A 288,358-nucleotide genomic window follows, 5' to 3' on the forward strand; every position below is an offset into this window, starting at 1 on the left:
ATAACCAGTATTATGGCAACAGTCAAGATCAGGAAATCAAGATAATAAATCTCTCTCTCTTCCTCTCTCTCTCTGTCTGTCTATCTCTGTCTCTATCTCTTGCTTCCTTTATAATCACCTGTAATTCGATCATCCCTAATATGGGAAAGTTCCATAAATAAAGAGAAAACGAATAGCGATGCTGGAGGGAAATATGATACATGAACTATACGCATTTGTTATAAAAGGGTGAACTTAATATTGCTGGTCTGTACCGCATGTATCGTCCAGTACACCAAGTCTAATTGCGAATCGTCCCATAAAGGTGTTGTTTTCAGATTATAAGAATGTTGCATCATCTAGCCTGCATAAATAAGAGGTCAAAAACCTCAATAAATATGAAAGAATGATAACGACCAGAAATAGAAAACTGAGGAGGATTATTGCTATTTGACGCAATATTTCTGCTGAACACCACCACGACTTGTACGCCTGCACCTTCGCATTAATCAAGTACACTGACTTATACCGAATTTTACCGATCGCCCTAGCGGAAAAGCCCGAAAAATAATCTTGTCACAGAGTGGCTTATGGAGCTTGCGTGGATACAAGACCATAAGAATTACCTTAAACTCTCGAAATACTTTCGAATATGTATAAATTCACACGTTTGTGACAATTTTAGCATTAACTGTCACATCTAAATATGTTTCAGATTGTTTACTAATTCCACATCCTTCAGGACCATTGCACTTAGGATCTGTGGAAGGAACATTAACAAGTAATAAGTACTTCCATTTTTGTTACATGCTCTGTATCCTTGAGTATCTCTCCTTTGAACTGAAAAGTACATCTGTCTCACTTTTAATGAGTATTTAGTCTTGACCTCGGAATATTCCTTTCTATGGGGGAAATATATCCCCTATGGCCTGTGTTGTTGTCCTGGAAGAGAAGTTTTCGTTTTGACACAATTTTTATTTCCAATGCTTTTTTTAATTTCGGTTCGAAAACTTCTGTAATACTACACGGTTTCGATACGAATAATAACTAGATTGTGACGAATATCTACTTTGTTCTATAATCCTTCCAATAGCTCGCTCAGGACGCACGCTCTCATTTCTTGATTATGTCTAGCTTTTGAACACTAGTGTGTTAGTTTCTCCTGTGAGAAAACAATACCTACGGTAAAATATTTAGAAGTACAGTAACTATTCAGATCGACCTTAAATGGAATGACCACATAAAAAAGCAGTAGCCAGATTGATATTCATAGGAAGAACCTTAAGGAAATGTAATTCGTCCATGAAGAAGTGGCTTACAAGGTACCTGTTCGACCGATTCTTGTGTATTGTGCGTAAGGCTGGGACCCGTACCAGATAGGACTGATAGAAGACATAGAGAAGATCTAAGGAAAAGCGATACGATTCGTCACGGTTTCGTTTAGTTGTAGCGAGAGCGTCACCGAGGTGCTCAACAAAATCCGGTGGCAGACGTTACAAGAGAGACGTTGTGCATCGTGGAGAAGCTTACTTTTGAAATTTTGAGTGAGGACTCCCGGAAAGAAAACATGTTACTTCGTCGCACATACAATTCACGAAATGACAACGACGAGAAAACTGGAAAAATTAAAGCTGATACAGAGGATTACCGGCATCATTCTTCCGACGCCCCAATTGCGAGTAGAAAATGGAATGGGGGATCAGTTAGTGTTGCCAGAAGTACCCTACACCACACATCGTTAGGTGCCTTATGGGATATGATGTAGATATAAATGTAGATTGCGCAACATTGATTAATCATGTTCGACACTTAATAAAGTACGTTCCATTATTTTACCTGCGACACTCACGTGTTTCTTGTACCCTCTACATCCTATACCAAACGTAAACTCTATCATTATTTTTGTATGCTTTCTCACGCCAGTCAGCGTTGCACATTCACCGCTACTGTCCACCTCGCTCTGCGACAGCTGTGGCGTCCCTCCAGCTGGGAGCGTCCCCCTGCGTCGCACGCAGTGCCTAGGTACGCAGATCCACGGGAGTTGGTAGCAAATAATACGTGGTCGTGAGAGGCACGCAATGCTCTTCTGGACAATTCCTTTTTTTACAGTACTTTTATAATCAAACAGCCTTACCAAACGGATAATGAGTCAAAGGGCGAATTTAAATATTTATTTACAGATAATTTTAATTATCTGTATATTAATAATATGTGAAGTGACGTTTGTTGTCTCTGAAGGTATGCTCACCTTCTAATCTCTTCGTCAGATTTTTATACGACTTGAGATCAAGAATAGGGGTGCAGGAACAAAAGTACGGTCCATGCCTCCCGGACCCTTAAGGGTGTGCCTGGGGCACATGCCCAAAACTCCAGCTGTGAGAGAAGGAACCCATTCCTCCCGTTCAAAGGAAGTAGTAATACAAATGTTTCTAGTCTAAGCTGTAACACGTCTTTCTTTCGTAAGTAATAAGGAAAAACAACTCCGATTATCCTGCTGTTGCTTTAATATTAATTGCCAATCATTTTACCACTTCTTTAAGCGTTCTCCAGGTGCACCTTGAGGAAGCGAAGTGTCTCATGTTTTACTGTATAGGAAACTAATTTCACATATTGCGTTCCTGTAACAAAATGGTTCAAATGGCTCTGAGCACTATGGGACTCAACTGCTGAGGTCATTAGTCCCTTAGAACTTAGAACTAGTTAAACCTAACTAACCTAAGTACAGCACAAACATCCATGCCCGAGGCAGGATTCGAACCTGCGACCGTAGCGGTCTTGCGGTTCCAGACTGCAGCGCCTTTAACCGCACGGCCACTTCGGCCGGCGTTCCTGTAACAACTCTTTGCAGTCTGCCACCTGTTGCTTCTTGAATTTTTTATCCGAACAAAACCTTTCCAGTTGGTTTTCTGAGCAACTGACTGCAGTTTTTGTGTCGAGTTGAATTTACTTCAGTACCTCAAGATATCTGTATACACATGGGCTGCAGGAGTAGAACCGACTATTGTACTTGCTGTCGAAACTTTCTCAAGCAATGCGAGTTTCTGTCTATTGCAACTTGGTACTGTTCACATGGATGGACGAAAGAGTCCCTTTTTGTATATACAAATATCTACGAAGTAGTGACAAAACGTTTGTAGTTTTTCGCACACAGGCATCGTTGGCACTATGTCCTCAACAAAACCGTCACCAACCATATCAGGATCCAGCAATGTCAAACCAAAATATGTAATACAGAAACCTCCCTATTTCATTTGTGGAACAACAGTCATGTGCAAGTCCTAACGTTTGTATCTTTTTCCACCAGCTCTATGTGAGCCGTCCGCAGCTCGTTGTCTCGCGGTCGCGTTCTCGCTTCCCGAGCACGGGGTCCCGCGTTCGATTCCCAACGGGGTCAGGTATTTTCACCTTCCTCTAAATGACTGGGTGTTTGTGTTGTCCTCATCATTTCATCATCATTCATGCAAATGGCGAGATTGGGCTGAGCAAATGTTGGGCATTTCCGCTGATAACGCGCAGTTGAGCGCCCCACAAACCGAAAATCATCATCATCTATGTGAGCCGTGTCGGCAGGTATAGGTTTCTCTTCTGGTCGTCCTGTGGCTCTGCTGCCGCGCCACAGCCGGTGGGTCGAATTTTAGCAATGTGCGTGTCTCGTTTCGACAGTGCTGTAAGGAAGTTAGGGCTCCGAGTTGAATCGGTCCGGTAGGAGGTTGGCCCATTTGGTGGGAAGTGACCAAAGACTCCGTTGCGCGAGAGGCTGGTGGGTATTGGTTTTCCATCGAAAGTGTGTTTCCGCCGTCGCCCACTGTGTCCGTCGAAGTGACCTCTTGGTAACAAGCTGTCGGTTGGCGATTCACTTGCAACCTTTTCCCTTGCCTGTGATTTCATTGGAAACCACTGTTCGCTGTTCGGTCGGTCGCCGCTGCGGACGACGTGTACTGGATCTTTTGGCCTCTTCTGGGTTCTGTGTGCCCCTGATTACTTGCAGTTGGTCCTTTTTGCTGCACAGTGACCGGTTTTAGTGTTGGTTGAGTTGCTTGTGGTATTGTTTTTGGTGGGTCTTTGAAGGGGTCCAACTAACAGGAGACCTACTGGGATAGACAGAGCAATTATTGCGCCGAGTTCTTAAACTCTTTGTTTTTAATTCTGTTTTAGGATTACATTAAACATCCAGTGGGGTGTCCGTTAGCCCTAGCTGGACAGTGAGACGGCTGTCATGTAGCGACACTGTGGACTGTTGAAGAATTCCCTATATTGGGTGCAGTATCGTATCTAGTGAAATTTTGGAATGAGCAGTCAATCTTAAGGCTGTCTGAGTACTGGATTTGTGGGGCCAACTTGATGTAGTTACCTCGGATTTGTCAGTACATATATACTCAGATATATTTTTAGAGTTCTGGAGACAAATAACGATTTTTACAGTTATCTTTGATTATTTCTTGGACTTTAGTGTTATAATCTTATATCAGTGTTTGTCATTAAAAGAGGTAACAAATTTGTGGAAGGTTCCAGTGGTGAATTATTCTTGATCTAACACTAATATCAGGTTGTTAGTTTGCAGAATGGGCTAGTTAGCCGTATTGTATGCTGGCCTAGCTCCTGGTTGTCCGAGCGGCCGACAAACTTTTCCGGTTCAAATGGTTCAAATGGCTCTGAGCACTATGGGACTTAACATCTGTGGCCATCAGTACCCTGTCTGAGAGAAAAACTGGGAGCCTACCATTTTTTTTTCTTTTTGTTTTGCGTTCATAATCAGAATCACATATCGTTCAGCTTTAGTCTATTGAGTATTTTATATCCTCACTAAATATAATTTACATTTTATATGTAATAAAAATTGACTAAACGCCTAACCTCTGCGCTTTCATCCAACAAAAGCTATTACTTTGTGCAATTACAATTTACATGCATAAACACCAAATTCTATACAATTATTGTTGTTATTTGATAATAGAACGTTCTTCAGTATGATCAAAGGCAGAAATTTCCTGATGTTACTGATAAGCTCGAAAGCTCTTTATGGAAGACAGAAACATGTTTTATGTAACCTTGGCGACCTACTGAAGCGATGTTTGATACGTTTTTGTTTTGCGTTTTTTAACGTACCTTTTTTAGAAAATTGCGTTTTCCAGCACTATACTATAAATTTTTATATTCTTATTTTTATTACTTCAACATCTCTCTGTTTCACATTTAAAATTATCGAATAAAACCACAATTCAAAACTGACAACTTCAATTTTCATATAAACAGTATTTATTTTTAAGTAACAGGCAGGTCGGTAACTATATAAAAGAAAACTGTTCCGTAGGTTACATGGCCCTTCATACGTCCTCATTCACTTTCTAGGCGGTTCATTGCTTCCGGCTTCTAGGGGATCCTAGTAAAAGGGTTCACGCTCGCGCAAGCAAAGCGACTGAAGTGAAGTAACGCCCGATATGTCGATATGTATGCAACACGCCTAACGTAGAGGTAACGCGGATACGATCTTCATTGAGCAAAGCTACTAACAAGGGAACCTCCCCATCGCAACCCCCACAGATTTAGTTACAAGTTGGCACAGGGATAGGCCTTGAAAAACTGAACACAGATCAATCGAGAAAAAAAGGAAGAAGTTGTGTGGAACTATGAAAAAAATAAGCAAAAATACAAACTGAGTAGTCCATGCGCAAGGTAGGCAACATCAAGGAGAGTGTGAGCTTACGAGCGCCGTGGTCCCGTGGTTAGCGTGAGCAGCTGCGGAATGAAAGGTCCTTGGTTCAAGTCTTTTCTCGAGTGAAATGTTTATTTTTTTTATTTTCAGACAATTATCAAACTTCAGGCACTCACACATAATCAACTTCGCTCTCCAAAATTCCAGGACATGTTCAAATTTGCTTGGACATAGGCAGTATTTGACGGTCTACACACGGAAACATTTGAAAACGTAAAAAACATATGTTTTAACAGAGCACAGGGAAAACTGTGCGACTCTGGAACTGTTGCATTCATTTGTTGCAGTTTATGTGACAAACTCTTATGTTTTCATCACTTTTTTGGGAGTGATTATCACATCCACAAGAAAACCTACATCGGGCAAGGTAGAAGAATCTTTTACCCATTCGCCAACTGTGCAAGTTAGGTGGGTCGACAACATATTCCTGTCATGTGACGCACATACCGTCACCAGTGTCATATAGAATATATCAGACGTGTTTTCCTGTTGAGGAATCGGTTGACCTATGACCTTGCGATCAAATGTTTTCGGTTCCTATTGGACAGGCACGTCCTTTTGTCTACTAATTGCGCGGTTTTGCGGCGCGGTCGCAAAACACAGACACTAAACTTATTACAGTGAACAGAGACGTCAATGAATGAACGGACAGATCGTAACTTTGCGAAAATAAAGAAAGTAAAATTTTCGCTCGAGGGAGACTTGAACCAAGGCCTTCTCGTTCCGCAGCTGCTCACTCTAACCACAAGACCACGGCGCTTCTCAGCTCACATTGTCCTTGATGTTGCCTATCTTGCACATGGACTACTCAGTTTGTGTATTTTGCTTATTTTTTTCATAGTTCCACACAACTTCTCCTTGTTTTCTCGATTGATCTGTTTTCAGTTTTTCAAGGCCTATTCATTGTGTCAATTTATAACTAAATCTGAGAGGGGTGCGATGGGGAGGTTCCCTTGTAAGAAAAATACTATAGCCGATGTTTACTTACGATAGTCTACAGCGGCCTACGGTAATTTTACAGCTGTAGTCATTCATAAAAGTGTCAACAAGGCCTAATGAACCCCTGACAAGAGATATATAGGGAAGCAGTACAGCATCACAATAACGTTACTGGTGAGTGTACCGTGTTGGAATATTTGCAGACCAGTAAGGCCGTGCCACATTACTCCTCCATGCGCCATAACACCTGCACCACCAGAACTATCATGTTCAGTAAAGTTGTTGAAGGGTGGGAACAGTATCTATACTGGCTGCCAAAATGACGGGATGACATTCTGCAGGTGATCGAAATTACCCTTCAGTGGATTCAGGAACAGATTAAAGTAAAAGACATATCAGTGCAAGTGAAATTTGAACTCTTGCCATACACCCTCGTCATACTAAAGTTAACTGATGTAATATTTCTGTTAATAAATTGTAAATTATTGCTAATTTACATTGTGATGTATTTTTACTGATCTGTTGCCTAACCCTATTTCTCCCCGTGACGAGAATGAGTAGTTGCTATGTGTAAGCGAACCACCTCATAACAGGAGTTCTGCACTCCATTTCACCAGATGACGAGACGAGTGTGGTCAAGTGTTTGAAATTTTGTGGTGTCTCTGGACTCTGACCAAAGCTTGCAGAATGGCTGGCTCGTCCCCTATTATTCCAGCGATCAGCCAGCCGTATATGTCTGCTGCCTTGCTGTCTAATTTTCTTTCCGTTTGTTTGTGTGTGTGTGTGTGTGTGTGTGTGTGTGTGTGTGTGTTCAAATGGTTCAAATGGCTCTGAGCACTATGGGACTTAACATCTATGGTCATCAGTCGCCTAGAACTTAGAACTACTTAAACCTAACTAACCTAAGGACATCACATAACACCCAGTCATCACGAGGCAGAGAAAATCCCTGACCCCGCCGGGAATCGAACCCGGGAACCCGGGCGTGGGAAGCGAGAACGCTACCGCACGACCACGAGCTGCGGACGTGTGTGTGTATATGTGCCAGTTTTCAGGATGGTCTTCACTCTTTTAATTCGTGGTTCTCTTCTGAGTAATTTTACAATATTCCTCCACACTAGTCTCATTACATTTTAGTAAGAGCGCTAAAGACATTGCTACAGTGTGCCCACAAAACTTTACCACCACCATCATAACAGCATCTAGTTTCGCTGGTAAGTAATTATTTCGCTGCCACGGATTTATACTGGAAAACAAGTAACTTATATCTGGTGAATACTATAAGAAATTTTATTTTATTTTATTTTACACCTTCTATGTCAACGGATTTTATGCGTAAAAATTGTTCCTCTATTTCGTACACTAACAGTGTCTAGTAAGAAGCACGTGCAAGTCTGTTATACTGCTTTAAGGAGTTAGTTGGTGCAATGTTTCGACATTTCACTTAAATACGATTGCAACGGGGCTCACATTTCGGTCTAGCATCCTGACGGGTGTTTGTCGTGATTTTAAATAGTCACTTTGTGTAAGTTCTGGGGTTGTTCCTACACTACGCTTCCAATCGAAGTTTAATCTATCATCCTCATCAAACCCAAGCTTGTGATACGTCACGAATGGCGTCGAGGTTCTTGCGCCAGCCACTTTTTAAAACAGTGACCTTTCCTTTGAATGATTCGTTTTAGATGGAAAATATTGATTTTATCCAATTATCGCTACCCTAGTTGCCAACGAAAACCACTTTTCAGCGCAAAGGCCGTTATTAATTGCACGCGACATAATCGCACTCACACTCCTAGGCAGTTTAATTAAAGCGCCTGTAGTCGCAGGATCGCGCAGCCCGTCACGTAGCTAACAGGCCCTTGAAGTGCCGCCGCCAACCGAGCGCCATTACTCACTCAGCTTACACGCATACCTGTGGCTCGTTTACAGATGGCTGGGAGCACGCGATATTGGTGTTAATTCACTGTGTGAGAGAGGAAAACATCGGAGGAACAACAATTTACACAACTGAGGTCTATTTGATTAGACACGATCATCTCAACGTTGGGAAATGTGCCTACGGCAGTTAGGTTGCCGCTTCCGCTTCGCTTCTTCTCGACTATAGACCGTTTTCGTGTGTTCCTGCTTTTTTTGTGGTATCATTTTGTGACTGGTTTGATGCGGCCCGCCACGAATTCTTTTCCTGTGGCAACATTTTCATTTCAGAGTAGCACTTGCAACCTACGTAGTTGCTTGTATTTGTTGGAAGTATTCCAGCCTTTGTCTTCCTCTACAGTTTTTACCCTCTGCAGCTCCCTCTAGTACCATGGAAGCTATTCCCTGATGTCTTAACAGATGTCCTGTCATCTTGTCCCTTCTTGTCAGCACATTCGTTACGCCGCCGATTCTCCGGAGAACCTTTTCATTTCTTACCTTAACATTCTACTTAATTCTCAACATTCTTCTGCAGCAACAAATCTCAAATGCATCGATTCCCTTCTATTCTGGTATTCATACAGTCCATGTTCACCACTATACAATGCTGAGCTCGAAACGTTCATTCTCGAAAATTTCTTCTTCACATTAAGGCCTGTGTTTGATATAGAAGACTTCTCTTGACCATAAATGCCTTTTTTGTCAGAGCTACTCTGCTTTTTATGTCCTCATTGCTCCGTCCATGATAGGTTGTATCACTGCGAAAGTAGCACAGTTCTCCAGTTTATTTCGTAATCCCCGGTTTTCATGTTAAGTGTCTCGCTGTTTGCATTCCTGCTATTTCTCATTACTTTCGACTTTCTTCAATTTACACTTGATCCACTCGATCCACCTCGTGACGCCAATTGATGAGCTACTCGACCGAATAGTAGCGGCTCCGATCAAAGAAAACCATCATAACGACAGGAAGAGCGGTGTGCTGACCACACGCTCCATCTATCCGCATCCTTATCTGAGGATGACACAGCAGTCGGATGATCCCGATGGGCCACTTGTGGCCTGAAGACGGAGAGCTTGCGTGATGGCATATTCTGTACTCATTAGACTGTCCATTCGATTCAGCAGATCCTGTAATTCTTCTTCACTTTCACTAAGAATAGCAACATCAGCGACGAATCTTATCATTGATCTCCTTTCATTTTGAATTATAGCCCCACTCCTGAAACTATATTTTATTTCCATCATGGCGTTTTCCCTTTTAGATACAACATTATGGGCAAAAGACTAGATGTCTGTCTTACATCGACAGGCCTTTGTGGCCGAGCGGTTCTAGGCGCTTCAGCCCGGAACCGCGCTGCTGCTACGGTCGCAGTTTCGAATCCTGCCTCGGGCAAGTGTGTGATGTCCTTAGGTTAGTTAGGTTTAAGTAGTTCTAAGTCTAGGGGACTGATGACCTCAAATGTTAAGTCCCATACTGCTTAGATCCATTTGAATTACTTTGTCTTACATCCTTTTTAAACTAAGTGCTTAAACTAAGCACTTCGTTCGTGGTTTTCCAGTCTTATTGTTCCCTCTTGGTACTCGTATTACCCGTCTTAGCCTATAGATTAACCCATTTTTCTCATAATTTCGAACATCCTGCACTATTTTACATTATCGAACGCTTTTTCCAGGTTCCTTGATTTTTCTTTAGCCTTGCTTCAATTATCAACCACAGTGTTAGATTGCCTCTCTGGAGCCTTTACGTTTCGCAAAGCCGAACTCATCGTCATCTACCAGATTCTCAGTTTTCTTTTCCATTATCCTCTATATTATTTTTGTCAACAACTTCGACGCATGAGCTGTTAAACTGATTGTGCGCCAATTTTCGCACTTGTCAGATCTTGCTATCTTAGAAACGTGATGGTATATCGCCAGCATCACAGATTCTACAAACCAGCGTGGATTGTCGTTTTGTTGTCACTAACCCCAATAACTTTAGGAATTCGAATGGAATGTTATCCATCCATTATTTGATCTTAAGTCATCGAAAACTGTTTTAAATACTGACTCTAAATAGTGTCTCCTATCTCTTCCGGTCGATTCCTTCTATCCCGTCATGAGACAAGTCTCTCCTTCACAGAGACTTTTAATGTACTCTGTCCACCTATCCGTTATCTCCTGTACATTGAAAAATTTACACCAACTCTTATTGCACTTTCCACTGGGGACTCGTCTTCCTTAATCTTATAGCCCCTGTGGTGTAAAAAACATACCAGTGTCGGCCTCTGAGTAATGTGTAACTTTTTTAACCCTATATGACCCTTGTAACGCTAAATAATTTTTCTTAAATCGTGGCCAGCCGCTGTGGCCGAGTGGTTCTAGGCGCTACAGTCTGGAACCGCGCTGCTGCTACGGCCACAGGTTCGAATCCTGCATCAGGCATGGATGTGTGTGATGTCCTTAGGTTAGTTAGGTTTAAGTAGTTCTAAGTCTGGGGGACTGATGACCTCAGATGTTAAGTCCCATAGTGCTCAAAGCCATTTGAACCATTTGAACTTAAATCGCGAACGCGTTTCGGGCTCAAAGCGCTCGCTACCGTCGTGTGTGGGAAGTTAATGGAAAGGCTCACATTTCAGCTGTTGAGTAGGGGAATACTGCATACTGAAGTCAGTGTCAGTTATTGCGCACACATTCGCAGTTATCTCACGTCTAAAAGAACGGTTTTGCTTCTGCTATCGCGTCAGTTTTCGCTGTTTTATGTGAGACACGGAATATGAAGGACGTACCGAAACTATTCGTTTAAACTGATAAAGGATGTAGAGAACATCAAACCAAATATATTTCGATCAGGAATATAAGGTCTGTGTATTCAGTTAGTAACGTTAGAGAACATTTTGTGATAGGCTGATTTGACAATGCGTACTTCCTTCTCAACGGATACAGATATCGCGTCATCGTGGAACATGTGTTGCCAGAACTACTAAATGTTAGACGAAGCACGTACTTCAGCTCAATGGTGCACCTGGATATTTCAGCATAACTGTGTGGCATCACCCCAGAATCGATCTTCGTGAGTTTATGCATCGTCCGAGGTGGCCCTGCGATCTGGCCAGTCAGATCCCCTGACCTTACGTGTCTAGATTTCTTCCTCTCGGGGCGTATGAAGCAGCTGGAGTATGAAACCGCTGTAGAAAGAGAAGAACACCTCTTCCCTAGAATTACTGTCGCTGCTGGTCCCATTACGGATATGTCAGAAATCTTCGAACTGATGCGACAATCAGTGGTAAACCTTGTACTGCGTGCATGCAGGCCAATGGTCGCGCATTCGAGCAGCTCCTGTGAATCCCGCTGCTGTAATTAGCATGCTAAACTACACTAGTGGCCATTAAAATTGCTACACCACGAAGATGACGTGCTACAGACGCGAAATTAAACCGACAGGAATAAATTACTGTGATATGGAAATGATTAGCTTTCCAGAGCATTCACACAAGGTTGGCGCCGGTGGCGACACCTACAACGTGCTGACATGAGGAAAGTTTCCAACCGATTTCTCATACACAAACAGCAGTTGACCGGCGTTGCCTGGTGAAACGTTGTTGTGATGCCTCGTGTAAGGAGGAGAAATACGCACCATCACTTTCCCACTTTGATAAAGGTCGGATTGTAGCCTATCGCGATTGCGGTTTATCGTATCGCGACATTGCTGCTCGCGTTGGTCGAGATCCAATGACTGTTAGCAGAATATGGAATCGGTGGGTTCAGGAGGGTAATACGGAACGCCGTGCTGGATCGCATCGGCCTCGTATCACTAGCAGTCGAGATAACAGAAATCTTATCCGCATGGCTGTAACGGATCGTGTAGCCACGTGTCGATCCCTGAGTCAGCATATGGGGACGTTTTCAAGACGACAACCATCTGCACGAACAGTCTGACGACGTTTGCAGCAGCATGGACTATCAGCTCGGAGACCACGGCTGCGGTTACCCTTGACGCTGCATCACAGACAGGAGCGCTTGCGATGGTGTACTTAACGACGAACCTAGGTGCACGAATGACAAAACGTCATTTTTTCCATGAATCCAGGTTCTGTTTACAGTATCATAATGGTCTCATCCGTGTTTGGTGACATCGCGGTGAACGCACATTGTAAGCGTGTATTCGTCATCGCCATACTGGCGTATCACCCGGCGTGATGGTATGGGGTGCCATTGGTTACACGTCTCGGTCACCTCTTGTTCGCGTTGACGGCACTTTGAACAGTGGACGATACATTTCAGATGTGCTACGACCCGTGGCTCTACCCTTCATTCGATCCCCGCGAAACCGTAAATTTCAGGAGGATAATGCACGACCGCATGTTGCAGGTCCTGTACCGGCCTTTCTGGATACAGAAAATGTTCGACTGCTGCCCTGGCCAGCACATTCTCCAGATCTCTCACCAATTGAAAACGTCTGATCAATGGTGGCCGAGCAACTGGCTCGTCACAATACGCCAGTCACTACTCTTGATGAACTGTGTTGTCGTGTTGAAACTGCATGGGCAGCTGTACCTGTACACGCCATCCAAACTCTGTGTGACTCAATGCACAGGCGTATCAAGGCCGCTATTACGGCCAGAGGTGGTTGTTCTGTGTACTGGTATCTCAAGATCTATGCACCCAAATTGCGTGAAAATGTAATCACATGTCAGTTCTAGTATAATATATTTGTCCAATGAATACCCGTTTATCATCTGCATTTGTTCTTGGTGTAGCAATTTTAATGGCCAGTAGCGTACCTTCTGTGTAAATCGTCCCTAGCATCAGAAATTTCCATCTGAGATAGTATGTACCACAACTAAATATACTTCTTTTGATATTCTCTAGCCCCTGAATTAATTTGAGCGAATATACTCCGAACACCTTTGCGTGTAGGCAGAAAACGAGGGTTTTGTTTGGCATATCGCAGTTTCCGCCCTGAAGTAGGGTTGGGTGATGGCTAGGTTCAAAGAGGCCGGCCGCGGCCTGTGGCTGCCCCCGGCTGCCGCAGAGGGCCACCTGCCACACACGCCGGAGCCGGTGGCGCCACGCCGCGCCTCCACTACACGCCAGCCAGTATCGCAGACGGCCATCTGGCGTCTGTGCTCCAGCACCCCCGCTGCACCCTCAACACCACAACAACAGTCGAAGACTCAGCCCTGGACCTCTCCACCTTGCGGCAGTGTGCAGAAATATTGACACGTCTGTCGATGGTAATGAAGTACCGTAACCGGAAAACTGAACATTTTTATAGTGATTAGTGATGCTCATTAAATAGAAAAAACTTTACTCCACCTTTTACGGGGTGCATTCAAGTTCTAAGACCTCCGATGTTTTTTCTCCGGACTGCAAAGAGATAGAAACATGTGCATTGTTTTAAAATGAGGCCGCGTTCATTGTCAATATGTCCCAGAGATGGCAGCACCGTAAGGCAGATGGAATTTTACCGCCAGCGGCGAGAATGAGAACTGTTTTAAACACTTAAAATGGCGACGTTTTCCTTACTTGAACTGCGTGCAATCATTCGTTTTCTGAATTTGCGTGGTGTGAAACCAATTGAAATGCATCGACAGTTGAAGGAGACATGTGGTGATGGAGTTATGGATGTGTCGAAAGTGCGTTCGTGCGTGTGACAGTTTAATGAAGGCAGAACATCGTGTGACAACAAACCGAAACAACCTCGGGCTCGCACAAGCCGGTCTGACGACGTGATCGAGAAAGTGGAGGGAGTTGTTTTGGGGGATCGCCGAATGACTGTTGAACAGATCGCCTCCAGAGTTGACATTTCTGTGGGTTCTGTGCACACAATCCTGCATGACGACCTGAAAATGCGAAAAGTGTCATCCAGGTGGGTGGCACGAATGTTGACGGACGACCACATGGCTGCCTGTGTGGCATGTTGCCAAGCAATGTTGACGCGCAACGACAGCATGAATGCGACTTTCTTTTCGTCGGTTGTGACAATGGATGAGACGTGGATGCCATTTTTCAATCCAGAAACAAAGCGCCAGTCAGCTCAATGGAAGCACACAGATTCACCACCACCAAAAACATTTCGGGTAACTGCCAGTGCTGAAAAAATGATGGTGTCCATGTTCTGGGACAGCGAGGGCGTAATCCTTACCCATTGCGTTCCAAAGGGCACTACGGTAACAGGTGCATCCTACGAAAATGTTTTGAAGAACAAATTCCTTCCTGCACTGCAACAAAAACGTCCGGGAAGGGCTGCGCGTGTGCTGTTTCACCAAGACAACGCACTCGCACATCGAGCTAACGTTACGCAACAGTTTCTTCGTGATAACAACTTTGAAGTGATTCCTCAAGCTCCCTACTCACCTGACCTGGCTCCTAGTGAGTTTTGGCTTTTTCCAAGAATGAAAGACACTCTCCGTGGCCGCACATTCACCAGCCGTGCTGCTATTGCCTCAGCGATTTTCCAGTGGTCAAAATAGACTCCTAAAGAAGCCTTCGTCGCTGCCATGGAATCAAGGCGTCAGCGTTGTGAAAAATGTGTACGTCTGCAGGGCGATTACGTCGAGAAGTAACGCCGGTTTCATCGATTTCGGGTGAGTAGTTAATTAGAAAAAAAAACGGAGGCCTTAGAACTTGAATGCACCTCGTATTTCATACGTTCCAGTGTTAATTGGCACTTCCCTTATAACTCGAGCAAAATATCAATTTGAAGTCTACTATGTCGATGTATGTGTGATGATAGACGATAGTACTATCTGCCGCCACCAGATGGTGTTTCTGTATTCTATAGGTGACGCGTTGTAGCAGTACTTTTTCCGGCTTGTGAGTACTCTGGTGGACACGGATAAGACAACATGGAAGCAGATAATCATGAGCAGTGGTGGACAGTATGGTTTCCCTGTAGGGAAGAAGTGACGGTTTCAGATATACATAAGAGTTTAGTGGCCACATGAGGGGAAACAGAACCGAGTCGCTGACCCACTTTTCGTTAGGTTTCTCAAATTTCACATAAGACGGGAACTGTGCAGAAAAACGCAAAAGCACTGGGCGTCCAACAACTGTACGCAAATTAAACATTGTCCTACGTGGTAGTCGCTTGATAATGGGGCACAGTCGAATCACATTTGATGAGCAAGAGATAGCAATAGGTCCATTACGGGGAACCCTCCACACTATGATCCACGAGGATTTGTCCCATTCCCTCGCATTTGCACAGAAACAGAAGTGTCGGCAGTTATGCTAATAGTTGGTTCAACGCGAGTTCTTTGAGCGTTTGGTCACCGTCGACGAGTCATGGTTCTTCCACGATACTCCAGAAAAGTCACGGTCGGGAATATTCGCGCAGAAACAATTGGTGACTGTGTTCTGGGATCAGGAAGTGATACTGATGGTGGGATGGTTCCCTCCCAATACGACTCTCAACAGTGATCGGCACTTCTTTTCAGTGTACATGCCCCGCCAAGGCATTCACCAGCGCCGCCACGGAGAATGAGGTCATGGCGTTCTGTTCCAACACGACAATGCACGGCCACATGCTAATCGTCAGCCCATTGCCACATTTGTGAAATGGGATTAACTGTGCTTCCATAGCCTCTATATACGCCGGATATTGCTCCTAGCGACTGTGCGCTATTCGACGCAGTGAAAGAGGTCATGTGGGGTCAAACGTTCCTCCAGTGGAGCCGAGATACCCCCAAAAGAATGTTTTGCTACTCAGATACGGTAGCTGCCAGAAGGTGGTGAAAGTGCACAGATAATCTGTATTCGTTTGTTCAGTATATCGTTCCTGTGAGCACAAAAAACTTGTAGTGCCAATTATTGAAGGCCCCAAGTAATTGTCGGTTCTGTGCTGGTTTCAGATGGTGATAAAAATTCTTAGCTTCCCAGTTTGCAGCAGTCTTTTAAAGTCTGATGCGACACAGCCTTAGCACTCCTGTAAGCGAAACTACAGCAGCCGAATATGCTCCACTATGGAAGGAATACATCTAGGAGCTTTTCAGCCGACGCCAATTTATTTGCATTGGCTGTTTTCTTTATTGATCTGTTCGTAATACTATCAGCTTCGGGAAAATATGAGTAATCGTCATTTCCGGAACCTTATGATGCAGGAAGGTGCTCACTTTTCTTGATTTAGTAAACTTACCGAAATAGAATTGTACAGTGGAGCCTATAAACTCTTATCATAAGGTTCTGGAAAAACTGAGGAAGTATACGAGGACGTGCTGAAAAGTAAAGCTTCCAAAATTTATGTAAGAATTCTTACAACTTTTTAAATCAAACAACGTTATTAATATTCTTCATCTTTAGACTTCATGTCCACATATTTATTTCTCAGTATAGTTCTATTGCTATTGTCGGTCAACATTTGTATTCACTCCAGTTCGTCAATCGTCATTTGTTTTTCTGTCCAAATAGCAAAACTCAGCTGCGACTTCTAGTGGCTCATTTTCTAATTTGTTGTTGTTGTTGTGGTCTTCAGTCCTGAGACTGGTTTGATGCAGCTCTCCATGCTACTCTATCCTGTGCAAGCCTCTTCATCTCCCAGTACCTACTGCAACCTACATCCTTCTGAATCTGCTTAGTGTATTGATCTCTTGGTCTCCCTCCACGCTGCCCTCCAAAGCTAAATTTGTGATCCCTTGATGCCTCAAAACATGTCCTACCAACCGATCCCTTCTTCTAGTCAAGTTGTGCCACAAACTTCTCTTCTCCCCAATCCTATTCAATACCTCCTCATTAGTTACGTGATCTACCCACCTTATCTTCAGCATTCTTCTGTAGCACCACATTTCGAAAGCTTCTATTCTCTTCTTGTCCAAACTGGTTATAGTCCATGTTTCACTTCCATACATGGCTACACTCCATACAAATACTTTCAGAAACGACTTCCTGACACTTAAATCTATACTCGATGTTAACAAATTTCTCTTCTTCAGAAACGATTTCCTTGCCATTGCCAGTCTACATTTTATATCCTCTCTACTTCGACCATTATCAGTTATTTTACTCCCTAAATAGCAAAACTCCTTTACTACTTTAAGTGTCTCATTTCCTAATCTAATCCCCTCAGCATCACCCGATTTAATTCGACTACATTCCATTATCCTCGTTTTGCTTTTGTTGATGTTCATCTTATATCCTCCTTTCAAGACACTGTCCATTCCGTTCAACTGCTCTTCCAAGTCCTTTGCTGTCTCTGACAGAATTACAATGTCATCGGCGAACCTCAAAGTTTTTACTTCTTCTCCATGAATTTTAATACCTACTCCGAATTTTTCTTTTGTTTCATTTACTGCTTGCTCAATATACAGATTGAATAACATCGGGGAGAGACTACAACCCTGTCTCACTCCTTTCCCAACCAATGCTTCCCTTTCATGCCCCTCGACTCTTATAACTGCCATCTGGTTTCTGTACAAATTGTAAATAGCCCTTCGCTCCCTGTATTTTACCCCTGCCACCTTCAGAATTTGAAAGAGAGTATTCCAGTTAACGTTGTCAAAAGCTTTCTCTAAGTCTACAAATGCTAGAAACGTAGGTTTGCCTTTTCTTAATCTTTCTTCTAAGATAAGTCGTAAGGTTAGTATTGCCTCACGTGTTCCAACATTTCTACGGAATCCAAACTTGTAACCTCCCCCTCAGTTATCGACCTTAATGACAGTGAAAAATGAAACCGCGTGTGCCTAATGGGAATTTTGGAAAAGCAATCGTCACCGAAGTTAATCTGTCGGTAAAGAGGGAGGAAAGGGTTACATCTAAAAGAAAGGAAAAATGCAAATGAAACTGGTGGAAATTAATTTTGAAAAGGGGTAAAGTTAATAAAGAAAGTAAATGTGCGGCCGTTACGTTAACAATTAACTAGCGGTAATTAGATATTTGAGATTTGGGGGAAATCACGGTCGCCAGTCCTAAGGACAATTACTATAGTAACTGAAAAAGAAAAGTTATTACACATATAATTAGCACTAGAAGCGTGGCAACTGAAGGTTGACACGTGTAGTGTGAAAACTGAAAGTTTGTCAGAAGTAAGAAATTTCGCTACACTCTGACTTAATTTAGCAAAAGAATTAATAAAACCGGAAAATCGAAAGTTAATTTAGTGACTGAAGTTAATAGTGAGCTTTCTTTCTGAAGCACATCGAAATCCAGCAGAATACGGTTAGTCTTGGACTACCTCAACAATCATTTCAAAAGCAACTTGACTCTACGCAATTTAGAAACAAGAGATTTAACTTTGAACTTGAATTAAATGATTCTGAATAATTAACAATAGTAAAATTTAGTACGTACCAAGCTGAGCTGCAGTCACAGGTAAGCTAAAATATGCTAACAAAACTCGCACTCTTAATTTGTGCTCGTGTAATCTAAATATTGTAGTCAGCTATGAATAACTGAACTTTGAAATTAAAGCAGTGAAATCTAATTATATTATTTTAATGCTGGCGTTTGAATTTCAACGACACTCGGGTTCATTTCGGAAAAGGAAGGGACCCTGCTTGGCAATGCAATTGGGACAATGAGCAACAAAGGTTCATGTTAAGTTGCTGTAATTTTGCGAGGCAAATAGAACAATTTGAAAAGCTGAGGTCTGCCATACAGTTCTGAAACTTTATGTGCTTTTAGACTTCCTTGTTGGTTGATTGAAGGTTTGAAGCCGTCGATCGAGGAGGTGGCGACAGTCACTCATTGTCGGCCGTCGCTGTTGCAGAAGCTGGATGCTGGCGCGCCTTCTTCTCGACACGGTCACCAGGCGAAACGGGCTCCTGATGTGCGCCAGCTAATGCTTCCCGTCCGCGACACCATGTCAGAAACTATCATCGCAAGTCGAGCGCAATTACATGCTGCTAACCCCGAAAGCGCGGCAACTCGCGGGAGCGTCACACCACACACCTGCTCCACTCGCTACTCCAGCCAGACTCCCACTGCCCTGCCCGCGCTCCACGCGGCAGAGTTAACACTACCAAAGATCCTACACACTTTGATTCTTCACACGACTTATCGATGTAATCGTTCGATAGCAGTTTTCCCTAGGCAAGACCCAGCGTAAAAATACAAATAATATTTACGAAACAAACCAATTATACACCGACATAAATGCATATATATATATATATATATATATATATATATATATATATAGTAAAACAATTACAATATATAAAGGCACAGAAATGTCATATATTCAGGTAACAAATTAAGGAAAAAAACTTACAGTACAATAGATGGAAATAGGAGGATATGCATTTCCGGCGTTACACGTGCCCCACATTGTCTGAGGATGTTCGTGTAACGTAAACAGACTCAGAAAATGTCCAAAAAAGAAACAGCGGAAATGCATATGCTCAAAACATCAACAAAATTTAGCATTCGCCTAATTAACCATAAACCAATTTTTAGACAATAATAATTGAGTGGAGACACTCCTAATCTTATTCCATTCTGTCATCTTGCACAAAAATAAAACAGGTTGACAACATATTAAAATTCATAGAAAGCATAGAAAATGGTTTAGCTATTCCAAAATCATTAAAATTCGTAACACTATAAGAAATGGAATACTATTTGCAAAATTAATTAGAGTACATGGTCATAAAAACAGGTAGATCAAAATACGCAAATTAATTATTAATTACATAGAATACACATTTTATATAACCTTTTCATAATTATTATCTCGTCATGAGAGTCCACTTAACGCTAAACAAGAAAATAATATACAGTAGATCGACAAAAACATAAATATTGACAGCAGAATTCTTTCACATCAGCTGTCCGGGAAGAAAACCAACTCCGCCTTCCGTACTCGCAAGTACAAAGAATGCCGACAGCGGCACAAGAGCCGACAGCGGCTCCGCCAGGCCAGTATTGTTGCACCCGCCTGTGCGGCACGCTTGATCTCACTCGCCTGTGTAGCGGCATTTCCAGAACGTCCGTTTCACTGAATTCTTTAGGAAAACTCACTCCCGAGTAATCTCAAGGAGTCCCTTAATACTATCACAGTGGATAACTCAACACTGTCCATCATCACACGCATGTACTAGCCTGAAACTTAAAACAGCGTCTAAGTACATCGGCAATGACTAGTAAAACACACATTTATGAAGTCTTACAGCTAGTTACAAAATCATATTTACATTCCTTAATCTACTGTGACTCAGCTGAAAACTTAAACTAGCAGCTTGGATTTTTCAGTTGATTAGATCATGATTAAATTGATTAAAATTAAATTGATTAACCAAAATTAATTACTTATTAATTACAACTTCTTTAATGACCTCTTGGTCAGGCATAAGCATGGCAACCAAGCAAATCCTTAAATCTTACACTCTATATTTACATACTGTGCAAATTACCCATTCTGTGTTATTAATCAATCCTAGGTTGGTACAATTTCAAATCTACAATGTTCCGTATACCTAATAGTTTTCCAGAGCTTGGATACTCTAAGCAATAAGCATTTGTGTGAGGTATACCAATGACTTTATATGGTCCATTATAAACAAACTTAAATTTAGAGATTTCATTGTCTATCTCGCTCGATTTCTCATGAGCTCTTACAAGTACTAAGTCTCCGATTGCAAACTTAGCAAAACGCGCTTTAGCGTCATGACGACGTATGCGAGCATCAGCTTTTAGCTTCATTACTTCTCGCAAACGATCTTTTTTCACACCAATACTAATGTCAATCCGTGGAGGGAATTTGATTATCTCTTCCATGTCACTTTCTGCACTTTTGTCAATGCCGAGATTCCTCACGTTACGGCAGTTCAAATTCATTCTTACGTCAATGTCATCCGGCCAGTTAACAATGTGTATAGGCTGGTATTGCCTATGCACACCGTCTCCTGCCTCGTCAAAACTAACTACTATTGCTTTATCTTGTGAAGTAAATGTCAAAGTTTTGCTTTCGCAATTAATCACTGCACGGTACTTTAATAGCCAATCTAACCCGATAATTACTTCCGTAGTTAAGTCTGGCACGACGACAAACTCTTGCTCAAATCGTGCCCCACATATCTCGAAGTTGACAAAAATCTGTTTTGTGACCAGTTTACTGGCCTTCCCAGTAGCACCGATAATTTTCACTCCTGTTACTGGCATAACTACTATGCCAGGTCTGTCTTTCAGTAACTCAAATATTTTCCTAGATACAGCACTCAATTCTGCACCGGTGTCAATCAACACGTTTAGTTGTAGGTCGTGCATATTAACAGACACTACTATCTGTCTACACTTGTCCTCGACTGTTTCTTTATTATCCCACAATAAATCCTCGTCTATATCCAGGTCATTCCAGAAAAAACCATCCGGCTTTGATCCTAAATCCGGTTTATCTGGCGGCTTTTTCATCCTCTGTTCACATACAGTTTTAATTTCAACACGTTTGTCCCGAGGCTTAGTCTGTAGCTTCGCCTCCAATACCGAAACCTTATCCTGTAACTCGTCAACTAGTGAGTGTTGCTTTGCTATCAATTCACTAATTGTCACCTTCGTTGATTCCTCTTTAATCAGATTGATCTCATCTGCCAATCTACCTGGAGAAATGTGCCCAGTAGTATCTGCAATTACTTCCTCTAGATCTGCGCAACCCACACTGTTATCTTCTGACCGTATAATGTCACTCTAACCTCATACACGCTGTAATCTACGTGCTTTTCTACCAATCGTGTCCGGCTATCACTAAAATTTTCGTAATCTTTCTCCTTATTACTCCCGCAATGTTTAAACTGGAGGCTTGCGTCGGATGGGTCGGCTACTTCTACCACTACGACTTTCGGTAAAGTCTGCCGGTTAGGGCCAGAACTTTCCTTTACTACTTCAACATTCAACTCCTTCGGGACGAAACACGACGCATCTTGCTCGTGCTCCCGATTAACATCAACTATTTCTAGTAAAGTCTGCCGGTTAGGGCCAGAACTTTCTATCACTTCACAAATACTATCTTCCTGTGGGACGAAACGCAGCAAATCCTGCCCGCGCTCCCCATAAACACTTCTCCCATACAGGCCCCTATAATCTCTTAGTTCGTCGAATAAGCGACCGAACTGCCTTAACCAGACCTCATCCCTCTCTGCATCCCCTCGCTCGATGACGGACGTTTTATCCGACATCTGATCTTGTCTCAACACTTGCGAATCATTCTTAAACTCAATCTCCAGTTCTGCTGTGGGTGTTACAGCTGCCACTTTATCATCGATTTCCGGAACACTACTTAAATTGATCTCACTGACAGTGAATGTACTTTCTACTGCCGTGTCTACAGCTGATCTACTACTTGTGGGCGCACTCCTTTCTCCTAACACTGGCACACCCGCTCGCCATTGATTATTCCATACGGAATTTTCATAACGACGACACCTCTGTTTTCTACTGTTATCGGGCCGCCAAAATTTCTCCACGCGCGGTCGGCCCCTCACCGGCGCGGCTAATTGTTTCCCTGCCTCGTCCCAGCAGATACGCTCCCCGGATGCTGCTGAGGCGGCTGATCACACCCTCTGGCGTTATTACTATTCTGCGAAGCCCGTATCACGCTAGTATGATACTGGTTTCCGTCATTCCTATTATTATTTGCATTGTACCATTTGTTATTACGGTCCGAACCATTATTGTTAATGCTGCCAAGGTTGCGGAATGCATTATTCCCATGGTGATCATTGTTGTGGTACCCGTTGTTGTTACCACGGCCTCTACCACTGTCGCGATTATTGCGCCAATTGTCCTCGTCCTCAACTCTTTCCAGGAAATCATTGATTGTCCTGTAATTGCTTCCTACGTAGCGTTTTGTATCATCTGGAAGTTTCTTGTAGAGTTCCCAGACTATTTCGGATTCCGTGCGGCGATCACGCAAATATTCCAACTTGCGGATCCAGCCCTCACAAAACTCCTTCATCGAGCCGCGCGAATTCACATCGAAAGGCCTCGATACCACAAATTCGCGCCAGACACTTTGCTGTTTTTGCTCTGACCAGTATTCAGCCAGAAACAAATTCTAAAACTCGTCAAAAGTCAGGTTCGTAATGTTGAGGTTTAAGCCCCAACGCTTGGCATCACCAGCCAACACATCAATAACCGCATTAATTTTTCTCTCATTAGTCCATGATCTGGGTAAAACTCTTTCACAATTTTTAATGAAATCCGTCGCGTGTATACCGCCTTTTTTCAAGGGGTCGAACCGCTCCTCTTTCGTCAACAATTCCGAACTATGTGCACAGATTGGAACATACTTCTGTTTTTCGTCAAGTTTCTTTTCTAATTCCGACACTCTCGTAATTACTTGGCAAGTGGTTGTCGCAAGCGTTTCTACTTCCCTTTTTTTCTCTTCGCAGGTATTAGCCTGCTTCGTCACTTTGGTATCTACTTCGGATACTAAAGCCTTTAAAGTTTCCACCTTCTTTTGATCCTCTTGTTTCACTAATTGAATTTGTTCCGTCAGCTTATTCTCGATGATCGGAGCAACTGCTTCTCCTACACTTTTTTCTATTCTGCTAATTTCGGAATTAAAACGCGTATTTATGCTCGCAATTTCAGCCTGAACACCTATCATTTCCTGTTTAAGATTACCGATTTCGGTATTAATCACAACAATATCTTCTTTGATTTTATCAACTTTTGTGTTAACAACCCCAACATTGTTGTTAACAACATTAATAGCTTCGTTCTGATTGTCTAGTTTTCGTTCAATTTTTTCAAACTGAGCTTCTTGCTTGGCAGACTGAGCTTCTTGCTTGGCAGCCTGAGCTTTAATTTCTGACGATTGAGTTTCTATCTTGCTAGACTGAGCCTTGATTTCGTTAATCAAACCATTCAATAAATCAGCTAAATTCTCGGAAACTACCGGTTTTACTTCCGTAGCGGCTTCTTCTTTAATTGCCCCCCCGTATTCGTCATCAAGGGATTCAGATTTGATTTTCACTTCCGATTCCGAAACATTTTCTAATGTTTGGAATTCCATTTCTGCTCTTTGTTGCGTTTCGGCGGTCGCGTCTTTCATGCTAGCCGCCTGACCCTGAGCAATGGGTACCGCGGTGCGCGTTTCCCACTGTTCGACCGATTGTTCCGTATCCAAGTCTACCAAATTTTGGCAATTGTTGCCTTCACTCATTTTAATAATTTTCAATATAAATAACAAATCTCAAATCTAATTAGGATTCCTCAGACTAATATTCTCGCTGACGTATCGACCATTTCGTAACCAGTACTTTGTTACGAGATTTGCACAATGCAAAATTCGTGTCCAGAACAACCTCAAATTTGAAGATTGTCCTGTCACCAGGTCGCCACGTGTAACCTCCCCCTCAGTTATCGACCTTAATGACAGTGAAAAATGAAACCGCGTGTGCCTAATGGGATTTTGGAAAAGCAATCGTCACCGAAGTTAATCTGTCGGTAAAGAGGGAGGAAAGGGTTACATCTAAAAGAAAGGAAAAATGCAAATGAAACTGGTGGAAATTAATTTTGAAAAGGGGTAAAGTTAATAAAGAAAGTAAATGTGCGGCCGTTACGTTAACAATTAACTAGCGGTAATTAGATATTTGAGATTTGGGGGAAATCACGGTCGCCAGTCCTAAGGACAATTACTATAGTAACTGAAAAAGAAAAGTTATTACACATATAATTAGCACTAGAAGCGTGGCAACTGAAGGTTGACACGTGTAGTGTGAAAACTGAAAGTTTGTCAGAAGTAAGAAATTTCGCTACACTCTGACTTAATTTAGCAAAAGAATTAATAAAACCGGAAAATCGAAAGTTAATTTAGTGACTGAAGTTAATAGTGAGCTTTCTTTCTGAAGCACATCGAAATCCAGCAGAATACGGTTAGTCTTGGACTACCTCAACAATCATTTCAAAAGCAACTTGACTCTACGCAATTTAGAAACAAGAGATTTAACTTTGAACTTGAATTAAATGATTCTGAATAATTAACAATAGTAAAATTTAGTACGTACCAAGCTGAGCTGCAGTCACAGGTAAGCTAAAATACGCTAACAAAACTCGCACTCTTAATTTGTGCTCGTGTAATCTAAATATTGTAGCCAGCTATGAATAACTGAACTTTGAAATTAAAGCAGTGAAATCTAATTATATTATTTTAATGCTGGCGTTTGAATTTCAACGACACTCGGGTTCATTTCGGAAAAGGAAGGGACCCTGCTTGGCAATGCAATTGGGACAATGAGCAACAAAGGTTCGTGTTAAGTTGCTGTAATTTTGCGAGGCAAATAGAACAATTTGAAAAGCTGAGGTCTGCCATACAGTTCTGAAACTTTATGTGCTTTTAGACTTCCTTGTTGGTTGATTGAAGGTTTGAAGCCGTCGATCGAGGAGGTGGCGACAGTCACTCATTGTCGGCCGTCGCTGTTGCAGAAGCTGGATGCTGGCGCGCCTTCTTCTCGACACGGTCACCAGGCGAAACGGGCTCCTGATGTGCGCCAGCTAATGCTTCCCGTCCGCGACACCATGTCAGAAACTATCATCGCAAGTCGAGCGCAATTACATGCTGCTAACCCCGAAAGCGCGGCAACTCGCGGGAGCGTCACACCACACATCTGCTTCACTCGCTACTCCAGCCAGACTTCCACTGCCCTGCCCGCGCTCCACGCGGCAGAGTTAACACTACCAAAGATCCTACACACTTTGATTCTTCACACGACCTATCGATGTAATCGTTCGATAGCAGTTTTCCCTAGGCAAGACCCAGCGTAAAAATACAAATAATATTTACGAAACAAACCAATTATACACCGACATAAATGCATATATATATATATATATATATATATATATATATATATATATATATATATATATATATATATACAAATAGTAAAACAATTACAATATATAAAGGCACAGAAATGTCATATATTCAGGTAACAAATTAAGGAAAAAAACTTACAGTACAATAGATGGAAATAGGAGGATATGCATTTCCGGCGTTACAAACTGATCTTCCCCGAGGTCCGCTTCTACCAGTTTTTCCATTCGTCTGTAAAGAATTCGCGTTAGTATTTTGCAGCTGTGACTTATGAAACTGATAGTTCGGTAATTTTCACATCTGTCAACACCTGCTTTCTTTGGGATTGGAATTATTATATTCTTCTTGAAGTCTGTGGGTATTTCGCCTGTCTCATACATCTTGCTCACCAGATGGTAGAGTTTTGTCATGACTGGCTCTCCCAAGGCCATAAGTAGTTCTAATGGAATGTTGTCTACTCCCGGGGCCTTGTTTCGACTCAGGTCTTTCAGTGCTCTGTCAAACTCTTCACGCAGTATCAAATCTCCCATTTCATCTTCATCTACATCCTCTTCCATTTCTATAATATTGTCCTCAAGTACATCGCCCTTGTATAAACCCTCTATATACTCCTTCCACCTTTCTGCCTTCCCTTCTTTGCTTACAACTGGGTTGCCATCTGAGCTCTTGATATTAATACAAGTGGTTCTCTTCTCTCCAAAGGTCTCTTTAATTTTCCTGTAGGCAGTATCTATCTTACCCCTAGTGAGACAAGCCTCTACATCCTTACATTTGTCCTCTAGCCATCCCTGCTTAGTCATTTTGCACTTCCTGTCGATCTCAGTTTTGAGACGTTTGTATTCCTTTTTGCCTGCTTCATTTACTGCATTTTTATATTTTCTCCTTTCATCAATTAAATTCAATATTTCTTCTGTTACCCAAGGATTTCTATTAGCCCTCGTCTTTTTACCTACTTGATCCTCTGCTGCCTTCACTACTTCATCCCTCAGAGCTAACCATTCTTCTTCTACTGTATTTCTTTCCCCCATTCCTGTCAATTGTTCCCTTATGCTCTCCCTGAAACTCTCTACAACCTCTGGTTCTTTCAGTTTATCCAGGTCCCATCTCCTTATTTCTCCTTTTCTAATTTAACTCCCTCATAATCGCTTGATTTAATTCATGTACAGTTCGTTACCCTGGTTTAACATATGATGTTTCTATGAAAATCTGTTTTCAAGGCTCTATCCATTCCGTTCAATTGATCTTTCGAGTACGTTGCGTGGCGGAATGACATCGGCAAATTTCAAAGTTTTAATTTCTGCTCCCTGAACTCTAATTCCCTATTCAAATTACTTACTGTGTTGATTTACTGCTTCTAAAATATGGACACTGTGTAACATCGGGAATAGGGTACAGCCCTGTTGCATTCCTGCTACTGGTTCCTTTTCACGTATTTCGACTTTAATAACTGCAGTCTGGCTTCTGTACACGCTACAGATATCTTTTCGCTCCAAATAATTTACCCTTGCAATCTTCAGAATTTCAAAGACTGTATTCCAGTCAATATTGTCAAACCCTTTCTCCAAATGGCCGGCCGATGTGGCCGTAAGATTGCTTTTTTTCAGTTTTTGTTCTAAGATAAGGCGTAGGGTGAGTATGCATCGCGTATCCCTACGTTTCTACGGAACTCAAACTGACATTTCGCGAGGTTCTCTTCTACCAGTCTTTGCATTCTTCTGTAAATAATTCATGTACGTGCTTTGCCGTTACTGCATTTTTAAACGCTCATGCGAAAGTGTCGTGAAAAATAAAAGAAACCACAATTAGTGGTCCATTCTCCAATGCAGTATGTCATTTTTCCCAAAGTCTGAGGGTATTTCTTTCGCATATATCTTACATACCGGGTGGAATAGATTTTGATGGTTGGTTCACACCAGAAACTCAATAGTTCTTAGGGAATGTCTTATATTCATTGTGCCTTGTTTCGTCTTAGGTCTTTCAGTATTCTATCAAATCCTTCTAGCAGACTACTAGCTCATTTCATCCTTTCCTACTTCCATTTCCCTTTCCATAATACTATTTTAAGTTTATTTTCTTTGTGTAGTCCTTATGTGTGAACATTGTACCCTACAACTTCACCTTTCTTGTTTAATACTGTTCATGATCGTAAAGCTGCTACTCTTCCCTCCAATTAGTTCTTTAATTTCACAGCGGGTGGCATTTATCTTTCTCATAGTCTACACTTCTGGTTTTTCACATTTTTCCTCTGCAAAATCTTCCGCTTGGGTATTCGTGAGCTGCCATGTGCAGATCTCTTGACACTTTGGAATCAGATAAAACCTCAACAGTTAGATTATTTCAAGCTTCACCTAAAAGTTACTTGCTCCTAACTAATCAAACGCAAGCAGATATCGATCGCTTGAGGTTTATTACGCGCGCAAACCGAACTGAGACTTGACGCAATGGTAGATGGGAGCGACCTTAAAGGCATTTCACATTTACGGTCTTTCCCATCAGCTGCCGTACCGCGTCAATTGTCAACTTGGTCTGCGCGGGCAGTAATCTCATACAGCAAGAAAACCGAGAACATTTTATACAGGGCGTTGCCTCTTTCCACAGCCCGCTACCTCAGGGAGCAGTAATGCCGCTTTCCGAGACGTGGACGATCTGTCACGGTAGCCAGCTAACCATACACGGAGGGCCCGTTGACGTTCTGCAGGAAATGTGTACCACGTAGTCTCCAGAGTATACCATAAATGTTCAAAAATGCCGAGGCTAGTGCATCTCGGTCGACACTAGTATGGCAGTGACAAATGGCGACAGCAGCAACAGGAGCAGCGGGAAGCTGAAGAAGTGCGCGTCGTATTTCTCGGACAGGCGAGCAGCTGCCTGTCGTGCAGTGGCAGGTGTTGCTCTTGGCCTTCGCTGGAGCTGTTACGCCTCCCCCCTCCCCCTCTACAGACCAAGCCAGCCAGCACGCGCTCGGCACACGCCTCGGCAGCCGCCGGGCCGCACACCTGCCGCCCGGCCGCCCCCTACGCGCATGCGCGGGCCGTTGTTTAAAACAGGCGCCGCGTCCGCCGCCGGCTCCAGTGTGGCGCGAGCCGTCCGCAGGAATGGTTGTGGGAGTGATGCGGTGTAGTCGCTATGCGTGGTCGTGTTGGTGGCTGTTCGTGGCGGTCCTCGTGTGCAGCACGGGCGCTGCCGACCTCGAGCAGCAGGTGAAGTTGTTGCAGAAGCAGATGAACGCGCTGTTGGAGGGCAAGCAAGAGGAGTTCCAGAGTCTCCGAACCGAACTGGGGGGCGGGCAGTCGGAGGTCGCCGCGCTTCGTCAGGAAGTCCAAGAACTCAGGTAAGCTACTGACTGCTGGCTGACCTTTGAAACATTGAGACAGATTGTGAACACTAAAGAAAAATCATTCGTAGTGGCGGTAATGTTTTTTCTTCGTTGCTATCCCGTCTGTCTTACTTGTTGCTATGATACGAATATGATCCGAGTTTTACATAACAATTTGCTTCATAAGCAGCTCGGCTTTTGCACCGTTTTCTAATATTTTTATAGAATTTAATTTTTTTACCAGTCTGTGATTGTTGGCCGTTCGTATCTCACATGTAGTCAACAGAAGCAAATTGATATATTACGGATGTAACTCTTATAGAAAAGATCTGAAGACTGCTTATTTAAAAAGGAAACCGTTTACAAGAATTTAAAAAAAATCGCTTTGGGTAAGACACTTAGTTAAATAATTAAAGACACTGCAAATTCCTCTTTCCAACTACAAAGAAACACGTACTTTTACGCGTGTTCATTTCTGAAACATTGTTATGGCTGCATTTTTGTGTGATTTTCGGTTACGTCTGAAGGTATCGTCTACGTGCACATCTTCCAGATATTCCTGCATTTGGCACTGTTTTGTTGCATTACGTCACTTTCGATTGCAACAATACAAATAAATATTAGCGATTCAATGTTTTGACATGACTATGTCAAATGCACAGTACTGCAACATAAAACAAAATTAGACCAAAAATATCTATGCAGGATTAGTGGAAAATGTTTTAGCCGACAATATTTCAAGATGCAAGCAGAGGTGAAACACAAATTCTACCACTTTCTATGTTTCAAATGAATAAAACCAAGCGGTTATGGTAAAATAGTTATATGCATTATGGTCATAAATAAAAAAAGAATTCAGTTAATTAAAACTAATGTCTACAACACGATACTCTGAACCAGTTGTAGCCAACATAGTCCCTACTGCCCACTACTGGGCGTTCCACCTCTCAAAAGTGGGTGGTAGGCTGCAGGATTTTTAAAAACATTTCATTACGATTTCAAACATTTCGACAAAGTATTTGGTATGTATTTATTATTATGTGCTTTAAGTCATTGTAACTCTCCTTTATAAATGCTATTAAGTTACTTCCCTACTTTGTAGATCACCATTACTGTGAAAATGTTGGACGATTAGAAAATTTTACTTCTAATAGACACAAAAGTTGGCGGTGGGAGAAAAGGTTGACTATCCCTGCTCTAGATTACTGAGTTATGGTATATACGTGTTATATAGCCGTTAACTTTTTGTCTTTCTGATTTATTATTGCTTTTGAAATTTCATTTGATCACCCGACGATATTAATTTTTTATTGTGATGTAGCAGTAGGATTCTTCCTAAACTCTGTATTATATCAGCACTTACAAAGAGGTAAGTCCCTTCAATGATGAAAGATGGTCTATTGTTGTTTGCCTCTGAGGTGTTTAATCCGTAACTCACAGCAGACCTTTATAGACAACGAAATACAGATAGTAATTGGATTTACACTTCGTAATTGCTGATAAAGAAACGATGCCGGAATGTCGTTCCTGCTGATTATTTCTAGTCCGAGTAATCAATACGGTGTCAGCAGCTGAATTCTCAGCATAGACAACAATAGTGCTCTGATGATACTGGCCAGTTGTATTTTCGACTCACAGTGACCTAGTCAACTCCTATGCCGTTAGGCAGCCGGTGTCTCTTTAAACAGAGGGCGCCTTGCTCTCTATACCCTCCCGCAGAACAATGTGCAATCGAGCAGGTGCATGGTGGACAACCCACGGACGTTCGGAATGAAATGTTTTGTTCTGTGCAATAGAAAACGAATTTGATAACATACTTTCAGTAAGTAGCTATTTCGTATCCACTCTGATTGAGGAACTCACGAAATAATTATACTCTACATTCACAGAAACTTACACAAACGTCAAGTGAAGAATTGAAGGATTTTTACCTTTAAAGTACAGAACATCTCCGTTAAGAATGGTATGGTAATTTCGAAACATGCCCCACAACGTGCTCCGTCAACCGAGGAAAGCATTCAGACAGAAATCAACCGAGGAAAGCATTCAGACAGAAATCGGAATAAATACTTAGCGTAGGAACACGCTAAGAGAATGAGTTATTCCTTGCAAGCACTCGGAAATTTCAATGGATTATCAGTAAACATCTTCTATCGCTCCAAGGTTTCACAATTAATAATGAATTGTTTCATTTACTCTCTAATATCATTCAGAAAAAAATAAGCTTGTCATTAAATCTGCGACAGTTGATGGAAGTAAGAGTCTGGCATGAATTGATCACATTCTTTGCATTACAAAACAAGTGACCTTGATTTTACTACAGGAGTGAAATGAAATCATTGAAGAACGTGTGTAACCATTTCAGTGTCTAACATTTGTGCGAAAAATGCCGTTTACGCCGCTTTATGGCAAGCGTTGGGGACGGCTATGTAAATGCCAAGTTCGGAAATCACAAGTAGAATATCAAGATTCCGAATTGCTGAAATAGTTACTGCTGGAAGGCCTGAATTTTGTGGATGTTTAATTACATTCGGTCGCGATCGATACAGCATACGTAAGTCGCTACTATGGGAATTAGTTATGCTGAAGTCTGTAGAGACCTCAAACAGGCAGTATAGGACTTGAAACAGACTAGGACTGCAAAGCTGCTTGTAGTGGCCCTACTGTCTAATTCTTGTTAACCCGTCGTCTTTTGTAAGACAGTCTAATGAGGATTCATTCTGTTGATTTATAATCCGCAGAAGAACTCTGTCACTTGTGTGACAGATCAGGATACAACTTCTACTATTGGGATCTTTTTTTTTTTTTTTTGCTTTCTTTGTTTTTATTTGTTACAATGTTCAGGAAAAGGAATGTGTTTGCTACTTTATATGTTGGTTACGTTGTGAGGCGTGTTTCGAAATTACCATACCACTTTTAACGGAGATGTTCTGTTCTTTAAAGGTACAAATCCTTCAATTCTTCACTTGACAGTTGTGTAAAAGTTTTTGTGAATGTAGAGTTGACTCAGAAGCTTGACACATATGGTATGAGTAAGACATTACGAACATATACCGACTGGAGGATGAAGGTTATTTGGTAGCAGGAAATTTTTAAACGTAAAAGCTATTGTCACATCAATACCACACTAATAAAAATCGCAATTAACATCGGATTTCTTGTCTCTGAGGAAAAGATCATACAGTTAAACAAATTTCTAGTTTGCCCATATTTTAAGGGGAGACGCCAACCAAAAATTTAAATTTTCTTCTACGTTACAAATTTCAGCCGAATGTTACTATCATATTTATTATGTCAAAATCTAGCGATATCCAATGCTGAAGTCTAGAGCTTCATTGGTTTCTAAGGTTTGAATTATAAATATAATTTTAATGGTATTTTTGAAAACCAACTTTTGGTATTGCGAGCTCAATTTTCACATTCTAGGTTTCTTAGGTGCATTCACAAGACACAGTTCAACAGTTCTACGCGTTTATTTCACGAGAAATGTTATTAATTTACTTTCCGCTTTTGTTTCAAGTTTCAAACTTAAATTCTCTTTAATTATCGGTACATAAACGTGATAATAACGTAAACAAACTACATTTTCGATAATATTAATGACTAGAAATATGCAAATACCTCAAGACTACTTCCTTCACAGATTCCACTGAGTCTGGTTATTATTTAGGAGGAAAAGGTTGCGGTTCTAGGCGCTTTAGTCGGGAACCGCTACGATCGCAGGTTCGAATCGTGCCTCGAGCATGGATGTGTTTGATGTCCTTAGGTTAGTTAGGTTTAAGTAGTTCTAAGTTCTAGGGGACTGATGACCTCAGATGTTAAGTCCCATAGTGCTCAGAGCCATTTGAACCATTTTTGAAAAAGATTGACAATGAATATGGAAAAGCAAACTTAGGGAAAAATGAATTTTAAAACTTCATTTAAAAATGAATGCTAGTATACAAGAAACATACCCATTAAAATTTGCCAGTGCCATACAATTCCTGTTCCTGTTCCTGTACGGATTATTCTTCTTATAACTTCAAACTCAGGGTAGTGTTTTCCTCCAACTTTTCGTTGTACGTGTAGCACCTTGTGGATTTCTTGATGCGTCGTTGACCGCTAGATCTTTCTGGGATCGTAATAACGGATTGCTAGGACTCCTGCTTTCTTCAGTGATCAAGCATCACATATTAAACTGAGAAAAATCTTCTAAAAGTCGTCTTTGGGACGCTTGAACCTAATGACAGTGTGCAAACTTTCATTTGCGTTTTTTGTCTTGGCGACTGTGCATCTTACCAGTAGTGCATCAGTCTGCGTATGTCTGTGATAGGTGCTATCTTGCTCACTTTGGCGGTTGAGAGTGTGCAACGAACACTGTTGCAGTCAACATTTCTATTTCTTAAACGTACTTGTAATTCTGGTTGGGAAAGGAGTGAGACAGGGTTGTAGCCACTCCCCGATGTTATTCAATCTGTATGTTGAGCAAGCAGTAAAGGAAACAAAAGAAAAATTCGGAGTAGGTATTAAAATTCATGGAGAAGAAGTAAAAACTTTGAGGTTCGCCGATGTCATTGTAATTCTGTCAGAGACAGCAAAGGACTTGGAAGAGCAGTTGAACGGAATGGACGGTATCTTGAAAGGAGGATATAAGATGAACATCAACAAAAGCAAAACGAGGATAATGGAATGTAGTCAAATTAAATCGGGTGATGCTGAGGGAATTAGATTAGGAAATGAGACACTTAAAGTAGTAAAGGAGTTTTGCTATTTAGGGAGTAAAATAACTGATGATGGTCGAAGCAGAGAGGATATAAAATGTAGACTGGCAATGGCAAGGAAATCGTTTCTGAAGAAGAGAAATTTGTTAACATCGAGTATAGATTTAAGTGTCAGGAAGTCGTTTCTGAAAGTATTTGTATGGAGTGTAGCCATGTATGGAAGTGAAACATGGACGGTAACTAGTATGGACAAGAAGAGAATAGAAGCTTTCGAAATGTGGTGCTACAGAAGAATGCTGAAGATAACGTGGGTAGATCACGTAACTAATGAGGAGGTATTGAACAGGATTGGGGAGAAGAGAAGTTTGTGGCACAACTTGACTAGAGGAAGGGATCGGTTGGTAGGACATGTTTTGAGGCATCAAGGGATCACAAATTTAGCATTGGAGGGCAGCGTGGAGGGTAAAAATCGTAGAGGGAGACCAAGAGATGAATACACTAAGCAGATTCAGAAGGATGTAGGTTGCAGTAGGTACAGGGAGATGAAGAAGCTTGCACAGGATAGAGTAGCATGGAGAGCTGCATCAAACCAGTCTCAGGACTGAAGACCACAACAACAACAACTTGTTATTCGAATGCAGCCAAATCATTTGGAGCCTAAGAGTAATTGTTCCAAGCATGTGAAATAGCAATCAATATTTCTTTCCGAAAAGATTGAAGTTTTAGGGTGGAGTCTCCCCGTAAGGCAATTTTTGTGTAGCCATTGTGTCGTGGTAAATTTAGAGAAGCCGGCTCTTCATGCTGTTCGCCCACATCTTTCTCGAGTCTGCTGCAACAGTCGTTGCACTAGGCAGTTTTCTACTCGGTGCACTGACATGCCTCTCTCTTCCTTCCTGCGCGCACGTTTCGCATGCCACACACGGTGAGCATTCTGCACGCTCGGCGGGTTCGCACACCGGGGAGCGGGGACACTGCGGACGCAGCCAGCGAGAAAATGTGCGCACAATTTGGCTGTCACGCGCCACGGAAAGCGCCTTTTTGTTGCGACGCGCGTCCCTCGCAGAGGCGCCTCTGCAGCTCCTGCAGCCTCGGGTTGTTGTGCGGCACGCAGCGCGGCCCGCCGGCTGTTTTGTTCGGCGCCGGCCGCTGGCCGACCACCTGTCGCGGCAGCTGCCGCCGCCGCCGCCGCCGCCGAGGAATGCCGCAGGGGCTGGCCGCTGCTGGCCTTGTCCAGGCACGCAACGCACACCACCGCACCCACACCGGGCGCCGGAAAACACTCTGCACGGAGTGGCGTCGAGGCCCAACAATGCACCCTCCACATTAAGGGTGACATTTAACGGACGTCACATACCGGAACATCAAAATACACTGACGAATAAAAAACCCCAGTCCGGTTGCCAGCCTTCTATTGGATTGGTGCTGAAGTTCGTAGCGTTTTTTTCACAAGTTTAATAACAAACACAAGAGATGAACATAACAAAAAGTTCAGTCGTCAATAATGCATCCACATTCACTGTTTACAAGTCTGCCAACGCTGGAGTAATTTTTCGATTCCAGGACTGTACGACTCACGTGACTCAAAAGCGAAGAACTCGTTGAGCCACATTCGAAGTGCACTTTCATCCAGAAAGGAACTTCCTTGAACTTTGCTCTATAGAGTTGAAAAGGTGAAAATCTGAGAGTGCAAGATCATGTGATTGAGGTGGGTGCGGAATGACTTCCCAACCCGACTCCTGTAAAGTGTTTTTTGTCAGTCTAGCAGAATGGGGGCTGGCGTTATCGTCGAGTAGTAACACTTCACGCTGTCTTCCTGCTCGTTCTTCTTGCATTGCGTCTGCAAGATGACTCAGTTTTTGACAGTGGATGCCGGCCGGAGTGGCCGTGCGGTTCTAGGCGCTACAGTCTGGAGCCGAGCGACCGCTACGGTCGCAGGCTCGAATCCTACCTCGGCCATGGGTGTCTGTGATGTCCTTAGGTTAGTTAGGTTTAATTAGTTCTAAGTTCTAGGCGACCGATGACCTCAGAAGTTAAGTCGCATAGTGGTCAGAGCCATTTTGACAGTGGATGTCAGCAGTTATGGTAGTAGCTGACTGTGGGAGAAGATTGTTTTGCGCTCAAAAAGTCCTTTCTATTCCTTACGTTAGCTTAGACACCACTACCCCTAAATAGTAACGATACACAATGGTGGTGGTCGGTATAATTCCCGAGCCAGTTTATGAGGAACAAGCTGAGCTGCACATATGGTCACTCGCTAATTTTGTGATTTTGTGTGAGGTATGGTAGGGGTAAAATACAGGGAGCAAGAGGCTATTTACAATTTGTACAGAAAGCAGGTGGCAGTTATAAGAGTCGAGGGGTATGAAAGGGAAGCAGTGGTTGGGATGGGAGTGAGACAGGGTTGTAGCCTATCCCCGATGTTATTCAATCTGTATATTGAGTAATCAATAAAGGAAACAAAAGAAGAGTTCGGAGTCGGTATTAAAATCCATGGAGAAGAAATAAAAACTTTGAGGTTCGCCGATGACATTGTAATTCTGTCAGAGACAGCAAAGGACCTGGAAGAGCAGTTGAACGGAATGGACAGTGTCTTGAAAGGGGGGTATAAGATGAATATCAACAAAAGCAAAACGAGGATAATGGAGTGTAGTCAAATTAACTCGGGTGATGCTGAGGGAATTAGATTAGGAAATGAGACGCTTAAAGTAGAAAAGGAGTTTTGCTATTTGGGGACCAAAGTAACTGATGATGGTCGAAGTAGAGAGGATATAAAATGTAGACTGGCAATGGCAAGGAAATCGTTTCTGAAGAAGAGAAATTTGTTAACATCGAGTATAGATTTAAATGTCAGGAAGTCGTTTCTGAAAGTATTTGTATGGAGTGTAGCCATGTATGGAAGTGAAAAGTGGACGGTAAATAGTTTAGACAAGAATAGAATAGAAGCTTTCGAAATGTGGTGCTACAGAAGAATGCTGAAGATTAGATGGGTAGATCACATAGCTAATGAGGAGGTATTGAATAGAATTGGGGAGAAGAGGAGCTTGTGGCACAACTTAACTAGAAGAAGGGATAGGTTGGTAGGACATGTTATGAGGCATCAAGGGATCACAAATTGGAGGGCAGCGTGGAGGGTAAAAATCGTAGAGGGAGACCAAGAGATGAATACACTATGCAGATTCAGAAGGAATGTAGGCTGCAGTAGGTACTGGGAGATGAAAAAGCTAGCACAGGATAGAATAGCATGGAGAGCTGCATGAAACCAGTCTCAGGACTGAAGACCACAACAACAACAGCAGAATGCGGGCGGAGCCGGCCGCGGTTCTAGGCGCTTCAGTCCGGAACCACGCGACTGCTACGGTCGCAGGTTCGAATCCTGTCTCGGGCATGGATGTGTGTGATGCCCTTAGGTTAGTTAGGTTTAAGTAGTTCTAAGTCTAGGGGACTGATGACCTCAGATGTTAAATAGTGCTCAGAGCCATTTGAACCATTTGGACGTTGTTCTTGCATTGCGTCTGCAAGACGTCTCCGTTTTTGACAGTGGATGTCATCAGTTATGGTAGTAGCTGACAATGGGAATAGTTACTTTGTTTTGCACACAACCATTCCTTTCTGTTCCTTACGTTAGCTTAGAGAAACCACTACCCCTAACTAGTAACGATACACGATGGTAGTGGTCAGTATTATTCAGGAGCCGTTTCATGACGAACAAGCAGAACTCCATATATGGTCACTCGCTAATTTTGTGATTTTGTGTGAGGTACCCATATACCCGATTTTCAACCTTTCCTATTGTATGCAAGTGTCGCACAATGGGGAATGATCACAGTTCATAACGATTAATGCTTTCAAACGATCTTCATCAAACCCCGAAGTCCTTTCTGCACGAGGAGGGATAAAAAATGTCAAAACGATCCTCCTTAAAACAAGGAAACTATTTTCTTGCTGTGCACGATTGCATTATCCCCATACACGCCGCAAATACTTGTCTAGCCCCATTTCCTGTCATCCTTCTATCGACCTCAAACAGAAGAATACGCCGAAAATGTTCCGGTTTCTCCACTTGGCACTCCCATGTTCTACCGTCCGCAGCTTCTCTCACTATCTGCAAATTACAAAATGACAATATGTAAACTCAAGCAGGAACAATGAGGTACAAATAAAAATTGGGATTCGATAAATGAACCCGCAGCAACCGGAATACCAATATGCAAAACAAAAACACTGCATTCTTATAAATCAGTACCATGCGTCTCAGTAGGATACAATGGTATCTCGTACTTGGGATTGCAGTCCAGATGGTATATCTCGTCAAAGTAGCTTCTTTGGCTAAGAAATAGAAGATAATGTTGGGATTTACTTGGAGAGAAATGAAAGCAAACTTATATTCTGGCCCATTATCTCGATCACCCCGAATATCGTCTTGTCCAGAAGCAAAATAAAAAATGTCCGAAGCTACCAGGGGGGCATTATCCAGTTATGACTGACTTTCTTGTCATTTCATTCTGTACAGAGAAGTGAACTTCAGTACGTCTTTTTTATGTAATACCCTTCAGTTTCTGACGTGGAAACGTCTATTCGATCGTCTGTCAAACTTTCTTGCGTGACAGTGTCGTTAAATATGAATCGCTAATACTAGAGACTAATAACGCATAAACAATGGTTGAGCCCACAACAGATAGATATTGTCTGTACGGGTTTGTTGCGCAGTACATTTTGTCCGTGACGTCATCGAACCCGTGTAGGCGCATGCGCGTGTTTGCTACGAATTAGCTTTGAGTACATTTCAAAGTGGTGTAGCGTGGAAACGGGTTTAGCTGGGACGATGAGTCGGGTGTTATTGTGAAGATCTCGCGAAGTGCTACCAAGACCTAAATTGAGAGCCGGCCGGAGTGGCCGAGCGGTTCTAGGAGCTACAGTCTGGAACCGCGCAACCGCTGCGGTCGCAGGTTCGAATCTTGTCTCGGGCATGGATGTGTGTGATGTCCATAGGTTAGTTAGGTTTAAGTAATTCAAGTGCTCTAGTGCTCAGAGCCATTTGAACCTAAAGTGAGAGGATAGATCTTTCCGCCAGAAAATAAGTGAAAGTCGGTATAACATCGAAAATTACAATATAATGAAACGGCTGCTGCACAATAGCATACGTCCATTGTCAACTAGATCCGATGAATCATAGCGATCTGCATGGAACTGATACTTCGTAAAGTAGGTGGCAGAAAGATCAACAGGGCGAATCAAAAAACTCTATCGTATAAATGAAGTGTTGAATCCAGAGCTGTAAACAGGAATGGAGGAAAACAAAATAATTTTGCATACATGACAATCGTTTGGCATTAAAAGCAAATAAAGTTGTATAAAATAACAATTACTTCAAAAGAAAGGTTCTTCAAACACGGAGGAAAATTGTAAAAGACGTTTATCGGATACTGAGAAAGCTATTTTTTAAATATAATGTTTGAGACTTCTGACCGTTGGGAAGACTGACAGAGATAAAAGTGTTACATGGAAAGCATGAAATTCGTGTGGTGGCCGTTAAGTGAAACGGGAGAAATAAAAAAAGATTATATGATGGAGAAAAATTTTTAAAATAAGGCAAATAACAGCATAATCGTTGACGTCTACATCGATACATGCAACACGTGTGGCTAACATGAAATGTATCTTCCGTTTCTCATACTTACTGAAATACAAGTATTATCGGAATGCCAACATCAGAATACGCTATCTACACTCCTGGAAATGGAAAAAAGAACACATTGACACCGGTGTGTCAGACCCACCATACTTGCTCCGGACACTGCGAGAGGGCTGTACAAGCAATGATCACACGCACGGCACAGCGGACACACCAGGAACCGCGGTGGAGGCCGTCGAATGGCGCTAGCTGCGCAGCATTTGTGCACCGCCGCCGTCAGTGTCAGCCAGTTTGCCGTGGCATACGGAGCTCCATCGCAGTCTTTAACACTGGTAGCATGTCGCGACAGCGTGGACGTGAACCGTATGTGCAGTTGACGGACTTTGAGCGAGGGCGTATAGTGGGCATGCGGGAGGCCGGGTGGACGTACCGCCGAATTGCTCAACACGTGGGGCGGGAGGTCTCCACAGTACATCGATGTTGTCGCCAGTGGTCGGCGGAAGGTGCACGTGCCCGTCGACCTGGGACCGGACCGCAGCGACGCACGGATGCACGCCAAGACCGTAGGATCCTACGCAGTGCCGTAGGGGACCGCACCGCCAGTTCCCAGCAAATTAGGGACACTGTTGCTCCTGGGGTATCGGCGAGGACCATTCGCAACCGTCTCCATGAAGCTGGGCTACGGTCCCGCACACCGTTACGCCGTCTTCCGCTCACGCCCCAACATCGTGCAGCCCGCCTCCAGTGGTGTCGCGACAGGCGTGAATGGAGGGACGAATGGAGACGTGACGTCTTCAGCGATGAGAGTCGCTTCTGCCTTGGTGCCAATGATGGTCGTATGCGTGTTTGGCGCCGTGCAGGTGAGCGCCACAATCAGGACTGCATACGACCGAGGCACACAGGGCCAACACCCGGCATCATGGTGTGGGGAGCGATCTCCTACACTGGCCGTACACCACTGGTGATCGTCGACGGGACACTGAATAGTGCACGGTACATCCAAACCGTCATCGAACCCATCGTTCTACCATTCCTAGACCGGCAAGGGAACTTGCTGTTCCAACAGGACAATGCACGTCCGCATGTATCCCGTGCCACCCAACGTCCTCTAGAAGGTGTAAGTCAACTACCCTGGCCAGCAAGATCTCCGGATCTGTCCCCCATTGAGCATGTTTGGGACTGGATGAAGCGTCGTCTCACGCGGTCTGCACGTCCAGCACGAACGCTGGTCCAACCGAGGCGCCAGGTGGAAATGGCATGGCAAGCCGTTCCACAGGACTACATCCAGCATCTCTACGATCGTCTCCATGGGAGAATAGCAGCCTGCATTGCTGCGAAAGGTGGATATACACTGTACTAGTGCCGACATTGTGCATGCTCTGTTGCCTGTGTCTATGTGCCTGTGGTTCTGTGTGATCATGTGATGTATCTGACCCCAGGAATGTGTCAATAAAGTTTCCCCTTCCTGGGACAATGAATTCACGGTGTTCTTATTTCAATTTCCAGGAGTGTAAATCTGTTGGAGATGCTACATGAACACTTGACTGCAATTAGTTTCTTCCTCAAACTCCAAACAGGTGTTTACAAGAAGCCTAACATTTGCTGTAAATTTGTCACAAATTGGTGCTTAAAATTGATAGCACAAGTAAAGCTACTTACGTTTGTCCTAGTGCTGCATGTTTCCTTTTCTCTGTTTTCACGCCTCACTATCCACCGTACAGCAAAAATAATCGTCCCTCTGATCGTTTTATACTACACAATTTGCTATCGCATGGCATTTTGAAGAATATTCCGAGAAATTAACATCTGATTCCCAAAAATAAACGTCCTGAGCAGGCTTGAAAATCTGGAAGTGGATTCTCGTTCAGTTCTTTATTACTACTGCAAAGCAAAGCTATGCATGTCATAAATGTTGCACATTTTCTCTGCATCTTTGACTACTCACTTAGCGATAAACATAGAAAACGCCAAATAGGCCCTTGTTCTGTGCTCAACGTGTTTCTTTTCGAGAAGCGCAAAACTGGTTTTATTTCCGCACGGACTGAGTAACAGCACCATGGAGGTGCTTGTATTGATCTACAATGGTCCTCAAAAGTGTTTGTATATTTGTGGCTCATAAAAGGCAACAGGAAGCAAGAAAGACGCGAGGCAATGTATCAAGCAAGAAAAGAGCATTAGTTAACGTCATGTAAAGTTGTGAGTCCAGAAGCGCCATTTCCTCTCCAAGTTCCTAGGCTGAGTAATTAGCTGCTAAGATTTACGGCGTTGGCTGATGACTATGAGGTAGACTCACGTCTCCAGCGGTCTCGCACCGAACCCGTGGACTAGTTTCACAGGCTGTGCTAACGAGATCGTCACTCTGAAGGCCACTGATGAGCGTATTCTATCGGACTCTCTGTTAACACTTTGCGTTCCTACTCGCGTACGGATTCTTCGACATCGGACCTTCTGAGCACAGGTTCCGTACCAGTCTTCGCGAATTTATTTTTATTTCTTTAATATTCATAAACAATCATCCTTGAATACATTTCACTTTTTAGGTTTCCCGTGTCTTGTCTGGTACGCCTGGCCTGAAACAGAACTGCCACTTGAAAGATTTAAGCCAGTCTATTATGTCATATGTATGAGCGTGATTCCCCGAGAAGTCAGTTCTCATCGTGATGGTAAGCTGATTGCACACAGCACGTTTTCGCGGTAGTCCCTTTTTGTGCAATGTCGCACTGCACACTCCGTGTTCTAAGTATAGTTTGAGTTGTAACAGCGGCAATACAAATTGACCTTGCGGGGCATTCACATACGTGGCAATCGATAAGAATTTGTTTGCTTTTAACTAATAGTGTAGCATATTTTCAACCGTGAATGAATTTTTCAAATCGTGAAATAGACCCTTTAGTTTACTTTGAACAACAAATTACACCACGTCAGCTTTCTGTACTGTGCACGTCCATTATGATAGTAAGATAATGTAACGATAACAAACTGTCTACTTCCTGTCATCGTCTAGATCGTACCTTCCCCATACATTACTTCTACTAGTGAAGCCGTTTTCTACAGTTGGTGTGTACGTGATATCGCTTGTGTAACACCGGACATTGTTACATGTGAGAAAACGTTTCGAATAAACTTAAGATGCGATGTCCCAGTAGTGTCAAGGTCTCTCTCTCTCTCTCTCTCTCTCTCTTTCTCTCTCTCTCTGTCCTTGATGCTTATTGGAACTCGGCGTCCATGATATGCCTACTGCTTGTGATGCAGAAAAATGTTCCACTTGTACGACAGTAACTGCCCGCTCTTCGAAGGCTAGGTACAAGAAAAACTGTAAGGACGCCAGGCATCTTAATGACTACTAATTACTGAAAGTGCTTTTCACAAAAAAGTGGGCTTTGTGACTATTTATATGGAGCACTTAATACAGAGGCTGCCAGCAAATTCATGCGGGCGTTAACGTTCGGACAGCCCATTTTTAAGTACGCCAGGAAGGTAGAGGGGTGGGGGGTGAGCTATAAAATTTTTCACAAACAGGAGATTGGTTCAGTTTCGTACGTGTTTGCTGAAACCGAAAACCAGTTCACGTAATACACCGACGATGACTAAAGACACAATCTTCTGTTTACACGAATGCAAGTAAAATAAAACATTACGACCAGTGACGAGCACTTAATACAGAGGCTGCCAGCAAATTCATGCGGGCGTCAACGTTCGGACAGCCCATTTTTAAGTACGCCAGGAGGGTAGAGGTGTGGGGGGTGAGCTATATACTTTTTCACAAACAGGAGATTGGTTCAGTTTCGTACGCGTTTGCTGAAACCGAAAACCAGTTCACGTAATACACCGACGATGACTAAAGACACAATCTTCTGTTTACACGAATGCAAGTAAAATAAAACATTACGACCAGTGACGAGTGACATATCGTAATATGAGGACGTAGTTTTCCACTTCGACATTCAGGATAAATATTTCTCCGTTTTCTCGCAGCTTCAGATTTGTTTGTACACTCATCCTCTCAACGATTTCCACTGTTCGGCTGAATTGCGTTGTGGAGACGCCACGAAGTGACGGGGCTTCCAAGTGCTATCACAAATTATGTCGAAGTCTGTGAAGGAGGAACATCAGTAGCGATGCTGATTCCGATAGATAGTAAATAAATAACTGGAATACACCACAGTGATTTTCTAAAGAAGCTGTTGCCGATGCCTTTATCCGACTTTGAGCTGACTTAAGCAGCTGGAGTGTTAGGGGAGGAGGGACGGTTTGTACCTCAAGTTTAAAGTGACTCCGAAACATGTTGCAGCTCGACGTTTATCACATCAACGACCATTGACGTACGTGAAAGGTTGCTAAGCCTATTTATCAGTATCCTTTCACTGTCGATCGCTCGTTTCCATACACCTTTAAACCAGTGGCCCTCTTACGGTTGAAAATGTATTTGCACTTTCCGATCTCAACGAGTCATTTACGAGTATGACTAGGGTTGAGTCTACCAAAACTACGGTTCGGTAATTTTGTATACTACATAAATGACGTGGTAAATGGTAGGATTACCGGTAGTATTGATAGCATTGGTATTGAAAGAAACATAGATGAATACGTAAAAAAGAAAATGGACAGATGAATACGTAAAAAAGAAAATGGACTTCTCATTGTTTTTCTGGTTGTTTGTTTTGCACATAATCAGAACCGCACATCATTCGGTGTTAGTCTGTTGTGTATTTTCCATCTTTATAGAACATAATTGCAATTTATAAGTAATAATAATTAGTTGATCGCGTAACTGCTGCGCTTTAATGTAATCAAAGCGATTACTTATCATGAAAGTACAGTTTTCATGCAGAAAGTATATAATTGTTGTTATTTTGTACTCAACAGAATGTTCTTCATCATGCATAAAGGCAAGAGTTTCCTGTTATTGTTGATAAAAGCGAAAGTTGTTTGTGAATAACAGAAACAGGTTTTCTACAAATGCAACAAACTATTGAAGCAATGTTAGATACATATTTGCTTTGCTGTTTTTTTTATTTTTACCCTATTGTTGAGGAAATTGCGTTTTCTGATGCAGAATGATAAATTTGTGTTGTTTCCTTTGTCTTTACTACAACATCGCTATCAAAAATTTTCGAATAAAATCTGAATTAAACATCGGCAATTTCAATTTTGCCACATATGCTTTTTACTTTTAAGTAATACACAGGAGAAATAATATGTAGAATAAAAACGTTTTGTAAGTTAGCCAGCCCTTTATATATCCTCACTCAGTTTTTAAACTATTCACTGGTTCCTGTTTCTAGCGGATTCTAGACACTGATCGCATACGTAAAGGAAGCAATCGCTATGAGATAAACGCCCGATAGGTATGCAACACGTCTAACATATAAGTAATTCAGGTACGACCTTAACTGACCAAAGCTGCCGTAGTCCCGTAGTCTACCGGTACACATGACAGTCGATAGTAGCCTACGGTAGTTTTAAAACTCTACTTATGATAGCTTCCCAGTAGAGTTATGGTGAAGATAAGACTTTCATCAAACGTAACAGTTTTTTTTTTTAATGCTGTTTTCGGACTTATTAGAAGTCAGCTCTCATGCCCACTTGATAAGGACTCCAGACGTTGGAGCAATACTCAAGACAAACTTGTCGCTTTCTGATACTGATATCAAATATTTAAACGGTGAGACGTGCTCCGATTGTTCTCCAGTAGACGCTGAGGTACAATTGTGGTGCCTGGTGCTGCATCGGCTGACACACACACTCCTGGCTAGCTTTTACCTTCTGTGAGAGCAGAAAGCGCCCCTGGCCAGCACAGTAAGTGCGCGCACACACACACACACACACACACACACACACACACACACACACACACTGGCCCTAGCCCTGGCGACGCAACTTTGGCTAACGAGCGCCGGCCGCAGCCTCGACTGCGCCATTCAGCAGCATTCAGCACCGCCCTAATGGCGACCAGGGAGCCCTGCGTCCTCAGCTCGTCACCGCCGGCCAGCCCACAGCTCTGGCTTCAAACACTTCAGCCAAGGACAAGTTTTACGGGACATTCTGTGTGTGGCTACTCCGACATCTGAACAAACAGCGACATCAGCGGAGTCAGTTCTACGACACACAGTGGCACTCTGTTTATGTGTGACACTATAGTAGCGTCCAAATATTCTCCGCCATTTTAACACGTTTTTATTAGGTTGCTTTCTGTCTGTCTGTCAGTTCAGTACAAATTTTGCACTAACTTGTCGATGAGCTAGAGATCTGAAATTTAAACATAGCTCAGAATTAGATGATAATGAAATAATTACTCGCTTTCCTGTCGATATGTTCGACAGTGGTGGCAGTGAAAAAGATTGGTAACGACCAATAATTACAGTTGTCTTAAAATTATCTTTGTACAAAATTACTTCTGTAAGGAGGGAACAATATTAAGTCATTTCCGCTTCTCGTCTCGGACACACAGAAAATCGGGAAGCTGGCTTTTTTTTCTTCAGTTTAATTTACTGCTTAATTCCATAGTGAAATAAAAGTAGTGTCACATAAAGTAGTGTCTACAGTTTTCTATTTCTTAATATGACTGCTGGAAGGAAGAGAACTCCTGATTCCATGTATATGCCTGATGTGTTGAGATATAAGAAGCGCATATCTGTCTAAGATGTTTCATATATCACGACGATGGGCAGCGATCAGTGATCCTCTTCCCCTCTTCCTTATTCTAAACATTTCCCGCTTGATCAGGATGTACTTCTTTCTGTCTATGAAAATCATATTTTTCGAACTCCTCTTTTAGGAGGAGACTAAAATCTTAACATATCTTTGTTAGAATCATCTCATCATCTCTACTTAGATCGTCTACTTGATGGCCTGCCATTGCTTTCCAGGTTGTATGCAAATTTGGCAACCGTAACGTGGAAGAGAGTAAAACCGTGGCGGTAAACCATCTCCTGAAAATCAGTAATTTCTTACCGCTCTGTATAAATCTAAACTATGTGGGGTTTCGCAGTGACTGAGACACTGGACCCTAGTTCAGGGAAACTTGCATTCTAATCTCAGTTCCACTGCGTATATTTCGATTTGCCTTAAGTCCGCTGAATCATTTAAGGAGACTTCGAGGAAAGTTTCTCAAAAAGATTCGTTCTCATTACTAGAAGTTGAATTACGTTTTTCTTCCTCTCTTTGAAAATAAGAAACGAACGGACGGACTGATTATATTTAATACAGTCGTAAAACATAAGCCAGTGAAAGTCGTTACCGAAAGATTTCAACACCATTTTACAGTCCTGTTCTATTGAATGGCTGTACAAAAAAGAAAAACTCTGAAGTAATATCTGCTTTTATTTTGCTACAGTCTCCAACTTAATTATCCGTTTATCAGCTTGTTAAATGACGTCGCTTTTTTTTTCTTTCTTACGTTACCGTCGTGGAAGAGTAGCAACTACCAGTTATCGTCTCGATATTTCTATATGCGTTGAAAGATCATCTTAGTTGAGTTGCGAACAGTGTAACAGCCTAGTTAATTTGACCGATACTTGAAAACTGCTCCTCACTCTGGGACTCATGCGCCAGACATTACTGGTAGAGGAAATGTAGAAGTTCCAAAGAACAATGTATTCATTTACGGGCTCGCTCAACAAACGTGAAAGCGTCACGGACACGTTCATCAAACTCCAGTGGAATATGCTTTGATAGAGGCATTGTGCATCATCGTGTGGTTTACAACTAGAATTCCGATAGCGCGCTAGCCTAGAAGAGTCAAGCACCATACAGCTTCTTCCTACGCATGTCCTGCGAAATGTCTTCGAAACAAAAATGAGATTGGTGCTCGTACGAGGTTTGTCAAAAGTCATTACTCCCGCAGCACACTCACGATAGGAACAGGTATGTCACGAAAAGGAAATGGTATACGAAGTATCTTCCGCCACACACCGTGAAGTGTAAACGTGGCTAAGTTCTTGGAGTGTTAGGAAGAGATCTGAAAACAGAGGAAGGAAGAGGGAGATAAAGAGAGAAGAAATTTTCGCCGTAAGCTTACGATGGCAACAAGCACTGAAAAGAGAGCTCCTGATAAATGTTGAATTTCCAATTACAGAATTGCGGACGACAAGACCACTCAAAAGTTGTCAGCCGGAAGGAAAACACGGTCCTTCCCCTTAACACGTCTTTCGGCCTGCGGTAACTACTTCAGTATCAGTGCTTAAGTGGTCCCTTTCAAATGAAGCGCTCGCACAGTGCTGGAGAGAAACAAAGCGCTGGCTGCCACTCGCGAGGTTTCCGCTGCGCAGCCACGCGCCTCACACTGCATCGCCCCCACCTCCTCTCATCTCCCCCCCCCCCCCCCCCCCCCCCAACACTCCTGGAACCGCTGTTCTCTGCCTGCCGCCGCGCCGTCTCTGGTAATTTAATCGCGCCTTCCATTTCCCGCATTGTGCCGCTGCCTTAATAATACAGCCGGGCTCTCGGCAGGGGGCAGATTTACTTATACCGAGAACCACGTCCACGTCCCGTCAAACCTGCCGCCTCCGACGGATCGACCTCACGAACTCGGATCGAGATGCTGCGTGCCTGCTACATAGGTTCTCGCAGATTCAGTGCCAACATTGTCTTGCCTCCAGCTAACGAGACGGAGCCAAGAGAAAGTTAATACCTTTCGTTTTTGAAACATTTAACACAGGAGATATGACGCTTACTTACGACGCTACGTATAACTGGAATATCCCAAGTACTTTATTGTTACTTTCTAATTTGCGATTGTCTTGCAGCCATAATTTTTCACGAAATTAAGCAGAAAAGGGGAGGATACTGAAGTTTTCTCTGAAACATACTTTTACGTTACAGTGAGAAGTTTGACAACATCGCGTGTCGTCGTGCTGCGATTTATACACGACCAGTGTAAAGAGGGTTAATAAAACGCTAACCGAACGTGAACGAAGCACCGCCATGTACCGAAAATAGCCTCACTGGTCAGCATAAACTGGCTGAAGATTACAAATTATTTTTGTGAAAACGACAATCACAGCAGTGCTACGACCTTCGCTTAAATACGGTTTTCTCTTCATGAGAGCAGAGGAAATGATAGGCTACCGTGTTCAACTCGTCTAGGGGACCTTCTCGGGCAGTAAAATTACAAACCTTTACATCTTTGGTGAAAGTTTATGTTTCAGGACTTCTCAATAACACTTTGTAAACCGTATTTTTTTCGTGACTGTTCAGTACAGTGAATATTTCGTATGACAGCAATAAATTTGTGTACACATGAGATGTCTTCAAAGTACTTGTAAGAGTTTCGTCTATGGAGACTGATGAATTACAGTCATCGGCGTCATTTTCGTGTTTATAATCCACATAATTAGTGTACAAGTATCATTTACGCGTCCGAGGGAGGGAGCATAGGATCACTTTAAAACTATTTCTATATCGTTTCACTCTCGACTAGAACGTGGCAAAAATGAACAGCTAAATTTTTCTATGCGTGCTGTGGTACCTTTTCTTTTATCATGATGGTTATATTTCCAAATGTAGGTGCCGGTAAAAAAAGGGACGGTCAAAAAGTTTCTGTTCGAAGGTCACATTGACTCATTGCCTACATTCAGTGCTTAAACACCTACATCGGAGTCGGGATGGGCTTCAATGTTCAAATGTGTGTGAAATCTTATGGGACTAACTGCTAAGGTCATCAGTCCCTAAGCTTACACACTACTTAATCTAAATTATCGTAAGGACACACACACAAACCCATGCCCGAGGGAGGACTCGAACCTCCGCCGGGATCAGCCGCACAGTCCATGACTGCAGCGCCTTAGACCGCTCGCGCGCTGGGTTTCATATACGCTGGAGCAACTCACTCAAACGGTAACTTTTTGATCGCCTCTTATACCTTGTTTCTCCGAGGAAAAATTTGTTGACTGAAATTTCGTAAATAAACCTAGACGCAAAGAATAACGCCTTTGTTTTGAAGATTGCCACCCAACTCACGTGTCGTATTCGTGATACGCACTCCCTTATTTCTTGATTATACAAAATAAGCTGAATCTCATTGATAGGTTTAGATGCCCTCTTTCGATAATTCTGTGTGGTAAGGACCGCATATCGCCACAATATTTTAGAATAGTTGGCGCAAGTGTTGTAGCACTCCGTCGTGCCTACCGGGACCATCCACCCGCCGTGTCATCCTCAGTGGAGGATGCGATAGGAGCACACCGATCTCCCGGTCGTTATGATGGTATTCTTGACCGAAGCCGCTACTATTCGGTCGGGTAGCTCCTCAGTTGGTATCACGAGGCTGAGTGCACCCCGAAAAATGGCAACAGCGCTTGGCAGCCTGTATGGTCACCCATCCAAGTGCCGACCGCGCCCGACAGCACTTAAATTCGGTGATCTCACGGGAACCGGTGTAGCCATTGCGGCAAGGCCGTTGCCATTTCTAAGTGTTGAGCAGTGTTTATCTGTGGGATGATTAACTTGTTCGTAGACTTTCACGTGCTATATCAGATTATTAGATATCCTTCGACGTTGTGTCGACATCGGTAACGGTTCTGCAGAATAAGGCTGGGAGATGTAATCGGCCGTACTTCTGACTAAAGTGGTTTATATCGGGTGTTATAGTGTTTAAACTCCCAGAAAACGTAACAAGATGAAATGGGCAGGTATTCTTCAAGTGCCTAATTTATTGGCTTATTGTTCCTAGTTTTATAAATACTAATTCTATTTGAGACCTGAGTTTCTCCTGGCGTATACAGTTTTCAAACAACTTACTAGAATTTAGCCAAGTAATATTAACAGCGACCGCCGATACGTCGGCGGGAGCACACCCCGCCATTGTCAAGGTTGAATTCCGATAAGTTGTTTGACTAATTGTATTTGGTCAGTGATTTCTGCGCTATGGATATATAATTCAAGAACTGAAATGCAAGACAGATATATTGCCGTCGAACCTCCCGTTTGGGGATGGTCAGTCTTATCTGGATGATCCATCATAATAGCCAATTCATCTATATCTTGGCGCTGTGTCGGAATTCCCCAGCAACGGATGGCAGGTATGCGGTGTGGCGGCGTGATAAGGCGGTAAGAGGAGTTGTCCCGCCGGCTGTATTAGGCCAGGCTGTCGGCGGCAGGTTTTTGTGAGCCAGGAATGCGGCTGCGGGCGGCTAACGAAGCGATGGCGTGAGTCCGAGTCGGCCATCATTAGCCCACCTGGACACCGCCACGCGCCTAACGGACACACACAGGGGCGGGAGGGGGGGGGGGCAATCAATGCTCTCCCCAGGCGCTCATACACAACTGCCGCTCAACTGCCCACACCACTTCTCTTCATGTCCTACCGTTACTCTCTCACCCATCAAATTTACTTTCTCGGCATACTTCGCTCGCACACTTTCGTGTACGTTGTCTGCGTTTGTACATTATTAGCCTCATCAAAAAACGATTCATTCTTTTACTCAGTGGTTTCCATGAATTACTTACAATGTCTGTTCCCTCAACGATGCCATGTCTGATTTCTTGAATATCCTTATCAGACTCAGTGTTCCATGACTACCGCCACCGTTCACAACGGCACGTTTGAATTTTCGCTTTATTTATCACTTTGATAAAAGCTCGTTGTATAACACATCACATACAAAATTAAATATAAATGCTGTATACCACAGTTAGTAACGCAAATGATAAATAAAGAACATTATGACGGTACTAGCAGTATTAGGAGCTATGGTATTTTATCATGCCTGTAGTTGCTTTCCTAGCTCATATTTATCGAAAATGTCTTGCGCAATCATTAGTCTCAGCTGCAGAAAAGTGCAGGTCACTTCTGTTTACAGGTCGAATGAACATAATTAGAGACTAATACCACTGATATCCGTCTTTTGCCGAGTATCAGAACATATTCTATGCCCAAAGGTCGCTGAAGCTCCTGGAAGGAAACAAGCTTCTAGGTTCTGTCTTACCAGTAGAGTAAGGCCTTCACACTGAACGGAGATTATGCTGAAAAATAGCGTTTCTTAGCTTAAAGACTGGAGAATAATATGATGTATTAAAATGCTGAATAAAACCAACCTGCTTTCAAGGAAAAGGCGTTGTATTACTTATTGAAAGTCCCTCGTATGTCCAATCCATTACATTCTTTTACATCGATCGTCCGCAGGTGTTCCTGCAATTCGCTACAGTGGCGTTACAACCTTCCGGTAAACAACAGCATCCTGTACGGAAAGCTTCAGTGCGCTTCTGACCTTATCTACTAATCACTTACATAAGTCGTAAGCAATACTGTTTGTGTAAGACTTACTAGGCGTACCCCAAAAGTTACGTCTGTCGCTCGTACCGTTAAGATTAATATACTGAAGAGTAATGTAATGAGCTCTATTGCCTAGAACGTACGAAATCAAGTCACAAATCTGGACCAACACTTTGTAATCTCATCAAACGATTGGGCAGAACTGTATCGAATGCCTTCCGGAAGCATCGATCTGCGCTCTTTTGTCTACGACGCTCTGGAAAGAGAGCTGAGTTTGTAATATTTCTGGCTTAGTCAGCCATCATATTAGGCTCCAAGAAGCTGTTCCCAGAGCAGTGGAGATGTAAGAAGTATATAGATGACGAAATGTGGTGTGAGGTACCTGTTACAGATGTTAGATTCGGTACCATTCCCGTGAGAAAGACCGCCTGCATAATGCTACTGCTCTGTGATTGGCTGCTGTGTTCGGAGCAAGGGGCCGAAACGTTAAAGTACAGTTATTATTATTAGTTAAACTACTCATTGGAATGAATTAACTTTTATATATATATATATATATATCAACAGCTGACTATCAATCAGTCATTTTAGAATCATTAAAAACAATTTAAATCAAAAACAAAAGACTGACGAAATTGCAGACGAAGCACTTTCGGAAGCGTTCGGGTCACGCCTTTTCTGGTATGGCGCGTGAAGTGTTTCGGGCTGTTTGTCACTCTGGATTAGGCAGTCGAGAAGAACAGATTTGTTGTTTGTCGTAGCATGTGTTTCCAAGTTTTATTTAAGTTCCTGTTCGTCACTCTGAATTAGGCAGTCGAGATGTACAGTCATGTTGTCTGTGGCAGGATGTGTTTGCCATTATTCAGTATTAAAAGATTCATTCCGGCAATCATGAGGCACAGACACGTGCCACAAATAGTGTAAAGATACATTTTCGTAAACATTGTGTTTGATCATGTTCTTTGCTGTATCAGAAGGTGTTGTATTAAGATCGTATAGTCTTCTCGTGTGGCTATATTAAAATACGTGAGTGGCATCCCAAAGAAGTGATACATTATTTCAGAACAGAACCTCGCTAAAAGTCAGTTTCAGCCTCAAGATATAGAACCTATGAGCTGCGTGCTGTTTTCTGCACTGGGGACATCAACTTGAAGACAGCAGGTTAGTGAACTATAACAGAACCTTCGTGTTCCACACAGCGCAGTGGAAACAACTAGGCGCCTCACGTGTACTGCACGCACAACACAGATGTGCTCAGTGACACGTCATCTGCAGTAATGCAGAGGAAGTAAAGGAGGATGATCGTTATTAACCCTAGGACGCCCAAGCCTTTTCTCTAACTTGGATGCCTAAGGGGGGAGGGGGGAAGGTTCGGCGAGCCCACAGGTATTAAATAAGTTTACTGACAAAACATTACAACTTTCAAAATGGTTTATGTATTTTAAGTAAGGCATCGGTTTAATAATGTTGTTAATTTTTATAAATACTGGATTGAGTGAATAAAAAATTGACATATTACAATACAAAATACAGATGTGTTCATATACAATAGACTACTCTGAGTCCTCAACTTCAAGGCAAGAGACACACTTCACAATTTTTTCTGTATGTGTGTTACACACATGTTTATGACACTGTCCACAATACTGTTTTGGTTTACTTAGATTGTTGTACTTCTGCTTCTTTGTTTTAGTTTCTCTTACAAAAATATGGCACCGACCTTTCCCTGCAGGAGGCTGACGTGCTTCTGTTGTTACTTCTTTGATTTTCTTTTGTAGAATTGATTGAACAATTTCGTTAGATAACCCTCTTGCATTGGCACTTCTTTCTTCTACCTGCAATTTCACTAGTTCCATCCCAGCTTGCAGAAGATAAAGTTTCCGTTTGTTGTGTTTCTTCTCATTCCATCTTGGATGTTGCTGGATGAATATGGTGGTTGCATTGACAGCACAAATGTCGATGAGAGAGTAAAATACAGATAGAGGCCATCTCTCTGTTCCCCTCCTGCAGGTGTACATACGCGCCATTTGATCAATGGTATCAGTTCCACCTTTAGTGGAATTGTAATATGCATTTATCTCGGTTTTATTCTTCTCTCCTCCAACAGTACCTTTATCTTGGTGCATTGTTGACAACATCAGTAAGTTTTTACTTGGTTTCATTTTTGCTGTGTAGGACACCAAAGTTACTGGAGACCTACGTGTTGGGAACTGCACTGACTCACTGCAAGTTTACAAGATAAATAACAGCTGACTGACATCAACAATCACTTCCTCTGAAAGTAAACCGATTGTTGTGAATATTAAGAATACCAACCAACAAGATACTAACTTGCATTGTAGTAGAGATGAGAAATACGAAATCCTACTAAGGGAAATTTTCTATAGCATGGAAGCCTAAGGGGGGGTTTGTTACACCCATAATAAGTTTATTTATTTTTTCTTTCAAAGCAGGAATTTCCTATAAAATATATTGACACTAACGTTTCATAAAATGGCCAACAAACAATAACTCAAAGGGAATATGTAGTATGAAAGTTACTTGGGCAAAAGCAGGGGACGTAAAAAAATTATGGGTTCAACGAACCCCCCCCCCCTCCACCCCTTAGGCGTCCTAGGGTTAACACCAAAAATCAATTCATTCTTCCTTTCTTGCCGTAAGTTTCGTAAAATCTCTGTTTACAGAAGCCATATTCCGTTTCGTAGAGAATATTTTCGTCCTCCAGTAACGTCACATTTCTTTATGCTGCGATCAAGAAAAATAAATTTATGGCGAGCTTTTACAGATCGCCTGTCCCCTCAACTGACTGTGTCAGGTCTAACAAAGGTATTTTTCGCAAGCAGTGACGGCCTCTAGACTGCCGACGCGCACAGATCTGAAAGAAAGAAGCGTGCGTCTGCGGCGCTGGCAGAGCGCCCCAGTGTCTCGCGCCGCCCCGCCGTGTCGCGTGTCCCCCCACCCCCGCCACCACCCCCTCCTCCCCCACCCCCTCCCACTTCTTTCCGCGGAGCGCCCTCAGCTGGCCCGCTAATGGTGCAGCACATTACCAGCGCGCGGCTTCTTGCGCCGCCGGGCACGCCCTCCGGTCTCTGCTCTACATTTTCTCAAATTACGCCCTCCCGCGCCTACCTCCTTGTTCAGCGGCCCACTCTCGCCTTCCCACTTCCTGATGGATGACGCTAACTCCTCCACCCCGCTGCCGCTACATTAATTTTCAATTCCGGCCGGATTCGCGAGGTCTTTTTTGGGCGGCCAGCGCCGCCGCCGCCTCCTCGAGGACACACCCAGACTGACGAGTCGGCGGCGCCCCGACCTGCCTCTCTCGTTTGTTTTTCCGCCGACTTCTCAAATATTCCCTTCGAGCGCCTGTCTCTGCTTTATATTCATTGCATCTCGCGTCGCAGCATTAATTCCGGCCCGCCGGCACACACTTTCTTTCCAGCTTTTTTCACCGGGCTCGTGACGGTGACACGCGATGGGAGACAAGCTGTTCCAAAACTTGCACAGATCACTCCGCTGAGATTTACTGCGGCGCCTTACAATGAGCTGATGGAGCCGTTATCACTATTAACGACGCTCTCTCCAGCACTAGTGATGAATTACACTTCGCTTTTTCCTTTACTGCAACGCTCCGAGTAAAGCGGCACGGCCGTTTCTATCATTAGGGAAGACTATGCGGCCGCATAGCAATGCAAAATTTTAGATGCGGAAAAGAGCGGAAAAAATTAATTTCAAATCAAACACAGGAAAAATTGATCTAATGAGGAGAAAATGGAAAAGACGAAAAACTGAACCATCGAATTTTTTTTCAAAATCATACGGAAGAGTTGCTTAGTAAGTCTTGACTTACTTTGACGGAAGTAAGCACATTGTCTCTACCTGTATCAGTATTGAAGCAGCCGCTACTGAACAAGAAACGGAAATCGCTTAGACTACTGCGCCACTTAGCGGTTAATAAAAATGGTACGACCCTCAATAGAAAGCGCAAACAAGGCGTCATTTATTTATTTAATAACAAGAAATTAGATGCTTAAAGATGAGATTTATTCCTCATTTTACTATGGCTCTGAGCACTATCCGACTTCTGAGGTCATCAGTCGCCTAAAACTTAGAACTAATTAAACCTAACTAACCTAAGGACATGACACACATCCATGCCCGAGGAAGGATTCGAACCTGCGACCGTAGCGGTTCCTCATTTTAAAAATATTTCAACACCACGATTGTCCAGAAGACCTAGTTCGATGCTTCGGGATGTCTCCCATTATTCTAAATTCAAGGAAAAATTCATCGTTACCAGAAAATAGTTTCACACCTTTATTAGTCCATTTTCTTGAAATTATATATATGTGAAGTCCCATAGTGCTCAGAGCCATTTGAACCATTTTGAAATTATATGAAATAAGTTATTGATGCCAAAGTTGGTTGCCCTGGTGTATTCAGTTGAGTTCTAGCATAAAGTGTTTAGCGCTTCCTTCCTATCCCAATTATTTCGTGAAATTTCAAAAATTTAGGACAAAAAGTATGAAACTGAGGACACTTTTGTTCTCAATCAGTTTTAAAGGAACTGAGGACAAAGCATAAAAGCTGAGTACTGTCCCCAGAAAATGAGGTCGCCTGGTCACCTTAGTCTAATGATTAAATGTGTAATAGGAAATTTTCATTGTTGTGGCAGCAGAAGAACATATAGGCGCAAAGGGGACCGAACTAGGGAACACCTAATGGTGATCAGTTCATGAAAACTATGCTGACGAACTCAAACACAAGACTGTTACCTGAAATATAGTTTGTGAGTACGAAACACAGCGTTATTAATGATCGTAAACTTTGGCGACTAATTACGCACTGTTTCTGTTGCTTAGCGCAAGACGAGTGCTGCAGACTAATTCGAAGACTACACTCGCAGTGTGATTGTGAGAAGCAGCAACAGCCGGCAGGCAGACGGGCCAATATTGAGGTTCTGGGAGCGGGCGTGTGCAGCGGCGCGTAAAGCGGCTGAGTGCTGTTTCCTAGAGGCAGTGGCTGCCCTGCAGGCTACTAAGAGGCCGCAGATTGCTGGCCTAACTTCATTTCCTCGCCGCGCGTCGCATGCCACCGCCGGTCGGCCCCACTCGCGATAAATTGGCTATCGAGCGGTGGTGGGGCGAGCCACCGCTGTTGACAAGCGCCCCCCCCCCCCCCCTCTCTCTGCCCACCAGCAAACCCACCGCTTCACTTCCTGTCAGCGCACGTGTTCGCTGCAGAGTGCCTAGCAAACAGGGCCCCGGGTGACAACATGTGCAAGATCTGTGAATAACGCGTTCTCAGCTCGTATCTAAGTGTCCACTATTTCGCTAGCGAATGAGTCGTAGCTGTTGTAACTTGACAACAGTTATCATGGTCACAGATACGTACTTCCAGTGATGTTAGCTACATTTATTTTTCATAGCCACACGTGGGAGAGGGTTTTCAGCAGCAACATCGGTGCCCTTTGGCGTAAAACATGTTTATTTACTTTTAATTCTTCTGGGCCAGCAGCGTTGTAAAAAATGGCTCTGAGCACTATGGGACTTAACTTCTGAAGTCATCAGTCCCCTAGAACTTAGAACTAATTAAACCTAACTAACCCAAGGACATCACACACATTCCATGCCTGAGGCATGATTCGAACCTGCGACCATAGCGGTCGCTCGGCTCCAGACTGTAGCGACTAGAATCGCACGGCCACTCCGGCCGGCAAATGTACATTCTTTAGCCGGCCGGTGTGGCCTGCCGTTCTAGGCGCTTCAGTGTGGAGCCGCGTGACCGCTACAGTCGCAGGTTCGAATCCTGCCTCGGGCATGGATGTGTGTGATGTCCTTAGGTTAGTTCAGTTTAAGTAGTTCTAAGTTCTAGGGGACTAATGACCACAGTAGTTAAGTCCCATAGTGCTCAGAGCCATTTGAACCATTCTAAGTTCTAGGGGACTGATGACCTCAGATGTTAAGTCCCATAGTGCTCAGAGCCATTTGAACCATTTTTGATATGACACCATTATCCTATGGTCGTTGCTCTTATGACAGCATTACGTTCGCTCCACGAGGCGGCATGTTGTTGGTTGGCAATGAGTGGTGCAGACGCCTCGCTGCTACCGGCTGCTTGCTGAGATCTGGAAGACTGCGCCCTGGCCGATCCGAGGCTCACGCTGGCCTGGGAGCACCGACGGCTGTTTTTTTTAATAATAAAAAGCCTGTTTTGATAGCGCAAGCGGGGGGACACATTTAGAGGGGGTGCACACAAAGGGGCGGTGACAGCGCCCCATGTCGCACAATGGCGCCGGTGCTGCCCCCGGCGGCCGGCGGCAGAAGCTGCTCTGAATACCCGGCCGGATCCCGTCCTCCCTCCCAGCTCTCCCTTTCCCTGTCCCTTTCCCTTTTCCTTCCCTGGGTGCGCAAACAAACAGCGTCACAGTCCGCTTCCGCCCAGTACCGCTCCCTATTCAGCCGCCGGCACAGTCTGCCGTCTGGCCTGGAGCCTTCCTCTTCCTTTACGGCCGAGGGAGTTATCTTCGGTCTATCTTCCTTACTGTCTGTTGGCTACAGGACCGCGAAAAGTTCCGAAAAACTGTTCACATTTCTACACGTTCAAACAAAAGACTGCAAAGTACTGAAATCTCCCATTTTTAATTAGCTGCGAAAGCCGAACTAATGAAAAGAGGAAATTACTATATGGTGTTAAAAGTAACTGAGTGTAGGCGCTATTATCAAGAAATGATCGGAGGAATTAAATTAGATGTTGCACTTTACATAACTGATGAAGTATTGACGAGTTTATTTTCATACACTGCTCTTTCGTGTTCAATGAAACATGCGATATGCTGCTGGAGCTATCGTAATGTTCTTTATACAACCTGAGTATTTAGACCCAGTGATAGTGGAAGCGGGGTATACTTAACTGCCGTTTCATTGGTTCAAATGGCTCTGAGCACTATGGGACTTAACATCTATGGTCATCAGTCCCCTAGAACTTAGAACTACTTAAACCTAACTAACCTAAGGACATCACACACATCCATGCCCGAGGCAGGATTCGAACCTGCGACCGTAGCAGTCGCACGGCTCCGGACTGCGCGCCTAGAACCGCGAGACCACCGCGGCCGGCCGTTTCATTTGTAGGTGGTTTTGGAAATTACTGCATCTTTCCCCATTTTCAATATACATTTATTTCTGCTGACACATTTATCAAAGCTTGTTGTAATCATCGCTCCCCGACGTCCAAAGTATGCGGGAGCAGTGAAAACAATGATAGGATGGCGGTAGACTGCATTCCTTGTGGCTCCCTATGCACTAGCAGGGGGACGGACGTCTGGGAAGTCCCTCGTCCCAGGTCGTGTCACCTCCAGCCAAAGATCCGCGATATTCATTTCGACAGCAGACTGAGTGGACCTAGGATAGTCCTGGAAGGACTGGAACAAGGAAGAATCTCCTTCCCCACGCTGGATTAAAGCCACTATCTCCAGCGCCGGAATCTAGTGCTCTACCGGCTAGACTATGTACTATCAGAGTCATAGTAATAAGCAGCTTACACTCACAAATGGAAAAGTTATCATCGGATATTGTTAGCACTGGGAGTCGAACAGTAGCTTTTTGGATCTTCTGTAAAGTTTGGAAGGTAGGAGACGAGATACTGGAGGAAGTAAAGCTGTAAGGACGGGGCGTGAGTCGTGCTTGGGTAGCTCAGTTGGTAGACCACTTGCCCGCGAAAGGCAAAGGTCCCGAGTTCGAGTCTCGGTCCGGCACACAGTTTTAATCTGCCAGGAAGTTTCATGTCAGTGCGCACTCCGCTGCAGAGTGAAAATCTCATTCTGGAAACATCCCCCAGGCTGTGGCTAAGCCATGTCTCCGCAGTATCCTTTCTTTCAGGAGTGCTAGGTCTGCAGGGTTCGCAGGAGAGCTTCTGTAAAGTTTGGAAGGTAGGAGACGACATACTGGCAGAAGTAAAGCTGTGAGGACAGGGCGTGAGTCGTGCTTGGGTAGCTCAGTTGTAAGAGCACTTGCCCGCGAAAGGCAAAGGTCCCGAGTTCGAGTCTCGGTCCGGCACACAGTTTTAATATACCAGGAAGTTTCATATCAGCGCACACTCCGCTGCAGAGTGAAAATCTCATTCTAGCTTTTTGGATATTTTCACGCGAAGATCGAACGTTAAACTGTACATTCCATCGACAACATATCCCTTAAAGACAAAATATTTGCAAGATTCTGATTAGGAATCTTAAAGTACCACGCGACAGAGATTTAGAAAATCACATAATAACGTTCAGAAGCTAGACTGAGGATATTAGGGCGACCTTAGAAATATGGAAAAATGGTCAGCGCGACAGAATGTCAATCCTAAGGGCCCGGGTTCGATTCCCGGCTGGATCGGAGATTTTCTCCGCTCAGGGACTGGGTGTTGTGTTGTCCTAATTATCATCATTTGATCCCCATCGACGCGCAAGTAGCCGAAGTGGCGTCAAATCGAAACACTTGCACCCGGAAAACGGTCTCCCCGACGGGAGGCCCTAGTCACATGACATTTATTTTATAACTAGCCAGTGTTCAATTTGTGCTTTTACCAGTGGGGGGGAGGGGATGTCTTAGGGGGTTAGTATAATTATATATGTTACTAGCTTGGACGGTGGCGTTACCCATGGTTAAACAGTTATTTATAAATAGATGTTAATGTCGAAACTCTCTATTCACGCGTAAGCACTTTCAGAAAAGCCATCCCTTGTTATATCTTTAAAAGTACATTATAGGTAAAGCTTATTTACAAAATCATCTACATACAGGTATACGAGGGGAATTCAAAAAGTAAAGGCACATTTGTGAAAAGCTGTACTTATTCTGATGATAGAAAACTGAAACATGCGTTATTTTTCTACGTAACCTCCCTGGACTTCAATGCAGTTTTCCCGACGTTTTACGAGTTTTTTATTTCATCAGAAAATACGTTTTTCGGTTGCATCTGTAACGAATTTTGCATCGCAGCAATGACGTCTTCATCCCTTTCAAATCTTCTCTGTAGTGCTTCCAGGTCTGGACTGTATGGTGGATGTTCCAGCACCTCGAATCTCAACTCCTTTATTGCGTCGGCTGTCCGTTTGGCAGAATGTGGGCGAGTATTATCTTGCTACAGGATGACACCTGTTCACAGTTTTCGACGACGTTTGGATCTGATTGTAGGTTTTAGTTTCGTACGCAACACATCACATCCACCATACAATACAGACCTGGCTCTAAAGCCTCGTTTACGCTGGGGCGACGTCTTGCAACATTGTGGCATACTACGGAAATGTGGCGTGCGTCGTCTTGTCGTTTAGTTCTAAATGTTTTGAAATGCTTACCTACTACGTAACAATTTTTCAAAATTAATAAGAAAACATATTAATAGTATTAATAGTAAGACTGTATTAACAACTTTCAGTGTTCGGCTCCACAAATTTAAATTATATGTAAAGTTTTACTCCAGTGCGTGGGAAATAAACATCCCAGGTTGGGATGCATAAACTAAAACCAGAGAAGGGGATGGTCTGATGCATAGGCGGGGAAATGCCCCCCATCCCCCCCTGCAAATCGCACACTGTAACTAGCATATGCATAAGGTAGGAAGTGTGTGTTTTAATAGAGCTAATGTAGAAATTTTACGTCCGTCCACCTCATAAACAGTGTAATGTGTGAAGAAGATAGGTCGACACTGCCGCTGGAGATCGCTGCGATCGCATATACCACGTTAAGGCACACGTACCGTACGTGTAAGTCGCGTCGTTTCTGAGCGTACACCAGCTCGTCGAACTCGGCACTCACAATATTGACGTCCGACAGCACGGCCCTTGTGCCGACGGCTTTACGGTGTCGGAGTTTACGAGCGAGACGGCTTGGCGGAGGGTAGCGAGAGAGGAGAGAGAGGAGAGAGCGGCGCGCGTGTGGACTGTGGCGGCTGACCCCGGCTGACCTTCCGTGTGGGGCGCGGGCGCCCGCCAGCTGCCGCGCTCCCAGCCGCAACCCGACACCACACTGTGCGCCCAATCCCGCCCTCGCCGCGACGCGTTCCTTTCTGCACGGCGCGCCCAATCCCTGGCCATAATCTCACGAAACGGTCCGCGCGGTTTAAACACAACAGCTGTCTGCGCTTTATTTTCTCGTGCCGTATGGGCAATTCAATTACACGGTTCCACAAAATTGTTAAGATATCATTAACACTGTGGTCCATCAATTTCACTGCAGTGGACAACATTTAATGGTCAATTCTCTGGCGGTTTCAGTCAGTCACGAGGCTGCAAATGCATGCAGGACACAACACCAGTAGGGAGTGGTTCAAATGGCTCTGAGCACTATGGGACTCAACTGCTGAGGTCATTAGTCCCCTAGAACTTAGAACTAGTTAAACCTAACTAACCTAAGGACATCACAAACATCCATGCCCGAGGCAGGATTCGAACCTGCGACCGTAGCGGTCTTGCGGTTCCAGACTGCAGCGCCTTTAACCGCACGGCCACTTCGGCCGGCCAGTAGGGAGTGCCCACTGCAGTGGACTGTGTACATTTGCAGTCTCAGGACTGATTGAAAATGCCAAAGAATCGACCATTAACAGCTGTCCACTGTAGTGGACACTATGCGCCACCGGATTAGTTACAGTTAGAATAAACTAAACGGGTACTGACTATTCGTCCCTTCGAAATGCTAAAGTTGGTATATTCTTGTTGTTGCTGTTGTGGTCTTCATCCGCGCGGGATTAGCCGAGCGGTCTTAGGCGCTGCAGTCCTGGACTGTGCGGCTGCTAGTCCCGGCGGAGGTTCGAGTCCTCCCTCGGCCATGGATGTATGTGTTTGTCCTTAGGATAATTTAGGTTAAGTAGTGTGTAAGCTTAGGGGATGATGACCTTAGCAGTTAAGTCCCATAAGATTTCACACACCTTTGAACATTTTTTTGAATTAACAGGAAGGCTGTTATGGAGCGTTCTCGAATGGCAGGTGCCGATGTGAAGTCGTCACGATATGCTTGGCGCATAATACGGCAAATTCCTCGTGGTCGTCAGATGTCGTCGACCGGAACCTTAACAACGAGTGTGTCTCCCCTCACATTTCCATGCAATCCATTATCGGACCTCTGTCACATCCGAATGACCCACAAATCTGGATGTTGCGCGATTCGACCATCCGGTCATACGGAGACCCACAATGGAGCCACTTTCAAAAGCTGCCAGGTGCTCACAGTACTCTCTCATGCAAGCGGCATCTTCGTCTCCTTCACAGTGATCACTCAACAAGTGAGGCTGTTCACGCCCCTTATATGCTCTACCAGGCCTGGTAATAACACTAATCACAAACAACATGAATGCGCTCTGGTAGTCGTTCTAGCAATGAGAACTGCTGCTCTGATCTCTTACCACACGCTCAAGGTGCGCACTTGAACGAAGCGATATTGACACTCGACTGGGTGCTTCACTTTTTGTTTGTAATTATTTTGCAGAGAGTTGTACAACGAGTTCTAATTTGTTAAATGGAACAATATTTTTCTCTCCTACTGCTGATGCATACAAACCAAGTTCGTGTACAAATCGATTTAAATCAAACCTCTATATATTTTAGTTATGGAGGTAGAAAAGTTGTAAGGTTTAGGGGAGGATGCATCGTCTTGCACGTAATTGGCTCTGTTCATATGGTGTTTTGGTGTAGGAATGTTTTTCTTTGTGAGGTGTTCAAATGAATGCCCATCTTCCTGATGCACAGCTCGATGCACCTTCTAACTACTATCGGAGGGACGTCGTTTAAAAAGCCCGTCCTGCCATACAGATTTCTGTTTTCCCTGGTTTCCCTAACTTTGAAAAGAACAAGGTAGATTTCCTTTCATATGCTTTTGCTCCGACTAACTTCGATAACAGGTAACTTCTGCTGCTGCGGAAGAATTATGCCGAAATATTATGTTTAGATTCTATTTTCGTTTGCTTTTTTTTCCATGCATAAGACAGTGTATGGAGAAGGGTAAACAATTTATGAAAAAGATTTTGTTTCGGATATCTTAGCACTAAAGATGGTCATCAAAGCAGAGGATCAGCGTGTGTGTGTGTGTGTGTGTGTGTTGCTTTCCCTTGAGAGGGGGAGGAGCAGGAGGAGGAGGAGGAGGAGGAGGAAGTGGGTGTTGACAGCAGAGAAGTGCCACAACAAGGCGGGTGTACTGGAGGTCGTGCCCCCAGAGCTGCTAAAACGTTGAGGCAGCCGGGCAGGCGCGCTGAATAATCCAGAGGCCGCTGGGAGTGACAACAGCTGAGCCGCGCCTCGCTCTGGAAGCATGGCAGCGGAACACGAGGAGCCCCGCTACGGTTTAGGGCCCCTGAGGCAGCCATCGGCAGCCAAAAATGTCCTAGCGTAGCTCACGGCAATTGCCATGCTATTACATCCTCATTTATTTATTCAGTTATTTTTGGCTTTGGGCGACAAAGACGATACAGGTAACAGTTGTATTAACGTAGTTCCAACATCCACAGTAGAACTGAAAAAAATTCGAAGTACAAACATAAGTTTTTAATGTAAAATGAAAACACTAAAAAACGAAAACCAGCCAGCCACAGGAGTTACAACAGTCCCAAGTTAACATTAATGGAATTTTCGAAACAGAACAATAACAAGAGTGTGAAGTAGAAAGATAAGGTCGTTAGATAAATTAAAAAATAAAATAAATTAGAAAACAAAACAGATTCGAGCCGGGCAGATTACAGAGGAGAATGACGTACTCAGAAACTTACAACTGAAAGCTGGACAACAACGTCGCTAGCAAAGTTAACTACCTAATGTAAAGTAAGAACAACACAAACAGATGTACCTGTTGTCGAACTGGGCTTGTTCCATGGGAGGAAAATATCCACACAACTTTCAGATATAAACTGGATACCGGTGTCCTTTGAACAGTTCGCTAGCAAATAATACCTATACTCACAGTGTTCCGAAACTGTTCGTTGAAATCAATGCGGGAGGGTAACGACCATCAAAAAAATATATTTTGATAAGGAATATGTGGTCTCTGAAGTCAGCTTGAAGTGTCAGGGAACATTTTGTTAGCCGGCCGCTGTGGCCGAGTGGTGGTGGTGGTGGTTAGTGTTTAACGTCCCGTCGACAACGAGGTCATTAGAGACGGAGCGCAAGCTCGGGTTAGGGAAGGATTGGGAAGGAAATCGGCCGTGCCCTTTCAAAGGAACCATCCCGGCATTTGCCTGAAACGATTTAGGGAAATCACGGAAAACCTAAATCAGGATGGCCGGAGACGGGATTGAACCGTCGTCCTCCCGAATGCGAGTCCAGTGTGCTAACCACTGCGCCACCTCGCTCGGTGGCCGAGTGGTTATAGGCGCTTCAGTCCGGAACCGTGCGGCTGCTACGGTCGCAGATTCGAATCCTGCCTCGGGCGGGAATGTGTGTGATGTCCTTAGTTAGGTTTAAGTATAAGTCTAGGGGACTGATGACCTCAGAAGTTAAGTCCCATAGTGCTCAGAGCCATTTGAACTTTTTTTTTTCTTTTTTTCTTTTTTTTTTTTTTTTTACGACGACCAAAGATCCTTCCTTGAGTGCGGATGCACACCATGCCCGATCTAATACAGCAGTGTGAAACTGGAAGGGGTGCGTGGGTAGATGACGCTACGTCTACGGTGTGTAAAAGGCTGGCACTGTTACCATTGATTCATTCCAGTGCTCAACTGCGGCTACGTCTAACGTCATTAAAACCCTAGAACAACTAAACAACTACAGACGTACTTCAAAGTTCAAGTACGAAAGGCAGTATAATTCTTGCGGGGAAAATGTCTACATTGCGCACAGGTCCCCCGTGAAATTCTGGTGGTGTATGAAATAAATGCAATGTGGAGTCCAGCCTTACTGAAATGGAGCCAACAGTTTGATCAAGGCTGTACACGCGTGAGCGATGCTGTTCAGCACGGAAGGCCATCGACACCGATCATAGACAGTGGGTAGGCAATCGAGGAAGTGATTCCCAGCAGTTGCTGTGTAACTAACGAGGACACTGTAGATCAAATGCGCATCTCAATAGTAGTGCTGATTCCATTGTCCACAGTATCGGAAATTGTACTCGCTCGCTTGCACGATCTTGCACCGTGCGATTTCCATCTTTTCGGTAAGCTGAAAGAGATTTTCCAACGACGAGAGCGTTCACGCAGCTGTTATCCAGTGGCTTGTGACAAAGGAGCGGATTTCTGTCGTCGAGGGTCGAACAACTGGTATAACGTTCCGACTGTGATAAAAAAAAAAGCGTCATGTATTACGTCATTTTCAAGTGTAGTGCAGCACTAAATAATAGTTACGTGGCCTACCACAATAATGTGTAATTTGCTTTCGTAAGTCCCCTCATGCCGCGTGGAGTGGTCGCGAGGCGCAATGTCACGCATTGCGCGGCTCCTCCCGCCGGAGGTTCGAGTCCTCTCTCGGGCATGGGTGGGTATGTTGTTCAAAAAAATGGTTCAAATGGCTCTGAGCACTATGGGACTTAACATCTGAGGTCATCAGTCCCCTAGAACTTAGAACTACTTAAACTTAACTAACCTAAGGACATCACACACATCCATGCCCGAGGCAGGATTCGAACCAGCGACCGTAGCGGTCGCGCGGTTCCAGACTGAAGCGTCTAGAACCGCTCTGCCACACCGGCCGGTGGTGTGTTGTTCTTAGCATAAATTAGTTAAAGTAGTGTGTAAGTTTAGGGAGCTATGACCTCAACAGTTTGCTCCCTTAGGAATTCACACACACACACACACACACACACACACACACACACACACACACACACACACACCTCATTCCAAACGGAATGAAAATAATAAAGAGCTCTACTCCTTGTTTAAAGGAGAGGTAAGCCATCTTTCACTTTCCTGCACAGTTTTATAAATGACATTTACATGCATAACCACCATAAAGCTGCTAAAATCTTCTTTTTTCAGCAACCAGTTTCGACATTATGTCGTTAGCTGGCAGGTTTTTGAATTTTGAACGCCATTGCAAGCTTGTAGAGGGAGCACCTACCGCCTTGGAACTTGAGAGTACAATCACTAACGGTATGATTACTAAGAGTGGTTGTTGTGTCGAGAGCGAACGGATAGAGGTTCAAAGAAATCATGCTGCTTGTGCGCAAAGTGATCTCACTTCTCGAATAGGTGTCTGATTCACAAGAGTAATTAATTTCCGTATAGCGAATTTCCGGCACAGATTAAATTCCATACTGGCGATCGTTACCTGTGCCTTTGTGCAACAAGCAGGCGTACCAATGCTCGTTTACACGTTTAGATGATACGATACAGGCTTGACGTAAAGTTATATTCCCGAATTTGTGTGGCTCTCGAAAGCTTCAAGTGAATTTTCGTTTCGTACTTCATTCCGATGAACTTCTAAAGGAATTAATCGTCTCGCTTAGAAATTCCAGTACCATTAAGTGGGTATGTGACTTTGTATGTGTGTGTGTGAGAGAGAGAGAGAGAGAGAGAGAGAGAGAGAGAGAGAGAGAGAGAGAGGGAGGGAGAAAGGGGGGAGGGAGGGAAGGAGGGAGGGCTGGATGTTGAAGTTTTCAGCAAAAGATGAACTACAAGGTAGGACGGAAGAGGCTGGATTTCGTAATACTTCAATCTAAGGGAAAGCTATCCGAGATTGCTTATGTAACGACACCATCACCAAACAAAGCATTCTGACGTTGGGCTCTATTCTGAGAAACCCGCTAGTTTCCTTAGCGCGGAACATCATTGATTTGTTTTTTGTAATTCCATAGCACGAAGTATAGCCGTTCCCACTTCACTGCGTGTACATAATTTAGGTAAGCGGGGTATTTAGACGGCCCAACAGGTTATTTACAAGTTGACGATTTGACTGTTATACAAGAAAAAGGAGAATAAAGGACATTGGTCTGAAAACAGCGGATCACAAAACTCCGTTAGTAAGTGACGCAAAGTGCTTTAAAGTTGTAGTAAATGTAACATATGTGCTACATTAGGAGGCATGATCTTGTCTGAGAATGTTTATGATACTGGTTCTCTTTGTAAAGTCGATAACGAGTGAGTAATAGACGGCGAGAGTTCGAGAAGAGGGTCGTCAGGTCCATGGGTGTGCAAGTCACTCTTCATATTTCTAGAGTTTTGTCAGAGGGAAAAGTGCATTCGAAATAATAAAAATCTCAGGAGGGTCCGTGGTTTCGAGCGAAGGTTTCGTAAATATTGTCTCGATCAATGGAGGCGTAGAGGACTCAAAAATAAGCCTATGAAAGTACCAATTGTTGATAAGAAGTGGTCAGAGTAAGGTAATTGTGATGTGTAAGTATAGTTGAAGCTACTCGACAGGCAGGTTCCGGAAAAACTGTAATGTAAATAAAGAAGTTATACATTGATCTGATCTGTTAGCAAAGGCATTTTTCTATCAGCAACAGGTAGCTCACACAAAAGGTGCAGAAGAATCTTTTAAAAACTTCAGTAGTTTGCTCTCGAAGAGCGTCTTCCACTCGAATTAACGCTCACCATTGATGGAAGAAAGAGAGCAGGAGAAAGAATTGAGTCAAGAAGCCTGGGGATTAACTGCAAGGCGGAAAGGTGGCTTTAGTGTCAACAGGTCGTTGCATTCAATTCACCGAATGGCATTATTCTTTCCAAGAACCCGATTCTATTCGTGCCATTTTCGTCACGAAAGCTGAGGAAAAATAGTTGTCGTAATTCTCGTTCCGAATGAACTTCGCTGACGGGGGCGTCTGCAACCGGCTTCTTTATCGCCGCTTCCCGTTTTACGAGCGCCGAGAACGTTTCCATTAGCGGGAGCGTAAATAGGCGGCCAGGCGGGTGCACCCCCTCATGAATAGAGATGCTGCGCCCACCTAAGACCCACCAACTTCCGCACGGCCACGCACGGTGGACTTCGGCTCGACACGGCAGAGTCCCGGCTTATCGCGGCGCAGTGCGGGGTGCGTTTTTAATTCCGGCCACTACGTAGGATGAGCTGAGAGCACAGAGACGTTCGGCAGTCCGCCTGAGTAGCAGCTTACGTTAGTCCAGCTCGACAGCGGACGAAAAGATCCCTCAAGCTCTATCATACCAAATAATCTAGTGACCGTTTCATGGATGTCCTACAAGCTTGTATTTCTATCTTGTTTGCCTTCCATAACTTCCAAATTCATATCAAACAAAATTTTTCCTTATAGATGCACACACACACACACACACACACACACACACACACACACACACACACTTGCATACACCCATTGATTGGGTCTGAAGAAATCTATTTTCCCACTCATACCTTTGCAGGTAGAGCTATGGTAGTAATTTTAACCACCGACATCCCGTTTGCGTCTACTTTATTGTAAAAAAATCTCGAAAAACCAACAGGTCTCTAAATTTATTTAACTTTCCTGTATCTGAAAACAACGTATTCTCGTATCCATACAGATCTGTATCATACAAGCTAGAATACAATTTCCAAATACGACACTTTAGAAGCATGTATTCCGAAATAGCGTCTGCTCGGTTCAGTTACAGACACGGAAAATGGCCTTACATTGCGCTGGTTCGTATTTCGTACGACGTTGTGAAGATATGTTTCCATTGATATTTACTCCCGAAAAGTGAAATTTTGCGCTATGGTGTTGTAAATCTCGTCTTGCTACACGTCCACATTCGCACTGACGTCGCCAGGGACCTCCGCAAAGCATTTCGCTCTGGTGCAGATTGTCATGTTAGATATACTATCGTGTTTTACTTGCGAAATGTATCTATCAGGTGGTAGATGAACATTTCTTTTTCTAAGCTTAAGCGTCTCTTGTGCTTTTTTACGCGTAAAAATTTAATTCCACGAAGTATAATTATAATAAGTAATCACAATCACTACCCGAAAGTTTGTTCGAGAGGTTGAACGATTGTCTCATTTTTGCAATTTTTTACCCTTCTTGGACGTGTTCCCTTCACGTAAGAGAATTTATTATCCATCTAGTCGAGGTTGTGTCACGCAGCGATTTTGAAGCAGATGAATCCTTTCTTTCATTTATGTTGAAACAATAAAATAATTTTGAAACCATAACACAAATTGAATTCTCTCCGCTTTCTCTTGATCTATATACTTCTAATAACAATGCAACAGCGAACGCTGTTTACATGTATTATATTTTATGCTTTCTGAACAAAAATTGAAAATAAATTTGAAAAAGTTTTAGAATAATGTGTTCGAAAATGATTTGTCTAAATGTAAAAAATAAATAAGTGTAGAAAAACATAGGATATGCCTGAACCTCACATAGCATTAGTGTCTTAAGACCACACTGCAGCAGACTGCACAGTCTACCTTCTCGACCAGACATATATATCCTCTAGTAATTTTCAAAATTCTAAATGAAGCACTGAATTTTAAATTCGCATTCGGTACGTAATTTGCTGTATATCATTCGGAGAATCATTCGAAAGCTCTTCGAATGTTTCTCTAAAGCAGTTTACGTCTTGCTGTTAGACAAATAATGTTACAAAACATTTTACTGGACTTTTTTCAACTCTTTTTAAACCTGTTACATGCAGCAATAGATTATAAAGTTGTTTCAACATAAGCAAACCAGTAGTAGTACTAGCAGTTCAAATGGCTCTGAGCACTATGGGACTCAACTGCTGAGGTCATTAGTCCCCTAGAACTTAGAACTAGTTAAACCTAACTAACCTAAGGACATCACAAACATCCATGCCCGAGGCAGGATTCGAACCTGCGACCGTAGCGGTCTTGCGGTTCCAGACTGTAGCGCCTTTAACCGCACGGCCACTTCGGCCGGCAGTACTAGCAGTAACAATAATAATAATGTCGGTTGTTTCCGTAGACTCTCGCTGACAGATACAGTGAAGCGCCAAAGAAATTGCTATAGGCATGTGTATTCAAATACAGAGATATGTAAACAGGCAGAATACGGCGCTGCGGTCGGCAACGCCTATATAAGACAACAAGTATCTGGCACAGTTGTTAGATCGGTTACTTCTGCTACAATGGCAGGTTATCAAGACTTTTAAGTGAGTTGGAACGTGGTGTTATAGTCGGTGCACAAGCAATGGGAGACAGCATCTCCGCGGTAGAGACGAAGTGGGGATTTTCACATACGACCATTTCACGGGTGTACCGTGAATATCAGGAATCCAGTAAAACATAAAATCTCCAACATCGCTGCGGCCACAAATGGCTCCTGCAAGAACGGGAACAACGACGACTGAAGAGAATTGTTCAACGTGACAAAAGTACAACCATTCCGTGCAATGCTGCAGATTTCAATGCTGGGCATCAGCAAGTGTCAGTTTGCGAACCATTGAACGGAAAACGTCATCGACATGGGCGTTCGGAGCAGAAGGCCAAGTCGTGTACCCTTAATGACTGCACGACACAACGCTTTACGCCTCAAAATTGGACTGTTTGGACTGTTGATGCCTAGAAACATGTTGCCTGGTCAGACAAGTCTCGTTTCAAATTGTATCGAGTGGATGAACGTTCACAGGTATGGAGGCAACCTCACGAATCCATGAACGCTGCATGTCAGCAGAGGACTGTTCAAGCTGGTGGAGGCTCTGTAATGGTGTGGGGGCTGTGCACTTCGAGTGATATGGGACCCCTGATACGTCTAGATACGATTCTCACAGGTGAAACGTACATAAGCATCCTGTCTGATGATCCGCATCCATTGATGTCCGTTGTCATTCCGGACTTGAGCAATTCCAGGAGGATAATGCGACATCCCACATGTCCAGAATTGCTACAGAGTGGCTCCAGGAACACTCTTCTTAGTTTAAAAACTTCCACTGGCCACCAAACTGTCCAGACTGCTGTTCAGAAGATACCTACAACCCCTCGTACTGTTACGGATTTATGGTCAGCCCTGCAGGATTCATGGTGTCAGTTCCCTCCAGCACTACTTCGGGCATTAGTGGAGTCCTTGCCACGTCGTGATGCGGCACTTCTGCGTGTTAGCGAAGCCGTACGCGATAGTAAGCAGGTGCACAAGTTCCTTTGGCTCTTCTGTGTAGCCGGCCGCTGTGGCCGAGCGGCTCTAGGCGCTACAGTCTGGAACCGCCTGACCGTTACGCTCGCAGGTTCCAATCCTGCCTCGGGCATGGATGTGTGTGATGTCGTTAGGTTAGTTAGGTTTAAGTAGTTCTAAGTTCTAGAGGACTAATGACCTCAGCAGTTAAGTCCCATAGTGCTCAGAGCCATTTGAATCAACTTCTGTGTATTATGGTCTTTCCTATTGATTGTATAGCCCAACGCATAAACTGAACATGAGCTGTATGCTGTTGAGTAATGTAGCATGGTCAAGTTGGAGGTTTTCGTGGGCGAGGGCTAGATGTTCGAGAATGTGCGGGTAAAATTAGTGGAATCTCTAGGCCGTTTCACTGTTGTCCCATTAGTTGTGTGAGTAGGCTGTATAGGTTTTTATATTGGTAACGCCACGTAGCGCTCTGTATGAAAATCACTGGCTGTGCGTGTGCAGTCTGTGGCTGATTGGCATTGTTGAAGTATTAGCTATTGTAGTGTTGGGCAGTTGGATGTGAACAGCGCGTAGCGTTGCGCAGTTGGAGGTGAGCCGCCAGCAGTGGTGGATGTGGGGAGAGAGATGAGCGGATGATTTGGACGTGTGTCCATCAGAGACAGTAAATTTGTAAGACTGGATGTCATGAACTGATATATATATTATGACGTTTTAACACTATTAAGGTAAATACATTATTTGTTCTCTATCAAAATCTTTCATTTTCTAACTACGCTTATCAGTAGTTAGTGCGTTCAGTAGTTTGAATCTTTCATTTAGCGGGCAGTATCGGCGCTCGCTGTATTGCAGTAGTTCGAGTAACGCAGATTTTTGTGAGGTAAGTGATTCATGAAAGGTATAGGTTATTGATAGTCAGGGCCATTTTTTTGTAGGGATTATTGAAAGTCAGATTGCGTTGCAGATTGCGTTGCACTAAAAATATATATATATATATATATATATATATATATATATTGTGCGTCAGTTTAGTGATGATCAGAATAAGTAAAGAGAGGTCTGAGTACGTTCAGTTTTGCTCAGCTGTTTGAAAATCAAATAACGTAAGAGGTTTATCAGCACAGTCATAAATTTTTCTAAGGGGATGTTTCAGTTGTATCTGTCATACAGTGACTTTCTCGTTGAGGAGCTGGCCCTCCGTTGTTAGCGTGTGTGTGTTTTGTGCTTTGCAGACAGGAGGTGGAGTCGCTGCGCGGCAACCGGCAGCGGAACGACCACCTGCGCGTGCAGTGGCTGTCTAGCGCGGTGTCGGAGCTGCGCGCCGAGCTGTCCGAGGTGTCTGAGCGCGAGCGCAACGCCAGCGGCCAGCTGCGGCAGGCCGTGCAGGCGCTCGCCGGCGCCGACGCGCTGCGCGCCGACGCGGCCGAGGCGCGCGCCCACATGGCGGCGCTGCGCGCGGACGCCGCGCGCGCCCTGGCCAGGGCCGACGGCGCCGCCGACGACGCCAAGCAGGCCGCCGTCGACGCGCACGCCGCCAGCGCCAAGTGCGCCGCCGTCCGGCAGCAGGTAGGGGCCTCGCACCACCATCTCGTGTCTAGTTACAGATCCGTCCCGTCTTGGCACTAAACGTGGTACTCGGAGACACATATTTCGCTGTCGGAGGATTTTCCGTTGCGTCCCGATGTTGCTAATAGTACGCGTGATGAATGATGGGTAGGAAACACGACAGATGATGAATCAAATGTAGATAGCTATTCCGACCCACATTCGTAATTTTCTTTGTTTCCTAAATGAAGTTGCTATGCAAATTGAAGATGGAAGGGAAGAAAGGAAAGGGACGTGAAGGAATTATTGATGGCAGCCGCATAGTGACTAGATACGGAAGGACGACGGTTCAATCCCTGATTTAGGTTTTCCGTGATTTCCCTAAATCGCTCCAGGCAAATGCCAGGATGGTTCCTTTGAAAGGGCACGGCCGACTTCCTTCCCCTGTCCTTCCCTAATCCGATGAGATCGATGACCTCTCTGTTTGGTCTCTTCTCCCAAAGAACCCAACCCAACTAGATACGGAATCAGCGGTGACGATCGAAAATGTGTGCCGCATCGGGATTCGAACGTGGGATCGTCTGTTTACTAGGCAGCTCCGTTAACCACTGTGCCACAAGGACACGTGTTTATCACAACTACGCGGACACGTCCGATAGAGCAGACACTACGTATTCTTGTAACTGATTTGTCTCGATGGGCCTAAATCCAGCATCTTTAATGCTGACGCACAATTACGTTCGACCTCCTGCGGGAATCTCAAAGTGGCGAGCATGGACAACACGGACGGAGACTGCGGATGACTTTTCTTTCTCTTTCGCTTACGCCAGAGTCCCGTAGCAATCGCAGGGTCGGCGTGGTTACAACGGAATTGGCATTGTTAGTTGTAGGGATGGCCGGATGCCCTTCCTGCCGCCGCCCGCCCCCCCCCCCCCCCCCCCACAGGACGGAATCAGTGTACCCCCAACTGTCTGCGTCTAGTGGAAATCATGTCTGCGACGCGTGTAAGTGAGGCGGAACGTGGGGACCAGCCCAGTATTCACCTAGCGGGATGTGGAAAACTGCGTAGAAACCACATACAGGCTGGCCGGCACAGCGGCCCTCGTCGTTAAGCCGCCGGGCGGATTCGATCCGCCGGCCGCGGTGGTCTCGCGGTTCTAGGCGCGCAGTCCGGAACCGTGCGACTGCTACGGTCGCAGGTTCGAATCCTGCCTCGGGCATGGATGTTTGTGATGTCCTTAGGTTAGTTAGGTTTAAGTAGTTCTAAGTTCTAGGGGACTAATGACCACAACAGTTGAGTCCCATAGTGCTCAGAGCCATTTGAACCATTTTTTGGATTCGATCCGGGACCGGCGCACCTACCAGAGTCGCGCTCTCAACTACCCTGCCGGGTAATGACATTTCTTTCACTAACAGCTATTTTGTTTCACTCGCAGCAAGTGAAACTTCCTGCCTCATTACAATCTCGGAAATCGTGACAAATTCGAAAAAAAAAAACAGCTAAATATTTCTGATATCACTGAACTAAAAGTATAGGATTGCATGATTCTTATTGGCTACGGTATACCCTATAGTTCGCCGATCAGCTACGGCCAACGATAACGATAACGAACTGCCAACAGCAGCACGAACGGAAATCCACCGGAAGCGAAAGTTACATTGATGAATGAGATTGAATGAAAGTAGAATATGAATATGTAACATACCCAAGAAAAGCTCATAAGAAAATCTCATTAATTTTTTTTTAACTAGCGATAATTCTGCTAACGGCGTAAAGTTGTATGGCATGACAGCGAGGGGTATTCTCAGCCGCCTGATCAGAAATACCACTAGGGCTTCGCTAAGCGATGAGTAGTGTCTTACGTCTAGGTGTTTGGTGCAGGTGCTGTAATGGGTGTATCTGCAGAGCCTTCTCCTCCTGCATAGCACCAATACGGGTTTAACATTCCCATTCGACGGAAGGATCACTATCTATAGTGTGTCACGTGTAGTCTCTTAGTGAGACACTGCGCTGTTGTTAGGAATTTAATCCAGGATGTTGGCGCAATTTATGGTATACGGGAACCTTACGTCGCCACCTCGTCTTCCGCTTACTGGCCGAATACCGTCAGTGAACATTTATTCAAAGTCCAGGATTCAAACTCGCATCATCGCGATGGAGCGCATTAGCTACCTCGTCCAAGGAAACGGGCGTTTTGCTCTTAAAGACAAGATATGTCAGTCACGGGGAAGAGGGTCCACCGAAGAGCTACGATTCATTTCCGTCTGAACTTTATTCGGAGGCCGGTTTAGATCTGTGAATAATGTTGAGAGAAAAATGAGAGTTTTTCGGTGGACTTTCTTGCACTGCAAAAAGGATTTCCCCTCCAAAGACTCAGTTCAAGCGTTCGCCACGTGGGAAAGCATTAAGACAGGCGATGTAATGTCATCGACGCTGACTATGTTCATTATCTCTTCGAGCAAAGAGGCCACTGAACGGAGAGATGGGAGGTGTCCACTGCTCTGCGGTGCTCATGATGCCGCGTTCGAAGCATGCGAAAGCATTGCATAAGATTTTCTCGGGTTTATAGCCGCATCAAGTGGTTATTCATCTACGAGCTCTCGGATCAGGGCCCCTCGGCCATTTTGAAGTGACGCTTACTAGTTACCATTTAGTCATATCGTACATAGGTTTTGCAAACATAAACTATAGTACATATTTGTAATCTACTTCGTCTGATTACGGCGACAGTGCAATTCTGAAATGTCCCTGTACACACTTAAAGGTAGTGGTACACTGAAAGTGTTGAACTTGGCAAACAATGGCTTTACATGAATGTAACACCTGTAAATACATAAACCGACGTAAGCCGATTAGCTGTTAACAGCAGTGCAAAGCGACTATGTGTTCGAATATCTCGGTTCCGTTCTCTTATGTTATGATGGAAACAGGAAATTATGCTGATATATCTAATGTTATAGTACGACATAAGCACCCGTTTTCCATGTAATATGTGTGAAACCCAACAGGCAGTCAAAAGAGGGCATTGAATTGAAGGGTAATCGCTGGTTGCCACTAACACAAAATTCCAAATGCTAAAGGCACCCACAAACTACCGTTAAAAGGAACCATCAGTGAAACTAATACTACTGTAAATCACTTCAAAAGGCTACAAAAAATTTAAACTCCGTTTTTCTTCGTCCGATTATAGTTTATTGTTCAGAATTGCATACAGATCACATTGATGCAATTTTCATCAAAGCAGCATTTTCTGTCCGAACTATAGGTCGATGACCTTATGTGAGGTATCAACACAGATCAGAAAATGGTTGGCAAGATGTGGTTTTTCATGCTATGATGCTGTAAATTCGTACATCACTTAGTTATAATATTTGAATATGACACGCCGGTGTCAGTTTTGCAAAATTGGTTAAAAAAATTTTCATCGAAATGACAATCCTGCACGCGTGCTGTAGTAATACTAGCAGCACGCTTGCCATTAGTTAGTCAGAGAAACGCTAAGTCCATTATCGAATGAAGCCATCTGTTGCCTCCTTGAGCCCCTGGTTTGCAATGTAAAGCTAATTAGGCGTCAGAAATCAAATTTAGCTTTCCGGTATTTCATCGTGAGTCATACACAACACGGTCGGAGGAACACTGTTCATGCTGAAGACGTCGTCGAGTTTAGTGTCTTAGATACGTAAAGGGATACTAAAACAAGTATTAAACACTCGATTATGTCCCAGAAATAGATCAAAAATTTCTTCACTGCCTCGGTTCCGGACAAAGCTTCGTGAGATTACCCTCGGTTGTAGGACAAATCCCGCAACTGGAAACACCAACTCAAATATTTCCAGTTGGAATACCCCTGCTCCACTACTTGCTCGCTCCGTATTTCTCGAACAGCCTGCTTTACATGATTATCGTCTGTAGCGGCGTTTTCAAAACAGTAAGTTGCACAGTCTTCTGGCTGTACGTTAAACTACCCGCTCCTTTATAACTGGCTGTATGTGTCGGTTTCCGTGCGTAGAGGAATGCACTGCGGCGCCCTAACGAGCAGCCACACTGAGGGGTTCTTCACTTTGTGGCCCTCGCTGGCTGGAGCGCATTCTCTGGGTCGCCCGTCGCAGTACTTGGCAGCGAGTGCGCCCCAGCGGGACGAGCCGCGTACGAGGGTGGTCCGAGAGCGCAGCCGCCGGCGCGGAGGGTTGCCATGGCAACAGTTAGCCCATCAGCTGGAGGGCCCTCGACGCCGCGAGGCTGTGTGTGCCCTCCTCTCAGAGGCCCGCGCTAAACGCCGCCGGCACGGCGCCACGTGCCCTGCTGTCGGAGCTTGCAAGGAGTCCTAATCCTCGTGTAGGATGCGGAGACGTTGTGTGTGTCGGGATATATATACACCTAAGGTGTCGGTATGCAGTTATAAATATTGAAATATTTTTTATAATTGGATCAATAAATATAAAAAATTTCTCCTACCGCCATACGAAACCCTTAAGCCATAACAGTAGTTCTGAAAATTTCTGCTTCTGAATTTTAAATAGCCGGCCGAAGTGGCCGTGCGGTTAAAGGCGCTGCACTCTGGAACCGCAAGACCGCTACGGTCGCAGGTTCGAATCCTGCCTCGGGCATGGATGTTTTGTGATGTCCTTAGGTTAGTTAGGTTTAACTAGTTCTAAGTTCTAGGGGACTAATGACCTCAGCAGTTGAGTCCCTTAGTGCTCAGAGCCATTTGAATTTTAAATAGCTATGAAAATATTTGTAAGTTTTATAACGTAAGACTTGGGGCGCATGCAGTACATAACTGGTGGATGAATAGTTCCTAACTATTGCACGTACCCCACGGTTTTCATTATAAATATTACAAGTATTGTCGTAGCTATTAAAAATTAACAAGCACAAGTTTCTAGGACTCTATATGAAATGAAGAACCGCAATAGGGCTAGGAGAAAATATTTTATAATTTTTAGTCCAACTTAAAAACTTGCTATCCAAAAAGTTTATATTTATTTAAATAATTATTTTCTAGTTTTTAATATTGTGTCTGCGAAATTTCTCAACGGTTTTGTATACTGATAACTGACTACTCATCAACATTATATCAGTATTTACTTCATTTTCAAACTAATCTCTATTATGAGTAGGTAGTTACGTTGGTTGCCAACGGCCTTGCCGCAGTGGTAACACCGGCTCCCGTCAGATCACTGAAGTTAAGCGCTGTCGGACTGGGCTAGCACTTGGATGGGTGACCATCCGGTCTGCCGCGGGCTGTTGGCAAGCGGGGTGCCCTCAGCCCTTGGGAGGCAAACTGAGGAGCAACTTGATTGAGAAGTAGTCTCGGAAACTGACATACGGCCGGGAGAGTGGTGTGCTGACCACATGCCCCTCCATGACCGCATCCAGTGACGCCTGTGGGCTGAGGATGACACGGCGACCGGAATGGAACCGTTGGGCCTTCATGGCCTATTCGGGAGGAGCTTAGCTTTTAGTTTTTATTTAGGTTGGTTAGTAATTTCAGGCACTCCTGGCACAAGCAAGCCATTAACTTTTATTCTCTCCTGCGCAGCAGGTCCTGATTGAAATGTGGACCCGCGAAGACAATACGGTTAGTCTATACTGACAGGCGTAGCCTACTCGGTGGTGCAGACATGTCCGTGCAGAAAGCATCAGGTGGTAAGACACTGAAATGAGTACATGTTAAGGTACCAGTGGTCACAATATCTGTACTCATGTGCCTAACACCCTGTATATACTAGCTTACTCGCAGCTTCGCCTGTGTACGCGTATATAGTAAACATCTCCTCCTCTCTCTGTCCGTCTTCGCCCCCTCCCCCCAATCCCACCCCTTTCTTTCTCTGGTCAGCCGTGCCTGTCCGCTGGGATACCGCCTGGAACGCACTGCGTAGGGTAACACCGAACAAACACCGCGTCTAAATAATTTTGTATTAAAAATGAAGTAATTGCTCCAGCTGTATTTAAGGTTCTTTTTTATTTTGGCAACTAGTTTCAACGTTGTAACAATGTCATCTTCAGGTTCATACACTTGTTGACATCAACTGCGTGTGGCTGATACTGGAAATCAGTGGTGACATATTGACGTGCTCCGTGTGGAAGGTGGGTAGTAACTAGTATATAGATTCAACTTCATACTAGTTACTACCCACCTTCAACACGGAGCAGGTCGATATCTCACCACTGACTTCTAGTATCAGCCACACGCAGTTGACGTCAACAAGTGTATGAGCCTGAAGATGACATTGTTACAACGTTGAAACTAGTTGCCAAAATAAAATCGACACCTTAAATACAGCTGGAGGAATTTCTTCATTTTTAATATAAATTTATAACAGCTGACGTCCCACTATCCTCCATTTCAACTATGGATGTACGAAAATAATTTTGTAGTTCTATTGATCCTTTTATGACTTGACTAGATGGTAAATGGCAGCATCGTCTGCAAACAAAGATGGCTGCCCAGATTGTCTCCTAAATCATTTGTATAAATTAAGAACAGCAGAGGGCCTACAATAATTAATTAGGAAGCGCTAGATCTCACTTCCATTTTACTCGATAACTTTCCTTCATTTGCTACGAACTGACCTTTCTGACAGGAAAAAACAGCCCTATATTATAGTAGCTGGTGTTAACACACGTGATGAGGCTTCGCCTGTTGGGTGGGGACGACGCTGGCGGCTACTGTACTTGCCCGTTGTACTGGCGCCAGCTCGGGAGGAAGCAGAGAACGCGGCCTCCAGCGGACAGGCGGCGTGCCGTGAGTGCGGCTGCTGATAGAATTCTTTAGCAGCCAGCGGCTCGCTTGCCGGCACAAAAGCTGGCAGTAAGTAATTCTCTGTGATATACGCAGTGGCCGGCTTTCACACACGCGGCGCGCCCTCTGTGGACAAAAGCGCCGCCCGGCGCCGTCAATGGGCGCGCGCCCTTTCCCAAGCGCCAGCCGCCAGCCGGCCCTGAATGATGTAGGCCGGTGGCGAGGGACCTCCTGTAGGCTTTGCTGCCGCTACACGGCGCTTATTTCCATGTTTGATGTCGTGTCCAGGCTCGCCTATTAAGCGTTCTCGAAAAATAAAAAAATAAAAATAAAAAAATCACTTCAGCATTAACGATTCGGTGCTTATATTCGTGGCCATTACAATAGCTTCACCTGTACTTCTAACCTTAGCTCACGTTGTAACTACACTACTGGCCATTAAAATTGCTACACCATGAAGAAATGCAGATGATAAACGGGTATTCATTGGACAAATATATTATACTAGAACTGACATGTGATTACATTTTCACGCAATTTGGGTGCATAGATCCTGAGAAATCAGTACCCACAACAACCATCTCTGGCCGCAATAACGTCTTTGATACGCCTGGGCATTGAGTCAAACAGAGCTTGGATGATGTGTACAGGTACAGCTGCCCATGTAGCTTCAACACGATACCACAGTTCATCAAGAGTAGTGACTGGCGTATTGTGACGACCCAGTTGCTCGGCCACCATTGACCAGACGTTTTCAGTTGGTGAGGGATTTGGAGAATGTGCTGGCCAGGACAGCAGTCGAACATTTTCTGTATCCAGAAAGGCCCGTACAGGACCTGCAACATGCGGTCGTGCATTATCCTGCTGAAATGTAGGGTTTCGCAGGGATCGAATGAATGGTAGACCCACGGGTCGTAGCACATCTGATATGTAACGTCCACTGTTCAAAGCGCCGTCAGTGCGAACAAGGGGTGACCGAGACGTGTAACCAATGGCAACCCATACCATCACGCCGGGTGATACGCCAGTATGGCGATGACAAATACACGCTTCCAATGTGCGTTCATCGCGATGTCGCCAAACACGGATGGGACCATCATGATGCTGTAAACAGAACCTGGATTCATCCGAAAAAATGACGTTCTACCATTCGTGCACCCAGGTTCGTCGTTGAGTACACCATCGCAGGCGCTCCTGTCTGTGACGCAGCGTCAAGGGTAACCGCAGTCATGGTCTCCGAGCTGATAGTCCATGCTGCTGCAAACGTCGTCGAACTGTTCAAGCAGATGGTTGTTGTCTTGCAAACGTCCCCATCTGTTGACTCAGGTATCGAGACGTGGCTGCACGACCCGTTACAGCCATGCGGATAAGATGCCTGTCATCTCGACTGCCTCTAGTGACACGAGGCCGTTGTGATCCAGCACGGCGTTCCGTATTACCCTCCTGAACCCACCGATTCGATATTCTGCTAACAGTCATTGGATCTCGACCAACGCGAGCAGCAATGTCGCGATACGATAAACCGCAATAGCGATAGGCTACAATCCGACCTTTATCAAAGTCGGAAACGTGATGGTACGCATTTCTCCTCCTTACACGAGGCATCACAACAACGTTTCACCAGGCAACGCCGGTCAACTGGTATTTGTGTATGAGAAATCGGGTGGAAACTTTCCTCATATCAGCACGTTGTCGGTGTCGCCACCGGCGCCAACCTTGTGTGAATGCTCTGAAAAGCTAATCATTTGCATATCACAGCGTCTTCTTCGTGTCGGTTAAATGTCGCATCTGTAGCACGTCATCTTCGTGGTGTAGCAATTTTAATGGCCAGTAGTGTACATTAGATGATGCTCAAACACACACATATACGACATCCGTTAACGATCTGAAATGCCTAAAGGCGAAGCATCAGAAGTTCGAAATCGATCGAAAACAGAAGAAGAAGAAGGGAAAAGCTCATTAAACACAGTTGATTGCAAATGGAATAAGAAGAGTATAAATAGTTTTTACTCCCCGTGGTAAGATATTTAGCAGCTGACAACTCCATTCCCCAGAATGAGATTTTCACTCTGCAGCGGAGTGTGCGCTGATATGAAATTTCCTGGAAGCTTAAAACTGTGTGCCGGACCGAGACTCGAACTCGGGACCTTTGCCTTTCGCCAGCAATTGCCCTACCATCTGAGCTACCCAAGCACGACTCACTGGCAGAAGTAAAGCTGTGAGAACGGGACGTGAGTCGTGCTTGGGTAGCTCAGATGGTAGAGCACTTGCCCGCGAAAGGCAAAGGTCCCGAGTTCGAGTCTCGGTCCGGCACACAGTTTTAATCTGCCAGGAAGTTTCAGCTCCATTCCCTTTCAGCAGTAAGGCAGCAACAGGAGCATCTTGTTGTCTTCAAGTATACTAATTTATAAACACCATTGTCACTTGCATAAAAGTGGACCCATTTCCGCTTATGGCAGTCTTTCCATCGCATTTAAGGGACAGAAATAATCACTGTCGTAAAATTGCTGTTGGCTACCGTTCTCTCTCAAAAGTGAGCATAAACTACGGTAATTTTCATAGTAGATCTGGTCAGTTTATTTGGCATACATGCTAGGCGTTACGACATAACGTTCGCTTTCTTTACGTATGTGGTCAGTATCTTAATAAGTACCCCTAAAAACGGGAAGCAGTGAATAGTCCGGAAACGGGGTGAGGCTATATAAATGGCCAGGTAATCCACCTCACATTCTTGCTCTACTTAGTTATCCTCGTGTCTGTTGCTTAAAAAATGGTTCAAATGGTTCTGAGCACTATGGGACTCAACTGCTGAGGTCATTAGTCCCCTAGAACTTAGAACTAGTTAAACCTAACTAACCTAAGGACATCACAAACATCCATGCCCGAGGCAGGATTCGAACCTGCGACCGTAGCGGTCTTGCGGTTCCAGACTGCAGCGCCTTTAACCGCACGGCCACTTCGGCCGGCTGTTGCTTAGAACTAAACACTATTTATAGCGAAATTGAAATTTTCAATTTTTAATTCAGGTTTTATTCGAAAATTGATCATTTGTAACGTGAAACCGAAGGATAGTGTAGTAAAAATAAAGAAAGCAATACAACTCTAACAAATAGCGCTAGGAAACGCAATTTCTCAACAAAATGGTAAGAAAAGCAAAATAAAAATATGCCAAACATCGCTTCAATACTTCATCGAACTTACAAAAAACACGTTTCTGTTATTCATAAACAACTGTCGCATAGATCATAGTAACAGGAAATTCTTACCTTTTATCGTGATGAAGAATTTGCTAATGAATATATATAAATATTATGGAATACTGTCACAAATAAGCTTTCGGCAATCAAGGCCTTCGTCAAAAATGGAAAACAGACACACACACACACACATACTCAAGCAGAAAGAACTCATACACACATGACTGCAGTCTCCGGCAACTGAAGCCACACCGCCAGGATCGCAGTCTTGTGTGTCTGAGTTGCAATTTCGTGTGTGTGTGTGGTCTATTTTTGACGAAGGTCTTGCTGGCATGGCTTCAGTTGCCAGAGACTGCAGTCATGTGTGTATGAGTTCCGTATACTTGAGTATGTGTATATGTGTGTGTGTGTGTGTGTGTGTTGCCTTATTTTTGACGAAGCATTGATGGCCGAAAGCTTCTTTGTGACAGTATTTTTGTTGTGCCTACCTGCGATTCAGCATCTCCGCTATATACGTGAGTAGCAACTCTCCTTCCTCCTTTTTATAATATTTATAATGTACAATAGAAAATTCTTGATCATAATAAAAGGCAAGAATTCCCTGTTACTATTGATCTATGCGACTGGTGGTGTGTGATTTACTGACTGTTATTATTTCAGTCTTTAATTTATAATGCTACTCGCCGAGACTGACCTTCAAGTTTCGTTGCCTACGTGTGTTTTATTTTAACAAAAAGTAGCATCCCATCGCATGTCAGCTCGTCGAATGCTGGCGCCTTAAGTTTTCCACACGCCCGACAGCGCTTAAGTTCGACGATCTAACGGGATTGTTGGTAAGAATGATCCTTATTAATAATTAACGGTCAGGGGAAACGTCGACGATAGTATCCATTTCCTAATAACTAAACTCTGTGCAAATCTCTTGACCTAGGTCTTAGGTCTCCTTGAGATGTTCTGCGGTGTGAGGGTGTTTGACATTGGATCTTGAGTCGCCAATCCTCGTATTCAAGGGGAGCACGGAATTTCCCTGCAGAAGTTTCACGGTGCCTCTTCTCTCTCATTACCACTATTTTCTCTTGTTATCAAAAATACCCACAATTCTACACTCTGCACGCATGCATGAGTCACCAACACCAGATACCCTTAAGAACTCACATTCATAGCTCGCGAAAGAAAAGTGCTCTCGCACTCAAAGATAGAAATTTCACATTTAGATAAAGATTCGTTGATAGATGTGTTGGAGGAATTGAAAAGAAAGGAAATCTGTAAAATTTACTCAATGAATACAGTGAATGAGGAGGGAGGAGGAGGAGATTAGTGTTTAACGTCCCGTCGACAACGAGGTCATTAGAGACGGAGCGCAAGCTCGGGTGAGGGAAGGATGGGGAAGGAAATCGGCCGTGCCCTTTCAAAGGAACCATCCCGGCATTTGCCTGAAGCGATTTAGGGAAATCACGGAAAACCTAAATCAGGATGGCCGGAGACGGGATTGAACCGTCGTCCTCCCGAATGCGATACAGTGAATGAATCTTTCAGCATGTCCTATGAAGTATTACTGGTAATGCTAGTATGTGGCCTGCACATATCGATATGATTTACGTCCCAAATGAGATGTTATAACTTTCTTAGTTGTGCTTTGACCATACACCCAATCGATAGGCCTAGAATAAACATTACAGGTCCAACTCACACCACTTCATGTTTGACTGTGGTACGGAGCGGTGCTCTTAACTCTCTCACGCAGATCCACCAGAGAAAGATACTACGTCGTAAGTCGAATTGTAGTGACTCACTTTATCTGACGTTGATGTTGAATCCTATAACATCCACAGATCTGATAATTCTCCCCCCCCCCTCCCGACGAGTGAAATCTATAATACTGAATCAACCTGTGCGCGATCTGTGGCCTTGTTACCGGCGAGCTATGCCTACGCTTGCTACGAAAGAAAACCATTGTAGGTAGACGGCTACACCGTCTGTGCAGGGTGGACAGAAGACCAACAAAGTGAAGATGAACCTGAGTTTTGTTTTAGAGACTCTATGATGAGCAGGAATTCTCACTGCGTGGGCTGGTGGATGAATAAAACAATATAGTAGGGCACAATCGCATTATGAAATCCTGAAAAAAAAATTCCATCGCATTCTTGATTAAGACGGAACCAGAACTGGGATAGTTGCTTCCTCCAAGCCACGGATATTACCATCCTCCGACTTTACACAATAGAATAGAATTCATTTGTTATCAAATTTCTAACCAGCTTGCATTTTTAATTAAAATGACGTTTTGAGATGAAAAATGAATGAGAATGTATAGCCACAAAATTATATAGTTGTTAGATTTTTCAGATGGAACTTTATTTCTTCATTACTATTTCTTAACTTTGCCATTTAAGGTTTATGCGGTGTCTTGTGCAAGCGAAACGCACATGTTTGCAAAATCCGCCGCTACCCGTAACTAGAGCACTAACAACGCAGAATGTGAGAAATGTTGGCCCCGCTCGACATGCATTGCCCTCGGGCGGCTATTTTCAGTCGCCATGGCGCGAGCACACACAAAGTCCGCCGGCCGGTGGCTCTGCCGAATTGCCCATTAACTGCTAATTACGGTGATCAACGAGCTTACGGCCGCCGTCCCGTGCAATCACGTTAGCTCTCCATCCATTCCGGACATCTCTTTGCATATGCAAAGGCTGCGCTTTCTGACACACAGACACACACACACACACACACACACACACACACACACACACACACCGGTGAAAGAGAGCAGAGGAGGGTCCGCAGGCCATTACGAATTGTCTGAAAGGTCATGTACGAAACTGCAGTTATTCGGCGTTGCGAGCAGCTGTACTCGTCAGCGGCGTGAACTGTGAAGGACATTTTAGTTTTACTGTTGTCATAACCAGAGATACAACAGTGTACGCAGAGAGGTGTGCTGTGGTATTCGCAAATGCGGAAAATTAACATGCGATACGCCATTTCTGCGTGTACCTTTTGTTGTTCTATAATTTGGTTTGTACGGTGTATTTTTTCAAATATTTCCGATATACATACCGTAAATATCCAGCTAGGCGGCTGAGATAATTACCTCACGCTTACTTTGCGGAACGGGCTGAAATTCTGGCTATGTATTATTTATAATCACAGCGTAATTCACTAGAGTCTCGAGTTGAATTTCGAACCTCTATGCCGTCTCGTACAGCATGAGGTACGAAACATTCTCAGTGACACTGCCTGCCGTGAACTAAGATATTGCGTACGGGCGTCTTTTGGTGCTTGACAGTTGCTAAGGAAAAGTTACATTGTTGGATACGAATAAGCAACGATGGATGACATGAAACACAGTACGCACGTAGTAAATGTGGAGTGGTATATTTCTATGGAACAGATTTCACCTCATGGGAAAGCAGGATAACAGACAGCCGGCCGGTGTGGCCGTGCGTTCTAAGCGCTACAGTTTGGAACCGCGTGACCGCTGCGGTCGCAGGTTCGAATCCTGCCTCGGGCATGGATGTGTGTGATGTCCTTAGGTTGGTTAGGTTTAAGTAGTTCTAAGTTCTAGGGGACTGATGACCTCAGATGTTAAGTCCCATAGTGCTCAGAGCCATTTGAACCATTTGATAACAAACATAAATAACGTACATGTTTGACATGTGTTAGACTCCAACATAAAGGTCAACATCGGCCATCCAGTAAAAAATATGCCGTCGCCGGGCACTAATGCACAGTTTGTGCCTCTCATTTATGCAGGCTACCAAACTGTTGAGGAATCTTTCGGTGATATTGCCCCACCTTTATCTGAAGACGGTTTTCAGTTCTTGCATGGCTCGGCGAGGGTGTGGTCGTTGAGGAACGCGTCATCAAGAGCATACTAAGCATGCTCCATAGGATTTACGTCCCGGCAATACGAAGGCCATTCCATACGTTGAATATCTTCACTTTCCAGTGAGTCCGACGCATCAGCTGACCTGTGTTGTTCATAAACAGAAAGCCGAGATCTGCCGTACCCCTAAACAGACGGACATGATCCAGAACAATCTCCCTGCAATACCACTGTACTGTAATAGTATCTCGCGCAAAAATATGCAGCGGTTTTCTTCTATTGTGCATAATGTCTGACCACACCATAACGCCTAGGCCGTACCGACGACGTTCGTGAACGTTCTGTGGTATGTAACGTCTTCCCCTCTATTTCCACGATAATTGGTGGCCAGAATCAGTTACCACTATGAAGCGAGATTCATCAGAGAACATGACTCTAGACCGCTGTTGATGACCTTAACCTACATGCTCCCTAAATAAACGAACTCGCTCTCGGCGATGGCGTGATTGAAGTGGACTGTATTTAACAAGCTTCCGAGCGCAAACGCCAGCCTGATTTAATCGCCCTGTAATGGTTCTAGCAGAGACAAGTGTACCGGTAGCGGGGCTGTAAGGTCTTCGTCGCTCTTCTAAGAGTGAGATGTTTGTTCCTTTTCTTGCCACTAGGGCTACGTAGCGAAGCTCTTGCGGTATGGTGGTATTTCTACGACCACCAGCATGCTAACGCATATCATTTCCACCTTCAGCGGCCTTTTTTAATGTCACTTTTGGATACACCTTTTACTGTGAAACTCCCTGACAGTTTAAAACTGTGTGTCGGACCGAGACTCGAATTCGGGACCTTTGCCTTTCGCGGGCAAGTGCTCTACCAACTGAGCTACCCAAGCACGACTCACGACCCGTCCTCACAGCTTCAATTCTGCCAGTACCTAGTCTCGTGCCTTCCACACTTCACAGAAGCTCTTCTGCGAACCTTGCAGAACTAGCGCTCCTGGAAGAAAGGATATTGCGGAGACATGGCTTAGCCACAGCCTAGGGGATGTTTCCAGAATGACATTTTCACTCTGCAGTGGAGTGTGCGCTAATGTGAAACTCCCTGACAAATTAAAACTGTGTGCCTGACCGAGACTCGAACTCAGGACCTTTGCCTTTCACGGGCAAGTGCTCTACCAACCTTTTACTGTGGCCACGGTAGCAACACTTTGACCAGCTTTGTGCCGTCAAACTGCTCGTCCAAAATCGCAGACATTCAATTGATCTCTCATAGACATGTTGCAGTATCACACAAAATATGGCACTAATCGGTTCCACAACAGACACCGTATTGCATGAACTGTCGAACACATACAGAGCGCTCGTGCATAGGCTTCGCTGTCGTAGTTAACACGTCCCCTCCGCATTTCCTTTTCCAGTCATTGGTCGGGTTTTCCGTAGCAATTTTCGGTTCCTTCCTAGCGATTGGTATCTGTTCCTTAACAACTGTCAAGCAGTGTATCCAGCACTTCTGCCCAGTTCGTACTTACTTGCCTTTCTCGGCTACGGGAGCGAACTGGATAGTACAGCGCGCCGTTAACACCACTCTCGTACTTCAAGAAGAGGCACATGACACAATCGGGCCCAGGAAGGTGCTTCGGGTACGCAGTGTAAACAAAAGAACCTTCACCCGTACTGGGAAAAGGAAAAGGAAGATGATATAAATACAATAAGGGAGAGAAAAGCACACAGACGGGTAAGAGGAAGGACATGAGTTGATGGCGTGAAAGTGGGTGTTACGAAACTAAAACAGCATGTTAGGAGACGTAATGATGACCTAATTACGACACAAGGAAACAAACAGGACGGATGTGCAGGGGTAGAGCTGAAGGTCGTAGTGTATGGAGAAGTATGGAAGATGCGTACATCCTGCAAATGGATGATGATTATGTTATATGACGTGTGTCTGGATTTAGTTATGCGATAGCCGGTTATACAGCAAATGAAAGAAGCTGCACGGCTGTAAACAACTGAAGATATCGTTAAAAATTTGCGAAACTTAATGTATGACAGTATAAGATCTTCCCGCTGTGCAGCACGTTTGTGAACCCCACTCAGTAACAGGCTGGAGTGGAGATAGGGATGCGGATTGGATTGAGTGAATGTGGAACGGGAGAAAACAAGACACGGCACTTTTTCGTCAGCCAGCGCTGGCGTAATCCCTTTGCAAGTGCGCCTCGACTGTTTCCTGATCCGACCGCGCAGTGGATGCCGGACTAGATCCATTACCATCACAATCGCAGCCCGACCGCGGCCGCGCGCGCACATAAATCTATTCTCGCTCGCGCGAGCCTCATTTTTTATTTTTCCCTTTTTTTGTATTGTTCACCGCCCGTTTCCGCGTTCATTGAACAATAATTGCTCCGCTACATAATGCAGCAAGTTGTCACACAAAAGGGGCGATCGTTTTGCGAGCGTTATACCACCCGTACAGTCCGGAAATATTTTTCGCCGCGCTGATTTACATATAGAACTGATAATTACGGCTGCCGCTGCGGCGACAATAGCGGCGTGCGTGCGCGTTGCGTATGTGCTTGCTGAAATACATAGGGGCAGTAGGCGAGGCCCATAGCTCCTTCTCTGCACACTCATTTGTCTCTCCCCTCGCGTCTGCGGCTGTGGCGACGTACGCGGTGGCCGCTGGCGTCACCGTGAAATAATGAGTGTCACCGCGTGGTTTATAGGCCGCGCTGGATGGCCATCCGTAACGGCGGTAACTTCTCCTACTGTGCCTAGCTATTAATGACCCTACACAGGCTTCCGTACCGCGGCGGAAAATTCAGCACCTCCCATTTGCGTGACGCGCTAGGCGCACCGGGGGCGAATTTTGGAGTAATGACTGATAATTTCTGCGAATAAGAAAATCACTCCCGCAAAACCGCATTTCATACTTGCAATTAAAAAATAGAATTTAGGATTTTATCCTTAAATATTTTCTATTCTTAAATATTTGTATGCTTCTGCAGAACTTCGAACAATCTACTAATAAAATCCGAGTACTGACATTTATTGGTTTTAAAAACTATTAATTTGCAATAGCTGTATTTGTTACCCTTTTTAATGCAAAAAAGTATAGAAATATACATTTACCGTTATTTTTAATATCAGAGATACACATTGCATGAGTATCAACTTACACATGGCAACTGTCTTTGTACTGATTTGTACATTCTTTGCCGGCTGCTGTGGCCGAGCGGTTTTCGGCGCTTCAGTCCGGAACCGCTACGGTCGTAGCTTCGAATACTGCTTCGGGCATGGATGTGTGTGATGTCCTTAGGTTAGTTAGGTTTAAGTAGTTCTAAGTCTAGTGGTCTGATGACCTCAGATGTTAAGTCCCATAGTGCTAAGAGCCATTTTTTTGTACATTCTTTGACAGTGTTTTCATGAGACGAGAGAATGTGCTATTGGGCTGCGTTTGAACACGACTCGAATTGTTCAAACGGTTTACGTCACTGTTCGGGAAATCTCGGGTTGTCTTCGATCGTTTGATCAGCCTGCGATACGATCAGAGTGACCTGTCTTACAAGAGAAACTCCCCATTGCACCCCCCCCCCCCCTACGTCCCATCAGCCATCAGATATACTGGTAAGATGGTCTCGTGGACAGCCTGTCAAAAACTGAACACTAATCAACCATGCACTACGGATTTTAATAATAACAACTGTCAATCACGGTGTTAAATATCTCCCAGGGTGCAGCTCATGCTTAACAACTGCAACCAATAAATAAATAAAAGATTGCAGTCACGACTCTGCCCAATACTCAAGTTTTTCTTTGTCCCATGATCTAGGTGACATCTCATGGTACTACCTCCAAGCCGGAACTTGCCACTGTAATTCATTCTCGGGATAAAAATTAGTCATTTTATTAAGGTCTGTTTCGTTTGTACGGCATTTAATGCTTGATTAACTGTCTTGACTGTTTCATCTGAATGCCACCGTATTGTTTTCAAACTGTTTAAATCTGGTAACGGTTTTATCTGTAATATTGATGTGTGAGCAGGGATTAAACTGCTCACTTGCAGCTAGTTCGTAAATAATTACCGTCTTTCACGAACAAGTAAAGTATTGAAACTTCCTGGCAGATTGAAACTGTGTGCCCGACCGAGACTCGAACTCGGGACCTTTGCCTTTCGCGGGCAAGTGCTCTACCACTCGAAAGGCGAAGGTCCCGAGTTCGAGTCTCGGTCGGGCACACAGTTTTAATCTGCCAGGAAGTTTCATATCAGCGTACACTCCGCTGCAGTGTGAAAATCTCATTCTGGAAGTAAAGTATTATTCTGGGGTCAGTCAAGTAATATTTCTTGGAGGACAACATTTTCCTCTTCGTTACCTTCACTAGAAAATCACATAAATGTCTATAAAAGCTCATATCAATACGTACCGGTACTGTATGAGATATCGTAAATTTGATCAGACTCAGCGGAAATTTGTGCAGTGGTAGGATTTAATGCTGTTTCCTCCAGTGTTTCAAGAGATTTTGAAATTTTAAACATAGCCATACCGTATTGTTGTGGTTAGTTCGTAGTTTCAAGCAAATCCCTCGGATTCCCGCCGCGCGAGTCACATGTCAAATGATAGTTCGAACAAGCTCGATACTGTATCGAAAGCTGTGGGGTATCGGGAAATCTCGAGGCTGTTCAAGCTCGAGTATCGTTTTGCCAACCCTTTATAGCGATCGAGTCTGGCTTGTACTTTGCTCTGACAGGGTACCGCCTCATGTGGAGTTCTGTAGCTTTTCTACAGCTTATATTATTGATGCAGAAAATTTATAAAGTTTGTTTCGGTAGGAATGGCCGCATTTTGGCGCATGACTTGCAATTAATGTCATTTTCAATGCATGAGGCGTGTGGACAGTCTGCTATCTGACAGGACCGAATCTGGTAGTGATTCAAAGAAGAGGTCACAATACAGCTACTATGACAGAATGGAATCTTTTAGAAGAATTTAAAAGTTGTATATCATTGCCTTTAGGAAATAACGTTAATAGCCTAATACAGAAACGCGATACATCAATAGACTGCAGTTAAAAGGAAAATGATGGAGAGTAGGTTAACACTTAACAAATATTGTCCACAAGCTCACAGTTGTAAACACAATTAGCATCCTGAAAATACTCCGCCTTTACAATTCGCTTCCCCAAATAAATGAACCAAAGAACCTTCGCCGTTGGCCAAGTAAATTCTATGACATTGCCCGCTGCGATAGCACAGGGATAGACAATGTTTTGTGTTGGTGGTGACTGGAAGTTTGTAGGAACACAGATTTTGCCAACTGCCTGACAAAAATAGGAGAGCGAGTGAAAGAAGCGTTATGAATGTCACAAGGTAGGTCGTGCACGGTGGAGCACACCCACTAGCGAGGACACACGCGACGTATTTTTCACGCTTAGAGCCCCAGTTACGAGAAATACCGTTGTATGGCGCCCAAAGTAACACAGAGCGATGCGACAGAAGTTTCTGGCGCTTTTTTGTTCCACGAACCGAGGCTCGTCATAACTCCGTCGCTACAGAATGCAGGTCCGCGGGGAACGGAATGGCCTGTGAACGTAAAACGAGAAGCTCTGCCAGTAAAACACATCCCTTTTTTTTGGGCAAAGAGAAAAAAGGTGCGACGGGAGAGAGACTCGTATCTTATACAAAGTAATCTAGGGCTTGAACTTCGTCTCGTGATATCTGCAATTCACTGTGCGAATCAAAACAGTTACGTTTACAACTTTTCGCAGTGATATAATTTGTGTGTACGTAAAACTGATAACAAGAATTACGAGGCACTTGCTAATAAAGTTTATATTAAATAATTATGATAAAGGTAACATCTGGCGTAATAATGTTATTCTCAGAATCATACCCGAACTTTATTTCTTAGGACACGATGGTAGTGACATTATTAACAGTAGTGTGGTCAGAGACTGAACACTGTAGCAGAAATTAATTGAAGGAATAATTAGCGCAATGGGGATAAATCAACAGAATAGATCAGGAAAGGAAAACGGAAACGGGAAGAAAAAAGCAAAGAAAGACGTAGGATGGGAAAAAAGAAATTTGTTCAGCTCGCTGCGGAATTGAGCTTTTCTGTGGGATTACCCGTATGGCGGGACACCTATGTTAGTCTTAACAAAAACTGATCAAGGTTTGTCCTGCTGAACAGCATTGTTTTGGGTCGTATGTACGTTACTGAATGATGTACTCCACAGGATGCACTGCTGAAAAATTTGAAGTAATTACTTCGCCTGAAGGTGGAAAGTAAGAAACTTGGCCGGTTGGAATGGCCGAGCGGTTCTAGGCACTACAGTCTGGAACCGCGCGACCGCTACGATCGCAGGTTCAAATCCTGCCCCGGGCATGGATGTGTGTGATCTCCTTACGTTAGTTAGGTTTAAGTAGTTCTAAGTTCTAGGGGACTGATGACCTCAGAAGTTAGTCACATAGTGCTCAGAGCCATTTGAACCATTAAAAGACGAATTTGTAACACTTGGTGCATCTGGCTGGTCACATTACATGTTAACTGTATGCGACACATTATCATCATAATTTTTTCAGTTGGGTGATGCTGAACGTCTTCAGTGGTAATACATTCATTCTCTTCATACAAAAGATTCTGATCCAGTTCATTTTCGGATATGTGTGAGCTTGTGTCGTGTTCTACCATTGTCAGATCATTTTCGTCAGAAACATATGAAACAACAGAGTAAATTCAGAGTCAGTGTCTTCAGAAACATTTCCTCCTTCTGCATAATTCGTCTACTTCAACCAATATATGCTAGGACTTCCCTGTCGAATGTTGTGAAAGGAGTAGCTACCTATCTTCACAATATAGCGAACAACCAAGAAACAATGGTAAATTGCATGAAGCATAATAAATCGAATCGAAATTTATTGTGCGTAAAGAAAATACCTATGTACAGGAAGTACTTCGAACGAATAAAATTGTAGTTTATAAAGAAAGAGAAAAACACCGCGCTTGAAAATAAGTAATTTGGTAGTTGTGATTTTATGAGGAAAGTTATTCACTACAATTCCACTAAGTAAACTCACTAAAACATAAATTAAGTTGTGGCATAGTCAGTTAACTGAAAGTGGCATGTAAAACAACTTACGCAATAAAAGTTGATTATACGCCCTTGAGGCACGATATTGCGAGTTCAGGAAAATCAGTTCGTGAGCCGGGTGGATGTTTGCTCTTATGTGGAACATCTGCCTGTGAGGCAGTGTATATCTGGTATTGTAGCAAGTTTTGATGGGTAAACTGGCACAACGAGGCACGTGACCTGATGAGAGTCTCGTAGCTGGTTGGAACCGTAGGGCGACTTTCGCGCCTCTAGCGGAATAAATGTGAAAGATATCCGCTTGCCAGAGGAATGTTTCATTCTAAGTGTTAATTACCTGCGGATTTTTTTTCTTCGTGTCTGTTTTCTCGATGAGAAATTTCTAATCCAAGCGAAAATATTCGTTGTACCTATAAAATATAATTCATGATTTGTTTATTTATTTTTTTCCAAATTTACCGAACTGAGCACAGGGAACGCGCAAGCTGGATAAAGTACTCCTGTATTATCGGAGGCTCTATGAGCCTCTATAGACGTTCGCATAGTTGAAAGGCTATTTGTGGTGGAGGGCAGCTGATGTCCACAACATTCGCAAAAGGAATATTAACCAGAGCATTTTCCGAAATCGAGTTAGAGACGGAAGCAAATGAGTGACAGTTGCACAGTGTGACGCGGATGTATCGGTGGGAGCTCGTCGCTGGGACGGGCATCAGGGCTGCGGTTTGTTATTCTGTGCGGCGCGCGGCTGTCAGAGCAGCCGGTGGCCAGCCTGATTGACGGCTTGCATTCTGATGGGCTGCCGCCACCGCCGTCAAACCGCCGTCACGGTCGCATCGCAGCGTGTGTCCCGCTCGGCCACGCTGCCCTCGCTACGCATGGCAGATGAGTCGCGTGTAGCCCTCGTGGAGATCACTAACCCGCATTTTAATGCCTTTTTATTAGGTCGCTTTCTTGTCTGACTGTCTGTTCAGTACGTATTATGCAAGTGATCTTGTTGTAACTTCCCGATCAGGTACAGATTTTAAATACAGCTCAGAAGTGAATGACGATTCATTATTAACTCGCTGTCTTGTACGTCTGTTATGTGATGCTGGGGTTGAATAAGTCTGGTAATGCCTGACACTTTGGCTTCTCTGCAGGACGTGCGTGTTGTGCAGATAGTATCGGGCTGGATTCCAGGGGGTTGCGAGGGGTCCGACGCGGCTGAGTAGAGAGAGGGGGAAAAGCAAACGGAGAGAGAGGGAGGGGGGGGGGAAGATATTTGCAGTATACGTGGGATACATGTGCATTGACAGAGCCGCAGGTAAAATGCTGCTATACATGGTCTCCCTCCTAAGAGTCGCCAGGAGCATTTTCTCTAGTGTATCGGCGGATATTAACAATTTTCCTTTCGTTTTGTGCAGCTGGAGTCGGGCCAAATACTGCTCGTCTCGCCCAGTGTTAACGGTAAGCGTCAGTTTGCTTCCCAGTACAATTAAACTATTTTTAAGTCGGAGTATTTAGTTCCCATTCGATAGAGCGTTTCCAGATAAATCATGTCCTGTCATTAGTTTTATCGACGTACTTTAACAAGGACAGTAAAACACGAAGAATAAAGAGCAGTCATTAAGGAGTACTGCCTGGAAATTAAGACTAGTTTGCGTGAAGCAATCCCAAGAAAACGACCAGAATTGTAGCAAAACCACTCGTGGAAACTGGGTAACGGCAATGCTCCCGCTCACACTTCAATGCTTGTTCATGACTTCTTGACAAGAAACGAACTCTTTATGTGGTGCCCCAGCCACCGTATTCGCCGGACATGGCCGCGTGCGAGTTCTTTCTTCTCTCAGTGTTGAAGAGAAACATGAAAGGATGCAGTTTTGCCACCATGGATCAGATAAAAACAGAACCGCTGAAAGAGCTGAACGCCATAACGAAAAGTGGGTTCCAGAAATGCTTCCAAGATTCGAAAAAGCTCTGGCACAGCTGTATTATATCTGAGGTAATTATTTTGAAGGGTAAAAAGTTATTTCTAATGAATAAATAAAGATTCTGTAAGAAAAACGAAAATTTCCGTTACTTTTTGATCATAGAGATGAAGACGCTTACACTCGATAGACTACCGAGGAGAGCTGCGTCAAACCAGTGTCTGAAGACGTCAACAATAAAAGTTATGACTCCGAAGACGTGAAACCGCTCGAAGAGTCACCAGACAGGCACAGTGATCAGGGTTCGACCCTAGTCAGACGTGGGACACGCGGTGTGGGGCGCCGGCCGTGAAGCGGCGGGCGTGGTTCCCACGGCGCGTGGGAGCTGGCTGTTAGCTTGCGCGGCGCTGCAGCGCGGCTGCGCCTGCGGGTTACCGGGTAGCCCGGCCGCTCCGCGCTGTTTGCCCTGTCAACAGTGGGTCGCGACGCGCCGTCGCCATCTGCCGCCCGCACAGCCTACCGCGCTCTGCATTACTACACCTCCATTTCTCCCCAATCCACATCGTTGGTTTTCACGTAGATTACCCTGAACGGCACCAACCTCAGCCTCTCTTCTTCTTCTTTTTCCAGAAACTGTTCTGCATATGCATGTCGTCCACAGAGGGTCTTCTTATCTGCTCTTTTTTTCCTACCATCTATCGTTCAACATTTCTTTCTCTTTGATGTTCAATGTCCCTGACCTAGTCTCCCATCTTGTTAGTAGTCATTTAATTTATCTTCTTCCACATTCTATCCATTCCACTGCTACTTTTGGTAGTCCTTCTTTCGACATTCTTTTTACAAGGCCAACCTGTGTAACTTATTCTATCCCACAATTCTTTTGGAAGATTCATACGAAGCGTGTTTCATATTGCTCTGCTTCTTATTTTTCCTCGTCTTACACGTGGTCACTTGCAGAAAGCGCATTTCTTTTAGTTGTATTCTACTCAAGGCGAGGGTTCGAGTCCTCCCTCGGACATTGGTGTGTGTGTTTGTCCATAGGATGATTTAGGTTAAGTAGTGTGTAAGCTTAGGGACTGATGACCTTAGCAGTTAAGTCCCATAAGAAAATGGCTCTGAGCACTGTGGGACTTAACTGCTGAGGTCATCAGTCCCCTAGAACTTAGAACTAATTAAACCTAACTAACCTAAGGACATCACACACATCCATGCCCGAGGCAGGATTCGAACCTGCGACCGTAGCGGTCGCGCGGTTCCAGACTGTAATGCCTAGAACCGCTCGGCCACCCCGGCCGGCTAGTCCCATAAGATTTCACACACATTTGAACATATTCTACTCAGATCTTTCTTTGTCCCGGTCCAACATTCCAATCCTCAGCTCAAAACTGGCACATAATGTGAATTGTACATCACGATCCTCGCTCATTTTGGCAGGTTTTTTCCAATTCATAATTACGTATAGTACACAACAATAACGTTTTTTATCCTCCCCGCAATTTCTTCCTTCATGTTTACTTGCCTGGTTAGCTTGCTTACTAAGTACTTGAAAGCGTCTACTTCTTTAATTATTTTTCCATTACAGTTTACACCAGATTCTTGCCATTTTCCTTGCTGATTTTCATTAAGTGGCTTTTTACTAAGCTTATTCCCACGCCTACTTCTTCAGTTATCCTGCTCATTGTCTGTCAATATCATCACATTGTCAGCATATGTTACGGTTTTCATATCACCTGCTCTGTTAACGTCCAGCTAACATTCCTGACGATGTTGTCTTGCCAGCGCTAGCCAGCGCTAGTGTATCGTCATCGCTTTCAATATCCAAACAAGCAATACTGTTCCCTTTTTTTAAATGTACACTTTTCATCCTCTACGTAGATCACGGCTTAATGATCCATTGTAGAGTCGGGGAAGTTCCAGCCAAAACACCAGGCGAGCAGACATTTGGACAGAGGGACGCACAATTGGGAATATTTGGGAGGGGATTTCCAGTACGGCATTTACCTTACAAGGAAGGGAAACCGGTTGGTGGGAAGTATTTATAAATTAGTTCTGGGACAAAAAGTCTCGTAGATAGTGGATGTCAAAATGTGTTTGTTTACTATTATACCGCAGAAATTCAATGACTTCTTCGACATGTTCGATGTACCTTAGTCACTATCGGCTGCTTCCGCCCTTATACAGTCGTGCAACCGTCCGTGACGTCACTGGTGCCAGGTGCAGCATCACGTGAGATAATGCTTCCGTTGCGTGCCCCGCCTCTTCAGCCTTACAACGCGATCTCGAGCAGTGCTTAGCTGGAAGCCGCTATCTTTACAGACAGCTGAGAGCGCTGTCACAAATTTCTTTTTGTCTAAGAACATCATAAAAGAAGAAGGCATCCAGTCTTACCATTCTTACAAGACGTTGTTATTAGAAGCATACGTTGCTTCTACCTTTTTTTTTCTCAGATCAATGTTCATACTAGCTAGCGTGCTGATTACGTTACCAATGTGACGTAAATTGAAGGCAGGGAGGATACGTATAGTTTAGAGTCAAACTCACGAGCTATTGCTTCTAACAAAAGTTCTTAGCCAAACTGCCTTTTGCCGGCCGGAATGGCCGAGCGGTTCTAGGCGCTACAGTCTGGAACCGCGCGACCGCTACGGTCGCAGGTTCGAATCCTGCCTCGGGCGTGGATGTGTGTGATGTCCTTAGGTTGGTTAGGTTTAAGTAGTTCTAAGTTCTAGGGGACTGATGACCTCAGAAGTTAAGTCCCATAGTGCTCAGAGCCATTTGAACCATTTTTTGAACCAAACTGCCTTTTAGTTAACCATGAAATATTAAACTGTTACGCAATTACTTTTTCTTTTGCTTCTTAATGCTCTAAGCAAAATTAGCAACGCCAATAATGCGGTGACAAAGCGAAATTCCTTGTTGGCTGGCGAGAAAAACTTTCCAGCTGTCTCAAAAAAAAGAAAAAAAAATTATCCATGTCCGAGGCTGGATTCGAACCTGCGACCCTAGCGGTCGCGCGGTTCCAGACCTTAGCGCCTAGAACCGGTCGGCCACCTCGGCCGGCACTGTCTCCACATATCCTTCAGTTTCTTGTAGAAAGAAAACTCAAACCTCAAACGTATTAACACAGTACATGGCAGTTTTCCTTTGCTTTATCAGTGTTTATTTAACCACTCCGATAAAATATTTGCCGAAAAGTGATTGGAGATACTTCCTCTACAAAGAACAGGATCCATTTCTGAAGGAACACACGATCCGAAAGAGCATGTGACTATACAGAGACTACTGTAAAACGATATGAGGCGACTAACACGCTTTTGTTTTTTATACTTTGTCCTTCGCCTCTTCTTTGAACTGTTTCACAATGACCAAAACGCGATTCACCCGTTTACTGCCTTCCCTGACACTCCTGTTATTCGCGGGCGTAGGTCGTTAAAGTCGCAGCCAAAGATTCTGCATCAAGGACAAAGAGTTATGCAAAATTAGATACGAACGTTCGTAAAGCGAAGATAACGCAGACAAAAGGTCTCGACGTCGCGTTCTTTGCGGCGCTCGCACTGGTTTCATTGTAAGTACTTTTAATTAACAAAATTTCAGACGGAACGGCCGTGACCGGGCCGGCGTGCTCTTTTATGGGCCACGTTCGACTCGTAAATGGGAAAGTAATTTCCTGCAGTTTATTCGTTCCCGCGAGGCGGCGGGCGTGAAATATGGCGCAGTGGAGAGCAGAACAGACCGCGGCCAGCCACAGAGCGGGGCGAAGCGGCGTAATCAAGCGCACCGGATCGCCCCCGTCTTCCCACGGGGCGTCAGCGGCGACGAACCGCAGAGTCCTGCCGGCGGGCCGAAGAACGGTCTCCTTCCTTTGGTTGTGCATGAGTTTCGCTCGATCACCTTCTACCCAACAGCTGAATAATGGATGCGTTAGTAAAAACTATCACAACAGTATTTCAGTTACGTTAATTGCTCCACGAACGGTTTCGTCTCACATGAACGTCAGCAGATGACACTGAAAACGTCCGGCCATCCAGGTTTAAGTTTTTCGTGGTTTTCCTAAATCGCTCCAGACAAATGCCGGGATGGTTCATCCGAAAGGGCACGGCAGATTTACTTCCCCACCATTGACAAAATCCAAGTTTCTGCTCCGCCTCTAGCCTCGATGTCGACATCTACATCTTCATCTACATTTATACTTCGCAGGCCACCCAACGGTGTGTGGCGGAGGGTACTTTACGTGCCACTGTCATTACCTCCCTTTCCTGTTCCAGTCGCGCACGGTTCGCGGGAAGAACGACTGCCGGAAAGCCTCCGTGCGCGCTCGAATCTCTCTAATTTTACATTCGTGATCTCCTCGGGAGGTATAAGTAGGGGGAAGCTATATATTCGATACCTCATCCAGAAACGCACCCCCTCAAAACCTGGACAGCAAGCTACACCGCGATGCAGAGCACCTCTCTTGCAGAGTCTGCCACTTGACTTTGCTAAACGTTTCCGTAACGCTGTCACGCTTACCAAATAACCCTGTGACGAAACGGGCCGCTCTTCTTTGGATCTTCTCTATCTCTTCCGTCAACTCGACCTGGTACGGATCCCACACTGATGAGCAATACTCAAGTATAGGTCGAACGAGTGTTTTGTAAGCCATCTCCTTTGTTGATGGACTACATTTTCTAAGGACTTTCCCAATGAATCTCAACCTGGTACCCGCCTTACCAACAATTAATTTTATATGATCATTGCACCTCGCCGGCCGGAGTGGCCGTGCGGTTCTAGGTGCTACAGTCTGGAACAGAGCGACCCTGCGGTCGCAGGTTCGAATCCTGCCTCGGGCATGGATGTGTGTGATGTCCTTAGGTTAGTTGGGTTTAATTAGTTCTAAGTTCTAGGCGACTGATGACCTCAGCAGTTAAGTCGCATAGTGCTCAGAGCCATTTGAGCCATTGCACTTCAAGTCGTTCCGTACGCATACTCCCAGATATTTTATAGAAGTAACTGCTACCAGTGTTTGTTCCGCTATCATATAATAATACAATAAAGGATCCTTCTTTCTATATACTCGCAACACATTACATTTGTCTATGTTAAGGGTCAGTTGCCACTACCTGCACCAAGTGTCTATCCGCTGCAGATCTCACTGCATTTCGCTGTAATTTGATAATGCTGCAACTTCTCTGTATACTACAGAAACATCCGCGGGACTTTAAGCCCAATCTTCCATCATCACATGATGTATTAGGCATCCACTCAGAACTCATCTTCTCCGCAGAGCTTTAAGTAGGAGACCAGCCCCCAAAATTTTAGAATATGTGTCACACAATTGCTACCGCGTGTTTATGGACAGTGTTTGATTGGTAACCCGGTGAGCATTACTTTGCTGAGCTCTTGCGGTAAAAACTGCGGAAGGAGAGAAAGGAAACGAACTCTGCTCAAAGAAGAGGGATGGCAAAAATGAAAGACGCCCTACGTGCAACCTGAGCCTCGCAAGCTGACGAGGTCACACACAACGGCCGACACAAAACTGGAGCCGTGTGATGGCCGCGGGGTCGCTCACGGTGGGCCAGTAAAAGTTTACGGCGGCGAATACCCCTCGCGCCGCGCCAGCCCTTATACGACCGCGGGGAGTATTAATATTTTCGCTAATACTCATAAAGGCGCCATCTTGGGGCGTCGCCTCTCTCCTCCATCTGCGCTCTCCCGCTGCCTCGCTTTGATCCCGGTGCAGATGCAAAACACTCTCCCGGGACCGTCTTGCCTGCTGCAAAGAGGAATCTCAGAGTATCGCCGGCGAGCTGCTGCGACAACTTTTCTCGTCGCAGGGGGCGCTCCGCATTGAAATCTGGCGTCTGCACAAGACAACGCTGTTTGCCTTTTCCTCTTTGCGATATTGCACTTTTCAAGTTTTGCCGAAACGCTAAAAGACCTCAAGTCAACTGTCTTGTCAGCAAAACTAGAGCCGTTTTATTCGTACACTGATATTGGTCTTGGTCGTTTCGCGTGCTGTTAGCTACGGCTGTTCGATATTCATTACCTGCTCAATAACGAACAGGTCACATGACACAAAGTATCGTTGCATTACAGCCTGACACGTTCCATTATTCGCACGTTTTCTTTCCCGCATGCAGTTTGTGCGGACTCAGCAGTTTTAGAATTCCTTCCATTTCTTGTTCTGGTGGGTCAACTCTGCAGTGCGCCTGAACACTGAATTTATTTTGTCGTTCGCCGAGTCAGCAATGTTCGTAAGCCTCCAATTCATTTCAACCGATACGTTTCGCTCGCTTCTCTGAATTACAACGCCGTACAGGAACAATACATGGCATGAATGACTTTTGCGGAAACTGTGTGTCTCCGATATCAGTTTGCAACGACTCGTTACACTATTCATGTAAGTTCACATTAACGATAATACATTACTTATTTTGCTGTCGTTCAATAATCTTGTAGCAGAAAAGAAGCAAACGCTGTGATATTTTTCAGAGAACAGGAAAGAACTAAATCAAAGTGTGATTTGCGTAAACAGTCATACTCCGACAGAGGAGGATCCACAACTAACAGAAAAAAAAAATCTCTTGTACGTAACGACATCCAGTAACGAGAAACGATCGTTGGCGATGGTACGTTAAACACTACTATCCTCCTCCTACCACGAGTAACGAATACTTTGCAACGGGTATGTGTCCGACATTACCGAACACATATGGTACAAAATTTAACAGTTACTTTTACAGTTCTGTTTACTTTCGAAGATTATATCGAGACAAAATTCTGTTTGTACCATACGCATTTCCTATCCGACTTACTAATGCTGTGGGTTTTGATCAAATGCAGCATTATGAATCCCTGTGACAGAATAAATTTTCATTTCCCATATTTGGACAGCAAGTAAGGAAGCGTAACTGTGTTCGAATTCCCTGTACAAACTCCGAGTAATACAGACACATGTCCGACACTTCACAACATTTCGAAGGAAGGCAACGGCAAAACATCTCTTGCACAGTGTAGTCCTAGACCTCATGCCGAATTTTCGGTTTGTACTCGATGCTGGGTGACTGAGTATCTGTCTGACTTACTAGGATTTCTTAGCAAACAATGGTTAAAAAGGAAAGGCAGCCTATTTTCCGAAGAGCACAGAATTTTTAAATTCATTGGGTCAGATGTCAAGTTGGTTGCTAATTTCCTTGCAGTTGCATTCATGTGCATACCAAGACAGAAACTCCTGGAGTCAGGTATTAGGATGATACGGACTTTCTTTGTGTTCTGCCTTACGGCAGGTCTTGTCATAGGGGAAGCCTCGTCAGAGAGGTCCACCGCAGGAGCGTCTAGGGAAATGATTCCAGTGGCAGTTTCTCGTTGCCTTCCACTGATGATGATGAAATTATAATGAGGACAACACAACACCCAGTCCTTGAGCGGAGAAGAATCTCCGACCCAGCCGGGAATCGAACCCGGATCCCTTGGCGTGACAGACCACCGCGCTGACCACTCACGTATCGGGGCGGACGATGATGCAGATATCTGATACAGTTAGCACTAGTGATAGTAAAACCAGGTTAATACTAGTGAACACGCAGAATATAGCGTGTAAAGGAACCTAATATATAGTTTTATATGGTAGAATTTAGATGTTTAAAAGAGTTCTTCTTAAATACGGTGTCACGTTTTTATCAACATAGACTAGTTATTCGGTGTAATTTTGTGTTGGAAAACAAGCTATCCCTTCCTGTTGCAACTACGGGAAGGGAGAGAGTTCTCTTCATAGCGATACGTGCTTCCTCTTTATACGGTATCTGTGCACCTTGTAGCACTATATTTTCAACGGCATGTGCATATCGCTAATTCTACATACCTCACCTCACCCGTTGAATTCCGGAAATATTTTGTTTTCTGTCTTTTTCTCAGAAATGGGAATTCCCACCATAAATGATAGAGAATCTAAGCTTAGATACGGTCGATCAGAGTCTTAGATTAGGGATCTAAAAGTACGTCTCCACGTCTCCAAAAGACGTACCCTGCTGTAAAAGTGCGTATTTGATTTTTCATGCGAAACGGTGCGCCAAGCGCTATTCCAGTCAGTTCTGCCGTTGGAGCGTTCAGCTAGAAGGCGGAAGGTGTTCCGAGTTACCGACTGCTACACTCGGGGCTCGCGGTATACGTGGTGTATATGCGTGTCTGTGTGTGTGTGTGAGAGAGAGAGAGAGAGAGAGAGAGAGAGAGAGCGAGAGAAGTGGTGAGAAATGAAGGGCACACGCCGGCCTCGCGGTTAGCGGGAAGTCAAATTAAAAGAGGAAGATGTGCGAGCGTCCTTGACTACGTACAGAGGAGTGCTTGGCGCCACTATCTCGTGGGAAGATCGGGCACATTCCGGATTCCACTGTGTGTTGACTCCCGCACTTTGCTTCGCTTCCACTGCTGTTGCGCAACTTCGTCCCTTATCGCTGCGCCGTCCCGTCGCTCTATATTCAAGGCACGCCTTGGGGGAAAAGACATCGTTCCGAACAACCATCATCCCTCCCTGAAGACGGACAGGCCTGAGAAACGTCTCACAATCCTCCGTGTGTGGCTGCACAATGTGAGTCTGAGTCACAAGAACATCCTTGGCACTACAGCCTGCACTCCATCATGCACAGCCCACCAACTCACTGTGCTTTTAAATGCACACTGAGAGCTACTGTGATGCGAGTTACGGCAGATACTAAGCACATTTTCGTCTGCACCCACGCTTCGAGGCAATGCAAAACATGGTTCAAATGGTTCTGAGCACTATGCGACTTAACTTCGGAGGTCATAAGTCGCCTAGAACTTAGAACTAATTAAACCTAACTAACCTAAGGACATCACACACATCCATGCCCGAGGCAGGATTCGAACCTGCGACCGTCGAAAACTCCGCGCGACGTAAGTACCATAACCACTTAACCTTACATATTTATTTACACTGTATTTCACCGTTTGGGGGTTAGTTATTTTCACATAGGGCGCTTCTCACACCGTCTTCTACCGTAGGACAACAACACACCAAAAATGCTTCGCCACAGTGGAATAATAAAAACTGAAAACGGACGATAACGTAAAGTGTATCTTGAAAATCATGTGCACAGCCGTCTGATGATGAACTTGCCAATTCGAAACCGGTAACGACGCTATTTACCTAAATAAATAGCAGTATTAATAGTGGCTGGTCGCTGTTTTCTTCTTTGTAAGAATTAACTTACATTAACAATTCAAGTGTTGAGTGCACAGGTACTTGTGGCTTCATGCAAACGATTCGTGACCAAGATAGCGTGCGAATTGTTGTTTACTGCACGATATAGTAAGGCGTGTGGAACACTTTTTGTAATTTTCATTCTTCTCACGCCTGAAATCAACCCTCTGAGTATCGAGCCACACATTTGCTCACGTCCTAGAAATCGCTGCGTGACCAGGTACCACAGCCACACCGTGAGATTAACACAAGCGGTACTGCGAATATTCCGCACCACTTGTCAAAAATGCGTGATCTACTTATTTATTCTTTGTGGTAAATAAATCACACAGTTGCGGCAACTGGTACGGAATATCCTCAGTACCGATTCGTGATACAGTTGTACGATGGCTACACAAGAGATAAATAATATAATCGAGGAGCAGCTCTGATGTTCAAACACGGCACGTGATATTTACATCTGGATAGACTGTTGGGAATGTTGCTATTAACATGACAGATAGCTCGTTGGGCGGCCGTCCCCGCTGCAGTGACAGTTCCCTGGAGGACCGCCAGAGTGCAGCAGCAGCGGCGGTGGTGGTGGCGCGGCCGGCGGCCACGGTGACTGGCAGACAGACAGTAATAGCAGTGATTTTGGTCGCGCGCCGAGGCGCTCCCGTGGGAAGCGGGTTGCGGGGTTGCGAGTCCCACGGGAACAGCCAACGGGGAACAGAGCAGGGGCGAGCGGAGCCGGCCCACCGAGTCCCAGCCAGCCCCAGAGGTTGCGCAACCCGCGCGGGTGACACAGTCGCCTGGGCTGATAAGAGGCAAACTCCCTGCTCGAGGGCGGGCCGTTCCGGGCCAGCGTGTCCCACGAGCTGAGCCTCTGCACTTCCGTAACGACAGTCAGTGTTCTTGTACAGGCTGCAAAAGCTGGCGTCAAGCCGAAGGTTGTGTAAATGATTCTGCTGGAGGTAGCATCTATTTGGTACCAGCGGCACATGAATCATCTCGTCTAGCCAGTGCTGTGGGAACTTACAGTTTAATGTAGAATACTATTTCGTGGTATAAGCAAAGCATGTCCAGAGACGAAAGACGGGTTACCATCCAGTGATCAATTAATAATTGGGCACCAAACTTCGCAGTCGTAATCTGATACCTAACCACGCGGCCAACAGATGTTTCATCTGTCAAGCTGTCAAGACTGAACAGTATTTGTCAACGTACAGTGGCGAGTAAAATACGCTGTATTTCTCATGTAATCCTGTGTGCACCTGACTGTCTTGGGTTTGCAATAAAAGCCGCTGTAGTACCGTAAAACACATGTTAGTAAGAATTAATATAATTGCAGTTATAACTACTTCACCCACAAAATGCAGTTTGAAATCATGAAAATAGAAAAACATAGGCTTCACAAATGCATCTGAAATAGTACAAACCTGCGCTCTAGTTTACAACTTGGGGCTGTTATCTACAGCAAACTGTCCCACTTCTTTGCGTGGAATAGTTACATACACTTTGATTATAAGAATTAAGCGGACTAATCATCAAATGGCGACCAATTCAGGCTATTACGGTGTAAACAACTTGCAGATCGTCACAAAGCTCTGATAGTGTTCCAGAAATGTAAAGAACATCCGAAGCGTTCTGCTGTTCGCGAATGTATTTGTATCAAACGATTAACGAGCAGGGAAAAACCCACTAGCACATGAGAGTGCTCAAATAGTGTCATCATTAAAATGTAAAGCCTAGGGAGTAGAAACACTAATGGAAATACGTCAATATATGGAACACTTAGAGATGGCCGACGACAAAGGAAGTACGCGAAAAATGTAAAATGGGGAAAGTTATTGGGTATACAGTATGGTAAACAAGACTAGATGAAAGCGAATGGTAGAGAGAAAAATATAGATCGAAAATAGACAATTGTATATATGATGTGGAAAATATTGCAAGTAGCGGTGACGAACAGGTGAGACTTGAAAAGTATTGTAAAATGAACGTCACAGAAATAATACTGACGAGAAATGATAACATAAAGAATCCTACAAACTGGAAAAAACTTGCTTGAGTCTCTACAGGACAAATTCCTTTAACGAATGACCTCAAATGGAGAGGTTCCCTGGGTGTATTTTTGTTTGGCGCCGTGATAATTTTCTTTTTGTGTACGAGGCCAGATCGACTGCAGCAGCGATGATGGAACTGCCACTGTCTTCCCAAGTAAGCGCCTTGGAGGGCATTTTTCATTTTCCCTTGACGCAACAGATGGCATTTTGGGGGAGCGGCCTGCATCGCAGAGGTGAAATGCATTCCCTGGAGCTTTCACGCCCGATGTCATTCCAGGAAAATCCTTTTATTAGCCGTAAGCTAGGGACGGCGGGATGACATTTTTATTACGCTGCTGCATACGAGAAATATTTTTGATGGCCGCTCTCGTCATTGCGCAACTGAAAAAATTTCATTATTTAAGAAAGGCTCCGTGCATATACGTATTAGCGTTGATGTCGACAGGATAAATTCGTTTAATTTCTTCCTTTCTAGCTTTCACTTTACGAAAAATGCAGAAAATATTTCGTTCAACACTGGATATTAATATGCTTCGTTCGTTAACATGATGAACTCTTTTCGCCCTTTCGCTCCTGTAAACAGCTGTTCATTAAAAATGGACGCACACGTAAGTTACTTGTCTACAAGATACATTTCTTTCTTTGTGTGTGCGTGAATGCGTCCGCGCTCTTTTGTGTGTGTGTGTGTGTGTGTGTGTGTGTGTGTGAGAGAGAGAGAGAGAGAGAGAGAGAGAGACGTACAGACAGAGAAAGAGAGAGAGTGCTACGGAGACCAAGTGAATTACTTCTCTTATAGAGAATGAATAAATAAATAAAAATGCTAAGTTTGTTTGCAAGCTTCCAGGAACCCCGGAAGATAAAAAGCGAAAGACAGGATTGCCATGTCTGCATCTACCTCTATGAAGTGCGTAACAGAGGGTACTTGGAACTGTACCACTTATTAGCTCTTCTTCCCGCTCCATTCACGTATTCACACATATGAATCGCGCCAGAAATTGTTGATAAAATGCCTATGCTTGGGCTATTATTTGTCAAATTTTGTCTTTGTGGTCTAGTCCTAGATTACTCACTCACTTCTGGTTATTGATACTCGATAAGCAGGCTTTCAGAGAATAGCTGGCGCCTTCATTGATGCGGTTGCTAGTTCTGGTTTTTCAGAATTACAGTAATGCTCTCCCATGAGTCAATCAAAACTGTGACCATGGGTGCTACTCTTCTTTGTATGCGTGCAATATTCCCTGATGATCCTGTCTGGTATGGGCCGCACGCATTTGGACAATACTTTAGAAAGGGTCGCACGACTCTTTTGTGAACTGTGCTATGTGATCAAAAGTTTTCGCTCACCAATTAGTCGACGTTAATATGGAGTGTGTAGACCCTTCGCCTTTATGACAGGTTCAGCTCTGCTGGGGATAGTTTCAATGGTGTGTCTGAATAGCAGTCCATTATTCCACAAGGGGCGAAAGTCAGAGAAGGTACTGTTGAACGCTGGAACGAAAGCCATCTTGTAATTCATCCCAAAGATGTTCGAATTGTTTCAGGTCGGCACACATGCTGTTTTACGACAGGGTGCATTGTCATGCCGATACTACGAGTCGAGACTGGACCGTTCCTCTACCACACGGAAGGTACAACGCTCTAAAATGTGTTTATTATGCTCAAAATGGCTCTGAGCACTATGGGACTTAACATCTGTGGTCATCAATCCCCTAGAACTTAGAGCTATTTAAACCTAACTAACCTAAGGACATCACACACATCCATGCCCGAGGCAGGATTCGAACCTGTGACCGGAGCAGTTGCGCGGTTCCGGACTGAGCGCCTAGAACCGCTAGACCACCGCGGCCGGCTATTAAGCTCAATAAGGGAAACACACCCTAGGCATGAAAAACACCTCCACACTGTTATGCTACTTTCTCCCTACTTTACCTGATGGCACATAACCTTCTCCAGGCATTCTCCAAACCCAAATACTTCCCTCAGAATGCTACAGGGTACAGCGTGATTCATCACTCCAGACAGCACGTTCCCAGTCATCCACTATCAGTGGCGTCGCTATTTACACCTACCTCATGCGTAGCTTAGCACTGACTGCAGAAATATGTAGCTTATGAGGAGCTGTTCGATCATTATAGCTCATTCTCTTTACCTTTCTATGCACAGCATTGTGCCATCTGGACTGCCTGCAGCACCTTGGAACTCACGAATTACTCCTTCCGCTGATTTCATGCGATTTTTTTTCTTTTTGTTTTTTATTTTTTTTTTTTTTTCACCACGCTCCGCAGTGTCAGACGGTCGCAGTCCATCAGTATATGAGGTCTGCCTGACCTTGGTTTAGCTATGGTTTTTGCTTCGCGTTTCCACTTCAGAATCACATCATCCACAAAAATGGTTCAAATGGCTCTGAGCACTATGGGACTCAACTGCTGAGGTCATTAGTGCCCTAGAACTTAGAACTAGTTAAACCTAACTAACCTAAGGACATCACAAACATCCATGCCCGAGGCTGGATTCGAACCTGCGACCGTAGCGGTCTTGCGGTTCCAGACTGCAGCGCCTTTAACCGCACGGCCACTTCGGCCGGCCCATCATCCACAGGAGACATGATTTGAAGTGGTGTATTTTTCCAGATGGATTTGTTACTCATGTGATGTACACTGATGAGACCACGTTCGAAGACGCTGTGCTCTCTTGACAGACCCAGACTGCTCTTGTAGCTTCTATACTGAGAACACAATAATGCCCGCTGGCAGGTCCCTTGTATACTGACTGCGTTTTCCCAATGTCCTGCGAATCGGATGAACACTGCTACTTGCTTTAACGGTTACTGAGCTTTCGTGGTCATTGAATTTCACATACCCATAAATTGTTAACTGAATCTTCCGTTGGTTATTGGTAAAACGACATTATAATAAATGAGAAGCACTAGTTTGCTTTTGTTCTACAGTACGGCTTTTATTGTGTTAACCGGTTTTGGCTTAAAAGGCCATCCATCTTCAGACATTTACTGAGTATTGTCACCAAAGAAGTTACAATATTTGTAAACAACGTTGGCAGAGAAGTTACACGTCTAGATAGAAGCATAAAAAATGGTTCAAATGGCTCTGAGCACCATGGGACTCAACATCTGAGGTAATCAGTCCCCTTGAACTTACAACTACTTAAACCTAAATAACCTAAGGACATCACACACATCCATGCCCGAGGCAGGATTCGAACCTGCGACCGTAACGTTCGCGCGGTTCCAGACTGAAGCGCCTAGAAACAGAAACATACTGTAAGTAACATCTTTGACAATGTGGTGGTAATGCAACGAAAAACTAAAAAAAAAATGAGCATTAAATAAATAAAAATGGAGTAGACAGGAAAAAACTTTGACACAAAATAGTACCAGCATGCCTACACAACAGTTTCTATTAGTAAACAAAACTAATAAATTTTTATTAGTTTTATTAGTTATGCTTATTAATACAAATTGTTGTGTAGGGATGCTGGTCCTATTCTATGTCAAAGTTTTTTCCTGTCTACTCCACTTTTATTTATTTAATGCTAATTTTTTTACGTTTTCGTTGCAATACCACCACATTGTCAAAGATGTTACTTACTGTATGTTTCTGCTTCAGTCTAGACGTGTAACTTCTCTTCCAACGTTGTTTACAAACATTGTAACTTCTTTGGTGACAATACTCAGTAAATGTTTGAAGATGGCCTTTTAAGCTGAAAATAGGTTAACACAATAAAAGTAATACTGTAGAACAAAAGCAAACTACTGCTTTTCATTTATTACCCATAAATTGTTACATCAAGATATTTGTGTAAGTACACCGATTTGATTTGTGACTCACTGACAGTATATACATATTACATTACTTTTTTTTTGTTTTGCTTCGTGAAATGGACAAATTTACATTTCTGCTCTACAAACGAATGCTAATTCGTGCTCTCGAAAAGCAGAAAGCAAAAGTTGTAGAATGCTACGATACAGCAGTTGCCCTTCCACGAACTTCCAGCTCTCGTCAAAAAGTTATTAGTAGTTCAATCGCCACACGGCATCTCTCTGGAAGGTATTCTCTGAGCGACGTTCAGCGGCACAGCGGGATGGACGAGGCGTGCGCGTGACACGGTCTGAGGGCCGGTGACGGGACGTGACGGCTATTAAATGTGCGCCGGTGCGGTTTGACGTGCAGCGCGGCGCCCGCTGCCGTTTGATCAGCCCGCCGCATACCTTGTGGCCCCTGTATATCGATTGTGTGCTCTGCGCAGCGCCCGCTGCCGAGGGACGGCGTGGAATTTATCAGGCATACGCGCGTCTGCCAAATGCAGCGTTGCTTTTTTTTTTTTTTTTTTTTTTTTTTTTCAAACGACGCCATCTCAAACTGTCGAGTTGGGCCATGCCACTCCGATCGATACTAGCAGAACATTGTCATCGGTGGGAGGCGGTCTGTCTGTCTTTCTGATAAGGAATCGTGACGTCTGTATCAGTTTCGTCAGCAGAGGAGAGCCAAAGTTGGCGACGAAGGTAGGAGGCTGTCACAAGCCACAATCTGCAGCTGCTGACATCCTTCTCACTTGACAGAAGTGAAAACGGTTTTTCGCTTCAGGTTTTCTTCTCCATCTTGTATTCAGACTCCGTAGCCCATCCACGAACGAAGGGTTCCGCCCATGTCATCTATAGTAATGCGTCAACAATACAGCACCCTGATGAAGGCCACTGGCATTAGTAACCGAAACAATTGGTCTACAAAATGACATGAAGGCGCGGGCCACATGCACTGAGAATTTCTATTGAGGATGCTGTGCAACCAGTTATTTATTTCAACGATTTCTTCAAACTGTAGTCTGCGTACTGTAGAGAGGTGCTGTCACTGTTGTTTTATTTGGCTAAAGTAATTAGTCAGGAGTGTATGAGTCTCACCCGCTCAGCCAATTTCAGTCACAAAGTCAGTTTACAAATCATTAATATTAGAGAATTGAGGATCACTTTTCCGCGCGTAATGAAATGCCGCCTGCTGATAAAGCACAGACATTTTACAGACGAGAAACCTGGTGGTGTTCTGTTTCCTTTTTTCCATTTATTGCCCTATAATTAACGTCCAAGTTACTTCTTTATAGAAACAGCAGTCTGTGGCCAGGAAAGCCCACCACGTTCTGGTGTCAGAAGAGATACGGGTCTGGGCGTAGCTCACCCAACAGTAAGAAAAATTTTAGCGCTGCCAGTCAAGCGCAGAGCAAGTACGATATTCTCAAAGGAAGTGATCCCTAAGTTGCTGCGTTCTTTCGACTCGTTTTCGACTGGAACTTATTGCGTATTACGCGACCGACGTGCTTCGTTTAGACAAAACAGCTACACGAAGCTGTGGTAATTTTATATACGTGCTACCTTAATATTCACCTGGTTTGTCATTTGTGACGATAGTTCCGTAAATGTTGATTTGAATGAAAAACTTTTCTCTTCCTTTTTGCATTATTTACATGACTTTTGAATTTCTGTTCATATCGAAATGTCACACTGAACACTGTTTGGTTCCAAATGTCCAGTATGATCGCGTTACCAAAACATCATTTGAATGACGTCTCGTAAAAAGTAGGCTACAATGGGCACTAGCATTTTTGCCAGTGGGATATTATTTTCCCAGAACAGCAGGTGTGTAAAAGAAAACAAAAACAATCGTTAATCAATAGTGAAATAATGAAATGTTTGTAAGGAAGTACACATTTTCTGGAACAGTTTCAGTTTAAAAAATTTCGGTTTTATTTCGATGAACAACAGTATTTCATCCGAACGATCAGTAATTTTCTAGCCTAATTAGCCCGGCACGCGGCTCGCAAATGATTGCCCAGGTTGGATCTGAAATTCAACCTTTGGAAGAAACAACTGGTCTCTTCCAAGACCGGGACACAGTAGTCCCAACATTACTCAAACCGACCTACTAAACGTAACTTCTTAACTCGGAACTTTTTATTTTGTTTATGGTCAGTATTTCGGGATGCTGACATCCTGTGCTATACTGCTGTGAAGTGTGTCAGTTGTAGCAATGGTGGCGCGCGCATTCACCTCGGCAGCGGACTCCGCTGCGGCACGCCGCCCCGTGTGTGGACGAGTGACCGCGTCGTCGCCGCCGTGTGCCGGGAACCGCCCAATTACGGGTCATTACTCCTGGCGGCCGCCTTATTGATCTGCGGCGCGTTTTATCGCGGAGGAGCCTGGCAGCCGGTAAGCCCCGGCTTATCTCGGCTAATTGCCGCCTCTGCCGCCCTCTCGCCTGCTAGGCAGAGCCCTGTGAACAGAACGTGCTCAGCCGCCGGCCAGCCGGCTTCCGGAGCGCGCCCCTCACTCAAATATTTATGAGCGCCCTAAGGATTCCACTCCTGTTGCGGATCTGCTGTGCACGCCGGCTGATTTGCATTCCGCTGCCTGGATTCAAACTTTTGTTTGTGTCGGCTACGTAAGCCCGGAGCAGTCAGCTGTTAAGACCTGCATTATACGAAGAACGGACGAGTGAACGTTCTAGTAAGACCGCAGTTGGCTCTCACTTCCGTAGTCTAAATCGATGCATGCTTTTTTTTATTTACTTTTCCATCAGTTTCCTGACTGGTTTGAGTCGGGTATCCTCGCTGTTTTCTACTACATGCGGTACTTTGCTTCCAAGGCTGCAGAATTCCTTCATTTCGCTTACTACATGGTCTCCAATTTTGTTAAGTTTGTCGCCTATCTCATTTCAGCTTCGTAACTTACGTATTTCTTTTGTTTAGGTATCATACACTGTACACAATAGACTATTAATTCTATTCAACAGGTGCTGTAATACTTCTTCACCCACTAAGGACACTGTGCGGCTGTTCCCGGCGGAGGTACGAGTCCTCCCTCGGGCATGGGTGTGTGTGTTTGTCCTTAGGATAATTTAGGTTAAGTAGTGTGTAAGGTTAGGAACTGATGACCTTAGCAATTAAGTCCCATAAGATTTCACAAACATTTGAATGTTTTGAACACTGAGGACAGTGACGTCATCCGCGAATATTATCATTAATATTCTTTCACCCTGAATTTTAACTCCGCTACCGAACCTTTCTTTTACTTCCGTTGTTGCTTCTTCGACGTACGGGTTGGACAGTACAGCAGAAAATCTGCATCCGCGCCGAAGGTCATTTCTAATCAGAGCATATCTCACTTGATTTTCTATTCTTAGTACTTTCTCTTGGTTTTCGTTAGTACTGTGTATTACCCTTCCTTTCCTGTAGCTTATATCTTTCTGAGAATCGTGGTTTTACGGCACTATAACCAGATGTATCTGTACGACTCGTGGTTGTTTGAACGTTTCACTGCCAGCAAGGAGAGGAGAAATTTGTAATCAGCAAACTTTGTGCCAGTGACCTAGATTAAAGCCAAAACATCTCTTGTCTTTCATTTATGGTGAGATGATACAGGCGTCGAAATCGGCGACCGTATTCGTGTCAGTTGAGAGGAGTAACTTACTTCTTCTTCTTCCTTCTTCTTTATCGTCGCCTTGTCCCACGTCACGTACGGTCCGCTTTGCTCTTCTGGATCCTCCTCCTCCATAGTACTCTCTCCATTGCCTCTTCCTTCTTCCATCTTTTCTCCCTTAGGTCCCCGGATATCTTATCCTTCCACCTCGTCTTCGGTCTTCCTCTCCTTCTCGCTCCTTCAATCTCTATATCTTCAACTTTCCTCTGTAAGTGTCCGTACCATCTTAGTCTGCTCTCTTGTATCTTTTTCCCCACGGGTCCCACTTTCACAGCTCCTCTAAGAAATTCATTTCTAATCCTGTCCTTCCTTGTTACCCCACACATCCTCCTCAGCATCCTGATTTCCGTCACTTCCATCTTCCTTTCCTGGACTATTGTGATTGGCCATGTCTCTGCCCTGTATATCATAGCAGGCCTTACCACCGACATGTACACTTTCCATTTCAACCCAATGCTCACCTTCTTGTCACACAACACTGCACTCATTTTTCTCCAGTTGTTCCAACCGCAATTTATTCGGTGTTGCTTCTCGCTTTCCAGTCCTCCGTCCCTCTGTATGTACGACCCCAGGTATTAGAGGAGTAACTTGCGTACTTGTACAAAAATCAATCCTCGTTCTTCTATCTCTACATCGACATCTACATATATACTCCGAAAGTCACTGTGGAACTGCAGCTGGCTGAGTGTGGTCACGTGTCTCCACTTATCGTTTGCATATGCGATTTCGTCGGCGAGGGCTCAAATGTAGTTCCGGTGTCAGCGCTCCCTGACGGAACTGACTGCAGATGGATTTGACACCCTGAAGATTTCTCAGCGGAAGCAGAGCGTAGTTCTAGACTGTGAGCGCCGTCTAAGACGACAGGCCGGAACTTTGAAGCGTCAGGCGTGCAGCGACTACTGACCTTGTAATCGTATTCTGTCTCATTGTTAGAGGTATTCTCTTACATTTGGCGCCGTTTAAAAAGAGCTACCATTCACTATACGAAGCGCGGAAATGTTGTTCAAATGTTTCTGCACTTCTGAAACTTCCTGGCAGATTAAAACGGTGTGGCGGGCCGGACTCGAACTCGGGACCTTTGCCTTTCGTGGGCAACTGCTCTACCAACTGAGCTACCCAAGCACGACTCACGCCCCGTCCTCACAGCTTTACTTCCGCCAGTACCTCGTCTCCCCCCTTCCAAACTTAACAGAAGCTCTCCTGCGAACCTTGCAGAACTAGCACTCCTGAAAGAAAGGAGACATGGCTTAGCCACAGGGGGAGGTTTCCAGAATGGGATTTTTATTCTGCAGCGGAGTGTGCGCTGATATGAAACTTCCTGGCAGATTAAAACTGTGTGGCGGCCGAGACTGAAACTCGGAACCTTTGCCTTTCGCGGGCAAGTGCTCTACCAACTGAGCTACCCAAGCACGACTCACACCCCGTCCTCACAGCTTTACTTCTGCCAGTACCTGTTCCTTATGATCGTCCAACGACGATATTTCGCCATAATCAACGGCGACAAGGGAAACAGTTGCGACAAACAAGGCGCAGTTAAAATTACACAGTTAGCGCTGTCTGTATCCGAACCACGATCCTGGACGTGGCTGCCGGCAGCGGCCGCTCGCTGGCTCCAGCCACAGCCACTGCCGTTCGCACCTGACTACTGAACAGCGGGGCGCCTCGCCAGTAGCTGGAACCAGCCGAGCCGAATATTAGCCGCGAGGAATTTCTGAATTGCAGAATCGATTCGACGCCGGCAGCCTCGTCTGCCAGCTATCGGTTTCCCGTCAGCCAAACTCAGTGGCAGGAGAGAGAGAAAAGCCGAAAGCAGAGTGGGGAAGCGAGGAATATTTTTGATGAGCGACGTCCCCTTTTTAATTTTTTTTTCCTTTTTCTATGGTGACAGGGGAAGGGAACTGTACTGACAATTTAATATCTGACTTCGGTGTCCGTTTAACTCTTAATTATGTGCTCGCGGTTGATAACTGTGTCCTTGGCATCAGTTAACAGGAGAGTGAGAAGTGCGAGGGCGTACATGTCGCTGCGCGTGTGCACTATCGCAAATGTTATCTACCGTATGAGTTATTCAGATTTGGTAGACGGTGCATTAAATGCATTTGGTTTAATTTTTTTTTCCTTTTTGTCCGTTTCCAAAGAAGTGTTTTTCACAACGAACGAATTTTCAGTCACGCCATGGCACTCTGCTGTGTCAGTCCAGCGAGTAGCATGTACTGAAATTTTGAAGCATATTTTACTAGAGTGGTTAGCTCACGCCAACGTATCTTCAACACTGCTAATACTGTTTTTTTCATTATCATCCGAGTCATGTAACTCTTGGCCTTATACCGCCGCCTCACATCGATTTTGCAGTTATAGTTTGGTCAGAGGTACAACATACGAAACAAGGTACCATTGTCACGTATTTAAATGAAGACTGGAAATGGAAAACTTTCTAAGTGTCATTAGTTCAAAAATCGCGTTTTTAGTGCTACTGGGCATTCGGCGCCATTTTATATGTCCCTGGCCTTGATCCAGGTGCCAGATCACGGAGAAAGTCTTTCAAAGAGCCGTTAGAAGATGCTGCTTTGTGCTAAGCTGTGCTTCCTTCTGGTGTTCGAAAGATTTAAAACATATGAGGGGTCGTTTTTGTTCACTACAGGTCTACTAGTTAAAAACCTAATGGTGTATTTCTGTTCTTGTGTAATCTCAAGTAAAAGGTAGTGCCTCATTAATAATGTCACTTACAACAATTGCTTTCTTACTGCTATTTTGTCGAAAACTGACATTTTTAGCCGCGCGGGATTAGCCGAGCGGTCTACGGCGCTGCAGTCATGAACTGTGCGGCTGCTGGTCCCGGCGGAGGTTCGAGTCCTCCCTCGGGCATGGGTGTGTGTGTTTGTCCTTAGGATAATTTAGGTTAAGTAGTGTGTAAGCTTGGGGACTGATGGCCTTAGCAGTTAGGACCCATACGATTTCACACACATTTGAACATTTTTGACATTTTTGAGACCCTGTCTGTGTACAAAGTGCAAGCTCATTCTCGCAAAGAAGAAAACGGCAACCACACACTGCTCATAATATTATAAACTTACACAAAGAGCATGGTTACCAGTTTTGAACCGACAGCTTCATCTCCAGGTGGTCGCTCTCGTTTATATTACTTTGTTGTTGTCTCCATTAGTTGCTGGTTGTATTTTGTTCAGCAGCAAATCTAATACAAACGACAACGGCCAACTGAAGATAAGGCTGTCGGTATGAAACGGTTGAAGCCGGTTTTCTTACTAAATAACATCATTAACAGGGGCTGGTTGCTGTTTTCTTGTCTGCAAGGATCACCTTGGGAAAACTTTATTAGGGGCACCTACAACCAGTCAGTGTCTTGGTGTGGCATTTAGAACGTTCTTGATGATGTATTTCTTTTCTACTTTACCTCATTATTTTTCGCGATGATGCATCGCGCAGGATAATTCTGTGATATCAGAAAACCTTCTCAAATCAGTTATGCAGGTAACGTGCATCTCTTCCTTCATTCTCCTGACAAATGTCAGACTTGGCACTTGGGACTTTTTCATTACCGCTCGTCAGTATGTTACTTACACATTCAGAACAGCTCGATTTTCACCGGTTTATCAAATTAACGAAATGAAATTCTTTGACATCTATGTGCAGAATTAGATTTTGCTGTTATACGCGAAGGCGAAACATTTTACGAAGCAAAGCGGCAGCAGGAGAGAGTTCCGGCAGAACAGAGTCCGACAGCGCAGAATCAAGAGCTAGAAATTACCCGTCACAGGAAACTCATTTTAGTATGGAAAATTGGAAATTTGTGGTAAGGTCTTATGGAACCAAACTGCTGAGGTCATCGGTCCCTAAGCCTACACACCACTTAATCTAACGTAAACGAACTTACGCTAAGGACAACACACACACCCATGCCCAAGGGAGGACTCGAACCTCCGACGAGAGGAGCCGGACGGACCGTGACAAGGGGCCTCAGAGCGCGCGGCTACCCCATGAAAAACAACCATTTCTTAATTTCTATCGTGGAAGGTGAGACTTCCATACGAAACAACGAATTCGATAATTAGATTGACCAGTGGCTAGCGTCATTCGATTATAACGTGAAAGTTTTGTGCTCGATTCAGTGACTCCTTCAATATTTTTTGTGGTGCATTGCTTAGGAAGAGCCTTATTCAGACTAGTGAGGATGCATGTGTTTGACACTTCTGCTAAAGCAGCGATATTCAAATACAATTCGCCACTGTAATGTCATCAAGTAGTGAGCGTCTGCATTTAGGTCATTTTTGGACAAGTCAGCTGAAGTTCCAGCGGACGTACATATTTGGAAACTGAAAACGCCTCATCATTGTAGTTCACTGGCAGATACCTCACAATTTGCCTTTAATTAATAGACATCTGCTTCTGTGAAACCTAGTACATTTTTCTGGCGTGATGTAAAGGCAATCGAAATTAGGTGGATAAAGTGTGATCATTTTTGTATCTGTTGTTAGCAAACTGGCTTCCTTGTAGCGTAAACTGATATTCAGTTTTTCTTGGCCAAAAGTTAAATTTACATGCACTGTTGCCTCCTGTCCGCAGTTTGAAGGAGAGTAAATAAAGTGTTTCGTTCGTGGTTTTACTACAGAATATTTGGGTACTCTTCGTCTAGTGGACTAAAGAATTGGATCCTCACAACATCGGTCCGTAAACGGACAGGATTTGAACACGTATAGACCCAGTTCTGCGCCAAAGTTCTACCCACTCGCTTTCATGTGAGATTAATTAAAACTGATTCTCACGTAGCTCTTCAGAGCCACAAAGAAAGTTTTTTGAACTAAGTAATGAAAATTCTTTAATCATACTTTTGACGTATATTAAATAACTTGTGGCCATCTGCATACTTCCTTCCCTGTTGAACTGACGGGCGTAAATGTTCTGGGCGGGTGCTTCTGAGACTCTTAAATATTTTCCGCGGGTAATTAACCCCGCGGTCGGAAGAGCTGGAGCGTCGCAAACGTTTGAAAACCGACGGGCAGCCGCTTCCGCCCGTGATTCAAAGTGTCACTTTGAAGCGGCTAATAACGCTGCCCTGAAAAATCGCAGATTAATTCCGGTTTCAATTTGCCTCCTCTTCTCTCTCTGCTAGCAGGGAATAATTATGTGCCCCCGGCGAACCATATTTCATTTTGTTTCGACGTAAGGAAGCATGATTTTCATTCCGTCAGAACGATAAAACAAACCTTAACTTTCTAAAGACCTCAGTTTATTCGGACTCACGTTTGTGTAGCTGACTCGAATAAGAGGACTACTAGCAACAATAGCTTTGACCGTGAGTGTAAAATGAGAGTCAGTGGGAAAAGTTGAGAACTTAATTTGTGAATGCCGAAACGGAGTGCTTTCCAAGAAAACCCCTAGTAGTAGATTCCATAGAGAAATTGTTGGAATCATTACACTGAGTCATGAGAAATTTGTCACGCTTAAGCAAATGCGTCGCTCCTGGCTTTTGTTTATATCAAAAGGTAAGCAGCTGTCAGACACGACTATCGTCTCGTATTTGTCTTTGTGTGCGCCAGGAAATAAGTGGGCAGTTAAGAGCTAGACGTAAATATTTCTCACAGTTGCAACCACTCTCTGTAAAGATAAAATCATACAAGAGGACGTGTAAGCTATGCGTAGTACATGGATTACGGCATCAATAACCATCTCTGGGCTCTGGAGACTTACATATAATTAAAGAGTATGATTTATGGTGTTTGCTTACCGGTTCTGCTTTTGTTTCCTAGACATACTTTTGTACTTTCAGTCTAAATTCTGTAAACATTGATCTCTTGTACGGAAATCTTCCTTCAATGCTTAATTTACGCTCCAAGTGTCTTCCATAATACTTGGCGAGGTTCTAAATTTTTTCCAGAATCCGTCATTGAAATATTCGCTGTAGTGAAATGTATTGGCCGTTGGACGCAGTACGTCGTTCTAGCAGTCTAACCCGGTCCATGCTTTTCGAGGGCAACGTTCTCGGCAAAGATTCGGCAACAGGATTCGAACCGGGTTACGTTCAAATCGAGCGTTACTGCTTAGACGTGCTGTAGCGCCGTCGACCACGGAGGACGGCTTTTTACTCCATATTTTACTGTAAGACCTAGAAACATGTGTATCACTGAATTTGCCTCATACAGATCTGGTAGCCTACAGGAAAAAAAAACCGTAGCTTCATTAAAAAGAAATAAAGTTGACGTTTTTATCTCCGTGACCAGTAACATTAAAAAATTCGTTAATCTTTGTTTCTTTTTCATCCATTTCGGAAACTTGGTATACTCGAAGGTTAAGCTGTATTTATTTTACATATGAACAACAAAAATAAAGAGAGGTCTTTGGATACGTCAAATATATCATTGGTCTCTAAATGTGAACGCTTTAGGTTGGGTTTACCATGACTGTTGTTGATATCAAATGATACAATAAGTTTGCTGCTACCAGTCACTGTTTATTTATATCCACAACGAGTTTCGGAGGTTTAAACTTCCGTCATCAGGTTGATTTACATATTGTACTACGAAAGTCGTTGTGGATATAAATAAACAGTGTCTGGTTGTTTCATTCGATATCATTGGTCTTCGTCTCATCAACCCCTGGTCACAAATCCACGATGTTAGTAGATATGACAAAAGTCTAATTAGTCTAAAGGTATTTGAAATCAGAAGTTAGGCATCTCGACCTGTATTGCAGAGGCGGCCACCAACATATTTGTGAACCACAAACGTATGGAACTGATTCGAAGAGAGCCGCTTTCTTCAGAGACTTAACAGTTACCATTAATGAAGAAAGTAATGAAGTAAGTAAGAGAGTAGAGGCACTGAAACAAGCAAATCGTCCTAATTAAAGACATACATCCGGAAACGAGTTGATTCCTCGATACGACGTATTACAATGGAATACATGGACATCTTATGACAGAGTCCACCAGTATCCAAATTGGAGACATTCACTTGAGGACAAAAAAGTTACGACGAGTGTTCCACATGGCTACAGTTCACGTAAACCCATGCTTCGCCATGTCACCTCATCGATGCCGGACACGTTCAGAAAATCTTAGGTATGTTTCAAATGCACTGACAATCATCTAGAATGTGTTTCCGGCGTTCATAGACCTCTCAGTGCGCCTGAAATACGCCATAGCTTTTAAATAGCCCCACGCAATAAAGGTCCAGCGGTTTCAGGGCAAGCGACCTGGAAGACGGAGTACTGGCGAGCCACGACCGATACATTAGTTGATGAAACGCTGTTTGTCAGTACTTAGGTGGCCGGAATGATGATAAAATCAAACGAGGGCAGTTTATCACTTTGGAACTGACGCCTCACTTGCGGTGTTCCGAAACAGACATAGCGTTAACATCAACCTTCTTGCAACATTGGCGTTACTGCACTTAAGAATACGTCCTATCGCGGAGTCCATTTGTTTCCGTATTTTTGTTTATCTATTTTATTTCTGTATATATACTAATTATTCACTGTAGAACCGTCGTGTCTGTTGATTGAAAATATTTGCCAAAAACTGATTGCGGGTGATGCAGGTAGAATACAAAACAACATTTGCGAAAAAATTGTCTGTTTGAACACGCTAATCTCCAAAACTACTCGATGAATTTTCATGAGGCTTTAACAAGTAGTTTGTGAGTTGCTTGGGGAAACAGGTAGTCTTCATTTAATCAAAATCGGAACAAGGAAGAAAAGGTATCTTAATTTAAAGTTTTAACATTGTGCTCAGGTTACTTGTTCGGATGTTTACCACATGAGACGATCATCGTGGCTTAGCACACCAAAGAACAAATATATCGCGCAGCTGGTTTTTTTACTTCAGTAGCGAAGTTTCTTCTGAAGGTTACGTCGGTGACAGAATTAAGCGCCGCAATCTTATCCTTATGAATATAAATTAACATTTCATTCACTTGCTAGGTTATACGGATTTACTGATTTTGCTTTGCGCATTTCAAGCTTAACGAAATTGCTTCGCTTCTTTCGATAGTTTTTATTTATATTTGAATTCTTAGGTAGGAAAAACGATTTTATTGAACTTGCTTTATAATTTGGGTGCCTGATTATTACACTTCGATTTCGTTTTGTTTACGAATAAAATTGCCTAGAAAACGTTCGAGTGTTTTTCAGTACCTAGAACGGCTAAAAGTCTCAGGACTATGCGGTCTCAAGAGCTCTCAAGAATCCAGTGAAGATCGTGAGGCGAGACTTGTTGCACCTGGAGAACTTCTTTTTTTTATTATTATTTTACGCATCTAGTTCCATAGGGCCAAATTGAGGAGCAAATTTCAGTTCATGTCGGTACATGAAAGTGCAACTGACAAATAATAATAGATGAAAAAAAGTGTTTATGACAACTAAAAAGACGACAAGCTATAAGTTTATAAACACGCAATCAGCTGTATGAGACAGGAATAAGCTTAATTTTTCAAGGAGCAACTCGACAGAATGAAAGTGACACACGAGTAAACTCTTCAGTTTAGACTTGAAAGCACGTGGATTGCTGCTAAGAAATTTGAGTTCTTGTGATAGCTTACTGAAAATGGATGCAGCAGAATACTGCACGCCATCCTGTACAAGAGTCAAGGAGGTGCGATACAAATGTAGATTGCATTTCTGCCTTGTATTAATTGAGAGAAAGCTGCTAATACTGCGCATTGTTAAGATGTTCAAATGTTCAAATGTGTGTGAATTCCTAAGGAACCAAACTGCTTACGTCATCGGCCCCTAGACCTACACACTACTTAAATAAACTTAAACTAGCTTATGCTAAGAACAACACACACACCCATGCCCGAGGGAGGACTCGAACCTCCGACGGAAGTGGCCACGCAGTCCGTGACATGACGCCTCAAACAGCGCGGCCTATTGCCCGAATTATTTCTGAGCCAAAAATACCCTTTGGAAGTGGGAACTGTTACCCTAAAATATAGTACCATAAGTCATAAGCGAAAGAGACTGTCGAATTATCACTTACTTCAGATAATGTTCTAATTGTAAAACTGGTAGGATGACGTCTTTGAGCAACATCCTGAACATGGGTTTTCCATTGCAGTTTACTGTCTATCTGAAGACCTAGAAATTTGAACTGCTAAGTTCAAATGGTTGAAATGGCTCTGAGCACTATGGGACTTAACTGCTGCGGTCATCAGTCCCCTAGAACTTAGGACTACTTAAACCTAACTAACCTAAGGACATCACACACATCCATGCCCGAGGCAGGATTCGAACCAGCGACCGTAGCGGTCTCGCGGTTCCAGACTGTAGCGCCTAGAACCGCACGGCCACACCGGCCGGCAACTGCTAAGTCTCACTATTCATATGCCCATTCAGTGTAATTATAATGTCAGATTTTGTTGAATTGCGTGTTAGAAACTGTAAAAGCTGAGTCTTACTGTGATTGAGCGTTAGTTTGTTTTCTACAACCCATAAACTTACATCATGAACTGTACTATTTGAAAAAGAAAAAAAAAATGCTACTGTTGCACACATTATCCTTTACTACCAAGCTAGTGTCATCGGTGGACAGAAATGTTTTAGAACCACCGAATCACGTCAGGTTTTAAGTCGCTCTTTGGAAACTCCTTCCGAAAGCAAGGTGCGACGTAACTCTCACCGAGAGCGTCATGCTTTATCTCGCTTCTCGCTACGTGTTGTGAACAAGTCGTCCGGCCACAGGTTCTTAGTCCTACCCGTGCGAACCCGGGTCGAAGCGTTAGACTTATTTTCTAGCCCCTTTGAATTGTATCTACATTAGTGAGACACACTGTCCCATAATATGTCCCGTAACAGGTTCGCATGGCGGTGATAGGAAGTTCTCATCGAGCATCAGTTAGCATCCCTCTGAAATGCTGCGCCCGAGTAATTCCTCGACACAGCAGCTTTGGGCTGGGGCCGTTTACGTGTCACGGGTTGGTTGTAACCGTCCTCCCTCTCCGTGGCGGCGGCGGCGGCGGCCGCGGTCCACGCCACGAGCTATTAGCCATCGCCACGTCGCCGCAGTTTGAGAGCCCTGGCGCCGTTCCGGCGGAATGAAGAGCGACGCGTCAGCCGCGTATCTCGTCGCGTTACGGTAATGGCGGCAATCAGGGCGTCGGGAGCGGCGCAATAAACTGCCCTTAAAGCCGCCGGCAGCCGACACAGGACCCGCGACGCTCGCCAGAATCCGGGCGGCGGTCGGTCCCAGCACACGGCGCCGTCCGTTTGTTGTTTCGGTTCTTCCGTAGCGCCATTGAGGTTGTCGTCGTGTTGGCGACAGAGCTTGCAATTACAGTGGCCAGCTAAGGGCCAAGAAAAACTTCACTGTTTGACCTTTTCAGCATGTAGCTGGTTTCTTACACTTAGTTACCAAACACAGTATATCAGTAACCCCCGACTCCTTACAGAATCGAACTTACATGTATAAAACAGCCTTAGATTTCTTGTTACGTCTCAAACAGGTTTACATCTCAAATGGTTGACGATGAACATGCAAACAAGAAAATGTTTCCAATTATGTTTAAAGTTTCCAGAATGAGATTTTCACTCTGCAGCGGAGTGTGCGCTGATATGAAACTTCCTGGCAGATGAAAACTGTGTGCCGGACCGAGACTCGAACTCGGGACCTTTGCCTTGCCCGCGAAAGGCAAAGGTCCCGAGTTCGAGTCTCGGTCCGGCACACAGTTTTAATCTGCCAGGCAGTTTCATATCAGCGCACACTCCGCTGCAGAGTGAAAATCTCATTCTGGAAACATCCCCTAGGCTGTGGCTAAGCCATGTCTCCGCAATATCCTTTCTTTCAGGAGTGCTAGTTCTGCAAGGTTCGCAGGAGAGCTTCTGTTAAGTTTGGAAGGTAGGAGACGAGGTACTGGCAGAAGCAAAGCTGTGAGGACGGTGCGTGAGTCGTGCTTGGGTAGCTCAGTTGGGAGAGCACTTGCCCGCGAAAGGCAAAGGTCCCGAGTTCGAGGTTCGGTCCGGCACACAGTTTTAATCTGCCAGGAAGTTTCATGTTTGAAGTTTGTTGGAAGTCTCACATTATCAAACACTGGATGAGTATAGTCAGGGTAATTTACACTTTTCTTTAAGCAAAAGCTAGTTTTTCTGACGCATCTCATTATTTATGACGTCTTATCTCTTGAACTCTGTGTCGTAGAATGGCATAATTTTGCAGGTAAATTCGTTGGTATATGCGGATACAGGTTGAAAAGTCTATTCCGAAAAGCGTTAGTAGTAAAGAAGGAATAAATTAAAACGTTATGCCTGATGCCGAACATTTACTGCAAGAGAAGAGAAAATATAGTGAGGGACAAACTTTTTCTCTCTCGTCATTTTTCGAGAGATGTCAGCGAGAAAAAGTTACTTCAAGGTTCAAATTACGTGTAGGTTCGTAGCCTCGTTCTTAAATACTGGATGGACATAGTCTGGGTACGGTATTCGCTCGGCGTAAGTTAAGCTTCCTCAAGACATGTACTTTGCTACGTTCAACTTATAACTACGTTCCACTTATAAGATTATGCCTCTTAATGGGTATGTTATGATAGCATTTTAAACTTCTAAATTTGCTCAGTAATTATATGAAATACTGGAAATCAAATTTAATCCCTACTCTAAATTTTTCTTTGGTTTCCTTTACTGCTTGCTCAATGTGCAGACTGAATAATACTGGTGATAGGCTACAATCTAGTATCACTCCTTTCTCAACCACTGCTTCCCCTTCATGCCCCTCGACTCTTATAATTGTTGTCCGGTTAGAGTGCAATTGCTGGCCGGAGTGGCCGAGCGGTTTTAGGGGCTACAGTCTGGAACCGCGCGACCGCTACGGTCGCAGGTTCGAATCCTGCCTCGGGCATGGATGTGTGTGATGTCCTTAGGTTATTTAGGTTTAAGTAGTTCTAAGTTCTAGGGGACTGATGACCTCAGAAGTTAAGTCCCATAGTGCTGAGAGGCATTTGAACCATTTTTTACAGTGCAAGTTGCAAATAGCCTTTCGTTCCCTGCACTTTACTCCTGATACCTTCAGAGTTATCATGATACGGAACAGCATTTCATGTGGTCTGTGGTTGTTAAAAGACGAGAAGACCAAAGTTTCGTGGTGGGCACATGTGTCATATGCGCACGAGCTATGCAGATGTTGGTTTCTGGCGCAGCACAGAGAGTGCCAGAGTGGGTTGTCCCCAAGCGGCGTGGAAGTAAAGCACAGACGGGCGGCTCTCCGCCCAGAGGGATCAGCTCGAGCCGCGCTACCAGCTGCCCTCCCAGGGGAGGCACGACAAGCGCCAGATGGAACTCGCTGGCAGACCCGCAACGGCCTCCCGTAGGACTCAGTGTATCTCGCCGGCCGGTGGCTGCTGACAGCTACAGATCGCGTGCGCATAACGTAGCTACCAACGGAGAATATGTTAGCACCGGGGAAGGAAATCGGCAGTGCTCTTACAATGGAAGCATCCAAACATTTAGTTTCTGCGATTTCGGGAATTTACGGAAAGCTTTAAGCTGGATGGCAGAAAGGGAGGTTGGAAACTCCTTCCTACCGAACACGATATCCGTACCTTGCCACCATAGTCGAAGAATCTGTCACTATTGCCGTTTCATCAGCCACCCCCTCCTCTCTCTCGTACGTTAGCGTTCGCGCAAATTCCAACTGCCGGAAAGAAAAGCCCGAATAAAATCCTCAGCTGCAAATTAACGTATCAGAAATATGTGATCAAGATTGTAGAGAGATGTTGTGCACGTAAGCCTTTAGTGAACTCGTAATGGCAGGTTTAATTACCAAGAAACGAGTTTCATATTTAATATCCTCGTCCCTGACGCACATGTAACACTAACAAGAAATTAATTACCTCGCAATAGTACAGCCGTAAGGAAAGATAAAATGAGAGGAACAGGCCGTTGGGAGATTTGTGCTTGACGTTACCAGAAATGGCTTAACATCCCGGGACACACAAACGCCGAGGTGCGAGCACGAAGCGTCCGAATTACTCCCTGGGCGCTCACAAAACAAGGCAGGGATTAGGTTTCATTATGAGCTTTGAGGTAATTGAGTTGGTTTTAATTACACGCCTCGTGAATATGTATCGCGCGCGCTCGGACAGATGCGTGTCCTCGCTACGCCTGGGCCACCGCCACCTGTTTGCCGGCTCCCCTGCATGCGGAAGACTTGCCGTCCAGACGTGCACGTAAATAGCGCAGTTGCGGCGTAGGAGGCTGACATTTGTGGCATGCTATGTCAAGCCCGATAGGAACGTCACTGGGAGATGATAACCTACAGGCTGCTACAGGTGCAAAAGGTTCCACGGCCAGTGTCAAAAAAATTTGAATATAACCTCTTTGGGCATTAGGCCGCGTGATTTCGAAACTAAAACCACAAACAACGTTTCGACCGTCTTTGCATCCTCTTCAGGATGACTACACTGCTGATTCCTGTGGGAGGACTTCCTTCCACACTGCCACATTTCAGCTGTTGCGTGGCAACTTACGAAACTTTTCTGAACGTTATTGGATCATTCGAAGTCAGCATTTATGTGGAAGCTGGCTGTACGAAAGGCTATCGGCTATCCACTCAAGGAACTGATTGGCCAGCTGTCGATTAGCTGTTGCCTGCCAATTTTAAGGGATGGCGCTTCTCGATTCGGACCTAAATTGTGTACAAATGGACAACACTTTTACAGGATAACAACATGAAGTACACGTCATGAATTACAGACCAGCCCTAAGCCAACGAGAAGTGAGCAAAAAACTCACCGGTTGCATGGAAAAACTACAAAGGTTTGACCTCACTCTTAAATAGTTTCACTTGTGTTAATAATGGGATGCCACGGTGCTATGTTCTTCTCAGAAAGACTTCCGACGAGTTTTCAGTGACTTTCGACTTTGAACGTATCTCAGTCTCCCGTCCTGGTAGCCCCTTTCTTGAGCTTTATTCGTTTCCGATCACGAAATTTTTCGCTTTACTTACTTTACCTTTCTATGCCTTTCGGTGGATAATAAGCGGATCTGTTTCCTCAGACATACGAGCCTCTTCTCGCAATATTTGGTTGTCGCATTATTTCATTAGGTTCTTGCTTCTTACACTGAACAAAGGCTCAGTGGCAGAAGATTTGAGTGCCATTAAACCTCGACCTACCATCGCAGCTGAATTCACTTTCTCAGCAGAAGTTTCACGATCGATGTGGCCCCGCGCGGTTAAGACACTGAACCCACATTCGGGAGATTCGGGGTTCAAATCCTCGTTTTGCAGTCCAGATTTATGTTTTTCATAGATAACGAAAATCATGTGCTGTGAACACAGAGATCCCTTCGATGAATGTGGCCGATTTATTTCACCATCTTTATCCGTTTCAGGATTTGATCATTTTTTAATAGTCGACAGGACGTGAAACTCTAACCTTCATTCCAGCTTTCCTCTCCACGTGATGTTCTGCTGCAACAGTAAACACTACATTGTGTGTGTGACCGCATGGAACCTGTTCAATACATTTAAGTAAAAATATTTCAATCCTCTACCACTAACCCCACCCGAACAGGCCTCGAAAAGCCCAACGGTACCGACAGACCGTCGTGTCGTCCTCAGCCGATAGTCGTCACTGTCTGCGGATATAGAAGTTCATGTCGTCAGTACACTGCTTTCCCGGCCGTTGTCAGTTTTCGTGATCGGAGCAGTTACTCCTGGATCAAGGAGCTCCTCAATTGGCCTTACAAGGTTGAATGCACCACACTTGCCAAACAGCGCTCGGCAGACTCGGAGGGTCACCCATACAAGCACTAGCCAAGCCTGACAGCGCCTAACTTCGGTTATCTAACGGAAACCGGTGTCATCACTTCGGCAAGGCCGTTGGCAAATCCTTTACCAGCTCTTTGGTTAAAAACGTCAGTGATTTTCTAGGAATTGTGTCATTGCGGCTAGGGTACCCTTGTCTTTCTCCGATCTGTCTACTGCTGCACCCAAGAAGGGAAGAAGACGGCGACATAAGTTGCTGCTCAGTGGAAACCATTGTCCTAACAGCCATTATTCACGTATTCAGGGGTGACGGTCGTGCTGCACGCTAGAAAGAAAAGCCATAGGACCAGGATGAGATGCATTATCCAGCCTCTATCTTAAAATTTCTTCTTTAGCATCTGAATCCACAAAGTTATTCAGTCACTTATTGTGTTTATTACTGCGTTACTTGTAATCTGTTACGCCATTTGTCGCAGCTGCAGATCAATTGACTCGCTGGCTTTCGTTTCATATTCTTATCACGACTTTCAGGACTGAGTCCCTGGTGAATTTATTCGATTCTAGAACAGAAATTAATAAACCTGAGTAGTGTTAGTTGCTATACGTCTAGCGAGCATGGTGTAAATCAAGTCCTGCTTTGTTATGTGCTTGCATGGTTACTTCAAATATTTAGCGGAAGTTTTTGTACCCCGCAAAAAGTTCCTGAGCCAACATGTCCTCAGCCTGAACTAGATGCGATCTGTACACGAATGGCGTGTTTGTCGGCCGCTTTGGAACAAACTCCGACGCTTATTAAAAACTATTACATGCTATGGCCCATTTACTGCACGCAAAGCAGCGTTCTCCCCAGGTCAGTGAAACTGAATGCTTTAGTTTATGAAACGAGCGAGGAAACTCTAACACACTACGGTAAATATTCATACTGCGCTGCACTGTGGTATCTCAGAACGCACGGACGACAGCAGAATGAATGTTCTGATCACATAGGAAATGAGTTTCAAATTTCCGCCGTGATAGCTGGGTGGTTGTCGCAAAGCGTTCTTATCGAAATAAAAGCTATTCAACTGCTGCGTTTTGCCTCTAGGGATTAGAAGGCAGCCACTGCATGTGCTATAAAGAATATTCACTTCTTGCCGGGATGAAGTTCTCCTACGAGTTATTAGAGACCCATTACACTCATCCGCAGAGTCTGACTTGCTTTACCAGGAGAAAGAGCAGCTTCTCTTCCGAAGTCGCTGCAGGTGCAGATCTTTCCTCTGCTTCTCGTACTACTCTCTGGTGAGGGTCTTATACGTGCGTGGGAAGCAAATCTTACTGACGTCTACACCCTGACTCACAGCTCTTGGCGTCACATCACAGGTGATTTCACGGACTGTGGAAGGCAGCGCTGCCACTTCTGCCCCTTTTGCTCCTGAGAGAAGCTTAAGAACCTGAGTCTCGCACCCACCTATGGCAGAATGTCAGCCTGTAGCCTCCACACTATTCCTTATACGTATGAGCAAAATTGTAGGGCTGCTGTTTGATACTTTTATGTGAATTCTGTTGATTATTAGACCCTCGAAAATAGGGTATGAGCACCGCAGTTCTGGATTAAATTACTTGAAAAAATTCTGAAACCTGTCACATTTTTCAAATTAGCTTTGTTAAGACTGGCAAAGTATGACTTTTGATGGATTTAAGCCCGACGTACGTCATGGAAAAAAGAAGTTTCAAGAAACTGGTTTTCTTAAGTAATCGAGTTCTGCGGGTGATAGTGTTTACTTCAAGCTGTTCTTACCGCGATTCTACAGTCTCCAATCATGCAGACAAGCCCTGTTGATAAGTTCGGTGAAGGTGTCGCTTAATAACTCAGTCTAAAGTAAACTCCGCCAGAACGGGTACCGACCGGCCGCCGTGTCAAGCACAGCCCACAGGCGTCACCGGATGCGGATATGGAGGGGCATGTGGTCAGCACACCACTCTCTCGGCCGTGTGTCAATTTACGAGACCGGAGCCGCTATGTCTCAATCAAGTAGCTCATCAGTTTGCCTCACAATGGCTGAGTGCGCCCCGCTTGCCAACAGCACTTGGTAGACCGGATGGTCACACACGTACCCAGCTCGACAGCGCTTAGTTTTGGTGATCCGACGGGAACCGGTGTTACCACTGCGGCAAGGCCGTTGGCGTAATAACGCAGTCAGCAGGAGGAAATACATAGATGGTGTGAGTTTACAGTATACCTTCTAGCAAGAATGTACACTAGCGATTTACAGTCCGTACAGAGCGCTACAGTATATACGAGAACATGCTCTTCAGAACATAAAAGATTGTTTCTGTTAAAAGATTTATATGAATGTGACACAAATTACGCTCAGTGAAGGAGCCCCAAGCTACTGCATTCTGCAGTAAGAGCTGCTTATTATGAGAACTAAGAGTGCGAAACAGTTACCACATGAAGCTGTATGCTTAGAAACAAGACTGTGTTGTCAGAGCAAACGAGAGTGTCGCTGGAGTAAGGGAGTACTCTATAGACTTTCAGTCAGTAAGAGGCAGCTGTCGCACCATCTTCCGGGGAGCTGGATTTAGCGTGTCTGAGGTTTCCCCAAACGGATTAAGGATGGTTCCTCTGAAAGACGTTATTCCTAGAAGGAATTATCTCGCTTTGGAAATAACATACCGTCATTCAAAAGTTGTCTTCCAGTTTCCTGTGAACGTGTCCGTTTGTCATCCCTGCCTTTATATTTGCAGACATCGGCCTTGTCCGGAATTTGACAGTATATATTTGGGTGCTCGATCTATACATGTTTAGACATAGAGTACAAGAGAGACACTCTGTGGTGTCTCACTACGTCGACTCCAAACTGCAGAGTTCTTTGCCTGCCTCTGAGTCAGGTGGCTATTGTACATGGGCAATGGTTGAGTGTCGCGTCCGACCAGTACATTACAAAGCAAAGAAATGATAATCTGCTAGCTTAATCTCTTACTGCCGACAAACGCAGACAATATAAGAGCCTGTACTCCTGTCTGGAAAAGGAAATCAACTAGTGGCAGTCACAGAATGCAGCTCATCTGGCCTTGAAAATAATACGAAATCACCTGTACACAAATCCCAGGTAGTCATCTGTCAGCTGACATTGCCTCTGGCAGACAAAGCAGAAGCTGCTCAATAAAGTCCTTCCGTACCGTACGTCACTGGTAATATATGATCTGCCGTTCTACTTGCTACTGTCTGCTACTCGTGTCCTATAGACATTTTTCTCCAGCGTTGTCCAACTAAGACTGTGCTTCCTCTGTATTAATCTCGTCGTCGACGGGATGTTAAACTCTGATTTTCGATAAGGATGGAAGCCGAAGTAATGAATTGAAACTTTTGCCAACGCCAGGACTTGAACAAGTGTCTCCTACCATACTAGGCAGATGAGCTATCCGCTACACTATCCTGGTTTCTATCCTTATCTAGGATAAAGTTCAGACTCAATATGTCTCCAGGAAAGTGTAAGTACATCTAATTTTTGACTTAGTATACCCAGCGAGGAATTCTTCTTTATCCTTTTTCACTTATTTTTCAGAGAGGAAAAATATACACACTGCATAAATAAATAAATAAATCCACGCTTTTTTGGAGTCTGTTCTCTCGTAGTTAGGCGCACACTTTACTTCAGCGGGAAATCGCATTCAGCCTCATTGTATTCAAAATAAACTAGATAAATGGAAGTTTCCATGAGTGAAATACACTCTCACGAAAAGCACAATGTAGTGCCCGCCCGTGAGGCAGAGAGCGGAGACTCTCATCCGTCCTCTGCGAGCGGAAGGCGAGCAGCGCGCTATTAGGTGGCGACGGCGGCGCGCGCCGGATTGCAATCTCGCGCTAACGAGCTTTATTATTCATTAACAAGCCGCAATCGCCGTAATTAGGCCCTTCTTCGCGGCGAGAGCGCGCGCCCAGGTTGCTATTGTTATTGGATGGGCGGCGCCGCGCGTCGCATCGCACCGCCACACCCCTTGCCTCCCCACTGAGGGCCGACAGAAAGGCGCTCAATGGTCGCCCCCAGCAACACGACGGATTAAGGTGAGGCTGTTTTCAGCAAATTTAGCACTTGTACGTTACGGCGTACCGTCTCATTCGCTTCTTCCGCACAGGTGCCCCGTCAGCAATGCCTTTACAAACGATCCTAAATGTCTGTAGAGATTTTTACTTATTTTACTTTTTCTACCGCTCGTCTGACTGTTTCGAAGCGATGCGCCACAATTTCATCTCCTGCATTAATTTCCTTGTATCGGACTACCACTAACACTCAACCCTTTCGGAAGAAGGCTACTTTAAAAATGGGTTGGATACGCTCTTGACCACAATAAAATATTTACTCCAACGGTAACTTGTTTCGGTTGGAATGTGACAATTTTCAGACCATTTATACCACGATGCTAGGCGGTGGCGGTAAACGGAACAGGTGTTGTAGCGCCACGAACTGCTGTCGAGTAGTTCGTTGACCGCCACCGCCTACCACCGTGGTACAAATTGTCTGAAGATAGTCACATTCTGACAAAAACCAGTTATCACTGCAAATAAACATTTTATTGCGCTCAAGACTGTTTTTAACCCATTTTAAAGTGGAATGAGATTTTCACTCTGCAGCGGAGTGTGCGCTGATATGAAACTTCCTGTCAGATTAAAACTGTGTGCCCGACCGAGACTCGAACTCGGGACCTTTGCCTTTCGCGGGCAAATGCTCTACCAACTGAGCTACCGAAGCACAACTCACGCCCGGTACTCACAGCTTTACTTCTGCCAGTATCTCGTCTCCTACCTTCCAAACTTTACAGAAGCTCTCCTGCGAACCTTGCAGAACTAGCACTCCTGAAAGAAAGGATACTGCGGAGACATGGCTTAGCCACAGCCAGGCTGTACGTAGAACACAGATTTTCTCCACGAGAAATGTTTCCAGAATTAGGCTATTTTATCCTCCCTCCGTTCATCACCGCTGACATCCTGACGTCATGCACGAGTTAGGCTTGATGAGTTTATTCCCTTGTACCAGAGGTTGAAAATACCGCTACAGTTGTAAGGTCCTTTTATTTAGAACACGACCGGTTTCGGGCTCTTATATGCCCATATTCAGGTGTCGTAACTTATAGCTGTGACCCCGAGGGCCGCGGTGGACGAGAACAAGACGCGATGTGCTACCAGAAAGAGCAGAGCATTCCGTGCCCTGCGGTCTGTGGTAGCACATCGCATCTTGTACTCGTCCACCGCGGCGCTCGGGGACACAGCACCAAGTTACGACATCTGACGACGACGACGACGACGACGACGACGACGATGATGATGATGATGTTTGGTTTGTCGGGCGCTCAATTGCGCTGTCATCAGCTTCCTTACAAAGCCCCAATTTTTCCACACTCCAATTTTTACACAGTCCATCTAGTGACGAATGATGATGATGATGATATGATGAGGACAGTTTAAACACCCAGTCCCCGGGCAGAGAAAATCCCCAACCCGGCAGGGAATCGAACCCTGGACCCCGTGATCCAGAGGTAGCAACCGCAGCCACTAGGCCACGAGGTGCGGACACACGACATTTGAAGATGGGCGTTTAAGAGCGGTATATTGAACCTCTGGTATAAAGCTCAGTTGTGGACGTTCCTCAGACAGAATTGTTTGTATTCCTTTTTAAGTTTGTAGCAACTCGTTCGTTGGCGCTCTGACGCTGTATGTCCTTTCATGACGCGGTCCTCGACGTAATGTAGCGGGAAGAGAAATTTATGTCACTTGATAATTCGTTTCCATTATTCGATGGTACTATCACTATGATACCGTAGTGCCTGCCATTATAGCTGGAGAGGATATTGTTTCAATAAGAGCAAGGTTGCGGCGAGTCACCTACTGCGACGCTCCGTATGCAGCAAAATAAACTGAACTGTTTTCTCGAAAGCAGAAACAGACTGCGGTACGAGGCGAGGTTATCTTTGATGATTCTTGAGGCAACTGAAAATGCACCCTTCCAGTTTTCGTGAGTCTGCAAGCAGTCGATGTTCTCGAATGAGGAACGGACGTTATAAATGGCTCTGAGCACTATGGGACTTAACATCTATGGTCATCAGTCCCCTAGAACTTAGAACTACTTAAACCTAACTAACCTAAGGACAGCACACAACACCCAGCCATCACGAGGCAGAGAAAATCTCTGACCCCGCCGGGAATCGAACCCGGGAACCCGGGCGTAGGAAGCGAGAACGCTACCGCACGACCACGAGATGCGGCGGACGTTATAGCTTTAATCTTTACACAACATTGTTTTTCTCCTATACATAGCCTCTTATGATCTCGAGTGAAACAAACAATCCAGCTACTGAAGGAGGTCTCGTAGTGTTTTATTCTTTGACTACTAGGTAGGTCGACAGATGGTGCTGAAAGGTGAATCTTGTCGGTCATTTGCAATTCATTTGAACGCCCAGACCGCTTACTGCGTCAAGTGCCCTATGACACGTAGTAAGATGTAGCCATATAAAACATAAGCATAGGGTGTGATACTAAAAGTGTACTTGATAAAAAGACCCTTAAGCAGCGTACATGAAATTCCTGATGACTTGATAGCGTCAACATGGGTCAAAAATAAATAATTTGTGCGCAACTTAAATATGTTGCTTTAAACAAATGTTTATCAAGTGTGTGTAAGCTACCGAGTGCCATGCATCAGAATGCTAACAGTATATTCAATAAACACCTAGTATTTCGGATCATATTGAAACAGAACAATGTTTCTGCTTCAGCAGCTTATAAAACTAATTCCGTGACAAGTAGCTACGGAATTATAGTAACATTAGGTCCAGTAAGCAGTATTTCGCACGAGGTGCCGTACTAAACTATGCCAAAATTTAAACACCGTTCCGCCCTTCCACAACCAGTTAATATCGCGGCTTGTACAGTAATGTTAACCAAACCTTTCCGTTACCAATCTATTTTCAGGGATTTCTTACTTTCGATAAAACGTCATTGCAGAGAAGCTATAATTCCGTTCGGATAGGTTATCAAAACGGTGAGATTGTTTCCTATTCCCCACGGGTAGCGTTAGGAAAGAGTTCCCAAATACCTCGCCGGAAGTTAAACGTTGAAACTGCTGAACGTTTCGGCGTCAGATAATAGACGCTGATGGCATGATGGCATCTCCTGATGCTGAAATATCGAACCATTTCGACAGCTGCATCCGGCAAATATCCCAAGAGGTTCTTCCGAGCCGCTATAAATTTTTATTATGCACTTAAGGAAAAAAATCTAGAGAAATGGTTGAACGAATACCGGGAGGTAATAACGGTTTTATAACATGCGTAAAAATCTGGAGACCGTTCACTTGATGGCGACAGGTGTTCCGACCCTGATCGCAGGGCGGCGACCTCACAGAGTTCACGGACGGAACAGAAAATGTTTTTGCTCCTGGCTGTCGTGACTAAACTGCTCACAGCTTCTCACGGCAGTTGTCGATAGAAAGATCTTTGGTATTTTTCTCAAGTACCGATTTGACGTTATGAAAGTTAAAGAAAATATACTCCGTATTTCTTGCCAGCAACAAGGAAGGGCGAAGGGACAAAAACTATTAACGTGCACGCTGTCGGAGGTTTTGCTGTTCATAAGAATTCAAACAGAAATGTCGTGGGATGCCTTTTGTAAAGAAACAGAATGGTTAGTGACACAGTGACATAGTCTTTTGTTTCGTATCATAACTTGTCAAAGGACTGTAAGCACAGTAGAATAAGCACAGAGTGATTTCAAATGGTTCAAATGGCTCTGAGCACTATGGGACTTAACATCTATGGTCATCAGTCCCCTAGAACTTAGAACTACTTAAACCTAACTAACCTAAGGACATCACACAACACCCAGCCATCACGAGGCAGAGAAAATCCCTGACCCCGCCGGGAATCGAACCCGGGAACCCGAGCGTGGGAGGCGAGAACGCTACCGCACGACCACGAGCTGCGGGCAGAGTGATTTCACCACAGCTGCAGTTACGTTATTAATTGTACGTGGCCGTGTCAGTGCAAGAGTACATTACTAAATACGGTCATATTACAATCGAAACCGTTATGCAGATGTGCATTTATCACACACACACACAAGAAAGCTAACAGAGCTAAAAGTCACGTTAGCTGGGAAGTAACACAAGGGACAACAAGACCGACCGAGGGACTGGTGTGAGGTCACAGACGACCGCCCAGCCGGCATCTCCCATATGGCGCAGCTCTGCAGCTTCGGACGCCCCGGAGTCCTGCGGCGAAGCCCTATACGCTGCGAGCGCTCTCTCCTTGGTCTGCGGTTTTCCGTAGGCTCTATAGCCACTCTCTGCTGCTACCCACCCTCCCTCCACGAACGCGTAGCACAGAGCACGTTCTCCATCACACGGTTCGTAATTGGTGCTACTTTACCACCAGCCTTGTGATATTTTCTGCTTATTTTGTATTGCTGCAGGTTAAGCAAGGATAACAGTTGTCAAAACAGTCGACAGTTGTAGGGTCAGCACTGCGTCAGCGCACACGATTGTGGTTCAGTGAAATACTGCGCTCATTGGTCAGCGAGTAGCAACGATACACGCATGGCTGTTCTTTCAAGTGCGCCGGCAGAAGCTACAGAATCACAAGAGTAGCACCACTACGATTCTTTTGCAGGTCGCAGATTTACGGTAAAGATTTCTATTTTGGTAACTGAATAAAGTTCACCAGCCAAGATCACTAAAAAAGCATTTTATTTTATGACAAAGCTATGCTGCCATCATCATATCTGCTAGAGGAGGAACGGAAATTGATAGGAAAAATATTTTACAATCACATCACCTCTCGATAAATTGTGTTGTAACGCAACCCTTTGAATTATAATATGCCTTACGCTTCAAAATATTACAACATATGGTACATCTGTGTTGCAGGTCATTTCACATTGCGTTTGCGCTTCCCAGTGTCACTGCAAATCAGCTTGTCAAATGTAAAATTGCTATTTACACACATAAACATAACAGTTACCCACAGTCGTTTAATGAACAAAGTAAGAGCATATGGACTATCAGACCAATTGTGTGATTGGATTGAAGAGTTCCTAGATAACAGAACGCAGCATGTCATTCTCAATGGAGAGTCTTCCGAAGTAAGAGTGATTTCAGGTGTGCCACAGGGGAGTGTCATGGGACCGTTGCTGTTCACAATATACATAAATGACCTGGTGGATGACATCGGAAGTTCACTGAGGCTTTTTGCGGATGATGCTGTGGTGTATCGAGAGGTTGTAACAATGGAAAATTGTACTGAAATGCAGGAGGATCTGCAGTGAATTGACGCATGGTGCAGGAAATGGCAATTGAATCTCAATGTAGACAAGTGTAATGTGCTGCGAATACATAGAAAGATAGATCCCTTATTATTTAGCTACAAAATAGCAGGTCAGCAACTGGAAGCAGTTAATTCCATAAATTATCTGGGAGTACGCATTAGGAGTGATTTAAAATGGAATGATCATATAAAGTTGATCGTCGGTAAAGCAGATCACAGACTGAGATTCATTGGAAGAATCCTAAGGAAATGCAATCCGAAAACAAAGGAAGTAGGTTACAGTACGCTTGTTCGCCCACTGCTTGAATAGCGCTCAGCGGTGTGGGATCCGTACCAGATAGGGTTGATATAAGAGATAGAGAAGATCCAACGGAGAGCAGCGCGCATCGTTACAGGATCATTTAGTAATCGCGAAAGCGTTACGGAGATGATAGATAAACTCCAGTGGAAGACTCTGCAGGAGAGACGCTCAGTAGCTCGGTACGGGCTTCTGTTAAAGTTTCGAGAACATACCTTCACCGAAGAGTCCAGCAGTATATTGCTCCCTCCTACGTATATCTCGCGAAGAGACCATGAGGATAAAATCAGAGAGAGATTAGAGCCCACACAGAAGCATACATCCTTATTTCCACGAACAATACGAGACTGGAATAGAAGGGAGAACCGATAGAGGTACTCAGGGTACCCTCCGCCACACACCGTCAGGTGGCTTGCGGAGTATGGATGTAGATGTAGATGTCTTGCGTCGATTACAAGTGTTCATGTTCACCAGTAACTGACGACTGACAGGGAAGTGATGTAAACACTACGACCACCACATACATCCACCAGGTGGCACTGTGACAATTGACATATTATAATCTTGTGTAAAGTACAAAACATAAATACATTATTCTATAAACTGTTGATATATTATTACGTGCCATTCTTCTTTAGGTTACTGTATAATCAAAATCTGAGGAATATAGATAGTTAATGTATAATTAAAGTACATAACTCTGATGAATTTTGTAGGATAAAATATTTATGACATATATATTTACTTTGTGTCACATATTAGTTTTCATTCACACGTAGCTATCACAAATGTTCCCGAGAGTCATTAGTAGTTTTGTAGACTCCACCTTTTCCAGATCTACCTGGTGGTGTTTTATCCGGTAATCCGTTAATCGTACCTTTTACAGAAAATCAGTGCGGGCTCTGAAAACACAAGAAGTCATCAAATGGCGTTGACGGTACCCGAAATTTATCTCGGCGTAGCGACTGGAGACCAACAATAGTTCCCAAGCTGGTTGAAGTCCAGGCTACAAGTACGCATAACAGCACAACTCGCAGCTCCTGAAACAGATGGCCTAGTGGGTCGTCGGAAATTGTGCACGGAGTGGATAGAGTAACTCGGCTTAACGCTTGGAAGCACAGCAGAAGACCACACACACAATCTATTTTGAAATGTGCGAATGCTGTTTTGCTTTGTATGACATATGCTGATTTCGATTTATCGCCGACGAGGCGTTAAACCCAGTCTTCCGTCCTTCTTCATTTTTCAATTAATAAGAACAGTTATATGGACATCTGAAGATAGGGTTGTGTAATACCGAATAGCCGGCCGCGGTGGTCTAGCGGTTCAGGCGCTCAGTCCGGAACCGCGCGACTGCTACGGTCGCAGGTTCGAATCCTGCCTCGGGCATGGATGTGTGTGATGTCCTTAGGTTAGTTAGGTTTAAGTAGTTCTAAGTTCTAGGGGACTGATAACCAGAGATGTTAAGTCCCATAGTGCTCAGAGCCATTTGAATACCGAATAAAGCCGGCAGTGGTGGCCGACCGGAACCGCGCGACTGCTACGGTCGCAGGTTCGAATCCTGCCTCGGGCAAGGATGTCCTTAGGTTAGTTGGGTTTAAGTAGTTCTAAGTTCTAGGGGACTGATGACCTCAGATGTTAATTCCCATAGTGCTCAGAGCCATTTGAACCATTTTTAAAATAAAAGACAGGTGAGTCGCAGTTAACTTAGTATGCTGTAACTACTTCAGTTTCATCCTACTGGACTGACAAACTAAAACTGTCATGGGCCATATTTCTTACACTCTGAGATAGAGAATCCAGTATACATGATCTGCGACCGGGGTTGCCTTTCTTAAGGTACATGAGTGATTTTCTGGGCCGGTTTTATTAGAGCTGTCCTGTATGTAGCCACTGAAAAATGAAGTCTGCCGTGTTAGTATAAAGCGAGCACTCGGCAACACAGAGGGTACTAGAACCACTTGTTGCCCGGATATAAATCTGGTGCGAAAGGAGAGACATGTGAAGCATCGTGACAACCGTTTCCATTGCTCTACATCTGGATGGGTTTTGAACCTTGTTCTTCCCTAATACAGTTCCTGCGTTTTATCTACTCCTCCTTCGACATAGTTACGTTCGATTTTACATTACTGTTAGTAAACAGCACTAGCGATTTGTTACAGCTGGCTCCGAAGACTACTGTTTTCCGTTTCACAGTCACACTCCTCATGACATTGCCCATAACGGATGAAGTAACATTTCATCGTAACTAATCTCTCAGGAGCAGCTCATATGAAAGTGGAAGTACCAGGCCGTCTGGAGAAGGGAGCCGGCCTGCCGCTGTATCAGAGTTGTGCGATGCAGCGGCGACCCCGTTTCCCCTGCTGCTGCTGCCCAGCTCTCGGAGACGTCGCCTCCCCTTACGACTGTCAGTTGCAGAGCGAACCGCATTTTATTCTGCCCGGGGCTCCCCAGACGGCGCTGATATGACACGGAAAGCGTTTCTGGGCGCCTGCCGCCTCCAGAGCCGCCGGCTGGAATTCCAGCGGCGAGCCGTGACGGATGGGCCGCCATTGTCCGCCGGGCTGTGCCCCTGTCGGTTCCCACTGCCGCCTCTTCTTCCCTGTCGCCCGGCGGCCTTGACAGCTTAACGTCGCGCGACAATGCGTCTTCATCGAGACCCGACGGACAGCCGCAGTCGTACAAAAAAGGCGGCGCAGACCTCCAGCACGCGGTTGTGGGAAGACTTGGCGCACATTGTCACGCTAAGCTTATCCCCCAGTGGTTGCTGTGACCCGACTTACGTGAGGCCCTAGTATTTCGCAGCCACGCGAGTTGTTAAGTGGCTTACAGAGTGATACACGGAGCTGTAGAGTAGTAAAACTACCGAAGACTACTGTAAATGAGCGTAGAGAATGGTAGTTTCCCTAGTAGCTTTGGTTACTTAAGGTCGTACCAGCGTTACCTGTACGTTAGGTGTGCTAAATACGAATCCGACATTACTTTATAACGATCAGTGTTTTACAAGATTTCAGAAGAGCGGTGAACCGTCTAGGAGCTGAGTGAGAACGTGTAAAGGGCCAGGTAATCTACGAAACATTTTTGTTCTACATAGTTATCCTCTGTTTGTTACTTAAAAATAAACAATATTAATTCGTAAAGTGAATCAGAGGGATATTGTAAACAAGGAGAACAATGCAAATTTATCTTGTAGGGCTAGAAAACGTAACAAAGAGATAAAATTAAAAAAAGCATAACAAAAATGTATCAAACATTGCTTCAATACTTCGTCGAAATTACACTACTGGCCATTAAAATTGCTACACCAAGAAGAAATGCAGATGATAAACGGATATTCATTGGACGAATAAATTATACTAGAACTGATATATGATTACATTTTTACGCAATTTGGGTGCATAGATCTTGAGAAATCAGTACTCAGAACAACCACCTCTGGCAGTATTATTGGCCTTGATACCCCTGGCCATTCAGTCAAACGGAGCTTGGATGGCTTCTACAGGTACAGCTGCCCATGCAGCTTCAACACGATACCACAGTTCATCAAGAGCAGTGACTGGCGTATTGTGACGAGCCAGTTGCTCGGCCACCATTGACCAGACGTTTTAACTCATTAGACAATTCAAATATGAATCAGAACTATGTCTAAGCCTCAATCGTGGATAAAACAGGTGGCGAACTTTGATTTGGTTTTCATCCATAAGTTCTCTTAGAGATTGATTCTAAAGCGATGTTTTTAGCGCTCGATAAATTCAGTTATATCTTCCATAGAAAAATGGACCGTGAACATCTAGTAAAAGAAACAAGCGAAATGAAAACATAAACAGAGCACACTAACGCCGTCTGGCAGGTGCATAATTTTCTAGTAGTAGTAGTATCTTTTTTCATCCGTAGATCTCTTTTTACAAGGGTGTAGGAGATGTCAAAATATTTACAAGTTTAGGCCAATTTAAAATAAGCTAATTCGTATACGCATATATTTACAGACTTCTAGACAATCATTAGATTTACTCTTGGTATACATTTTTTACAAATAACTTTTAATAATGTAATACCATACTATTCACTTATATCTCACAATCAGTCACTGCACACACTATATGCACATTGTTTCATAACACTTCACGCACACACACACACACACACACACACACACACACACACACACACAACGAATCAGTAACGAATATTGTCAAACCGCCAACTCTCCCCTCGCTCACTCAGTACATATTAACAATACACAGAATACATCTGAACTGCTCGTGAATATCATCGGTCGGCTAGGTGGCGCAGTGATTGGGTCAAATGACTCTGAGCAATATGGGACTTAACATCTGAGGTCAGCGGGCCCCTAGAACTTAGAACTACTTAAACCTAAGGACATCACACACATCCATGCCCGAGACAGGATTCGAACTTGCGACCGTAGCGGTCGCGCGGTTCCAGACTGAATCGCCTAGAACCGCTCGGCCACACCGGGCGCAGTGACTAGGACACTGGACTCGGTCCGCAATTCGTGGTCTAGTGGCTAGCGCTGCTGCCCCTGGATCACGGGGTCCCGGGTTCGATTCCCGGCCGGATGGGCGATTTTCTCTGCCTGGGAACTGGGTGATTGTGTTGTCCTCATCATTTCATCATCATCCCTGATAGTGGTTAGATTGGAAAGTGAAAAAATTGGACTGTGTGAAAATTGGGACTTTGTACGGGCGCTGATGACCGCGCAGTTGTGCGTCCCACAAAACAATCATCATCATCATCATCATCAAACACTGGACTCGCACTCGGGAGGAAGACGGTTCAAACCAGCGTCCGGCCATCCTGATTTTGGTTTTCCCAAATCGCTTCAGATAAATGCCGGGATGGTTCCCCTGAAAGGGGACGACCGATTTCCTTTCCTAATCTGATGGGACCGATGACCTCGCTGTTTGCTCCCCTCCATCGAAACAATCAACCAACAGTCAGTGAATATGCGCCCTTAGACGGTCAATTCACTGACAGTTTGGCGGTATTATGGAATCTGCGAGGGCAGTTTCAGATGGGTGCTGGGGTGTCTTCTTGTGCCTTCTGTGTCTGTGGCGGCGGCTACACGTTTGGGAGAGGCTGAGTCGTTTGCCGTGCCCGCAAGCAACAGCCTGACGTGAGGCGAGGCGAGGCGAGCTGTGGCAACGGCGCCTGCGGCGGCAGCTGCAGCTGCCGGAGTGCCGTGCGTGCTGCGTGTCCCCGCGACTAATGAGACGCTCCCAATCTCTGCAGGGAGGGGCGGGCTCTGGTTTCCCGTCCCTCCGCCTTATGTCCGCGCTCACATCTAATGCTTCTCTGGCGGCGCACAGCGCCTCCTGCTCACTACCCCGCTGCGTCTGCAGCTGACGCCACACGCAGCGCTTCGCCCACTACGGACTGTTACAGTCGTTATACCTCTTGTAAAGCACTCTCCCTAGGCTAATGTGCCTCAGAACTGTGAGTAAATAATTAACAAGTGGCTTAATTTGAAAGATGCCAACAGTGTACGTGGAACGAATAATTATGCGACATTTGATGGCCAAGCAATTCTTCATGTCATACATCGTGCAATGCAATAATATACTCGAGCTGTTGTTGTTGTTTTGTTGTTCTCTTTTAGTTCAAAAATAGTTCAAATGGCTCTAAGCACTACGGGAGTTAACATCTTAGAACTACTTAAATCTAACTGTTGTTGTTGTGATCTTCAGTCCTGAGACTGGTTTGATTCAGCTCTCCATGCTACTCTATCCTGTGCAGGCTTCTTCATCTCCCACTACCTACTGCTACCTACATCCTTCTGAATCTGCTTAGTGTATTCATCTCTTGGTCTCCCTCTACTGTTTTTACCCTCCACCCTGCCCTCCAATACTAAATTGGTGATCCCTTGATGCCTCAAAACATGTCCTACCAACCGATCCCTTCTTCCAGTCAAGTTGTGCCACAAACTCCTCCCCAATTCTATTCAATACCTCCTCATTAAAAAAAGGGGGGCTCTGAGCACTATGGGACTTAACATCTATGGTCATCAGTCCCCTAGAACTTAGAACTACTTAAACCTAACTAACGTAAGGAAATCACACACATCCATGCCCGAGGCAGGATTCGAACCTGCGACCCTAGCAGCAGCGCGGTTCCAGACTGAAGCGCCTAGAACCGCTCGGCCACAGCTGCTACTTTTATGCACCTGTTCACGGTAACCTATCCTGTGCAAGCAGCATCATTTCTAAGTAACTACTGAATGTAAACATGATTACTTTGTTAGTACCTAGGTCGCCCTCTACAACTTTCACGCACCATCTTGCCCCTTTCAAATTTAATATTTTTCGAGGCATCAAGATCTATCCTATCACCTTATCCCCTCTAATTTTCCAGTTTGCACCATGAATTTCCTCTTCCCGCAATTCGATTGAGTACCTCCTTATTAGTTACTCCATCTACCCTTGCAATCTTCAGAATTCTTCTGCAGCATCGAAAACCGAAATACGTTGCAACAGCAGTACCAACACGCAGTACCAAATATGTGTGACTGCAGCCGTCTGAAGGGCAAGCAGGCTGGAAACATGTTATCGCTTCGACACTGTTTTAAACATTGTCTTCCAACTTATAATTTCTCGCAAAATGTTATCAGTATGGTGAAATACTCGTATAGTAGCGCGAAGAGTGCTAGCTTGTGAAACAGAGAGGTAGACCAACCTCAGCTCGAATTCGCATGGTGGATTAACGACGGTGGGTTAGTGCAGTGGCCACCCCGAATGTGATTTTTAGGCCGTTTTCCACTCTCGTAAAGGCAAATGCTGCGCTTGTCGCCAACTTCTACCTCAAAAAATATGATACACTAATAGATAAAATGAGACGGCACATGGAACAAAGTTTACACGATTCACGGACTGATGGTGCACACCACTTCTGTCTCTTAGGTGCCACACGGGATTAGCCGAGCGGTCTTAGGCGATGCAGCCATGGAATGTGCAGCTGGTCTCGGCGGAGGTTCGAGTCGTCCCTCGGGCATGGGTGTGTGTGTTTGTCCTTAGGATAATTTAAGCTAAGTAGTGTGTAAGCTTAGGGACTGATGACCTTAGCAGTTAAGTCCCATAGGATTTCACACGCGCACTCTTAGGTTACCTCGACGACTGTGAAGTCAGGAAGGTCATCCGGCCACAGAGTTAGATGATGAAATAAAATTTACCACACCCTAAAAAGGTCAACTCCGTAGCTTAAACTATGGCAAAAGATACACAAAGATATAATCAGAATAGTCACATATGTTCAAAATTGCAATCTTACGTTGCAACCACTCTGAACTCTTATGAATAGCTGTAGTGTTTGGAATATTACACTAGATAGCAGTCATTGGAGGCGTGGGAACACAAGAAATTCAGCATATGACTGATACAGTACTAAGAACTTTGCGAAATACGGAAGTCTTAAATAACAATGAACGAAAATTTTCAGCTTCTAAAGAAGGGATTATTAAATACGGCGGTAGAGATGTCAGAAAATATTGATGGCCAGTAAATGGAGCTTACATAGAAGGATTTCGAAGCTAGATTATTCGATTTTATGTTAATATCACTGAAATTTATAGAAAGAATCTTACATATCGCTTTCATAACTAAACAAGGTGACAGTTTTCCGTTCTGTTTTGTGTAATTTCACCCTTTTTGGATACTGAGCAAAAAATCGAGAAACTTATCAAAATATTTATTAGAACAGAATCCTAATATACGACGAAAAGAAGAAAAGAACCTAGTTTCTAAGTGTAGTTGCGTGCCTGCATGAATAGCAGTAAAAAATAATGTTCATTAATGTTAACACGAATCATGCATATATATCCTGTAAACTGACTCGTTTCATTTCATTTCAATACAAGAATTATTGAAATGATCTTTGCAACATGTGATTAAATAACTAATTAACAGTTCTAAAATTTTTCATTTCGGTAGCAGTTTACACTAAACTATAGATTATTAGTAGGAATGAAAGGAAAAAATCGCTATCTAGGCCTTGGAAATGCATTTCCTTCAGTCCGTTATACTTTAAATAAGAAGAGACCAAGTAAGCAACGAAGATGCAATGTAGGGGCATTTTCATTTTTCTTGTCATTTCTGAATCCTTAGGCAGCGTAACCAGGGCTCACCTCTTGGAAGAACTAGGGAAATAGCAATCTGAAACGATTTTTGTCAGACCGGCTCAGCGCTTGCTGAGGTGCACATATTAAATATCTGCCCAGCGTCTTGAACATCGTGGCCAATCTGGTTTTGGAAGTGAAAGTGCAGATGTGTAGACAGGTACGTATACCAAACTGAACATACGGTATGTAGACAGCCTGATCGCGTGTTCTCCAACATAAAAAAAGTTGTTTGGCTGGAAAGATAACCTTGCCTAAGTAGCAGCATGCGAAAAAAATGAAGGACGCAATCTCTGTACCAGGCGGTAGTCGCTGCCAGTTAATTGACCATTTAGAATTTGATTTATGCCAAGGTAAAAATTTCACCTTGCATCTCTATTTCTGCAAAGCAAAATAAAAACAGCAACGATCGAATATCTAACCTGGCATACATTGTATGGTTTCCAGCACAGAAATGAATCTGAGAGGGGGAAAAGTGCACCATATATAGACGTGATACGCCAAGGAACGTGGAAAAAACCAGCTGAAGAAAAAATTGCTAATTAAAAGTGGAGACAACATTGTGCAGCCCGGTTAGGTGTGAGACTGTTTAACTTGTAGACTTACGGAAAATGAGAGGGTTGCAGAATATCCTCCCTGGGCAGGGCTGCCAACTTCTGGGAGTAGCGGATTAGGCGTGGCCCCCTCTAACAGCGCCTGCGGGCCATCCCGAGTTTTCGTTAGTCCGTTGACAAAATTTCCAGCACTGATTGCGTCACATCTCCCCTCCCGCTCCTTCCTCGTCGGTTGCTGGAGGCAATTTCACTTTCCCTGTTATGGAAATGTAATTTGTGACGTCAGCAGAAACCAAGTTCGGTCCGGTGTCAAGCGGCAGATATGAGATGCGAGGAGTTACTGTGACTTCGTCGTTTCCGCAGAGGAGGCAAGGATTGGCTGAGAGTATGCCATCCATCGTGCTTCTGTAGTTCTCTTTCCGTGAGAAGTCCTGAAAAGCGTTGCACGCAGCGCAGATGAGTAGAACTGTATCTTATTAGTGGTATTATATTCTACGAGCGTACCTTTGTAACTTGGTGCACATCTAACTGTCGCAACATCACAGATTCCTTTTGTGCACTGAATACCAAATGTTCAGAAGTGTACATCATTTCCCATAATGGAATATGTACCCATTCTGTACCAGTCCAGTGTTAATGAAGTGTTTTGAAGGTTATTCACGTGACATTGCAAAAAATTTAATCGGCGTTGTGTGTTAAATGTATTGTGCATGCTGTCTAAATAATTGTGCTGCGTAGTGTTGTGCTGTGTTTAAGATAAAAAAAGGATACAAAGGAAGAGATAGGTGGAAACCCAGTCCCGAAACATAACCTAGAGGTCTGGTCAGTCGCATGAAAGTCTCCATCAGACGGATAAACGCATGCCTTCAGCTCATTAGACCGTACAGAAATGTCTAAAATTTAATCCGAAACATTTGTGCACTGCATCACACGAAACAACCAAGTGCTTATAGCTCCTCCTCGGAACAGTGGCAATAAATCACGCTTCCTCCAGGCTGCGTACGAACGCGGCTCTGCGTCACTTGCATAATTATGCGAGCGACTTCTGCTATGGTGAAGGCTGCGAGGTGATATACAGGATGGTCAAAAACAGTCCGAAAAGCTTAGAAGGATTTTGCAGGGTAGGTTTTGCTGAGAAATAACTGGTAAGAAAAATATCTCATGCGTTTCGCCGTTTCCGAGTTATTTAGCATTGACGTTAGCCAGCCAGGTCGTTGTGCGCGCAAATCCAAGCACTTGTACGCACTAAAAAGCTGGGCAATACACAAACATCTGTGGAACCGTGAGTTACCACTTGTTCAGATGCTCATCAGCACTTAAAACGTACCTTTTTCTGAAGTTATACATTTACGCTAGGTGGGCAAAAACTAGGTTTCTCTGTTCGAGGAAACCAAACGAAACACGTTTGGCTACACGGTCTCTGGCAAGCTGTTTGAACTTGCGCGCGTAACGACCTGATTTGCGCAACCTATCCTGCGTCAACCTTACAAGCTTTTCAGGCTCTTTCTGACTACCCTTCATAATTGATTTAATGGGGCAGTTACGATGCACCCATCTGTTAAGTAAATGTCACATGGTACAGGGAATCATAACTTTTACAACAACAGTGATTTGCACTTCTGTGATCACTACAGACAGAAACGAAGTTTCTACAACAAGGCTACCAACGAGTACGGTTCTTAAGACAATGGGGTCTTGTTTAGGAGAAGCAGGGCTCTAACACTTGTTCTGTCGGTTACATTCTGGTGTACGGTGGTTTCCCAGTTCAGCCATCTTGCGATCGGATTAATCAATGTGTGCTTATATTGCTATTATGTACTGAAATGAGAAATGATTACTCGGTACTATACTAAACGTGTGTACTGCATAGCTGTTTTGTCGTTAAAGCAAGCAACAAATCTGTAATATCACCATCTAATAAAGACGTTGAGGTGCTGACGCGATCCAGAGAAATCTTGAAGCGTAAACATGATTTATAAATATCGTTGGAGGAATGAAGCATGGGCAGTGGTCCAAGGCAAACAGGACAGCATGTCCGTGCTGGTCCCACCTGTCCAGCTTTCTCCGTAACCTTCAAACTTCAAAGAAATGAACGTTTTTCTGTTCACGTTGCAGTAGTATTTTATTTTACTCCTCCTCACCAGTGAATGCTAATTCTTACTCATTTGTTATAATCTGTCCTGTTCTCATTCCTTAAGTCCACTATTGCTACTTCAGCCTCATCACCTATACACCAGTTGGTTGTCATTTCATCATTTCTTGTTTGCAATGTTTTTCACTACTCTGTATTTCCCTGTTAGATTATCCCTTCTGTTCTTTCCTGGTATTCTTATTTTTACTTGCGAATATTTTGGTTACAAATGTTGATTTTTGTGTTGCGTATAAGAAACCCATCACAGATTGCTTCGGAAACCGATTGTGATTGTGGATTTTTGTACACAATTAACATTTGGAAACATCAGATCGAGAAGACATTCATCCGTCTATATTTCCAATTTTATTTTATTTTGCTACCAGTTCCGGCGTTACATTACGCCATCTTCAGACCCCTGACCGACCTGTATAAAGAATCTCATCTCTTGTACAGTCAAAATAGGGGTCAGCATGCGGCGTGCAGGTAATGATCGAATAGATCGCTTTGTTAAAAAGAAATCTACAGTTGCCTGTGATTGTATGGTGGCCGCTATTTCGATTGTATAAGAGTTGTGATTCTTCCTAGACGTCGTCTGGGGGCCTGAAGACGGCATAATGTAACACCGAAATCGTAGCAAAATAGAATAAAACTGGAAATACAGGCAGCTGAATTTGTTTCTGAGTTGATATTTTGTACTGATCAGCCGAGATCCCACGCCGTTCTGTATAAAGATGGGCTTACAAGGTTTACATTTTCAGTAGAAATGAAGTATAAAAGAAATATTGGCAAATGAGTAACGTAATCATTTTTTTCCAGATGTCATTTGAGCATAACATAGTTGTGCTATGCAGTAAATATCTTCATACTGTGTGAGTACAGTTTGTTTCTGCAAAATCAGTGTTGTTAAAGACGTACTCTCAGTCCATATGTAGCTGTGCTTTGTTTTTTCTAGTTTTTGTGGGTTTACTTACATTTGAGAGATGCAATGAGGAATCTCGTTCATCACCAGGATTTACCAAGTAAAAGGTACTGAGTGACGTTCAACGGGGCAAAATGACATAATAGTGACAACAGTATGGGATTATGGGTCCGCCTTGATGCAAAACACTTGTTTATTTTCTTTCTAGTTTCAGGGACAATATCGCCATCAGAAGTTTTTCTTTATTCTAAAACGTGCAAAACCAGTATCGTTATAAACATTGCAAAAGATTATTATATGTGTGCTGTTTGGTTTAAAATATAGACTTTTATGAATAATTCTATAATACTTTATTTACTTTGCCACAGCATGGTTTCTACATGTTTTTCCGTTATTTCCGACATATTTTCTGTGTTTTGTTGCCGTTACTTCGGCATAAGAGTAACGTTTCGTTTGTTTTACACATGACATGCGGAGCATCACCCTAGAAGTTAGCACTGTCTAAGGTCTTCTTGCTGCACAGAAAATCACACATCTTAGTCGTCAACGAACGTAACTCCACAAAAGCGAGATTTTCCTCGATTCGATGTCTGATAACCTGATCCAACTTTATCAGCAGGTTGTTTTTCTCGGATCTGTTTATTATTTATTATTTTGAGTCAATGTTATCGTAATGTTTCACGGTTTCCAGCTGTAGAAACTAGCGGTGGCTAGCACGAAGTATATATATGTACCGCTGTTATAAAAAAAAAAAAGAAACGGTAACAAGCCTTCCGCTTTAGGCCAGATGCAACAAATTACGCGCGGACCGCTCGACTGTAAAATGGCTATTTCATCGAGGGCCCGGAAGAAAAAGAGGTAAACGTGCATGCGATAAATATAGCACGTGCACACGATTACCTCCGCCCCCTCGCAGGCCCGGTAACGGGAAAAAATGCAATAAAAAGCGGCGGATGTGCTTGGGAGGGGTGCGCAGGCAGCGTGGGGCGCTGGTGTCGCCGGAGACGCAGGCACAGCACAGCGGCCTAGGCCCCCGGGGCAGGCGGCAGCAGAGGCCGTAATGCGATAACCCAGCCGCTGCCGCTGCGTAAACTCCATTTCCGAGGCGTGGCAGCCATCTGGAGGTGCGCGCTGATACGCTATCCGCCTTCCGGCCGCTTGAACACGTGCATGCATGCGTGCGTGCGTGCGTGCGTGCGTGTGTGTGTGTGTGTGTGTGTGTGTGTGTGTGTGCGTTCGTGCGTGCTAACACCTCGCTGCTTCCCGGGGGACTCGCGCTACACTGAGCAGCCAATCACCGCCTCGGCACTGAGCCCCTCTGACTTGTGCGACAGTTGCATAATTGATTCCTAATCTCGTTTAGTCCGTAGGGGTCCGAATTACGTAAGCGTGCAAAAATGAAAATATGGTGGCGTCAAAAATTATTTTTCGCTGTAAGTATATACGACGTCAACTCACTGACTGATACACGGACCTGAGGACCTGCATATTTCCGCTTTATGGAGAGTCCGAGGCATTGCGTGAAGTGTTTCTGCTTCGGATCTAAGGCACTACACCTCCCCCCGACGTATCCGTATTCTGCTCTTCATCGGCAGCAGCGATGAGCAGTGTACCACGTGATTCACCAGCCAGTAGTGTCAATTTGCCGAATCTTCCTGCAGCGTGCACTTGGGGGATACACGTACATGTTAGTTTCTATACGGTGAGGGTATTTTGATGGGCCGATTGCACCAAAGACATTAGGTATTATGTTACCAAATAACACCGATAGGTTTTCGAGTGCAAAATTTTTTTCGAGAGGAAGAACCAGGTTCGAGGACAGTCATAAGACTGTAATTTATGACCTCGAAAAAATTAAATTACGTAGTTGTTTGTTTGTTTGCAGGTATATGCAGGGTGACAATTACTGAGCTATATGAAAGAAACGTAAATTAGTTACAAACTGCGGCGTGCACGCACTTTATTCAACATATAAACGTCACTACAGATTGAGATTTTCACTCTGCAGCGGAGTGTGCACTGATATGAAACTTCCTGGCAGATTAAAACTGTGTGCCCGACCGAGACTCGAACTCGGGACCTTTGCCTTTTGCGGGCAAGTGCTCTACCAACTGAGCTACCGAAGCACGACTCACGCCCGGTACTCACAGCTTTACTTCTGCCAGTACCTCGTCTCCTACCTTCCAAACTTTACAGAAGCTCTCCTGCGAAACTTGCAGAACTAGCACTCCTCAAAGAAATGATATTGCGGAGACATGGCTTAGCCACAGCCTGGGGGATGTTTCCAGAATGAGATTTTCACTCTGCCAGGAAGTTTCATATCAGCGCACACTCCGCTGCAGAGTGAAAATCTCATTCTGGAAACATCCCCCAGGCTGTGGCTAAGCCATGTCTCCGCAATATCCTTTCTTTCAGGAGTGCTAGTTCTGCAAGGTTCGCAGGAGAGCTTCTGTAAAGTTTGGAAGGTAGGAGACGAGGTACTGGCAGAAGTAAAGCTGTGAGTACCGGGCGTGAGTCGTGCTTCGGTAGCTCAGTTGGTAGAGCACTTGCCCGCGAAAGGCAAAGGTCCCGAGTTCGAGTCTCGGTCGGGCACACAGTTTTAATCTGCCAGGAATTCACTACAGATATTCGGATTTAGGTTATGACATGTTCGATATGCCTGCCATGATTGGCGATGATTTGGCACAGACGATGGCGAAATACTGCATGACCCGCTGAAGTGTCGGAACATCGATGATGTCGATGGCCTCCTGAGTGACTGTTTTCTGCTCAGCAGTGGTTTGCCCCACCAAAAGGAGTAGCCAGTGCTCAGATCACGAGAATATGGCGGTCATCCCAGGCCCATACCAGCGGCCTCTGGATGCCCCAGAGCCAGAATGCCGTCCCCAAAGTGCTCCTCCAGGACATCAAACACTCTCCTGCTTCGATGGAGTCGAGCTCCGTCTTGCATGAACCACTTGTCGAAATCAGGGTCACTTTGGATAATGGGGATGGAATCATCTTCCAAAACCTTCACGTACCTTTCGGTGGTCACCGTGCCATTAAGGAATACCACGTCGATTATTCCTTGACGACATTGCTCACCACACAGTCACCTGTTGAGGGTGAAGAGAGTTCTCGATCGCGAAATGCGAATTATTAGTACCCCAAACGCGCCAATTTCGCTTATTGACGAACCCATCCAAATAAATGTGGGCTACGTTAAACCAAACCATATTTGCATCAAAGTCCTTCATACTAATTTCCATCATGGCCTGCGGCCAACCGCGCAGTTTGAACGTCCAAACGCAAACCGTTCAGACAATATGACAATTTTATTTCATATAGTTCAATAATTGTCATCCTGTACCTGCAGTCCTGTTGTCGATTCAGTTCTTTCGGACAGAGATGCGAAGAGAAAGTGCTCTCGTTATACTTTACAAACAGCACATGCTCAAAGGTTGATACAACATCTGATGTCTGACACAGCTTTAGCTTAAATGAAGTACAAATATGGACACCCACAGTCCTCAGTGTTCCATTGGAAGTGCTTGTTCCGAATGGATAAGCCAGTTTAGTCCGCAGTTGCATCACGTTTGGCCTTTTATCTAAGTAATCAACCATCCCACCCCATTATCATATGTATGGCAGAGGGATTTTCCTACCTTCATCCCGCTCCACTAGCGAACAGAGTACGGGGAAAATAAGTGTACTTCTGAACGCTCCCTACCCTTACTTATCTCGATTTTGTGGACCTATCTCGAGGTACGCGAAATGTACTATGAGGGCAGCAATATTCTTCCACAGTCTCACTAGACACTTCTTAAAAACTTGTGCAACAGACTTTTCAGGAAAAGAATGGTATCTTCCTTCCAAAAAATTCCAAGTGAGACCCCTTAATTTCCCAGTATAATTGTCATACTGAATGAACGGTCCGTTTACAAAACTAGTACCACGGTTCTGAATTATTTCCTCTTCCTTATCTTATCGCTTGAGCTTTGTCCCTCAGTTAAGCAGGGTCAGCCATCGTTAATCGGATTTGGCATGTTAATGTTAAGGGGTGGCCGGATGCCCTTCCTGCCGCCACCCCGTACCCCCTGGGACGGAGTTAGTGTACCCCAACTGTCTGCATCGAGTGTAGTCCATGGAATAGTGCGAAAGTGTTCAGATATCTGCAAGCAGTGAAACTGAGGCAGAACATGGGGACCAGCCCGGCATTCACCTAGCGGGATGTGGAAAACCGCCTAAGAACCACATCCAGGCTGACCGGCACATCGTCCCTCGTCGTTAATCCGCCGGGCGGATTCGATCCGGGGCCGGCGCGTCTACCCAAGTCCAGGAAGCAGCCCATTAGCGCTCTCGGCTATCCTGGTGGGTAATTATTTCCTCTTCCTCTTTCACCCTAAAGACGAAAACTCATATATTACGCCTTTGGATGATGTATTCGAGTAGAGCAAGTCACAGAAGTGCCGCACCGAACAATTACAAAAAACATAACTCCATTTCGGGCTCAGGAGCGTGGGACAGTCCAACGGTTGCTGTCTTGTACATACACGAGTGATACTACGTGTCATTCATGCGACGGGTCTGAAGATGACGTGAATATCAAAATAACGGTTGCTGGTACAGTATTATTACCTTTAAACGGTTGCAAGGTGGCACGAAAAGACATTAACGCGTCAGTTGCTGAATGTTGGGACAAACGCCTCGCCAGCGTGCCAGAGTGACCTCGAGCATCCCTTACGGAGACTTCAGCGACGCCGCACGCGCGCCGCAAGGCATTGCCCCTCGGACGAGTTCCCCCTTTGGAGCGCGGCAGCCCGACCAGACGCAGCTGCGGCTCGGTTTTCTTGTAGCGCTGCAGCGCGCTGCAGCGCGCTGCAGATGGGGTGTCGCCGCGGCACGTCCACCCAGAAGCACCCGCGGCAAATGGCGCGTGCGCTCGCCGGGCGCGTGTGCCGACTCGCAAAGCCGCGGCTGCAGCTGCCAGTACACTGCAGCTTCCTACCACGCCACACGTCCAGACACCCGGCGCTTAACTGTGCCACCTGCAGCGAGTTGTAGAGCTGGAAGCTTGTCGTGTCAGGATGCACAATCGAACATGTGCCTCTGTTCCCTGTCGATAATACACGGAGATGACAAAAATCATGGGATGCCTCCCAGTATCGTGCCGGGCCTTCTTTTGTCCGGCGTAGTGCAGCAACTCGACTCAGCAAGTCGTTGGGGGTCCCCTGCAGAGATATTCAGCCACACTTTCTCTATAGGCGTCCACAATTGCGAAACTGTTCCCGTTGCAGTGTTTTGTGCACGAACCGACATCTCGATTATGTCCCATAAATGTTCGATGGGATTTTTGTCGGGCTATGTTGGTGACCAAATCGTTCGCTCGAATTGGCCAGAATGTTCTTCAAACAAATAGCAGACAACCGTGGCCTGGTGAATTCAAATGGTTCGAATGGCTCTCAGCACTATGGGACTTAACATCTGAGGTCATCAGTCCCCGAGAACTTAGAACTACTTAAACTAACTAACCTAAGGACATCACACACATCCATGCCCGAGGCAGGATTCGAACCTGAAACGCAGCGGTCGCGCGGTTCCAGTCTCAAGCGCCTAGAACCGCGCGTAGTGAATTGTCATCCATAAAAATTCCATCGTTGTTTGGGAAAATGAAGACCATGAATGGCTGCAAATGGTCTCCAAGTAGACGAATATAACTGTTTCCAATCAATGATCGGTTCAATTGGACCAGAGGACTGAATCCATTCCATGTAAACACAGCCCATATCATTATGGAAACGCCACCAGCTTACACAGTGCCTTGTTGACAACCTGTGCTCATGGTTTCGTGGCATCTCCGCCATACTCGAATTGTTCTGTCAGCTCTTACCATCTGAAATAGGGACTCACCTAACCGGGCCATGGTTGTCCGGTCGTCTAGGGACTAACCGATATGGCCACGAGCCGACGAGAGGCGCTACAGACGATGTCTTGCTGTTAGCAGAGGCATTCGCGTCGGTTATCAACTGCCACAGCCCATTAACGCCAAATTTCTACGCACTGTCCTAACTGATACATTCTACGTACGTCCCACATTGATTTCTGCTGTTATTTCATGCAGCGTTATTTGTCTGTTAGCACTAACAACTCTACACAAACGCCGCTGCCCTCGGTCGTTCAATGAAAACCGTCGACGACTGCATTGTCCATGGTGAGAGTTAATGCTTGAACTGTGATATTCTTGCCACACTATTGACATGGTGGATCTCGGTATATTGAATTCCCAGAACGATTTCCGAAACGAAATGTCCCACGCATCTGGCTCCAACTACTCTTCCGCGTTCAAAATCTGGTAATTCCCGTCGTGCGGCCATAATCACGTCAGAAATCTTTGCACATGAATCACCCGGATAGAACTGACAGCTCCGCCAATACACTGCTCTTTTATACCTTGTGTAAGGGATACTACCGCCACTTTTATATGTGCATATCTCCATCCTACAACTTTTTGTCTCCTCAGTATAGAGAACACCGACACTTTCAAGAAGTAGAACGAATATTTTAATTCGTTGGAAGATCGCTTTCATTACAGACGATCGATTGCCCTAATCGACAGAGGCGAAAAAGGAAATGCTTCGTGCTTTGGCTTCAAATGTGTGTCGGTATGGGCCTTGAATGAATTCGGAATATACCTGTGACTTAGGACTCTGTACTTCTCGAATATGAGAGTCCATTGGTTTAAACACCTCGCTTAATCGTCTTTTGAGGCACACTAATAACGTCAATACAAAGATAATAAACATATCATGTTTTGCTGTATGGCACCATTACCCCAAGGAAATTTCGCCTCAAGGAGGAAAAAACGGCCATCAAGTAATGTGAACGCCACAAACTGCACTATAAAGCTGAACAACCGTCTGAAGATGAACCTGTTGGATCGAAACGTCGCTATATGTATAAATAAGTAGCATAAATAAGTAGCATTCTTCTTTTGAATAATAATTTTCGCGAGTAGATGATGCAAGTGGCTGAAGGTGGAACTGGGTCTGAAACTTGATGTGACAAAGACCTTGTTACGCTTTACATTTGTTTTATTAGTATAAAATATGACCAAAAGCCTGCAACTGATTACATGACGTTCTTCCTAGAAAAAGAACATCAGAGTTTAACGTCACGTCGACGACGAGGTCAGTAGTGACGAACTCAAGATTACATGTAGGACGAGAAATAGAGCTGATCGTGTCCTTTGTAAAGAAAGCTTTTCCGCATTTGCCGTACTGGATTTGAACCATGATCCTCCGGAATCAGAATCCAGTGCCTTAGGACTGCGCCACCTCGCCTATTTTCTAAGGTAAAGACGCTGATGATAAACAATTTCTACGTTTCGTAATCGACGCATTTCCAGTTATAGCTCCTATAGTGGAACTTAAGTCCCTGCCTCAGAATGTCTCATGCAGCTTACGGTCATGGAAATCCTGTACGTGGACGCGCCACCGTCCCATCAAGCATAAAGAATGCGGCGGCTCCTTGATGGCCGTTAGTTAATAATGGAGTTGGGGGAGAAAGCGCAGCGTGAGGAGAGGGGTCAAGGTAAAACAAAACAACAGCGCCTGCAGCAGCCGGAACAGATGGCAGCACCTGCTGGCTGTGGCAACAACTCGCCGGCACTTGGGTTTGTGCCCTGCAGGTTCTTTGCTGCGGCGAGCTAGCGAAAAAGTGATGTTGTGATTCTTTCGCCACGTACTCGCATAGTCGTCTCGTTGTACTTTCTATTGAAAAAATTTCAGATGCTGTCACAAAGCCTCCCAGGGTTGTATAATATAATTTGTATTGATTTCATGCTGTACTGTGCCGCGTCCGGCCCGCACCCATAGTGCACTTTCTGTGACTACTATTATATACGACATAATCTGTTTGTGGATGAAGGAGACCCTCTTCATCCCGGACCTCTTTCGCCGCTGTTTCCCTAATCCTTCTAAATGGGTTGTGGAAGAGATTCAAAAGGATGCCTCAAGGGCGTGCGATTTTTCAGGGTGGCAAATGATTCCAGGTACAGGGTGGTCAGAATTAAAATGCAGCCACTCTCAAAGGAGCAGTACGGAGTGTAATTAGCAGATGGCAGCGACAATTTGTAGGTAAGCTACCGCGTTTAAGCAGAGAACGCTAAACACTCATCTCCTTCTCCTCTTCCTGCTCCCAACGACCGTGAGAAACCTTCTAAAACAAGTCAGGTTGACCAGTGTATCACCCCACGGCTGCTAACCCGCCGCACAGGTCCGATCGCGGCCTGGCTCATCTCCATGTGTCGAAAGCTCGCTATACGAGTAGGTCGTTTCGGTATCTTCAACGGGTGTGGAAATAATATGTGTCGATAACTCACGTCACTCACTCTATCCAGGCGAGTACGCGGTTTCGCACGTCAGCGTCGATTATTTTGCGTGGAAAGGAGTGATAAAGTAGTTCCATCCACGAATCTATCTTCGATACGCAGCTCTAACTGTGTATATACGAGGAAATCATGTACTCAGTACGAATGTCCATTGGAAAATGTAATCGAACCTGGGATCCCGTGATCCAGAGGCAGCAACGCTAAAGCCATCGGCACACGGACCGTGCATCCGAACGTGGAGCGTTGAGTGTTTCTGACGTCATAGCGTGGAATAGCACATTCGGGAGTCTTTCCGAACTTGCAGAGCAATATCTGGCATGTCAGATATTCTGAGTGTGCGTCTGAGCGTTGACCAATGAGATGGCACAATGCCACCTACGTCACACGCACGCCGTCTCCCTTCAGTGCAGAGTTGTGAGGCGCCATATTGGCATTCATTTCAAGCCTATATGTATATATGTCACTCCTGAGCACCAGCAAATTAAGAATCACTGGAAAACCCGTTGTTAACTGTGTCATTCGTTCCAATAAAATAATGAGAAACATCATATTCGTGGCAAAAGAATTATTGTAACTTGTGTATTATGAGAGTAGGCTATTTGAAGGCAGCAACGCACTGAAGATCCACCCTAAACGCATTGTTCTTGGTACAATTTGTTATAATTAAATTTCAGTTAGTAACATATCTACGATTAAGGTTTTTAGCAGGGGTAAGATACTATGTTTAGAGAGCAGTGGTGTATTGTTTGTTTAGTGTAATAAGTAGTGTCCCTGGTTCAAATCTTCCCTCGAGTGAAAAGTTTAATTTTTATTGAGTTGATGTTCGTTGAGGCGGCGGTTCGTGTTTTGACACTCCCAAATTTTTTTCCTAACATTCGCATTTTTATTTTGTTCGATTGGCTTAATCTACAGGACAGCTTGCGCTACTTGTATGAAGATATTTTGCTACTTTTTCTTTGACGCTCCGTAATTCACATGTTGCAAAGATTCTGCTACTGGGTAGGAACAGCGATCAAGACTGACCTTGGGGTTTTACTAAAATGTGGGAATGATGAAATAATGTTTATCTTATGCGGAGAAGTATTCCAAATTTGTATTGCACTGTTTATAATGGAGCTCTTATAAGCCTGTGTCCTTATTAATTGAACATGGTACTTTCGTTTTCGTGGAGGATGGAGGAATTGTGCGTTTCAATAGAGCTAACGTGGGAATTTTATGCGCGTCAGTTGAGTAAACAGTGTGATTTACGAACTAGAAACATCCCGCAACTGCCGCTGGAGTGCGTTGCGATCGCTTATACCACGTTGGGGCCCACGCACCGTATGCACAAGTAGCATCGTTCCTGAGCGTTCAGCAGCACGTTGAACTTGGCACGCTCAACGTTAACGTTCGACAGCACGCTCCGTGTGACGACGGCCTGACCACGAGTTGTGGACCAAGCGAAGTAGTACGTGGACAGTACTGTACAACGAAACACTTGCAGACGTTTACTACTAACAGGGGAACCTCCCCATCGCACCCCCCTCAGATTTAGTTATAATATGGCACAGTGGATAGGCCTTGAAAAACTGAACACAGATCGGTCGAGAAAACAGGAAGAAGTCGTGTGGAACTGTGAAATAATAAGCAAAATATACAAACTGAGTAGTCCATGCGCAAGATAATTAACATCAAGGACGCTGTGAGCTCAGGAGCGCCGTGGTCCCGTGGTTAGCGTGAGTAACTGCGTAAGGAAAGGTCCCTGGTTCAAATCTTCCCTCGAGTGAAAAGTTTAATTTTTTATTTTCAGTTTATGTGACAAACTCTTATGTTTTCATCACTTTTTTGGGAGTGATTATCACATCCGCAAGAAAACCTAAATCAGGCAAGGTAGAAGAATCTTTTCACCCATTCGCCAAGTGTACAAGTTAGGTGGGTCGACAACATATTCCTGTCATGTGACGCACATGCCGTCACCAGTGTCGTATAGAATATATCAGACGTGTTTTCCTGTTGAGGAATCGGTTGACCTATGAACTTGCGATCAAATGTTTTCGGTTCCCATTGGAGAGGCACGTCGTTTCGTCTACTAATCGCACGGTTTTGCGGTGCGGTCGCTAAATACAGACACTAAACTTATTACAGTGAACAGAGACGTCGATGAACGAACGGACAGATCATAACTTTGCGAAAATAAAGAAAGTAAAATTTGCACTCGGAGAAAGACTTGAACCAATGACCTCTCGTTCCGTAGCTGCTCACGCTAACCACGGGACCACAGCGCTCTTGATCTCACGCTCTCCTTGATGTTGCATATCTTGCACATGGACTACTCAGTTTGTATATTTTGCTTATTATTTCATAGTTCCACACAACTTCTTCCTGTTTTCTCGATGGATCTGTGTTAAGTTTTTCAAGGCCTATCCACTGTGCCAACTTATAACTAAACCTGAGGGGGTCCGATGGGGAGGTTCCCTTGTAAGCACCTTTACGGAACGCTCAGTCTTCCACAGGTCCCCCTCGAAGCTTTCCTATCAGTATGCACTACACGGAAATGCGGCAATGTTCACGGCGGTGGCCCACGTTCCTGACAACTCACTCGGGCTGCCTCGGTGAGAGGGGGATTCCCCTCGAACACGGCCGGCGCGAGCGTCCAGCCTCTAAACAGGCTCATCAGCGCTGCAGGCGGCCGGAGGGAAAGACGCGCCGCGCCTCGGCGCTGCCGCCCGTTTGTTTGGTAATCCGTGCGCCCAGGCGGGCTGGGAAAGGCCGCGCAATTACTCGCGCTGTTTGGACCGGGTTAACACGTCCGTACGCCGCCCGCTCTCCACACACGCGGGCTCTCCTGTCAACAGCCACTCGCTGCCAGAGGGCCGTCCGCCAACCGGCGTGCCTGCGTTCCGGGCCACACGGTGATTTCACAGGTTCCTGTACACAGCTTCATCCGCACGGCACCCCGGGCTACGCTGATAAATCTAGCACATCAAACAATGGCATAGTAAGCTTTTCAGAGGCACGACAGAGAAACAGATTGTTGCTTTAGCGGTGTGTAGCACATGGCTATTGTCTGTACCTCCGTAATACAGTAGCTGTCACAGTACCCTGCCAGACTTATGCTTTCGGTCTGCAGCGGGGTGTGCGCTGTTTGGAAATGAATGAGACTCGAACCCGGTACTTCGCTTTTCGCGGACGGTGCTCTCCCCGGCTGAGATCTCCAGGTACGAGTGAACTACCCGCGCTCACAGCTTTACTACCGCCAGTACCTCTCTCACTTTCCATACGTCACAGAAGTTTTTAAAGATACTGTTATCGATACAGTAAATAATAATCGATCACAGCCATCTATTTCCGATGAATAATATATAGTTGGCCTTATAGAAGGTCCAGGAAGGAACAGTTTCGCACCAACAGGCGGTGAGGAAACACCCTTATTTGATTACGGACGCTTGCACACACGATTTGGGACAATTAGTTCAGTGTAGAACGAGTAGCCGATGGTGCCAGTAGGGTGCAGTCCCTGTGTTGGAGAAAATTTAGGTCGTGCACAGAAATATTCACATGATTAAGATGTGTGCAATGAATAGAGAAAGTGTATCTGTAAACGTGGAAGAAGTTTTATCGAAGTATTAGATAAGTATCGAAAGTTACAAATGAAAAAGAGGATCTCGGAATACTGCATGAGTGCCCCGCCATTGATGCAACGTAGAAGTTTTTGTGTTATAAAGGTGACGGTCTACATATTTGGCTACCGGAGGAAGTTATATTGTGAGCTAGTGAGAGAGTTATTTTTTTCTGAGTGTAATTTCAAGATGAATCCTGTCGTTGTGACTAGATGGAGTAAGTGTTGTCAGACTGTGTGAGGCAAGGGACAATTTAGTTGTTTCAAGGATTGATAAATTGTGTTTCAGCTGAGTGACTTTTTATCGTGCCATTAATATCGTTAAACATAGATCCTTGTAAGTATAGGAAGCAATGTGTAGGTCGGTTCAGGCACACGATAGGATTGAACAGCCGTCTACATAGCTGGATGTAATCGCTATCTCATTCTTCTCATCCAGTTGTCAAATAAATTGGGAGCGCTTGCCATTTCTTCTGGATACCTCACGGGACTGACACTCATGGAAGAAAGAAGAGCTAGAAAATCGTTATGACCCATATTTTCTTAAAGTTATATCGTGTTTAATGGGACTTGACTAAGAGACTGAGCAGTTCTTTCAAGTACACGGTCTTTTGTAGAGATTTCTAATTTGGTGCCATTATTTCAAACGTTTGGGAATGCTAAACCCTCAAGGTATGCAGGAGAAGTTCCGCGAAGTTTTGAATACAAGAAAGAGTTACTATTCAAAATGTTCAAATGTGTGTGAATTCCTAAGGGACCAAACTACCTAGGTCATCGGTCCCTAGACTTACACACTACTTAAACTAACTTATGCTAAGAACAACACACACAGCCGTGCCCGAGGGAGGACTCGAACTTCCGGCGCGAGGGGCCGCGCAGTCCGTGACATAACGTCTCAAACCGCGCGGCCGCCCCGCGCGGCTAAAGAGTTACTGAAGCCGCAGGTCCTGACTCGTGCCTAGATAGCTCGGCCTGTGAGAGCATTCTCTACGAAAGGCAAGGTCCCATGTTTCAGTTTTACGCCATAGCTGACAAAGCCTCGTCATCGATTCCCAGTATCTGCCACAGACTTTTCTGTACTTAAAAGGCGTGGAGGGGGTTCCACTAGGGCTTTATAAAATGCATTCAATGATCTGATGTCGATACCTAAGAAGCTGGAAGTGTCTGAATTGTGCTGCTACCGAACTATGTTAAAGTATCATGGACAGATAATCTACTAAATTCAGAAGTCGGCTAAAAAAAAAAAATGTTAGGAAATAAGTCAGTGACAGACCATCACGAGAAGAAGGGAGAGCTACGACGCAAGCACTGGAGGCTGACACTGACCCTACGATACGGATCATTCGCTCTCGTTAGCGTACAATATTATTATTGTTCTATATTTCTGACGAAGCCTGTCACGGCTCGAGTTTTTTTTATGTTTTATATATCTACCAGTTTATCAATACAAATAAGTTGCCCTATGACGACTTGCAGCTGCTTGGTAGCTTAAAGTCGGTTGGGAAACAAAATAGCCGGCCGAAGTGGCCGTGCGGTTAAAGGCGCTGCAGTCTGGAACCGCGAGATCGCTACGGTCGCAGGTTCGAATCCTGCCTCGGGCATGCATGTTTGTGATGTACTTAGGTTAGTTAGGTTTAACTAGTTCTAAATTCTAGGGGACTAATGACCTCAGCAGTTGAGTCCCATAGTGCTCAGAGCCATTTGAACCATTTTTGGAAACAAAATAACAGTTCTTGCGTTCAAATGCCGTATCAAGGTCTGCAAATTTTAAGCAACGTTCAGCTGCGAACTGAACGGTGCCATGAGCGCAAAGATGCTCAGAGAACATCTTGCGCAGCGAAGAAGATATCGGTGAGGGATAGAAACTGCGCAAAGTAGTAAAGAAACCAGAGTGCATGAAATGTGTTCTGACTCGGGGTTTGAACCATACTGCGCTTCCCAGTTATTTATTACTGATGCAATGGGAAGTACGTATCGTTAAGATAGTGTTTACAAAGTGAAATAAAGCGCACCGCAGAACAGTACTTAATTTTTGAGTTGCACACATGTAAAACTGTACAGAAGAAGGCGGCGAAAAACAAGTGCAGCCCAGCACGTAACAACATCTGCGGCGTGCTGTTCAGAGGCTTCACATAGCGTCAAGGACTTTTCTACCTCAGTAATACAACAGAGAGCTTTGTGTGATGAAATCTAACTCTTAAAATATGGAAGGTTTGCTCGTGTCCTCTCACTGACCCAAACCCGTTATTACCCTTGAACTGCGGGCACTGTGGATTTCTGCCTCTGCATGCGCGCTACTTTCATCCAGTGCGGGTGCTCTTCTCCCCTCATTTTGTTGTCCGTGTGCTGGCGGGCAGACAGATGGCTGTAATTTCCGGCCGTGGGTCACTAGAGACTACCTGCACCAGACCAGCGGCAGAAGCAGCGGCGGCCTTTGCCGTCAAAGCACGTGTGTGGTGCGTATGTGTGTGTGTGTGTGTGTGTGTGTGTGTGTGTGTGTGTGTGTGTACGTGCGCGCAGGCTCCATCCTCCGTCCATTGCCCTCCCCGGAGAACACGGGTCCTATCCTCCGCTGCTATATCCGGTGCACGAGGAGAGGCATGCATCTGCTTGTGATCCTATTGTCGGACGTGGACTGCGAATGGATGAGCACAAAGCTACTACAAGCGGTTTCCATTGTCGTCCTCGGTGAATTCACGAAAATTCCATGAAGTGGTGAGGTACTACGCTACGCTCGTGGGATGACAAGAAATATAGCGCTTACATAAACCGCTTCTCCCTCTCACAGCCACGCGGGATTAGCCGAGCGGTCTCAGGCGCTGCAGTCATGGACTGTGCGGCTGGTCCCGGCGGAGGCTCGAGTCCTCCCTCGGGCGTGGGTGTGTGTGTTTGTCCTTAGGATAGTTTAGGTTAAGTAGTGTGTAAGCTTAGGGACTGACGACCTTAGCAGTTAAGTCCCATAAGATTTCACACACACACAATTTTCGCCCCTCTCACAACTTGCATAACGTAGCTGCTTCTTCAGCCTAGATAGGAAATTAAATTAAGAAAAAAGTATGTAAATTAATGGCTTCCTCTCACCACATGTACTTGGCGGTACTAACAAACCTAAAAGCATACTACTCCTAATAAAAAGAAATGGTTCAAATGGCTCTGAGCACTACGGGACTTTACATCTGAGGTCATCAGTCCCCTAGAACGTAGAACTACTTGAACCTAACTAACCTAAGGACATCACACACATCCATGCCCAAGGCAGGACTCGAACCTGCGACCGTAGCAGCAGCGCGGACGTGGCCGGTTCCCTTCTACATACTTCCAAATTTTCGAGGTCATGCCTATGTCTAACGACCTCTCTGTCGTCAGTAGTTAAACCCTAATCTTTGTTGCTTCCTTCTGTATCGCACAGGACCCTATTTTCCGTAAGTTTACACACCAAACAAATACTTTTGCTTTTTCAGGAAAGCTATTGTTGCCGGTGACAGAAGACATGCTAAATCTTCTTCACTTCTGCGGTCTTCAGCTAACACACAGTTGAATTAAATACACATAATGTGTGTGAAATATTATGGGACTTACCTGCTAAGGTCATCAGTCCCTAAGCTTACATATTACTTAACCTAAATTATCCTAAGGACAAACACACACCCATGTCCGAGGGAGGACTCGAACCTCCGCCGGCACCAGCCGCACAGTCCATGACTGTAGCGCCCTAGACCGCTCGGCTAATCCCGCGCGGCTAAAACACATATTAACGAATTTAGAAGCGTTTTCTATTGTGTTATTTTTATTTTGTTCAAGCACACATAATAATTATTGACGTGATGTGAGTCTTACTGTAGAATTCTAGGATTTTGGAACTAATGTAGCCCGGAATTCCTTTGCTTTAGCGGTGCCTTTCGGCCATCGGAATGGAATCGTGAGAATTTACCGCCGCAGTAGGGGATGGTAGCAAGGGGCGCCCAGTGTATCCGTGGATGCCGAAAGCGGGTTGTTGACCCGCGCGTCGATAGATCTCCGGTATTTGCCGTCGCTGTGCGCACATCGCGGCCCGGATACCGCGGCACTGTTTGCCGACGGATAAACGCGGCCCGGGCGGCGGGGCGGAGGCGGCGCTACGTGGGAAGATGGGCGGCGATAGCGCAGCGCGGCCTCTGTCAATAGCCGCGGCCGGCCGAGATTAACGGGGCCCGCCTGCCTGCGTACTCCGGCCTCTCTCCTCCTCGTCCTCTTCTGCCGCCACAAAGCGCGCCAGCGCCACAAAAACCCGGCCCGGTCCTGAATAGCAGCCTCCACAGCTGGGTGGCCGACCGCCTCCGGCAGCCGCCTCTGACTCGCGGCGTGAACGCAAACGGCTTTCTGCGTGCCTTCGTTTGTGATTCCGGGAAGGCGCAGCGCTCCTGCAGAGGTGGCCCGTGTAGCCTGTGCGACCCGCTCCCGAGCGTTGCCGATCTCATAGGAAGCGGAGCCCCTCCACGCCCACACTCCCACGGTGGCCACTACAAGAAAGTTGGTGACATTACTCCCACATATCGCTACGCTACAGTGATTCTTTTTTGTCACCAGTTCGTGGTTGATTTTATTCAGAGCTTACTGGGCACGTTTGCTAGGACGAAAGTTAAATTTTAAATTTGGGGTAAGGTCCTTGTGGTACCAAACTGTTGAGGTCATCGGTCCCTAAGCTTACACAATACTTAATCCAACTTAAACTTATTTACGCTCATAGCAGCCGCGCCTAGCTCACAGCTCCGAGGGATCAGCTGAAGCCGACTCGACTACAAGAGAGGTGCCGGCTCTGCCGACAAAAGCATAAAACAGTCTGCAGCTTTACTTCCGCAGAAACTGCCGCGCTTTCAAGGGACGTTCGTCCTTCCTAATGAGATTAGCTGACCGCCTTCTGCCAACAAAGAGACCCAGAGACTTCATAGGGAGAACACTTTCCCAGTGAGAAAAATGCAAAGCTTTCCTCCTAGTGACGCGCGGGGTAGCCGAGAAGTCTGGGGCGCATTGTCACAATCTATGTACCCATGCCCGAGGAAGGACTCGAACCTCGACGGGCTAAGCCGCGCGGACTGTGACAAGGCACCTGAGACCGCTCTGCTACTCCGTGCGGCAGTAGGAGGAAAGCTTTACATTTTTCTCACTGGGAAGATGTTCCCCCTATGAAGTCTCTGGGTCTCTTTGTTGTCAGAAGGCGGTCAGCTAATCTCATTAGGAAGGACGGAGGTCCCTTGGGAGCGGGGCAGATTTCGCGGAAGTAAAGCTGCAGCCTATTTTGTGCTTTTGTCGGCAGAGCCGGCACCTCTCCTGCAGTCGAGTCGGCGTAAGTTGATCCCTCGGAGCTGTAAGTTAGGCGCGGCTGCTATGAGCGCCTAACTCAGCCAATCACATTTCACGATTTTGTAAACGTCCCTATGGTAATGCATCAGTGTTCCCTGTTCACTGTAGACAGCTATCATTTCGCCTGCAGCCGTTAGCGCTTTGCAGTTGAAAACTGGCAGCTGGGCTGCAAGCTGTCAGGTATCGTCTGAGGCCGTCTCGACTGTAGCCATGAAGGCGTCGTACCACCACCCCAAGGTCCGCCCCGGTAGCTGAGTGGTCAGCGTGACAGACTGTCAATCCAAAGGGCCCGGGTTCGATGCCCGGCTGGGTCGGAAATTTTCTCCGCTCAGGGACTGGGTGTTGTGTTGTCCTAATCATCATCATTTCATCCCCATCGACACGCAGGTCGCCGAAGTGGCGTCAAATCGAAAGACCTGCACCAGGCGAACGGTCTACCCGACGGGAGGCCCTAGCCACACGACATTTCCATTTTTATTTACCACCCCAAGAGAATAACTGACCACCACATTTCTGCCTATTCTGTTCCGACATCAGAAGACGAGACACTGAGACTCCGTCCAACCAGTGTGGAAAGGTCCGTCATTTTTGCTCCAAAATTTGTTCTGCCCAATGGATCTGAGTTGTTCCACCACTGTGCTTGGTGCGAAGAAGCCGACCGATCAATGGGACACTGCTTCTTCCCAGTCCCCAACCTCTTATTTGTTAAGGTGCGTTTAATGGGAGAATTTTAATAAAAGTATAGATGATGTATGAAGGAGACCGCATGTACAATACTAGTGCGACCCATTATTCAGCAGTGCTCGAAAATATGTGATCCCCGCCAGGCAGGTTGAAGTAGGTATAGGCAAAGTATTTAAAATATCGATATTTAAGGAGGGAATCGATATTAACGAGACAAAAATATCGATAGTTTTGATGCACACCTACGAGCGAGAAGTCTCAGGAGTGAAATACTTGTGATGTGTGTTCCACTCTTGAAATATTGTACTTACCATGAACATTTCAGACAACAAAGATCCATTTTGCATTAAATTCCATAGTGTGATGTTTCTGCCGAGTCTACGTTACTTTTGCATTACGTCTATCTTTTCTGATCCAAGCATTCAGGGGGTATGGCAAGTGCTTGTTCTGTCTCATAGTTGGAAGCAGGGAGTGGTAATTTCCACCGTTCTCTTACAGTGCTGTCACTATACATGATAGTTTCGTACCTCGTATCCATCAATTCCAATGGTAGATTTGACACACAGAAGTAACAAACTTTCATGAATTTGCAGTACAAATATATTCATGTTGAAATCTGGTGCTCATTTGTAGCACTAAACATCAAATTATATTAAGCCCGCTGTGAGACATTTACTGTTACATTGGAAAGATTGGTAGCAGCTGGTGTGGGCAAGACATCTGCTGATGAGACATATTGTCCTATGAGTCAAGAAAAGACAGACAAAGAAAATATCACTTTCGATACCCGATATTTAATGATTACTCGATATATCGATGATTTGAACATAGGCTATGTACTTTTATATCTTACGATTTGTTACCAGTAGATTCGATCAACAAGCTTGTATTTCCGAGAGTCCTCGTGAAATGAAATGCGAATCCCTGGAGGAGACACAAGGTTCTTTACATGAAAGACTGTTGAGGTAGCTGCGCGGTTTATCCGTGCGGTCTCAGGCCCCTTGCCACGGTTCGCGCAGCTCCCCACGTCGGAGGTTCGAGTCCTCCCTCGGGCATGAATGTGTGTGTTGTCCTTAGCAAAAGTTAGTTCAAGTTAGATTAGGTAGCGTAAAAGCCTAGGGGCCGATGACCTAGCAGTTTGGTCCCATAGGAACTTACAACAAATTTCCAAAAACTATTGAGAAAATTTAGAGAACCGGCATTTGCAGCTCACTGCAGAGCGATAATACTGCTGCCACGAAATTAGGGCTGGTACGGAGACGTATAGATAATCACTTTTCCCTCGCTCCATTTGCTAGTGGAACAAGTAGAGAAATGACAAGTAGCAGTAGACGGTACGTTCCGTCATCCACCGAATGGTATGCACGTAGATGTACACTAATTTATTTTTGCTCTTTTAGCGAGTGTGCTAAGGTACAATTCAACCATAATACTAGCGCACTCGTCCTTGTCCGGGAACGCGCTGTGGCGTTCGAGTAAACAAGTGCAGTGGTAACTTAGGCGAACGTATCACACTGTCACCGCTTTCATGTTAGTTGTGTACTTCACGCTGAGTCAGGATAAGCGGACCGAATCGCTCTCACTTCCAGATGCAACTATATTATGGTCGGGTAGTACTGTGGCATGGAGATTTAATGTGTATCAGGACTGCAGGCATATATATAAGGTTGCGTAACTTTATCTTTTCGAATTGGTAATTGCAACTTAATGATTACCCTTGCATTTTCGAATTCCCCTGTCAGTAGTGCAATGTCAGGCGCCTGAAGCATGTCTACATCTACATCCTACTCCGCAAGACACCTGACGGTGTGTGGCCGAGGGTACTTTGAGTACCTCTATCGGTTCTCCCTTCTTCTGTCTGCACATCTTCTGTACCCCGCGGCACGCCTGTTTTCTCCTCCCACACGGCGTGAGTGAGTTGCGGTAGTCGGCTGGACCTGCACGAGGCGGGGCGGATGTGTTCTGAACGGCGAGTAGGCGCGGCTCGGCAGCCGGCTGTTGTGTTGTGAAGGTCGCTGCGGCAGAGCCACGGCGCGGCCCAAGCCCGGAGGCCTTGCCCTCTGCCTCTGCCTCGGCAGCTGCCGGCTCCCAGACGGAGCGGTCAGCCGCACTGCCCGGCGCCGGCTGCCTTCCGGAGGCGCGCGTAGCCCAGCCACGGCCTGTTTACTGACCCACTGCAGTGCCAGCAGCGATACGACCACGTCGCTAAACACGCACCGTATGCGCCGTTCATCCGATGCGTTACTATTGTCCCTGTGCGTGACACATCAGTAAAAAGCCAGTCGAAAGCAGATATTTATGTGCTGCCGAGTGGTGTTTTGCACACAGAATTATTGACCACGTCACAGGGACAGTTCCACTACACCAGACTCACAAAGCACAGGGCCGTGACAGCGGAAAAATGTTTTATTTTCCTTCTTTTTCTCTGCATCACCAACTTACCGACATTTTTATGTTGGCCTTTGTCGCTTCCAATCTTCCACTATTTGCTTCAGCTGGACTTCTTTACAATACCTCAAGTCCTCTATAATCTGTTTTTAACAATCCGCCAGCCGGTGTGGCCGAGCGGTTCTAGGCGCCACAGTCGCAGGTTCGTATCCTGCCTCGGGCATGGATGTGTGTGATGTCCTTAGGTTAGGTTTATGTAGTTCTAAGTTCTAGGGGACAGATGACCTCAGATGTTAAGTCCCATAGTGCTCAGAGCCATATGAACCATCTAACAATCCAATCTGTGCTTCCCCTTCACGGAGTCCCAGTGATATTTTAGAGTCCATCTTACTCCTTAATGTCTGAAAGTTTTCTTGGACTATCCTTCCCACCGATCCTTCCTACTTGAGATATTTAGTTCATTTTTAACATTTTACTGTACTACTAGTACTTCTACTCTACTTTCCGTGCGATACGTCTCACTGCCGTACAGTTCAGCTCTCGAGAAAGTTTTAATAACTATAGCCTCACGACGTGGCGCAATGCTTAACACAATGGATACAATTTTGGGAGCCGTGAGCTCAAAACTGCGGCAATGTATCCAATTTAACTTCTCTGTGGTTCCTCCGACATCATTTATCCCGAATTCCTGGATGGCTTCATCTTCCTTTAAGACCCATTTCTTTTCCTTTTTTTTTTTTTTTGTGTTGTCAGAATTTGTGCTCCAACAACCACGTCAATAGTCACACTCTTCCTTTCCGCCTGTTCTTCGCCAACTACTTGTCATTATTCAATCCCAGTAGAGAACTTATTGTAAGATGCTATTTTCGACTCCAGCCATCTACTCGTACATCGTCTCGCATACGTTGGTCATCTCTATAAGGTACTGGAATAGAAAACAGTCTCTGTTGCAAGTGTTTTATTTAAACGAGGCGTATTAGATTATGTAGAACAGCCGAAGCTGCATTAGTCGTATTAAAAAGCAATATGACTAACGCGGGCGATGTTCAAGACGATCTGAAGATACGCTAAACACGCGAAACGCACCAATTCTGACAAAAAAGTTGCACAGAGGTTGTTATCTGTTTTTTGAACATGGAACCACTGTTGCTGCATCAAGCAAAATGGAGTGGATGAAGCATATTCCCTATCATGTCCTATTACATTTATTATAAACTAGTGTCCAGTTGGTATTGTTCATCACTTCAGACGTAATTTTTATACCAATTCCAACACGTGTGAAGTAAACTTTCATCTAATTACGCTTCCAAATCTAGTTTACTCTTTCGATGTCTTCAGCAAAGCATACTATGCTGTTCATTCCTGTTGCTCAAAAAGTCGTCAAAAGTGAGTTAACCGTTTTTCTGTGTATTTTTCTGAATCACTATTGTACTGGATGTTGTGTGTATTTCATGTGTGTTTTCGTAAACTTTAGACTTTGATTTGTTTGTTTAGATTAGCCATAAGATGCCGGAGCACCACAGATTGTTAGTTATTAGGAATCAATTTTATTTTCAATTCCAATCGTAGCTTTTTTATAGTTATCACCGGTTTCAGCATCTAAATTATCATCAGATAACCGATAATATTGTGGCTCCAGATGTCTTTGGAGACGTCGGCTACACTAATCGAATGCAGCTGAGAAGGAGAAGTAGCAGACTAGCGTTTAACGTCTGGTCGACAACGAGTTCATTAAGAGACGGAGCACAAGCTCCGATTAGGGAAAGATGGAAAAGGAAGGCTGCCGTGCTCTTTCGAAGAAACTATCTCGACATTTGCCTGAAACGATTTAGGGAAATCACGGAAAGCTAAATCAGGATGGCCGGACGCGGGTTTGAACCATCGTCTTTCCGAATGCAAGTCCAGTACGCTAATCACTGCGCTAGCCCGCTAGTTTAATGCACATGAGCATGTAGATGTTTGTTAGTTTACAATTTACAAGATTAATGAAGGCGACTGGGACGGAAAATTATTTTATTTCGATTTGTTTTATCCTTAGCCATACGTCTATGTGCATTAGTTCCTATTTACGACCTGAATACGGTGTACTATAGTCTACTCTCCTTATACAAGAAATTTTTACAAGTGAGTTATTCACGCTAATGTTCAGGATTAGTAATCTGCAGCGAAGTAATTATGTCTTCCCGATCTGGCAAGCGCGTTCGTGTGTTCGTGCGTGTGTGCTAGCGCTTATGTGTATCTGTGTGTGTGTGTGTGTCGGTGAATGTGTGTAAGTGTGTAGGGGAGAGAGGAGGGAGAGGCTACAGCAAGAGCACGTGACCAAACGTCAAACTAAAAGAAGACATCAGACCGGTTCCCACGTTATAAGCGACAAGGAGGGCACAGGTCCAGGGCTTTATAAGCCTCCGGGGAACACAGAAGGGATAATGCGAGAGTGGGGTGTCTCGTCTTTCACGCGCTGCCTGCCCCTCAGCGCCGCCGACACTAGGATCCCGGGGCGGAACTGAGCGGCGGGTGACAAGGTTCGCCACTTTGCGCTCTGCCCGTGTTTGCGCTTGCTCGCCTCGCTTCCATGCGGGCGCCGAGCTCAGCCCGCGGCAGTTTTCTTACTTAATTGCCTGCCGCCTACTCCGCACACATCCGCCTCGCGCGGACGTCCGGGCACAGGGTCGCATTTCTCTGCTTCGGTGCACCTCGAGTCATACGTCGCGAGTTGGCCTTGAGCTACACAGTATCACGACCGAACCACGCGACAGGCGCCCGAGTGAGCAATCGATTTGTACAAAGCTATACACGCACTGGTCAAGAAATCTACTGATTCTTATGAAAGTCAAAAGAAAATGTGTACTGTTGCTCCACTGTTTCCACGACTAGGAGCCTGCTACGGCTGGCAGTTACTATTTTCGTGTCACCCACTACAAGTCCACCTCACAACGCCTCGGTTGGCGGTTGCTACTTGCATGTTTGGCCACGAGAGACAAAGGCTCCTCATACATTCATCCACAAATGTCCACCTCATCACTTCAGGATGACGGCTGAACTGAAATGTTCTGTGGGAGTACTGAAAAATTTCAACGACGCAACTCGTCGCCAAGCCCGAGATCTTTAGTAGTTTTTACTTTTTTATTTCTAACACAGCTTTCAGATACCATAGATGCGGACATACATTTCCACATTTCGGAAACACCCTTGTGGAAGAGCCAAATGATGTAGTAAAATTACTCGTGAATTTTGAGAACAGGATACTCAGCACAAGAAAGCCATATACATTTCATTGAAGTTATGATTTCTGGAGTATAACCCATTTTGCGTATGCCTACACAGAAATACACCTTTCAACATCTGAGGAAGACTGTAGGCGACTGTACACCTGAAAGCAATGCAAGTATCAATCACGCCAATGAAACCTGAGAGATAAGAAGCACAATTCCATTGCTGCACGTATCTGAAAAAAGGACCATGCAAAATCGCCTCTGAGATCGCATCCTAAACAAAAGTAGGTGTACGAGGAAAGCAATCAAATAACAACCTTTTAGTTAGTAGCTGACGCCGGTCTTACACACTGAGAATATGTTAATAGTCACCTTAGAAGCTAAGGAACGACTGTAGAAGTTCAGGATGTACGCAAACTCAACCGAGAAAATTTCGGAGGTTGATGAGGGATATTTTGTGAGAATTTAGGTTTAATTGACCCTTGATCTCCGGCGGCTTGTTAGAACCGCATTTCGTTTGAATTTTTACCCACGTTTATATTTGTTGCTGTATTATATAAAAAATACCTGCCCAACAGAATACATGTCGACGGCGTGGGTCGTGTGTCTTATTTGGAAACAAAGCTGTGAACTTGCCACATATTAATGTCAAGTAATAGGTGCCGAAATACTTTTGGTCAATGTAGTAAATATCCCACAACAACCTCCAAAATTGTTTACAGCGGCAATGTCTACTTTACTCTTCTCTCTAAAGCTTGCATGTAGTAGTGGGCGGCAGCTATTGGGCAGTGGAAACGACTTGAAGTAGTGAATCAGGCTGTATGCTGCGGCATTCCGTTGGAACCGTTTAAGTTGACAAATGCCTCGAGAACGTTACCTGCCATTATGTGTAGCGTCAGCAGTGAATTATGGAGGAAGTGGTGTTACGGTGTGGGGGCGTTTTTCGTCATTATGGTGTGGTTACCTTACTGAGATTAAGAAAACACTAGAAGCGGAACAATATGAACATATTTGTACAGTATTGTGTGCTGCGTACGGTAGACGGAAAATTCGTAGACAATGAATGTTTGTATGAGCAGAACAGTGGACTCTGTCATAAAATAGCAAGTGTAGGGCAATGGTTTGTGGACTGCAACGTTCCTGAAAGGGATTAGCCTACGCAGAGTTCCGACCTGGACCCAATGGAACATCTTTGGGATGAGATAGAACGTCAATTTCGCTCCAGACCCATCGTCCAACGTCGCTGTCTTCTCTGGTACCGGCTCCTGAGGACGAATGAGTTGCTATTCCTCTTCAGACAGTCAGGCACTTCATGGAAAGTGTTTCCAGCAGATTTTAAGCCGTCATAAAGGCGATGGGTGGACAAAATGGTTCAAATGGCTCTGAGCACTATGGGACTTAACTTCTGAGGTCATCAGTCCCCTAGAACTTAGAACTACTTAAACCTAACTAACCTGGGGACATCACAAACATCCATGCCCGAGGCAGGATTCGAACCTGCGACCGTAGCGGTCGCGCGGCTCCAGACTGCAGCGCCTAGAACCGCTCGGCCACTTCGGCCGGCGATGGGTGGACATACCATAATTAATTTCCACTAATAGATGTCGAAATACTTTTGATTAGACACTGTAGAAAATGTCAATTTAAACACCTTTCAGCCGTCTAGTCTCCAAACTTATTTTATTTGGCTACTAGTTTCGGTGATTTACTACGCCATCTTCAGGCCCCTGGCCGACGTGTAGGCAGATTCCACCTCGGTTCTGATCAAAACAGAGGTTTGCTATAGCAATCAGATATCTACTCATACCATTATTGCTGGCCCTGTTTTGATAGAGGTGGAATCTTCCTACACGTCGGTCAGGGGCCTGAAGATGGCGTAGTAAATCGCCGAAACTGGAAGCCAAATAAAATAAATTTGGAGGATAGACGGCTGAATGGGGTTTGACTTGATATCCTGTATCGAACAGCCGAGTTTCGCAAGCATCTCTGAAAAAATGGACATACACAGTGTAGAAAATATCCCAGAATAACCTCCAAAATTTTGGTGGAGTCGGGATTCACCCTTTATAAAACAGATAAGTTTTTCTTGATGAGAAGCACCGACGAAGTAGTGTTCCCCGGGACAGCCAGAAATCACTGTCCGCTTTGACTCGTCTGTACCCGTGAGATCACGTGACTGCACCTGAGGAGCTGCAAGCAGCTGGTAACGCGTTCCTTGGTCGACCGGAGGGCTGGCGACCGTCGCGCTGTGGTGTGGTGTGGTGTGGTGTGGCGTGGTGTGTGCTGTGGGAACCCGGAGGACCGCAAGCTAGGCGAGGCGCGGCCCAAGGGAACGCGCCTGGCCGCGCTTCCCACACGGCCGCACAAAGCCCGCAGCCACAAAGCCCGCGGCCCGCGCCGCCACAAAGCGAAGAATTCCCTGCCAGCCACCAGCCGCGCCTTATCCTTCTCCCCTCTTATTCAGGCTGCGCGGTCCGCTCAGCCACGCGGCACCACAGAGAGAAACTACCTACCGTCGCACGTTTCTGTGCGTACATCAACTCCGCTAGTCACAAGCTGCGTGGCATAACGGTACTTTCTATCGGATCAGGAGTTAAAATGTAGATCACCCTAAAACTGCCAGGGTGGTCTGTCTCCCTAAAGACCATATCTACAGCGGTGCGCCAGCAAGTAGCTGGGTGCGCCATGTGTTATTCGCAGAGGTGTACGAAGATTACCTCGCGGCGTCGGCAGTATGCTGCTTTCTGTGTTTGTCCCACGCTTCACGCCGCCTTCGTTGTTCACCTAGTTAGTTAGCAACTTTGGGGCAAGCACCACGTTGGGACTCTGTCTCTGCTACTGGTAATCCCTAGAACAATTTATGTACTCGGGAAACAACCGCTGATGCTTCGTAACGCTATACTTGTGTTTTATTTACATCACCCCATACTGAAAACTGCAATGGCTAAGTACGTTCAGCGTACCTGTACTAACATAAAAATCAACGCTAGATCTACTGTACACATCCTGAAAGGCATGCTGCAGACCGACGTGGCAGAGTGGCGCTATTGACTGGATCTTCACAAGGTTCACTGCTTCTTGCCACTTTACTTCGCCTCGCCACCTGTCTTCTTAACTGCACGCTCCGCTACAGAGCGAAACATCTATTCTGATACCGTAAAATGCTAGCTACTACAAAACAGAACTACAGAGAATAATAGTGTTCTGTGTACTGCTGAATCAACTATCTGTTTCTCTGTCCTGCCTCGCCGGCCGGAATGGCCGTGCGGTTCTAGGCGCTACAGTCTGGAACCGAGCGACCGCTACGGACGGAGGTTCGAATCCTGCCTCGGGCATGGATGTGTCTGATGTCCTTAGGTTACGTTTAATTAGTTCTAAGTTCTAGGCGACTGATGACCTCAGAAGTTAAGTCGCGTAGTGCTCAGAGCCATTCTGTCCTGCCTCTGAAAAGGTTACTACGCATTTGCTTAGTATAGTAGATACATCATTCGGCGAAGCGATCTTGTTGGCATTTCTGTGGCAGCTCCATCGTGTGTACACACGAGTAGAAGGGAGAGGAGTCAGTAACACTGGACATTCCAGTTTCCTTACAAGTAGCCACACGGTACCGTCTATTCTCGCCACTGAATGATGCGCCCATTTAGAGTACGTACAGTATATCCCACCCTGGCTGCTTTCAACGCTTCGCTGGCGGTATCCGTACAACTACCTTCGCTATTAGTCCACTATATTGATTCGTTTTCTGCTGCTTCCGTCACGGGTAATAATGCAGACTCTGTGTTCGAAACTATATCGGCTGATTTTATTACATTTTGAGTTTCCTCCTCTGTCCCCATAAAGCACCTTCCCTTCAGCGTTCGCACTTCGTGGCCTGGTAGTCAACATCGCTATTTGAAGATCGCAGGGTTCGTAGTCGATTCCCGGCCGGACTTGGAGACATGCTTCGTTGGGTGTTTGTGTTGTTGTAACCATTTCATTTATATCCATCGTCACACAAGTTACCGAAGTCAGTAATTCCATACGGTACTATAGTAGAGTGCTGTAGCGTTAAGATCGGTTTTCTGGTTGATGGGAAATTTCATTTTTCATTATAAGACGTCTCCTACGTCGAACCACATTTGGCCAGGAGCAATACTGACTGCTTATATATCTCCTTCGGCCAATAGGTGTTACTCCTGATTAGCCTAATCGTCCTCTATCGATGTTCTATAGAGTACCACTAAATGATATTACCAGATTCCTTCTCAACAGATGGTTCAATGGTTCAAATGGCTCTGAGCACTATGGGACTTAAGATCTGTGGTCATCAGTCCCCTAGAACTTAGAACTACTTAAACCTAACTAACCTAAGGACATCACACACATCCATGCCCGAGGCAGGATTCGAACCTGCGACCGGAGCGGTCGCTCGGCTCCAGACTGTAGCGCCTAGAACCGTACGGCCACTCCGGCCGGACCTCAACAGAGAACTCGATCATTTGTAATTATGCTTTCTCCGAGTGACTGTCACTTCAGTTCGTTCGACATTTGTGTGGCACTCTGGTGAAACAAGTTTGTGGCAACGTGCTTTGCTTCTGCGTACACACGAGATCTTCCATCACTGCAATGCATGCCGTGTTTACCCGTTCAATATAGACTTGGAGATACTGTAACAATTTGATGCCGACATTCACTGCTATAAAAACTTCCAAGCTGAGAGATCGTGGTAGAAGCATGGAACTAATCACTAACGTGTCGTCCGCGCCTCTACGGACGTTTGTAAACAACACAATAATTTGAACGGAAGGGGAGAGGAAGTTCAAATTCAATGTGACTGACGGCTCTGCTCAAAGGAAGAAATATAACGACACGAACATGATACCACCTGTCAGAAGCAGTCACATCCATTCAGCATCACATGGCGCGTTGCGGTGCCCCTGTGAATTCGGGACGTCTTCAACTTCCTACGCTGGTGTCTCTGAAGATAACCCACAAGGGTGCGGACGTAACTCAGTCAATAATTTTACACATCGGCCAATATAAACAGAACCAGATCTCCTGACACAAGACGATTTGTTATAAACACGTAGGCTTCCGGAGCTAGTGTCAATGCCATTAAAATCCTTCTGTGCGTACTGCCACGTCATCTTGTAACGTACTACTATACCCGAGAGGTTCTGGCCGTGCAGCAGAAACCTCCCTCAAGACGTAGACTGTGACAGGAAACGTAGTAAAACCCAGAAGCATTTGGACGATAAATAGGCCAGTAGAGGTCGATATACAACCCAAGCACAAATGGGACTCCGTGAGGGAGCTCTCAGAATGGTAACTCACACCTTCCCTCCTCTCCCCTCCCACTTAGGTCTGGGAAGACGACGACAGGACACGCTAGGGAGGCACGCCGGCCGCTTACGTATGTATGTATGTATGTATATACTTGCGCCGCTGACACGGCCTTCCGCCTGCCGCCTGCCGTGGCGGCGTGTCCGGAAGTCCGGTGCCAAGTTCCGCAGCGCCGGCCAACCGAGCGAGGGAAGTACCCCAACCCGTGGCCGCCGCCGCCACTCAGCGTGCCCTTGAGCCGGTCGGCCGTAGGGGACCTCCGGCGAGGCGCCCCGAAAGTATTTAAGCTGTCTCTTCTCTGGACAACCTATCATCTCCAATTACTGACCTCGCAATTAGAGGGTGCCGCCAGCTTTCGCCTGTAATTGTATGTTTTCAGTGCAGCACGTTCTGGTGCCGAATAACGAGGCCGTGTAAACTCTTCCATCTTTTCACCTAAGATTACCAGCCTCGGCTAACATCTGTTGTGGTCACGTCTCGAGCGTATTTAACACCAATAATGAACATCACAAATATAAACGTTGCAACTTTCTTGAAATCACACAATCAAGCCTCAAAAATGATTCTGGAATCAAGAACTCTTATGAAAGCGAATTCGTACAGGTAATTATTTAATTTAATGCTCCTTCTGCGGTTTGGAGGCAAAAAAGTGTAAGTTTCTGTAGTGACACGTTCTGTACCTGCTCACACCCTCAAAACAACAATACGTTAACAGCATCGGCAACGAATTATTGTGTACCCTGTAGCAGTATACTATATCTGCTAACATTTTTCATGCGGGTCAAATAACAACAACGAACAATTAGAGAAAACTACGAGCCTTTTGGATAATGACTGAGCAAGGAGACGCTAATTTACGAAAGCATAATGCGTAGATCGATAGCTTGAGAAAAAATGTGGTTTGATGAACCCTCTGCCAGGCACTTAAATGTGATTTGCAGAGTATCCATGTAGAAGTAGATGAAGGAGGTCAGCCAGATGCGATTTGACCTATGTTCTAAAAGCATGGCGTGTCTAGATATCGCTTTTCATCAGTCTCTCATACTTACCTGTGTCTCAAGTCCAATGCGTTATTACCACAGTAGTCGCAAATCGGTAAGAAGTAAGATGTTTCAGTGAGGCTGTAGTTCTCATCAAAAGGGGTGGTAGGAAGCACTTCAGTGGAAAGTCCAACTGCTCTAAGACATAGATCCATACAGATAAGAAGCATTGCTGTTCTTTTTTCTCTAGATTGTTGAGAAAGACAGCAGTATACATGGATTAGAACCACAAAGTAAGTGAGAGGTAGTTGTTTATAGCACGGGTACCATAGAAACAGCCTGTGGGAGAATGAGCTAGGTCACGCCTTTACAGCGTTGTCACATTGCTCTGTTACCTCAGGCACCACCTGCCACAGTCAGTTGCAGACGGCCCTTGCGACCAGTAATGTGATAATTCTGATTCTTTTTCGTAGTTCGTGTAGTTTCTCTATGCGGCGTGCTTACTTCATTCGACAGAATGTCGTTGGCTCGTTACGAATGTACGCAGAAAAGTGATGAGACCTTTACCACCCCACTAACCAAACTCCATGCTGCATGTTAAGGAACAGCATTGCTGTGCTCAACAAACGTGAGTCAACGTCGCCCCTTCCCATGCTCGACTGCCAATCACTTGGTTGTTTTGATCGAGGTGTAGGTATCACCTGTACCTGCCCCCTCCTGTTTAGTTTGTGAAATCGCTTTTTGATTGGCGTGGAGAATGGAATAATGGTCGATAGTTCTGAGAGTGGTACAGAAAAAGTTCTGAAATAGATAACCATATCAAGTATAGCACTACAAAAAGCTGTTTTATAATAGAGTGGAGATGCCGGTTTGTAAGACATCAACACGCGTTCAGGGAAGCTTCATATGCGCGAAATGGCGCTAAACAACTTCTCTTGATGCCCATGCTTCCAGAGACTTGCACAGCTCGCCATCCAGCTGCGCTCTCAGTGACTAGTGAATACGCCCCCGCCGCTGCGTCTCGTTACATCGTTCTCGATATAATGTAAATCAGTTCCCAAAGTGAAAAATACCAATCGGATAATCCACTATCTGATCAAAAGTAACAGGACATCCCTGTGTAATACGAGACTGACCACTAGATGTCACGGAAGACTGGCGCACCAGTATGAAAGGAAGGGGGGCAACGTTGTTTCTTAGTAGGGGATCAGTAACAGCGGGATAGGTCAGTCAGGCCTAGTTATTGGATGACAGCTAAGTAATGAATCCTTCAGAGACATTTCAGCTCTTCGAAAATTCCAACTCGGCTGTTGGTAATACGATTCTGAAGTGGAAACTCGAGGGAACAACCACAAGCAAACCAAGATCAAACAGACCAACGAACAGGGACCGTCGAGAACTGCGGAGGGTGGCTATAACAAATAACATAAGATCAGCGGAGAAAATCAGTCGTGACTTCGAAGGTTTTGCCAGCACAATTTCGGTGTGTAGGTAATTAAAATGAATAGAGCAGTGGTTGAGCAGCCCTGAACCGCTCTGCTAATCCCACAGGACAGAACAGGTAGTTGGAATTGTGGGAAGGGGCCAAAAGGGGGCTGTCACACTCAAACACATATAACAGTTGTCCAAACAATACAGCAAAATTTTTGAACTTAGTTATTAGCCACCCGCCGCTTGAGTTGGTGGAAGGACTGACGCCACTGGACGGCGGATGACTTGAAAAATGCAGTTTGGAGTGGTTAATCACGCTACATCCTGTTGCACTCCAGTGGAAAAATTTGGGTGTAGCGAATGTCTGTAGAATGTTATTTGCCATCATGTACAGTACCAACAGTGAAGTACGGAGAGCGACGATCCTCGTAGTAAGAGTGTTTATCGCTTACTGCGCTTGAGAAAATGCTAAATACGGAAGATATGATCACAAAAAATGGTTCAAATGGCTCTAAGCAGTATTGGACTTAAGATCTGGGGTCATCAGTCCCCTAAACTTAGAACTACTTAAACTTTACTAACCTAAGGACATCAGACACATCCATGCCCGAGGCACGATTCGAACCTGCGACCGTAGCAGCAGCGCGGTTCCGGACTGAAGTGCCTAGAACCACTGGGCCACAGCGGCCGGAATATGATTACATTTTACAGCGTTGTGTAATACGCACAGCAGAACACTTCGGAGACGATGATGTCCACAGCAGGTGGTCCAGTGCCTAGCGTTGCTGCCTCTGGATCTCGGGGTCCCAGGTTCGATTCCCGGCCTGGTTGGTGATTTTTCTGTACCTGGGGACTGGGTGTTTGTGTTGTCCTCATCATTTCATCATCATCATCATTTGTGCAGTGACTAGAGTGGATTGGGAAAGAAATGGACAGTGTAAAAATTGGGACTTTGTACAGGCGCAGTTGAGCGCATCACATACCAAACATCATCATCATCATCATCGTCGTCGTCGTCGTATTGTGAATAATAACGTTCCTGACATGAAATGATCTGGCCTGCCCAGAGTCCCGATCTCAAACCAATCGAGCACTTTTAGGATGAGTTAGACCGTCGACCTCGTTCCAAACCGGCCGCAGTGGCCGAGCGGTTAAAGGCGCTACAGTCTGGAACCGCACGACCGCTACGGTCGCAGGTTCGAATCCTGCCTCGGGCATGGATGTGTGTGATGTCCTTCGGTTAGCTAGGTTTAAGTAGTTCTAATTTCTAGGGGACTTATGACCACAGCAGTTGAGTCCCATAGTGCTCAGAGCCATTTGAACCATTTGAACCTCGTTCCAAACCGCAGCGTCTCTGCTTTCTTCTCCCGAGGAAGAGCTGGTGGCCATTCCTCGGCAGACATTCTGAAAATTCATTGAAAGTGTCCCCAGAAGGTTTCAAAAATGGTTCAAATGACTCTGAGCACTATGGGATTTAACATCTGAGGTTCATAATGGTTCAAATGGCTCTGAGCACTATGGGACTTAACATCTGAGGTTCAAATTGGTTCAAATGGCCCTGAGCCCTATAGGACTTAACATCTGAGGTCATCAGTCCCCTAGAACTTAGAACTATTTAAACCTAACTAACCGAAGGACATCACAAACATCCATGACCGAAGTAGGATTCTAACCTGCGACCGTAGCGGTCGCGCGGTTCCAGACTGTAGTGCATATAATCACTCGACCACTCCGGCCGGCCATCTGAGGTCATCAATCCCCTAGAACTTAGAACTACTTAAACCTAACTAACCTAAGGACCTCATACACATCCATGGCCGAGGCAGGATTCGAACCTGCGACTGTAACGTTCACGCGGTTCCAGACTGTAGCGCCTACATCCGCTCAGCCACTCAGGCCGGCCCAGCAGGGTTCAATCCGTCACAGGTGTCCGGGCACTTCTCATCAGATAGTGTATGTTGCTACGAGTGCTCGGTTTCATGTGCAAGTGCGTGGTTATCAGTGACTAAGGACAAGTACAGAAAAGGGTGAGCGACGGTGGTTCGCGGTAATTGGGAAGCGTTTGTTCCGTAGAGTTCCCGCCCTCGCCACCTCCGCACCACAGTGATCCAGACGCTCTGACGCCCCCTGGCCCTCCCTCTCCAGCCGCCTCCCTGCCGGCGCCGGCATGCCTAATTAAAGCGTCCGCTGCCAACGCAGCTTGCAGAGCTGAGGCCGTGTTATTAATTACGCGCGGTCAGCGTCCGCGGCGCGATACGCGCGTAATTACGCCCTACCGTGGCCTGCGGCGCAGTACCATACGCCAGCCAGCCGTGCGCCCCACGCGGGCCCGCCTTCACGCGCCAGTGCGTCCGTAACCGAAGGCGAACGGCCAACAGCGCCCTGGAACAGGCTCGAACTAGGAGAGACCGGAAGTCTCGAACTGTGCCTGCCCCGTAACTACCACAGGCGCCTCGTTGAGAAATCGCTTCTTGTGGGCTAAAAATTGAGTTACACACAGTTTGAGTACTGGGAAAAGCTACTACCAGCCAGCTGAAGATTGGCATCACCAGTTAGTTGATATTGGGGTATTCCTGTACTCGTTAATTTTAAAGCAGGTCGGTTCTGAGTAATCCATGTTGTGAGTATCTTAGCTTCCGCATACGCCGAAAGCTAATATCGACGACAAAAAAAACTTCTTTGGTGGTCCGCAACCCACACTAAACAAATTTAACGGTTCACTTTGACAAAACTACTCTATAAATTAACAGCCGTACATCGAAGACAATTTTATATAAAAGGTAGGAAAAGAGTGAAGATCAGTACAAACCATTTGTTCCAATGTTTCGAGTCGTTATTGAGGACACATGGCGATACACATCGAATAAATTTACACGCGCACTGCTAGGATTCGAGCGGTTCTAGGCGCAACAGTCTGGAACCGCGCGATCGCTACGGTCGCAGGTCGAATCCTGCCCCGGGCACGGATGTGTGTGATGTCCTTAGATTAGTTAGGTTTAAGTAGTTCTAAGTTCTAAGTTAAGTCCCATAGTGCTCAGAGCCATTTGAACCATTTGAACTGCTAGCATCACAGCAGGTCTGTATAGTCAAATTTGAATGTAAGAGAAATACCCAGGGAAGTTACATGAGTATCCTTGAACCACAGTCGATTTGGTTCTCGAGAAGTCGTGTTGGATAAAAGATGAGAACCTGTTTTCGGAAACGGGTGTGTGACATTAATCAGCCATCATCGAACATGTTGTCTAGGGATTATGATAAGCTAAGAAGTCAGGGCGCGTATCGAGGTATACAGGCTCTACACGGTACCTGTTTACAACGTACCACTGTGGTGTAGTTGAAGTCAAACCGAACAAATCGATCGAGGACATTTGTGGTCCATCGAGAAAGGAAACAGCCTCCTACAAAAGCCACCTACGCTATAGTGGATGCTCGTCGCACGAGATTTTGCCTAAATTCGACCTTAAATGTTGAAAGCCACTTGTCTTCTTCTTAAGAAATGTAAAATTGAAGTTTTTTGTAATCGTACCTCAAATTGTTGTGAACTTTAAGAGCGTAAAACTAACAATTTTTGCTACCGTACTGTGTTTGTAAGGGTTAAATTTCGGTCGAATTGTTAACGCATTTAGTTTTTACATAGCTTTACAATTTTTTTTTATTTCACTATCCTCAAAGGATATTTTAATTTAGTAGTGGTAACGAAATAGCAGACTAAGCCATTGGTGTAAAAGAGGGAGAAAGCATTGACAATCTAGCGTGGTGCGCGTGCAGTGTGTTTGAGATGGGTTTCAAAAATGGCTCTGAGCACTATGGGACTTAACAACTGAGGTCATCGGTCCCCTAGACTTAGAACTACTTAAACCTAACTAACCTAAGGACATCACACACATCCATGCCCGAGGCAGGATTCGAACCTGCGACCGTAGCGGTCGCGCGGATGCAAACTGAAGCGCCCAGAACCACTCGGCCACACCTGAGATGGGTTTTGTAGGATAATTTGAGACTGTTCCCCTGTGTTATATACGGCAGGTGTCCTGTATCGATTTCTTCGTCTCGACTTTCCGTACACCACTGTGGTACGTTGTAAACAGTTACCGTTTACATCACATTTAGGAAGTTATTTTTCTCTCTCTCAGTACAGGTATGAAATAGCAAGCAAAATATTTGTACGTCGTACCCTCTGTTATCGACTCTAAGTGCCGTGAGGGAAATGTATGTAGGTGTTTAAGGAGAAGTACGGTTTAATGACCGCCTCGGCAGCTGCGCGGTCAGCGCGGCAGAATGCTGAGCGAAGGGGTCCGGGTTCATTTCCTGGACGGGTCGGAGATTTTCTTCGTTCGGAGAGTGGCTGCTATGCTGTCCTTACTTTCGTATCATCATCACTGACGTTCCTATTAAGATGGCCGAATGGATATGGCCCGAAGGCCAATAAAAAATCGTGTTTAACGTCCCTTGAAGTACAGGGCCTCAGTGCAAGCGGGGTTGAAGGAAGGGCGAGGAAGAAAATTGGTCGTTTCCTTTTCAGAAGAATCATCACTGCATTTGCCTGAATTGATATAAAGAAATCAAGGGAGTCCTATATCTGGGTGTCTGGAAGGGAATTTGAAGCGTTGCACTCCCGAAAGCGAGCCCAGTGTCTTACCACTGCGCTACGTCTGGCTGACAACTATCTACAATTCTTTCACCTAAATTCAAGTTCATGCAATGTGGCACTAACGTAGCAGGAATAATATGATGTGATGAGAGAGTCACGCGAAGTCCAAGTAAATTTCTAAACTCAATGATCGTAGTTGCTACCTTTCGGATAGTGATTCCACTTTATCCGCTGAGACTAAAAGGGTGAGACTCCAAAAGGAAATATTAGTTACTAATTTTTGGAAACATTATTGAAAAAAGCAGCGAGCTGATAGGTGATTTGAAATAGTAATTTGTCTTGATTGCAGGTCGTTTCATTAGAAATTAAAAACCACGTGCCAGTGGTAACCTGTTTCGATGGTATCTATATCACCAACAGATCATGTCTCATTTGTTGGTGAGCAGAGACGGCCGGCAGTTGGCGGAGGTGCCTTCCGACACCTGTCAGTGCTCTGCTTGTCGTCTCTGCTCACCACCGAATGAGACGTGTTCTGATGATGGTCTAGATATAATCGAAGCCGGTTACCACTGGCATATGATTTTTAATTTTTATTAAAAAATTACGATCAAGTCTGATAACAATTTCCAATCAAAAAATGTTGGTTTTCTCCCTATATTCAAATCTTCTTTTCCTTCTGTTTTGATAAGTTGACGCCGCTTTTTTCACCTATATGAGATGAAATAAATGGTGTTATAGCTGTGATGTTTCGTGTGTTGCAGCTGCTGTTGGCGCAAGCGGACTGGAGTGCGACGATCAAGACTCTGAAGAAGACACACGTATCGAGGCACACGACGAAGGTGAGTAAACTCAGCTTTCGTACTGCACCCCTCCTCCTCCTCCCGCACGACCATTTGAGACGTACGGCCGCATTAGCTGATGATATTCGCTCCCGTAAATCAAGCGAGTCTACCAACAGGCTGATCGATTGCCGCTTGAAAGCAAAAAGTGCTTTATTTCTTCCCGTGTACGATGTTACGATGTTACATGTAGCCAGTATACGTCTCAAGTGTAAACCAGTTGCCCGCACAGATTGCCTGTGACACTGAACAGTGCCAATTTGGTTTGTACCTGATATATCTGCATTCCCCGCAGGCCGAAGATTTATTCTTCCACCGGAGCAATTTCATTTGGTAATTGTATTTAGCGAGTAATTTATAACATTAGTCAGGTCCCAGTTCATCATAAATGTCGCTGTAGTGAAATTTATGGACCACAGAGGCACATTAGTTTCACAGAGCTAAGCGAGGAGGGTTAGCGCTGACAATTTACTGATCGTTCTGTTCCGAGAGCGAAATGGCTCCAACCGCAATTGTAGCGACAATAAGTGAAAGAAAAATGTTGTTTGCATTTTTTAAGCTGACAGTTGATTATTAACAGCTCCGATGCGCGAGATAACCGAGCACTAAATTTGTTACTGAAGCCGGAGTGATACGTTCCCCGTATAATACGAAATGCCGCCAGTCTCAAAGTGATAATACTTCGCAACGCGTTTCATTATTGATCTGAAATACACATAAAAGTTTGCACAGCCCTTTGTTTTACTTGGATCTGTTACTTCTGATGGTTTCAGAGCCATTTACGGTGTTTTCAGAACACTGAATTCACTTGAATGTCATATTTAGAATTATATGTTGATGACATCGGTTTTCAGTGCCTGATTAAAACATTACTACTACATTAACTTAAAACGTAATAGCTGAGGGGTAGAGAACTATGAAAGCAAGAGGTAGTAGGGGTTGTTCATCGACTGAATCTATTCAAACTCATAAAGTAACTAACTACCCCTACAACCAAATCATTCATTTCATGGAACATTCACTTTCTTTTTAACGTACCCTGCTTGATCTGCCTTGAACAGAATGAAGTACAGCTTCAGGTACTTAAATATCTCAGTAAGCATATAGGCCTACTAATAAGATATTAAGAAACGCAAACCTGTCTTTGACTTCTCGCAACTCAGTAATTGGCTGTACCCCAAGCAAATATTTTATGGTAAGACCTAGAAAAAGATACTGAAAGTCTTTTTTTTTTTTTTGTCTGGGAGTTACGAAGGCATCGGAGTTGATTGATGTGGTGATTGATTTCTTTTTGTCCCGTATCAGTTTCACGAGTTGAGCACGTTTACAGTACTTAATGTTCACAACATTCTTGTGCATACAGAAAGCTTTTCATTTTTACTTCCTACCGCTACCTCGATTGTGAAATCACGTAACGTTGTTCTACGATTAATTCTATCAGTCGAATTCTGATAACTGTTTCCACTGTAATTCATGCGTAATAACATTTCATTTTTCACACAACCCTTGAAGCGCTCTGTATTATAAATTAGAACTGCATTCTGCCATTGAAATGAAATGTCGTGTGACTAGGGCCTCCTGTCGGGTAGGCCGGTCGCCTGGTGCAAGTGTTTTGAGTTGAAGCCACTTCGGCGACTTGCGCGTCGATTGGGATGAGATGATGATGGTTAAGACAACACAACACCCAGTCCCTGAGCGGAGAAAATCTCCGACCCGGCAGGGAATCGAACCCAGGCCCCTTGACATGACACTCCTTTGAGCTGACAACTCAGCTATCGGGGCGGACCGTTCTGACACTTTCGGGCTGTATTGTTCCATCTGAATCGTACAGACACGCCTCGAAGACCAACTTACAACTTTAGGCCACCACTAGGTTCTGTCTTTCTACCTCGTCCTCTTCGGCTCTGTCACCTTGCAGCGGGATTTGGGCGATGTGAAGAAAGGATACAGCTCGCTTGCCTACATCCTCGAGTGTTGATTAACTTTGGAAAAAAGGGAGAGAACACAAAATGTGTTATCTGATAAGAAGTGAGGGATCGGCGAGAGATGATGACGTAATGTTACTGATGAAAGCACTGTCAGCCATCTACCAATGTTGTCGACTAAATCTGAACTATTTCTGTTCCGTCTTGTGGACACTTGCCTGATGACGAAGATGGGTGTCTCGTATTGGTACGGTAAGCTTTGTTTCTTTTTTCGACCGAATGAGGTTAAGTCTCACCCTAAACTCTTGTTATTTCAGCAACCCCAAGGTTGGTTTGATGCGGTTATCCGTTTCTGTGTCTCGTCAGCTAGTCTTTTAATGCCTGAATAATTACTTTATCCCACATCGTCAATGAGATATTCATACCTAGTGTTGCCTCTGTGATTGTTTCTTTCATCCACTCTTTCCACCACAGTTTAAAGCAATGCTGTTTGTAACATGTGGCAAACCAATCTATCTGTTGGTTTAGTTACGGTCTTCATTAATTTTCTTCTTTAATCTTCGTTGATCCATTGTGGACCGAGCGACAACGGCTGGCGTGTATTTCTTGATGCAATAATTTACGAACAGTCGTATGTATCGTAGAAATTTATTTTATAAACTTATGTGCTACCAGTTTCGGCATTACACTGATGCCATCTTCAGGCTCCACACGTCATAGTCGTAAAATCGCTATACACAGAAGGAGCCATATAACTGGATCCGTGAATCAAATCCAAAATACATAACAGTGGGGCAAATGATAGAGTTTCATTAATTTTCTGTCGTTAACTTTTTTTAGGACGCCTTCATTGCCTAGTCGATCAATTCATCTGATCCTAAACTGTCTGCCGTAACATGTGATTGCAAAAGTTTATAGTCATTTCATTTCGATTTTGCCCAATGTTCATGTTTTGCAGTCATGCAGAGGGATGCTCCAGTCACAGCTTTTCATTTTTCCTTTTTGTATGAAAATTTTTTTTTAGTATTAACAGCTTTTTCTTGTTACAGAATTTGCTTTTCCCGAGTGCAATGCTTGCAACTACGTCTTTCTTAAAGCTTCCTTTTCCGTCTCTTTTCTTTCTGGATATTACAGTCGTCAGCTAGCACACGATTTAGTTCATTAAGAAACTAACTCAGTCCCTGATAACTTTCGGTCACTAATATTGTTTCATCAGCTACCCATAAGGGCCGGCCGGTGTGGCCGAGCGGTTCTAGGCGCTTCAGTCTGGAACCGCGCGACCGCTACGGTCGCAGGTTCGAATCCTACCTCGGGCATGGATGTGTGTGATGTCCTTAGATTAGTTAGGTTTAAGTAGTTCTAAGTTATTGGGGACTGATGACCTCAGCTGTTAAGTCCCATAGTGCTCAGAGCCGTTTTTTGAGCTACCCATATCAAGATGGTTTTCTGTCCATGACTAATATTTATCACGTCGAGATAGACATTTATGTCCCACATTGCGTCTACGTAAAAGTTAAAAGTTGCGAGGTTCATACTGTTATCTGAGAATCCAGAATTGGGTTGTGCACTGCGACACCTCTTCTACGATGGTCCTCTTCCACGCGAGCTGGTGCTCTTTCTCTAAAGTCTTCGTCGCATTTGACGTCGAATATTCTTCCGTCCTCCTTTCCAGGTCGAGCACGAAGACGCCATCGACAACGAAGTGCTGCCTCGTGCGCCGTCCGCCGGCCACACCTACGGCAAGGAAAAGGAGGAGCACGCGACGCGCCACCAACGCGCCCTGCGCCACCAGGTGGCGTCGCTGGAGGCTGCGCAGCGCGCGCTCAAGTCGCGGGTGTCTGGCCTGGAGCGTCGCCTGGAGCGCGCCCGCGCCAACGACTCCAGGACGCACGCGGCCGCCGCCGACCAGCTGCGGCGCTCGCTGCTGGAGCTGCTGGAGGCGGTGGAGGCGCTGCAGGACAAGGTGGACCACGCGCTGCCCGACCTCCAGCGCGAGATCTCCAAGGCCGAGCTGGCGCACGCACAGCTCGCCTCCTCCGTCGCCCTCATCAGGGAGCACCAGGTGAGTCCAGCGGCAGCGACGACCAAATTCTCGCCTACTACGATTCTCCTGTCACTATTTGAAATATGGTACTTTAGTAGATACTACTTAGACTTAGAGAAAGCTTTTGACAATGTTCACTGGAATACTCTCTTTCAAATTCTGAAGGTGGCAGGGGTAGAATACGAGTACAGGGAGCGAAAGGCTATTTACAATTTGTACAGAAACCAGATGGAAGTTAACAGAGTCGAGGGACATGAAATGGAAGCAGTGGTTGGGAAGGGAGTGAGACAGGGTTTTAGCCTCTCCCCGATGCTATTCAGTCTGTATATTGAGCAAGTACTAAAGGAAAAGAAAGAAAAGTTCGGAGTAGGTATTAAAAAAACTTGTAAGTGATGCGGGCATCAGTACCGGGGACTGTCTTGTACAGATCAGTTCAGATTATGTTGATATAAACGTTACATTGCCGAGATCATGGACAAAAGTCTTTCGATCTCTCTATATCCATCAAGGACACGGGATAGCGGCCTGTTAAATATTTACCAAAGAAAAATCGCCAAATACCCGCATGTTTTCAGAAGTTATTTTGTTGTTGTTGTTGTGGCCTTCAGTCCAGAGAGTTGTTTGTTGCAGCTCTCCATGCTACTCTGTCGAGTAAAGCTGGATGCCCTCGGGAAAAATTACGGCTGTAGTTTCCCCTTGCTTTCAGCCGTTCGCAGTACCAGCACAGCAAGGCCGTTTTGGTAAGTGTTACAAGGCCAGATCAGTCAATCATCCAAACTGTTGCCCTTGCAACTCCTGAAAAGGCTGCTGCCCCTCTTCAGGAACCACATGTTTGTCTGGCCTCTCAACAGATACCCCTCCGTTGTGGTTGCACCTACGGTACGGCTATCTGTATCGCTGAGGCACGCAAGCCTCCCCACCAACGGCAAGGTCAATGGTTCATTGGGGGGAGGCGAAGGGGAAGTAATTTTATTCATAAAAAATCAGTCTCGGCATCTCTTTAATGCCACCTTCAGACCCCTACGCACTCCATGTTTAGACAAACAGATATATCGTTTCTTGCGTAACTGGACTCATCAATATCTGGACTCCGTGAATTCTAAAACGTTTTCGAAGCGTTTACCTCGAAGACTTGACAACAACTGAGCACTTCTGCAGTCCGAGAACGTCTGCAGATGTGCTTAGTTGTTGTCAAGTCTTCGAGTGAAACGCTTCAAAAACGTTTTAGAATTCACGGAATCCAGATACTGATGCCTCCAGTTATGCAAGTATCGAAACATGTCTTTGTCTAATCATGGAGTGCACAGTGGCCTGAAGACGGCACTGAAGTGATGCCGAAACTGGTTATCTTTGGCGATTTTTCTGTGGTAAAAACCTCTGGAAGTGTTCAGAGAACTGTTAGAAAGATGAACGTAACGTATAACTAAAGGGAAAACTAAGAAAATGTCTGTAACTGGCAAGGAGACCTCCCGGCAGGCGGATTTCTGAATTGTTTGTTGGTACATGCTGCGTCACAGATCAATATCTTTGCAAGTTCTTCGGAAGTGGAGTACAGTGATTTAGCTTCTATTAATGCCTGCAGTGAAATTGCATTGATATGTAGAAGTCATGTAACGGTGGTCGTACCCGTGATTATTTGCCACATATTTCTGCGAATAGTTTCCCTTCAAATGCAAGGAGCGATATATATCACTGCATTTGTCATTTGAAACGCTGCTTCAAAAGGGCAACTTTATATAAGCAATAAAAACAAAAAATGCCTCTACTACCTTTATGTTTATTTATTTTTGAAACTATTGTGGCTTCGTTACTGTGGATTAAAACACTTGCGGGCTGTATTGTTCCATTTGAATCATACAGACACTCCTCGAAGACCAACTTAGAACTTTAGGCCACCACTAGGTTCTGTCCTACTACCTCGTCCTCTTCGACTCTGTCACCTTGCAGGGGGACTTGGACGAGGAGGAGTAAGGATACAGCTCGCTTGCCTACATCCTCGAGTGTTGATTCACTTTGGAAAAAAGAGAGAGAACTCATAATGTGTTATCGGATAAGAACTATAGATTAGCATCAAGTACGCACTTAGTTCATGTACAACTATCACGAATCAGATTTTACACAATCTGGTATTACAATTCATCGTCTGGGTAACTAAGATAGTGAAGATCGCCTTGCTGTGCTAAATGTTTTCTATTCTTAACGTTTAGAGTCTGTGTTGCCTTTTAGTTCTAAAACTTGTTTCATTTTCAAGCCAAGGCAAATCCAACGTTACACTCTGAGAGTGATACTTCTAATACAGGTACAGCTGTTTCCTGACAACTACTTTTTTTCTTGTTACAATAACGGAATTTAAACCCGTTTAGTCAACAACTAACTCGTTAATTTTTTGTTTTATCCTAATATATATGTAGTTTACGCGACGGGTATGCAGCTATTTCCTTAACTCGACATGTAGTCTTTCTGGTACGTTGATTCGAGCCGATGACGCTCCGTGGCGTTTTACAAAGTGGCTATCATGTTAAATGCATTTTGTTGTTGTTTTCGTTTGCTGGTACTGTTGTTAAGGACATTTAGCTCACGATAGTTGTCCAGCCGCTCTGTTTGTGGCCTTTTCCGACGTGAGGTCGGCAGATTAGCTATTTTGTGAACGGCGTCCGAGAGTTCTAGAGGCGTCTTTACTGCAAATTGGCAGTCCGCCTGTACTGTGGAACATGCGCCAGTCGCGCAGATGCAGCCATCCTGCAGTGTGATGGCCCGCAATGGCTCCGGTCGGCGCGTGCGAAACGAGCGAGCAGTGAGGCACAAATGCCCTACTTATTCCCTTGTGAACGCTCGCGCCCTCACTTCTGATTTCCCAAGCAGAAAGCCCTCAGCATTTCAAGGAGTTGTGTTACAAATAAGGCATTACTATTCATGTATCATTTAAAATGCTTCCACATTTACGGATACAGATACGAGCAGTACTAGAGCTGCCTCTTAATATCACGAAGAAACTTAACTAATTACTTCCTCCGCAGCTAACGAGTGTGAGGAGCAAGTGACAGTACTGCAACAGATAAAACGTTTAAAGACCTACGGAGAACTTAATCCTGTCATAAAAATCTACGTAATTAGATTGTTGAGATTATGTTGGTGGCTGACGGATGGATGCGGCCTCATTTTTGCATGAGATGCCTGCAGATCGGCTTCACATCGATTCACGTATTACATACATGAAGCTGAAGGAATGTGGCTTCTAAATGTATTGCTATGAATTTACTTGTTGGAGTATTAATAAAATTTTTGATATTGTTTATTTCCCTTCGTGAAAACGTATTTTGTTTCAGATGTGTACACTAGATAGTAACTTCAATGTTTCAATTTAAAACAGATATTACGTTTGTCGCCAAAAGATTAGGAATAACAGACTTACCGCCAGCGTAGTTTTTCGAAGAGATGTGCATGTTACTGGCCGTGAAATTCTAATGACTACACGCTCTCGGTCGTCTAGAGAATTCTTGGAAAAACACAAACGACATTATCCTGCCTGAGGAGGCCATTACTTTCGTAGTCTTTCGTTGTGTGTGTCTACATCTAAACTCAGGAAAAAAAAAATGTTTGTAAAGAAAAAAATCTCGTAATCGTTCTCAGGTAGAAAATGGAAAACAGTTGCATAAGTCGCACATAATGTTACTGGATAAAAAGTTTACCAATAAAAATTCTACGTTGTCTGCAGTTGCTGTTCCTTCTTCCGGTAAATCGTAAGCAAAAAGTTGGAAAACTCGAAGGGGATCTTCAAGTACAGTATAGTGTAAGTATTACTTGGCGAAATGCAAGCGCAGATGCGATGAGATGGCGAGAAGAAGACAGAGAGACGCCACTTCAAACTAGTTCTCAAGTTCACCGAAAAATCCAAAGCAGGCAACCCGCATGGCGCCCGCCAAATGCGGGTTGCCTAGCAGCGGAGTGCTCCCGTGCTTCGTACAATTAACTCAAATCTGGTTTTGTCCACAGGAATAGAAGGAACTGTTTAACTTACGGACGACTTGACAACTAGTTATAAATATGTATTTTTTTTTTAATACACCAGGTACATGTAAGAGCGTAGGCTTCCACGGACAGAGTTAATTTGAATAAAGGCTTTCGTGTATTAGATCGTCATTATGAAACACTAAAATAGCTATAAAGTCGGTGTTTCGACTGATTTTGTAGTCGTAATCTTCAGGACGACCTTCCTGAAAAGGTCCCCTGCAAAAACGTCGCACCATCGGATTTATAGTGCATTACGCACAGTTTTGGAACTATTGTTGTTCCTGATTTCGTGCTGCAAAATGTTTCATAGCTATTGAAATACTCCAGAATCATTTTCGTAGCTACTTACAGGACAGAGTTTAAATTTTGCCTCGTGAACGGAATAATAAATTCGAGACACTGAACGTCTTGCGTGTGGTAAAACATGTGTTCACTGCGCATACCAATTACTTTGGAGCATATAACAAGTTATAATATTTATTTCGAACACAAAGCGTGAAGCCGGTCGGTGTGGCCGAGCGGTTCTAGGCGCTTCAGTCCGGAACCGCGCTGCTGCTACGGTCGCAGGCTCGAATCCTGCCTCGGGCATGGATGTGTGTGATGTCCTTAGGTTAGTTAGGTTTAGGTAGTTCTAAGTCTAGGGGACTGATGACCTCAGATGTTAAGTCCCATAGTGCTTAGAGCCATTTGAACCATTTTTTAACAAAGCGTGAAATGATGTGCCTTGGGATTAATACTCGGTTGGCCCGTAAGTCCTGGCGTTATTATTATTATTATTATTATTATTATTACTAATATTAGTCGAGGTTTTCACAGAAATAAACAGGAAGCGGACAACAAATCGATCAATAATATTTTCTCTGTTTTTTGTTTTTTAAATTCTTCTCAACGGTCAACAAGCCGTTCATTATCTCGGCGGTAGAAAACACGTGGTTGCCACTAGAAGAAATCACTCCAAGCCTTCAATTTCACGCTGTTATTGAGGGAAACGCCACGCAGCGCATTCGATGTGGATCGGAACAGAGGGAAATCCGAAGGCGGCAAGTCGGGAGAATATAGAGTATGTGAAAGCACATCCCAGCCAAGCGTTTGAATGGCTTCCTTGGCTATGTGAGGGTAGTGTCGTGCTGCTACGGAACGCCATGTCGCGTTTTGATGGATGGCGTTGTTGAGTCGCCGCTTTGCTTGAACGTAAATTTCCGCATACAGTGTTTGGTTCTGATAACGTAGTTGGTGGTGGATCATGCGCGTCTTTGAGGTCGAAATTGCCGTTTTTGAATCGCTTAAACAAATTCTGAGCCGTCACAAGAGGCTTCGCTTCTTCTCTACACTTCACAAATGTCTCCAGTAGCTTCTATGGCTTTGGCATCGATTAGACGCAAAAAGCAAAATGGGTCGAAAAGGCTCTTTCGTGTCAACTTCACACCCCATTTTAATGACGTGATAAGACCAGAAAGTATGACAGCATAAAAAAAGAAAAACGCAGTGTTTTGTTGGGCACATAATTCTCTATCGAATAACACAAAACGCACTGCCAAAACATTTTATTTTTCACACAAATTTGCACTTAGAAAAGGTAAAGAGTTATGGACCAACCCAATACTTCGTGTACGTATTTCGTACTCGTGTTTCGAATACTAACCGGTAGTGGTTTTCCCGTGGCTACAGCAGAATCTGTTCTTACTTTACCTGGCGACGACGTTCCCCCCAACCCCTCTCTCTCTCTCTCTCTCTCTCTCTCTCTCTCTCTCTCTCTCTCTCTCTCTGTCTCTCCTGTCCCTCTCTTCCGCTTCCTCTCTCTTCACTCATTCCCCACCTGCTGTGACGCTAGTATCTCCTGAGCTTTTGGTAAGGGGACGCTTGCCTTCATTTCGCAGGAGAACCAGCGCGCGTCGGTGAAGGCGGTGGCGGGCGGCTTGGCGGCGCTGCAAGACAAGCTGGAGCTGCGCGCCGGCTCTCTGCAGGCGCAGCTGCTCAGCGTCGCCGCCCTCGTCAACAACACGGCAGCGGCCGCGGCGGCTGCCGGCGCCAACGGCAACAGCAGCAGCGGCGGCGGCGGTGGCGGCAGCTGCGCATGCGCCAGCGACCGTGACGACCTGCAGGACGCGCGCCTCGACGTCGTGGAGGCCCGCCTGCAGGTAAGCATTCGCTCGCCCTCCTGTCTTACTGCGCATGCGGCTTACGTGGTCCGAGGTAAAGCCAGTTTAAGCCTATCGTAACGTCACGTCACGTCAAACATTCCACAATGCATTTCAAACGGCGGTATTTCGCACAGGCCGTCAACGGACCGTCACGTTACGTCACGTCACCGTCAACGTTTCGCGAGAATGACGTTTTGACGGTGTTGTCATCTGCTAACGTCGTGAGGTGACAATAAGTATTCCTCCACAAACGAGGTCAGCTATTCGAAATAGAAAAATGTTTTAGGTTTTACAATAATGACGCCTAAAATGTATAAATATTAAGACAAGTTGTTGAAGCAGTTTTTCCATCAAGTAACAAGCTCACCTCTAATGGAATAGAAAGATCTAGAAGTTTATGATGTTACAAGTTTCTAGAATGAAGGTAGGAGACGAGGTACTGGCGGAATTAAAGCTGTGAGGACGGGGCGTGAGTCGTGCTAGGGTAGCTCAGTTGGTAGGTAGCTTGCTACCTCCGTGTGACCCCGCAACATATTACACCTGCTTCCTTCTTACATCCGGAGAGTGACTGCTTTCCGGCGACTAAATCACAGTCGATCATCTGGGTCAAAGGTTGGACGATCGTGTACCGCTATGGGGATGCTGCCAAGTCGCGACTTGACTTTTGGTATTTCTAGTAGCAAGCCCACAATGAGGTTCATATATGGTCACACTATCGGAAAACATTTGCCAGCTATCTTCAGGCAGTCTTCCTCGACCCACCACGTAGTTGGGATGTGACGGGTGCAGTCGGTGTGCACATTTGACAGCTGATAATGAACCTCACGCTTCTCTCGCCACTCAATATGTAATGCACATACTATACCATGAAATGATCTACATGTTCCTTTTAACAGAGTGATCTTTATTGAAAAAAAGATCCCTGTTCCTTTAAATTTGTGATAAAAAAAGTTGGTAGAGCACTTGCCCGCGGAAGGCAAAGGTCCCGAGTTCGAGTCTCGGCCGGCACACAGTTTTAATCTGCCAGGAAGTTTCATGTTATAAGTTGCTTAAGAAATCATAATGGATAAGGTAAAAATGCTCTGTTCATTTCCTTATAGACATTGTTTCATGTGTCTGCATCTGTATATTTTCGCTAGCATACAAATGTCAATGTTTTGAAATTTTGTTCCACTTCTAATCACTTTATCACACACGAAAAATCAAAAACATTCGTTGTGAAGTTTACTTCGGCCGTTAATAAAATTCATCGCTCTTAGTTCCTGAATTCCTGTACCGCACTCCGACTTTTTCTATCACGGACGGAATCCCATAACCTCACTTTCACCGTTAGGTACTGGACTTTAAACGAACTTACGTGACGTGACGTCCAGCATGAATACACCCTGACGTGACGGTGAGGTGATGGTGATGCGACGTAATGTTCCATTGACTTCTAGAGAGAATCGGCCTTAAAAACTAGTTGACATTTGACAGCGAGTGGGCTAGGCTTTTCCCTCGAACAATATACCAAGTGGAACGTGGCACAGTCGATTCCCAATGTGTTGTCATTCCCTGTGTGCAAAGCATTCCGTCTTTCAGTTTTCAGGTATTAAAATTTTATTTGTTTAAAAAAAAATCTCTTACTCTAACCAAAATTAAGAACAGATTCTTTCACGTGCTATAGAGATATTTGTCATGGAACGCAGCATTTTTCCTTGATTTTTGCAACAGATAAGACTTTAAATTTAATACTTCTTTCCAGATAATATTCATGAGCTTATAAAAACCCATCCTTTTTTCGAAACTCACGTGGCCCACCACACGGCCCACGTATTATTGTTTGTCTTCCAGTTTCATCAAGTTTGAAGTTTTCTGACTCTTCTGCACTTCCTTAAAATTTTTCATAACAGTTACAATTTTTCAAAACTCGCCATTAAAACACAACAATCCGAAGGTGGTCATTATTCATCTCAACTGGTAATGAAATGAAATAGAAAGCAGATTATTACTTTTAAAGATAAATACAAATCCTCCAGTTTAAAATGAAGAACGGTGTTCAATGAAATTCGAGGATGAGGGTGATAAATATACTATTGCGCTGAAGAAACTGTCACGTTAACTAAATACGGTGATTCTGGGAGCGCCACATCATGGTAAATTACTTAGCTTTCACACTCCCGCAACATTTAGACAGTAGGGAAGGGTGGAATTAAACGGAAAGACACCGTTACAAAAGATCAATACTACTAAACTCCCCACCAGTTCGCATTCCTTAATTGATACTTTTTTAAGAGAAAATAGCTAAAGCAGTTCGTAGCTGGATATGATACACCAGAGGTGAATATCAGTCACGAAGGAGCGTGTTCTTCTTGTAGTCGCCTCGTCAGCTGTTAAGATAGTATTATTTTTCATTCCTGTTCCTAGAAGGTATATTACGAGTTACGTGGCGGTCCAGGATAATGAAGTCATTTCCAAAATGCGAAGAAAATTGTAAACGCAACCCTTATAGAAAAATGGTTCAAATGGCTCTGAGCACTATGGGACTTAACATCTGAGGTCATCAGTCCCCTAGACGTAGAACTACTTAAACCTAATTAACCTAAGGACATCACACACATCCATGCCCGAGGCAGGATTCGAACCTGCCACCTTAGTGGTCGTATCACGTTCAAATTCATGTCACATACTAAGGCTGATGATCCCTTGGCGGTGCAAAAGTTTTAACCTTCTGAGTCAATGCAATCAAAAAATGCGGTCATTTACGTCACATATTTCGATACGTCAAAACTAGCTCATAAAATCCTATAGGGTACTTCCCGTTGACATAGAATCATGAATTAACGCACAGTGAAAGTAAAGAGAAATATCCGAATTTGTTAATACATAATTATATCACACAAAAATATCTGTTTTGTCATTTGATATCCAACTTCAAACTTAAAATTAAAACATTCTCGAAAGTCTTGGAATACTTGGGACCGATATCTCGCAAGTATCGATGGCGATAACTGGCAAAAATCGAAAATATGAGACAAACTGGATATTCTGGATAAACTATAAAAGATGTGCGGAATCCTTAGTGTGCGAGTTCTACCCGACCTGACCAAGTTTTCTTTACTGCTGTACACAGTATCTGCACAACACCTCATAAAGTAGCCACACCTGAACTGACGTGAGAGGCGACTGAATAACAATCTAGTGGGTAGTCGGATTATTTACGGTAATTTGTCGTCCAACCGCTGTTGAAGGAAAAGGTATAATTGAGGCGCGATGTTTTTCCGGAAGGGCAAGTAAGCCGCCACTGCGAGACGGCACCGATGTGCCTCCGCCTCCGGCGCGCGCTGACCGCCTCCGTCGCCAATTTGCCGCCGCGGACCGCCCCCCGCCCCGCCCCCAGGGCCCTCCCCCACCATGAATAATTCCGCAGCTCATCGTGGCGACAGCTGCCTCCCCACCCCACTGCTCGGTATTCCTGCCGCACGTAAAGACCATCCGCAATTACTTTCCCGGTTTCCTTTTTCGGGGCCGCATTTTTGTCTCTACTTCATCATTTCCTCTGCTCCCATCTCGTTTCTCCGCTGGAAAGGAGCTACAGTTCTAGAAATTAACAGCCGGCAAGCAGCGTGTGAAATTGGTTTGACAGAACTGCCATTTGGTTTCTTTCTCATCGAGTCTCCTGCAGCACTTTAACTTATTAGGACAACCGTGCTCGAGAATTTAAATAAAGTTTTTTAAATTGCAAATGGATTGATATTTAATGGAGACTGATAATACGACGTTTGGAAGCACCGTAATCCGCTGCGAGCAGCAGCCGTGTTGCACGACGGTAATAACACGCGTCTCCTCTGAAATGAGTTATCAAGCAACTTCTGCCTGTACACGAGAACATATACGTGTATTTCCGAAACATGTATGGCAAAGTGGCTGCTAAGTATTTATAATATTTTTTATTCAATCTTTACCCTATGTAAACGAGATAGGCTATTATGTAGAAGTCTCTGTTTCTTTCTTAAGCCCAACCCCAGCGAAGAGAGACCGAACAAGGAGAGTCTCGACTGCGAACATAAAACATTTTCCCTTATGTGTGTTTCATAGCTTTGTTAAACTATACAAATTCAGTCAGGTAATGCAGGAGAACGCTGTTAAAGGCATTTAGCAAGAAGTGACTTGGTTGAGTCAAAGACTATTGTCCAGCACATCTTGAGTTAACCATTTCACTACCATTTGGACATATATGTCCCACGATCAGTTATCAGTGGGAATTTGCTGAATGTTATTGCTATGTAATAATTTTTTCATAATGCGGGACCACAGTCATAATATATTTCTTTAAATTCAGTACCGTCATTAGTTTGTTGTTTATTTACAGTGTTACATTTACACTTACACAATCATGATTTCGGCTTCAAAGTGCCATTATCAAGTGTTTTAAGTGTTATACACTGCCTAAGATGACATACTGTCGTATTTAAAATACGCTATTAGACACATTGTCCAAGGGTCGATATTTCTGGCAAAGCCTACTGTTTTGTTTCATCAAGATGGTATACTCAGTGATGAAAAATGGTTCAAATGGCTCTGAGCACTATGGGACGTAACTTCTGAGGTCATCAGTCCCCTAGAACTTAGAACTAATTAAACCTAACTAACCTAAGGACGTGACACACATCCATGCCCGAGGCAGGATTCGAATCTGCGACCGTAGCGGTCGGGCGGTTCCAGACTGTAGCACCTAGAACCGCTCGGCCACCCTGGTCGGCTCAGTGATGAAACAAAGCAGTAGGCTTTGCCAGAAATATCGACCCTTAGACAATGTGTCTAATAGTGTCTTTCAAATACGACAGTATGTCATCTTAGGCACTGTATAACACTTAAAACACTTTATAATGGCGCTTTGAAGTCGAAATCATGATTGTGCACGTGTAAATGTAACACTGTAAATAAACAAGTCTAATGGCGTTACTGACTTTAAAGTTATTGCTATGTATTTATTGCTATGTATCAGCGTCCCACTGGCAGAGGGAAGCCTGCTAATGGTATTCAGAATTCTTGCGATTACAGATTGACACTGCTGACTGTGTTGTCTTCAAAGTTCGTTGTACATCCTCTGCTCCGTATTGTCGCATCGAACTAGTTCACGCCTGCGGGTAGGCAGCCAAATGGATAGATCTGCCTAGCGGGCTGCCTCCCGGACAATTCGTGTCAACGAAGCCCACGCACATATTGAAGTTTCTCATCAACATACGGTGCCCATACTGCGCACCTACGGTCTAAGTAACGAGAGTCGTTCAAGCAGATTGGTTTTATTCAGGGTTACGATACACCATATTATTGCCGACTCTTCTGCCTACTGAACGCTGTTTTTCAACATTATCTCCGTTCAATGGGGCAGCCTTACACCACTTTACTGCGAGGGTCTGTATGCCCGCGTTGTACTACCCTTCTGGTCGATATTGAAGCCATTGTCTTACTGTACCAAGAATCTCCCCGCCATCGACGTACTGCTTCCCGCGGAGTGCATTCTTCATTGGGTCAAACAGGTGGAAATCGAAAGATGCGGGACCAGGGCTGTAGGGTGGATAAGTAAGAACAGTCCATTGAAGTTCTGTGAGCTCCACTGGGATGCGCAACTTGTGTGAGGCCTTGTGTTGTCATGGAGAAGGAGAAGCTCATTTGCATTTCTATGCCGAAGAAAACGCTGAAGTCGTTTCTCCAATTTCCTGAGGGTGGCAGAACACACTGCAGAGCTGATGGTTGCACCATGATGGAGGACAGAAAAAGAATAACCCTTTCAGAGTCTCAGAAGATCGTCGCCATTACTTTACTGGCTGAGTGTGCGGCTTTGAACTTCTTCTTCGGAGGAGTCATTGTGTGGCGCCACTCCATGGATTGCAATTCTGTTTCCGGTCCGAAACAATGAAACCGTGTCTCATCACCTGTGACGATATTCGATAAAAGATTATCACGATCAGTCTTGTAACGCACAAGCAATTCTGCACAGATAGTCCTTCGCTGCTCTTTATGGTCTTCTTTTAGGCGGCGAGGAGCCCAGCGCTCATTCATCTTTGAGTATGCGAACTTTTTTAGATGGTTCAAATGGCTCTGAGCACTATGGCACGTAACTGCTGAGGTCATCAGTCCCCTAGAACTTAGAACTACTTAAACCTAACTAACCTAAGGACATCACACACATCCGTGCCCGATGCAAGATTCGACCCTCGACCGTAGCGGTCGTGCGGTTCCAGACTGTAGCGCCTAGAACCGCTTCGCCACTTTGGCCTGCGAGTATCCGAACTGTTGGATAAGTGAGTTAGCACTACCAACAGAGACTTCCAATTGAGCAGCGAGGCATTTGATTTTGATCCGTCCATCTCCTCGAGTGAGAGTGTCCGCACGTTCCAACATTGCATGAGTCACAGCTGTGTGAGGCCGGGTGGCACTGGGAGATCAAACACACTTGACCGACCTTGTTGCGACAACGACAGACGCCTCACCCAACGACTCACCGTACTCTTGATCACTGCCAAGTCTCCGCTGACATACAGCAAGGACCCGCGTGAATGTCTGTGATGCTCTGGTTTTCCGCCAAAAGGAACTCAGTGACAGGCCTCTGCCTGGAACGCATCTCGGTTGCTGAAGCCATTTTGAACGCGCCGCCACCTGTCGGACCTTCATGTCACTCACTATAGGGGCTGAAGCAGGAATGTACCAAAACAAAAATTGTATTATTTCAATCGAAATTGGCCGAAAGAAAAGTGTTGCATTAATTACTGAACGCGTCTTATAGGAATAAATATCGTCGCAGTCTGGGTGGTCTACGGGATCTAATCAACGATACATGGCTTCAACTGAATATGCCATATCTGAAAAAATCGGTGAACTATTCGTCGTCGAACAGAGGCTTCCATGAAGGCTGGGGGCGGTGTTACGTGTTGTCAGCACGATGTCGGCTGGGGTGTACCTGCTGCGGATGTCGCCAGTGAGATCACACGACGGCCGTCCCAAACAGCTTGTGGTGTAGGCAGCTGCACCTGGGCTCAGGGGGTTAGGGTGCAGGGTGGCAGGCTCTGCGAGCCGGCCCGGCGCCGTAAATTAATTTGCAGCGCGCAGAGTGGCCGGGGTGACGGGCATCGATTGGCCGCGGGCCGTAAATCACACGCTGTCCGTCTGCGATTAAACGCCGCCACCGCGCCAGAGCTGCTCGTCTGGGGTCGGAGAGGAGGATCAGCGGGTGGGGGTGGGAGTGGGGGGGGGGGCAGATTTATGTTCCGGCGCCGGGCGCCACCTGGGCGCCTGCCGCGCTTACAGCAGATCCCTGTACCCGGCCACTTGCAGTCGCTCATCTCGAGCTTCGGTGCAATAAGTTGCAGACTTACAGAATGCACGCACGGATCTCCGATCGGTAGCGACACACGTGCACTGCACTTTTCGAGCACGTCATTCATCTTATTCCCTGTACACAGAAACAAATAGACTTTGACGTATACTACACTTCTACATCTACATCTACATGACTACTCTGCAATTCACATTTAAGTGCTTGGCACGGGGTTCGTCGAACCACAATCATACTATCTCTCTACCATTCCACTCCCGAACAGCGCGCGGGAATAACGAACACCTAAACCTTTCTGTCCGAGCTCTGATTTCTCTTATTTTATTTTGATGATCATTCCCACCTATGTAGGTTGGGCTCAACAAAATATTTTCGCATTCGGAAGAGAAAGTTCGAGACTGAAATTTCGTAAATAGATCTCGCCGCGACGAAAAACGTCTTTGCTGTAATGTCTTCCATCCCAATTCGCGTATCATATCTGCCACACTCTCTCCCCTACTACGTGATAATACAAAACGAGCTGCCCTTTTTTGCACCCTTTCGATGTCCTCCGTCAATCCCACCTGGTAAGGATCCCACACCGCGCAGCAATATTCTAACAGAGCACGAACGAGTGTAGTGTAAGCTGTCTCTTTAGTGGACTTGTTGCATCTTCTAAATGTCCTGCCAATTAAACGCAACCTTTGGCTCGCCTTCCCCACAATATTATCTATGTGGTCTTTCCACCTGAAGTTGTTCGTAATTTTAACACCCAGGTACTTAGTTGAATTGACAGCCTTGAGAATTGTACTATTTATCGAGTAATCGAATTCCAACGGATTTCTTGTGGAACTCATGTGTATCACCTCACACTTTCGCTTTGCAACTGATACCGGTCTTCGGATGACCTTACTAGACGGTAAATTACAGCATCATCTGCGGACAACCTAAGAGAACTGCTCAGATTGCCACCCATGTCATTTATATAGATCAGGAACAGCAGAGGTCCCAGGACGCTTCCCTGGGGAACACCTGATATCACTTCAGTTTTACTCGATGATTTGCCGTCTATTACTACGAACTGCGACCTTCCTGACAGGAAATCACGAATCCTGTTGCACAACTGAGACGATACCCCATAGGCCCGCAGCTTGATTAGAAGTCACTTGTGAGAGGAACGGTGTCGAAAGCTTTCCGGAAATCTAGAAATGCGGAATCAACTTGAGATCCCCTGTCGATAGCGGCCATTACTTCGTGCTAATAAAGAGCTAGCTGCGTTGCACAAGAACGATGTTTTCTGAAACCATGCTGATTACGTATTAATAGATCGTTCCCTTCGAGGTGATTCATAATGTTTGAATACAGTATATGCTCCAAAACCCTACTGCAAACCGACGTCAATGATGTAGGTCTGTAGTTAGATGGATTACTCCTACTACCCTTCTTAAACAGTGGTGCGACTTGCGCAATTTTCCAATCTGTAGGTACAGATCTATCGGTGAGCGAGCGGTTGTATATGAGTGCTAAGTAGGGAGCTATTGTATCAGCGTAATCTGAAAGGAACCTAATCGGTATACAATCTGGACCTGAAGACTTGCCCGTATCAAGCGATTTGAGTTACTTCGCAACCCCTAAGGTATCTACTTCTAAGAAACTCATGCTAGCAGCTGTTCGTGTTTCAAATTCTGGAATATGCCATTCATCTTCCCTGGTGAAGGAATTTCGGAAAACTGCGTTCAATAACTTCCAGTGGTTGACTGTCTGATGAAAAGTATTCGGGAACACATACACTACTTCACCAGTAGATGTCACGAGAGAGCTGGTAACAGAACTGTGCGTCGGTCACGAACGTGGACTAGTCACTTCATGTCACCGGAGTAAAAATTCCGTCAGGGACATTCCGACCTTCTAAAGCTGCCCAAGTCAACTGTTGGTGATGGGATTGTGAAGTAGAGTCGTGAGGGAGCAACTACAACTAAATCAAGTCCAAGCAGACCTCACATACTGACGGAAAGGGACCGTCGAACATTGTGAAGGATTGTTGTAAAAAATCCTATAAAAGCAGTGGAAGGAATCACTCGTGAGTTCCAAAAAGCTAAAAATAGCTACTATCACAGCGACAGTAAAAAAATGAGGTATAATGGTGGACCAGCTCCTCATAAGCCACAAATTTCTGTGCTCATTGCTAAGCGACACTTGAGGTGCTGTAACGAACGAAGTGGACAGTGGATAACTAGAAACGGGTGATTTGCAGCCATGACTCACTCAACACGTGTGACAATGCAATAGAAGTTTTTGCGCGTGGCGAACTCATGGAGAACGTTACCTGCTGTCGTATGTAAGGCCAACAGTGAAGTACGCAGGAGGCGGTGTTCAGTACGGAGATATTTTATCGCCGTGTTGGGAAGAAGCGACAACCGGCGGAACACCCGATCTCAGCCAGATGACAACGAATCGCCCGGCAAATCTAAGAGATTACATGTTGTCTCGAGTTCAGTGTGAGGTCCCCTTACTGCGCTGAAGAAACGGCTAAGTGCGGAATGATATGAACTTATTTCATAAAGCATTCTGCGCTGCACACAGTAGAGAAACAGGTCCGGGAGGATGACTGTTTGTAACAGTCAGACACTGCAGCCTGTCACAAAGCAGCTTCTCTTAGGCAGTGGTTTGTAGACAATAACATTAGAGAAACGGATTGGCCTGCGCAGAATCCCGATGTGAACCCCGTGGAACATCTTCGGGATGAGTTAGAACGTCGACAGATCCCAGCATCCAACCTCAGTGTTCCGTAGTTTAGACTCTTCAGGAAGAACAGTCGGCAAGTCCTCCACGAACACTCGAACACATCACTGAAGGTGTCCCCAGTAGAGTTCAAGCTGTCGTAAAGGTGAAAAGTGGACGTCCGTCACATTAATGTCCACTAATTGATGTCCGGATAATTTCGACCAGAGAGTGTACAAACAAAATATAGTTCCCATCCATCACTTCTGTCTAAGGTTTTCGGGAGGTTTCCCGTGGTTGTAAGACAAATATTGGGATCTAAGTACTCCGAAGTGCGACTCGCTCTGTCCTCTGATTCTACATCGGTCATTACTCGAAGAAACAACTGTACCTAGAGAATGAAAATTATTTAAAAAAAATATATTTCTATACTGTTAGATGATACAGCACGCGTGCTTTTTTTACAAAATTTGACTGGTTACTCTTGTAGCAGATGTAATCAGATGTGAAGCCTGCTCGAAAAACCGAAGTTGACAACCACTGTAGAAATACATGTAGTCCAGGCGTACTATGAAATTTTTTGTACAGTCGCTGATTGCGGATTTTCTGCAAAAAAAAACAATATGAAGATTTTTGCAATCATTAAGCTGTCTATTTCTGGACTATACAATTTCGTCTTCATCTGTTCATCTACTTGTTCTGATTAATCGAAGTTCGCACACGTTATCCAAATCAAAAAGGCAGTTAACTGATGAGAAGTACCTCATTTCATTAATCTCTCACCGAGCTTTCTAAAGCACAATGTATATGCGGTAGATGGGCAGGAGCTGTTCGTGCCCCCTTCACCCCCTCCTCCGCCAAAGTCCGTGCTGGGTGCAGGAGGTGCTATCTTTGGGCGGTTCGGCCATGCGTGAACGCGGCTAACAGTTCTGCGGCGTCCGCTTTGGAGCTGTGCCCGAGACGGTGGGCGCGGCCCGCGCCAGGCCCACGGGCTGCGTGAGGGCCTAACGGTTATGGCAGCGCGTTATTGTCGGCGGCGGCACATTTCACGAATGAACAAGTTCGCAGCGCTCCGCCCTTCTAAGGCGCCTCTTAAGGTGCTCTCGGAAACCCTTGTAGCTCTCAGGGAACTTCGTCTGCAACTGTTGGCGAGCCGAATATTGCTTTAATAAAACGTTTTGTGCCGAGGCGGGCGGCGCAGACCACAAGTATCCATTCTTTGTGTTAAAGAGCTCTACAAAGTAAATGTGTTACGGGGCTGTCCAAAGTAAACTCAGAGTCGTGATCATAAGAGTTCAGAGAGCAAAACTGCTTGTTGTAAGAGAACAAAATCCCGTTTATATTTTTAACTTTTATCATTTGGAAATTTGTGGTAAGGTTCTATGGGAGCAAACTGCTGAGGTCATCGGTCCCTAGACTTACATACTACTTTATCTAACTTAAACCAACTTATGCTATGGACAACACACACACCCACGCCAGAGGGAGGACTCGAACCTCCGACGGGGTGAGCCGCGCGAACCGTGACAAGCCGCCTGTGACCGCGCGGCTACCCCGCGTGGCTCTTATCGGTCAAAGGGACTGGCTATGGTCATAAAATTGTCTGCAGTACTGTCATTCGCAAACAAATGTGGATTCCGTACATATATATGGCTTGACCGAAAAATTCGACGAAGGTCTCTGTAGCGTCTTTTTAGGCAAATCGCATAGAGTGTCCTTAACAGATGGAATTAATCGATTCTCAATTTTTCTATGGTTGACTGCACAGTCGTTTTCGCCTCCACAGATTTGTTGGCACACTCTTCGATTCACTTGCTGAGTTACATCTGACAGATTTAATTCTTCCATTTAATAAAGCAAAGCTTAATAATATCACCTGTGGGTGTAGCGCGGTGTTTATGGGAGAGGCCGGCCGAAGTGGCCGTGCGGTTAAAGGCGCTGCAGTCTGGAACCGCAAGACCGCTACGGTCGCAGGTTCGAATCCTGCCTAGGGCATGGATGTTTGTGATGTCCTTAGGTTAGTTAGGTTTAACTAGTTCTAAGTTCTAGGGGACTAATGACCTCAGCAGTTGAGTCCCATAGTGCTCAGAGCCATTTTTTTTATGGGAGAGGATTCAAACCTCCGTCTTACTTTCGAAACCTGTTTTCTCAATTACTTAATGCGATTACTGCGATGTTGCTTAAAAGGCGGCTGATCAAGTGCTCCGCTTCTAACGACGTTGAATAGTTGGAAAGGTAGCCTCTAATCATTCTCATTTAACTTTTGTTTGCGACACGTGAATCGTTCACGTCGTCCGCCCTCGAAGCTTTCGAAGCGACTCACGACATCCCGCTGCCAGAATCGGTGAACTGTTGGCGATATGTAATGTGGAAGACAAATTACTCTACGTGCTGCTTCGCTAATTTAATTCGAAAATTTTTTTCCCTGTGGTATTATACTATCTTCCACATCGGTCTAAATAAATGTCACAACCATCACGTTGACCCGGAAGACAGGTCTAAACTTCATGGAAGCCAATAAAAGCACTTTATTTGTCTTAATACTTTCAGAAAAATATTAACTACTTTAGAAAGTCTATTGCACTGGGAAATAGACACCGCTAACTCCGTAAACCATCTACACCTGGCTCCTAACAACTTCCGCGTATAATTTCCATAACAGCACGTCTACACTGTTTGTCTTTAGGGCAACAATCGCTACCACTGAATATTCTAAATGGACTGAGGCACAGAGATCATCTGGCGCCAACCTATTCAACTTGGTTCTGGAGAAAGTAAGCCGCGACACTGGTCGAATCATAGAATGATGGGAGCAGACCTAATCCTGCCATTTACTGATGATATTAGGATTCTTAGCGCCAGCTGGGAGCAAGCTTGCGCTAATACGTCCCGATTTTTCAACAGTGAAAAGAAAACGGGGCTGATGGTCAATGATGATAAAACAAAATATCTCGTCGTATCACGCCATCAAGATCTCCTTCCTTCCTTCCTTTGCTGTCGACGGACATACCTTCGAAAGAATCCAAGAATTCCGTACATGCTATATAATAAAATAATAAAAGTGAAGTGACGAAAGAAGTGCATCGCACGTTCTTTATCTGAACAATATTACAGAAGAATATGAATCCCGTGAGACTGGTACGGGCTGTACTTTTATATGGTTCTGAAACCACCAACGACTGAATGATTAATTTGTGTCTTCGAGAGGATGGTACTACGAAAGATCTATGGACCCGTCTGCAACACCGTGGAAGGTAAATGAGAACGAAGAGCAAAAGGAGACCTGTACCAGCGGTTTCTAAAGCCACGCACTGACCAAATATTAGGACGGAAGAGATTACAGTTGTTTGACCACATCTTTCGAGCTTTTCTAACAGTCCTCCGTGCTCAACCTCCTGGAAAACGTGCTAGACGTTCCTTCTCTAGCGTGATTTTTTCTTTCGTTTCCTGCTGTAAACCTTAAAGACCCGTTAACGCAGTAAATGATGATGATAGGGCAAAAATCACACGGAAACACCATACTCAAATGGCATTAACTGACTTGAATTAAACCTCTGCAAGTTCACTTTGTTCATTGAAGATCATCTTCACCTTCGCGATTAGGTGTGAGGCCACTGCCCACTGTATCGATGTGAGGTCGCAGTCTAACTCAACTCTCACCTAAAACAGGAAAAGGACTAAACTGAATGACACATTTGTCAACAACAAAAAAACACAATTTCGATTTTTGTAGTGTTTATGTATTTGAAAAGCAGCTTTGTTGATCACGAGTGTTCACAAACGCTCGACTTCAGAACGTGAAGTGTAAACATCCCGAATGGCATACAGCACAAAACGGAGAGGCTGCTGTTGATTGTCATGCATGTAAAATATTAATCAATAGGTTTGGTAATTTAAAGGAAGCAATGGAAGAACATTAACTATATTAAAGATTAAAAGTATGCAGTGCCAAGAATATAAACAAACATAGAAGTACATACTTCAACAAATCTCGCCTCACTCTGAAGATGTCCGAATGGTATTCGGCCGAAATGTTAGAAGAAGTGTAATATACACACGACTACGCTCGAAATTTCATGGTGCAGTCATTGCGCCGCGAAATCGTGAAGGTGCAAATAGAAGTACGTATTTAAGAAAGGTGTTTGATAAGCTGTGTAGAATTTTACAGGACAATGTAACAGAGTTAATTATTCTGGTGCCTCAAATTTAAAAAATAAAACGAAAACAGTAGGAGCAATAGAGTTACATACGTTCAATGAATAATTTGAAATAACTGTACATATACTATTGTGTTAACATAAATCGGCGGTTAATGTAATTCACAGTGCTGCGTTATTATTACAAACTATTAAAAAGCTTTTAATTTTATGCGGGATCATTTAAAGAAACTAGAATGTCGGCACAAGTAGGAAGCTCTATATTCAGAAGTTGCAGTTGTTGCAAATACGATTGTGTGTGCCTCTCCCATTTCGCACTTGTAAACAGCATATGACTAATGACATCTCTGCAGTATTGGTGCAGTCACAGAATTGAGCTGAAGTAAGTCTGGTTAGATGAAAGTGCATCCGAAAAGTTCCATCGTTGAAGTTCATACGGTACACAGTGGATATCAGCCATGTGGATAGGCGAACATCGCGAAACCAGGGTCTACGCGGGATAAAAGTCTGGCCTCAGTCGTGATATCTGTCGCTGAACAGCTGAGTCGCGTACCAGTCCTCTTAACATTAGTGAAAGACATTCCATATGGCCAGACAGTATAATTCAGAAGGTAAATTAAATTTCGAAATTTTGTGACTACATTAGCGGGGATATCGACTTTTTCTTTTTGAAAGCCCATTTAGAAAGATTTCGGGAAGATCGGCCCTCGATGTCCAGGATGAACGTCCGAGCAATACCACCGCACAACGTCAAAGGTATCGACATGCATGATACCCACTACTAACAAAGCCTACCCTTGCACGACCTATCGCAGGCAGCAAGACATCCGCTACTGCTCTTACCACCCGATCTAACTAACGCAGAGGATTTTTTCCCTTGGCTCTTGCGTTAGCACTTTTTTTCCTCTGCCCTGGAAACCGCTACCCTTCGTTCGATTTCGACCCGATCTATCTCCAGATGAGCGCGTATTAATGGTTAACCTTAACCAGACGTACGCAAACATCGCAGTACCCACATCTTGCGACACTTCACTTTAGTGAAAACTAATCCTTATGCAGAGATGGCAGTAGACCTATTGAGTTTGCCATTTGGCCATAATGCCGGTGTGAGCGTGCAGGGGCTTCACCTCTTACACCGGAAACAGGCTTTTGCGTCCACCACAGTCATAAGAAAGAGGAACTATTGGGTGCGGCCATAAACTATGCTACTGGTGACACAATAGCCAATCCCAGATTGCGCCGTTTCATGTGAAAGGACGTGAAGAATATACGTGGCTAGTCAGCTACGTGCATCAGTCTCACCAGTGCAGAGTTTCTTTGGGAGCGACTCTGGGAAGAGCGGCTGCCGGATAACATAGCGGGCGGCATCGCTCAGCGTCGCGGCGACGCGCCCCTAATGCGACCGCGTGCGTCACTGTCGCCAGAAAAACACCTGCCACTCGCCGCGTCGAGCTAGTCCGGCGACTGGCGCCAGCGGAGAATGCGCCGCCGACAGGGCGGTTCGCGTCGTCCCCGTCGCCAGAGAAATTGCTTCCAAGCGGAAAATGGGCGCCAATTCTCAGGAAGCGGCGCCACGCCTGATTCGCCGGCGAATTCCCGCCCTGGGTGGGCCGCTACTGTATGGCTGCGGATTTCGCGGCGAATATTCCGGCGGAATTACACGGCGGCCCGGCAGAGGAATGCGTCTGCTGCGGAAGGCGGCCTCCCTTATTCTCGGCGCGAGATTGCATTCCGGAGCGCCGCCGCCGCTGCCACCACTGCCACCTCCACCACGGACGCGCCACGCCTTTACCTTAGGCAAACCTGCGCCGATCCCGCCAGAGTAGCATCGCAGTGGGACAGAGGCTATCTGTGCAACGCAAATGGAATTGAAGTGCAGGTGTATTGACAGTGTGAAAAGCCTTTTCACCCCACTTTTCAATTCGGCCTGAGAGAAACAGCGCAATATCTGACACAAATCTGATGTATGCCATATGATCAGAAGACTCCGGACGCCCCTATGTAATGCGGAACTCACCTCTAGATGTCACGAGTGGCGGACCCTCCAGTAAAAAAGGAGGCGGGAAGCAGAGGGTTGTGGGTAAAGCAGTAACAGCGGAATGGGTCGTTCACGCCTGTTCAGTGACATCGAACGTTGGCTGTCACGTGGGTAACGAATCATCAGAGACATTTCAATCCTTCTAATGCTTTTAATCAGATGAAACTACAGGATCCCAGAGACCTTTTCTAGTTTCAAACATCTGTGATATATATACACTGAAGAGCCAAGAAAACTGGTGCACCTGCCTAATATCGTGTAGGGCGCCCGCGAGCAAGCAAAGTGCCGCAGCACAACGTGGCATGGACCCGAATAATGTCTGAGGTGGTGCTGGAGGGCTGGCTGTGAGCACTATGGGACTTAACATCTGTGGTCATCAGCCTCCTAGAACTTGGAACTACTTAAACCTAACTAACCTAAGGACGTCACACACATCCATGCCCGAGGCAGGATTCGAACCTGCGACCGTAGCGGTCGCGCGGTTCCAGTCTGAAGCGCCTAGAACCGCTCGGCCACACCGGCCGACAGTGCTGGAGGGAACTGCCACCATGAATCCTGCAGGGCTGTCTATAAATCCGTAAGAGTACGAGGGGGTGGAGACCTCTTCTGAACAGCACGTTGCAAGGCACCCCTGATATGCTCAATAATGTTCATACCTAGGGAGTTTGGTGGCCAGCGAAAGTGTTTAAACTCAGAAGAGTGTTCCTGAAGCCAGTTTACTTCTGTTCTACTCGACGACTTTCCGTTTGTTACTACAAAATGGGTATCAAAGGCAAATTTAAGTTTTGAATAGCTCCGTTACAGATCTCCAGGTAGTGTAGTTGTCGTATGAAAGACAGATAGGGCTTCTAATTTCTGTTGGGCACAAAGCTGTACCTTATCACGAATCATCTGCTGTTAATAGAGTTGTATGGACGGTCAGGTTGAGAGTCGGGCTTTGTGTTGTTGCAGATGGAGAACGCGACGGCCAACTACGTGCTGGGAGCCAGCGGCAGCGGAAGCGGCAACGACAGCGGCGTGGTGCAGCTGGTGCAGCAGCTGACGGCTGTGCAGAGGGACTACCGCCGCATCGTGGCCGGCCTGCCCAAAGGTCAGCACACACTCGCTACAAGCCGCAGCCGCCCTTAAGTCTTGCCCATTTGCGCGACAATTTCCAAATTCTCGCCTATATTACTGCAGAGTTCCCGGTAGTTAATCAAAAGTATCAATTTTGACATATTGTCACATCCGCGAAATGTTTCAGATTTTACGACAAGTTTCCTTACGACAGGACTGGAAAAGATGTTCCCTCTACGAGAACATCATTTATGAGTTTCCTCTCTTTCTTAATGATGGTAAAAATATGATCTGAATCTCACTGAACGAGATAGGTGCATTGTTAAGACACTCCCTACCCCCTGTCTTTATTGACGCGAGTGCTCGGCATCTAATGAACGCACATTGACCTGTCGCCAACTTCGGGCTTTCCACCTTCTACGAGTGAGCGTGCCGCCGTGTTGACGGGAGGTTCGCAGAAGCTCATCTCGCCACCAAACGGCAGACGGCACGCATACGTGCCCACTTCTGGAAACGCGTTTCTCGGCTGTGGCGACGGAGCGAGTTCCCCGCCAGCTCCGGAAAGACAAACAATTTCGCCGCAAGTGCGGTCGCCGCAAACACGGCCCGACGTACAGGCCCCGGCGGCAGCCGAAGGCGGCCTTCTGGCGCTCCTCCGCCCCCACCACCCCCACAAACACCAGCACCAACCCCACAAACACCACTACTACCCCAACAGATCCCCACCACCCACCGACAGACGATATTGCCGTCCCTTCTCTGCCGTGTCTCCTCCGGTCAGTTATACCGCCATTCATATTAACCTGTCACAGATATCATATCCGCCTCCTGTTCTCATTCCATCCTACACACCTCTAGGTCTACATATAGACCTGCTTATTGCAAGACACCTTGCGGTGTGTGCCAGAAAGTTCTTTTAGTCCCACTGTCTTTCCCCCGTTACACAAGATCTCTTCCGTCGCCTGTTCTCTTTCTGCCGTTACATGCCTAATATAACTTGTGTTGTAAGTATCTGGAGCAAATTGCGTATATACCCAAGAACTTTGCACGATAGGGTCCAACCTAATGGGGCAGTGCAGTTGTGGAGCCATTGAGCAAGTATTCGGGAATGTGGAATTTGCTCTGTCCGGCCATCGTGGTTAAGGTTTACCGTGGATTTTCTAAATTATTTCAGGTAAGGGCCGCGGTAGATCATCTACATCTACGTCACGTTCCGCATGCCACCTAACGGTCTGTGGCGGGGTGTACTTCAGGTACCAGTAAATGATCCCCTCTTCCCTGTTCAACTCGCGGATGCCGCGTGGGAGGAATGATTGTCGATAAGCATCTATATTAGCTATAAGTTCTCGATCTTTCTCGTCGTGGTCATTGCGTGAGATGTATGTAGGAGGAAGTAATATGTTCGTTGGGCAACACCGCCCGTGGCTAGCCACTTGAATGTGAGCGCGCGGCTCTCTCACTTGTCAGCATTAAATAACTCGGGAACGCCTCAACATATCGATTTTTTCCTTAATATTTATGTCTCAGTGCAACGTGCCCTGCAACATTCCTACAAGCGTTTCAGACATTAACTGATCACCCTGTATATGACGTAAACCCATACGGTTGAAAGTACACGATACTAGAAGCGAAACAGACTCAGTAAACATAGGGTCGAAAATGCATACCTTAAGAGCTACGAGCAATTTTTCATCTTCGATAGTGCGAAGCAATACTCTTCTACCGCAAGTTCTTTGTTTTCCGTATTTTGGGAACTGGTATTATGGACCAAAAAAGAAAAAAGTCCAGTAAACATGTGTTCTAAATTGCATTCCTTCAGAGCTATGACCACTTGTTCATTTTTCCTACTTTGAAACACAACTCTTCTAATGATCAAGTGCTCGTAACTTTTAAGGTATGCGTTTTAGAGCACATGTTTGCTGGACATTTTTTTCTTACTTTGGCCCATACTAGCAATTACCAAAATATGGAAAGCAAAGAACTTGCAGTAGAAGAAATTTGTTTCACAGTATCGAAGATGAAAAATTGCTCGTAGCTCTTAAGGTATGCATTTTCGACCCTATGTTTACTGATACTTTTTTGCTTCTAGTATCGTGTACTTTCAACTGTATGCGTTTAGGCCAATAATTATGATACACCCTGTTTATATACTGCCAAATAATGTCAGAACTTGTTAGTGAGAACAGGTTGTAATAGTATATTATAGCATTTGGCGTCCGACGACAGATTACAAAAAATGGTTCAAATAGCTCTGAGCACTAAGGGACTTAACATCTGTCGTCATCAGTCCCCTAGAACTTAGAACTACTTAAACCTAACTAACCTAAGGACATCACAAACATCCATGCCCGAGGCAGGATTCGAACCTGCGACCGTAGCAGTCGCGCGGTTCCGCACCGAGCGCCTAGAACCGCGAGACCACCGCAGCCGGCGACAGATTACAGGAAATGCTATATTATTGATCAGATTTAACTTGTCCATAGTCCAAAACATACTGCTGTAGCTTTACCGCTGGAAACACTTCGAGGGATGTTATGAGCATTTCTTTTCCTCGTCTACCTAGCCGAGTAGCAAGCTGTACCCAGTAGTGTTATAAACTTGAAACTTAGTCTGCAAAACTGCAAAACACAATTTATTTCTGTGTTTATTGAAGCATTATTTTTGTTATTATCTAATTAGACGCAGGTTACTTTAGCGTCATACCACACTACTTGTAGTAGTCATGAATGTGTTCATCTGGTCGACAGGCGGATGAGACCTTACACGCGAAGGGAAAAGTGAAACGTGCGCCAGTTTTGGATTGTGCCTTTCATTTTTTACTTTTAGAGTTGTGGCTTACAGCTTTCACATTGAGAAATTACTGTGTTGCGTACACAATTTCTTAGGTAAACGTAGATGACAGATACATTTTAACCACGGCAGCCAAAGGCGTGCGTCTTTCGCAACCGAGAAGGTTCCCTTTCGATGGTACTGATGTTCTATCGACACTTCCCGAAAAAAAATTAACGCATTGTCATTACTCCGAATCACTTAAGCAAAAAGAAAAAAACGCATTTTCGTGGTGTATTTTTCAACTTAAGTAAATTTTATATAGTAGGGTAAACATAGTCATGTGTAGGGACTGTGGTTGTTGTGAGCGGACGCAAGGAGAATTGGCCACTCTTCGGGGGCAGGTGGAGGCTTTGTCTGTTAGGCTCATCGAGCTCGAGGCGCAGGCGTCGGCTCGTAGTGGCGTTGGGGCAACTGTGGTGAGTCCTATGCCTACTTCGGTGGCCTTGGAATCACATGGAACCCCTGATGTCGCTGCGTCTTCCGGCAGTGAGCATCTTACCGGTCAGCCATCACTCCAGGGTGAATGGCGGACAGTGGTGGGCTCGCGCGTGCCTGGCCGAAAGGCGAAGGTGGGATCTGGCCGCGTGGCAGCTGCCTTACCCCTTTCCAACAGGTACGGGGTGCTTCCTAGTGGTGATGACATCGTTTCCGAGCCACCACAGGATGCCTCGCCTGTTGGGCCAGTGGCCGATTCTCCGGCAAGGTCCCGACAGTCACAGAGGGCGGGCCTATTAGTTATAGGGAGCTCCAACGTTAGGCGGGTTATGGAGCCCCTCAGGAAAATAGCGGGTAGGTCGGGGAAGAATGCCAGTGTGCACTCGGTGTGCTTGCCGGGGGGTCTCGTCCGTAATGTGGAGGAGGCCCTTCCGGCAGCTATTGAACGCACTGGGTGTGACCGGCTGCAGATAGTAGCACATGTCGGAACGAATGACGCCTGCCGCTTGGGTTCTGAGGCCATCCTTGGTTCCTTCCGGCGGCTGGCTGATTTGGTGAAGACAACCAGCATCGCACGCGGAGCGCAAGCTGAGCTTAATATCTGCAGCATAGTGCCCAGAGTCGATCGCGGTCCTCTGGTTTGGAGCCGTGTGGAGGGTCTAAACCAGAGGCTCAGACGACTCTGCGACCATAATGGTTGCAAATTCATCGACCTCCGTTATTGGGTGGAGAACTGTAGGGCCCCCCTAGACAGGTCAGGCGTGCACTACACACCGGAAGCAGCTACTAGGGTAGCAGAGTACGTGTGGCGTGCACACGGGGGTTTTTTAGGTTAGAGGGACCCCCCCTTGGGCGAAACGATAAAATACCTGACGGCTTAGCAGAGAGAACATCAGCATCGTTGATAAAGAACGTCCGTCCTCAGAGACCAAAAACAGGAAAAGTTAACGTAATATTGGTAAACTGCAGGAGTATCCAGGGCAAGGTTCCTGAATTAGTATCGCTTATTGAAGGAAATAGTGCGCATATAGTATTAGGAACGGAAAGTTGGTTAAAACCGGAAGTGAACAGTAACGAAATCCTAGACACAGAATGGAATATATACCGCAAGGATAGGATAAACGCCAATGGTGGAGGAGTATTTATAGCAGTAAAGAATTCAATAATATCCAGTGAAGTTATTAGCGAATGCGAATGTGAAATAATCTGGGTTAAGTTAAGTATCAAAGGTGGGTCAGATATGATAGTCGGATGCTTCTATAGACCACCTGCATCAGCAACCGTAGTAGTTGAGCGCCTCAGAGAGAACCTGCAGAACGTCGTGAAGAAGTTTCGTGATCATACTATTGTAATAGGGGGAGACTTCAATCTACCAGGTATAGAATGGGATAGTCACACAATCAGAACTGGAGCCAGGGACAGAGACTCTTGTGACATTATCCTGACTGCCTTGTCCGAGAATTACTTCGAGCAGATAGTTAGAGAACCAACTCGTGAAGCTAACGTTTTAGACCTCATAGCAACAAATAGACCGGAACTTTTCGACTCCGTGAATGTAGAAGAGGGTATCGGTGATCATAAGTCAGTGGTTGCATCAATGACTACAAGTGTAATAAGAAATGCCAAGAAAGGAAGGAAAATATATTTGCTTAACAAGAGTGATAGGGCACAAATCGCAGAATATCTGAGTGACCACCATCAAACGTTCATTTCTGAGGAAGAGGATGTGGAACAAAAATGGAAAAAATTCAGAAACATCGTCCAGTACGCCTTAGATAAGTTCGTACCGACTAAGGTCCAAAGCGAGGGGAAAGATCCACCGTGGTATAACAATCATGTACGAAAGGTACTACGGAAACAAAGAAAGCTTCATCATAGGTTTAAGAGTAGTCGAATCATAGCTGATAAGGAAAAGCTGAACGAAGCGAAAAAGAGCGTAAAGAGAGCAATGAGAGAAGCATTCAACGAATTCGAACATAAAACATTGGCAAACAATCTAAACAAGAACCCTAAAAAGTTTTGGTCGTATGTAAAATCGGTAAGCGGATCTAAATCCCCTATTCAGTCACTCGTTGACCACGATGGCACCGAAACAGAGGACGACCAAAGAAAGGCAGAAATACTGAATTCAGTGTTCCGAAACTGTTTCACTGCGGAAAATCGTAACACGGTCCCTGACTTCAGCCGTCGCACGGACGCCAAAATGGAAACTATTGAAATAAACGATATCGGAATTGAAAAACAACTGCTATCACTTAGTAGCGGAAAAGCATCCGGACCAGACGAGATACCCGTAAGATTCTACAGTGATTACGCTAAAGAACTTGCCCCCTTTCTATCAGCAATTTATCGTAGATCTCTGGAAGAACGTAAAGTACCTAGCGACTGGAAGAAAGCGCAGGTCGTTCCCATTTTCAAGAAGGGTCATAAATCAGATGCGAATAATTATAGGCCTATTTCGCTTACGTCAATCTGTTGTAGAATAATGGAACATGTTTTATGTTCTCGTATTATGACGTTCTTAGATAATACAAATCTCCTTCATCATAACCAACATGGATTCCGCAAACAGAGATCATGTGAAACTCAGCTCGCCCTATTTGTCCAAGAAATTCACAGTGCCGTAGACACTGGCGAGCAGATTGATGCCGTATTCCTGGACTTCAGGAAGGCATTTGATACGGTTCCGCACTTACGTTTAGTGAAAAAAATACGAGCTTACGGAATATCGGACCAGGTTTGTGATTGGATTCAGGATTTCCTAGAAGAAAGAACGCAACATGTCATTCTTAACGGTTCAAAATCTGCAGATGTAGAGGTAATTTCGGGAGTACCGCAAGGAAGCGTGATAGGACCTTTATTGTTTACAATATACATAAATGACTTAGTTGACAACATCGGTAGCTCCGTGAGGCTATTTGCAGATGACACGGTTGTCTACAAGAAAGTAGCAACATCAGAAGACTCGTACGTACTCCAGGAAGACCTGCAGAGGATTAATGAATGGTGCGACAGCTGGCAGCTTTCCCTAAACGTAGATAAATGTAATATAATGCGCATACATAGGGGCAGAAATCCATTCCAGTACGATTATGCCATAGGTGGTAAATCATTGGAAGCGGTAACGACCGTAAAATACTTAGGAGTTACTATCCGGAGCGATCTGAAGTGGAATGATCACATAAAACAAATAGTGGGAAAAGCAGGCGCCAGGTTGAGATTCATAGGAAGAATTCTAAGAAAATGTGACTCATCGACGAAAGAAGTAGCTTACAAAACGCTTGTTCGTCCGATTCTTGAGTATTGCTCATCAGTATGGGACCCTTACCAGGTTGGATTAATAGAAGAGATAGACATGATCCAGCGAAAAGCAGCGCGATTCGTCATGGGGACATTTAGTCAGCGCGAGAGCGTTACGGAGATGCTGAACAAGCTCCAGTGGCGGACACTTCAAGAAAGGCGTTACGCAATACGGAGAGGTTTATTATCGAAATTACGAGAGAGCACATTCCGGGAAGAGATGGGCAACATATTACTACCGCCCACATATATCTCGCGTAATGATCACAACGAAAAGATCCGAGAAATTAGAGCAAATACGGAGACTTACAAGCAGTCGTTCTTCCCACGCACAATTCGTGAATGGAACAGGGAAGGGGGGATCAGATAGTGGTACAATAAGTACCCTCCGCCACACACCGTAAGGTGGCTCGCGGAGTATAGATGTAGATGTAGATGTAGTTAATAGCGTATTAGTCAGAAGGTACTCAGTTTCATCTCTGTGAGAGGAAACTGCTCGTTATTTTGCCGCACACATCAACATTATAATTCCTAACTAAATGATGAATTTTAATGTTATACCAACTCAGAAATTCATAATGCGCGCTGTAATAAAGTAGATGTGACAACCGACAAAACTACTCACAATTCCATTCGGCTCTATTCCTTTTGTTAACAAACTGCATGAATAGTTACTTGCCTGGAACTCGTTTCGAAGCGACGTGGATTCTGCGGAAGCAAACGGGATTCCATCACAGTGTTACTGCCACCTTGAATTGCGCTCCAAAACGCCGGAGTGAGTTTTATACTATTTGCAGTGCAGCGTTCCGTTCTCTATGTAAATGGGCTGCCGGTGCTGAGAGGGGTGAGTTCTCCCCCTGAATGTTGCCATAGTTACGGTGGCGTTTATTTGATTTAAGAGGAGCGAGCACTTGCCGACGTAAATAACGTCCTCCAAACATTACTGCAAGATGGGAGCGGCGCGCCGCCCGTAGCTGTGCGTTGAGAGTGGGATTCACCTGAGTGCGCCGTTACCATGGAGACATCGCGCAAGAACTTTGCAAACCGAATTCCTGCGTTTGCTTAGCGGAACCATTGCACGGAACTGAAGGACTGTGGTATTATTAATAAAAAGACACTTTTAGTTTTCATGACTCATAATGAGATAGATTGATATATTATTCTTAGTAAATGGTAACCTTTAATTTAGCTCATTAGGTTTGATAGGAGCTTAAACAGAAAATTTTTTAAAATTGAGTTGAATTTTTCCGTTTGTTTGGTCTTTAGGATCAACTTTCATGATGGTAGCTAACTTTGGAAAACTCTGTGGTATATTAGAAATACACTCCTGGAAATGGAAAAAAGAACACATTGACACCGGTGTGTCAGACCCACCATACTTGCTCCGGACACTGCGAGAGGGCTGGACAAGCAATGATCACACGCACGGCACAGCGGACACACCAGGAACCGCGGTGTCGGCCGTCGAATGGCGCTAGCTACGCAGCATTTGTGCACCGCCGCCGTCAGTGTCAGCCAGTTTGCCGTGGCATACGGAGCTCCATCGCAGTCTTTAACACTGGTAGCATGCCGCGACAGCGTGGACGTGAACCGTATGTGCAGTTGACGGACTTTGAGCGAGGGCGTATAGTGGGCACGCGGAAGGCTTTGTGGACGTACCGCCGAATTGCTCAACACGTGGGGCGTGAGGTCTCCACAGTACATCGATGTTGTCGCCAGTGGTCGGCGGAAGGTGCACGTGCCCGTCGACCTGGGACCGGACCGCAGCGACGCACGGATGCACGCCAAGACCGTAGGATCCTACGCAGTGCCGTAGGGGACCGCACCGCCACTTCCCAGCAAATTAGGGACACTGTTGCTCCTGGGGTATCGGCGAGGACCATTCGCGACCGTCTCCATGAAGCTGGGCTACGGTCCCGCACACCGTTAGGCCGTCTTCCGTTCACGCCCCAACATCGTGCGGCCCGCCTCCAGTGGTGTCGCGACAGGCGTGAATTGAGGGACGAATGGAGACGTGTCGTCTTCAGCGATGAGAGTCGCTTCTGCCTTGGTGCCAATGATGGTCGTATGCGTGTTTGGCGCCGTGCAGGTGAGCGCCACAATCAGGACTGCATACGACCGAGGCACACAGGGCCAACACCCGGCATCATGGTGTGGGGAGCGATCTCCTACACTGGCCGTACAACACTGGTGATCGTCGAGGGGACACTGAATAGTGCACGGTACATCCAAACCGTCATCGAACCCATCGTTCTACCATTCCTAGACCGGCAAGGGAACTTGCTGTTCCAACAGGACAATGCACGTCCGCATGTATCCCGTGCCACCCAACGTGCTCTAGAAGGTGTAAGTCAACTACCCTGGCCAGCAAGATCTCCGGCTCTGTCCCCCATTGAGCATGTTTGGGACTGGATGAAGCGTCGTCTCACGCGGTCTGCACGTCCAGCACGAACGCTGGTCCAACTGAGGCGCCAGGTGGAAATGGCATGGCAAGCCGTTCCACAGGACTACATCCAGCATCTCTACGATCGTCTCCATGGGAGAATAGCAGCCTGCATTGCTGCGAAAGGTGGATATACACTGTACTAGTGCCGACATTGTGCATGCTCTGTTGCCTGTGTCTATGTGCCTGTGGTTCTGTCAGTGTGATCATGTGATGTATCTGACCCCAGGAATGTGTCAATAAAGTTTCCCCTTTCTGGGACAATGAATTCACGGTGTTCTTATTTCAATTTCCAGGAGTGTATAAGCTTAGTCATTCGCGATCTTGACATGGCATCTATCATTACAATGAATAAAAATGTTCTCCTTCCAAGAAGATGTTTCAGTTAAACTAGGTTAAGGTGTCGATCCGGAAGGTATGGGAAGGTCGGGGGCATTGCCATGGGGGTCATGTCATCCGCCGCAAAAAATCTAAAAACACTGTATGAAACACTGATATAAAAAAGTATTGTGATTATACTAATACATTTTACTTCTTGTAGTGATATTATAATTAAAATCATGGGCATTTATGGCGTGCTGAGTGTGGGCGAGGTAAGTTACATTTGGGGGGGGGGGGGAGGTGTGTTCTGGGAGGGACAGTAAAAGTCTTTGACCTTCTTACCCTCTTACATAATAAACCTGGATATTTGCCTGGCCAGGTGTGCTTTTGATAAGAGACTGACCAGTTTGTTAGTTTTGTCAAGGGACGATGATACATAACACATAATAGACACATGGATAGGTGCGTGAAACTAGTCTTCAGTCTGAAGACCACAACAACAACACAAGAATTGGATAGGCTTCTATCCCACCGTGACTAAAACTAAATCATCATTTTCAATAAAATTCTTGAGGGTATGAAGCGCCTTGCCATATAAAATTGTCCAGTTCTTCAGCTATTGTTGCAAATGGCCTTCCTGACTTTATGGCGTGCACAGATATTTTTGTTTTCCTTTAATGGAATTTCTGTGTTGTTCACAAATTACAATCCTTTCCAAACTTTTCACGCTAATTAAGACCATAGAAGCATGGTGTTTTGCGAATGTGCTTCTGATCAGAAAACGATTCTGGTTGTTACAGTTAAGATTTTCTTTAAATCGTGTCTTTTGCGTTCTTTTTGTGATATTTCCGTAGCTACTTTAATCCCCCGACATACATTTATTTGTATCTAATCGAGAAGTGAAATTTTGTTAAAAATTTTCATCCCCTATTTGACACACGTGTGGAATTTCGAAAAATGCCCTCTTCAACGACACCTACAGTATAGGATCAAACCCTCACCAGATTTACTAAATTTTATCATGAGCTGTTTGGACTGGGCGATTATGATTTATTCAGTCTGGAGATTTCCTTATACAGATGTTGAAAAGTTCCTCTTTTAAGAGAAGGCTTTTCGTACTATAACGAGTCTGCATTTTATATCCTCTCTACTTCAGCCATCGTCAGTTATGTTGCTACCCAAATTGCAAAACTCGTACACTATTTACAGTACTTCATTTCATAGTACAATTCCCTAATTTAATTCTACTACTAACTCTTTTACTTTCGTTGATGTTCTGTTATAATTCACTTTACTTTCGTTGATGTTCATCTTATAATTCACTATCTAGACACTATCCGTATCATTCGATTGATCTCGAAACGGCCCCTTAGAAAAATTATAAATGACTGTGCTTAAACTGACACACAATATTTTTAGCGCAACGCAATCTGACTTTGAAAAATCCCTACAAAAGAATGGCCCTGACTAACAATAATCTATACCTTTCATGAATGACTTACCTCACAAAAGTCTTCGTTACTCAAAACTACTGCAATACAGCAGTGTGCCAATACTGCCAGCTGAATATAAGATTCTAACTACTGATAGGCATAGTTAGCAAATGAAAGATTTTGATAAGGAATAAACAATGTATTTACGTTAATAGTGTTCAAAAGTCATTATATATATATCAGTTCATGATATCCAGTATTACAAATTTACTCTTTCTAGCGCACACACGTCCAGATCGTCCGCTCTTAAAATTCTGCCATCTGTCTCCCCACATCCACCACTGCTGGCGGCTCACCTCCAACTGCGCAACGCTACGCGCTGTTAACAGCCAACTGCCCAACTGTACAATAGCAAATTCCAACAATGCAAACCAGCCACAGACTGCACGCAGCACAGTCAGTGATTTTCATATAGAGCGCTACGTGGCGTTACCAACATAAAAACCTAAACAGCCTACTTACAGTCTTCCAAGTTCTTCTTCGACCCTGACGAAATAACGGTTGTCATAGGCAACATTAAAGCATTTATTTTTCCTCTCTTTTAATTCTTGTTTGAAAATTACTTTTACTGCTTGCGCGTGTGCTGGCTGAACAACACGCGGAGTTGGGGTGCCGGGGATGGCTGTGTACAACGCCGCCTTGCTACTACCTCGGCTACTGCTTACATTGAGTGTGTGTGTCGGTGTCGGTGTATTTACACCCTGTGAAGTGCGCGCAGCCGCAGCTGGTTGCCCGCCTGTTTGGCTGACGGCGCGGTGCGTTGTGTGTTGGCAGACTGCTCGGCGGCGGCGGCGGGCGACGCCTCCGGCCTGCAGCTGCTGAGCCCGGACGGGCTGTCGCGGCCGCTGCTGGCGTGGTGCGACCGCGGCTGGACCGTCGTGCAGCGCCGCGTCGACGGCTCGGAGGACTTCAACCGCCGCTGGCACGAGTACGCCGCCGGCTTCGGCTCACCCGCCGGTCAGTAGTCCACTGCCTCTGCTACAACGTAGCGTAGTATCTAATAAAGTAAAATAAATAAATGTCGTGTGACTAGGGCCTCCCGGCGGGCAGACCGTTCGCCTGGTGCAAGTCTTTCGATTTGACGCCACGTCGGCGACTTGCGCGTCGATGGGGATGAAATGAGGATGATTAGGACAACACAACACCCAGTCCCTGACCAGAGAAAATGTCCGACCCAGCCGGGAATCGAACCCGGGCCCTTAGGATTGACATTCTGTCGCGCTGACCACTCAGCTACCGGGGGCGGACACCTCATAAAGTACTGCACTGATGCAGACATAAACACTTTTTTAAGTTCTAAATAATTATTCAAATGGTTAAAATGGCTCTGAGCACTATGGGACTTAACATCCATGGTCATCAGTCCCTAGAACTTAGAACTACTTAAACCTAGCTAACCTAAGGACATCACAAACAGCCATGCCCGAGGCAGGATTCGAACCTGCGACCGTAGCGGTCGTGCGGTTCCAGACTGCAGCGCCTAGAACCACTCGGCTACTCCGGGCGGCAGTGGAAGGTTGATTAATTCATTAATTGAGAGGGTTTATGGGAGAGTGGTAGGTTGTAAAGGGAAGAACCATATAGAAATGAGGATTTAGGAATATATGAAGCAAAATAGGAGAAAACGACGGGTGGTGAAAGATTTCCGATAAAGACTCTAAATTATAAATATTGTATCCCACCTGGAAGGCGGCGCGTGGGTAGGAACGGGAAAATGTAATTAATACAAGTCGGTACTAATCTCTCGGTACTGCAGACACAGTTAAAGCACCTTTACTAGTGGATAACATATGCAAACATATTACATAACTTGCAAGGTGGTGCGGAGTTGAATCGAAGTGTCCTGGCTGGCTGTACCTGATCAAATAGGCTGAAGCAGTCGCGGTGCTCGTAGACCTCGACAGCACCGGCTAGCTGGCGCTGTCTTCTGTGTCTTTCGTAGTGCCAACCTAGCAGAGCGCACCTACGTTGTGGCATCGTAGCTATCGATACAAAAATAAATGCTCTAGAAGAAATTTCGGAAATTTGTCGTAAGGTCTTATGGGACCTCCCTAAGCTTCTACACTACGTAATCTAACTTAAACTAACTTACAACTTACGCTAAGGACGACACACACACACACCCATACCCGAGGGAGGACTCGATCCTCCGACGGGGGAGGCGGGAGGGGGGGGGGAGCATGACAAGACGCCTCAGGCAGCCAATTGGCCAAATATAGGAAGTGAAGCAGAAGAATAAAAATAAATTTTTAATATAACGCGTTGTGCAATCGGGCTAAAAAGTATAACATAATTAACATAATTTCTCTTAGCCCCATGCAGATCCCTCACCCCACAAAGACAGTCCTGGAAATTTGTGCTTGTGAATAGTAGCTTTGACAACATTTGTAAGATTTATAACGAAAAACACGTACATGCAAAAGTAGATCACATCCTATCTATGCGCCCCACGTTTTTAGTATATGGGGCTAGCAGAAATTATTTTGCCATTTTTGGCCCTTTTTAAAAATATGTCAAATTAAAAATTTATTTTTACTTAAGTAACAATTACTTTCCATTTTTTCGTCTTCTATGTGTTAAATTTCACAGTAGATAGAGTTCCATAGGGCCTCCAGCATAGTATAAGTCAGCAAGTGACGTATTTATAAGGGGTGTCGAGACTTGCTGCTGTATGGTATTAGTTTTTAATACTCTCACTTCCACTACAGATCTGTTTCGACTAAACTGCCATTATCGAGCTACCTGCCGTACAGTGTGTGTGGCATTATTTTCATTATACATTTTTATGTTATAGTTGATGATTGAGCATGGTTCAAATGGCTCTGAGCACTATGGGACTCAACTGCTGAGGTCATTAGTCGATTGAGCATGGATTTCTACTTATGTATATATGTCTAGATGGTCTGACATTCATATTACATTGTCGGAAAGTATATTTTAACTGTCGTTCTATATTTGCTGAATTACGGTGGTAATTAATTTGTTATGACAGTAATTTGACAGTACTACTGCTGTGATGTCATATGTTTACAAAGTATAAGCACTGTTATACAGTTGGCGATGTGTATATGTATGGTTGCTGTATGTTCATAGTAGCATATGTTTATAGCGATCGTGGCTCAACCAAATAATATAAAAGTCATCTGCATAACAGTGTTTGTTTTTGCAAACACATGACATCATAGCTACAAAACTGTCGAATAATTGTGTAACGAACTAATTACAACCTTAATTTGACAAATACAGAACGACAGTCAAAATACAGTTGTCATAGAATGTGAGTCCATCTAGAGAATACATACGTAAGTAGCAATTCATAATATGTACAACGAGAATGTCATCCACAGCGTTCTCACTCCACCATGGCAGTTTAGCTGATCTGGGGTACAAGTGAAAAAAGTAAAAATTAATATAATACAGCAGCGAGTCTCGATACCCCTTATAAATTTCTGGAACTTTGGAGTATGTTGCCAGTTGTCGCGCTATTTCATTCACACATTGTGACGCACCTGTCATCCGCACCATACCAGAACTGTGCAGCAAACCCGGAACATACAGTCTCTTCTTAGAATGCGCCACTTTTATTGCACAGTGGTTTTAGCGGGGGACGATATGTGGAACTTTGTTTCTGAAGTTAAGGTGGGGGTTTTAGTGTCTCAGGCGGTGTGCATAGTCATCATCCCCCCATCCCCCCTCCTTACTTGAATTTAACGCATATAAAGTTCGTATAATTGTGGGATCTTCAACTCGAGCGTCACTTTGGCATAAATGTCGGTTATTTCGTCAAAGTGTTGACCATTCACGTGAATTTCTACATTATGTCGTTTTTTGATTGGCTCGTATTGATAACACCAAGTCTCGTCACAGCTGATGATCTTTTTTCCAGAAAAAAAATTGTCGTTGGTTTGCAATTCAGTCAGGATGCTGCAGCTGTCCAAGCGTCGCTGGCTTTTTTCGGGGGTCAGGGTGTGCGGAACAAACTTTGTGCACACTTCTCACTTCTTCGAAACATTCTAGATATGGCTTTGAGCACTTCATTTAGCGATGTTGCTGAACTGCGATTTATGAAACAGCGTCGACACACTAGGGCCGCACGTTTATTACAACTTAACAGCGCCCGCTCACAACGACTGCTGGAATGCATGTCTATTGTTTACAATCGTTAGTTCAAGCTGTCACCGTAAATAGTGCGCTGGCAATGTTCATACGCCAGGAACGAAATCACTCTCTGAACGTTTTGGACGGACGGTGTATATTGTGAACAGTAATCGTCCAGCAACGACGTTATTACCACACTCAACTTCTAAATCAGCTTCTTTTACGTTTTAGCAATCTTTCTTTCTTTCTTTTGCTTGTGCTTTTTCCCGCAATGACGCAGGGTCGGCATGGTTAATCTGATTTGGCAAGGTTAATTTAAGGGGTGGCCAGAAGCCCTTCCTGCCGCCACCCCGTACCCCGTGGGACTGAATTAGTGTACCCCAACTGTCTGCGACTAGTGTAATCCGTGGAATAGTGCGAATGTGTTCAGATGTCTACGAGCCGTGTAACTGAGGCGGGACGTGGAGACCAGCCCGTTATTCACCTAGTGGGATGTGGAAAACCGCCTAAAAACCACATCCAGGCTGGCCGGCACACCGGCCTCCGTCGTTAAGCCGCCGGGGGGATTCGATCCGGGGCCGGCGCGCCTACCCGAGTCCAGGAAGCAGCGCATTAGCGCTCTCGGCTAACCTGGCGGGTTTTTATATTTTCGCAATGTTTCTCCTATTATTTCCTTTGCGTTATGGAATCCTACAGTTTTGATGGCTCATGTACGTAAGGGCCAACAGCCTTGCCGCAATGGTAACACCTGTTCTCGTCAGATCACCGAAGTTAATCGCTGTCAAACTTTCATAGCAGTTGTATGTGTGACCGTCCGGGTCGGCTGAGAGCTGTTGGCAAGTGGAGTGCACTCAGTCCTTGTCAGGCCAACGGAGGAGCTAACTGATTAAGAAGTAGTGGCTCTGGTCAATGAAAACTGACAACGGCAGGGAGAGCGGTGTGCTGACCGCGTGCCCTTCCATACCCGCATCCAGTGACGACTATCGGCTTAGGATGTCATGGGGGTCGATCGGTACCGTTGGACCTTCCAAAGCATGTTCGGATGGAGTTCAGTTCAAACACATAATGCTGAAAGCGCTGAGAATGTATGTGCAGACAGGTGCGATCACCCAAAAACAAGTGAAAAAGAAGAATTCCGCGTTATAGCCTCGTGGCCAACACAATGAAGACGAAACGGATGCGCGCAGCAGCTGTGTGCGCTCGCTTATCTGAACAGTTGGCAGGTGAAATGTCCGCAAGCGTGGGAGGTGTGTGGGCGCTCGCATAATTAGGACTGCCACTGTCGCCGCCGGCGGCTCTCTTTTGTGTCTCCACACCAGCGGCGGCAGCAGCCGCCGCCGCTTTCAGGCCACTCAATGGCGCGCGCCGCAGCCCCCGTCTGTGCTTGCGCCGCCGCCGGCTGCAATCGCGGATACTGGACAGCGCCAGCCCCTAGCGACCGCTGCCGTTTTTGTCCCGAAATGCCACCTTTTCAGTCGCCAACGAACGCCATCTACCCACACAAACGGCGAAAATTACGTTTCTCGCACTGACCTTTCTGTATCTGTGAATGTGTTACTATTTAGGAAAGCTGACATTCACATTTTGGAAATATGAATCGAGGCACCTCTATTTCAACAGGCACAATGCGGTCATACGTGAGCAAAACCACTTGTTAAGTGGCGGCAATCGTGGAATTTAATGAACTCTAGGAAATCGACTGTCTGGAACATAGCATTCTGCGGGGGTGAAACGGAGACGAGGGAGGGGGTGAATGACGAGTTCAGAGAAAATTAGAAGCATCCGATGCTGTACTACGTCTGTGGAATAGTGCTCACAAGAGAAGGAATCGGTAGATGGGGTGTAGTCTACGACATCCAGCAGTTAGACGACAATGAGGTAGGCAATCGAGAGCGAAATCGTAGAGACAGAGTATGTGAATAATATTAGCAAGGTCTTTCGTGTACTAGGAGTGCAAAGATTAAGTGAATGTCACAAACAAGGTGAGTGTGATAAATAAACTGCTTTTTATATTCTTAGAATGGTCAGACGCATTTTAATTTCTTAATCCAAGAAACTAAAAGGGGGTGGGGGGGGGGGCGGAACGTCATGTTGCTACAAAACCATCGTACTTCACATTTTATTCAAGGGAGTCATAATTTATAGGTTATGCATTAGTTAATTAGCATTATTAGATCTCCAATGGTATGTTACTTATCAAAAAATGGTTCAAATGGCTCTGAGCACTATGGGACCGAACATCTGAGGTCATCACTCCCATAGAACTTAGAAATACTTAAACCTAACTAACCTAAGGACATCACACACACCCATGCCCGAGGCAGGATTCGAACCTGCGACCGTAGCGGTCGCGCGGTTCCATACTGAAGCGCCTAGAACCGCTCGGTCACTCCGTCCGGCCGTTACTTATCAACTTAAGTACGAAATGTCCTGTTTTATACCCTACTGCAGTCGTAAATTTTATGAGGGATTTAGTAGTATCAGGTTAAATACGTAATTTGCTACGACTCATTGTCACGTTTCGTATTAATTAGCTAGTGTTCTCTAAGAAAGATACATTTCAAAGTTATGTAGCCTACCTGGATTACTTAACGTTCATTCAACCCCATGCTGTTGAAACAGTCGCTCGGCTGTGTAAAAGGCATTCTACTGCCTTGTAGAGGTAATCGAGGCCCTTTTCTGTGGAGTTTGGTAAGTAGGTTAGAGGTGGAAGCAGAATAAAGCTTCAACTCAAATGTGACGCATACCTGGAAAGCTCAGTAGATCAAAGCGCTACTAGTGACAGGCATCGATTCGGGATCTGACTTCCATTGGGCACACTCTTTTAACCTTATCGCAATTTTAATAACACCTTACACTAGCCCGCGGACTGAAAAGTTCCTTGAGTTTATTTCTTCGTGAATGATAGTGTTGTTTATGTTTGAACAAAGGACGTGAATGGTTATTCTGAGAAATCATCGGATGATCAGGACGGGGGTTAAAGTTCTCGAATGTCTGAATTTTAACAGTAAACAGACGCACCTGATGTAAAGATAACTTTCTAAACAATTGCCGCAGAGAAAACTTGCGAAATTGTAATAGCAAATTATTGGGTTGAACAATTCAAAACCATATTAACTGTTAGTCGACAGTGACTGCTTCAAAAATCTTAAAAGTTTTTTAGGGACAGCTACGTAACAGAATTTGTTGATTTATTTAAATTATTTAATAAAACAACATATTTCGAGTTATAAACCTCGTATTCGGACTATAACGGTAATACAAAACAATTTCACAAAAGCACACACAAATATTTTTATGTACGCTATTGGCATGTATTGTAGCCATCCTGCTTCTAAAGGGACGGAAATGCTAATATGAGGGAATATTCACTTCGTGAGCTGGTCTGCTGTTCACATAAAAATTTTTAAATATTCACTCACTTTGTTGATATGAAATGGCTTTGGTGTGTTCAGTTGCTTCCATTGCTACGGCTTCTTGGATCTTGATAATCACTTTCATACACTTGCAAGGGACACTTCAGGTACGACATCACAATCAATTCTACTATGTGGTGGAAACAAGATGGCCGTCAAAAGCCCAAAGCTTGTTTCGGTTTAACTATTGATGTGTCGATCCTCGTGTTATCAGTCACTTACAATGTCCTATGCACATCTCTCTTATGTAACATCTCTGATGGTTGCGACGAAATAGATAACAATGAGAGAGACTGTGGGAATTCGGTGTTAAAAGTCACAGTGTGAAAATTGCTTTAAGGAATTTCAAAGATATAGTTGTTGGAATACAGATTCATATACAGGATGAGTCAAAAAAGACTTTACAATTTTGAAGCGATATGGAAATTCATTGCGATAGCTTACAGAACTGGTAGATGTGTTATTCTTTAGCAAAGAACCTCAAGTTTCACACGAAAGTGTCAAGTGTCAGTTTTGTTCGATGTGACTGCTATTTGTGACGCGGCAAACGTCCTACCGGTAAGGAATTTCTTCCCACACTCGTTGCAGCAAGTCGGACGTAACTTGTGCAACGGCACCGTATACTCGATTTTTCCGGTCGGCTTAATAGTTTGGTAGGGGACGAACATACACAGGGTCCTTAATGAAATCCTAGAGAATGAAATCCAGTGGTGTCAAGTCAGGGGAGCAAGGTGACCAAACGATTGGTTCTTCACGGACAATCCACCGACCTGGGAAGCGATTGTCGACGAAACCTCGACCTTCCTTGAGGAAATGAGGTGATGTACCGTCTCGCTGGTAGTAAACCATCCTACCTCTGTGGAATTAAAAAGTTTCTAAGCATATCCAGATACACAACACCAGTGTCAGTTTTCTCCTTGAAGAATAAAGGGCCGTATACTTTCAATTTGCTAAGGGCATAAAACATTAACTTTGGGGCTGTCACGAATGTGTTTCAGTGCTGCATATGGATTTTCGCTGTCCCATATACTGCAGTTATGGGTTTTCACCATGCCGCTGATATGACCCGTTGACTCAACGCTAAAGATTATCGTGTTCACAAATTTCTCGTCGTCCTCTATCCGATGCAACACTTCAGCACGGAATTCCCCACAGCAACCATATCTCCATCACTAATGTGTTGTGCCATTGTAAATCTGTATAGTTTCAAGTGTAAACGTCTACGCAGTACTCGCCAAACGATCTTTTGTGGAATGCCAGCCTCACAAGACGCGCCTCCCGGTGATTGTTGTGGACTACAGGCAGAGCTCTGCCTGACATGTCCGACATAACCATCAACACAAGAGCGACCTGCTCATTTATCATGTCGCAGTGGACACACGTCTCAATAAAGTTCGTGTGCGAAATACAAGCCGAACAGTTGTTGCAGAGATCGTTTCATGAAATCGAAACACAGCGAGCACACTCCGCACCAGCCGGCCGCGGTGGTCTAGCGGTTCTAGGCGCTCAGTCCGGAGCCGCGCGACTGCTACGGTCGCAGGTTGGAATCCTGCCTCGGGCAAGGATGTGTGTGATGTCCTGAGGTTAGTTAGGTTTAAGTAGTTCTAAGTTCTAAGGGACTGATGACCATAGATGTTAAGTCCCATAGTGCTCAGAGCCATTTGAACCATTTGAACACTCCGCACCAGAGAAGGTAGCCATTTTAACTGTGCACTACGCTGGAGCTCGTGGTGGCGGAATGGGGTACTGATGCACTAGGTGAATCAAACTTGAGGTCGTGTGTTACAAAATAACGCATCTATCGATTCTGTAAGTTATCTCAATAAATTTCTATATCGTTCCAAAGTTGTGAAGTCCGGTTTGACTCACCCATTATATACCTCATTTGTACGTATTTTTATTTCATTAGGGTAGAATTTGAAGAAGAAATATGAGTTCATGAAATCTGAAGTTTTTTTAAGGATCTCGCTTTTCTACTCTTGGCCATGGAGGAAGATTTCTGTTTCCGCCAAGGCAGGTTTCCGTATCGCCAATGTAGCCTGAAAAGGAGGTTTATACCTCGAAACAGGTCATCATCATCATCATTTAAGACTGATTATGCCTTTCAGCGTTCAGTCTGGAGCATAGTCCCCCTTATAAAATTCCTCCATGATACCCTATTCAGTTTTAACATTGGTGCCTCTTCTGATGTTAAGCCTATTACTTCAAAATCATTCTTAACCGAATCCAGCTACCTTCTCGTTGGTCTACCCCGACTCCTCCTACCCTCTACTGCTGAACCCATGAGTCTTTTGGGTAACCTTGCTTCTCCCATGCATGTAACATGACCCCACCATCTAAGCCTGTTCGCCCTGACTGCTACATCTATAGAGTTCATCCGCAGTTTTTCTTTGATTTCCTCATTGTGGCCACCCTCCTGCATTGTTCCCATCTACTAGTACCTGCAATCATCCTAGCTACTTTCATATCCGTAACCTCAATCTTATTGATAAGGTAACATGAATCCACCCAGCTTTCGCTCCCATAAAACAAAGTTGGTAGAAAGATTGAACGGGGCACAGGTAACTTAGTCTTGGTACTGACTTCCTTCTTGCAGAAGAGAGGCGATCGTAGCTGAGCGCTCACTGCATTAGCTTTGCTACACCTCGGTTCCGAAACAGGTTCAAAATGGCTCTGAGCACTATGGGAGTTAACTGCTGAGGTCATCAGTCCCCTAGAACTTAGAACTACTTAAACCTAACTAACCTAAGGACAGCACACACATTCATGCCCGAGGCAGGATTCTAACCTGCGACCGTAGCGGTCGCACGGCCCCTAGAACCGCTCGGCCACTCCAGCCGGCCCGAAACAGGTTGCTTCATTTAATATTTCATGCAAGTCGTTAAATTTTGCAAATGGTAGCGGTCTCTGAAAAGTCGTTATTATGTGCTTAGTTCGAATTGGCTTCCTTTGCTGTTAGAATTACAGTGGAAGATAGAAGCGGGAGTGACTTGGTGTGTGTGTGTGTGTGTGTGTGTGTGTGTGTGTGTGTAGAGAGAGAGAGAGAGAGAGAGATTGAGTGAAAGAGAGGGGGGGGGGAGGGAGAGGCAGAGAGTCTGAGAGTGCGCTGTGTGTGTTGCAGGCGAGTTCTGGCTGGGCAACGAGGCGCTGCACCGGCTGACGGCGGCCAACTGCTCCAGCCTCCGCGTCGACCTGCGCGACATCTACGGAAAGCGCTGGCACGCCGAATACGGCGAGTTCCACGTGGGGCCGGCGTCGGACGGCTACCGCCTGCACGTGGCCAACTACCGCGGCAACGCCAGCGACGCGCTCGAGTACCAGCAGCGCATGCAGTTCTCCGCCATCGACCGCGACCTCGACATCAGCAACACGCACTGCGCCGCCAACTACGAGGGCGGCTGGTGGTTCTCGCACTGCCAGCACGCCAACCTCAACGGCCGCTACAACCTCGGCCTCACGTGGTTCGACGCGAGCCGCAACGAGTGGATCGCCGTCGCCTGGTCCGAGATGCGCGTGCGCACCAGGGAGGGGTGCCACGCAGGCGCAGACGTAGACGCCACCGCAGCGCCTCTGGCCTTGGAGGACGACGCGGGAGAGGACTCGCAGTCGCCACCACCGACCGCTGCTGCTGCGTGATCCTGAGGGGCACTGGCGAACAGCTACTGATGGGCTGGGCAAGCGACAAGTGATTGCTCTCTCTTTGTGTATGGATGTGCGCCTACGGTATACCTCACCCTCGGAGGAGTCGTTAGCGAAACCCGACCCTAATGTATCTCACTGTTATAGCCTTCCCGAGATGATGCGAGTCACAACAGCGAGCTCAGCACCGATGTCTTGAAGGAGAATGAGAGGCTGAAAGTGTTGGTGCCCTGATTGACCACTAAGATGCCGTGCCTTTTGTGGCTAAAACTGGTTACCTTTTACGTGGTTTCATATGACAGAAGTCCTGAAAGACAAAATGACGAATACTTGGAATGGAAGTCGACAGTTGTTCCCAATAATTTTAAATGAAATCCCACATAGTGTCTGCCATTGCCAGAGAGTCATTGAGTCTGTTGTATGCTTCTTCATGTGTTTGTGTGTGTTTGGGTAGAGGGGGGGGGGGGGTGAGGGTGGACGGTGCACAGACATTTTGCTATCAACTCTGTGTGCTGGTGGAATACTGATAGTCAAGTAGACCGTAACAACATTTGTACAGTGTATATTTCTGAAGTTTACTCTTATATTGCCATGTGTGCAGTCTGCACATATTTACCAAAGAAAGAGTTTCTGCACAGAGTGGACATAAATCCAAACAATTGAAACTTATGTTTTCATTGTAAACAACAGATAAATGTTGCAATGTGCCCATTCCTCTTAGCAAAACCTACACTCTGCAGATTCTTCAACAGTCACATTCACACGCCCACATCTTCAATTACTGAACCGGAGTGGAAACCAGAAATTACTTTTATTCTGTGAAATATTTTAGTATTACCACATTATTCATTTCAAATTTACTCATCTTGTATCTTTCTGTAGTACTCCAGTAGTTTAATATGGAGACACATTACAAACATTTCTCCATCCTATTGTTTTTGATCGAACACTTTCCCAATCAGTTCAACTGTAGAATTCAGTATCCTTGGTGTCATATGAGAGACTGTAATTTATTAATCAATTTTGTATGTGCTGTCAACTTTTTTATTTGTATTTATGTTTATTTTCTAGTCCTAGACTGAAATATATTGCTTTCTTAAATGTGTTGGATTGGGAAAATCCCACCAATAATGGGACCAACCCCAAGAAACGTTAGCAGTGCATCAGTGTGGTAAACACTGCATCACTATTCCACTACAGGAATTGCCATCAACTGTTTGTGTTGAGAGTTTTACACACTTTTAACTATTTTTGATGTGTTCATGTTTGTAAACCATCCACTATTTTAGTGGCTCATAAATCTTGGACCAGTAATTATATTATATCTGTATGGCATTTTTATTCTTCATCAGAGATTCGGTTGGACACACTATGATCTCACAGTTTGATTATATGCAGTGCAGTTCCTTTATTTATATCTTTGTTTAAGTTAAGTAGTTAACCCATCTGTGTGAATGTGCACCATAATATTATGTGTTAGTTATAGATTAAAATGCCTGCCTGTTGCCAAAGATAGTTATGAGAGAAAATCTTCTTAGTAACAATAAAAAAAATATTACTAACACAATTTATGTGTCCATAAATCTACTGTAATAAAAGACAAGCTGACTGTTTAAATATGTTGTAAATTATATAAGTGAAATACATGGGCATTATATCCAAAGAGAACTGTTATTTGCCACAGAAAAGTGGCAGCAGATGTGTCAGGGTACCGGGTACCGTTCTGGTATTATAATCTGATATTACATCTAGGTCCAAAGTATATTACAAATTGCTCTGTGAATATAAAGAGAATGTATGTTTCCCTTGTTTAACAGGAAAATCCACTTCATGCAAAATGTACTACCGAAGTGTTGAGTATCTTATTACTGTTCAATAAATTAATGCTGAGAGCATCAGATAATTTTAGAATTAAGGCTGTGAGCAAAAGATGTTTAAATGTGAGAGCTTGTTTCATGAAAAACATTTAGGTTTAGTGTTGCTAGAGGATGAATGTTTTGCAAACCCATCATTTGTACTGATGGCTGTGTGCTGCAAAGGAATTTATTATTGTTAGATAGATTGTGTCTAAATCATAAGATGACAAAAATAATCAGCATATAATGATCTGCTAATGTGAACATATGTGTATACTATTATATATGCAGACTTACTGGAAAGAAAATTTTAAAAAAAGTTGTGGCAGTTGGTGAGAATTATCTTGGTATCTTGTACTTAAAATTGTTGTATGAGTGTGCCGTAGTCATTTATTTGATCGGGAGGAGCAAATTGTATCCTCCTTGATTACTAGGTCACAATGAGCTTCATTGCAGAGCTCTACTGAATGACCATAGTCAATATTTTGGTGTAAATATCCAGAAGATTAGGAATAGTCACACAAAGGTAATCATTGTAAGTTAGAATGTTTGTATGTGTAAATACTGTTTGTTACAAGTGCTTTACATACAAATATGATCATCTATTCAACAGTAATACAACAATTACTGAGACCTGTATATAATTGTATGAAATTATCACACAGTTTAATATTAAAAACATGAAAGATGCATATGAGTTGTGTGAATTTTATTTAAAAGTCTTTGCCTTTATAACTTCCAATAATATGATGACAGAAAACAATGAAGTAATGTTGCTTTTGCTCCTATAAGCATTCACTCTTGTCTTGTGCATGTCATATGCTAGCCCAAACATGTTATGAAGGAAATACACTCTTTGCTTCTAATGATACTTATACGTAAAAACACTGTTATGCAAAACACTATTTTTTCATATAGACCCAAACTTGTGTGCCATCAGTAGTGGGATTTCTTTATTCAAATCTGTAAAGTGTGAACATGTTTTAAGCATTAACTGATCTGATACTTCCTGGCAGACTAAAACTGTGTGCCAGACTGAGACTTGAACTTGGTACTGGCAGAAGTAAAGCTATGAGGACGGGGCATGAGTCATTCTTGGGTAGCTCAGTTGGTATAGCACTTGCCTGCAAAAGGCAAAGATCCCAAGTTCGAGTCTCGGTCTGGCACACAGTTTTAATCTGCCAGGAAATTTCTTATCAGTGCACACTCCGCTGCAAAGTGAAAATCTCATTCTGCAATAACTGATCTATTAAAATAACCCACTGAAGGTGCTGAAACACGTTTTGGTCTGTACGACAAAACAGCATTTCACATAACAGGTCCATTTTATAACCCAAAATTGCCTCTGCAAACAAAGCAAATGATAGACATAACTCCTTTTAATTTTGCACAAATAGATATGTTGAAGAATATTTACCTTACTACATATGGAACAAAATAAAAAGATATGAAGATGAAATGCTACTAATCAGCCTAAGAAGTCAATCATATAGTAAGAATGAATCTAATGTTTGAGACTACTGGAAATAAAGGATTAGTCACATTCCCTGAAAATGAACTTCAAGGTGATGCATTTAGCAATAAATTCTGTTATACTTGGTGCCATTAATTCTCATGATCATTTCTTATTTTTCTTTATTTGATGGGTTCCAGTCAAGGCTCTGTTTATATTCACCTGATGTACTCTTCAACTCTTATGAGCAAGTCAGTGAATGTACATAGTAGTGTGAGAATCCTGAGATTTATCGAAACAGTTTATCAACTCTATGGTCAATCCTGGCTTCTTCTATTTAGTTCTTCATAACACAATGATGTTATGTCAATAAACAGGGGAATTTTAAGTACATAGTTTGCTATAAAATCTTCATTGACATCTTGCTACATAAGATCAAATTGAGAGGTAGATGTTCTGGAAAGACGACTCTCTCTTTCCATCTACTAGCAAAGAAGAGTTCTGATGAACATCAAAAGAAAGAGAAAGAAAGAGAGAGAGAGAAAGAGAGACAGAGAGAAAGAGTGTAGACTCTTCGAAATGTTGTGCTCAAATTTTTACACATGATGATTTTATTGTATTAATGCTCTGCAAAAATCTTCATACACACAATTTGTTGTTTGTGGTTTAGCTTCTATATTCAACCTCTTCCCTCTTGGAATAATTCTTTAGCAAGATGATTTTACACTGGATGGGAGTTAACTCCAAGAAAATTGAGCAGGTGTTACCTATAGTCACTCACAGGAATGGACCAGTGGGAGTAAATCAGTAGGGAAGGAATCAAAGTGAATCTAAAAGAAGAAAAACCGAGTTTTGCATTACTTGTATCCTTCGTTTTAGTTGCAGGTGTATAGAGATTTTCTCGTTTTGCAGAACTGTTGCAGTTGTCTTATGGCAGTCTTGTGCACATTAGAGGACAGAATGGCATAAGCAGATCTGATGGGAAAGACGAATGTATGTCTCAATGATCAATGCCAATTACACTGCTGATATTTGTTTCAAATATACAATTCAGCCTTCTGGAGGACTGCTGTGTATGAAGAGGGAGTTTGTAGAGAGTGTGGAGACTAATGCAGTAATTTCAGATTCTCAGAAACAGATTTTATAACGAACAAGAAACAGGAAACCTTAGGGAGAATAGTAACTGAGTTCTGTTATTTACGTATACAAATGTGCCAGCAGCCAAGGTCCGAGCTCATGTTTATGGGGAGCTGGTTTCAAAACCATGATCAAGCATCCTCATTTAACTTTCGCGTGGTTTGTCTGTGTAAATGCAGGGCTGATTCCTTTGTAAAAGACAGAGCCTCTTTACTCCTCCCTTGCATGTACAGCCCGACCTTCGGTTCACTGTCTCACGATTTTGTGTTTTGGTCGATGGTGCATTAAACTGTAGTTTTCAAATTTCACCAACGTCAGTAGAAACTTCGTATGTGCTATAAACGTGCTGTATTTAGCTTATATTTATTTTCGCATAAGAGGGCCCCACTGTGGAATAGAGACAACGTGATAATTTATTCACCAGAACAACTGAAAGTCTCTTAACAAATTATTCAGCAGATATTTGGCTACAAACGTTATAGGAACACAGTTAGCCACGAAATTAGAATGCTTAGAAACAAAAACGTACTCTGAGATTGTAGGGTGACATACACCACCAGGGATTCAGCCTTAGGAGTTGGCATGACTTTCTTTCTCGCACTGCTTGCGTTCGTACATTAGCAATCTCATTTCATCAGGCAAGGTGAGTAATTACATTATGTGACATGGCTGACAACGCAAAGCTGAGGCAGCGAAGGATCTCCTACCCGTGTACAATCCTGGATGCTGTAAAACTGTTATAAAAGAAAGTTGTTTATTTTAAACACGGGAAACATTTGTTCTTGTACTGCTTGCGATGGGTTTACAGCGCCACACAACACGTATTTTAATACAGTGGAGAAAAATTTGCAGGAAATATATACTTGCTGCTGTCAGTTACTATACCTCTCCCGACAGGGGTGGGGGGATAGGTTATAGCAAGTTAAATGGTGAGTTACTGTCGATAGCAGTACCTGTTAACTTTCCACTCCCACGACACCTTTTCATTTCTTTAAAATACTTATATTTCTAAAAGACGGATTCCGTCCTCGTACAAAACAGCAAATACCTCCTGTCTAAAAATTCCTTGAGTTTATCTATGTTCTGTGCAAAACGCAAAATTTCCCTTCAAGATTTTCTCCGGTTCCGCTGCGGATCTCTGCAGGCAACTGTTATCAACTGCACTTCTGCGCCGTTCCTCGTATCGTTCATAGAGCCCGACTCCATTACATAATAACGGCATCTTTCGGCAACCTATGCCCCTGCAGATACGTATCAAAGAAAAAATAATAATTTGGGAGTCTAATAATAATTTAGGATATTCATTCGTTTTGGGAATCTTATAATATTTTAGGATATTCGTTCGTAACACAATCACATTACGTTACAAAATACGCTGGAGGAAAGAGAAAGAAAGCAAAAATTTACGTTCCTAATTGTCAATTTATATCGCTACGCACAGGGGATGGGAATAATAACTTAAAAGAATCAAATGGGTTGAAAAGCTGCGTGGACACATTTTAAAGGCTGTAAACTCCCCATTATATATGTTTCTATATGAAATCTAGCTCAACTTTATCTCCCATTCTATAAAAGTCAACGTGTTACCAAAATCATGTCCCCACAAACTGTCATTCAACTTAAACTCGTATGCAAACTTCTGACTAAACAGAACCTAATTTGAGCTGAACTGTAACTGATCTGAATGCAACTTGTCTTTATATTAAACACGCAACTGAGGTGAAACAATTATCTCGCCCCAATCAAAATTTCCAATCTTAACAATATTGTTGCAGATTTCTCACAAGCACAACAGCAAGCAGGCAGCGGTTAAGCAACATTTCTGTTTCCATACACATATTCAAACTGTTGCGTGTGGTAATGCGTAATGATAAACACTTGGTTGTGGAGAGTAACTATTCCTACGAAGTGATATTCCAAGACAACTTTTTTTGGATTTAGTATGCATTCAAAAAGACAGAGTCAAACTTCGCGTGATCTTCGCACATAACATTGGCCTATGGTTGACATAGTGAAGAATGATTTAAGAAGGGTACAATGTTAACAGAGAATTTCTATAAAAACCAAATAATCAATATGTTAATGCATGACCCAGGGAAGTGGGGTGGTCTTTCTCTCAGCTCTGAGCAAGCTAACTAGCTGACAATAATTATTCTTACAAGATCTAACTGAAAACGATAAGATATCGTACTGCACCAACGTCGCGATGCCGCTTCCTGCCGCGCAAAGTTGCTTGAGCGAACCAATCGACCACTACAGCAGGAATTAGGTAAAGTTTTTGTATTAACACTCGATGTTATGACTGTGGATCCTATCCGATCGCAGAATATTCCTGTAGTAGTCGAGCACCTGGCAAACACTTGAAGCCTAACTCCTAAAGTAGTTGCACTCTTAGACAAAAAACTGAGCACAGATCAACCCTTTAGTGAATAGCAACTGCAAGGATAATAAACACTGACGAGACAGCAGACTCAGATGCTAGATAATAACAAACGGCATTTTCACTATAGGCAGCCATGCTACTACACCACAAATACATACACCGAAATATCCAAATGACACTGAAAATCGCTATCTATCAACAATGACGAGACAAGCAGAATACAGCGACAACACACGTTATCTCCCTGTCCTCCAAAACAAGACACCAAAATTATTTCAATACGATACCTGTTTATATTATGTCGAGCTAATTCGTAAATCCAGCTTGCAATTGTCCAAGCTACGACTTCCTTCCAACGCAGAACAATCTCTCTCTGGTTCAAAAATGGTTCAAATGGCTCTGAGCACTATGGGACTCAACATCTTAGGTCATAAGTCCCCTAGAACTTAGAACTACTTAAACCTAACTAACCTAAGGACATCACACACACCCATGCCCGAGGCAGGATTCGAACCTGCGACCGTAGCAGTCCCGCGGTTCCGGACTGCAGCGCCAGAACCGCTAGACCACCGCGGCCGGCTATCTCTCTCTGGAACCGCCTCGTAATCTTTTAGTAACTTTTAACATTCATCTCAGATATGAAGTGAGTGCAAAGACCCGATTCATATTAAACTCGTATTTCGACAACGTTTATACCGGAATAAAGGTAACTGAAGCGATAATTCTTTTTTTCTTTCTATGTACTCTAACGCTGCTACGTAAATAATGGGGTCTAGTGCAGCAGGGGATACAACCCGTCGGCTTTGAACAATGACGTCATTCCTTAGTCATAGATCGTAATGTCTTCACTTCGAGGCATAGATAATAAAGCAGTTCTGTGTTCTAATAAGCACTATCATTAAAATAATTGAATGTTAATCTAAAAGCGATCGCTTGATATTCGGTGCATCATTAAATGTGTGATTTAATTAACTTAATTGTTTGTTTTTTATTCGTCCGGTACTTAATATTTTTCGTAATGATATTGAGGTAATGTGGATTGTGTTTTTTGGCTTTTTTTTTAAAAAAATCTCACGAGATAGAATAAACTGATCCTACTTTATTCATCAATCAATAAAAAAAACTAAACTAAAACATAACAGCTTTTGCTGTTATCTTTCCATTTCGTTTTTTTACTGATTGCTTAATAAAGTAGGATCAGTTTATTCTATCTCGTGAGATTTTTTTTTAAAGCCAAAAAACACTTATCAGCTACTGAAGGCAGCTACAACACTACGAAGAATCGCTTCTCGGCTTCTGACAAGATATTGCTTAATAAAGTAGGATCAGTTTATTCTAATGATACCTAATGTATTCCACAGATTAACCGGGTCTAGTTTAGCAGGGGATACAACCCGTCGGCTTTGACCAATGACGTCAGAATTCGCCAGAGAGCATGTATTACAAAGATGAAAGAGCTGAGAAGAATGTTCAGAAACAAAGGAATGCCAGAGAGAAAAACTGTTACTTCACATATATAAGGGCCAGTAGTATTTTCACGTTAACGATATCGCGTGTTTGTATCTTATTATTCTCCGCAAAATACAATGGAAAGAAATGAATGAAATATGTTACTAGCAAAGAATACATCACGTTACATGTATGTCAGTTGTATCTCGGAAGTCTTTCGAACTGTATTGCTTAAGTGCAGTACGGGATACAAGTTCAGCGTAGTCGATTTCTTAGTTTCAACTAGCATTGCTGTCCTGTTGTTCACTTGAACTATGTATCCCCTGCTTCACTAAACCGCAAATGAAACACCCGATACAAATTAAAAGCTCATTCGAAGTGTGTTGCTTAAGTACAGTCCGGAATACGAGTTTGTCGTAAGTAGATTTCTTCGTTTTTACTAGCATTACTGTCCTGTTCTTCACCTGAACGATGTATCCTCCGCTTCAGTAAACCCTAAGTGGAACACGGGATACAAATTGTAGATGTGCTGTTTATTTCGTCTCCGCTATTACTAACAGTCTTTTCTTACGAACATAACAGTATTACTGATGACAGAAGGACCTACGTATGTAATATATGTATACCAGACTTCCATTGACCTCGATATATGTACACTGGTAACGAAAAGGTGGAAATACACGTACGTTACATTTGCAACCTGTACCTCAATTGAACTACACGGAGACAAGAAGACGACACATGTACAATTTGCGTCCCGTACTTCACTATGGGGTACAGTTTGTTGCCTTGGACGCTAATAGTATCCCATTCGTTACTTGAGCTATATAGCTATACGCAACATTTGTATCTTGCTCGCCAATTGACATATATAGTGTCAGTGTAAAGGCGAAGTGAAGGACGGGATACAAATTACAGTTGTGTCGTCAGTGTAAAGGCGAAGTGAAGGACGGGATACAAATTTTAGTTGTGTCGGGGGTTTCGCCTGCAATATAGCAAGTACACATTCGAAAATGTCGAACTGATACTAGTGCTGGGAAACGAAAGAAGATCGACAGCTGAGAAATTTCTATTACGTACTTCACAACACGAAAACACACATATTGGTGGAATCAAACTGTGAAATACGTCAAAATTGTGAAATACAGTGAAAGAAGCAAATGGGAAAGTGAGCTTACCCCACGGAAATATCGAGGAATAACGGAAGCTCGTCTAGACAGACAGTAACGAAAATTACATACCCGCAAACAGGCAAATACATTTCTATAAACGAAAATAAGACACTAAAAATTGTTCTACAATAACAAACTAATACTCCAAATTACCTCAATATCATTACGAATAATTATTTTAATGTACAATGATAGCGCTTATCCGGAACACAGAACTGTTTTATTATCTATGCCTCGAAGTGAAGACATTACTATCTATGACTAATGTATGACGTCATTGTCAAAGCCGACGGGTTGTATCCCCTGCTTCACTAGACCCGATTAACCACTACACATTTGTGAGTACGATCGTTGACTTTTCGTAACAACTTCAAATAACTTCAGTTCCGATTCTCACTCAGTTAGAACTTTTATTAAGTAAATGTAATCTTTTTAGCTTTGATTAGTATCGGACTCGTCTAGTTTGCGTGTACCAAAGTAATTAAGTGATTTTCACTGAAACCAAAATTTCCTAATACCAACTCGAGATCATGTTACGCAAGAAACTGGTAATATTCCTGAAACTTAAATCTTTGCTTTCGTCGTTTCGTAAGAGTTTCTACGGATCCACTTTTACAAATTAATAGTGTTTTCAGAGATTATTCATAACTCAGTTTCAACCAAAATAAGTTTCCCTTGCACTTTGAATTTAAATATCCTTCAAACACGTCACTTTTAGAGTGACACTTAGACTTGCAAATACAACACAATGAATTACACGCAACAGCTACTAAGTAACCACACGTAAAGATTTCTTTTGACGCAATAAAACTTGTCTTCATTTGGGCTAGGCATCTCAATACAAGTTCAGATCTAGTAAGTGGTCGAGTACCAGCAACGGCTACACACCCTCAACAGAAACGGAAATTCAAGAACAAACAAAAATATAAAAAAACCTAGGCGCCACCGCCCCTTTTGCTTTAACCTCAATTAACAATTCAAACAAAACTGAGCCTCTTCAGGCGTTAGCACAACGAGACCGGTCAAAGTTCCCTAAATTAAATCAGACCACTCGTCACTTCTAATAACCAAGTTTTCTGTTTAGTTACGTCTTATTTGTAAATGGTTTCTTTCTATTCCCGTCGCTTACCAACTCAACCCTGTAGTGCGATCTCTCATATCAAGGTGAAACAGTTCGAATATACACGAGCCAAGTCTAGATTCGCTGTACGATCGTGGCATCCAAACAAAAACCTAAAATGTGGTTGAGTTTTTCCCTTGATACACACCAGTCACTACCAAACTACTCGCAAAAACAGCTAGCAACCCATTACCTCTGAGCGAGCCGCAACCACTAATCATACAACACGGACAGGGTATCGGCTTCTACCGATTTCCTAAAAATCATCAAATGCAGATCTCTCTCTCTAACACGGCTCACGCTGTATCTATCACAGCAAAATAACCACTCCCGAGCTGTGCACAGAACAACAACTAATCGAACCCTCAAAACCGCAATTTCGGCAAACCATTGTCTAATCCACGACTACTTCAAAATCCTAGAACCTACATATATTCTGTAGCGTGGCCTTGGGAGGAAAAGTACACTTGCAGTTACGTCTGTCAACAGCGTCCTAAACGACAAAGTTATCACACTGTCTCCGTAAACTGCACAAAATACTACAACGGCTTCACCACCCAAACTCCTTCACCTCTCCCCAGCCTTAAACACCAATTACGGTACCTCTATACAACACCCAGTGGGTCGGTACTATGTCCGACCTAGACCCACCCAGAGATTAACTTTATCGGTAAGAGGTCCACTGGGGAACTAACTGTTTTTCTGATGTCATAAAATGGGAACCATTTACAGGAACAAACGCTCAACGCCACGCCAACTTTTGACTGTTAAATTATTATCCCTTTTGGCCGTCGGATTACGTCGATAGCGGCCGGCTGCGTCGCGTCGCTGACGCAGCGTCTCTGGAATCAGCGATGACGAGTTGTTACTTCTATAAATGTATGCCCTAAACAGCATGTATGACGAAGAAAAATGTTACCTTGCTATGTGTGTCAGTACATTTATTTGTGATGGCTAAAACGTTGTATGCTAGAAGGCAATAAAAAGGGAAAAAGAAGTTGTTACATCGATGAAACCACGCGCGTTCACCGCGTCTGTGGCGCGGTCGGATCATCTAGAACATGTTTTATCGCCTTTTAATACATCATACACATATGATTACTGTATTCGTCAGGTGTTATTGGCCGTTTACCAGATCGGATGCTCGGCAATTGTAAAGGCGAAAGAAATCCATGCTTTTGACACAGAACAAGTGCCGCAGTTTTTTCCCAAACTTCTTCTCTTCAAAAATAATGACATTATTCAAAATATATACATTCTCTTCGCTTTCTAATAGATATGTTACTGTAAAAGTAAGATAATTAGTAAATCCTAGAATTAACCGGTGAAACCCAAGGTCGCGGTGTGGTAAAAGTCCGAAATTTCTCATCACATGCATACATTTCGAACTTTTACCAAAGTAAAGTATCTTAGGATTTACCAGTGCAAACTGGTAAAAGCTGGATCGAAGATTCCCGCCTCCGTCGGGTAGGTTCAGACAAGTTTCATGGTTGCCAATTTTGCGTTCAGATAAGTTTCTTTGTTGGGAATTATGAGTTCTCAGTCGGCTCACCGCCGCGTAGTCTCAGTCAATGTCGAGCATCGTGCGTACGGTCATCTCTGCGACTCGTTTTAGTGGTGGTTCTTCTGCAGCTTTTTATCAGAATGAGTGATGTTAGTCGTCATAAATTTTACGAACTTTTAAATGAATCAGTGAATAAGAAGAAGGACAACAATTTTTATTTGACTGCTGAGCGATATAATATTCTGTTAAGTGAAGTGGAAAATGCAAAAATCGTTTCCAATAAAAAGTCTGTTCACTACAGACATTTGAAGCGATATGATGTTCTCGACATCGGAGGTGAAGAGAAACTCATAGCACCTGTGTCTGCTGGAGAAGAAAAAATTCGTTATTACGTTCGTTTTGAAGAACTGTTCAACGTACTACATGGGACCCATATCGCTATAGGCCATGGCGGCCGTACACGGATGATTGTGGAACTGGACCGTAAATACAAGAATGTGACTGTTGAATCAATTGTTATTTATTTGAAATTATGAGAACCATGTCAGAGAAAACAAAAAACATTGAAGAGGGGTGTTGTAGTGAAACCTGTCATACACAGTGAAATGAATCCACGATGCCAAATTGACTTAATCGACATGCAGGCAAACCCAGACAGTAATTCGAAGTTCATACTTGTATACGAAAGTCATTTGTCAAAATTTGTTATCCTCCATGCACTAACTTCGAAAATGGCTGATGAAGTAGCATATCATCTTTTGGACATTTTCATCATATTTGGTGCCCCAAGTATCCTTCATTCTGATAGTGGTAAAAAGTTTGGTAACTAAGTCATTCAAAGCTTATGTGGGTTGTGGAGTGAAGCCGAAGCACAGTCAGTTTCAGGGATCAGTCGAAAGAGCAAATCAAGATATCGAAAATATGTTATAAACTTGGATGGAAACAAATGAAACTTCAAAATGGTCTGAAGGGCTGAGGTTTGTGCAGGCAATCAAAAATAGGGCTTTTTATGAAGGTATCAGATGTTCACCATATGAAGCTGTGTTTTGCGTTCCAATGAAAATGGGCATAGTGACCTCAGTTGTTCCACGTGAGTAAATAAAAAACATAAACACTGAAGAAGACCTGGTAACGTTGTTAAATACGACTTCCACTGACTCATAGGAAATTGAAAATATCGGCCAAGGAATTGATGCCAGTGAATCAAGTTCTGGAACAGAAGGAACGGAGGCAGAAAGCGTAGGTGCAGCAAGTGAGGATGCATGAGAGACACAGGATTTGACAACAGTTAACAACGAGACACAAGCACGAGCTGACGGTTGTGACGAGACCCTGACATTTTCCAACACAGTTAATAAAGTGAAACGGATCTGAGAAGCTGCAAAAAAGGTCTGCAATTGTTGGCAATGAAAATGAAAGCAGCTTCATCAAACAAGATTCCAAAATACAACAGAAGTAATGATAAATATTCAGAATGACGAATTTTATCTTGGTACCAAAGCTGGTAAACTGAAGTCATTGTACACTAGGAACCAATTTACATTGTATAAGTAGCAAGAGAAGAAATTAGTCTACGGGAAGGGCTGCCAAACAATCTTTTGTTGGAGGACAAGGGTACGAAAAGTGCAATTACATAAAAAAGTGTTAAAATAAAAAATGATTGTGTAAATCGTCTTCCATATTATGTAATTCGAAATGTCACAACAGTCAGCCTTCTTCTCACAAAAATTAACGTTCACAAAGAAACATTTTTTACAACATTTTTCACCAATATGGCATATTGCTCATTATAATGCACATTGGAATGCAAGAATGTTTAAAATACAAAAATTTACAATAAATACTATTTCAATAAATTTCTAAGCTGACTTTTTTAATGAATACCGTTTTACCAATTGGTATGGGTACATCCTAAGATTTACCAACGTCTCTTCGTAAAAGTTCTAAATCTATGCGTATAATAAGAAATTTCGAACTTTTACGGGGTAAGTCTTAGGTTTCACCAGTTAATTCTAGGGTTTACCAATAATCCTAGAATTAACTGCCGAAACCTAAGACTTAATTCTAGGATTTACCAATAATCTGAACGGAATGGACAGTGTCTTGAAAGGAGGGTATAAGATGGACATCAACAAAAGCAAAACGAAGATAATGGAAAGTAGTCGAATTAAGTCGGGTGATGCTGAGGGAATTAGATTAGGAAATGAGACACTTAAAGTAGTAAAGGAGTTTTACTATTTGGGGAGCAAAATAACTGATGACGGTCGAAGTAGAGAAGATATAAAATGTGGACTGGCAATGGGAAGGAAAGGACTTCTGAAGAAAAGAAATTTGTTAACATCGAGTATAGATTTAAGTGTCAGGAAGTCGTTTCTGAAAGTATTTGTATGGAGTGTAGCCATGCATGGAAGTGAAACATGGACGATAAATAGTTTAGACAAGAAGAGAATAGAAGCTTTCGAAATGTGGTGCTACAGAAAAATGCTGAAGATTAGATGGGTAGATCATATAACTAATTAGGAGGTATTGAATAGAATTGGAGAGAGGAGAAATTTGTGGTATAATTTGATTAGGAGAAGGGAGCGGTTGGTCGGGCATATTCTGAGACATCAAGGGATCACCAATTTAGTATTGGAGGGCAGCGTGGAGGGAAAAAATCGTAGACGGAGATCAAGAGATGAGTACACTAAGCAGATTCAGAAGGATGGGATAGAGTAGCATGGAGGGCTGTATCAAGCCAGTCTCAGGACTGAAGACCACAACAACAACAACCAATAATCTTATTTTTAAAGTAAAAGATACGTCTTATACATCCTTGCTGCCCAATTACAATCAGTCTTTCTTCATCTAAAAGCTACCATCACAAGTTAACACAGCACTACTGAGTACATTTATCACCAGCCACTCTTCAGCTAAGAATGTATCAGACTGCAGAGACCGATGATCTCAGCAGTTTGGTCCCTCAAGAATTCACACATACATCAGACTGCACAGAGGCAAAGACTGTGCCAAGACCAAAGATTGTTTAACAGTAAGGTAACTTGTTCTATCTCTAACCTTTACATCGATGACATACAAAAATCAAAATCAAATGACCACCTTATAAGGCGAAGTTTGAGAGTGATTAATATGTCGAACGCTATGCGCTCTGTCTCGGTTTCCGCATCGGTTTGCATTCCTCCACCTGGATCCTCTACCACATCAAATTTACACCCCTTCTGTACCACATCGAATACCTCCGCATCCTCTGTACTGTCCGTAAACTAGATTACAATCATCTCCCCTCTGATCACCAACCCTGGTATGCTGCTGCGCCTTCACAAACGCATCCCTTCGTCCCTACACCTATACACACTCCATATCCCATCCCAGCGCAACTTCAACCAACACCCCTCTCCAGAAAATGAGATCTGTCGCGATATTTATCCGTCCTAGAAACTTTAAGTCTTTCCCACCTGTTCCACACCACGTCAGGGCTCCTCTCTCCTCTCCCTCTCCATCTATCCCCATCCCTTTCCTCTTGCAACCACTGCTCTACCGACACGGCACACTGCTCCTTACTCTCTGATTTTCCTACCGACTGTATTTCCCACTATAGACCTCAGTTCCTACCTGTCATCTCCATAGTTCTCCTGTCTTGCAGACACCTATCTTGATACCCACACCCTTCAACTTTATGGATCATTCTCATCCTAGTGCAGGTTATTCAAATTTTAAGTGAATGTGCAGTGTTTTTATCAGAAGAATTTCACTTTCTTGCGATGTGTTTTTAAAATCTATATGTTTCCGTCCTTTAACCGCTCATCTTTGATTTTTAATTTATAATATGAAGCACCTCGAAACTTTGCTTGCATTATGCAGTATAAACTTTTTAAATTCACTTGGCTGAAGAGCGGAGATTTGCACCACTGACAGCACCCCTCCCCCTTTCCCCCATATGGAACGAGGGGCATGAAGTAATAATAAAGAAAAAAAATTGAATAACAAGATGTGGAAGAGCAGAAAAATTTTAGAGCTCGGATGTTCTGTGCTGCTAATATATTTTGGTTATGAACCTTGATAGTTAACTGGCATGTAAACTGTTTTTGTGGGCACAAGATCTTATAATAACACTGTGTGAATTGAACTGAACCAGTTGAAAATTGGCAAGTTATACATAACTCTGTAAAAACGCTGTATACTAACACGTTGGTAAAAAAGGGAAATTCTTATTTCTAAGGAGTCTCAAACAACAAAAGGATTTCTGCAGCGACTTTGGCTCTGTCCAACACTGTTTAAGTTGACTCATTCGCTTTTGGTAACAAGAGACAAAACTTTCAGGCAACGGGTGTTACAGACAGTTGATTAACTACCTTGACACATTATTATTTACAGGTGACCAGGTGGTAATTTCTGCCGGCGCTACAGGCAAACAGAAGATGACTGGTGTCTTGAAACACATTTCGCAAAGACAGAGTATTCGGTTGTAGAATCTGATAATGGAAACTCGGATATTGACGAGAGAATCGTTACGTAGAATTTCTAAAACCTCTGGCCTGTGCTAAGCGTCCAGGATGTCGAAAGATACAGAATACCAAAGGACTTATGGACAGAGTCCACACAACAACTAACTTTTGTGTTGTGCGGCAAATAAGAAATTGTATTAAGATACACGATACTGAGAAAATTACGCTCAATGACTCAGAAGAGTAGAAAGTCAATAACAAAACAAGGAAGAAAATTACAAAGTCTGAAGACTGACGTAATGAAAAGTAAGATTTTGGGGCATGTGCCACATACAAACATAAAAGAAAGGATGAGGATGACAGAGCAGAATGTGGTTTGGACATACGACCAACTGGGAAAGGTGGCCTTCAAAATTTGGAGTCGAGTCCCTACTGGAAACAAAGACAACCAAGGAGAATGAGAGCAAGGAATACAGGAAATCATTAACAGAGGTAGTCGAGGGATGACAATGAACGCAATAGGAAACTTTGACAAATTCGTTACAGGAAACCACAAATGATATAAACATCAAGATAAACCAAAGCGTTTCTCTTAATTTAGAAGGACAGTGGTCAAAATAAATGTTGCATATTGCCCAAAATTTAATATTGAAAGTTGTGATCCAGAAATACGTTATGATATCAACATATTCGTTTGTTTGTAGCGTAATTATGGTGGAATCAGTCCACGTTTATATCATGAGGGAGCAGTACGTATAGTCTATGGCAACAGTGTCAACTGTAAACACGGCAGTACTCGTGCTGTGTGTCGTTAAGACATTTGTGTTGCTTCAACATGGTTCAGACAACAAGAACTTAAGATTAGAGGCTCCGTATACTCACTCCAATGTAATCAGACAGGTGGACATCACAGCGAATGTTGCTGCGAATCAAAGTAAGGTCTCTAGAATCAGGAACAAGTTTCTAGCGATACATCAGTTGAGGGTCGTCACAGAAGTGACCACAGAAAAAGCAGCAAGTGTCTAGGCCGATATCTGCATATAACAGCAAGCAGAAACTCTCAACACAGAGCGACGCGTCTAAGGCGGCAGATCCAAATAGTTATAGGAGAGCAGATGCCAACGCAAAAGATACGATAAAGCAGGGATTAACTGCCAGGAGACCTCTCAAGGCTCCTCCTTTAAACCGGGCTCGGAGAGGGGCTCGTGTCACATGCCTAGGAAACCATTCTTTGTGGTCTAGGCAGCAGTGGGACACAACGCTGCTTTCTGGTGTACCCGTATCAGTCTCCAACCTGTGTGGATGCACCCATTTATCAAAGTAGTTCAGTCATATTTTGGGGTGGAATCATGTATGGCCGCAGTACACACCTCGTGCTAATGCATGTAGGATGAACGATGTGCAGTGTCAGAAGGATATACTTGCAGGCTTTGTGGCTCCATTTCGTGAAGGCATTGAAGCGGATTCACTCTGACGGACGACATTGCACGCCACCATCGACACCTTCTTTTGAATATCTCCCTAGCGGAGCGTAGAATCAGTCGGGCGGATTGGCTTACGTATTTTACAGATCTCATCTGCAATGAGAATGGATGAGGCTTTTTAAAATGAGCAGTTTGCAAGAGTCTTGTCCGACAAGGCATTATAGTTCATTATAAAAGCCCCTGTGGAGGAACGATACAGAACACCTCAGACTTAGCTAGGCAATTTGGTAAGTAATATGTCTAACCGCATTCGAAAGTGTCTTCAGTTGCGAGGAGGGCCAGTTGGTTCATAAAGAATGTGTTACGCGAGGTAACAGTGAGAAGGAACTGTAGTGGAACCATTTTTAACTTTTTTTTAATCAAGTGGAAATATGTTTATCTTCTTTATTTTCGTTACCTTATGACTGTACTTGACGTAAAAAGTCAGTTTCCTTTCATATTATGTCCAGTGCCGAGAATAAAACAATATCTAATATTTATTTTGACCACTGTATAACTACAGAATATAATCAAATCTTAATCGAAGTGTAGAATAACAATAACAAAACAATCATGTAATACTAAGTAAAACATTCAAAAAATAGAGACGTCAATGTAACAAAGTAGAAATCGTCTGCAAAATTATTTTTGTGAAGCATAGTTTTCTGCGGGTGTGGAGACAGGACACCGAGGAAAAGAGGCACCTGGCTGGAGACAACATGAATGTAGGTTGTGGGATAATATCAGGCTGCGTGAAAGTAAAACAAATATAGAAGAAAATAATTGTAGTCTTCAGCCCAAAGAATAGTTTGGTGCGTACTTCCGTGGTAGTTGTAAAATTTCTGGCACTTGGGGCCATAGCTTTATTCCTACATATCACGTATCAGTTGGCAGAAGTTACAGTATTTGATGCATGACGTCATAAAGTTGAGTGAGGCAGGAACGACAGATGCTACTAATTCGTTATAGCAGCTGCTTCAACTGAATCGACTAGTATTTTGGTTGGAACGGACTTCACTATTTCGGTAAGAGGGAGTGTCAGCCTGTTTTTTGGTAGCTCCATTACAGCCTCACAACAAAAGCAGTGGTCCAAAAATCTACATTATATCTCTGTGCTGAGACGACATCACTTCAAGACGCCAGGTTGGTCGACATTTTAGGAATGCTATGTTTTGCTTTGATGCGCCAAGACACAACTAGGTCTCATGCAGGTCCTCTTCTCCAGTGTAAATGGAGGCAGTTAAGAGCCATCTGTGATAACACAGAGAAGGGAATTGCAAGCGCTCTGATGTATTACACTCTTATTGATATTCGTTGCGATTGACTGATTTTTAGGATCACTGTATAGTACATCCTGTTCAAGAAGAACTATGGACGGTAGAGGAGATGAAAACTATACGGCATGTCTCTTTGGAGACAGCATCTTCACCACATATAAATTTGATGACAAGGTACTGTGCAATGCAAATCTAGCTGAAGGTGAAGAACATTGGCACTTTGAGGATCTCGAGAATGAAAGATACAAAAATTTTGGGGAGATAAAAAGAGGTGCAAACAATAGACTAAAATAGCTATTCCTACAAGGAGTAGAGTCTAGGAAATGAACAAAGGGCATATTCTCTCAGAACGATATGTGGGGAAGGTGGGTGGGGGGGGGGGGAGGTTCTAACTGTCGGTATAATGAAATCACCTCTATACAAAAGACAGGAATAGCTGGTCCATCGCGCTGAATCTTCGGCCTATCTCCCAGAAGCCTTAACTTGTCGCCAAATAGCAGAGCGCACTATTGTTCATACGGAGTCGCTTTGCAGCTCTTTTCGGTTCACACATGTGCGTTCAGCGTTTCGCCATTACGAACGTGTCTCCCTCTTGAGTGCTTCGATTAGAATTAAATAACAACTGGAAAAGACGACAGGATGGTTCGTCAAAGTACTGGGAGGTCACAGTGGCACCAACCGACTCAAAGAGCACACATAATTCTCTATATTTAGAAGAGTTGTTAAATACTCTACGAGGACTTATGAAATATTCATTTACAGACGCCTTACGCTCCTTCCCCACTTTGTAAGCAAAATCTACGAGGGGAAGGTGAAAACAATGTCAGAATGTCGCAAAAGTGATGTTCATACTAATAAAATATTGTTTTCTTTGTATTGGTACACTCTGCACAAGAACGTAACTCAAATGAAGAATCAAAAGAAATTTGTGACTAGACTGAGGATCGGTTGGTACGGCGAGAAAAGAGAGTTACAGACTTATGTGGAAGTAACTGTATATAGTGCTAGGGAAGTATGTTGGAATTCTTGGTGTTCATTTTGTATATAAATGACACTGCACACAATATTAAAAGTAAAAGCTGCATAAATATTCAGTCAAATCTTAATAAGATTTCAAAATGTCTATAAATTTAAAATTTGTAGTATCGTAACTACAAAATCAATCAGTTCACACAATACCTGGGTGTCGAATTTCATGGGAAGATGAGATGATCACAGTGGGTCAGTCGTATGTAAAGCACGAGGCAGACTTCGGTTTTTTGGTGGGATTCTGGAAAAATACAATCAGTGTTGAACAAAAAGGTGCTTTTAATCGACCTGTTATAGAATATCAGATAGATCTACCAGGAAATACTGAACACATACAAAAACGTGCAGTACACATTATCAGATGTTAGTTTGATCCATGGGACAGCGCCACTGACATTCTGGAACACGTGAACTGACAGGTGTTTCAAGATAGAAGCCTATATACAAAGTTTCAAGATCCAATATTAAGAGTGGAATCTAGGAATATACTGCACCAACCTGCGTACCTTTTCCATGGAGCCATCCAGACAGGAGTAGACCAACCTTAGCTCACACGTAGGCGTTTAAGCAGTCATGGGATGGTAAAAAGCCCTGATACGTTCTACAATGGGAAGTACCCTCTGCTAGGAACTACACATTGATTAGCAGAGTACAGATGTCTACGCTAATCGTGCTACGCCTGTGTCTCTCAAATGGATGGGTTGGTATATGTTGCCGTTACAGTACCCTTTTCTCTGGACGAATTACACCAACGGAAATTAAACCTCAGCTATGATCGTTTAGAAAGGGTGTACTCTTTAATTTCCAGTGGGAAATTTGCACACCAATTGACCGTGCAAACACCTCTTGAAACAGGGAGTCCAGTCGTAGCGTCACTCGTCTAGAAATTGACACTCGAATTCACCCTGGCTTTACTTCTCTTGAAATCAGCTATCCAATTCATTATAGCCATAGTTCTCTTGAAATTGACAGTCCAGCTCAGCATGGCCACTCTTCTCTTGAAATACGCAGTCTAGTTCACCCGCAGTGACTCTTCTCTTGAAGGTGGTCCACTTGAAGGATGTACACAAACTACAGCCACAGATAAAAATATCTGATTGTTGTACCAGATGGAGATGCCGGACGAGTAGTTTTACAGGGTTACGAAACAACTGACATCGTCAGAATATCAGTTGTACGGAAAATTCAACTAATAATTATGAGAACTTTATGTGCGATATGGGTGCTGAACTTGCTGAAAAATAAACGACGAAATGCATTAACCGAAAATGGGACTATGCCGTTCGAAAACAACAATTTTGTTTAAGTGTTGTCCTCTTGCTCTTCGATGGAAATGTTTTGTATTCAGACAGTAAATGATTCTGCACACTTGCTCTCTACGTTATTAACAACATTTATCACCTTTATTACGGTTTGTTTGCAACAATGAGTGATTATAATACTTATTATAGCTCTAAACCAACGTTGATATTCTAATTTGTCCGCGTCCGTTGGAAAGCTCAGTGTAAAATTTCTTAGATTTATCGTATTTTTAGTGCTTTACCCATCTTCAGCAGCTGTAAGTGCATTTGTTAAATAATCAGCAACCGGTAGAAAATTTTATTTCTTTGCTGGTTTCAGACACCTTTCTTCAGAAGATTAGAAGTATCGCATTATTAGCGTGCCTCAAAAATAGGCAGGTATATGCAGCCCATTCTGAGATAGTACGATAATTCTAATCCTCTGAAGAAGGGCAGTAGATGCCTGAAACCGATAAGAAATAAAATATCTGAAGTGCAACTGGCTGCATATTTATTCAACAAATTCATCTTATTCTTAAACGAATACCTGTCTTAATTTTTTAATCTTCTATCTTCAGGAAGGAAAATTGCGGTCTGCGATAAGCCGTTAGGCGAGGCAGAATCGAGCCATGGCGATATTCAAGCAATGGAGGAGATAAAATCGCTCGAACATTACGTTCGTCTGGCTCGCAGCTGATCATGAGGCTCCTCCGAACTGTAGTTATCGCGAACTCTCCCTACGGCATCAGATTAATTAAAACAGCGTTTCGAATCTAGTGAAGCGTTTGCCAAAGCCAAATTAACGGTAGATAAACAGCGACAACCAGGGAGAGAAGGGAGCCAGAGGCAAATTGCGCATCACAAATAGAAACATTGCTAACAGGCTGTCGATTGGTGACGTCTGCATGTACGAGGGCGTACTAAAAAGAAATGCCTCCGAATTCTTTATGTGAAAAGTCTTAAAGCTTTTTAAAGCAAACATCTGTTGTTAATATTCTACATTTTTATTCTTCACATCCACATATATTTATTTCTCAAGCCAATCACTAACACGTTTATGCCAACGAGAGGCCAGCTCATTAATACCGTTACTGTATTTATCACTATCAAAATGAAGTCCTAAAAGGCTTTCGTTGAGTTTTGGAAACATTTGAAAGTCGGATGGGGCCAAGTCTCGATAATATGGAGGGTGATCGACGACAGTGTACCTAAGGCGTCGAAGCGCTCGTGTGTTTTCTGGAACTGTCATGCTGAAACACGCACCGACATAGTCACATTGCACACTGCCATGTTACATGGTACAATTCGGGGACCTCTAGCGGCAGAGGTCTGCAAATATGTAGACGTGAAGAATAAAGATGTCAAGTGGCAATAATGTCTGTTTCATTTAAAAAGATTTAAGAGGTTTCACACGAAAATTTGGAGGCAATTGTTTCAGAACGCCGTCGTACGTCCTTACGCAGACCTATATTGCCTTAGTTCTCCTGTCACTTAAAGATAATCCCCTGAAATTGTTAATGTCGGTGTATACTTTAGTCACCATAATTAACGAAGACAACGAGAAAAAAATTGAAATGAGAGCAATATGCGCTTCGACGTAAATGAAAGTATTTACATTTGATTGTTGTGTTAAAGAAAACTATCTTGAGTGTTCCAAAGAGTAGAGCAGGCCGTTTGAGATCCGATCCAATATACAGGGCGTAACAAGAAGGGGTGGCCGAACGTTCAGGGAACATTCCTCACTCATAGAGGGAGAAAATATGTTACATGAACATGTGTCCCGAAACTCCTTTATTTCCATGTCAGATCTCATATTCAACTTCTTTTCTACGTAGTCAGCCGGCCGCTGTGACAGAACGGTTCTAGGCGCTTCAGTCCGGAACCGCGCGACTGCTCCAGTCGCAGGTTCTAATCCTGTCTCGGGCATGGATGTGTGTGATGTCCTTAGGTTAGTTAGGTTTAAGTAGTTCTAAGTTCTAGGGGATTGATGAACTCAGATGTTAAGTCCCATAGTGCTCAGAGTCATTTGAACCATTTTTCTCTTCATAATCACATTAATCATTGGAAAGACAGAAACAGATCACTCCAGCATTACATGAAAGTTTTTTTACATGAAATGTTCAAAATGTCCTTTTGGTTACGTTAGGTTAGAATGTACACTAAATTCTAATTCTTAGGTTCACCGCCAATGTGTGTCGTTCCAATGTAGTGAAGGTAATGTGCCGGCCGTGGTGGCCGTGCGGTTCTAGGCGCTGCAGTCCGGAACCGCGGGACTGCTACGGTCGCAGGTTCGAATCCTGCCTCGGGCATGGATGTGTGTGATGTCCTTAGGTTAGTTAGGTTTAAGTAGTTCTAACTTCTAGGGGACTGATGACCTAAGATGTTAAGTCCCATAGTGCTCAGAGCCATTTGAACCATTTTTTTGAAGGTAATGTTGACATGTGGCTCATTTCACTGCTTGTGTCGACATGCAACTACCCTCGTTGCTGTACTTGCATCAAGCAGACTCATATATCAGTTGTTTAGTGCTCATCACGGCCTGTGCAAGTACATGGCATCAACTGTTTGGTTTTCATTACTGACTTGGTTTCAGCCACAGGGCAATGAAAGTGTGCTCAAATGCGGAATTAGTAGATGCTAATTTACTTTACGGATTAGCTGCTGGTAATGGCCGTGGCGCTCAATGTTTGTATCGCAAGAGGTTTTCAGGACGACAGTGCCCCGACAAGAGGAAGTTTGAGGCAGCATGGGTGGTTTAAGCCTACTACTCGCGAAAGAGGGTGGCCTCCAACAACGAGGACACCTCAATTGGAGGAGGAACTTCTTCGTGCAGCTGACGGCAACTCTAGTGCCAGTGTAACTGCCACATTAGGGATTTAATGCGCCGGCTGTTAGACGCATGTACCCTTGCTAGCGAAGGCTATTTTGAACATTTCATTTAAGAAAGAGTTCCACACCGTGTTGATACTTTCTTTTCCTGTGCGTTTTCCATAATTGGTGTGTTTAATTGTTGTAGAAACTGAGCTCCAGCATGGAAATAAAGCATTTTCGAAACCATGTACATAAAATAGATTTTCTTACCCTATATCTAAGGAACGTTCTCTGAAAGTTTGGCCATACCTTTTTCTTACACCATGCAGAGTCGTGGCTCTTTCCCGCGAATTACAATGCGAGATATTAGAGTCGCAGAGGGATTCCCAGTTGGGAATAAATGTAAGGATATTACTGGTTCCGGCATTCGTCTTAGAACCAAGTGAAACATCCCGGAGAACCATCGTCGATAACAAGCGCAATTAAAATATTTTTAATTTATTTCTGAGACAGTGTCGTCCTTCGACCCAGATAATAATCGAGAGCTTATGGTTGCATGTGTGTCGATGTCGCCTGGTGACACGATAAGGAAGGTGAAGGATCCTTATAACTTAAATACAGCTGCTCACGGAGATCCAGTGTGGGCTTTAACTATCGAATGGAAGCGAAACTTGGTAGATATTGTAATGCATTAATGAGGAGACGATTTACGCTGAAAAAAAAGTTAAAATGTTTGCCACCATCTGCAAATATGGCGACGTAAATGCAAGAAAGATGTATAGAATTATTTCCATACGTAATGGATTAGTTACGAACGTGAGCTGATAAGGTCAAAAATGTGAGAAAGGCATAATTTTGATTTTATTGTTAACCTCAATTTTCACCGTTTGTTCAACATGAGCACCGGAGGCGTCGACGAGATGCTGTACAGCGCCACATTTGCACCTGGTGGCCAAATTGGAAATTTTTTTGCAGCGTAGCTTGGTTCCGAATTAACGCACTAGCATATCTAGCAAGATTTACTGCCATACGCTAATTACAATCCACACTAATCAGATGAATCACGTTCCTTGTTACACAGTTTCGATAGTCGCGTGGACATTCACTGGATATCCATGGAACCTGTGGTAGTAATTGAAGACCCCACGATAGCTGTGGACTACGAGAACACTAATCCGAGTCAACTGCATCTCTTCACGCTTGATGTCCTCTCCAATGGTTGAAATAATTCAATTGGCTCTGAGCACTATGGGACTGAACTTCCGAGGTCATCAGTCCCCTAGAACTTAGAACTACTTAAACCTAACTAACCTAAGGACATCACACACATCCATGCACGAGGCAGGATTCGAACCTAAGACCGTAGCGGTCGCGCGGTTCCAGACTGTAGTGCCTAGAACCGCTCGGCCACTCCGGCCGGCTCCTCTCCAATGTCTTTATAACTTAACATTAAGGTGTCACCAGGTGAGAATCGTGCTACAAGGTTTGACTAACATATTGATGTCCTGGCCACCAGTTTTGCCTGATCTGGCCGCGATGTAACACATCCGGGGCGTTATCGGCCACCAGGTCTGTCCCCATAAGCCACCGACCTATAATTTACGAGAATTCTGTGGTACGTGAGCACACATTTGGTGCCACATATTTCCGCAAACCTATCAAGGACTTATCGAATCCATACAATGCAGAATCGTTGCTGTATAGCTCTCCAAAGGCGGTTCAATAACCCTGTTAAGCCCGTGGTCATAATCATGAAATACGAGTATCTAAATCGGATCTGTGTCTACTATTCTTAATTAGCTTGATCACGATTCCACCTGAGTGCAGGTTGGGGAGATCCAATACCACCACTACCGGGTCACTATAATTAAAGTGCATCTACTCACGGAGGTCCAGCGTGGGATGTAATTGTCGTTTGGCAGGGAAACTCGTTAGATATGCAAATGCGTTAATGCGGAACCGAATTTCAAAAAAATGGCTTTGAGCACTATGCGACTCAACTTCTGAGGTCATTAGTCCCCTAGAACTTAGAACTAGTTAAACCTAACTAACCTGAGGACATAACACATCCATGCCCGAGGCAGGATTCGTACCTGCGTCCGTAGCGGTCTCGCTGTTCCAGACTGTAGCGCCTAGAACCACACGGCCACTTCGGCCGGCGGAACCGATTTTCGCTGGAAGAGACAATTAGTTCCAATTGTGGCCACCACACCAGTTGCACACCTAGCGCTGTACACTGTATGACGGTATGACATCCACGCCGTCATTTGACAAGGTATGACGTGAGCGAACAGTATGATTATCGAGAAGAGAGACCGTGTGCTGCTACTGAAACTGTTTTATTTGTGTGGCAGCAATCACAGTGTTGCATAGAGATATCGGTCACTGATAGGTCCGAGGAGAGGCCCGAAGTCATTAAACAGTTTAAAGAAAATGATAAGGAAATCCGAAAACACGGATGAGCTTTGTGTGGCAACTGGAAGACGAATGCGTCCTATCTCGGTGGAAGTTTTTGACGAGGTTGCTGCTGCTGTAAATGGTCACGCAGCATGTGCCCCTTGTAGTAGTGCAAGTGCCCGTGTAGTGTCACAAGGATTGTTCATCCCATGGTCGACAATATGGAAAGTTTTGTGGTCTGTTTTACACTCGCAGCCATACAAGATCCAGATGGTGGAGCAACGGAAACCTAACGATCCGCAGCAATGTTCTGAGTTTGCTCATCGGTTTCTGGCACGGAACAAAATTGATGAGATGTGGCCGGTCAATATGCTAATTTACGAGGAGACACATTTTACGCTACAGGGCTCAGTGAATAGAGAGGAATGCCGAAGTTGAGAGACTGTTAAATCGCATGTTGTACACGAAGAGCCATTGCACTGGCAATATGTGGCGCCAGTGTGTCGATTCACAACCATCTTTATTCTCGTTTCGTCTTTTTTCGAAGAGAATACAACTGGAGGGCCTGTCACGGGTACCGTGATGTCTGCATGTTTTCGAGCCCTCCCTATACAGCACGTGATTCCTGCTTTGGAAGAGCGCAACTGTGTGGAAACCACAGTTTTCCCCAAGATGGGGCAACAGCTCTTGGCGCTCGCCCAGTGAAAGATCTGCTTAATGCAGTCTTCAAATGGCTCTGAGCACTATGGGACTCAACATCTTAGGTCATAAGTCCTCTAGAACTTAGAACTACTTAAACCTAACTAACCTAAGGACATCACACACACCCATGCCCGAGGCAAGATTCGAACCTGCGACCGTAGCAAATGCAGTCTTCCACGAACGTGTTGTCTCCGGAGGTTTTCCAGATACAACGCCCGCAAAATCACGTGATCTGAATCCATATGACATTTGGCTCTGAAGATATCTAAGAGAACGCATCCAACAGAGACACGTTCAGCCTCTGTCTGATCTGGAAGCCAGTATACGGGAACACGTTGGTCATAACCTACGTAACTGCTGCAAGCAACTGTTGATTATGTTGCGCCCACATGTAGTAAGCGTTGCTTCTCGCAGTGGACAATGGCAAAACAGATAGCCTTGCTGACAGCAGCAGTCTACCAACAGGCTGACACAAGAACGCACACAGACCGAGCGCCGAGCGAAGCCTGGAGAGTGCTGAGTAAGGGGAAGTGAGGCCAGCACGCTACGTTACGCTGCAATATACTGCGTGAGTAATAACAAAAAGCTACCACCGAGGGTAAAAAACGTCCTCCTGCCGGATACAAATAGTGGAGCGCAGGCAGCAACAGGCAGAAGCCATTAGGAAGCAGTTCGGATCTGAGGATGGACGTGGTCCGTGTCCGAATGTTCAGTCTTCATAGGTGACGATTCCGGAAGATTGTTCCAGCTCGCAGGAGTCATTTGTTCGCCACCAGATGTCAACTTCAGCTCTGGAGGTCGGCCCGAGTTCGGTCGGCACCATGGCTGACTAACTACAGCGAGAACATCCAACAGGACCAGCTGCAGCGCGGTCTTGGTCACCGGCGCCGCCGGGGACTGACGCCTGGACTTCACGGCAACCCGGCCCCATGGCGCGTGGTCCGTCCATTACGGGACCTCGCGGACATCACGACTGACGGCTTCCTAGCTGCCGGTGCAGCAGGCGTCGGCAGCTGACCTCACCGCGACATGGCACCTTGGGCGTGCCCATACTGGGGTGCCGAGCGGCGACGAGTTCATCTCAACCACAGGGCATCCTGGCTTCAGTGGAGCACTGGTGGCCTGAGGCTCCCGAGTGCGATCAGCGGCGCGCGTCGCGCTAATTGTCGGAAAATGCACACAGCAGCAGCCAGGCGGAGGGATCTGCAGGGCTGGGCAGCGACGACGAGGGAGAAATTGTAAAGGAAGTTCAATAAATAATTGTAAAACTCCACGCCATCTCAGTCTTTGGCGCAGCCACTGTGTCTGCTGCTAACAAGTGGTGCAGAAGTTGTAACAAGTGGTGTCAGGTGTACCCACGCCACGACTTTGACTAGCACCCTGCGGAGCAACCGAGAAACACCGAATTGGGTGAGTCCAGCAACTGCCTTCTCTCTAAGGGATGTGAGAGTGTCATTTGAAAGGCCTAGCAGCCCTGTAGACTTATCGCAGTTTCGTGGGAATGATAGTCATGTTAACTTAGTACCATCTAAATGTGTAGTGTGTGGATTAACAGGTCACATCGCTCTTTGCGATAAATTTGTACCAAGCACTCGTGATGTGTGTGGCTTCTATGGTCATTTAATGGGAGGAATGTGGTAAGTCTAGATGGCTTGCCATTAGACGTGCTAAGAAATAACTTGTTTCCGGGTAATACAATTTTATTTTTGTGAGTTGAGGTATACCACACGGAAAATGCCAGAGACATGTGCAACCGGGACAAGTGACGCCATAGTCGCATTGACAGGGCAAGTTAAGAAACTGATTGAAGAAAATAAGTTGCAAAAGCATCACATGCAGAGGATGGAAAAACAATCGTTGCAAAATACTCAATCAGGCTCGGGAAACGATATTGCCAAGTGTACTGTCTTTCCTGGTGTTACAGATTGTTCAGCGGCTAATTTGATACCTTCCTTCTCGGGTAAAATATCAGAGGATATGAATGTTTTCATTGGTGACTTACGTAGTGTGGCTGGTCGGATGAAATGTGTTTGCAAATGGCGAGGTTACTGTTAGTAGGTGACGCAAAGACTTATGTGGCAGACCACGAAGGGTTAAAGGATGCTACTACGTTCATAGAGTTGGCTGAGGGATTATTGCAAAGGTTTAGGAAACAAAACAGTGCCAGGTTTTTAGAGAAAAATTGGGGAGGATGATGCAAAAAACGGGTGAAACGGTAGAAGAATTTTCAGACAGAATTAGGAAAACGAATGCGCACACGTATGAGTTAACGCAAGATGCGAGTGCAAATGAAGTTCTATTGAAAGAAGCAGAGAATAGAGCTTTAGACGCATTTTTGCGAGGGGTCTCGCCGGATTTTTCACGCCGGATGCGCATGGAAAATCCAAATGACTTAGCAGCAGCATCGCGCGTAGCTATACATTTACAGGAAGTGGATAGCGCCACGACAAGTCACAATGACAAGAAAATTTTTTCCTCTTCCAAAGAGTGTTACCGTTGTGAGAAGCAAGGTCATTTTAAGGGACAATGTCGGGAACCGCAGTATTTCAGTTGTCAGATAATAGGGCATTAGGCACGGCAGTGTAAAGCCAAGAAACGGGTTAATGATACAGCAGTAAAAAAACTGTTAAACGAAAAAGGGAGTGTTCCTGCCGTCGGGAGGCATTCCCAGTAAAAAGAGATATTCAGAAAGTGCACGAAGAGGTGGACTGTAGTTTGATGGTTTGGATAGAAGATAAGTGGCGAAGATTTTTAGTGGATACTAGAGCGCATGTATCAGTTGTCAGTGTGCACCTCATGGGCAAGAAAGGATTGGAAGCTCCGAGATACAGATTGCGCACAGTATGTGATAAAAAATTAGATGCACTAGGCACAGCACAGCTCAAGTTCAAGATAGGGAACGTGTGGTTCTGGGAGCAAATGGAGGTGTTGTCAACTGTGGGACAGGGATTTTCAGCGATACTTGGGTTGGACTTTCTGATTAAACATCACGCCAAAATTGACCTTTCGAAACATACGCTGGAACTCCATGGGAACTTGTTCTCAATGGGTACAGCCGTTGTAAATGTTTCAGAGTCGCAAGGTGCACCGATAGCTAAGGTGATACCGACTGAACTGTGTACAAGTGCATTAAAGGTGATTTCGTGTGACAAAGTACGAACAGGTACAGGGAAGTTGATCTGGGTACCGGTGGATGTCGATGTGTCACAGCAGGGGTTATTCTAGGTAGAGCCGCTACCGAGTAATGAGGTTTTAGACGAAAAGCATTGCTATATTCGTAGGAGTGTATCATGGGTAACAGACGTAAACGGGCAGTTTATGGTTCCGGTGAGCTTAGGGAAGATGTAGATCTGCCGAAGGGATTAGTAATAGCGACAGTAGAGTTAATGGATGAAGAAGACATCGATAGTTCGAGGCTAGACTATGATGTAAAGCAAACCGTCAGCACGTCTGCACTTCGTGACAAGGAAAATCATTTGAGATGAAATGATCGTTCGGGTATGGAAGCATTATTACTAAAGTATAAAGCATTGTTTGAAGCACAGGGTACGTTACCTGCTACACACCGATAACACAGCATCATATTCCGACAGGGTATCACGCTCCGATGTATCGTAAGCCATACAGGCTACCGAAACAATTACAACCAGTAGTAGAGCAATTAATAGAGCTACAACTGGAAGATGGGATAATCCAGCACAGTAATAGTCCTTGGTCTAGTAGCGTGGTCCTAGTTCCGAAGAAGACACCGGACAGGTCGAAAAAATTTCGCTTTTGTTGCGATTACAGACATTTGAATGAACGGACGGTGGTGGACGTATATCCGATTCCGAATATCACATAAACGCTAGACAACCTAGGGCAGTGTAAATTTTTCTCCACTGTGGATTTGCGAAGCGGTTATCACCAGATTGAAGTGTGTCCGGAGGACAGGCCAAAAACAGCATTTAAGAAGCATTGTGGTCACTTCGAGTATAAAAGAATGCCGTTTGGACTAAAAAACGCTCCAGCAACATTTCAGAGGTTGTTGGATGGAGTCCTTCGCGGGATGAAACAGAAAAAATGCATGGTGCATCTGGATGACATTATAGTTTCTTCAAGAGATATAGAGCAGCATGCAGAACGGTTAGAGGAGGTGTTTAAAAGATTAGAGGCAGCACTGCTTATATTAAGTTTGAACAAATGCCACTTTGCGCAAGCACAAGTAAATTATCTCGGGCATGTTATCAGTCAGGACGGGGTTCGGACAGATCCTCGTCTCACTTCTGCATTACGAGATTTTCCGGTTCCGCAAACGGTTAAATAACTGCAATCGTATATTGCTTTTGCGAGCTGTTATCGAAGATTCGTACAGGGCTTCGCAGAAATAGCGAGGCCACTTACTAAGTTGCTAAGAAAATGTGTTACCTTCCAGTGGACGTCAGAGTGCGAGAAGGCATTTCAAGAATTGAAACGGATACTGACATCAGATCCAGTTTTGAAGTTTCTAGACTTTTCGAAGGAGTTTATACTACAATGTGACGCGTCTAATCACGCTCTTGGGGTTGCACTTGGGCAAGAAATTAATGGCAAAGAACATCCAATTGTGTTCGTGTCTCGTCAACTTAACAAGGCAGAACAAAATTACTCCACGACGGAGAAAGAATTGTTAGCGATAATATACGGGATTTCGTACTTTCGATGTTATCTGTACAGTAGAAGGTTTAAGGTTGTGACGAATCATTCAGTTCTGAAATGGTTATTAGGTCTGAAAGGCCCAGCGAGTAGGCTAGCGAGATGGGCATTGAAACTCAGTGAGTTCGATTATGAGGTAATACACAAGCCAGGTGTGAAACATGCCAATGCTGACGCATTGAGCAGGAAAGTGGCAGTATTACAAGTAACAGGGGTGACTGAAGATGTGTGTAAAAGGGCACAAGCCGAGGATAGTGATTGCCAATTGTTCAGAAAGCAACCGCAGTTCCTAGTACAGGACGGGTTATTTTGCAGGTCGACGAAATGCGGCCCGCGCGTCATCGTACCAGCAGCGTTAAGATCTGAAGATTTGCTACAGGCGCATGACCATTTTCTTTCAGGACATGGCGCGAGAAGAGCTACAGATAGGCGGATAGCGGAGAAGTTTTGGTGGAGGACACGACGTCAAGACGTGGACGAGTACGTCAAGAATTGTGTGTCATACGCATAGTGTGCGGCGGACTTGAGGCATCAAAAGATTGAGCTTCAAAGATTACCAGAGGTAGACAGACCTTTCCAACAAATTGGAATTGATGTATTAGGCCAATTTAATAGGAGTGCAAGAGGGAATAAGTATGTGTTAACAGTGATTGACCACTTTTCTAGGTATTTAGCCATGGTCGCATTACCAGATCAGAAAGCAAGTACGGTGGCACAAGCTTTAGGTAATAATTGGTTACTCAGGTATGGGATACCTCAGTCCTTAATCTCGGATCAAGGTACTAATTTCACGTCTGATATGATGAAGCAACTGTGTAAGTTACTGAAGGTAAAGAAACTACAGACTAATCCATTCCATCCGCAAGAAAACGGAAGAACAGAGAGAGTGCATCACACGATCCCTAAGATGTTGAGTCACTATGTAAATAGTCAGCACACCGACTGGGATGTGTACTTGCAATTCGTAACCAGTGCACATAATAGTAAGGTACATACGTTAACAGGACTGTCGCCGTACGAATTGGTGTATGGGCGGAAGATGCCTCACCTTTTGACATGCTTCGTCCAAGGCTGGGAGCGGAGGGCGAGCATGTAAGGCAATTTGCGAAAACCATTAAGGAAGTATGGCAGAGAGTTAGACGAGCTAACACGAAAGCGCTGGAACGACGAGAACGGATGGAAGGTAGAACGAGGAAGTTGCCACAGTACAGAGTAGGCCAATGGGTGCTACTAGCTAATCCGTATGTTCCAAAAGGAAGAACCAAGAAGTTCACAAATAAGTTCCAGGGACTGTACCAGTTAGTAAAAATGACATCACCTGTCAATGTAAAATTACAATTGCCTACCAAGACAATGGTGGTTCACGTTAGTAAGAGTTAAGCCGTTCCATGGGGTAGTAGATCCGTGTATATGTACTTCTCCTTCTAGTAGAAAGCTAAAATAAGCGCCAGAAGCAGACAGTAAACTGGGTATTAAGTATAAGTTGCGTTCGAGGGATGTGTAGTTAGCAGTAATTATCATGCGTGTATTATTTTTGTGCACGGACTAGGGTTATTTTATTGGTATTAAGGGGTAGTGAGGGGGGTTTTTTCCTTCTCTCTCCATTCTGTAGGTGACGCAGGATGGGATAAAAGTGGATAGTATGGGGCGTAGTCCTCTGACAGCTGACACAAGCTGGCCAGGTACAGGATATGCCGTTGCGAAGTGGGGTATTGTTCAGGAAACAACCGGATGTGGTCCTCATGAGTCACGAGTGACTCAACATCCTGCAGGTCAGGAATGAGATGCGGCAGCTACAGGAGGTGGTATTGAGTGTGGAAACGGTTGCATCTAAGAACGGAATATTACGGGACGTACAAGAAGAGTACGAGGCTTTGGATAGGTCATGTAAGGAAATAAGAGAACAGCTGCGCCAAGTCGTGAGCATGATTCCATGGAGGAGAAAGAGAGTAAAGAGGGGTTGGTTGAATTCAGGTGGGAAGTTGCTTAAAACAATTTTTGGAACAGCTGATAGAGCCGATATTGAGGGTTTGAACTATTCTTTAACAGTTATTCGTGACAGGGTGGAAAGTATAGGGAAGTTAGTGGATATACACACAACAGAGATAGGGGGATTAGGTATAGAGTTGTTGAATGTGACACGCGTGGTGCATGGGATGGCTATAGGGTTACTAGCATATATAGAACAAACACAGAAATGATTGAATACGGATCTGTAACAGGTACAAACGCGATTGGATATAGTGGATAGGAAGCTGGAAATCGCTAAATTGCTGCGGGAACTGGTAAGCAGCATTGGTGATGCATGAGTGAGGATGGATGAATTGCAAGAGGCAGTACATCACGCATTGCACGGGCAGGTGAGTGTGACGTTGATGTCACCAGAAAAATTCAGACGGAGTCTGAAGCAGGCAGAGGGAGAGTTTCCAGAGGGGGTAGAGCACGTAGTGCCGATAACTGAAGCGAGTATGTCACTTTTTTATGTCTAGGATTAAGGTAACAACGGATCTAGTTAAGATGTATATAGAGATTAGATTTCCAGTAACCAGTGTGGGGAGACAGTATCACTGGTACACAGTGCATCCTTATCCGTTCAGATGGGAGCGCATGGGGAAGGGCGTACAGTCCAGGACACAGGAGGTTTTATTAACTTCTAAGAAGGGGGATAGTCGTGCTACTATGTCGAGCTTAGAGTTGAGCAGATGTCTAACGGAGTCAGTTTGCATTTGTCCATCACGGGTTGTCTTCACGGGCAAGAGGTCGTGTGAGATACAGTTATTTAGGGCAGAATCAGAAGCTTCGGAGTGTCGGAGAATAATAGTGAAGCCTACGCCACATTTTCAGCAAGTTGGGAGGCATTGGTTGTACTCATTATTCGCCATAGAGAGGATATCAGCCAAGTGTTATGACAATGGGAAATGGACAGCAACCACGGAGATGGAAGTACGGGACAGTGGTTTGCTAATCAACGGGAGAAATTGTGAAATAGTAGGGGATCGTTTCAGCTTACCAGCGACAGTCACAGAAGTCACCAAGGTTACAGATACTCATCTGACGTTGTACTGGCCAGATGCGTCATTCCGCATCGCTCCAGGAGAAAATTTGACATATATTAACAACACCTTGGATGCTACACTACTCCAAACGACAGATAAACTAGTAGATTCGGAGAAAGGTCAAATTTCAGTGCAGCAATTATTAAGGCATGTGAAGGAGTACGATGCCAGGCGGAAACGTAGCATAGTGACCATTGGTATTTCAACCAGTACTATTACCATGTTTATTGTATTTATCGGTGTGGTATATGTCTTATTAAAACTAAGAATTCAGCATGTTAATGCAAGACCGCTCCATGAGATTCCTGTAGAATGGATTACCAATAGGGCATGAGTCAGGGCAACCTGGATGTATATAGGGAAGAAGTAGAATATAGAATAGAACTAGAGTTAACGTATAGGGTAAATTTGGGGACGAATATAATTTTTAGGAGGAGGCAGTGTTGCGGCCACATGTAGTAAGCGTTGCTTCTCGCAGTGGAGAATGGCAAAACGGAGGCACGCCGGCGACCGAGGCTTTGCGAAGTAGGCATGCACAGATAGCCTTGCTGACAGCAGCAGTCTACTCAAGGACACTCATAGACCGAGCGCCGAGAGAAGCCTGGAGAGTGCTGAGTAAGGGGAAGTGAGGCCAGCACGCTACGTTACACTGCAATATACTGCGGGAGTAATAACAAAAAGCTACCACCGAGGGTAAAAAACGTCCTCCTGGCAGATATAAATAGTGGAGCGCAGGCAGCAACAGGCAGAAGCCATTAGGAAGCAGTTCGGATCTGAGGACGGACGTGGTCCGTGTCCGAATGTTCAATCTTCGTAGTTGACGATTCTGGAAGTCTGTTCCAGCTCGCAGGAGTCATCCGTTCGCCGCCAGATGTCAACTCCAGCTCTGGAGGTGGCCCGAGTTCGGTTGGCAGCATGGCTGACTAACTACAGCGAGAACTTCCAGCAGGAGCGGCCGCAGCGCGGTCTTGGTCACAGGCGCCGCCGGGGACTGATGCCTGGACTTCACGGCAACCCGGCCCCATGGCGCGTGGTCCGTCCATTACGGGACCTCGCGGACATCGCGACTGACGGCTTCCCAGCCGCCGGTGCAGCAGGCGTCGGCAGCTGACCTCACGGCGTCGCGGTTCCGTGGGCGTGCCCGTACTGGGGCGCCGAGCGGCGACGAGTTCATCTCAACCACAGGGCATCCTGGCTTCAGTGGAGCACTGGTGGCCTGAGGCTCCCGAGTGCGATCAGCGACGCGCGTTGCGCGCATTGTCGGAGGATCTACACAGCAGCAGCCAGGCGGAGGAATCCGCAGGGCTGGGCAGCGACGACGAGGGAGAAATTGTAAAGTAAGTTCAATAAATAATTGTAAAACTCCACGCCGTCTCAGTCTTCGTCGCAGCCACTGTGTCTGCAGCTAACAAGTGGTGCAGAAGTCGTGACAATTACGTCGCTCTACGGATGCAGCATCTCTTCGACGCTTCCAGCGCTCTATTGAACAAATTGTGTAAGGAGCAGCTACTGACAATATCAATATTACGCGTTTCTCACCTGTTTGACTTTATGTGCCTACGTCCCTTTTCCAATCCATTACATATGGAAATATTTCTGTACGTTTTTCTTGCGCCTCGAGGCAAAAATTGGAACTAATTTTTTTATCAGTGGAAATCGGTTCTGCCTGATCGCCCATGGACATCTACGAAGTTTCGCTGCGAAACGATCATTATAACCCACACTGGAACTCTGTGAGCAGCTGCTCCTTAATGATGAACAGTGGGTAGTTTTTGATGCACTTACAAACCAACGTTACAATCCCAAACAGGCTTTAATCATCGGATGGGCAATATGTACAGTTATTTAGGCACTCAGAGAATAAAAAAGATAATATGTGAATAAATGGGTGTAACAGCAGGACAGATGAATGACAAAATGACAGAATATGTCTCTTTTCGGCACACAGTTTTAATTTGCCAGGAAGTTTCACATCACGGCAGACTCCGCTGCCGAGTGAAAATTTCATTCTGGAAACATCCCTCGGCTGTGGCTAAGCCACCTCTCCAGAATATCCATTCTTCCAGAAGTGCTAGCCTTGCAAGGTTCTCAGGAGAGCTTCTGTGAAGTTTGGAAGGTGGGAGACGAGGTACTGGCGGAAATGAAGCTGTGAGAACAGGTCGTGAGTCGTGCTTGGATAGCTCAGATGGTAGAGCACTTGTATACGAAAGGCAAAGGTCCTGAGTTCGTGTCTCGGTCCGGCACACAGTTTTAATCCGCCAGGAAGTTTCACATCACCGCACACTCCACTACAGAGTGAAAATTTCGTTCTAGAATAATAATGGATACCTGTTCAAGTCACAACTGTGTATCTACCTGCATAAGCATTACCAAGAATTAAGAGAGAGAATGTGGTTGGGGTTGATGGGAGATTTTATTTTGTTTGACATTACATTAAAAACATAGCTTTGTAGGCTGTCGTAAACATTTTTATGACATCTGAAAATGATTGGAAGATCGGAACAGGTAATAAATACAAAAAAATTTACCAGAAGATTTGACGGATTTTTCATCTTATTTTTCAAATATTTACGAGCTCTAAGGAAAAATCTGAACCAAATGCCAAAATACATGTTCCAGAAGCTGAAGTAACAGTGAGTCAACAAAAAGAATACAAAATGAATGTGGCCAGAGGAGAGAGTAGTTAAGTGGAGGGAGCCCTCAGAAGGCCCCTAAAAGGGGGAAGGTCTGTTGACGTGACAGATGAAGAAATACACGTCGATTTTAAAGACATAAAGTATCTAAAATTAGAGGGTGAAAGAGTTCTGCAAGACGTGAAATCAAACAAGGCAGAAATCATAGACAACATTCCTTCGAAATTACTAAAATCATTAGGACAAGTGGCTACAAAACGATTGTACAAATTAATGTGAAGAGCCTATGAAACTCGAGACGTACCATCGGACTTCAGGATGAATATCATCCACAAATCCGGGAGACATTAAAGGCACATAAATGTAAAAAATATAGCAATATCGTCTTACTAGAAATTCATCCAAATTTCTGACAAGAATAATTCACAGAAGAATGTAAAAGAAGATTGAGGATACCTTATTTGAAGATCAGTTTACCATTAGGAAAGACAAAGCCCCAAGACAGGCGGATATGACGTTGTGCTAGATAATGGAGCCCAGAATTGAGAAAGGGAAGACAAGACATACTCATAGGATCAGTCGACCTACAAAAACAGTTCGACAATCTAAAATGGAGCGAGCTGTTTGAAATCTTCGGGAAGATATTGATAAGGGGGAGGCGCCTAATATACAATATTAGCTGTATCCTGTCACGCCTTACTCTGGCTGAATCTCGTTAAATGGAAAAGGAAGAAAAAGCATGTCGTAATCTCCTTCTTCCTCCTGTCTGTGTCCATTTCATCATCCCCTTCTCTTTGTCCAACTGCTCCTCCTCCACCCTCTTTCTGTCCATCACCTCCTCCCCCTGTCTTTCATCCCTTCCTGCCCTCTCTGTGTATTTACTCTTTTGAACTCTCTATGTCAGTTTCTTCCCACTCTTCTATCCATATCTTCTTCCCCCTCTCTCTGGGCATGAGTCTTGTTTTGCTGTTACTGCAAATTCAAATTCTATAGCCTCAATGTTTAGCAAAGTATCGCTTAAAATTTGAAGTAAATCGGTCTAGAGCTTTTCGAGAATTTTGATAGCATCATCTTGTCTTTATATAATACACATTTATATATACAGTCTACAACATATATTTAAAAGAAGGGTATATAAAAACAGGCGCATATTCAAATGCAAAGTTGCTTCAAAATTTCAAGTTAATCAACAAACTACTTTTCGAGGTTTGCGGACACAACTATATGCAGGCTGTATTTTTATATGTGAGATAGACAACAACCAAGATGAAAATAAAAGTGGAAGTCTAAGCGAGAAGTGGTCAGGTTAAGAAATTTGCTTAAGGCAAGAATAAAGTTTTTCTGCCCTACTGTTCTGTCCATACATCAAAAACTCAATGGTGAGAATGAAGGAAAGGTTCAGGATTGGGATTAATATTCAGAATGGTGGGATTTCAGAGATGGTATTTGAAGGTGACACTGCTGCCTTCTGTAAAAAGGAAAAAAAAGAAGAAGAACAGGGTGTATTTAATGGAATACGTAATTGTAAAGATTATGCACTGTGCTGCGGTATCCTTCTCAACCAGTAGAAACCAGTCAGCCGCGGGACATGCAGGCCAGCCACCTGCGAACTGGTGCAGTTGGGCGCTGAAATAAAGGTGGCGTAACATATTGCAGCACTGGACTGCAGTGGACTGGATTCATTGCTACATGCTGTGACGAACAGTCTACTATATGACGAGAGCCGTGTTCCTCTCACAACACACTCAGCTGGAGGTACCATAAATTCGCCCAGCTCTCCCCGTTAACAGAATTTTCATCGACGCCGAACATTCAAATGGTGCCGCCTCCGTGCCAGTCATTAGTCGGATGAGCGACCAAGCAGCTACAGCTTAACGGAGCAACGCCATCTACGAGGCAAAGGTGCAGGCCGACCAACTATCAGCTAGCCTTTGTGGTTCCGGTCTTCGAATGGATTCATTAGGTGTGGCAACTGACTGGACGCCATCGTCTGTCACCCCTGGGTCCAACTCCGGATGCCTGCTAGCCCCTGCCAGAAGCTTTAGCCTGTATTTACGTGGCACCGACAACGGTCGTCAGACGCAACTACCAGAGGTCGCACCGAGCGAGGTGGCGCAGTGGTTAGCACACTGGACTCGCATTCGGGAGGACGGCGGTTCAATCCCGCGTCCGGCCATCCTGCTTTAGGTTTCCCGTGATTTCCCTAAATCGCTCCAGGCAAATGCCGGGATGGTTCCTTTGAAAGGGCGCGACCGATTTCCTTCACCGTCCTTCCCTAATCCGATTAGATTGATGACCTCGCTGTTTGGTCTCTTCCCCAAAACAACCCAACCCCAACCCAGAGGTCGACCGGTAACATCGGCCGACGGCTCCGTCACAGTACATCCAACATCCTTTTTCAGTTTTTGGGGCGGTCAAGGAGACTAGGTTGGATTAGAATCTATTATATGTATAAAATAGGTTAGATTTTAACCTCCTAGGGTGGGATATATACGACTGCGTCTCTGTGCTCACAGACGAGTGCTGGAACGAGTCTTTTGCTATTTAGAAAGAGGCCAAATGCGCGTGAAAGAGCTAAAGTTGACTTGAAAAGAACCTGGCGAGTACTATGCAGTGTACTTCAGTTATCGGAATAACCAAGCAAGTTTTACAAATATATGGGATGACGGGAGAAACTTTCTGTTACATACTCGTGGTGATTCATGGTGAACTTGAAAAGCAACATTACAAACCTTCGGTTCTGCTACATTTATTTACAGGTCTGCAGACAGGTCTATGTCAGTTAACCTTCAATGACAGTCATTCAATATACGTGTGAAAGACAATCATAAAGATTAGAATATAATACTCTGTACATTTAAAGCAGTGAAAAGTGGAAACACATAATAGATTCCATTTGAAAACCATTTCATATGACAGAATCACCGTCCTACTGGCGTAAAAAGGCCGATAGGCAGTAATAATAATTTGTAAAGAGCTTAAGCGCACCTACCACAACTAAAAAATATCAAGTACAGTAACAAAAAGCAAAAGATTCACCACCCATCTCTCTTGACCAATTATTTTCAGCCTAAGATTTCCGATAAAGATTTTACCAAATTTTGATATCGAATAAAGCTGCTATTTGAATCCACAGTTTTCGAATTATGTCAGAATTATATATTTCATCTCCAGGACGCCACAGACTCACTCTTTCTTGGACTAAACTTACGGGTTTCACACTGTCCGTATTTCGTGCGTGAGAAAGTAGGTCGATTAGATCGAAGAAAACAAACTGATCCGAATTTCACCGATTGTCGTCCAAAGTCTGTATGTTCGGGCGATGAGATCGGTTACAGTGTGACCGCGCTCATAGTGGCGTACAGATTTGAAAATGTGGGCCGTCTTTGGCCGATGTCGGTCGTCGTCTGCATCCACCGATATCGGCTCCACTGTAACCGAAGTCTTACGTCCCGTACCCCAACCAAGCCGGAAGTTAAAATCGGAACTGGCGACTACGTTGTTGATGAAGTCACGGAATTCTCCTACATTCTCAAGAAAATAACGCATGACGCACGACGCAAGATGAATATAAGAAAAGGACAAGCACAGGAAAACAGGCCTTTTCTCGCTGAAACGCGTCTACTAATGTCGAACGTAGGCTTTAATTTGAGGAAGAAATTTCTTGCAATGTGCGAATGCAGTACAGCATTGTATGGAAATGAGTGGGCCGTGGGAAAACCGGAAAGAAAGAGAGTCGAAGCGTTTGAAATATGGTATTGTGGGATGAAGCTGAAAATCAAGTGGGCTGGTTAGACAACGAGTGGGGAAATTTCACGCAGAAGTGGCCAAGTCCGGACGTCCGGACGTGTGTTAAGATATGTGGAAATAATTTCCATGGTAACAGAGGGAGACGTAGGGCGCAAAAATTTTGGAAAATGGGAAGGGGTTGAGTATATTCAACGAATAATTGATGACGTTGGCAGTAACTGCTACTGTGAGATGAAGAGGCTGGCGCAGGGAGACGTCATGGCCCATCGCCTGAAACCAGAACCAGAGTACAGCAGGATACAGGTTACATTAGTTATTAGAGATGAAGAGGTGGGCACAGGATGTGTGGTAGCGCGATGAGCTGCATCAAACCAGTCTTTCAGCTGAAGACCACAACAACAACAAATGAAAAATGAATTGCATCAGCACAGTGGAAAGCCGTACACAATCCACTTTGGTTATTTTTGATACCATTACTGGAGATGTGGAGATCGATTGCGACTGCTGCTAAGCACAAGAGTTCATATCTGGCAAATCGGACAGCCGCCGCAGATGTCAATCGCCACAGTCGTTGCAGACGACGTTTCCGACCAGTAAATTAATAATTCTGATCCTATTTCGTTGTGATACGGGACAGTTTTTCAGAATAGTCACGCAACATATGCAAATTCATATAAATTCATATTAAAGTCCCATCCTCGAATTGAGTAATCAATTGCAATCAGAGAAATGAATTGATATAAAATATACGAGTGATTGTCAGCTTCTGTAGTAACCTAAAACAAAATTACATGCTATTTGGAAACAAGGGGATGTTTTTGGAGTAGTCTTGCTGAGCTCTTGTTAGAAGACTACCGAGGGAAGACCTTCATTCCCACAGATGGGCCCAGCGCTCTCTTGTGACTCCCCAGGGGCTGACTGACCGACAACAGTCAGTACATCCTGTAGCGTCCACTCGCGCAACTGTTTCCACAACATGGGGTGAAGGAGAATGTTTAGGGAAAGGCGCTGTTGTCAGCCAAACACAGAAAGTTGACTGCTGTGACAGATGCTGGAGATCGGCATCTTGCAGGCGGAAAGAGAACCCCAAATCAGGCCTCCGAAGACCACGAGACGCCGCAAAATGTCATTGTTTATGCATGCAAGACCTACAGACATTGGTTTATCTAAAATTTTTACAGAGAGACAGAGGAGCATGACAGGGATGATGCAAAACTGCCTCATTGGTCGAGGACAGATAGGAATATCGAGGAACGACTTTTTCCGATGAGAAAATTTGATCAGAGGTAACTGGTTAACAAAGTAAAACATAGAATGAGATTTTCACTCTGCAACGGAGTGTGCGCTGATATGAAACTTCCTGGCAGATTAAAACTGTGTGCCCGACCGAGTACTCGAACTCGGGACCTTTGCCTTTCGCGGGCAAGTGCTCTACCATTATTTTTACAGTTTTTTTTTATTACAGAGGCCAACCGGCTCTCTGACAGAACACGCTTTTTTGCGCTCTACCAACCTTTTTTTCTTTTAACCACTTTTATTTTTTATTTTTTTATTTTTTTTATTTTTAGGATGGTCAGGGCGTGGTACACGCCGCACTAGCAGTGGGGTCTCCCCACGGCACTGCCAGTGCGTCGAGGCCCAAACCCCTCCCACCCCTTGTTTCATGTTCCCTGTTGGGACATAGCACTAAGTGTGCAGAAATCTTAACACAAAATTCCCATTCTCCGATGTAAGAAAGACAAAGAAACCTCTTCTCTGAGTAGAAACTGAACACTGATAAAAACTTAACAATTTCTTCTTGAATCACACAAATACTTTGGAAGTCGAACACGAGTAATTATGAACAAAATGTTAAAAAAAAACTTTTCGTGTAACATACAAGTTCCAGAAGCAAGGTAATAGTAAATAATAATAAGAAACCAAGTGACTATTAATTTTCTTCTGTTCGTTCTCGTGCAAGGTGTTGTAGTGGTTCCACACATTTAACCAACACCCATTCTTTCAAAAATGATCTTCAGCATGTTGCCGTAGTGCTTCTTGTGGTTGCGATACGTGCTGATTTTTGCATATTCACACTTCATGTAAACGCGGAATTCTATCTCGTTGTCCGACCCAAGTTTGTGGATGACATAACTAACATATTTTCCCAGTAACCAGCTAATGGCGTTGGTTTTTAATTTCGGAAAGTATGTCATGTCTGGTCTCAGGGGGAGCGATGGCGTTATATATTCCGTAGAGGATCTGGTGAGAAAGGCGATCTGTTGCCTGATCCAATTCCAGTTATGCACATTGCCACCACAGGTGAATCTGTGGATGAGTGTATCCACCAGATTGCATTTTCCACAAAGGTGTGTCTGGTTTAAACCGATCCCATATAGTCTCTCGTTGGTGCTGATGACTTTGTCAACTGTTTTGTACTATGCGGTAATAGCGTCTGTAGATAGCCCGGCATAGTTGATGTTCCGCCATACAGCTTTCCAGTCACAATTTGGGAATTTCGTTTAAATTTTGTTTCTGCCCTCATTTAACTTCCTTTCAAGTATGATGTCGCGCGCTGTGATACATGTGTTGCTTCTGATTTCGTCACTAAGATAACTTGCTTCGAGGAAAAAGTTCCTCACATACTGCAGACGGGCATTAATCCTTCGCACATCAATCGGTGCTTGCAGGCTATGGGGTGTCACAGCCTCAAAGAGCTCTGCCGTTATACATTGTGGAAGTTCTCTGAGTATATGGAAAGTCCGTTTGAGGAACAGAGCAGACGCTTTATTGCGAATATCCACCAAACCGAGGCCGCCGTTTCTGACATCCAGTATAACGGTAGTCGCACCAACCCTGAATATGTCTCCTCGCCATAAATAATTGGTAACAGTGGACATGATCCCTTTCGCTACTAGTGGAGGGATTGGAAATACCTGCGCAGTGAAATACGCTTTAGACAAAACGCAGGAGTTGATGAATCTGACTTTTTGCACCAGGTCCATAGTTCGATGGATGTTCTCCATTACAGCTCCATGAACTTTCCTCCTAGTTTCCGTCCAGTTAAAAGCAGCCATCCTCATCGGACATGCCATTAAGGTTATTCCGAAAGTTTTATCTTTGTTGTCTTGTTTTGCCCATGCCAGACGGAGGTGATCTAGGCCCAGTAGATTCAATATTTTACTTTTGTTTTCATTTGTTGTCGCTCCCGACGCTAGACAATACCTTGGGATTTCTCTTTCCAGTGTAACTGTCTCCTCCTTATTCCTTATTACAACGCCTACGTCATCAGCATAAGCTCGTATGACAGTTTTCTCGCCACTCAATGTTATGCCTGTTAATCTTGCGTGAACAGTGCGGAGGAAGGGCTCTAAAGATACGGAAAATAAAAACATAGATAAGGGACCGCCCTGTGGAACCCCTCGCCTTATCTGTATGGGTTTAGAAGTTTGGCCATTGATTGCTATTTTCGCATTTATACCTGTTGCAATATTTCTTAGCATGTTGACAATCTGACGGTGGAAAGCCATTCTTGATAGCGTCGCAAAGAGGTATCTATGACTAACGCAGTCAAAAGCTTTGTTGAAATCTATAAAGATTAAAGCACATTTTATACTTGTCACCGAGGTAATTGCAATGACGTCTCTGTATGCAGATAGACTTTCGAATATCGTTCTGGTCGGAGAACAAGATTGATGATGACTCAATATTTTGTTGGAAAAGGCAGAGAGTCTTTTGTTGATAATACGCGAAATTATTTTGTAATCAGAATTTAGTAGCGAAAGAGGCCGAAAATTGTTTAAGTTGGTTTTGCCTTTACTCTTAGGAATCAGTACTATTTTACTTTCCTTAAACTCTGCAGGGACCGTTTTTCCGTTCAGGACCTCATTTGCCATGGAAGTGATCTTGTCCCCAATTATAGACCAGTAGCGGGCATAAAAACTCCACAGGGAGGCCATCAAGTCCCGGAGATTTCTTGAGAGGTGAGTTACGCACTGCCTCATGCACTTCATCTTTAGTAATAGGTGACAGGATGTCAGCGTTGTCTGTTCCAGACAATTGTGGACCTAAAATAGTGAGAAAGTCCTCGAGAGCTGCATCTTCCACTATGGTAGGGGCATATAAGGTTTCATAGTACCTGTGGACTTCGTCCAGTATTTCCTTCTGGCATGTGAGCCTCGTACTAGTATGCGTCTGGACTTCATCAATAAAAGTTTGACGTCTGTTTTTAGCATGCCGCACCAAGTGATACAGAGAAGCTGTTTTATCTGCTACGACTGATGTGGCTTTCCATTTAATTTTTAGTCCCTCCATCTGTTGCCGTTTAATGCTTAATAACTTGGCTTGTATTTTTTTATATCATTCAGACGAATTACGTCATCATGGGCCTGTTGATATAAGTCTCTTAAAACTTTATAATAAAACTCCATTGTATTCCTCAACTCCCTGTGCCTCACTGCACTAAACTGCATGACAACTTTCCGCAGCCTTGGTTTAGCCCTCCTAGTACACCAGTCAATGAATGTTGGGTGCTTGTCTACAGTGCGGAGGCACATAGTCCACGCAACTCTTATTTCCTGTTCCAGTTCTTCGTCAGTTAAAACAGAGATATTTAGATTCCATTGGCCTCTGAATCGACGGGTTGACTGTACACTTAAATTAAAGCAAGTTAAAAGTGTACTGTGATCGCTAAAATACACGGGAATAGTTTCAACGTTTAATAAATAATTTTGCAAATTTGGTGACACGTAAATTCTATCTAGCCTGCTGTGGGAGTGGCTGGTTATATACGTGAACCCGAGTGACGTCGGGTGCTGAAGTTTCCACAGATCCTTAAGGTGTAGATCACTTACTAACTTTTTTAACTGTGGCGAGTAGTTGAAGTTGGATTGTTGATCTTTCTGGTTTAAAACACAGTTAAAATCTCCACCTAGTATAAGAGAACACGGACTTTTCCTCAATAAATAAATCAGTTCATCTTGAAAAAACTTCGCACAATACAATTTGTGGGAATTTCCTGATGGGGCGTAAAGGTTAAGCACTGTCACGTCGAAACTTTTTATGCCTATGGCTCATCCTGATTCTAGTCGTTCGATTTCAGTCACCGGAATGCCTTCCCTTATAAGAATGGCTGTACCGATATTGGCTTCCGTAGAAACATTAACAGTTTCAAAAAAGCCTGGGGTCCGAAATTCCGCTATCGCAACTTCTTGTGGCAACGCGATATCTGTCCCAGCCTGGCACAAGAATTCTTTTAGTGCTGCCAATTTCAAGGGTGACTGTATTTTATTAAAGTTAATAATAGTAATGCTATAAGCTTGCATCACAGACATACCAGAAGAAGCTATTTGGGATGAAGATCGGTATGATTATAGCAGCAACGTGCTTCTCTACAAGCCACGATCTTTACAAGCTGTGTGCCCATTACATGTACTAACTTCCTAGAACAATTTTCACTGCTTTTAAACAAAGTGCTTCAGAAGAAAAGTATCCTGAAATCCTGACAATGCATTGCTATAAGTCACTGTGGCCCTTCTCTTTCTCCTCTTCAGTGTTGGCCCTGATGAGTTCATATTTAATATTCTTTTTCTTGATGTCTTTCTTCTCTGGTGTGGCTTTCGCTTGATGGCGCGTGACAGCAAGACCCGGTTTCGGTCGCAGCCGCCGGCGGTGGCCGTCTGGTGCAACGGCGGTGGATTGCGAGTCGTCAACATTGGGTTCCGGCGTGGTGTCTGTTGTGTTGTCTTGCTGGCGAGGCGGTGATGGTTGTGTATTTCCTCCTTCGGCGCGGCGTTGCGCTTCGGAGTCAGCAGGTTGTTTACTTGGTACTTCGTCGTACTGTTCGCACTGTATGGGCTGTGCACTTGATGCGGTTATTGCAGCTGTGACCTCAGGCTCAGGGTCACATTTCCGCGAAAGGTCACTACCAGCTGCGTCACTATCTGTTCGTGGCGGTATAAGTCCTTGTGTGGAAGTGGGAGCCACATCGACCTGCATTCCATCTCCTTTTTCCACTTCCAACAGATCTTCAGGACTGGGCTTCGGCCTCCTGGCAACGTGTGTTTCACAGGAAGACTCCTCATCAACATTTTTTTCAGTGTCCTCTAGAGGACGCTTTTTAGTGGGAATCTCGCTGTCACGGGACGGAATTTCAGCAGTTAATGCAGGTTTTAAAGACGGAAAGTCATTAACATTAAGTGCAACATTTTCAGAGGTAGTAACAGGATCCACGACAGCCGCCGGCTCTGTTATATTACTGGCTGGCAACAAATCGTTGAGTGTTAATTTCCGGCGTTGCGTAAGGTTATTTGTTAGCACAAAAACACGGCGAGGGCAGTCCTGACGGAGGTGACCAGACTCGTTACATACATGAGATGTAGGGGTTTGCCCTGAGTACATAACATGCCCCTTGTGCCCGTCAACAAAGATGTGTGAGGGAATGTTTGCCTTCACTTCCATCTCCACGGAGCGAATGCCGTTAAAGCAATGCAGCTTGAAATGCGAAGCCCACCAAATGGTTCAAATGGCTCTGAGCACTATGCGACTTAACTTCTGAGGTCATTAGTCTCCTAGAACTTAGAACTAATTAAACCTAACTAACCTAAGGACATCACACACATCCATGCCCGAGGCAGGATTCGAACCTGCGACCGTAGAGGTCACGCGGTTCCAGACTGAAGCGCCTTTAACCGCACGGCCACACCGGCCGGCGCGAAGCCTACCTTTCGTTGACTATTTGCCTGACAACCCCGTACTTTGAAAGGACATCTTTAACTTTCGAGTTGTCTACTTGTATAGGAATATTCAAAATCCTAACATTCCTAATTACAGACTCGGAATTCCGGAGTTTTACAGTACTTTCAGTACCATCACGGTGTATAAATTCCGTTTCATAACCAAATTTTTCCAGAAAGCGGTCTACGCTCACGGAATCGTTAAACTTTACAAAAATGCAGTATTGGTATGAACAGATTCAGAATGAAGGCCAATTACCTCGGTAACCCAGTCGTGTATTTCAAGTGCAGAGGACTGTACTCGACGGGTGTACTTGTCGAAGGTGAAAATCACGGTGTTTTTTCTCACGGAGTTTGCCATGGTATTCTTCAGCGAAGAAATCTCGGAAAACGCCGAAATCCCAAAGGCACTACGTAGAAAGACGACACGAATTAAGATCAAATGCTCAATTGATAACGCTTAATTCACGTGCAAAACGCCAATAAACAATCACGAAACACGAAAACACTAGCGTAAACACTGAACGTTCACGGAGCAAACTTGAGGAGCGTACGACCGCTGCGACAGCTAAAGCCAGACTGGCCATCTAAGCTACCGAAGCACGACTCACGCCCGGTCCTCACAGCTTTACTTCTGCCAGTATCTCGTCTCCTACCTTCCAAACTTTACAGAAGCTCTCCTGCGAACCTTGCAGAACTAGCACTCCTGAAAGAAAGTATACTGCGGAGACATGGCTTAGCCACAGCCTGGGGGACGTTTCCAGAATGAGATTTTCACTCTGCAGCCGATGTGCGCTGATATGAAACTTCCTGGCAGATTAAAACTGTGTGCCCGACCGAGACTCGAACTCGGGACCTTTGCCTTTCGCAGGCAAGTGCTCTACCTTTCTTTCAGGAGTGCTAGTGCTGCAAGGTTCGCAGGAAAGCTTCTGTAAAGTTTGGAAGGTAGGAGACGAGGTACTGGCAGAAGTAAAGCTGTGAGGACCGGGCGTGAGTCGTGCTTCGGTAGCTCAGATGGTAGATCACTTGCCCGCGAAAGGCAAAGGTCCCGAGTTCGAGTCTCGGTCGGACACACAGTTTTAATCTGCCAGGAAGTTTCAAAGTAAAACATAGCCCAGAGAAGGGGACCCTCTCTAGGGAGCATTTTGATGTGTCGGAGTTCGGATGATCCAGAGGCCAGTCAATCAAAGTAACCATATAACACAGTAACGTGAGGTTCTCTTATCAGAAACTTTTGGACAGAAATCAGTTAGTTTTACTTGTCACATCTCGTCACCGTGTCAGTAAGACTCCTGTTTAGAGCACTGCTGCTTCCACTTCGCCATCATCGCCAGCTTCAGCTACCAGCTGATCTCAAACCTCTGATGGACTTAGAAAATTTTCGGGACATGCAAACTTATCCTAGGAGACAGTTGTTGGCGCTGTCATTAATTGAATTCACCGATAGCTACACTATGGTGAGACCGTGCCGCTGCTACGTGAGATATAGGTAACTTCAAGTCAATTCATGACGTTACAATCTCAGAGTCTCACTTTGTCTTTTGAAGTTTGATTCAAAAGTCAACAACAGATGCTATGTACTACATTCAATGGTTCTATGTACTACCTCCAGCAGTTCCACCCTAACCAATTTCACGACTGTTACTAAAAGCTTCCACGATTATTCTTATTCCCGCGGGCCCTCAGGTTAGATTCGTTCAAATGGTTCTAATGGCTCTGAGCACTATGGGACTTAACATCTGAGATCATCAGTCCCCTAGACTTAGAACTACTTAAATCTAACTAACCTAAAGACATCACACACATCCATGTCCGAGGCAAAATTCGAACCTGCGACCTAGCAGCAGCGCGGTTCCGGACTGAAGCGCGTAGGACCGCTCGGCCACAACGGCCGGCGATTAGATTTGTCAGATTTGCTTTTGTACAGATGATCTTTATTAAAAGTTATTAAGAAGTTGCCACAGGTTGTTATTAATGTGCATGAAGTATCAAGTGTCAGTGAGAGTATTTGAATATCATTTTGCTTTAATTGTTAATTGTCTGACTTTCGATTTAGAAATAAGTCCAAGTGATCAGAATATACGTATCACTTAACATTTTTATTGCCCCTCTTAGCCAAAGAGTATTACAGTTGTTTCGTTTCTCTATGTGAGTCGTTTATTTTTTACAGTACAGAATGTCCTAAATTGGTTGCGAAAGTACTCAGAGAAGTGATATGATTATGACCACTCTGCAAAGCGAATCCGATTCTCCATTTTAATGGGTTGCACGTTAATGTGTCCTGAAGGGAAACTCTCAGTTGTTACTGCCACAGGCATGTCTGCGAGGACAAAAGTGAACTGACAACATCGCCACATCTCACGCTCGCCTGGCAATCACTTTGTTATTTTGATCGTATGTATTCGTGCAATTAGCCGTTCAGAGGCTATGATCACCACGTGCCTCTCCTAACGTGCCTTTCCACGCAGGTTACCTGTTGCTACATCAGCTGCAGCTCATCCTATATGCGGCTTTTAAATGACTTGCTGCAGGCGATTTGAACTAATGCAAAGACTTTTAATAAAAATAATCTGATAGCAAAATGTTGTTTCTAGTGGAAAGACGTAAGGAAATGTAGATGAACTGTTCTTACACAGTATCTCGGTAGCGTTTTATTATGCTGGCACACAAGTTCCTCTCTTGGTAATTTGGCACGTCTTCCCACTTCTCGCCATGTGAGGGTAGGTGACGGCACCAAGCATCCCTATCTATCATTATTACTT

The 288,358-nt window shown here is 44.5% G+C and overlaps 1 protein-coding gene and 1 non-coding gene across 2 annotated transcripts; one reads left to right on the top strand and one right to left on the bottom strand.

Moving 5' to 3' along the window:
• Positions 1-13,504: 13,504 nt before the first annotated feature.
• On the top strand, positions 13,505-239,833 carry LOC126255811 (protein scabrous). Its single transcript, XM_049955434.1, has 9 exons — positions 13,505-13,730; positions 29,217-29,607; positions 73,347-73,680; positions 187,848-187,925; positions 191,523-191,912; positions 197,783-198,043; positions 215,211-215,349; positions 226,914-227,096; positions 236,775-239,833. The coding sequence occupies exons 1-9, from the start codon at positions 13,505-13,507 to the stop codon at positions 237,287-237,289; spliced, it is 2,517 nt and encodes an 838-aa protein (XP_049811391.1). The 3' UTR covers positions 237,290-239,833.
• Positions 153,225-153,299, bottom strand: Trnal-caa (transfer RNA leucine (anticodon CAA)). Its single transcript has one exon. It is a non-coding gene; the product is annotated as a tRNA-Leu (tRNA).
• Positions 239,834-288,358: the final 48,525 nt, after the last annotated feature.

Source organism: Schistocerca nitens, chromosome 1 (genome assembly GCF_023898315.1).
Source record: "Schistocerca nitens isolate TAMUIC-IGC-003100 chromosome 1, iqSchNite1.1, whole genome shotgun sequence".
Lineage (NCBI taxonomy): Eukaryota > Metazoa > Arthropoda > Insecta > Orthoptera > Acrididae > Schistocerca > Schistocerca nitens.

Bases quoted from the DNA above. Each gene is read 5' to 3' on its own strand.
- LOC126255811 (XM_049955434.1), top strand. From the start codon at position 13,505: ATGGCTAGGTTCAAAGAGGCCGGCCGCGGCCTGTGGCTGCCCCCGGCT. The intron at 187,926-191,522 runs GTGAGTAAACTC...CCTCCTTTCCAG, and splicing joins TATCGAGGCACACGACGAAG to GTCGAGCACGAAGACGCCAT. The intron at 191,913-197,782 runs GTGAGTCCAGCG...TTCATTTCGCAG, and splicing joins CCCTCATCAGGGAGCACCAG to GAGAACCAGCGCGCGTCGGT.